At 49.9% G+C, this 278,318-nt stretch overlaps 3 protein-coding genes and 1 long non-coding RNA gene across 7 annotated transcripts; 3 read left to right on the top strand and 1 right to left on the bottom strand.

The window, feature by feature from the left end:
• The first annotated feature begins 28,412 nt into the window (after positions 1 to 28,412).
• Positions 28,413 to 29,068, top strand: LOC137465973 (claudin-8-like). Its single transcript, XM_068177938.1, has one exon. The coding sequence runs from the start codon at positions 28,424 to 28,426 to the stop codon at positions 29,066 to 29,068; it is 645 nt and encodes a 214-aa protein (XP_068034039.1). The 5' UTR covers positions 28,413 to 28,423.
• A 58,906-nt stretch (positions 29,069 to 87,974) lies between these two features.
• On the top strand, positions 87,975 to 192,221 carry GRIK1 (glutamate ionotropic receptor kainate type subunit 1). Of its 4 annotated transcripts, XM_068180409.1 has the most exons (18): positions 87,975 to 88,186; positions 138,524 to 138,691; positions 141,406 to 141,663; positions 144,365 to 144,546; positions 150,932 to 150,985; positions 151,865 to 152,038; positions 154,883 to 155,026; positions 162,141 to 162,248; positions 162,926 to 162,970; positions 165,521 to 165,634; positions 166,632 to 166,835; positions 167,222 to 167,445; positions 170,339 to 170,457; positions 174,862 to 175,079; positions 180,017 to 180,242; positions 184,384 to 184,634; positions 186,619 to 186,784; positions 191,809 to 191,938. In XM_068180409.1, the coding sequence occupies exons 1-17, from the start codon at positions 88,057 to 88,059 to the stop codon at positions 186,766 to 186,768; spliced, it is 2,769 nt and encodes a 922-aa protein (XP_068036510.1). In that variant the 5' UTR covers positions 87,975 to 88,056; the 3' UTR covers positions 186,769 to 186,784; positions 191,809 to 191,938. The 4 variants fall into 4 exon arrangements, with proteins under 4 accessions (XP_068036510.1, XP_068036508.1, XP_068036512.1 ...); XM_068180407.1 differs by lacking the exon at positions 186,619 to 186,784 and having other exon boundaries at positions 191,809 to 192,221; XM_068180411.1 differs by lacking the exon at positions 162,926 to 162,970.
• Positions 119,113 to 164,322, bottom strand: LOC137468590 (uncharacterized). The gene is made up of 7 exons (XR_010996036.1): positions 164,176 to 164,322; positions 140,617 to 140,730; positions 130,277 to 130,365; positions 128,410 to 128,579; positions 126,398 to 126,523; positions 120,138 to 120,271; positions 119,113 to 119,484 (listed from the first exon to the last, which is right to left on the bottom strand). It is a non-coding gene; the product is annotated as an uncharacterized lncRNA (long non-coding RNA).
• A 21,938-nt stretch (positions 192,222 to 214,159) lies between the features above and the next one.
• Positions 214,160 to 237,426, top strand: SLCO2B1 (solute carrier organic anion transporter family member 2B1). Its single transcript, XM_068180416.1, has 14 exons — positions 214,160 to 214,285; positions 218,146 to 218,283; positions 218,425 to 218,587; positions 220,249 to 220,476; positions 221,510 to 221,608; positions 221,980 to 222,110; positions 227,296 to 227,404; positions 230,892 to 231,056; positions 232,154 to 232,346; positions 233,258 to 233,414; positions 234,728 to 234,897; positions 235,629 to 235,693; positions 236,571 to 236,691; positions 236,908 to 237,426. The coding sequence occupies exons 1-14, from the start codon at positions 214,178 to 214,180 to the stop codon at positions 237,080 to 237,082; spliced, it is 2,022 nt and encodes a 673-aa protein (XP_068036517.1). The 5' UTR covers positions 214,160 to 214,177; the 3' UTR covers positions 237,083 to 237,426.
• The last annotated feature ends 40,892 nt before the right edge of the window (positions 237,427 to 278,318 follow it).

Here is a 278,318-nt window from a genome sequence, read left to right as displayed (position 1 = left end):
TTCTCTGTCTCATAGGGAGCTGGGGCTGTTTGGAGGTAACAACGACAGTTCCACCAAGATGAGGGCTGCATCACTCACCTGTGGTGCCTGGTTTGGAGAGACCATTTTCTTCCTAGGACTCCTCCACCCCTGTCCAAGCAGCCAGAGCCAGCCCTGCCTGCAGGCTATGGATTGAACATCCCGGGGACACTGTGTGTGTTTCCATGGAGGCAAAGGGACAGGCCCCTTTGTCACTTTGCTGATACAATGAAATTCAGCTGCATTTGGGCCTGGAGGGACTGTTAGCACAGCACACAGAAATGCTGAGAGATGCAGGTACACACCCCTGTGCTCACACACGGGCTGGTAAAACCCACCACAGCCATTTTTGCTGGTGGCTCTCTTGTTTTCGTGACAGCAGAAGGAGTTGCAGTGGATTTAAGGGCATGAGGAGGTTTTGCATTAGTGACTGTGAAAACTGCTGTCTGAACATCGAGGCAGCACTGGGGAGCACCACAGAAGGCTCAGTGTTTCCTTGACAGCCTTGATTTGAGCAGCAGTAAATCAAAATCCAAGGACGCTGGTGGCTCAGTTTGCCTGCCCGTGACTGGGGAAGGTTCTTCCCACGCAGCCTTCACAGGGAGCACAGACACATTTGTCCTGCTGGAATGAGAAGCTGTTCACCTGCGTGGGACTGGCATGTGCAGGTCCCTTCAACGCAGAGGGCAAACACCTTCATGGTCTCCTCTGAAGACAAAACACAGAAAGAGTTTGTGTGAGATAGATTCCAACAAACACACCTTTTCTCCAGCGTGAGAGGGGATTTTGTTTGGCTGGGCACTTTGGGAAATCACGAATTTCACCGCCACCAATTCGTGTATCCCAGTCCTGGGGTTAACTCCCCCATTTCTGCAGAGAAAAGCCAGTGGGCACAGAGGAACTGGGGCAGTGCAGCTCAGCCCGGGGTCACACGCTGTGCCCTCAGACAAAGCGAGGATTGTGTTTGTGTCCTGCCATTCCTTGTGCAAGGACTTGGACTGTGGATTGTGTTTGTGTCCTGCCATTCCTTGTGCAAGGACTTGGACTGTGGATTGTGTTTGTGTCCTGCCATTCCTTGTGCAAGGACTTGGACTGTGGATTGTGTTTGTGTCCTGCCATTCCTTGTGCAAGGACTTGGACTGTGGATTGTGTTTGTGTCCTGCCATTCCTTGTGCAAGGACTTGGACTGTGGATTGTGTTTGTGTCCTGCCATTCCTTATTGAAGGGGCTGGATGTGCCCAGCAGCTCTGCACCCTGCGGAATTCCCCATCTGCTCTGGCAGAAGTGGTTCCGCGTCGATGCTCCTGGTGGCACCCTGGCTCTGTGAGCTGCAGGTGCACAGGAGCAGAGGAGGATAATCCCCCTCATCCCCAGGAGCAGAGGAGGAGAATCCCCCTCACCCAGTGGGAGCTGCAGGGATCCCCCACCCCCCTTGTGCCTCCCCCGGGCCATCAGTGGGTTTGAGCCCTCCCTCACCCAGTTCCCTGTGCACTGAGTCAGGCTGAGCCTGGCATTCATTCAGGTTTAAAGGAGGGGCTGGGGACTGTATGACAATGGATTTCACAGTCAAATGTCACCTCTGAGCAGTTTGCCTTCCAGTAATCAACAAGTTGTAAAAAAAGAGCCCAGCCCCTTTATTTTTTTGCCCATTTTCCTCTGGGCTTTGATCCCTCTCTGAGCAGCAGAATGAATTTCTCAGGATGTGATCTGCTGTGCCACCTTTGGAGTTGACACAACAGGTCTGAGTGTGCTGGAAACGAGAGAGCTCGTAAATAATTGGAGGTAATGGTTTTAATTACCTTTTAACATGGTTGTTTTAATTAATCATAATCAACGTGCATCTAAATTATAAATTGTGTGTTATTCTTAGATTACTCTCAGAGAAGTTCTCATAAGCTACTTCAGTGGGAACACAGCTGGGGAAAATTACTGAAACTTCAACTCCTGATGAACGAACTCTTGATATGTCCAGTGACCAAAGCCTGGAAGATGGATTGGTTTGCTTGGACATCTGGAACACAGAATTTATGGACAACAAGGACGTTTTGCAGAAAACAGGAGGTAAAGAAGATGCTAGAAAAGGCTCACTACATCTTGGAATTTGGAAGAAAAAGGTACTAAAAATACAGACTAATTAGCATGAGCAATTATAACCAATAGAGGATAGAATACTAATTAGTGAAAGAAAATGATGTCATTTAGAACCGATGAACATGAATTTCTTCTTTTCTGCTGAAAATGTATAAATAAGTGGAAAAGTTGTGTATCAGCATCCGTGTGGAGGCCTGAATTTTGTCAGCCACACACAGAAACCCTGGCCAGGAATAAAGTCATGCCTGACTTGCTGGCAGTGCAAAGGGCGTGTTAGAAGAGGATTTGGTACCATGGGAGTGTTGAGACAACCACTCAAAACCTGTCCCAGCAGCTCCCTGAGAAATGAGGAAGCCTTGGCTGTGGGATTAAAGCTGCCAGCAGCCCAGAGGAGGGCAGAACCCATCCACCAGGAGCTGAGCTTTGGAGATCCTGGGTGGGAAATGGACTTGTAGAGAATTCTCAAAGTTTGAGAATTCAGCAAATGCTGATAGGCCAAGAAACACTTACAGTGTATTGTAATTAGGAAATAATTGGCTTCTGATTGTGATGGAGTGAATTCTAACGTCTGTATTGTCTCACCCTTCACATGAGACTAAAAATGGAATCCGAGTGTTTAAAACACCTCTCAGCTGCCCCATCCCTGGTGCAGAAAAGGGCTTAATCCAACAATCCTGAGCAGCAGGGAGTTAAGCACAGGAACGGCTCCTGCAGCATCCCCAGGGGAAGCACAGGAGACACTCAGCTCCCAGCTGTGCTCACAGCCCCTCTGGCTCCTTGTGTGGCCACAGCACAGGCCAACCCAGACACACCAGCAGAAGAGGGCAAAAAATGATTAAGAAATGTTTTGTAAAAAATGAAAGCAACAGCTGGATGTTTCTTAGTCACTGCAGGCACAAATGGAAGAAAAATGAGTAATCAGGAGTCTATTGATGGCCACACAATTCCCAGTCATTCCATCTGCATGGCCTGGAGCTGCACTGCTGCCTTCGGTGCAGGGGGAAAACCTGGCTGGGAAAGAAGCCTGGAGGTGGCAGGATGAGGTAGAATTTGAGACTTTTCCTTGGATGTTCGCTGTAAGCACCTTTTTAATTCCTGGGGGCCTTTTTGTGTTTGTTTTTTTTTTTTTTTTTCCCTTTTAAAACGAACCTTTTAGTTCTGCTACCAGATTTCTGCACTTCAGAACCTTGTCTCCCTCAAGAGATATCTTTTATTATATTATTTATTATGTGAGGAGAAGAGGTGCTGCTGTGGCCCTTCCCAGAGGGACACTGAAGGGAAGGAAACCCAGCACAGCTCTCACTGGCACGCCAGAGGTTGAGCTCAGCTTTGCTAAACCTCAGATCTGATCAATCTCAGCCAGAAGGATTTTCCTTGGCGTAAACCACAGTGACATCAAAGGCTCTGAACTAATTTGCTTTTTGTCAACTAGATAAAGATATTAAGTTAATGCCTTTTGTTCCTCAGCAGAATGTTTTAGGCAGCGAACGGCATTAATTGTGTTGACATAATGGATTTATTGTTTCAACAAAATGCCTGTCTGTTTTCACGCAGCGGATAAGGGACTTGACAAAGCTAATTCTGATACCAGGGGATTCTTATAAAGCTGAATTATCAGCCTGATAAAATGCCATGGTGTAGAAGAGAAGCTGAAGGAAAGCCCAGAGTCTGTAAGGCGGAGGCTCAGAAGCAGGGCACAAAGAATACATTGATTTTTGGGTGCAGCACCGTGTGCTCCCAGACTCCTGCTGCAGAGGTGAGAATTCCCCTGCCCAGCCCTGCCAGGCCTCCTGCAGCCAGGGCTGGGCAGGGCAGGGCCTGGCCCTGCAGGTTTTGGGCTGCCCAGGGATGAAGGGCTCTGTGCTCCCTGTTCATGCCCAGCCCTGCGCTTGGCTGGGCTTCCAGGCACTGCATGAAGTTTAATTCTGCTTCCTCCCCTTCCCCCTAGACAAGAGGTACTGTTTGTGTCAGAAGCTCTTAGTGCCCATGAGAGAGAGGGGAAATCATGGCTGCTGAGGTGGCAGGGCAGATTTATTTTCATTTACTGCAGCCAGAAATAGCCCAGGTGTGCTAAGAGCCACCTGTCGCTATTGGACACAAAATGAGCACACAGAAGCTTGGTGAGTTCAAAAGAGAAAAAGAGCCAGTTTTATTTCTGACCTCGCAATATATAGAATTCCAAAAGTGCCAGTGGATTGGAGGATGGAATTGCCACCTCTCCAGCCACACTGGTCAAACCAAGAGTCCATCAATTCTCTCCTCCCACAAAGAAGAATGCAAAACAATCATTATTTACATGAATAGTGTGTGAGAACTCCAGTAGAAATATGTAAACATCAGAAGGCACAGAAAACTTTTAGAAGAACTTTAAAACTTTCAAAAGAACTATAAAGGAAAACACTTTTAAAAATCAGGGCAACAGCCACCTATTCCATTTCCCGTTCTAAGGGATTTGGGGCACACACCTGGTCAGCTCCCTGCATGCCTGGACAGGCTCCCTGGAGCAGAGTTAAAGGAATAAAGCCGGGATTTATTAAAAAGGCCTTCAAAGAATCCACCTTGGGCAGCACAAGAGCCCAGCCAGGGCTACGCCCAAGATAGACCCAAAATGGTCACAAAATGGACAATTGGTCACGAGTTTTCACACTTTTATGAGTTTTGGACCATTTCCATATTGGGGTTCATTGTCCAATTCCAGCTCCAGGTTATGCAGTCCCACCCTCCCAGATTGCTCTCCTCAATTTGCCATTTTTTACACTTTTTGGGCTGAAGCTGCAGCGGTGTCCTTGGTTCTGGGGCTGGAAAAGGATTGTTTTGTCTGACTGAAGTGTGAGGAGAGCTTGCTAACACTTTGTATGAAGTTCAGAGTTACACACCAGTGCAGCACAGAATCTGCAAAAAGTAAGACCCAAAACTTCAGGCATCACTGGGCAGTGCTGAGCAGCTGCAGGGGGGGTCCCTCAGGGAACAGCAAGCAGCTGGACCTAGACCCCTGACTTGTCTAAGTCTTAAACTCCCTTAAACTGAAACATTAAAAAAAAAAAAAAACAACTTTCAGAATTCTTGACATCCAGATAGGTTTCACTCTTTGCTGCCAAAAGGTGACTCATTAAAGGCTATTTTCCCATCTGCCTGCAGAAACAATTTTGTGCCTTCTGAAAGGTGTAGGGTCACTGGAATAATGGGTTACTCTCTTAATAATGGGATCCTGATTGCATATGATGGCCTCTTTTTTTAACCTTAATGAAGTTGCTCTGTGCATTTGGCAGGAATAAATGAACTGATGGAGGTCCTCACAATTTCCAAAGACTGACTCTCCTGGCTCTTACTCCCGGTGAATGTATGGACTGAAATTAATTTCCAGCATGGTCTTTTACCCACTCGGAGGCAAAGTTCTGCTCAGACAGAGCACAATACAGTTCACTGGATCCACTTCAGCCCTCTTCAATCCCACTTTGGCAGACAATTTTCCTCTGGAAACACCGTTTACTGTGAGGAGAATGTTCTTGTCCTTTTGGGGAGGGTGTGGCACCTCCCAGAACCCAACCCTTACCAGTGGGATTAAGGACAGAAGGGACAGAAGGAGGCTGCTGTGTTGGAAACAGATCCGTGAGTAGAGAAAAGTCCATCGCCCCAGTCCCACTCCCCTTCCTGGTGAGGGTCTGCAGGTTCTCCCTGGGCACGGGGGGCTGGAGGGAAGGACCTGTGGCTGCGGGGCACGAGGGAAGGCAGCTGTGGGATGCAGCTCAGGGGTCCCAGAGGGAGGAGGGTAACGGGGTGGGCAGCTGGGATTGCCACGCTGGTGCTACTCTCTCCACCAGCCAGGGCAGGCATGTGCTACAACACTCAGAGCTGGGCAATGCATGCCCCCAGCACGTGGATTTTGGGAGGTTAGTGCCAGCCTGGGCCCAGAACTTGGCAGCAGCAGCAGCCAAGGGCATCAGGAGCTCGGTGTGACCCTCAGGTACAAAGCAGGTCATAAACAACGCCACTCCTGCCCTGGGGAGGAGGGGGAGCTTGTGTGCCTCTCCCTGCAGGGTTTGTGGGGCTGGGTCAGGATTGTTCCAGCAGTGTCCTCCCCTCAGGTCAGCCCATGAGCAAAGAAAGCTCTGAGTCATGGAGAAACTGTGCTTGCATCCAAGGGTTGGCTTGTGGCAGAAGGCAGGTCCTGAACAGGGGCTGTTCCTCAGCTCAGAGGGAGAAAAGCAGGGGATGGTGTTGCCTGGAGAGGCTCCCTGGAACAGAGGCTGGACAGAGTTAAAGAATAAAGTGGGGATTTATTAAAAATGCCTTCAAAGGATGCACCTTGGGCAGTACAAGAGCCTGGCCAGAGCTATACCCAAGATGGACCCTGGCTCAGGAGTTTTCACACTTTTATAAGTTTTGGTCCATTTCCATATTGGGGTTCATTGCCCAATTCCAGCTCCAGGTTATGCAGTCCCATCCTCCCAGACTGCTCTCCTCATTTCCCCGTTGTTTACACTTTTTGGGCTGAAGCTGCAGCGGTGTCTTTGGTTCTGGGGCTGGAAAAGGATTGTTCTGTGTGCCTGAGCTGTGAGGAGAGCTGCTGACACTGTGTGTGGAGTTCAGAGTGATATACTAATGGAGTCCAGAATGTAGAAAACGTGAAAGCTGAACCTTCAGGCATCACTGGAGCAAAGCAGCAGTGCTGAGCAGCTGCAGGGGCGTCCCTCAGGGGAACAGGACAGGGGACAGGCTCCTGGGATCTGCCCTGGGTCCCTCCAAAGGCACAGGCATGGGCTGGCTGAGGGGCTCTTCCCAGGGGGCTGTGCTTGGGGTGGCCCCTGGTGCATTCTGTGCCTGGGGCTGCTCCTCAGCCCTTGGCAGCAGCGAGCAGGGACAAGTGTGGGACTGCAAAAAGCTCTTTTGAGTGTGGATTGCATGGCTGTAAATTCCTTTGGAGTGTCTTCCATGACCACGCTGATGAGGGGCTTTGTTTCCTGTTCTTTCTGGGGACCTTGCATCTCTCAAATCTAATTTAATTTCCTCTGAGTTAGGAATTTGTACTTTTGTGGAGCTGTGCAGCATGAAGAGAGGAACCATGCAGGAGAATCTGCACAGAGTCCCCTTAATAAAACAAAAAGGCAGAACAAATAGCCCGTCATTAGTGGCTGGTGGGGAAAGCCCCTAAAGCACCTTCAGAAGCCACAGCCATCCCTTTCTGGGGTTCAGAACCAGAAGGGAATGCAGCTGAGGCAGCAGCTGGCCTTGTGGGGCGTGGTGGAATTGCTGGGTCCTGCATGCCAGGATGCCACTCAGGGTTTGAGGGAGGCAGCAGCTCTGTGCAGGTGTATTTACATCCATCAGGGAACTTTCTGTATTTTTGCTGTGTCCTTTGCCTGAACTTAACCTGCAGCACAGAGCTGGCACCATCCCCAACACGCTCTGGCTCCGTGCCTTTAATGAACATCTCTATTAAATTTGTTTCCTAGCAAGCCAAGCAAACCCCAGCACCTCCCTCTGACCCAGCAAAAACACAATTCTTATTTACTGAGAGCACATAACAGCCAAGAACAGGGCCCAGAGCCCTACCCACAGCAGGGCACTCAGTGAAAAGGGTGTGCAAAACCCCACAGCGAGGGCACAAAGCAAAGGAACCATGAGCATAAATTAACAGGGGCAACACCTCCACGCTCTGCACTGTGTCATTCAGCATCTTGGTTCCACTGACACAGCCTCTGCTCTGAGCAAGCACAAAGGTGCTGTGGGGAGATGCTGCGTGCACAGGAGGCAGCAGGAGCCCCCCGCCAGAATTCCCACACAGGCTGGTGCCTTGGAGAGAATAGAGGGGAGCAAGAATAGATAAAAGGGGAGCGAGAAGTGGAGCCATTTCAGAATCAGGATCACAGAACCACGGATTTTGGAAAAGCCCTCCCAGCCCATGGAGTCCCAGCTGGGCCCAATGCCCACCTTGTCCCCAGCCCAGGGCACTGAGTGCCACCTCCAGGAATCCCTGGGACACTCCAGGGATGGGGACCCCAAACCTCCCTGGGCAGCCCCTGCCACTGTTAAAAACCCCTTTCCACGGAGAAATTCCTGCTGCTGTCCAACCTGAGCCTGCCCTGGCACAGCCTGAGGCTCTGCCCCACCTTGCCACAAACTGAGCTCATGTGGAGGTTTTGGACCAGGGACCAAACTTTGGGACCTGGCTTAGGAAAGGAAAGGTGGCTGACAAAACATCTCTCAGACACATTTCCTAAAAAATTTTCTCTAAACTAACTAAAACTTCCTTAAACGAACTTCCTAAAAAAGTTTCTCCATCTCCTGGGAGAAGCTTTCCAAGCAGGGTGAAGAGAGGAAGGTCCCAGGAATTCCCACAGGGAGGGGGTGTTGGAATCTGAAATGCAGGGAACCCTCAGAACTTTGGGCCTGTGAGCCAAAGCTTAGAATTACACCCAGGATTTCATCTGGGACCTTGGAAAAGGCTCCCAGACTCAGGTGCTAGAAGGGAGAATGTGGATTTATGGTTTAAAGCAAAGACACGTTAAGCTAAGGAAAGTAAAGTTTAGAGTTTTAGAGTTTAAGATATGGAAAAAATAAAAGATATGGAAAAAATAAAAGAGCTTTAGAGTTTAAGATATAGGAAAAAGAAAAGAGGTAAACAAGGAGATTAGAATGCAGCACTGTGGGTTTGTGTACATGATTGGCTAAGAGAGCTCACACTGCAGCATGGGTCCACAAGATGAAATATTTAAGGATTGGGTCAAAAACATAAATACCCTTGTTGGCAGTGTTTTATTAATCAATAACTCCTTAAAAAGTCTTGTAACTGAGGGTCTTGTGACCTTCTGAGCCATGCTGTGGTGATGTGAGCTGAACTCACCCTTCCTGCCTGTGTGGAAGATAAGAAATATAAACTGCACCATCAAAACCAACTCAGATCCCATCTGGAACCCCTTCCAGAACTGCCCACAGGGGAATTCTCACACGGGAGATGTCCTGGCTGTCCCTGGGCTCCGAGCACTGGAGGAGCAGGTGAGAGCAACCTGCTCTTGCCAGGCTTTGGCTCAGGCTGTGGCAGGACTGCTCAGACAGGCTGCTGGTGCCTTTGGGGGAGGCACAGGGAATCTCTGCGGGGTGCAGTCGCACGGCAGAGCCCCTCGGGGCTTTGTAGGTGCTTTCAAGATATCCCATTGTTGCTCCTTGCCAAAGTCTCTGTAGCAAAGATATTCCCAAAGTCCTTCTGATCCTGCAGGTTTAAATATCCCGTAAAAAGTAAGATCTGAAGAGGCAGCAGGAGTGAAAATCCTCTGTGGGAGCCCATAGGCAGCGTCCTTCTCTGGCCATCAGCGTTGCCACTTCTTCTTTCAGAAGCAACTTCGGAAGAACAACAGGAAACCTGGAGAATCCTTTTTGGGTAAGCTGGAAGCAGCCATAAATAGAAGTGATCTATCACTTGGCAGTGATAGAACTGTGAAGTTCATACCTCCAGGAGCTGCTGGAACTGGGGCACGCCAGCACTGAGTAGATCATGGAGAATTATGCTTTATGATATTCTTGGACATGCTCTGAGCGTGGGGAAAAGCGGATTTTGGTAAATTCCCCCGAACCTGGGAATGTTAGAGCCTTGCAAAGCCAAAGTAGATTTGCCTGCATCACATAAAAACTCTTAAATTAATCCTTGGCCAAAACCTAAGCCTCGCTGTGGATGGCTAATGTAGCTTTGCCAGAGGTTGCCATGTAACCAACACAGCAAATGGTGCATCAGGGAGCTGCAGGGCTGTTCCAGAGGGATGGGAGCTGTTCCTGGCATTCCCGAGAGCCCGAGTTTGGGCTGCAGGGCTGCTGCCAGTGGCCTGCAGGGGTACTCTTAGCAAACAGACTGTGTGGTGTGCATGGATGTGTGTGTGTGTATAAATATCAATTTAAACCAGCACATAGAAAAATTCTAAATTAAAAAAAAAAATTAGAAAAAAAGAAGAAAAAAATAAGGGAAAAAAAAAAAGGAAAAAAGTTAGCATTTAAAAATTCTAAATTCAGGATCAGCAGCCAGCTCCTTTGCTGTTTCCTCAGGGAGCCCTGCCAATGATCTGCTGTGAGGGCTGCCCTGGGCTCTCTCCATCCCTCCTATGGCACTCCTGGAGTGTAATTCCCCAAAAAAAGGGGAAAAAAGGCAAATTTCCTTACGCTTGCCATTTCAGGTGGGGGAAGACATTTTTCCCTCCAACAGGAACTCAAACTGACACCACTGCCTGTCTGCACCTCTGATTTTTTAATCTCTTTTCAGGCTGCCTGTGCTGTTAACTAATTATTATTATTATTACTATTATTATTATTATTATTATTATTATTATTATTATTATTATTATTATTGCTATTATTGCTATTATTATTGCTATTATTGCTATTATTGCTATTATTATTGCTATTATTGCTATTATTTTTTTTAAGTGTATAGTGTGTATTTTTCTCCCACCTTTCCATGTTTATGGCTTGGTTTGCTTGTTGGCTCCCTCTGGGCCAGGCACATCCTATTAAGGGAGCATTATCCCAGCCCATGCTTGCTTTGGGATTTATCTGAAGGCAAACTGTGTTAAATTATGGTGCTGCATTATTAACAGCCCATATGGGCATCAGGCTTGAGAGAGAGAAGCTTAACAAGGACACAGGAAAGCAATCTTCCAGATCCTTCCTTCTCCTAATACATAATCCTGAGTGCAGGAAAGAGATGAAATATTTAAATACCGTGCTGGAGGGCTGGGAGGGACAGGATGTTGGTGAACTGCTCTGAGAGGGCTCCATGTCAAGCCACCACCTCTGCTGCTCTTGCCCAGCACTGGTTTAAAGCCAGAATGGTTTGGAAGTGTTCTCTGGCCTGAGATAAGCACTGAAAAGCATTTTCCCCTGCATTTTGTGTCTGGTTTATTCACTTGCCTGCTGTCACTTGCTGCAAAAACCGGGTGCAGTTTTGGGCAGCACAATATAAGAAAAATGCAATGCTGTTAGAGAGCATCCAAAGGGGGGAATGGGTACAAGCTGGGCCCCAGCACCTGTGAGCTCTTGGGTTTAAAATCCTGGGACCAAGAATCACTGGTGTAGGAATTTCTGGTGTAGGAGCCCTGGCACGAAGCTGCAGTGGAAGGCAGCACTCAGCTTTGAAGTTCAGAGCCAGCTGCTTTCGTGTGTGGTGGCTCTAGAAGGAAAGCAGAGCAGCTCCCAGTGACAGCCACGAGGCACTGGAGGTGCCTGGGGGACATCCAGGGTGATATTTGGATGGAAGCGGCAGGGAGCTCCCCCTTCCTCATCAGCAGCTCCCGCAGAGAGGGGATTGCAGTGCTGCCCCTTTGCAGCTGAGGGATGGCTCCTCATTCCCCCCTTCCAGCCAGGAATGGCCCCATGCCCCCCACCCTGGTATGGCATCCCCTGGTGTGGCATCCCCTGGTGTGGCATCCCCGGATGTGACATTCCCCTGGTGTGACATTCCCTTGGTGTGGCATCCCCTGGTGTGACATCCCCTCTCCTCTTTGCGGCTCCCCATCACACTGATGCTTCTTCAGCACCTTTGTCTCCACCTTTGGATGACAAAGGCTGACCCCTCCCCCTCAGCATTCATTGCAGTTTTTGTCGGTTCTGCTGGGAAGACAGAGCAGGAAGAAGGATTTGCCTCAAGGTTTGTGTTGAGGAGAGGTCCGCAAAGCCCTCGGTGCTGTCGAAGGTGGAATAAAACACCACCAGACACCTTGTTTGGGGAGACTGAGACCTCCTGCTGCCATGTCTCATCTCTCTGCTGCTCACAGGTGAGGACAGGAACAGGGCAGATCCACCCAGGCAGGTGCTGGAGGATTAATGTTCCTGCAGTGCCTGAGGAGTGTGAACAGACAGATGGACGGAGCCCCAAAATCCCTGGGCAGCACTAACCCACCTTGCTGGGCATTGGAACAGTTGAGCACACCATCCTCCTCCTCCTCCCCTCTGTTTTTTCCCACTTCCTACTTCGTTCTGCTCCTGCCTTGGAAGATTTAACGCCCTCTGCCAAGCTTGATCTATTCTTGCCCATATCCTGGCCTCCCCTCACTGCCACTTTTTCACTGCCTGCCTTGGAAATTCCTGCATTTCTGGTTTTTCTCAAGTGGGAAAGATTTTCTTTTTCTTGGTTTGTTTGGGTTTTTGCTTGCTTTGTTTTGCTCGTTTCAGTTTTTGTTTGTTTAGTTTTGCTTGTTTCCACTTGGTGTTTGTTTTTATAGGGTTTTTAGTGGTTTGTTCGTTGTTTTTTTACTGTTGCAGGTGCAGAGGCTGCCCCGTGTGTGCCTCCCCCTGCCCACCACATCCCTGGAGGACTGGGAATTTTGGGGTAGCCCTGCCACCCTCCTGCAGGACTTGAGGGCTCCCTGTGTTTCCAGCACATGGACAAGGTGTTTCTGCTTGTTTGCACCTCCCAGGTGAGTGGAACGCACAGGTTTTGAGTTGGTGGCACCCGGCAGTCTGGAGAAACACAGTGACTAACTCCCCATGGGTGTTTTGGCTCCCTTGATGGTATTTTAATGCCTGTTTTATATTCCACTGCCCTGCCTGGAGCTGCCATGACCCCTCCACCCCGGGGCTGATGAAATTGCTCTCTGTGCATCCTTCCTGCTCTCCTCTCACTCCCAACCCCCTTTAACCAGCCAGGCCTCCCTGGCCATCACTCCTGCTTCTGAAAGAGGCTCCATTTCCATCCTCTGCTAATTCTTATATTTGAGCTGGAGCTTTCCCCACGCAGGGAACCCATTGTCCATCTTCTGTGGGGTGAACAGGGAACTGGAGGGCAGGGACCCTCCTCCCCTGGGGCTGTCTGAACAGCTTGGGAACAGCTCTGCTCTGTCTGCCTCACTCCAGGCTGGCTGGCTACAGAAAAGCAGGATTAAGACTAAAAAAGGGTTGGAAATGGGGGTTGGAAATGGGGTTGGAAATGTGCTTCCCCGGGAGACGCGGGGCTTTCACTTGTAATGAAATTGTGGTGAGGAACAGCTGAGAACTGCTCTTGGCCCAAGAGAGGAGAGCACCAGAGCCTTGTACCTTTTGTTCCCGTCCAGGGACGTGCCCACAACAAGCACTGGAGCTGTTTGCCGGGCTGAGCTGGTCCCTGCGAGCCCGGCAGGGCTTGCCAGGCTCTGGTGGCTGATAATCAGGCAGCGAGCACATCCCGCACGCTCCTCCCGCTCCCTGGGGGCTCAGAGCTCCGGGAGAGCATCCTCGGGCTGGGAGCTGCTCGGAGACCCCCGAGCCCAGCCCAGAGCTCTCAAAGCTGCCAGGCTTGGCTCCTGATGCTCCCTGCTCGGCCCCTGGCGCTCCACAGGGAGGGATTCTCCTGCTCGAGGCTTCCCTGCCCAGGAGAGCAGGGAGTGCTGTGCCCAGGGTCACTGGTGCCACTGGTGTGGGGAGGATGGAGCTGGACAGGGGACTGTCCTGCCTGTGCCCTGTCCCCAGGGGCTGTGTGAGCTCCTGGCAGAGGTGCCCAGCCTGGGGAGGGTGGGCAGAGGGCTCTACTCCCTGCCACCACAGCGGCACGGCTGCACGGGGGAAGAGGGCAGCGATGGATGGGATCTGGGGAAGGAATTCCTGCCTGGCAGGACGGGCAGGCCTTGGCACAGGGTCCCTGGCAGTGTCCCGGGCCAGGCTGGACAGGGCTTGGAGCAGCCTGGGGCAGTGGAAGCTGTCCCTGTCATGGCACTGGGTGGGTTTGAATGTCCCTCCCAACCCAAGGAATCTTTCCATGATTCTCTGACTCCCTGATGCCCCTGTCCAGCTGGCTTTCATGCACAGTGGGTGAGAAATGGCAGCAGGACAGAACTGACAGGGAGCTGGCACAGGGAGCTGGGAGTGCTCACAGTGCAAAGCACTGGGAGGTGAATCCTGAAACACACAGTGGTGTGTTGCTGGCATCAGTTAATCAAAAGGGACTTTATTCAAAACAAAATCACAGCGTTGGCCAGGGCATCAGTGATCATGTAGCTAATTTTCCATCGTGTTGTGCTAACGCTGCATCAATACAAATGCAGTGATTTCCCTGAAGCAAATCCAGCAATATTTGGCGTGATGCAGAGCCAGGGTCATGCACCAGCCTCCCGTGAGGTGCTGTGTGAGAATGTGTGACATGCACAGATGGGAACTGCCCTCAGACTCTTGAGCTGCCTTTCACTTAAATATCATTTCAGTGACACCCCAGGGGACAAAACCCAGCAGTTTGTGAGGGAGACACTCCTGCCTTTGGCTGGAAAAGCTTTTCTCAGTGTAAGGCTATGTGAAATATGAAGCACAACCAATTAAAATATGAATATAGTCAGTGCACAAAGTGCTGGAGTGACAGTGGCAGTGAGAGGTGACAGTTTGGGTGCTGGGGACAGGAGCTGCCGGTGCAGCCCTTTCATGACCTAGGTGAAAAAGGGAATTCCTTTTTCCATGTGCTGAAAATTTCCTTTTTCCTCTATGCAGAACAGGGCAGGGAGAGGCTGCTGCTGTGCAAGGCAGCAGGGAGGGGATAATTTGTGCTCTGGGGAGTCAGGAAGACAGGAGCCAGCTGCAGGAGGAGCCAGCACAAGCAAACAGAGCAGGTGCCTCTCTTGGGACACTCTGGGAGTCTCCTCCTGGGGGAAGGCATGGCTTCCAGAGAGAATTCCTAAGCAGCAGCCTCTAAAGGATGGCTTCCAGAGGGATTTCCCGAAGCAGCAGCTTCCAAAAACGACCTGAGTGGGTTTGTGTGGGTGCTGGGCAGGAGGGGAATGAGGGAACAGCCAGGCAGAACTCATCAGAGCAGATTTTGTTTATCTCCCAGCTATGCCTGGCCCCAGTGCCCCTGCCCTGGGGCTGAACAAAGCTGGGGCAGCCTGCTGTGAGGCTGGCTGAGTGGGAGGCCTCTGGAAAACGATGAAGGCAGGGAAGCCGAGCCAAATTCCCAGAAATAAAAGCACAAGGACTCATCACTCACGGGAAATGTATTTGCACAGTGTATTTTTTGCAGGTATTTCAGCACAATAATTGCTACCTTTGCTCAGATAGAAATTGGTTTGGGCTGGAAGGGACCCTGAAGCTCATCCCATTCCAGCCCTTGCCATGGGCAGGGACACCTTCCTCTGGCCCAGGGTGCTCCAAGCTGCTCTTGGGCATTGCCAGGGATCCAGGGGCAGCCACAGCTGCTCTGGGCACCCCGTGCCAGGGCCTGCCCACCCTCACGGGTGAATTCCTTCCCAATAGCCCATCTAAACCCACTCTCTTTCCTTTTGCAGCCATCCCCTGTGTCCTGCTCCTCCAAGCCCTTGCAAACCGTCTCTCTCCATTTTTCTTGTAGGTCCTGGAAGGCTGCAAATACGAGGTCCTGCTTACCTTTATGAGGAATTCATGATTGACTGCACATTCCGTGGTGTTTTGGGATAATGAGAATTAATATTCATCAACAGTCTTACATGGGAATTTGTAACAGCCACCCAAGAAAAAGGGCTTGTTTGAGATCTGTAATGATAATGTTCTTTCACAGCTGCTTTTGTGAGCAGGGAATAATTTAGCAGCACTAGAGCTGATGTTGGCTCTCCAGCATGGGGTGAAATTCTGAAGTGAATGTTCCCTCCCGGGGACCCCAGAGCTGTGGATGGGAGCTGGAGGCTTGCTCTGGGGAGAGCCTGGAGCCTGCTGAGCAGCACTGCTGTGACCTGGTGTCACTTCAGTGCACTGTCTCCATCCTCCCTCCCACAGAAAGGAAATCCTCGGATTTTTCTTTAAGCTTTAGCAAAATGAATTCATGCTAAAATGGCCTTATCTTTTATTCCCCCCCACCCCTACATATAATGTTGGATCCTATGTGATAGTTTATCCACTTTTTCCTCCCCCCTCCCCACCACTAATGAGAAGTTTCTGCAGACAGAAAATCCTTAAATGTGAAAAGGCCAGAGGCTGGTACAAGCTAAGCAGAGGAAGATTACGATCAAATACAAAACCATGGTGGAACAAGATAAGAGGCAACACAGCCTCCAAACAAAATATTTAGATAAGGATTACTTGGGACACTGCAGGGGAGGGAAGAGAAGGGGTTGGAACTGAAGGGCTGTGCTTTTCCTCCCTGTGTTCCTCATCCCCTTCAATAAATATATAAATATATATAAATATATATATATATATATATATATAAAATATATAAAAATATATATTTATGTATTTATTTGTTTAATATGTATAATAGATAATTATATAAAGATATAAAGAATATAATATATAAATATGTATTATATATTGTACATTGTAGTATATATTATATATAATAGATTATCTATATCATATATTATATATATAAAATATACATAATGTATAAAGATACAGAAACATTTTTCTATATCTATATATTATATATTTATATACATGTTTTCTAGAATACAATAAAATATTTTATTATATAAATGTAGAAATGCAAAGCCAAGACAGATGAGAGTTGCCCTGGGTGTGAACCTGTTTCCCATTTAATTTTTAGTTTCATGATAGAAGCCAACACTATTGATTTTGCCTAAGGCATTTGACCAAAAGGGGTTTGACCAAAAGGGATTCCCTGTGCCCTGTCCCTCCATGCCTTGTCCCCAGTCCCTCTCCAGCTCTCCTGGAGCCCCTTTAGGCCCTGCAAGGGCTCTGAGCTCTCCCTGGAGCCTTCTCCTCTCCAGGTGAGCACCCCCAGCTCTGCCAGCCTGGCAGCAGCTCCAGGTGCTGCTGCTGTGTCCCCAGGGCTGGGGCAGCTCTGCAGGTGGGGTCTCACCTGGGCACAGGGGCTCTCCATCCATTCTCTGCCCGGATTCTGCCTGGATTTTCCCTGCTGAGCTCTCAGGCGAGCAGGTAAATGTGAAGTTTGGCTCCACTGCCCACCTGAGAGATGCCGCTGCAGCCACTGAGGCACCTGGGCTGTCAGGATGGGCAGTTCTTCCCAGCCAGAATGTCAGGAATGCTGCACACAAAAGCCTGGGGACTTGTTAGAAAAGAAAATGAAATGTAACATGCTGGTGTAACCTCCAGGAGGTTGGAGCAGAAGGGCCACAAATGATAGGTTTTGTCCTGAGGTGGGAAACTTCCAATCAAATCAAACTTTTAATGAAATATTCACATCCATCTGAGGTTTCAGCTCTCTCTGAGCCAGAGACTTCAGGGAGTTGCAGCCTCTGAAGCTCTTCAGCCACTACACAAATCCTGTTTTGGAGCTGTGGCCCTGTTCCAAGCCTGGAAAGTGTTTTAGGCCCATATTTTTAAGGCATTTTAGGTCCAAATACACAGAATGAAAGTGCCTGCAGCTCTCACCCTCTCTGGAGAGGAGGAAGGGGAGGAGGGCAGAGCTGGGAGCTCCGAGCAGGAAAACACAGGGGGTGTGCAGAAAAGTTGGAAAAGGCAAACAAACAGGTACAGAAAACACACAGGGTGTGCAGAAAAGTTGGAAAAGGCAAACAAACAGGTACCGAAAACACACAGGGTGTGCAGAAAAGCTGGAAACTGACTTCAGGGGTATTCTTTCCTTAACACAGTGGGAGTGGGGAAAAAAAGGAAAGGTGAAATTATGCCTGACATATTTGTTTTCTACCACACCAGTAGGATCCTGTGGCTGACACTGAGCTATGATTAGCTGCTCACAGGCATGTTTGCTATTTGCCCATGATGAAATGACACGTCTGAGTACAGAGAAGAACAACTAATGAGATTCCTGACTTGCCTCTTTCCTGTGGTTTAATTATAAACAAGCAGATGCAATTCATAACATTAAATAAGATTTCCCCACATTTCCTTCAAAAAATGGCTTTGAGCAAGATAAGGCACTTAAATTTAATCCTTCCAAGAATGCACAAATACTGAATCCTCGATGCAGACACAATCTTACCATGAATTTATGTGGAAGCTTAACGCTTTTGTAAATTAATCAATAACGTGGTTAAATTCTATTTGCTCAGCTAATTATTTTCCGTGTCCTGTAAATGAGAACTCCATCAGCCTCAGAGAGAAAGCAGCCCTGCTGCTTGTGCCCCGTTCGTGTTTAGCTGCTGATGTATTTTTGAAGTGTTGGTTTGCTCTGCTCAGGCTGGGAGCTTCTCCTTTGCTGTCCAAGTGGCAGCCACGGGGCTGCAGGGCCGTGCAATGGTGATTCCATTTTTCCTGTGCTGACCCTGCCTGGTCCATGCCAGCAGGGAAATGCCGTGCATTTCTAGGCTCTCCTCAAAGCCCTCCCTGGGGGGCAGGATTTAAACCCCCTCAGTCCCCCTCTGAGGACATTTTTGATGCTGGAAAGGGACCTTGGCTGGGCTCTCAGCCTCATGATTTTGGAGGGCGCGGCTTCCAGCGTGGGGTGGACGAGGTGATGTTCAGGGGCTCCTTCTGACCGGAATTATTCTGTGGTTCCAGGCATCTGGTTATCCAGGAAATGTTCCCCACTCAGATTTCCTGAAGTCCCAGCAGTGACTGCAGCAGACAGAGCAGCAGAAAACCCCAAAGGACGAATCAGGGCTCCAAGGGCCAGAAGCAGAAGGAGAGGTCCCCTGCCTTCCCGTTTTCCATGTTTTTATGGGCAGCAACCAGCTGCAGACCTTGGGTAAGTCAGTGGATATGAAAGGCAAACCGAATGTGGAGAGGTTCGTAGGATTTTGCCTCCCCTCCTGACCATGGTTTTACACACACAAACACTCTTGGGGAGCATAAAATCTTCCCTGTAAATTATCCCTTTTATCCCTTCTCTATCCCTGATACGCCAGCGAGGTGGCACATTTAGCACTTGTGCATTTGCTTTCTGCTTTTGGAGAGATACAAATGGCAAGGGGAAAATTAGAGGCAAGAAAGTTCAGATGAACAGCAGCAGGCTTGTATTTCAGTATCTAGGTGCTTATACCCTGAATTGTTCTTTTACTGTGTAACAAATTACGTTTTCTCTCAACATATGGAGTTCAATTTTGCCACAAAGTATCCCAGTTTATGCCTGGGTTTTTATTTCCCATGCTAGGGCACATTCAGAGATTAGGCTGAATATTTCATGCATGCATTCATAGCTATAAGAATTTGTAAAAAGGATCTACTGTTCTCTGTCTGTTTGGTTTTTTTTTTTTTTTTTTTTTTTTTTTTTTTTTTTTTTTTTTTTTTCTCTTAGATTTCTACCCATAGTTTCTGTTGTTCTGGTTTTCACAAATATCTTTACCTGGCATTTTCCAGGAAAGAAAAAAAAAAAGAAAGACAAGAACTCTTCAATGGGCAGTTCATCTTCTTGCCATAAATCTGAAGGGTTTTTGCTTTGTTTTCCTAAATAGAAGTGGTGTTTTTCTGAAGTGTTTGTGCAGGTATAGCTCTCTCAGTGTTCTTGGGGCACTGATGCTTCCCACTGCACTCCCGTGACAGGCAAAGTGCTGATTTCTGCAGAGGAAAACTATTTGTTACGTGGCTGAAATGCCATCCTGAGGAGCTGAATGTGCAATCCTTTGAGCACATGGGTGTCTCTGGAATCCTGCCTGTTCCCACAGCTCCATGTGCAGCAAAAGGAATGTCTGGAGGTGTGTGTATGTATGTATGTATGTATATATATATATGTGTTTATATATATATGTATATGTATACACAGGTATTGGCAGATTTGGGTCTCCTTTCTCCCCCTTACATGGTGTTCTGCAGCTTTGCTTGTCCCCTCCAGAACTGTTTCAGGTTTGGGGTAACTTCCTCTGTATCCTGCAGGTTTGCTTTGTCCCTGGCTCTGCAGCACTGTCCCCAAAGCATCAGAACAAAAGGGGTTTTGGGAGCAGAGGCCCCGTGGCCGGGAGCTGGCTCTGCCCTCCCCTGGAACTTTGCCACTGAGCTGAGGTGGAATATTGCTGATTTCAGTGCACCCCAGGGACTGCACCAGGGTTCCCCATCCCTCAGCATGAACACAGCCACAGTTAAGGGCAGGCTTGGGGCTTTTTATTACGATTTTTAAAATAATTACTCCAAGGCAGAGCATCTGTCTCAGAAGGGACATTTATCCCAAGTGGCTCTGGCTGCTTCCAGCTCTTCCAGAAAAGAGCAATGAGAACCTGCCTTGGCCTCTTCCTGCTCTCTGCTGTGGCTGGGGGCTCAGCCACCCCAGTGGGCTCTGAGTAATGTTATTTAGGTAGTGCTTGTGTTATTTTGGCAGTGCCTTGGCTTATTTTGGCAGTGCTTGTGTTATTTTGGTAGTGCTTGTGTTATTTTTAGAGTACCTTGGGTTATTTTGGTGGTGCCTTGGCTTATTTTGAGAGTAACTTGGGTTATTTTGAGAGTAACTTGGCTTATTTTGGTAGTACTTTGGGTTATTTTGAGATTAACATGGGTTATTTTGAGAGTACTTTGGAAGAGCTTTTGAGACTCTGCTTTTGCTTTGGGGTGCATTTTGTATGACAAGCAGAAATAAAGGGCTTGAGATGACACCAGGCTATGAAATTCTGGCCTGTTGCAATGAAGAGAGGAGTTAAGCAGTTGAGGGTGTTTTTTTTTTTTGTTGGTTTTTTTTGGGTTTTTTTTTTCTGCCTGGAAAAGAAAGGATAACAGTGAATAAAGACAAGATAATAATGGTTTAAAAGAAAAGCATTCACTAAGGGATTGATTTACTGTAGGCTTAATGGAGGGTTGCCTGGAGAGTTTATCCAGCAGAGGCAGGTAAGCTGAAATACATGAGAAAAATATCCTTTATTTCAGAGAATAAACACAGCTCTCTATGTACACCCTAATTATCCTCCTTTCAGGGAAAGTTAATATTTCCTTTGTAGCCCATTTAGGTCAACCTCATTCACAGCCTTCTTTCAGAGGCAGCACACTCGTGGCTCGCAGCATTTCTTTTCCAGCATTGCACAGACCACAGACACTGGGCTGGTTGCTTGCCACAGGACTCTTGTGGTGTAACTATACATTTTATTTATCATTATTTTATACCAGGACTCTTGTGGTGTATATATAAATTTTATTTATTATTATTTTAATTTTTTTAATATGGGGATCTTTTGTGAGATGAGCCCAAGATGTTTGCTGCGACCCACTCACAGCAGCATAGTTTATAGGCATAAGGAACATAAACAGCCACAGTGTTTGCTCACAGTTCCCATTAAAACAGGCTAAATTATATCATTCCCATTAAGATTGTGTAAAGAAACAAAGCCTAGTAAAAAATGAGTCATTCCAGACAAGTTGATTTAATGAATGACCCAAACCAATCAACAGCAATATTTTAATAGAATTTTGCAACCAATTAATAAAGTGTAACTCCAGACCCACAGAAATCAATGGAATTTTGCCTTTGACCGAACTGGGAGCATAATTCAATTTGTGGTGTCTAATGGAGCACAACATTCCTGTTCTGGAGTTTGACTGACTGTTTTAAATATTTCATTGGGAGTTTGTGACGTGAAACCCTTTTCCCCCCTGCTCAGGTACAAGAGAAATGATGTGGGGAATAAGCAGTGTTGCCTCCAGAGCTGAAACCAAGGGGCTCTGCCCTGTCTCCCTCCGCCCTGCACCCTGGGCACTTGCACTCATGGAAGTGGAGCCTTTCCAGGGGACCTGGTGGCCTCTGGGCTGTGCACATGGATGCACACCCTGCAGCTCAGAGGAGACAAACGCTCCGTTTGGCTCAGGGGGGTGAAGCTCCCTCTAGAATACCCCCAAAGTTCCACTTCCATTCTAGAGCTCTAGGGCACCCACGTTACCCGTGGATCAATACACCACAGCTGTTCCTGAGAGCTGTTCCTGCAACAAGAGCTCCAGAGCTGGCTGTTCTGCAGCGTCCTTGGAAATCTCTCCCGGCCCTCAGGAACCACTTTCATTGGAAAGGGTTTCCAGGAAGCTTGAACTAAATTTGCTCACTGCAGCTGAGGCTGCTCCGTCATTCCCTTCCCAGAAAGCTTTCCCTGCTAACACCTGACTTCTGGAGCCTCTCCTGCTCAAGGCCTTTCCTTTCCTCTCTGTCACCCTCCTTACATTCATCCCCAAACCCATTTACCCCTTCAGCTTGGCTTTGGCTGCTTCTCCTCTCCCTTTGCAGCTTTGTTGCCCAAACCCACGCAGAGCATCCCAGGGGGAAGCTGCCCAGAGAATTCCAGGGGGAAGCTGCCCAGAGAATTCCAGGGAAGCTGCCCAGAGCATGCCAGGGAAGCTGCCCAGAGCATGCCAGGGAAGCTGCCCAGAGCATCCCGGGGAAGCTGCCCAGAGAATTCCAGGGGGAAGCTGCCCAGAGAATTCCAGGGGGAAGCTGCCCAGGGAGTTCCAGGGGGAAGCTGCCCAGAGAATTCCAGGGAAGCTGCCCAGAGCATGCCAGGGAAGCCTCCCCACTGCAGAGCACTGGGAGCACGCTCCCTCAGGTGATCACAGCCCAGGTAAATGGTTCTCAGAGGCAGGAGAGCCCTGCCCAGGGTGTGTGGGATGCCCTGCACTCCATTACCCAGGGCTGTGGGGTTCAGGCAGGGACAGCACATCCCCCAAAGGGGGGTCGAAAGTGGATTTCCTGGGTGCACTTTCTGCTTTGTTGTTGGATTCCTGAGGGGAGGAGGAGGAGACCCCAGGGAAATCCTTGGCTCCAACAGCAGCAGAAATCAGTGTCTGGAAATAGGAATGTGATGGTTCTCCTCCCAGTACAGCCTTTTGTTGTTTCACTGGCTTGTGGGTTCTGCCTGCACTTTACATTCCTCTTCCTCTCTGCCATCCCCCCAGTGTCTCTGCTCCTTCCCACTGCCGTGCCAGGTGCTTTAATAAGGTCCAAATGGATTGGATTTTATCAACTTTTATTTTCTAGAAAATGACACCAAACAAAACCTGAATTTATTTTTTCTACATCCATGCTGAATTTTATTTTGCTTTCCAGTTACTTCCCAAGGAATTGTTAAGCCTCATCCACGTGTGCATCCCTAAGGTGTCCAGTGTAATTAATGAAGAATAACGTGATCAGGATCAGAGGAGCTGTTCTCCCTGGCTGCTCCAGGCACTCTCACCTCATTGGCAATGGCCTTGTGCAGAGATGCAGCTCCTCTCATCCTAATGATCCTTCAATTCCACCTTCTGCCTGCCGTGTGAGCCCTGCTCCTCTCCAACACAACAGCACCAGCTTTCCTGAGGAAAAAAATCCTTGGTTTAAAGTCAGGCTGCACACATCAGGCTGTTTGCCATCTTCTTTCCTTTCCCTTCCCCCACTTCCAGCCCCCAAACTCCCAGCATATCTTTGGGATAAACAGTTAGACATTCCTCCTTCTCTTGAAGTGCTGTCCCTGTGCATTTCACCCCTGGGATGAAGCAGCTGCTGCTGGGCCACGGGCAAGGGAATTCCCATTTTGCCTGGCTAGGAACAGCCCTGGCTTGTCCCTGAGGAGGAGCTGGGTGTCCTCAGGAATGTGGTGCCACATGTTTGTTCCCTGGCAGGCTGTGGGTCGTCCCTGTGCAGGGACACATCCTTGGCATCCTTGGAGCGCTCATGGTGCTGAGGACGGGTCCTGAGAGAAAAATTCCTTGCCTCCTGCAAAACCCTCCTGCTCTGGTCTCTGAGCTGGGGTCTGGGGTGGCACTGACCCTGCCCCGTGCCCAGCTGGGCTTTGGGGTGGCACAGGGTGCACAGGCTGGGATAGCAGTGCTGGAGCTCACTTTGTGGGGGTTTATTTTGGAGGTGGCAATGAACAGTGTAATTACATTCAGGCTTGGGAGAGGGGGACTGGACAGGGAAGTGTCCAAATCGTGACTAGGCAAGATGAAAAAAAACCCTTTTCTTCATGGTTTTAGTCCTACTTGAGTTGAGTTCCCAGCTCTGCTTGGCTACTGGGGAGCTCTAGTTCAGGGGTGTATTACAATGCTGACCTTGGGAGTCTGAGCCTAAAACCCTGTTTCTGAGAGCACCAGGCAGTCTAACCAAAGCTATCTCCTCTTTCTACAAACCTTGCCTCTCACTATCTTCAGGCCATCACTGCCATAATCTACCTCCTCTTGTTCTTTTCTTCCACCCATGAAAGCACATAAATAAAGCAGCTCCCCCACGCTCCACCCAGCTGTTGGCCCTCACCAAAGCCAGCAGTGCTGCCCTGGGAATTGGCTGCATTTCCAAGAGCTCAGTGCCATCAGAAGCCCCCAAACCCACTTGCAGGTGCTGTCTGTAAGCAGCAGAGTCAGACAGCAGTTTCTTCTGGCAGCTCCTGTTTCTGCCAGCTTGTCCTGCTCCCTGTGTGCAGGCGGGGAGGTGAGAATTCCTTGTAAAAGCCTGCAGCGGTTTAGTGCGTGAAATACTCGGAGGAGTGTTTCATGTTTGATTACTGCAGGGTTTCTTTACTCTCCAAGCAGGTTCCTCGGTGTCCAGCAGCCAGGCTCCATCAGGCATGGCAGCACCCAGAGCCTGGCAGCCCAGCCAGGCTGGGGATTTCGGGTGTGCTGCAGGAGGTGACCGAAAATAACCGTGAGTTCTTACAATCCTAGTATCAGGCAGGGGTCTCAAAGCTGGAGCTGGAGTGCCCCAGGTGAGCTGGGGAAATCCCTCTCCAAGCACAGCAGGTGTTCCTCTCACCCCAAAATGCTTGAAGAGATGGGGGAGGATGTCATCTTTTAACATTACAAACAGACCAGAGGAGCAGACAGCAATATTAAAGGCAGCACAAATAAAAAGGCCTCTGCTGGCTTCAGGCCATTTTCTCCTGGAGTAAAAACAGAGTCAAGACCCCTTTTGTCTCACCAGCAGGCTCATTGCAGCAGCCAAAGCAAATACCACAGGAAGCATGGAGCCTTGGGAGTGGAGTGTGCTTTCGTTTGGCAGCCCTGCAAGGAGCTGAAAACAGCGTGGTGAACCCAGCAGGAGACTTGGGGAGTGAGAGCCATGGGCAGGAAGGACCTGGTGCCACTCAGGAGTGTTCCTAACAAAGGCTCACAGCTCCCTGTGCCCTTCCAGCAGGCTTTGCTGGCAGAGCAGGGTCCAGGTGCAGGGATGCAGGGAGCCCATGGCACCCCAGCCTGCTGGGCTGCCCCTGCCAGGCTCTGGGGAGCTGGAGATCACTGGAAGCCAGGTAAGAACTGATTTGCAGTATGCCTTTGATAGATCTGCATACCTGCCTGCTCCAGGAGTGCTCCTGAGCCTCCAGCTCAGCTCATTAGGCTGCAGCACAGCCAACCTCTGTGCTGCTGCTGCTGCAAGCACGGAATGAGCTCTGGACGTTGTGCCTGCACGCTTGTACTGGATTAGAGCCTCTTGCTTCCTCTCTAGGTGCATGTGTATGGGTAAGCACTCTGGAATGAAAGGTAGAGAGGTTATTCAAAGAGGAATTCATCCTGCTTTAGGGGAGGCAATTCAGTGCTGACGTTATTGGTGCCAATAATTAATTAAACACTGAGGCTCCTTGACAGGGTCTGTTAATCCTGTGGGCTGGGGATGCTCCACTTCTTCCTTTCCAAGGGGCATCAGCACTTCAAGAGCCAGAGAGGGAGCAGAAGGCGGTGCCCCGGGGAGAGATTCAAATGAACGTCCTGATTTGAAGGGAAGAGCAGATGTAAATCCGAGAGAGGTCCAGGGAGAGGTGAGGTGTAAAGGCTACGTGCTCCCTCAGCGCTCCCACTCTCCTCTTTGAAGGCAGATTTTGGGGTGGACATGTTTGCATAAGAACTGGTCCTGTCCTCCTGAGGCAGGGAAGCATTCAAATAGCACAGCAGGGGGATGATGCACAGTGAGGAGGCTTCCCACGTCTAGTCTAGTCGTGTGTGAGCAGGGATTTCCTTTCACATCCTCCCTAAATCGGACCCTAAATCTGTGGTATCTGCGGTGCCCGCTCTGGGAGCACTTGTGTGGTTTGTGCTGTGAGAGAGAGGTGCTGCTCAGGGGGGTCTGCAAATGCCTCAGCCAGCCAAGCCCCTCGTTCTGAGCTCCTCCAAATGGAGCTGCAGTTCTCTGGGGGGCACTGGGCTGTAAGAGCCCCTCCAGGCTGGCCCAAACACAGGATTTACCTGCAAAAGATGGTTTTTCCTCAGCTTAGCAAAGTCAGGGACTCGCTGGCATTTGGGGGAGGTTCAAGAGGTTTTCCAGGTCCCAGATATTCATAGTGGTTTTGGGTTTTATCCCAGCCTGTCTCTTGAAAACTTTTGAAAGCTGTAAAGCTCCTTTAAGCTCCTGAAAATGCCTTCAGAGCCCATTTGGAGGTTTCCCTCTGCTGCAGTGTCACCTGGGCGTCCCCCTCTCCTGCTGACACCCTGCACAGGGTTTCCGCCACCAAAGGCTCCAATTCCAGCTGAAAAGGAACCCCACCCAGCCATTTGGCACTCCCTGGGTGTATTGCTGCATTTTAATCCTATTTCTCTGAGCAGTTTTCATCTTCTCTGTGGCCATGCCCTGGTGATTTTCCGCATGGCCTCAACTGCTGACCCTCCCAGAGCATCCAAGGGAGAATTATTTCCCAGCAGCCCTGACAGATAAGGCAGCCAGGAGAATGGATTCAGGGCATTAGGCATGGTCTGTGCTCCAGCTGTGCTCACCTTCAGGAGATGCCTGCCTGAAAACGCTGCACAAAGAGTTTTCCTGCTTAATGAAAAAAAAAAAAAAAAGACATTTAAACACTGGTTTTAAGAGAGATTTTCCATCATAAATTGATTTCTGGCTCTGGAGTTAAAATAAGGAAAATAAAAAACAGTTTGAGGAAGTCAGAAGTAAAGGAAGTCCAGCAAGATGGATGGAGGTTGTGCTCAAGTGTAATAGCACAGGTCTGTGTGCAGGGTTCTTCTAAGGGAGTTTCTTTCAGACCCATCTCTGACTTCTGACTTCATCTCCTCCTTTGTGCCACAGAGCAAAGTGCCTCCAATTCCTGCATCACAGGTTCTTCTCTCTGTGGAAGAGTGAAGTGAAGCTCCTCTCCCTGTAAGTACAAACCTGGTGATGCATTTATTTCTGTGTTTCACACCTCAGCTGAGGACATTCTTTACTTTCCAGATTCCTGGTTGTAGACTCAAAGCTGAATTGCCCAGATCCCTTGGGATAATTTTCCATGTGGAAATGTAACATTATATGGAATAATTTGCATTATCTGGCACTTCCTTCCTTCCAAGAAGTAACAGGGCTCTGGGTGGTTTGGGTGGACAGTTTCCTTTTCACAGCTTTAGATTTGGCTTTGATCATGTTGTGTAGGCACCTAAAGCTGTAATTAAATTAATACCATCAAAGGCAAGGTCGGATATTTCCAACACACGCAAGAAAAAACCCCAGAACAGTCTTTGTTCCACAGCACTTCTAGGGACTTTTATTGTCTTTGGTGGGCCAATGTTTTTAACTTGTGTTTTTTAACTGGTTCAAAGAGCTGGAGTAAGCAGCAGCCCATCAGCTTCTCCAGGTCTTGTCTCAGGTAGGAGAAGAAAGCAGCCAGAGTGCAGCAGCAGTTCTGGGCTGCCCAAGGCACAGCAGCCTCTGGAAGGGGCTTGCCCTGGTTTGCCCAGGCTTGCAGGGATCTGGGCAGGCTGGGAGGCACTCTGGATCTGTGCCTGCACATCCTTTCCACACCAGAGCACGGCCCCAGCCCCCAGTGTCACCTGAGACTCTTGGTGTGGCACACAATGACAACACTTCCCTTCTGGTTCTCCTGGAGGATTAGCTCCCAGCTGTGCCTCCGCTCCTGGGTTCAGAAGCAGCAGCTGTGAAGCTCAGCCACTTCTTCGCTTTGTTGAATTTTGGAGCTGGAAGGGCAAAACTTTGATGTTGGCTGGAATACTTGACTTTCCTGTACCTGTCTAATATCCTGATTAGGCTTTTGTATTTGTTCAAAATGAGAACTCTACGTTAAAAGGCTACACCAAGTACCTGTTGGCTTGATTTAAAGGAAAATAGCAATCAGCTGTTTTCCCAGGGCTGCAGCACTTAGAAAATCAGCCCCACTCAAGCCTCAAGCTTAGCTGTTGTTGTAAGAACAACTGTAATGACCCATTCTAAACAATTCAGCAGACGGAAGTTCAGGCTTTCTGTACTGGATTTCAACAGAGCTGCAGTCTCGCAGTTAAGACATGGTTAGCCCTGCAATTAGGCACCTTTAATTGAATCCCTGCCACTTGCTTAATTACAGCAGCACTTCAGCCACCCTGTGCGCAGCAGTGAAATCAGCCCTGCCCCATCTCTCCCAGGCTGCCATTGGCTGCAAACCTGCCGGGCTTGACGGGCTGCAGTCGGAGGGGATTTCAAGGCCAATAAATAGCAGGGCCTGGCAGCAGTCAGGAGTGGATCTCCCCCTGTCAGAACTCCTGGCTGGAGCCAGCCTCTCCCCACAAACCCAGCCTGCTGTGCGAGGGAACCGCTGGAGGAGACATTCCCTGTCCTGCAGCCCGTGACCTGTGAGTAGGTGACTTTGGCCACCCCTGGGCACAGCTGGAGCAGGTCTGGGGCGGCATGGCTTGTTGCGCGCTCCAGATCGCCGGGCTGATTTTCGGCGGCGCGGGCATGGTGGGCACCCTGGCAGCCACGGCCATGCCCCAGTGGAGGGTGTCGGCCTACGTGGACGGCAACATCGTGGTGTTCGAGACCGTCTGGGAGGGGCTGTGGATGGACTGCATCAGCCAGCTGGGCATCAGGCTGCAGTGCAAATTCTACGACTCGATGCTGGCGCTGCCGCCGCCGCTGGAGGCTTTCCGGGCCCTCATGTGCCTGGCTGCGGGGCTGGCCATCGCGGCCTTCCTCGTGGCCATCGCGGGCGTCAAGTACACCCCGCGTGGCGAGCGGGGACACGGGGCCGTCAGCATCCTCATCCTGGCCGCCGGGGCTGCCTTCCTGCTCACGGGCACCCTGGTGCTGATCCCGGTCTCCTGGACCGGGGGCAGCATCGTCCGGGACTTCTACGACCCCGAGGTGCCGGTGCCGCTTAAGCGGGAGCTGGGCGCTGCCCTGTACGTGGGCTGGGGCAGCGCCGCCCTGCTGCTGGCTGCGGGGGCCATGTACTGCCTCTGCTGGTGCTGGGCCGGCACGGCCGCCAGGCCCGGCTACCCCCGGCTGGCCCGGCCGGGACGGCCGGCCCTGGGCGTCCATGCCTACGTGTAGCTGCTGCCCGCGGCCACCGGCTGCTCTGGGCCGCACAGGACCTTAAGGATTGTCTCATTCCAGCCCCTGCCAGGGGCACGGACACCTTCCACCATCCCAGCTGGCTCCAAGCCCTGTCCAGCCCGGCTTTGGACACTTCCAGGGATCCAGGGGCACCCTGTGATCTTCCTACTTGACGCGTGCTGATTGACTTCTTCGTTTGCGAGGAGTAGTTTTGTTGCTTTGCTGTTTATTGTTGGCTTGGATCTCTGCTCTCTCATGCCTGGCAGGAACTGTTCTCACACAGGTGTTTGGTTGGAGCACAGGCCCCATTTCTCTGGGAGTGAGGAATGGCATGGGGACAGCAGCAATCAGCCTTGACAGGCTCTCAAGGAAGATGAGCAGCCTGTGCTGGGCCGGAGGGAAGGAGCCGCTGTGCCGTACCCCAGTGCCCTGCCCAGACCCTTGAGGTTGGGCTCGATGAACAGAGAAGCCTCCAGTCCTGGCAAGGAGTTGTTTGTGCTACCCCAGCAGCGGCCTCTGGGACTGTCCCTGCATTTCTCTGATGTTTGTGGAGCTGGAGCATCTTCCTCGTCTCCTCTGCAGGGCGTGGAACGTGGCTCATGGAACAGGTTTTTAATCATTTGCCCAGAGTTTGCTGTGACAGTGTTGGCTTCCCTGCTGCCTACCGCCCCTCATCCTCTGAGGCTCCTCCTGCCCTGCAGGCAGCGCCTCCTCCTCTGTGAAGCTCAGCACAGACCGTGCTCAGGAAGGCCTGTGCTCACGCGAAGTGCAATTCCCAGACCAGAGAATGCACAGGCAGTCCCCACCTGCCCCTCGGAGCAGAGAGCTGCTGCCCACGGCTCCCAGCACGCCCAGAAAGCCAAGCCCAGACATTGCTCCAGCTGCTCTGTGCTTGCCAGGCTGCCTTGGGAATGCAGCCAGAGCAGCCTGATCCTGTCTGGCCATCCTGCAGGATCCAGCAGCATCTGCAGCTGGGAATTCTAGTGTTCCCCGCTGAAAACCTTGGAGTCTGCGTTTGACTCCGTGCCACTGACCAGCGCCCGAGGAAGGTCCAGTTCAGAAGGGTTTTTCTGGTTCTTTAGCCAGCAGTGATGGGTGGCAGCATTTAAGGGACAATTTCATGGCGCAGGGCTCAGCCTGACCCTTTGCTGTGGCTGGTGCTGAGGAAAGGCTGTAATGCCTGTTTGGGCTGGGGAGAGCAATGCCTCTGTGTGTTCAACCGACTGCTCCATTTGAAAGAGAACATGGAAAGCTGCATTTAATTAAAGAAGCCTTTTATTAACTTGGCTTCAGATGAACTTAGATGAGACAGTGCCGTGCTCCACACAAATTCATTGCATGTATTAACTCAGGGGCATTTGCACTGAAGGCAGCCAGCTCAGATCTTGCAGTGGGAATTTTCGAGGCCCTGCAGAACTGGTTTCATGTCTCCAGCTCATCACTCGAGCAGTCAAATCAGCACTTACTAATTCTAGATGGAAACTGAAGAAAACAGCTGTAAATAGGTTTTTCTAGCACTAAATCATGTTTTTTTCTGTTGTCTTAGGAAGTCTGTCACGGCAGCTGTCAGTGACAGCTGATTTCAGTGGAGTCATTCTGGTGACTTTGGTAATAATTTCCACTACCCGGAGGAACTCCACCTCCTATTTTATTGTGATTTTGTCCTACAATGCATATTTTGTTTAATATGGAACTATTTGGTGAGTAAGCCAGGACTGCACATTTTGGAGTAATTTAGATATGACATTTGTGATTAACAAAGCAGAGGATGGAGACATTTGCAATGCAAATCTGATACATATTTATGTGTAGGTAATGGATTTAAATGATGATATATTCAGTGTAATGCAACTTTATGCAGATGTAAGTGCTTAAGAAGTAATTAAGTACAGTTTTCTGTAACATTAATTAGAGGATCCTGAATGCTTCCACTATCAGTGGGCTCATCTAGGAATCAAATTGGAACTGGGTGTGCCATTTGCACTGGTAACTTTATTTTCAAAGAGTAGAAAGATAAAACTTTTATTTGAGCCTTTAACATCAATTTCAAAGAAAACCTGAGCTTTTTATGTCTGACATTAGCACCTGATGACTGCATATTTCCCCATTTCTCTTTTTTACCAGCGGACCAAAAGAGGAGCTCAGACAACCCTGTGCTCCTGTGTGGGCTTGGAACCCAATCTTGATTCCAAGAGCAGAGCCAGGCTGGGCTGCTGCTGGCACGTCCAGGGGGGTGAGTGGCACAAATGGCAGTTTCTGGTGACGTGCTGGAGCATTTTAGGCTCGCAGGAATGTGTTTAGGTGCGTGTGGCACTAACATTTCAGAGTCAGGTGCAGGAACAGCTGTCTCAGGTGGAGCTGATCTGCGGGAGGGGGAGCTGGGGGTTGCCTCCTCCTGCTGAGCAGAACTGGCACTCCCACGGTGTGGGGAAAAGCCCCCTCAGAGGATGAGGAGATGTTTTGTGTCTGTATGCAAGGAAGGCATTTGGCACTGAATGGGTGTATTTGTGCCTGCTAAGGGTCACGGAGCTTTTCCTCTAATTTTGCCCTGTTCAGATGCTCTGAGCTGACTCAGGAGCAGGAAGCTGTAAGCCTTCAGCAGAAAACCCTGCAGCTGAACTTTGCGACTGAGCTGCTGCTGTTGAGTTTTCTCAGGGTTACAGGAGAAGTTTGGCTGGAGGGGGCTGATGGAGGAGCTGGGCCACAGCCCCATGCCCAGGGCTGTGGAAAATCTCCGGCTCCTGCTGGGTTATACCCAGCCAGACCCCGTGTCCAGTGACCCTGTGCGTCCAGGGGGATTCTTGGAGCTTCTCTGGATGGCTGCGCTGTCCTTCCATGAGACAGGTGAGGCGAGGATGCTCAGGAACAGGAGCAGTGCAGCAGGACTTTTCGGGAAGCAGCCACCTCTGCGCTGCTGGAAGCAGGGTGGGAATAATCACTCCTGACTGCACTTTGCTCTGGCAGGGGAAGGCCTGGCCGTGGCTGTCACTCGCTGTGCATGGGCCAGGGGTGGTTAAAGCCTTGTGCCAGGCTGCTGTGTGCTGCATTTCTGCTCTCCCGGAGGAGGGCAGGGGGGAAGCTGCCCTGGTGCTCTGTGCCCACAGCCTCAGGCACAGCCGGCAGAGCCTTCAGCCTCCGTGGGCTGCTTGGAAAGAGCTGATTAAAGACCGTGGTTAAATCTCTGGTGTAGTATCCCGGTGGTTTTGTATGCTTTGATGTTTGGTGATTGCAGGACTTCGGAAACAAATGTGTCCAGCTGAGATCTTGCTGTGTATTTGAAATAAACTTGTCAGAAAAAGCCACAAACGCCGAAGATTTTTTTAAACATTTCTTTATTTTAACAGGAGACAGAGGAGTCCTGCGACTTTATTTGCATAAAGGCAGAGTGCACCGGGAGTTTTCTCCCCCGAGGTCTGGGAGGGCACCGCCTCCTTTTATCCCGAACTCCCAGTTACATGCGCCCTCCTCCTTCCCCCACTGGCCGAGGTACCAGGAAGGTGCAGCCTTCCCGAACTGCCCCTCATCCCCCCTGAACCCGGCATCTTCCCCCAGAGCTCAGCGGTTCAGCCGAGAGCCCTGTCTCTCTCAGGAGCCGGGTACCCAAGCTGCTGCCCGAAGTCAGCAGGGACAGCCAGGCCCATGGCAAAGCTGTCAGCACCCATCCCCTCAGCCCTCAGCCTGTTTGTAGAGACTGCCTGTAGCACACATCCTTCTCTCAGTGCCTCCCTTTACTGCGTTATCACTGCCTCAACCCTTTGTAACAACACTGGGAGATTTGACACAGCCCCTCCCGGCTCCTCTGTGCCTGCTCCCTGCAGGAGGTGTGGCAGGTAAAGGCAGAGAACGAAGCAGACAATGGCCATTCACGTCAGCCCATTAATCACCAGCGGCCCGAGCCCATGGCTACTGAGAGCCCAGGTCTCCCATCCTCTGACTCCAGCTGGGAAGTCCAAATCTCCAGGGTGTTGGAGACCCTGATCCGGGTGTGGTGTGCCCACTTGTGTCCAGCTGTCCTGGCTGCTGTCCTGCTGTCCTGGCTAGATGCTATGGACAGCAGAGTGCAGAGGCAGCATCTCTGCAGACTGGGCTGCCTGTTCAAGCCATCCCGAGCTAGCTCAAGTAAAGATTTTCTAAAAAAAGTTAAATTATAAAATAAAGGCTAAAACAGTCAAATGACCTCAAGTAACCCCTGTGACCTCAAACGACCCCAATGACCTCAAGTAACCCCAAATTTGACCTCAAACGACCCCTGTGACCTGAAGTAACCCTGAATTTGACCTCAAATGACCCTGAGCAGGGTCTGAAATGACCTAAAGTAACCCCTGGAGAAACCAAAAAATTCTCAAATGACCTGGAGTAACCCCTGTGACCTCAAATGACCCCAATGACCTGAAGTAACCCGGAATTTGACCTCAAACGACCCCTGTGACCTGAAGTAACCCCAAATTTGACCTCAAATGGCCCCAATGACCTGAAGTAACCCCGAATTTGACCTCAAATGACCCTGAGCAGGGTCTCAAACGACCTAAAGTAACCCCTGGAGAAACCAAAAAATTCTCAAATGACCTGGAGTAACCCCTGTGACCTCAAACGACCCCAATGACCTCAAGTAACCCCAAATTTGACCTCAAACGACCCCTGTGACCTGAAGTAACCCCGAATTTGACCTCAAATGACCCTGAGCAGGGTCTGAAATGACCTAAAGTAACCCCTGGAGAAACCAAAAAATTCTCAAATGACCTGGAGTAACCCCTGTGACCTCAAATGACCCCAATGACCTGAAGTAACCCGGAATTTGACCTCAAACGACCCCTATGACCTGAAGTAACCCCGAATTTGACCTCAAACGACCTCTATGACCTGAAGTATCCCCGAATTCGACCTCAAATGACCTGAAGTGACCTGTACCAGTCTGAAAATAACCCAGAATGTCTGGTCCAGCAGCCCTCAGTGGTGTCATGACTTCATTCAGGCCATGGCACCCCATGGACTCAGGCACTGGCCATCTGGGGCTGTTAGAGGGTGAACAAGCCCTGCTGGCCACCCCTTGGCTCCCCAGTTCCCAAATCAGCTCTTGGGAATGGGAATCACAGAGACACGTTGAGACAAGGCTGATTAAGGTTTTTATTTTGTTTGAATTTTAAAAAAGGGAGGGTGAAATAAAAGCACTTAGCTCTTGTTGAGATGTTCTACAGCAGATTTATATGATGATGATGAATTGCTGCTGGTGCCCTGCTGCTGTGGTGATTGGTTCTTCTTGTCTCCGTTCTCTGATGTTTTCTGTCCTACAGCAGCAATCCCGAAGCCCAACGCTGTCCTTTGGGGCGTCTGGAATACCCATTCCTGGGATGGTCTGTGCTGAGCATGCAGGAGTTGCTGGGCCAGCCACGATGGGGTGTTTGTCCACTCATTCCCAGTTAAACTCACTTCAGCTGCTGGGATCCTCCTGCAAGTGTGTTCCTGAGGTCCTGCAGAGAACCAGTCATGTCATCATTCCCATGCCATCCGGAGTTCTGTCCACGAGAGCCCGGAGCAGCGCTGACAATAGATAAGCATCTCGTGGTAGGTGTTCCCCCTCTCACTTCAGGTACCCAGGCTGCTAAAGAGGAGGGGTTTTCCATCCCATGTTCCTGAAAGAAAAAACAGAGGTTACCTCGTGGAGTGTATCCTCTCTCCCTGGCTGGGGGACATGTGCTCCTAAAGGCAGAGACTTGCTGGTTCTGGTGAGATGTGGTAAATCCCTTCCTGAAGCTCCTTTCTCAGTTTCTGGTGGCCTTCTTCAATCAAGCTCCAGACGTGCTCAGGCAGCTTTGTTTCTATGGACAAGACATGGGTGCACAGCAGGGCAGTGACAGCATGCTTGTAAATTCTCAGCTTGCTGACCAGGGCTCCCACCTTGTCCTCTCCTTCCCTCCACTGCAGCATCTCCAGGTAACAGGAGGATTTCTCTGGTCCAAGGTGTGCAAATCTCAACCACTTCTCTGACAGGCACTGTTCACCCTTGGGGCTCTTAGGGAAAAATGATCTCCTTGTTCCATTGTGCTCCATTTCCCCTGGTGCACCTGGAGGTCTTCTTTACAAAGGCATCATCCCTTACCCTCACCAGCAGTCACCACCAGAGGATGAGAGTTTCCTGGGTTTTCCTGATCCCCTGGGCATTGACCACATCCCAGGACAGGGATCCCAGCTGCCTGGCCTCACTCCTGTCCACAGGGGTGTCACTGGCTGTGGGGTCCCAGAGGCGGAGCAGCCAGGCCAGGATGGACTCGTTGCTCTGGGGGGGTCTGGCAGCCCACCCAGGGACAGAGAGAGAGTGATGACCCCTGGCTCTGGCTCTTCTGCTGGGTGTGGGGTCCAGCCACCTCCTCATTGATCACTGTGTGGATGGATTTGCTCTTGGATTTCTTTTTCTGAACGGGGGCAGCTGCTGCTGGCTCGGGCTGTCCTGGCTCAGTGATGATCTGTGTGGAAGCACTGACTGCCCTTTGGGTTCCTGTTCCCCCTGTGGCAGGCTGTGCAGACGTGGTGCCTGTTGCCTTTGTCCTTCTCTCCTCCTCCTCGAGATGCCGCCGTAGCACATGGAGCACTGCTCTGTGTCTAAGCGTGGTGTAGAGGGTGCAGGCTACAGAGAGAAGACAAAGCAGAACTAACAAGAAGATTATGCCATCTCTGACACCCAGAGAGAGCTCAATATTTTCAAAAACTGCTGTGTCAGGTCTGAAAGGCTGGAAGAAACCATTCTCTACTCTTTCCTCCAGGGGCTGGGTGTGATTGTTGAGGAGGACCCAGATGTAGCAGCCCAGACCAGGACAAGCAAACAAAACTGAATTTATATTCCTAATGGTGTTCACTACCTCAGAGGTTATCATGCAACAGGAATAATACACCAACACAGCAATCTTCATATCATTCCCTGGTCTCAACAGGAGCTCTGCAGCAGACAGGTAGCTCCCCGTGTGTGGAAAAAGACAGAGAGCCAGGTATAAGGCCCATGTAAGCATGGTGAGCACCATGGTGAATAGGAGGTTGCTGTAATACAAAATTGTAATTCTGACTCCTCTCAGGACTGGCCCCACACGGGTGCCAAAATATGCATGAGTTTGAAAGCAAACCAGTGGGAGATCCCAAGTCAGAACTACAATTTAACAGAAGAAAGAAAGTAAAGGCAGAAAACAGCAGCTTAAACTGCCAGAGTCAGAATACAACCTGGCAGCCCGGTGGTCTGACCAAACGGTGGCTGCAGTTCTCTTGGAGGCACAGAGGTGGTTCCCTTGGAGCGGCGATCCTGCAGAAGGGTCCGGCCTTCTTCTGAAGGTCCCCTGGTGATTCTGGACCTCTTCTTCTCTGGGAACTCAGCAGGCAAAGTGCTCGTGGTGCTCCAAGGCTCGGCTTATATGCAGGTGGGGTGCTTGGCTCCTCCCCCTGGGCGGGGCATCTCACAATGATGGAATTTATGAGTCATCCAGAGGGATTTTGGGGGCCACCTGCAGAGAAATGTCCCTTGGAGAGAGTTGTAGGAGATGAGTCATGGAAGAGAGAAAGAACACTGTCTCACCCGTTTTAACAGCTTATGGAGTTGGGGATAGAATTCATACTTTCAGTTTCCTCTTCTGTTGTAACCTAAGACGTAACCTCACCCAGGGACTGCAACCCCAAGAAACCCCAAATGACCTCAAGACACCCCTACCAGGGCCCCCAAGGACCTCAAGAAAAGAAACCCCAAATGACCTCCAGAAACCCCTGCGACCTCAGGCAGCCCCTGGGGTTCTGCACCCTCAGCTCCCAGGGAGGAGCAGCCTGCAGCAGCCCAGGTACCAGAACCAGAACCAGGTCCCAGAACCAGACTGGCAGGGGCAGGGAGGCAAGGCAGACTCTCCCACAGCTTCCTTCCCTGCCTAGTCCCTCCATGCATCTACCTGAGGAGCTGGCTCCTCAGCAGCAGGATCTGAGCAAGCCAGAGAACTCACCAGGCTCATGGTAGCCCTTCAGGTTTGCCACACACACTCAGTACAGAGCCTTAAACTGGGTTAAAAAAACCCAAAGTGATTAATATAGTTCCACAGAGAAAAACATGTAAAACAACTCAGTGGACACAAGACTGCTCATGTCTCGTCCTTCCTGGCCTCTCCCAGCCCTTTAGCATGTGTTTGAAGGGAATGGGCAGAGACAGCATGGATATAACACCCAGAGTGCTCATTCCCATCCACACACATTCACCAATAGTGCTGGAACCAAATGCACCTGCTCATCCTGCCCACTTAGCAAAGGAACAGCTGAACAACTGTTCCCCCTTTGGCATAAGATTCCGATGAGAGAGAGAAGTTCCTGTGTCTACCAGGAAACACTTCTTGGTCCAGCAAGGGCTCCGGTGTGGTGAGCCCGGGTACAAGAGCAGATCCTGACACCCTTAACAATCCACTTCTAATGTTCTTTCTTACAAATGGCACACTGACTCCTTCCCAGTCACTGTCCTGGTGGCTGCCCCCTTCCCTTTGGTCCTGGGGCTCCCTGCAGTTTTTCCAGTTGGGTACTGTAAAAACTGTGCCACTATCTTTGCCTGTACCCTTACCTTTTCCTCATCCCTTCTTCCTCATCTTTCATATACCTGAGATCCCTTTTCAATGAATTCCTGGGAGACTCAGACTCCTCCCCACCCCTTGCATGTGGGCTCTCACCCTCCCACAGCCACCAAACTCTGTAAAACCACTCAACTCCCCAGTGACCCACACAAAATCCCTTCGTGTATCAGGCCAGGCTTTGGTGACACATTGTCACTTACATGGCACACCAAAGGTGGTCCCTGTACCTCACACCACAGCCTGTCCCTGTACCATAATGACCGGGGAGGGCTGGGGCTGTAGGGACAACACCTCCCTGCCTTCCCTCTCCTGGAAGCTGGGAATACAGAAGACTTGCAGCTGACTGCACATTTTGAGGAAAAGGCAGAGAACTCTCCAGTCCCTCCTGATCACACAACCTCCTGCTGCTGTTTGCCTGAAGCATGGTTCTCCACGTTGCCTTTGGACCAATCCTTTCCCAAACCAGCACCATGCTGCCCCTCTGGGCGTGGATTGCCAAGTCCCCTTCTCCGAGCCTCTTACTGCCCCCTTTGAGTGTCCGCGTCCTCAACTACCTCTGGGAGAATGTGCAAACCATCCCAACGTTTTCCTAAAGGACCCCTCAGGGGTACTTTGGGATCATCATCTCTACAGTCAAGACCCTTTTTTCGACTCTGCTGCCATGTTTTACTCCCCGAAGCTGCACTCACCAGTGAGATTTGCCAAAACCTTTCCCAGCTTTCCCTTAGTGCCTGCTCTGGACATCCAGGGCCTCTCTGTGGGCTCCCCCTGGTCCCCTCTCCTCTGTCTCCTGGGCAGTTTCAGGCACCCCATGAACCTCCAGCCAGCACCAAAGGGAGCTGGGCACCCAGAACTGGGGGCACCAAACTGGGTGAGGCACCTCTGGCTCCCCCGTGCCGGACCCGGGCAGTGCAAGGATCCCAGACAAGTCCCCACCTGTCAGGAAATGCCAGGTTTGTGCCCAGAAAGGAGACAGAGGAGCCCTGCAACCTTATTCCAGTAAAGGGAGAGGCCACTGGGGGACATGGCCAAGGGGCTTTTTCTTTCTCTCTTTCTCTCTACCTCTCCTGTTTTTTTTTTTTTTTCTCTCTTTCTCTCCCCCTCTCTCTCCCCCAGTATTTTTTTCTCTTTCTCTCCCTCTCCCCTTCTCCCGGTTTTTTCTCTCTTTCTCTCTCTCTCATGGTTTTTTCCTCTCTCTCACTCCCATTTTATTTATTCTTTCTCCTTCCCTCTCCCAGTTTTTTCTCTCTTTCTCTCCCTCTCTCTCTCACACTTTTTTCCTCCCTCTCTTTCTCTCTCTAATTTTACTCTCTCTCCCTCCCTCCCTCTCTCTCCCTTTCTCCCACTCACATTTTATTATCTCTTTCTCTCAGCTTTTTCTGTCTCCCTTTCTCTCCCTCCCTCTCCCATTTTTTCTCTCCTTCTCTCCCTTCCTCTCTTTCCCTCTCTCTGTCCTTTCCCTCGTGGTTGCAGCCCCCTTTTCTCCCAAACTTCTGAACCACCAGCCACATTTCCCCCCTTTGACCTGTCATTTCACCCCGAAGTTCAGAACCTCAGCCTTGGGCAGACTCTGGTCTCTTTCAGGACCCAGACTGCCTGGGCTCTGCAACAAACCTGCCCCAAGTCAGCAGAGACACTAAAACCCATTCCCAAGGGTCACACGCACAGCTTCACCCCTCAGACTGTTTGTAAAGACGTGAGCTGTCCTCTCAGACTCTTCAGTTGCCTTTGGATTTATTTCTTTACTATTGTACCGTTTCTTTTTCATATTGGAGTGAAGGAATGTATTTCCCCATTGCCAGGGAAAGGCAGCCTCAGTATTTTTATAATGCTCCTTTCTGATTCAGTCTTGGTTTTTACATTCTGCTCGGGGTTTTGCTAGATAATAAACAAAGTGGATCTGATTCCTTGGGAAATAAAATATACAAAAGTGATTTAGTGCTGGCTTCCCAGACTTGCTCATAAGAAGTTTCCTGAAGCAAACTGCTATTTCAAAACCTGGTACCAAAATGTATATTCATCTCTGAGATGAAAAGAAAATATTTTGGAGCAAATAATCCACCACAAAGATGCAGCCAAGGGAATATATTTATGCTAAAAACAATGGCTTAGCAAAACACTTCATTATAGCAGAGAGAGGAATCAGACAGGCTTTGAGACAAATAAATACACGCAGTGCTCCGTCCTGAGGTGTGAGGGGCATTAAAACTAAATGTGTTTATGTTCAAAAATGTCACAGCTCTCCTGCAGATCCGTGTGAGCCCTCACACAGCCAGGCTTGGCTGTGAGCAGCCTTCAGAAAAGGCACAAGAGGTGTTTTCAGGGGAGCCTGGGGGACTGGGCCAGGGCTGACCCATCAGCAACTCCTTCCCTCTGTCTGCTGTGGAAATGCTCTCTGCCTTACACACTCTGCCCTCCTGATTCCAGCCTCAGAGTCTGACTAAGACTAGCCTGACATTTTCTGACTACTTTCAGAAGCAAAGAGCAAGAGAAAATGAGAAATGTGCTGGGAAGGGAAGGGCATTTTCAGCTGGAAATTTCCGTCAGTGCTTCTTGTATTGGGTTGCCACTTGCAGAAAATGTTCCAGCTGTCAATGAGGACAAACAAAACGTATTCAAAAGCACAAATATTCTGTTTTTAGCAACATCAAGAAGCAGAAGGGGCTGAGGAAAGGGCTGTGACAGGAGGGTTTACAAGCCACACATAGCCACAGAGTTTATTCCATTCCAGGGATCAGAAGGGACTGAAGCCAATGTGTCCTGAGTGACAGCAAACACAACCAATTGTCTCATCTTAAAAACAGTTCAGAGGGAAAGGGAAAATGCTATACTGAACTCAGCTGTCTGCACCAGAACAAAAGCAGAGCACAAATGGTTACCTGAGATCCCAGCCCTTTAAAAATGAAAGAGGGAACTAATTTTAACATTAGGCTTTTTATTCTTTGATCTCATCCTTTGCCTGTCCCTCCAAAAAGGCTCTTCACTCAAATGTGTCACCACCTGAGCACTGGGAAGTTTTGAGGCATTACGGAAAAGTAAACTTTGCTGTAAACTTTTACTCTTCTCTTGCCAGGCAGCTAGCCCCACCAGGGTCTGTGCCAGTGATGCTGCTCCTCAAAGCACCTCCCTGCACTCCAGAACAAATGCTGCTGCTGAGGGGAGTTTTCTGAGGTGTAATTTTAACCAAACACTCTCTGTGTATCGATGAACACATACAGTTCCCTTCAGCACCCCCATTCCCTTTAAACATTTCTCTTCACTCTAACAACAGCAAAACATTAAGAGCTTGCAGCAATTTAAGTGACAAATCCAACACCTTTGTGCAAAAAAGACACTTCAAAAGCAGAAAACTCACCTCTTGCCTGGAGCAGCCACAGTAACTGCATTGATTCTGTTACCCACTCCTGCTGTGGGCTGCCTTGGTCTCAGCTGCTGGGAAGTGCTCCCTGATTGCCAGAGGTGGTGAGCCCATCAGCACAGGCACTGCCAGAGCAAAGCTCGTGCATCTGGAGTTTCCAAATGGTGCTGGGGGAAGGAAATCACCTCCAGAGCCTGGCAAACACTCCTCACACACTGGCACATCCCGCAAAAACCGGCACCACGAACTGCACCTGTGGAGGCCAAGGATGCTGGCACTGAGTGCCTTCTGCAAGGCCAGGCTGCACAGGCTGCTCTGAGTCCTGCTCTCCCACTGGCACATCCAAAAGCCCCCCAGGGGGGTCAGTCACAGGCTGGACTCCGGGATCCCCAAGGTCTTTTCCAGCCTAAATGATTCTGGGCTTCCCAGAGGTTCCAGAGCTCCTGGTGAGCAGAGGGACTGTGTAGGTTCCCAGAGATGTGTGCTGCTGCCCAGGGTGTCGCCAGCAGCCCTTCTGTGCACGTCTCTTGAAGCAGCAGAGTGCAGTGATTACCCTGGAAATCATCAGGAAATGGAGTTTGTGGAGTAAGGGATGTGCGCCAGGCGATGAAGCAAGGCCTGCCCAGCCCTGCCTCCGGCAGCAGCAGGGATTTCCTCTCCCCGGGCTCACCACAGCCAGCAGGGGTTTGTGTGACACCCAAAAGCTGTTTGCACTCTGGATTTGGGAACCCTCCCCTGCCAGAACGAGCCACTCACTAATCCCACGACAAACTGGCTTCCAGCAGAGCCTGTTCAGAGCTCTGTGCCTCACCTGCCTTCACCTGGCACTGCAGGCCAGAGAGCCAAAACATCCCTATGCCTCTGGGGGTGACACAAAGCCCCAGGGATGCCAGAGCTGGCAGAGAGATGCTCCAGTTGCTCTCGTACACTCCCGAGGAGGGTGAAGGTCAGAGGTTGCTGGAGCCCATGGAAAGGTTCTTGTTGTCACCAGCTGATCTTTTAAGGTCAGAAGTGTCAGCCCCAGTTAGAGCTACCCAGAGTCAGCTGCCAGGAGCCCTGGAGATGTTTGGCTGGTTGGTGGTGAGGGGATGGACAATGCCCTGCAGCCCTGGAGATGTTTGGCTGGTGGTGAGGGGATGGACAATGTCCTGCAGCCCATCCCCTAAGATCCCTTCCCAGATTTCACAATCCCTTGTGTGACTGGTGATCAGGTGGTACTAAGCATGGAGCTCTCCCGAAGGTCACCAGGAAATAACCAAGCACAGATTACTCACTGTGTATTTACTCCCCTAACAAGTGAGTGAAAATCCACCCCTCCCTCTAAGGTACATGTGGGGACTTTTGAAATGACATCATTCTTTTGTTTTATGGAACTCTTTTCTGTAATTCTTTCTGGTTTTCTTTCGTTTGTTTTTCTTTGACTCCCTTTCAACATCTTCCCTGAAATGTGTTGTTGCTAATTTGCCTCAGGTTTGACCCCCTGTGGAACAGGAGAAGGAGAGCTGAAAATATCTGTTTGAAGGGGTTTGATGCTGCCATGTTTCCCCACGTAATTCCTGTTGTGGCAAATGCAGTTCCCAGAACCCACGTGAGAAAATCTCAGTCACTGTCACCAGTAACACTCCCAGGATGAGTACTAACATTCCATATTAAGAGAAGGAAGTACAGAAAAAGAAATGGCCAGGGGTTGGTTTTAGTGGCCTGCCGTGCTCCATTTCATCTTTTCTATCTGCTTTGGCAGCACGCCTCACAGGAACAGCCCATCCTAAATATCTGCCCAGGCTCTCTCTAAAGCCCTGCAACAACAAAACAATTCTCTCCTTCCCCACACACTCAAACCTGGCTGACAACAACATTCTCTCAGAATACTCAGGGCTTGCTTTGTGCTTTTCATAGGATCCTTTCACTGCTGTAATTAATTCTCTGCATCTGGCCAGAGATTGCATTTTTGATCTTCTCAAGCATTAAGTTATGCTATTAATATGTAAATTACCAGTTTGTGGTTTTTTCGGAGCAGAAGAACTTTTTTTAACATTTTAATGCTCATTTCACCACGGTGATCCCTTTCTGTGCCTCAAAAGTGTAAGTTTTGCTTATATTTCACTCCAGAAAGCCAAAGTGAAAATCAGATTCCATTACAGCAGGAAACACTGACACTGAGCAGCCTTGTTCCCTGCCAGTGCCAGCGGGGAGCTGTTGGAGAAGCAGGAATAAATGTGCTGGAAATGAGTGTGTTTGGGCAGGTAAATCCTGAACTCTGTAAGGAAAAGAACAGTGTGTGGGGTAGGAGTCAGAATGATCCAGCAGCCAGCCACAGAATCACAGAATCCCACCCCTGGAAGTGTCCAAGACCAGGCTGGAGCAGGTTTGGGGCAACCTGGTCTAGTGAAAAGTGTCCCTACAAAGGACACAGTTTTAGACCTAAATTTGACTCATACTTTGCCACTTTCATACTAGGAAATTCAAAGGGTAGATAATTTTGGGTGTAAAACAAATAATTAAAAAATTATAAACAAACAAGAAAGAGTTTCCCCATGTTTATGTCCTAGATAAATTTTTTGTTGTGACTTCAGGAGCAGGAGTGTTTAGCCCACCAGGAGAGTTATAATTTAGCAAGTTTAATTTGACCCATAGACATATCCAGCTTGCTTTGTCCTTCATCACTTAGCTTGGAGGGGGACTGGGGCAGGATAACACAAATACTGCAGTTATTGTAAGAGAAACCACAGGTTTCAGTCCTGGATTAATAAACCACACTGCTGAGAGGAGACTGATTAAACCCACTTCTTCTTTGTGCTCTGTGTATTGCACAAAGCCATGTGTGCAGGACACCCTGCTCCTTGGGCTGTTTTCTCCCTCCAAATGCATTTTTCTAATATTTGACAGGGATTTTTCCCCACCTGCACGTGGCTGGGATTTCAGCATTCCCCGAGTTCTGTGTCTCCTGTGTGGAACAGGATTCTGCGGCAGCACTTGCTCCTGCTTTCCCTTTGTTTAATCCGAGAGCTGTGGCCAGCAGTGTATGTCATGCCCCAGGGCAGCCCCACCGAAGCAAATATTGAATAACCCCACAGCAGAAATTCATCCTGGAAGGTTTGGAGCAGAGTTGAGGCCCTGTGGCTCCACACCAAGCAGCCCTAGACAGCACAACCCTTCTGCTGCATGTCTCTCACCTAAAGATTCAGGTAAAAGCCTGGGCTGTTCTGTACACTTTGATTTCTGGAGTATAGGATGAGGGGCTACAGACATTCTTAAAGTGTCCTTTTGCCCCGTTTCCCAGGATAAAAACAATTTGGTTTTCACACAAAAAAATCGGATCTCAGCAGGGCAGGGAAACAAACGAATGCATTTATTTGTGGCATAAAGTGAACAATACTTGCAGGGCCTGGAGGGACAGAATGGAAAAAAAAAAAAATTTAGAATGGATACTAAGGAAGGAATTGTTCCCTGGGAGGGTGGGCAGGCCCTGGCACGGGGTGCCCAGAGCAGCTGGGGCTGCCCCTGGATCCCTGGAAGTGTCCAAGGCCAGCTTGGACACTGGGGCTTGGAGCAGCCTGGGACAGTGGAAGAGTCCCTGCCCATGGCAGGGTGGCACTGGAAGGGCTTTAAGTCCCTTCCAATCCAAACATCCAGAGCATCCAGAACCTCCTGCTTCACTGGAACCTCCAATTCCGTCAGCTGGGCATTCAGCACTGCAGAGATGGACATGCTGAATGTGTCCACGGAGCGCCTCACTTGGGATGTTCTGACATTAAACAGAGTTAAAGAAACAGAAATGTTGGCAAATTAAATTCAACTAAAATTTAAAACTGAATTAAATTACATATGGGGGATTCTGAAGGCTGCGAATCAGAGTCTGGGACCTGAACCAAACTCACTGACACAAAAGCGTGCAGAATTTTTTGCCACCACCATGAAATTTTTCAAATTGGCTTAAAATCCTGTTTTAAGCCCAAATGACCGACTTGGACTTTTTGTATGTGTTCTGGATCTCGAAGTCCTTAGGTTCTTCTTCATGAATTTTGCATTAAATCATAAAAGCTGGAGTTATGTTTCAAGTTAGGAAGAACTTCAAAAGTTTGGATTCTTCCTTAATCCATTGACTCAAAGGATTTTAAGAACATCAAACACAGCTACACTTTCAACTAAATCCTAATAGCTGGCGTAATAAATTCATACATATATATGTATATATATGCATATATATTTGCATATAGGCACATAACTATTAAAAAAAATCCTCATTCCCTTCCTTAGAGGAATTTCTGAGTCTGAATTCCTGTAGGCCATGTATGTCATCTCTGGCATAAAGAACCCATGGATGTTTGCAACGAGGTCCTTTGATCAGCTCTTGATCTCTTTGTTTATTTCCCCCAGGGCTCATTTGGGGTTTTTTGGTCATTTTGTCTGATGCTGCTCCCGTCCAGCCAAGGGAACAGAGCTTTAATATTGGCTCACTGTGCTCCGAGAGCTCCACGGAAGGCTGGGCCTACAGGGGCTCTGCTGCCTGCTCAGAGAGCAAAGGGGATTTCTCCTGGGCTTGCTCCTGGGACCTTGGAGCTGCCAGGGGGGTTTTCCTCAGCTGCTAACGTGGATGAGATGCCCTAACCTGAGCCCGGGGCTGCTCTGAGGAGCAGCTACTGCTGGCTGTGCACCTGGCTCCCTGCCGAGCTCTGGGAACAGAAATTCTTACTCAAAGCCCTGTTTAAAACTGATTTCCCCTGGGAACTGAAAACTTTGCAGCTCGGATATCAAAAGGTGAAATATTGGGAAAGCATTAAGAAGGTGGAAGGGCCTGTGCTAAACCTCGGGAGGAACGAGAGCTGCACTTGACAATTTTCCGGGCTACAGTGCTTGTTAAGGATGGTATTTTTAGAGCTGGGAACACATCCCTGCTCCAAAGTTGTCCCATTTCCTCAGCTGCAGCTGTTTCCTTAGGCTCTGCATGGGCATGGCAGGACAGCCAGAGCTTCTAGCAGAGTTTAATTCTCCGTGAAAATGTTTGGCTGAAATTTGCATCCAGGGCCCTGTCAGCAACACGACGACAATAAAACCCAGTTTTGCCTGACTGACCTCCAAAAGTTCCTGCAGCACAGAGAGCTGTTTTCTCTGAGAGCCGTTTCCTGCGCTCAGAGAACGAGGATGTTGGCATGAAACAAATGAATCTTCAGCCACAACAGGTTATTACCCAAGCTTGAGTGGGAGCTGGGTGTCATCTCTGGCTTGGCACTAAGCTTTGTCTATGAAAGCCTGGTTTTCCTTCCCACTGACTGGACATAAAAAGGCATCATATTGTGGTGAAACAGCAATTTGTCAGTAAAGGATCTCAAGTTTTCAGGCATGCCAAAAGGATGTGGCGAGCCAAAAGGGGAACAAAAGGGGTTTGAGAGAGGTTTCCAGAGGTACAAGGGACACTCAGGAGCTGGGTCTGCCAGAAGTCACTGCCTTTGGGGCTCAGAGAGGATGAGCCTGTCTGGGCTGCCCTGACCAGTGAGGGTGGCGGGACCGGGCTCTGTCCCTGCAGGAGCAGCACTCGGTGTGAGGAGATAACACCACTCCCAGCTCAGCCTGGCAGGCAGCAGGAGCAGAGCCTCCCTGCCTGAGCATCCGGGGGCTAAGACACCCCATCCCTGTTCCCCAGGGCAGTGCAGATCTCAGGCTGTGGGAACTGGGGTTTGGAACACCCCCATCCCTGTTCCCCAGCTCCCAGGGCAGTGCAGACCTCGGGTTGTGGGAATTGGGAGTTTGGACCATCCTCATCCCTGTTCCCTGGATCCCAGGCAATGCAGACCCCAGCTCTGGGAATTTGGGAGTTTGGACCATCCCCATCCCTGTTTGCCAGCGCCAGGGCAGTGCAGACCCCAGCTCTGGGAATTGGGGTTTGGAACACCCCCATCCCTGTTCCCCAGCTCCCAGGGCAGTGCAGACCTCAGGCTGTGGGAATTGGGAGTTTGGACCATCCCCATCCCTGTTCCCCAGCTCCCAGGGCAGTGCAGACCTCAGGCTGTGGGAATTGGGAGTTTGGACCATCCCCTCCCTGTTCCCCAGCTCCCAGGGCAGTGCAGACCTCAGGCTGTGGGAATTGGGAGTTTGGACCATCCCCATCCCTGTTCCCTGGCTCCAGGGCAGTGCAAGGAACCTGATCCCCCATGGCATCCCCCCATCCCTGTTCCCTGGATCTCAGGGCAGTGCAGACCCCAGCTCTGGGAATCTGGGAGTTTGGAACACCCCTATCCCTGTTCCCTGGATCCCAGGCAGTGCAGAGGGAAGCCCAGCCGGGTCAGGGCTCCCTTTGGAGCCGGGGTGGCAGGACAGGGTCACTGGGTATGCCCTGCCGAGCCCACACTCACTTGTCAGGTGTGTCCCAGACCTGTGCCACCGCCTCTCTTTAGGATGAGATGTCCTACTTTCCTGATTAAAACGAACTCCTGATTTGCAATTCTGAACGGAGATAATTGCTTCAGCAGCATTCCAAAGCAGGCTGCAGTTATGGAGTGGGCACGCATTAACAGCAGTGATTTAATTTGTGTGTCCATTTGTCACACAAGGAGAGAGTCTTTCAGGCATTACTGTCAGTGATATTTTTGCCTCTAATACATACTGGAGGCCACATTCACAAGAAACACTTGCATGAATAAAACATGAGAGCACGGTTCCTCCGTCTACCCAAACAAAGAAAACAAACATTGCCTTTGGGAGCCAGTACAAACAGATGCATCGAGCCTTGCCTCACCTAAGGAGGGGAGAGGAGCTGCCTGAAACAAACATTTAATTTGGGTAGAACTGCCAGAATTCTGACACTAAGTGGTCTTGAACATCAGCTAATCAAAATAGCTGCTAACCAGCTGGGGAGAGGAACTTATAATTAGCGGCATAATGAAATTTGCACTCTAGGCTTCCACTTCCTTTCTCCTTCAGAGGAAAAAATGCCTCCAGTGGTCAGTGACATCTGTTTTTTTTTTAAGAGCTGGGAATTTTCAAAGGTGCTGGAGTCACTTCTACAGAGAATCACAGTGACAGATCAGCTTCTGTCCCCCAGAAACAGAAGTAGTGCCTGTTTCCCACAGACCACAGTTTAAAATGCTCTTGCTCAACTCCCTCTGAGAATTGTGTCTCAAGCTCCCTGGGGTATCGTGGTTTCTGAGCTAGATGCAGGTTTGTTCATCCCAAAACAACTTCTCAGGTAGTTTTTTTGTGAAGTATTTCACAGGGGTGTTGTAGCTGCTTGTTCTCTGCTCTCCAGCCAGCAGCTGCCATTCTAGACAGGCTGGGAACATGGCTCTTTGTCACACTGATATTAATCTAACTCCCTGATGTCACACTGATATTGGGATAACTCCCTGATGTCACACTGATATTGGGATAACTCCCTGATGTCACACTGATACTGGGATAACTCCCTGATGTCACACTGATATTAATCTGATATAACTCCCTGATGTCACACTGATATTGGGATAACTCCCTGCACTCTGAGCTGCCTCCTTTGCCCAACACCTCCTCCTCCTGAGCTCAGTGGCAATCTCACATAAGAAGAGATTTTGCCTGGGTCTCCTCTGGCTGGTGAAGGCCCCACTTTGGAGGTTTTGGATGGAGACCTCAGCTCAAAACAGTAAAATGGCCAGTGCATCAATGACTGGCCATGTTCCCCACTCCAGGGCCTGGAGCAATCCATTAACCCAAGCATGTAATTCACTTGGATGAGGGACACATTGCATTTAAACTGATTATGTAATAAAAACCCCAAACAACCCTTATTTCTGTGTTTCTTCTTCTAATTGGCCTTTGAGGATGGACCTCAACTGATCTTTTTCTACTTTTCCCCCACTGGAAGTCTCATGTTGTATCATTTATCACTGCCTTAGTGAGTGGATGAAGCAGATTTTGGAAAACTTGGCAAAAGGAATTTCTGCTGAGGGTGTCATGGACAAGAGCAAGCAGAGATATCCAGAGTGTGTGTGAGCACTTGTGCTTGTGCTGCATTCCAGGGGAGCTGGATACAACAGCTATGGAAGGAGAAGGGTAAGTGTGCCTTGGAAATGCAGCCTGCTTTCCAAAGAAGTCCAGAGATCTGTCTGTGCACCTGTGAGGCCACCTGAACCCCCTGGAACACTCAGCCTGATTTCCCCACTCTGCCCTGGCATCTGTGCTCAGAACCAGCTTGGGCCAGGGGGAGAGGAGCGGGGCCAAAGCCTCCACAAAGGGCAATTTTCTGCCCCAAGAATGGCCTTCCTTTGCCTTGTATCCATTTAAACCTGGGAGCATTCAGATCAGCAGAACTGCCCCAAATTTCCTCGCTTCTCCCTGGAATTAAGCAGGAAGGTGAACTGCTGAAGGGCTGGGCTGAAGGAGGGAAGCAGGAATTGATGAGAATTGCTCTGGCAATACCCATGTAATTATTGTATACCAGCTCTTTTTTTATTACTGTTATTTACATAGTCATATTATACGAGTGAAGAAGAGTAAAAATAAATTTGGACATGGAGACTGCTAAAATCAGAGTTTGATTCTCAGAAAATGCTTGGAAAGCATCTCTAACCACAGCGGATGGAACAACAGAGCTCAGGACAGAGAGATTTTTGTTTGCCACAGACAGATAATGACAATTATTAGTGGATTGTACTCTGCCCCCTTGCAGCAAAGCAGCAATGCCAGACACCCTGGTTGCTAAATCCCAAGAATCAATCAATAATTTTTGCAGACAATGATCCCATCACACCTTTACTGGGGTTGGCCATTCTGCAAGTTACGTTTGCCCAACTGCCAGAGGAGAAACCAAAGAGGGTCATTTGCAAATCTGATCTGGACATGTCAAGACACAAAGAACAAAAATATATTTAGGAAATATTTGATTAGAACACATTCAGAAATCCCTTTTCGGGTGCACTGATGGTCCATGCTTCAGTTTGTTACCAGAAAAACCACACCAGCCTATATCAAACACTTTTCAGAAGCAAATCACACCAATCAAGGATTTGTCCATGTGAGAATGAAAATGTGAAAAATTAACTCCCTCAATTTAGCCTAAAGGGAGCTTTTACCCAAAGGTGAGAAGAGAGAGTCTCAGGCTTGTAAATGTATGAATAATTCCATGGCTCCTGCTGATTTGGTGTGGGAGGTGCTGGATCCCAACAGTGTTGGGTGGCAAAGTGACACAAATGAGGAAGGGACAGCTGCCACTCCAGGTGGAAAGAATGGTAGTGGCAAATTGCTGCTTATATCCAATCTGGATGAAGTGCATTTGCTAAAAACCACCTCAAAACTGGATAAAAACCAGAAACAGAGAAAGACTTTGGGAACAGGAAACCACTAATCACATGGATGGGTTTACATTTCAGAGTGAGTCTGACTCATGGCCATAGAACCATCAGAAGGAAAATCCAAACTCCTGCTCCAAAAGCAAATGGCTGTGGAGGGCTTCACAAAGCCTTGGGCCTGGTCAGTGTGGGGAAGGGAAGGCTGGGAGGGGATCTGTCAATCCATAAAAACATCCCATCAATCCACACAAGTACCCCATCAATCCACACAAATATCCTATCAATCCATACAAATATCCTATCAATCCACACAAATACCCCATCAATCCACACAAATACCCCATCAATCCACACAAATACCCCATCAATCCACACAAATACCCCATCAATCCACACAAATACCCCATCAATCCACACAAATACCCCATCAATCCACACAAATGTCCCCAAGGGCTGTCAGAGGATGGTGCCACACTCTGCTCAGTGGTGCCAGTGACAGGATAAGGAGCAGTGGCCATGAACTGGAACACAACGAGTTCCACCTCAACCTGAGGGAGAACTTCTGTCCATGGAGGGGGCAGAGCCCTGGAACAGCTGCCCAGGGAGGGCCTGGAGTCTCCAGCTCTGGAGACATCCCAAAAATCCCAAATTCCTGTGTCACCTGCTCCAAAGGACCCTGCTTTGGGACCTGGGTGATCTCCAGAGGTCCCGTCCAACCCCACTGTGCTGGGATTCTGGGAAAACAGATGTGCCAGAGGTGCTCTAAGTGCAGCACCTCTGAAATGTTTAGATGTACAGCAGGCAATTACTGACTTGAAAGAGGGGGCAATAACGATAAAACCCTATGAGGGAAACTGTGTTGCATCCCAGGTTTGGGTTCACATTATGGGTATTTTCTTTGTTAGTTTTCCAGTTCTCTGTACCCTCGTGCATCCCCCGAGTTTTTCCCTACTCCTGTGGTTTCCGTGCCCATCTCCCCGTTCTCGCGGTCCCACTCACCCCAAAGTCTTGTGTCCGCCCCTGCCGTGTTCCCATTGGTCGCTGTAGTACACGTCATCACCGCAATGTCTGTACCCATTGGGTGGGAGGGCTCCCCGTCCGCCCTGTCCCTTCCCTATATCATCCCACTCCTCGGCATGCTCGAGGCCATTTGCGTCCGTGCGAAGCTGGGAGCGGCTGCAGCCTTTCCATCGCAGCTCTCGCAGCCAATAAAGCATCCAGCCGCCATGCGGACGGATTTGGACGAATTCCCTGCCTCTTTGTTTCTTCCCTCGCGCTGACGGCAAAGCGCGGCCAACAGCCCACCCCGGAGCGCGACAGCAGAAGTGCCCGGAAACTGCGGCGAGCCCCGGCCCCGATGAAAAGCTGAGAAGCCCAAGCCGGGCATTCGGGAGCTGACCGGGGCAGACAAAAGTAAAGAGCAGCCGCGAGTGGCGCCCAACGTGGGGCCACGGCCAGCGCAAGGCTGCGGAGCAGGCAGAGAGTCACCACAGAGCACCTGGGAGCCGCGCAGAGACAGCGCCGCCGCCGCGAAGCCGCGCCGCCGACCAGCGAGCGCCGCTGCCGAGACGAGCGAGTGCGATCTGCACGGAAAACCGCCGCCGCCACCGCAGGGTCGCGGTCCACGACGGAAAAGTGCTCCGTGCCGGACTGAAAACGGGAGCAAGTGCCCCCCCGAAGTAAGTCAGTGACGTCTCCGCCACCCACAGGAAAACACGCTGTGTTTTCCCACGTGGGACTGGAAGCGCAACCATTCACGGCTACGGAAAGCTGAAGAACGGACACTTCCCGGGAAAGAAGACCCTGGTAGCAGCTCTTATTTGCGAAGATTCCGGTTTGGTGAGTGATTAGCTGCGGGGGGTACCCGGCTGATACTTCACATGGGTGGGCTCTGCCGCGTTTCCGGGGGTACGGATCATGCAGCGCGCAGCGTGTGCGGCGGGCCGCCGGGGTCTTTCGCATTTTTTGCTTTTTTTCTTTCGCCTTTTCTACACCAGGGGTGAGGCTGTGGGTAGAAATAGCATGGGGACCACGCTATCTACCCAACAAAGGGAATTCTATACCCAAATTAAGGGGATTTTATCAGTAAAACATCCCTACCCCAAAAATTCAGTCAAGCAGTTTGTACGATGGCTCTGCTTTTCCTTTCCACGTGTAACCGCAGAGGATGCTCACAGAACAGAGTTCTGGGAGCAAGTAGGAGCCAGGTTAGCAGAGGGAATGGACAGGGATCCCTCTGTGAAAGATTGCTTCCCAAAGCTCCATTTGCTAATCTCGGAGGTTGTAAAAGCGGGGTCCGCGCGAGAAGTGGCCGAGGAAAGGAAAGAGCCATCGGGCAAAACTGTTGTTTCCCCTGAATCCATTTCCCCATCCTCTCCTACCCCTTTTTCCCCTAAACCGGGTAGGCAGAGGGGAGTGCTCCGCCACTCTGAGGCGCAGGGCAGCTCCACAGACGTGGACCGTGCTCCTGGCTCCCCCGAGCCATCCCGGCACCCCCATCTTGGTGGAATTAGCTACTCTGCTGAGGAACTAATCCCGAACCCCTTTTCCAATCCCTTTTTCCCAGTTAGAAATCCTAGTTCTGGCGCTACCCCGCGCTGCTCTGCTCCCCTGAATCCCTTTCTTTCTCCCCCTGAGGAAGCCGCAGCCACGTGGCTAGGGCCTCTGTCTTCCCAAGATGGAGGGCGGCCACGTGGAGAGGTTTCTTCTTCCCATAATCCCTTTGTCTCCTTTGTTCCCTGTATCCCCACCTTTGACCCCACCCCTTCCTGCTTCCCTGTGGGTGTGGGCACCGCCCACTCCAGGCATCGCGTTGCCACCCCTCCCCCTGTTCCCCCTCGGGTGGGCGTTCCCTTCTTCCATGCCCTGCCTGCTGCAACATCAGCCCCACCCTCCCCCAACAGGGAGGGCTCTGTCACCTCCGCCCCGCTGTCCCAGGGAGAAGATTCTCCCTGCCCTGTCCCACGTACCGCGCCCCCACGTCCTCCCGCTCCTCGGATACCCAGGGGGGGAGGGGGGAGTAGGGGAGAGGGGAGGGGATGGGGCCCAATCTATGAAGTCGAGCAGTCGCTCCGCACTCCAGCCTCCTACGCCAGGGGAGGGGAAAACCCTACATGGACACCCCTTCCCTATGAATCCATAAAAGAGGTCTGCAAAACATCACGTGATTTTGGACAAAAAAGCCCCTTTTTTAAAGGCATTTTAAAAGCGACTTTAACGTCTAGAACCGTAGTGCCAGCAGACCTTAAGTGTATGTTCAGCTGCCTGCTTCTCCCGTCAGAATACAGCCTGTGGGAGAGGAGGTGGAAGAAACTGGCAGCAGACCTGCTTCCCGAAATCCTAGAAGGGCCTTACAGCCTGGATTTCGCGGAAGAACCGATCACTTTGGACCATCTTGTGGGTGAAGGAGAATGGAGTGAAGGGCAACTTCAAGCTCGGGGAATTCCAACGGCCGTGCTGGACATGTCCAGGGGTGCAGCAGAGCGTGCGTTCCTGGGCATGCCCACCAAGGACCAGATGGTTCCCTATACAGCGATTAAACAAGGTGTCGCAGAGCCTTTTGCAGATTTCGTAGACTGGGTCCGGGCAGCAGTCGAGAGACGGGTGGAGAGACCTGAACACCGAGACGGGCTAGTCCTAGAAGTGGTGCACATGAATGCCAACACCATGTGCAAAAGAATCATCCTGTCGCTGCCGGCCTCACCAGCGCTGACCCTCGACCAGATCATCGAGGAGTGCACCCTGAAATCACACCTGATAGAGGAGGAGGCCCCAAAGAGACCTAAAGACAAGCTGGTCGCATCTGCTGTTGCTCCTCCAAGGAACTCAGCTCCGAAGCGACTTCCATCCACACGCCGGTGCTTCCACTGCCATCAGGAGGGACATTTCCAGGATCACTGCCCACTTCTAAGGACTATACCACCCAGGGCTGCGGGAGGAGGGAGAAGGGATGGCAACCCCACAATCCCAAAAAACTAGGAAAGGAACGCGCACTTGCCTCGCATGCTGATAAAAATGAGGCAAGTCGTGGTGCCGCAAGAGGAGCTGCGATACACCATCTAGTCCCATCTGTAAGCGGCTGCCTCTCAACTACTGACATCGGGGAGCCTTATCGGCTCCGACTCACCAATTCTGTCCACTTTCGTTCCCAGGACTGGCATTTCTTCATAGCAGATGCAGAGCTTCTATCACACATCTGCCGCTGTGAAACCAGGAGGAAGGAGGACCTTCTGAACTGCAGGTACCTCGTGGTCAGAGACACAAAAAGCACCCCACTGGAGATAGAGGTTCCTCCGGTAATTTCCACCCTTAATCCAAGGCTCTTCTATCTCATGGCACGCTGTGTCCATCCCCCCCTCTTCCTGCCTAAGGGCCAGGTTATTGCACAGGCAATTCCTATTCCTCGTGCTCTCTGTAATGACCTGGAACTCTCAGTCTTTTATGCTGGGAAGTTGGGAGAGGAAAAACCCCTCGCATGGTGTAAACTCAAGTGCGAGGGGCATTCTGCATACCTTCAGGGGATGTTGGACACAGGGGCAGACGTGATGGTCATCCCACCACATAAGTGGCCGTCACACTGGGAGCTGCAAAGTGCGGCCACGCCAGTCTTAGGACTAGGCAGGCCCCAGCCAGCAAAGCAATCAAAAAATATTATCCAAATTAAGGGTCCGAACGGACTGCTAGCCTCAGTACGTCCGTTCGTGATCGATTGTAAATTTACACTATGGGGGAGAGACGCCATGTCCCAGTGGGGAGCCAAATTGGAATTTCCGGCCCCCCAACATTTTTAGGTGCGGCCACTGAAGAGCGCCCCACACAGAAATTAACATGGCTCACAGATAAGCCTGTCTGGGTGGAGCAGTGGCCGCTAAGTAAACAAAAACTACAGGCACTCACAAAACTAGTGGAGGAGGAATTGGCGAAGGGACATATAGTCGAAACTAACAGCCCCTGGAACTCTCCGGTGTTTGTAATTAAAAAACCAGGGAAGGACAGGTGGCGACTCCTCCATGACCTAAGGAAAATTAATGAAGCCATAGAAAATCTGGGCTCTCTCCAACCGGGTATGCTATCTCCATCTATGCTACCCCAAAATTATAATTTAGCCGTAATTGACATTAAAGATTGCTTCTTTCAAATCCCGCTCCATCCGGATGATGCTCCCCGTTTTGCCTTCTCTGTACCCTCCATCAACAGGGAAGCCCCTATGAAGCGCTACCACTGGACAGTACTACCTCAGGGGCTAAAATGTTCCCCCACTATATGCCAGTGGTATATCGCCAGAGTTCTGTCCCCAATGCGTGCCAAGTGGACATCCTGTATTTTCTATCATTACATGGATGACGTGCTGATTTGTGCCCCTGACAGCGAGGTCCTACAAGCAGCTCTGGAGGACACTGTTAGGGCCTTGTCGGTGGCCAGATTCGAACTACAAAAAGAGAAGGTACAGTTACTGCCACCCTGGAAGTACCTGGGCCTAGAAATTAATAACCGAACGATTAGGCCTCAACAAATTCAGATAAGTAACAACCCCAAGACGCTGAATGACATCCAGCGCTTGTGTGGATCACTAAATTGGATCAGGCCATGGCTGGGACTCACCACGAGAGAACTATCCCCTCTTTTTGACTTGTTAGCAAAAAGGGAGGGGGATGAGGGTTTAAGTTCCCCAAGAGTCCTGACCCGGGAGGCCAGAGCCGCACTCGAGAAGGTCCAAACCACCATCGCGAGTAGGCAAGCCCATCGCTGTCAACCAGGGCTGCCTTTCCGCTTCATCATCTTAGGTGAGTTACCCCATCTACACGGTATAATATTCCAGTGGGACAAGGACCAACAGGACCCCCTCTTGATAATAGAGTGGGTGTTCCTTGGCCACAGACAGTCCAAAAGTATCACCAAGCCACAAGAGCTGATGGCGCAGCTCATAATATGGGCCAGGGCTCGTCTGCAAGTACTAGCGGGTTGTGACTTCACATGTATCCACCTCCCCATCAAAACATCCACGGGGAAAATGACCGAGGAGACCTTTGAACACCTTCTCAGACAAAATGAAAATTTGCAGTTTGCTCTAGACAGCTTCTCAGGCCAAATTCAAATTGGGCATCCTGGCCATCATCTGTTCAATACAGAATTCAAATTGTTGCCGAGAGAAATGCAAATTAAAAAGCCACTCAAAGCTCTGACAGTGTTCACAGATGGGTCAGGGAAGTCCCACAAGTCAGTAGTGACTTGGAAAGACCCAGTGACTCAGCTGTGGGAATCAGACGTTAAAGTAGTGGAAGGTTCCCCACAAGTAGCTGAGTTGGATGCTGTCGTGAGGGCTTTTAAAAAATTCGATCAACCTTTTAATCTAGTCACAGATTCGGCATATGTGGCAGGAGCAGTGTCTAGAGCTGAACATGCAATTGTAAAAGAGGTCCCAAATCAAGTCATCTTCAGGTTGCTCACAGAATTAGTACACCTGGTTTCTAACTGTGAGCATCCCTTTTATGTGATACATGTGAGGTCACACACGGATCTCCCAGGCTTTATTGCTAAAGGGAACCGCAGAGCAGACGCCTTGGCAGCCCCAGTACAGCTGGGAGGCCAGCCAAACATAGTCGAGCAGGCCAGGCTCAGCCATCAGCAGTTCCATCAAAATGCCCCAGGTCTGGTACGCCAGTTCCATCTGCGGCGTGACCAAGCCAGGGAAATTGTGGCCTCATGCCCCAACTGTCAGGAGGCAGCTCTACCAACACTGGAAGCAGGTGTGAATCCCAGAGGTCTCCGCAGTTGTGAGGTATGGCAGATGGACGTCACCAAAGTCCCCGAATTTGGGAAACTCAAGAATGTCCATGTAACCATGGACACCTTCTCGGGAGCAGTTTTCGCCTCAGCCCACATAGGAGAAAGAGCCACAGACGTGAAAAAACACCTCATACACGCCTTGCTACTTTAGGGGTCCCAGCCACAATAAAAACTGATAATGGTCCAGCATATACTTCCAGGGTGCTCAGTAACTTCCTGCAGGAATGGGGGGTCCAGCATAATACTGGGATTCCTCACTCCTCCACTGGCCAGGCCATAATAGAGAGGACTCACCAGACGCTGAAACAAGTCCTCCGGAAGCAGCGGGGAGATGTGCGAGTGCTGTCACCGCACAAGAGACTCTGCAAGGCCTTGTTTACTATCAATTTCCTAAACTGCTCTTTTGACAGGCAAGAACCGCCAGCCCTGAGACATTTCAAACAACATCAGGAGCTCCAGCCAGAGGAGAGGCCTCCAGTATTAGTGAGGGATCCAGACTCTAAAGAAATCCAGGGTCCATTCCCACTCTTGACCTGGGGACGGGGATATGCCTGCGTATCCACGCCCTCCGGAGTCAAGTGGATCCCCAGGAGGCATGCCAAACCTTACACACCAGGACAGTCAGTGAGTTGGAGCGATACAGTGCCAGTGGATGCAACCAATGATCCCACCAACCAAGGGGTTGCATCCAATCACAGGCACCACAGAAAAGGGAGAGACTCAACATCTCCCTAAAAAGCACTTTTCCCACATCTACCTCAGACTGTGTATGTCTCCAGGTCGTGTTTATAATAAAGTTGTTGTCCCAGTTCCCCTATCCCCAAACACCCAGGGAAAAAGCAGCTCCAGTACCATCCCCAAGCCCTTTCCATCTACAAAGCAGTCACAGCAGCAGAAGAAGCCAGGAGAAGAGGCCACTGTGCAAGAATCCAAACAGAAACAACTGTCTTTTTTATATTATTTAAAGCGGGGAATTGTTGCATCCCAGGTTTGGGTTCACATTATGGGTTTTTTCTTTGTTAGTTTTCCAGTTCTCTGTACCCTCGTGCATCCCCCGAGTTTTCCCCTACTCCTGTGGTTTCCGTGCCCATCTCCCCGTTCTCGCGGTCCCACTCACCCCAAAGTCTTGTGTCCGCCCCTGCCGTGTTCCCATTGGTTGCTGTAGTACACGTCATCACCGCAATGTCTGTACCCATTGGGCGGGAGGGCTCCCCGTCCGCCCTGTCCCTTCCCTATATCATCCCACTCCTCGGCATGCTCGAGGCCATTTGCGTCCGTGCGAAGCTGGGAGCGGCTGCAGCCTTTCCATCGCAGCTCTCGCAGCCAATAAAGCATCCAGCCGCCACGCGGACGGATTTGGACGAATTCCCTGCCTCTTTGTTTCTTCCCTCGCACCGATGGCAAAGCGCGGCCAACAGCCCACCCCGGAGCGCGACAGCAAAAGCACCCGGAAACTGCGGCGAGCCCCGGCCCCGACGAAAAGCTGAGAAGCCCAAGCCGGGCATTCGGGAGCTGACCGGGGCAGACAAAAGTAAAGAGCAGCCACGAAACTGGGTGGATTTTATGCAAACACTGCAACCTCTGAAGTCAAATGTTTGATCCTCATTTTCAAAAGGTCACGTTAACCCTCAGTGCAGGGACATGCTGCACTGGAACTGGGGCAAACAGCCCTAACAGGCATGGAAATCAATACATTTGCACTGCTCTGGGGGCCAGAGGCTGGTGGGGTCCTCTGCTGAGGGGAATGGTACCAGTGCCATGAGATTGGCTGCCAATTCCAGCCAAGGAGAGGTGTCTGGGACCTGTGAGCTGGGCCAGTGAGACACAGGGGTCAATTCCTGCTCTGGCAGAGGCAGCCTTCAATATCACCTTCTGATTCCCTCCCTGCCTTTCCAGAGGCACAGGGGAACACAAGAGCACATGAACTGCTCCTGTTGCCTTTCTCTGGGGGAAAAAAAAAAAAAAAAAAGCTTCTCTTGCTTTTTGTTGCAAAGCAAAGCACTCATTTATTTGAAATATCTGTGATTTTATCTCCAGTGTTTCTGGGAGAACAGAGAGAGCAGCAGAGGAGCAAGGCAGCTGACTGCTCCATCAGAAGGTGCTGTGAGACACACAGAAAGGGAACCAGGCTCGTGCTCTGTGTCTGAAGAGGCAGATGGGGTCTGGGCTGGCCTAGGGGGAGACACCAGCTGTTCCAAACAGTGCTGGGGTCAGCTGCTGTGGCACTGCATTGCTGGGCACCTGCAGATTCTGGTTTCTTAGCTGGAACGCCCAAAGCACTTCGCCTTTTACAGAACCACGAGCGGGTAATTAGAGAGAGCAGAAGCATTATTAATAAGAGAAGCCTGTCTTAAAAAGAGCTCAGCTCACTCCTGTCAAGCAGCTGGCAGCCTCTGCAGATCACTAAATGGGGCTTTTTGATGCTGTTCTCTAAAACCCTGCTCTGCTTCCTTCAGCCTGACTGGCAGTGCAGACTCAATTAACCTTTGATTAGACCAAAGAGTGCCACTGGTTTTATCATGGGCATCTCTGCCTTGCTGCTAGACCTTCAGAAACCAACACTGTTGCAGCTTTCCTGTTTCCTAATGCACCCCTTGAGATAACAACCATTTTTCAGAGCACATTCTCTGTACCTGTCTCAAAAGCCACCTGGAAAAGGGAGCGGCGCATAGTCAGACTCGTGCCGCAAGGCAAAGCAAGGCCAGATTTCCTGAGCTAAAGCAAAATCCCTGGAGTAAAGCCTGCAAGAGGCATCCCCTCCCTCATGTGGGTGCAGGCACACATGCCTGCAGGCGTGCTCTCCTGCCCTTCTTCTGGCCACACGCATTTCTGGGGAGCATGGCTGATTATGCTGCGTGTCCAAATGCACCTTAGATGGGCAGAGAAGATTAAATGTGGCAGCAAAAAAAAGAGAGAGAATCTTAGGAGCGAACAGAAAGATGCTCTGAAATCTTCTTGGCTTTTCTCTGTCTGCTATTTCGCAGCCAAAAGCGGCAGGAATATTTTTGTTTACAGCCCCCACCCCTCCCCAAAAAAGCCCTCATCAGCATTCCATGCAAGGAGGAGAAAAGCAAAGTTCTCTCCGAGGTGCTTGCTGCCTTTGTTGGTCCATTTACCATTTTTAAAGAATTATGCAGCAGGGATTATGCAGCAGGAACTGTGGAAGCACAATAAATAGACTCCCCCTTCAAGGTCTAGAGAAGGGAAAAATACTGATTTTCAGTACGTGGGAATCCTCAGGTTTATAACTTATTGTGAAGATGACTTTCAAATCATGCAATTTTAGCAAGCACAGGCTGGAAGAGACCTCCAGAGGCCACCTAATCTGGCTTCCTGCTCAACACTGGATCAGCTGCTTTCTGTAATCAGAATAACTCAAAGGACAGACACTCTACAGCTTCTCCACTTCAGTGCTGTGCCAGAAAAAAAAAAAAAAAGGAAAGAAAGATGTCTGCAGCTATTTCTGCTCACTTTTTGGACTCAGACTCTTGAAAGTTCTTGTATTAAAACACTTATTTAAAATGCTGAACACTGAAACCAGAATTCTTCAGTAAAACGCTTCCTGCAGGGGGGCGACTCTACCAGCTCAGGAAAAGTACAAGATTTTGCAAGCCCACCTTTATGAAATATTATTTTTATTCATGTTTTGCTGAAACAGTACAAGCCTAGCAACAACCTCTGCTTTTCTGGAAGAGTCTGAGGTTGAATTTCATCTCTCCAGCCTCAGCAGCCAGGCAGGGAGGGAATGACTGACAGATACCTCATGTCACAACCAACACAGCCTTGTACCAAAACACCCTTATGAATTCTAAAGAACATTCTCCAAAAATCAAGACAGTGGTTTACAGCTAAAAATATATCACTCCAAATTAAATATTTGCATGACAAGGGTGACTTTAATTAAAAACCTTTGGCATAATTTAAATCACATCCATGAAAACAGTCATTGCAGAATGAAATGACTTGGAGCAATTGAGTCTTCCAGTTCAGGGTAATTGGAAGGGAATGTCTGGGGCATCACTCCCTGCAGTGATTTTATACCCCTGAAAAAATCTGATTGTGGGATCCTTTTACCAGACACCGAAGCAGCTGAGCCCAAACTGATACTTGATTCTGAAAAGTCATCAGTTTTTATTTGCTTCAAACGAAAATGATTTTGATCAGGTACAGACTGGGTTTGGCTACAAAGCCCCCAGGTGCAATGGAAGCTGCTCCCAGGAGGTTTGCAGGATGCTCAGCTGAAGGGAAAGTGAACAGGCACAAGTTCCCTTCTCTTCACTCACTCTCCAGGGCAAAGAGGGCTTGAGCACCCTGCATTTCCCAGCTGTGTCCTGGCTCTTCCCTGCAGTCTGGGCACTGCCTTGGGGTGTGCACACCTCATTTCTGAGAGCGTGCACCTCATTTCCTCCCCAGAACTGCTCCAGATCTGTCAGAGCTCCCTGAAACGTGAGCCCAAACCACAGGTAGGCCTGACCTACGCTGTTTGCCTGAATTGTGCCTTGCAGCCAACAGACATCCTCCTGAAGACAATACCCATTCACCTGGGGCCAAAAGCTGGGGTTTTTAAGAGCTGTAAAGCTGTTTTTCCTCACTATAACCCCCCCATTGCCACTGCAAACCTGAGCAGTGAATGTGCACGGAATGCAGAAACAGCCAAGGAGCTGCTGTTACTGAACTCAAGGTACACACAGTGTGGGGTGTGTCAGGGTCTGAGAGGGCCCTGCTCCAGTTTGCTGAGTCTCAGGAGTAAATTCAGTGAGTTTCTATTCCTTAGCCAGCCATGAGGAGGGATTTTGCCCTTTCCTCCTGCCTGACAAGCTCCTGAGTGCTCAGGGAGAAGCAGGCTAGGAACCTGCAGCAGGTACCACCCCTGCAGAGGGGCTTTCTCCTGACTGTCCTCTCTCCCCGGTGGCCAGAGCATTACTCCCCATTCCTGGCCTCCCAGGGCTTGATAGGACTTAGGAGGAACACCCAGAGTTAGGATTTGAGCTGGGCACAGAGGCTCAGAGGAACACCCAGATTTAGGGTTTGAGCTGGGCACAGAGAAATACTCAGGTTTGGGGTTTGAGCTGGGCACAAAGGCTCAGAGGAACACCCAGAGTTAGGATTTGAGCTGGGCACAAAGGCTCAGAGGAACACCCAGATTTAGGATTTGAGCTGGGCACAAAGGCTCAGAGGAACACCCAGATTTAGGATTTGAGCTGGGCACAACGGCTCAGAGGAACAAGGACCCTCTGACAATGCAGGAGGTGGAACACACAGCACAGCACATTGCTGCATCCCAAGGAATGGCCCAGACTCTCCAGAATGCAAATCAAGCAAGAAAAGAACACCATGCTGCTGTCAGAACTTCGTCTGCAGCGTGTGTGACTGCAAGATGTTGTAATTATTTCACATTTTGAGTTCAGCTTCCCCAAGTGGTGAAGCCCTTCCTGCCTGTGCAGCTGCTGCAGGCACGTCCACAGAGCAAATTTCAACTCAGCAGCAGCTGAGGAGCCACAGGGCCATCAGAAATGCATTCATCTGTTTGCCAGGCTCTGCATGCATGCAGCAACAGGAGGGTGGGGTTTGTGCAGACCACTCACACACACACACACAAACACACACACACAAACACACACACACACACCGTGTGCTTGCATTTTCCAGCTCCTGCAGTCCCCTGAGAGGTGCTCCAGACCCCTCAGCATCTTTGTGGCCTCCACTGGACTCCAGCAGCTCCTTGTCTTTTTATCTCCTTGCTAAGTATGCTGCACCTCCCATCTAATCCAAGGAAAAAAACCTCTACCCTCATTCCCCCCATCCCAAATAAAAATATCTTCACTTCTCAGAGCTGACAGCTGCCCTCCCTCCACAGCTCCCTGCTGGCACATTTGCTCTCTGCTCCTGCGCTGTTTGGGCTGCCCTGGCTCCTTGGGAAGAGCAAGGGTCAGAGCTGCCCCCTGGGCTGCAGGAGGTGTCCAGCAGGAGCCAGCTGCTGGCCGTGGAAGGCCAGGGGAAGGAGGGCAGCTGGGTGTGCTCAGAAGTGAGCCCAGGGAACGTCTGTCCTTGAGCATCCCACCATCCCTCCCATGAAAACAATCTCCCTGCAGCTGAAGACAAAGCGTTGTGGGGTGGCTGTGCCTTCGCTGGTGTCACACAGAGTAAACACAGCACCAAATGAAGCCACAGGAAATTTCACACCCTCTGAACAGGACAGAAAGCTGAAAACGTGACTATTATTACTTTATCTTCAGGAGTTTAAAACATTATGATGTTATTCCTTCCTTTCCTGTGAGTGTCCTCCCATTTCTAGATGTTCCCGTTCTTCCCCCCTGCCCTGGCTCCAGATATGGTTGCATTTTTGGATTTGGGGATTTATCACCTACACAACCCTTATAAATCACCCAGGCTTGCCGAAGACCCAACATTTACGAAAGAAGGACAACATGTTTTTCCTTTTTGCTAAATGCTGAGGCTCAGATTTGACAAATAATCTTTTCCAGGGAAGCAGCTGGCCATTGGAAAGGCCACATTTCTTCTCAGTGACAGCACATTACTTTTGGAGAAAGACCAATATAAATGCATATGCAGATTATGCAGCAATTTTGGCCCATGTTGGCCGCTAAATTTGCTGACCCAGCCACCCACTTATTGGAAATGACATCTAATAATTTTGCAAATTTTCGACTTTCTGGTTGTCTATTTAGATTTTTTTTTTTGGTGTGTGGAAGATGTGTCCTTGAAAGCAACCAGGAGACACAAGGAAAAAAACCCAGCACGGGAAATAAAAATGTTTCTGTTGCTTGTTCAGCTCTCTTTTGCTCTCACATGTGCACAGACATGCTGTGGCTCTGCAATCTTGTTTGTGTGGAAAAGCAAACACCTGCTTGTTAATGGGAAAATCTTGCTAATTTTAGACTGAAAACTCTCAGAATCTGCAGCCCCAAAATTCCTGCACGCGAGGGGGCTGAGAAAGAGACTCTGAGCACAAAAGACTTGCAGAATGCCCAAATATTTGTGAATTTTGACACTCGTGCAGGCTGTGTCATGAAGATACTTGTTTTAAATGCCAGCTGTAGGAGCTTGAACAACACACACACCTTTAAAACCAAAGAGTGACTAGCCTAAGGCAGCTTGGAGAAAAAGGAATGTCCTGCCATGTTTTTCATCTCTGGCTGTAGCAGGTCAAAGGCTGAATTTACTGCAAATGAAGTGGGGGGGGCACTGTCCAAATTTTTGCTTCTTTTTTATGCTGTTCCCTTGTTTGGCTAAGGGATGCTGGGCAGAGCAAAAAGACAATGAAAGGAGTTTATGAAGATCACAGATGCATCTCCAAAAAAAAATAATCAAAGGCTAATTCAGAGTTTTTGAGGAAAAATAAAAAAAAAAGATATATATTTTTGTATTCATATGTCACAACTGCAAAAGAATTAGGAAAGCAAGAGGATCTGACAATAGACTGGAGATCCTTATCAGCTACTAAGCCAGATTAGATCTTTTTTTCCAGTTGTTAATTAAATATTTACAATTTCATGTGCTAGGACAAAGCTTTGACCCAAGAAACAAGGATGCTGTGCAAAGCAGGCTGAGTAAAAGGAAGATACAAGTGTGAGAAGAAGCCATTCCCCTCCTGCAGAAAGGGACTGAGGATGGATGTGACACCGTGGGTTGATGCCAGGACCTGGATTTACAGCAGTTAACCTGATTTCCTGAGGTATTTCACATGGGTCTCTGCAGGCAGGGCTGAGGGCTGCCCTGGGGCTCCAGTCTTGGTGCATGCTGTGAAATCCAAAGCTGTGTTTCATGTCAGGTAAATAAAGGCAACCTGTGAAGCTGTAATTGTGAAATGTGTGGAACACGACCGTGGGACAGTGATAAAGATGAGTTCTAATAAACAACCGAGGAAAGCATGGAAGAAGGCTTTTGAGCCAATCTTTTGTGTGCAAATAACAATTATAAGTCTCAAGCTGCTTTCCAATAAGAACTTTTGATTTATAATTTTGGAATATTGCTTAGTATTAAGTATTTTAAACTGTAGCTTTAGAATGTACAAAGGATTTAAACAGAAAGGGAAGTGACCCTATCCCAAGCTCCTGGAGAATGAAGTTGGACATCAAGTTTGCTGATTGATGATTTCGAAAGGGGAAGCTGGACATCACTGCCATAGATTAATGGTCCCAGAAAACAGAAGTTGGAGCCCACCATCTGGACACACATCCTGGGATGTACACAATAGACTATAGAAATTGGAAAGGAACCAGACATCACCATCACAGATTTACCATCCTAAAGTATAGAATTGTGACGTTGAAAGGCAGAAGTGGAAACTGCCGAAAACTCATGTAAAAATGGGAAATAGAAACTGCTGGGAAAGCTTATGAATATGCACGAATATGATCAATAAATACCAGCAAGCCCAACAATCGGTGTGCAGTCGGAGGGGAAGACCCCCACCACTGCACCCAGCAGTGCCTTTGCTCATACCTTGCCCTATTCATCAATAAATTGAATTGCTGCGTGATGCATTGGCTGAGTCAAGCTCCTCATTTCTAACAACACTGAGAACAAGGAAGGCAGTGCACGCATCTGGGGGCCTGGTGAGACGTGAGGTAAAACAGTCCTCAGTGCCCACTGGTGAGCACCTGCAGTGGGCCCAGAGCTGCCTCAGGATTGTCTCTGCTCCTGTTCCCCCCCAGCCCAGCCCAGAGCTGACACTTTCCCTTCCAAAGCCTGAGATGCTGCTGCACACACAGAGTCTGACATGGCAGTGCTGGGCTGCTGTTCCAGAGGAGGAATGCCACGGCTGTGGCTGAGCCTGCAGCCCTTTGCACCCCCCCCAGGTGTGAGAAATGGATTTACAAATGATTCTAAAAACCTGACAGAAAGCTCACACAGCCCTGTACGTCTGTATGCAAACTCTGAGATAAGGTGTGCTGGCTTAAGAAGGCCACAGAACAGAGATGACGTTGAGAGACTGAACTAGAAACAAGTTTCAACAAGTTTCAAAATATAGCCTTACAAAAAGAGCAGGTATTTTAGAGAATTAGAACTGTGAAAGATGCATTGACCACATGGTGAAAAAATATAGGTGATAGAAGTAGTAACAGCATAAGCTAATAGGCTAAAAAACATTTATAAAGTATTGTAACCAAAAAATAAGTTGGCTTCTGATAGAATAGCATTGAGTTTTACACCTCTTGTGTCTCACTACTCCTCAAGACTGGTAACAATAAAATCTTTTAAAACACCTCTCAGTTACCCCACCTCTGTAAAAGCTAAGGAAACCAACACCCATGGAGATTATTTCAGCTGCACATCCTGCCTGGAAAGCAGAAATCCAGCTGCCCCCACCCCACTGCAGCAGCAGTGGTGGGTATTGCATCTCCTGGACAAACATATTGCATTCCCCTCTCTTCTCTGTCTTTTCAGATATTCCAGAGCATGGAACCCCCAGACTTCTTGCTGATTCTGTGGATTCTTTAATCACTGAAAGCCATCTATAGTCAGGAGACTGGAAACACAAAACTGAATTAGAGACTGAAATAAAGGCTCCAAACCCAAAAAAACCCAGAAATCAGAGATTTTCTTGCTTTACCTAAATAAGAAGGAGGGAAAGATCTAGGGGAGTTTGGTTGATTGGCGTTTCCTCAGGGTAAACAATGCTTGGGAAAGAACTTTGAGCCCCTAATTGATGTTGAGGTCTGTCCAAAAGGAATGGGAGGGACCCTGCTGGGTCAGGCACCTCGTCCCAGGGATCACTGAGACCTTCCATGAGCCAATTGAATCTTATTAGTGGGTACAGGACTGGTGCAATAAATCTTCTGCAGTGTTTTAAGGTTATAGAGATCTTTTTACACTATGTAGCAGAGCCTGCTTCATGCCAGAGAGAATTATCTATTCTACCTGAGTAGAAAGGAACTGAGGCAGCTTAAAAAACAGCTTTAAATCCAAATAAACACTGAGTCATTAAAATGCTACAATGAATTAAGAAATTATTTGCTTTAATACATTGACTTTTGTGGTTTACTAAATCAAGAGGTGCTGTAGTCTCCATGGAAAAACAAGCTCCATTTGTCAACCTTTGTATTTATGTGCAAAAATATTGGAAAGGGAGCAGAACACTGTCTGCCTGTAAACCAGCTTTTTCTCATTCTGAACTTTTACAAATGAAATACATTATTTTGACACCTTTAGCATTTATCCAGGTAACGAGTCCTGCACGTTCCCTACTCAGCCATAAATTCGGGATAGCACAGCTGAAGGCAAATCCATTTCTGACGGGGAGTGCTTGGGCTGCGGGACAGGTCTGCTCAGAGCAAACCTGCTGATGCCATGCCCAGAGGAATTGCCATGCTCAGCCTGCCCTGGGAGCCCTGTGGAAGGGACACAGCCCTTCCCTGGGGTGCCCCAGAGGTGCCATCCATCCCCCAGCAGCTGCAGGACTCTGTCCCTCAGGAACAGGAGGGTTTCCAAGCTGCTCCTGCTTTTCACTGTCCTCTCCCCCCCAGCAGGGCTCCTGCTGCACAGGAATGGGGGCTGGTGTCTCATTCTGAGTCAATTCATTTCCCTGAGCACCGATTGGGGCTCTTTTTTCACTCCTCTCTCCCCGTTCCCTTTAAGTTCTGTCTTAGCACATGTATGACTACATTTGTCACATCAAAGCCACTACAGAGGCTCCCGAGGCAGGCCCTGAGGCTGCTCCCAAAAGCTGGAGCCTGAAATCAAGCTGCCTGCATGTGTGGATCCATCTGCACGGGCTGAGGACTCTCAGCTTTATCCCTTGGACAGGCAGGGGGACAGAGGCACCGGGTGCTGCTTCCCCTGCAGCGTGCTCCAGAGGGAAACGCCTTCCAAAGCCAGCCTAAAACGGGATCCAGGCACGATTTCTGTCTCAGGCTGCAGTGGCCCTCACTGCTCACACAGCCCTGCTCTGTCTCAAAACATTGACTGCACACTTCCCACAGCCTCCACTGCAAAACTGACTAAACCCCATCCTGAGGCTGTTTAGGTAAGGACTGAAAAAACACCGTTTTTCCTGGCAGAAGTTACAGCGTGGGGAAAAGGCGTCGTTCAGCACCAGATATTAGCATCACTTGCTTCACTAATTACAAACAAAGAGCTGTACCTGGTAGAAATCACCAGGTTATTAATTAGGAAGCAGAAATCTGTTTCATAGCACAGGCTTTGCTGCCTGCTAAGCTTGAGGAACTGGGCATTGTGCATGAGAAGAGTGGAGTCAATGCATTTTTATTAACTGCACCTTTTATAGGAGCACTTAGACAATGCATTGGCATAATTATTTCCTGTGAAGCAGCACTTAACATGCTCCTCACTTTCACTTTTGTGCTGGGAAAGCTCACTGACAGCAGGCAAGCAGAGCTCCTCACAGCAGCCCTCCTATGAAACAGCAGAAGGAATTATTTTTGAAGGGGTAGCTGGAGGAGGAAACCATCCCCTCCTTTTGTGCTTTGAGGCCACTCAGCAAACATTCAGCCACATGTTTGAGCCCATGCTTGCTCCTGGAGCAGCAGAGCAGCATTGGTGCCAGCAAGCTGGGATCCCAAACACGTCCTAGGTGGCTGAAAGCATTTCACTCCCCAGACTGACTGAAGGAACAGAGGAGACTCCCTTGGCACCCCGGGTCCTGCACTGGGGAAGTGTTTGTGTGGCTGCATCAAGTCCCTCAAGTGGGTTGCTGAGGCACTTTGCAGCAGCATGGAAAATTAAAGGCTGAAGTGCCAGCTGTGCAGAATTCAAAGGGAAGGTACAGCTCAGGGTGTTCTTGCCTGCTCTGGTACAGCTGGGGCTTCTCAAAGAATCCGGTTTCAGAAAAGAGCAAAGCACATCTTTGATATCTTCCCCTTTTCAAAAGCACAATGCTCACATCTCTTCATCTCCTCACACGTGTCCAGAGGAGGGCTAAAACCAGCCTTCATTTTACAGCCTTCCACCTTGCTGGTTTGGGTTCTTCACTGGAGTGTTTCCTTTGGGTGGATCCTGTTTGTTCCGTGTCACTTTGTAAAGCATGGCTTCAGCAGTGCCATGCTGAGACCCAAGAAGGGTCCTTGGCTCATGTTGGATTCCAATTCCCTCCACATCTGCACGCACAATAAAAACACGTCTGTTGCCGGAGGGATGCAACAAGAAATTGATCCTGGGGATATGAAACTCAGTTTCAGGTCAATGCTGAACCATTTCAGGAAGACACTTTTGCTTTAGTTATTGCAAACAAAATGCTGTGCAGGATTTCAATGCCTCCTCTTGTGCCTTTTTTGCTATTTATGGTTAGAAGCAGGTAGAACTCACCCTATTCCTCTCTATCTCAGCAGCAGCTCTGTCAAATACACCTGGTAGCTGATGGCAAGCATGGCATAACTAATGCCATTTGGTTCAACTGTGTAAAACTATGTCCACAGCTGTGCCACCTGCAAAGGAAATATTTACAGGCTATTTCTTCCACCTAGAATGTTAGAACTCCCTTCCAGATGAAAAACGCTTTTGCCATAAAGCTCTAACCCATTCCAAGCAGCGTCTTCATCGCTGTGTACACAAAGCAGCAAAGGGAGAACAAAACCACCCCACTGAGGGCATTTGGCCAGCAAAAGAGAGACACTGAGAGCTGAATCCTCATTTTCATCTTCATTCTTCCAAGGAGCTGTGCTGCTGAAGGGCCTTACAGGACCAAAAGCTCCCTGTCCCTTCTTCTGCTGGGAGCAGAAGGACACACTGGAGGAAAGGCTGCCACAGCAGGTGCACAATAATGCAGCCTGCAATTATCCCTCCCAATTGCAGCAATCTGCATGTCAGGGCTTTCTTCATCTGAAGGTTGTCACTGGAGCCTCACTTGTGTCCCAGAGAGGGGCTGCAGCCTCCTGTCTGCACTCTGTGAGTCACAGCCGTAGGCAAGTGTCACACTCTGGGGGCTTGGTGACAAAGTGCTGCTCTCTGCTCATCCTGAGGTGCTTCCCCGGGGCCAGTGCTGGGCTTTGTGTGTGCAGCACTTACTCCTTATTTCCCTTCTCCCTGCTGGACAGGGCCTCTGGTCCCCTTTTGCCAAGCTGATGTGTCCTGCTCTGTTCAGTGACTCCTGCAGAAGCTCTTCCCTTCAGCCGAGCGTGTCCCTGCTGCTTTCCCCAGGCTGGCAGGGGTGGCAATGTGTCCAGGCACCAGGTGACCCCCTGCACCCTCCCAGTGCCACAGCGATGTCACCTATTTCCTTCTCCCCGCCTCCCTGAGCAATCCCTGAAGAGCACACAGAGCTGTAAATTGACTTTTTGAGCACATTTCACGTGGCAATTCTGAGATGATTTCCCAGCTCGTTCCCATGGATGGCTGTGCACTTGTGCGTGGCTCTGCAGGCACTGGAGAACAGTGGCAGGAGAAGGAAGATGTCTGAACAAGCTGGGTTTTGCATATCCCTGTCGCTGCTGTCACACCCCTTGGGCTGTAATTACCCACACACAAATGTCGAGAGGGCTGTGAGAGCTCTGGGATGGGGGAAAGCCTCCCTGGCCTGCCCAGGAGGACAAGGGCAGAGCCCGGGAAGCACAGCAAGGATGGGGATCAATGGCAGTGATGCCTCAGGTTTAGCTTTTCTATTTTTCAGATTCTGTGCTGCTTTAGTGTGAGGGTCTGGGCTCCATGTTAGGGGATGGTGAGCTCTCTTCACAGAGCAGGGAGACAAAACAATTCCTTCTCCAGTTGGGGACCAAGGACAAATGACCCAAATCTCAGGCCCAAGAGCACAAACAACAGTAAACTGAAGAGAAAACTAAGAATAAACTGAGAAAACCAAGAAGGGTAGAACTTCATAGGCTAAAGCTGTAATTACACAATTAGCTCCAAAATGCTAGTAAACCAAAACTTATAAAAGTGACAGGCCCCATGACCAGTCATGCATTTTGTGATCATTTTGGGTTCACCTGGGGTGTAACCCTGACTAAGTTCTTGTGCTGCCCAAGGTGGACCTATTGAAGCCTCTTAATAAGCCCCTACTTTATTCTTCAGCTCTGTCCAGCCTCTGTTCCAGGTCAGCCTTCCCAAGGCATCGGCAGCAGGGCTGGGCTGGAGCTGGGGAGGCACAGCAAGGATGGGATCAGTGCCAGCAGGGCTGGAGCTGGGGAGGAGAAGGAGGAGGCTGGGGCTCCCCAGAGCTCCAGGTGGAGGGGCAGAGCCTGAGCCCTGCATGGCAAGCACAGGAGGGCAGTGGACAGACGTGATGCCAGAGGAGCCCAGCGCGGCAGCTGAGAATGAAGCCTGACCAGTGAAAGGGTGTTGCGAAGCTGAGGCCGGGAGGAAGGCAGGATGTGGATGAGCACGCTGACTGCAGCACTGTGCCCTCCCAGGGGTGGCAAACGCTGAACTGCCAGGGACAGGACGGGCTGGAACAGAGGCACGGCAGACTGACAGCAAAGCCCGGCTCAGCAAGGCCATTCCCACGGCACAGCCAGAAAACAGGGAAGCAGGCAGAGCTGGACACGTGCCTGTGTGCCACAGCTCCCAGCAGAAATGGGGCTGCCTGCCTGAAAACCCACACCATGAGCCAGGTGACAGCGCAGAACACCGGGGCAGTCAGGCCAGGCCTGGCTTCAGGGAGGAGAATAAGGATTTAGGGAGTGTTTGCTATCAAAAAAGGCAAATGTTCTGTGAGCACTGGTGCGGCTGGGATGGAGCTGAATTTTGGCCTTGGCTTTGTGTTGACAAAGACCCAGCACCCATCAGGACAGGGCCTCTTGCAGACAGTATTAATTTAAACACTGTCAAGGATTGCTTCTGCAATTAATTGGCCCCAAAACCCACAAAGGAAAAGCCATTCTTGATTTAGTTTCAAGCAGAGTATGTGACCTGTTTCAAGATGCAGCCACTGAACTTTTTCTTGGTGAAGGAGGCTATAAAGTATTCAAATCTGACCTTTTGGGAGGCTGAGAAGTCAAAACACAAATCCACGATAATAACATTTAACTTAAGAAGTGGAATTTCAATCAGGGGAGAAAAAAAAAGGAGATTGAGAAGCCATTAAAAGGAGCCACTGGAAAGGTAAAATGTTTGCAGGTAACCTAAAGAGCACTTCAGGACATCATCATATTCCAGGCAGGGAATAACATTTAAAAAAGGCTTTTCCAGAGGGGAAGAACCCCACCCCAAATGCACCCCTAGCAGGAATGATTCACAGGGAGGAATTAAAAAACCCCTGTTGAGAAATGGGAGTTTTATCAGTGTTTGGGACATGATTGATCAATGAACTCTTGGCATCCAGCATAAGATATTCTAGAGAAGCTCCAGAGTTTTGCAACCACGGTGAGAGCAGGGTGAGGCACTGAGTGACTCCAAAGGGATCACAGGAGAGATTCCAAAGGGATTCACACACACAGCAGACCCCTGTTCCCTAAAGTGGCCTTGAGGCTGCATACATACAGGGATGTATGTAAAGACACTTAAAACAAATACAGAAATGAATCCTGGAAATGAATCCTGGACAGGAGAAATTCAGGAATATCAAAGAAAACCCCCAGAGCCCTCCAGTTCCTGTGCTGGTAAATCAGTCAGAACCAACTATGCACACAAATAAATGGAAACTGGGCACATATCCCCCTGCCTTCTGTGCAGGGAAGAAATGCCTTGTGAATTTGTGAGATTCTTTTCAAATTAGCAATAACTGTAACACCACATAACAAAAGGCAGATGACTTTTTCTCTTTTTGGTTTTTTTAGGTGGCTGGCAGAGAACCTGAATCTCTGCATGTTTCTGACTTAATTTGGAACTGTTTCTAAAACAGCTCAGTATTTTAGAACTGCCCCAGAGTACACCAAGCTGGCAACAAAACCCTGACACAACACAAGCTAACATATGTCTGCTCTGAAAAACACAGCCCACATCCTCCCAACTGCAGCACTGGAGGGATGGCAGCGTCTGTTGGGAAACACAAGCAATGAAAAACACACTTCAGGATTTGAGATCCATAAAGTTTTTTCATGATAAACTTAAGACTTCATCACCAATTTAAGCCTCTTTTTCCCCCCCCCCCCCCCCACTAACTACACTATCTAATTATTTAGTTTTAGTATTTTTGATTTTATTTTCTTTGTATGTCAGAAGTTGTGTTCTGGTCTTTTCTTATTCCAGAAGCTTGGAAAATTCCTGTTTTTGCCGAACTTTCCTGAAGGTTTTTTTTTCATTTCTCCAAGGAGACTACAGATTGTAGCAGACCCATTGTTTTAATTTGTGCATCCTATAATTCCAAATCAAACCTAAGTAGACTATTTCATCAGAGGAAAACAAGAACATTGCTCCAAAAAAAAAAAAAAAAGCCAAAGGAATAATGGCAAATCCAACAAATAGTTTCATAAGGGGCTTTAAAGGTTTACTCCAGCATGTTCTGATTGTGCCTGGGAGCAGTAAAATGTAAATTAAATTAGTACTCAAGCTTATCATTAGGAAACAAGCTGGGTTTTTTTAAGACAAGGAGAAAACACCATAAATTAAGCACGATGTGGGTTAGGCCCACACGTTACATAAGCCCCTTAATCCACATTAAAACCCTTTTAGTAACATATGGACCATAATAATTCCCAGTGCTCCCTGCTCCTTCAGCATAACAAGCTGCTAGCTCAGGGCCTTGCCCTGCCACTGGGAGCTCCCAGGCTGGAATTCTCCCATCAGGATCCATAGAGCCCAGTAAAGAGTCTGGGGGTCTCAGCTCCCAGACAGCCTTGTCAGCCTTGGGGCATCAGGAATGGGAACCCAAAGCACAGCCATGGAATCCTGGGGGCACAGATGGCTTGGGCTGGGAGGGACACAAGGATCTTCTCACTCCACCTCTGCCATGGCAGGGACTCTTCCACTGTCCCAGGCTGCTCCAAGCCCTGGCCTTGGGCACTGCCAGGGATCCAGGGGCAGCCACAGCTGCTCTGGGCACCTGTGCCAGAGCTGCCCACCCTGCCAAGGAACAATTCCTAATTCCCCAATATCCCATCCAGCCCTGCCCTCTGGCAGTGGGAGCCATTCCCTGTGTCCTGTCCCTCTGTCCCTTGTCCCCAGTCCCTCTGCAGCTCTCCTGGAGCCCCTTCGGGTGACCAGCCTCTCCCAGCCTGGCTCCAGCCCTGGAGCAGCTCCATGGATTCCTCTGGACTCTCCAGCAGCTCCAGCTGCTGAGTCCCCAGGGCTCAAGGGCAGAGTCTCTTCCCCTGCTGCCCCTGGGCACACAGGAACACCTCGGGGGCTGCCGTTTCCCGCTGGGTTTTACAATCCCGAGGCGTTGTGTGAGAATGCTCCCGGAGCAGCGAGCTCAGATTTGTGTCCTTCAGAACACAGCCTCTGTCTTACAAACACTACTTCAGGAGAGCCCCCAATTAACTGCTCACTTTCTAGGCTTTCAGGAGATAATTAATTTGCAGGAGTGTGGAACAACAAAGCAATATTCATGCTCAGTGTAATCCCACTAATGATGGGAGCAGGTTTCAGCTCTGCCCTGTTCCACTGCTCAGAGCACCCGTTCTCCTTCCACTGATTCTTCTGCACCTCTCAGACCTTCTCTGGTGGCCAAGCAGCCTCCTGGAAGCAGCCTCTCAGTACGGCAGAGCTAATCCCAAGGCTCAGGTGAATGAAGCAGCCACTGTTCCTCTCCAGTGCCAGGATTCACTTTCTATGCTGAAATACTTGCAAGAGCAGCTTGAACAAGGCTTCTTGGTTTTTTTCTGAAGCTGTTCAGGGGCATGGAGGGATGTCAGTGAAACATTTAATGTGTCCCTGCAGGGAGGAGAGTCCAGGCCTTTGCTCTGTGTTCTACAAAAGGGCTCAGAATGGGAAAAATGGGAAAAATACAGAATGGGAGCGCCACACTGAAATGTTGAGCTCTGCAGAGAAGAGGTGGCCTTTTTATTCACCCACAAAGGGCCAGGCCCACCCACAGGGCTGCACAAACCAGAATAATAGTCATGATTGAAAAAGGAAAATATAGGCCAGAACCTGGCATTAACAAAACTCTAAAAGCTGCTGCACTGCCTGCAATCCAGACAAAAGAGATGAAACCTGGTCACACCAGTGAGGGCCCCCAGGCACAAAGCTGATTTTTGCCCTTTATTGGTATTTAGCTCATCTAAAGGGAAGCTGAAGGTTTAAAAGCAATTTTTTTTAAATGGGAAATGATTCATTTCTTCCCCCCCCCCAACAATATGTTCTAATCTTGTTCACTTCACTGAGAACATGGTGACAAATTGGGAAGGACCGTGCAGCAATGACTTTCCTGAATGGAAAGGAAATGTCAAACAGGATTCTTCTGCATGCACATGTGACATTTTCCTGCCCTCCCCCAGCAGAAAGAGCAATAAATTCACAGGTGACAGCCTTGGCCACATCTTCCCGGGAATGCTGGGTTCCTCTAGCATCACCTTGAGCAGGGACCTCCTCTTCCTCCTTTCCAAAGCATAAACACAGCCTCAGCTGATGCAAAATTCTGGCCAGAGGGTGTTCTTTATATATGAGGAACTCCACACACACAAAAAGGCCTTTTTTGCTCCTTGTTTCCCCTCTCAGGAAGTCCCCAGCACCCTCTTCCCTTCCTCTGTCCCATTAGGGCTCCCTGGGAGAACACAGCCCTCCCTACAGAGCGATCAGGTGCCCCCAGAGAAGTTCCATACTCTGTGAAAACCCCGCTCTCTTTTTCCTTCCATCCCCTGCTGGTCTCTGAATAAAAACCTCTGAGAGAGCCACAGAGAAGGAGGCAAAGCTTTGCCACCACACGGCCGAGGGACGATCAGCTGCTGCAGAAATGAGACATCTGACCAGGAGTCAGAGAAATAACCATACAGAGCCTGAAGCATGAGAAGCCTTTTAGGGGGACAAAAGAAGCTTCATCTTTGCCCTGAAGTGGTTTATGAGAGCAGCCTTTAGGCTACACAACAGATAAATTATCTAGAAAACGCTTAACTCTGAAGAGAACTAATAAACATCGAGCTCTCTAATGAATCGATTTTCCTATGAGAAGACGATCCCCAACAGCCACTTCTCTCTGCTCTGGAAGCTTTCTAGTGAGCATGTCAGGAAAAGAGGCTGGAGAGAGCAAACCCAGTGCCCCCTGCTCCCTGAGCACCCAGAGGCAGGCACAGGCACCCCCAGCTGGGCATCCCAGCCACGCCAAAGGCTTTAGGGGCTGGGAGAGCCACAGGGAGACACGAGCAGGTCAGGAACCGTGCTGTGCAACGATTTGCCATCGGGGCTCTGTCCAAGCAGATGTGTTATCCCTGTATGGGGAGTACTGCTGCCCTCTGCAATGTGTCTGAACGAATTAACTCTGCCAAGGGCTGGCCCAGAGCTCTGCCCCAGCAGCTGCCTCCAGCCCCATGCCAGGCCATGTCTGCAGGCACAAATGGGGTGGAGAGTGCTGCCCTGAGCCCCCCAGCCCCGGGAGAGCTGCAGGAGGAGGCTGGGGGGCACAGCCCTAGCTCAGGGGGAGCTGCTCTCCGTGGCAGGGCTGCTGTGCTGTGCTGCAGGGTGTGCGCCACACTCCACAGCTCCCAGGGTGCTCCCTGGCCTCTGGCCCCTCTCCCCACTAGGTGTGCAGGGAAGGAGAGGAACCTGCAGCTGACAGTGCCCCTGGAGCCACACGGGATAAGGGAATTTTATCTCTGATGTGCCCCAGCCACTGCACTCGCTGGCCTGGGATCCTGCCCTGAAGTATCCACAAGCTCTAAACCAAACTGACTTCATCTGCTGGAGACGCCTGCATAACTCCAGTTATGCCTGGACTTTGAGCAGAGGGGTTTTATTTCTCCTAGCTAACAATTTCCAGGTTATATATTGATATATAGATGTGCTGGCCACAGCTGCTCCCTTTGGGAGAGAGACTGCATCCCCAGAGTCAGCACAAGCCACCTGCACGTCCCAGAACTGTCCCTTGGGAGATGCCCAGCCTGGATCCCAGCACCCACAGACCTACAGGGAGCCAACAAAGGCAAAAAAATAAGTCTGGGTTTCAAAGTCACACACCTGGCACTGCACAGAACCCACCTGCCATGTTAATGCATCAGAAAGACATCTCTGAAATGACAACGAGTAATTATGACATGAAGGTGAAACACATTTCAGTGAATGCAGGTCTGCTGAAAGCTCAGCTCCAAGGAATGTCACTGACTGAAGGGAGTTCTGGCAGTGTCCATCTGTAACACCACTCCCTGCCACCCTCTGCTCCTGACAGCAGCTCTGCCCTGACACACTTCAGATGGAGATGGCAGGAATGAGTACAACACCCTGAATCGTTATGATAGCACAGTTCAACAGGAAAGGAATATCTTACATTGTTCTGCTCGCTCAGGGAGAACCACTCTGTTCAAGATTCACAGGAGCAGAAAACCAAAGGATTTTGATAATGAGAATTTTGTGTACTCCAGTCACTCAGTGCATTTGAATCCTCCTAATAAAATTAAATGGCCCTTCCTACCTCTCCTGCCCCCTTTAATTCTCAGCACAGCATTTAACACTTTCATTGTAAGAATGTCTGATTTCTTTCTAACACATAAGATGTTGATGTTGTGATGCCACTAACAACTAATCCTTCTTTTTCAGAGAAATCCTGTTCATCACCTTATCCCTGAAAACCTTTAAATGTTTCTCAGGTTTATTTTAAGGGTGGATTTGGAAAAAACACTCCCTGTGTGGTGCCTCAGAGCAGGGGCTCTGAGCGTGGCTAAGGCAAATAGAGATAATAAAGAATAGAAATAATAAAATAGCACTTTCTATCAGCACCTCTCTGCAGAGCGTGCTCCTGTCAATCAGACCTGAGGACTTCTCCAGTTCACGTGAATTTTTGTCACCGTCTGAGGTGTCAGCACATCCTGCAGTGGAAGCTTTAGATAAACACAGGCTGGACTTGCTGATCTCAAAGGCCTTTTCCAACCTAGTTGGTTCTGTGATTTTTCAGGGTTATTATTAATTTCACTAAACCCCAGTATGGATTCAGCTCCTCTCTGGAAGCATTGTTAGAAGGTCTCTGAACACAATTCATTGTTACAAATAACCCCATTACAAACAGCCAAGATCTTCCAATTAGCAAGTGCAGGATAATAGCAGAGCACATTTTCCTGAGGTTATGTGGCAAATGGCAAAGTTTTGTCATTGTCTTCACACCCTGCAATGCCACTGACATCCCAGTACACTAAAATAAATCCCCTGTTGGAGTATTTGGAACCTCTGCCCCCTGCAATGGGAATTTCACCAGGCTGACAAAGCAGGAATTAAATCTTGCCTCTGTGGCACAGGGCTGCAGAGCGCTTTTGTGCAAGAAAATATTCCTTTTGACATTTTCAATGAAAGGGACACATTTGAGGTTGTTCTACAGGTATTTCACACAAGAGCAAAGTGCTGCTATACCCACAGAGTGCAGGGGTTTGACAATTCCCTTTTCTCTGAACGCACAGTTCTGTGTTGCAGCAGCATCCAGAGCCTGAGTCCTTCTGCCACAAGCAAGACCCGGGTTATTTTTGTGTCAGCAGAAAGCTTTGCTTTCTTATATTGCCCAGGATTAAAACAGCCTGACTCAGTTGCAAAAGTCACAAATTGTTATGGCTGACAGGTTATTCAGGTGAAAGCACCAAGAGCCCTGTGCTGATTGCACAGGAAAAGAAAATGAATAGTTTCTGAGACAGCACACCAAACTTCCCTGAGATTATGGAATGGTTTGGGTTGGGAGGGACCTTAACGCCATCCAGTGCCACCCCTGCCACGGCAGGGACACCTCCCACTGTCCCAGGCTGCTCCAAGCCCCGTCCAGCCTGGCCTTGGGCACTGCCAGGGCTCCAGGGGCAGCCCCAGCTGTTCTGGGCACCCTGTGCCAGGGCTGCCCACCCTCCCAGGGAACAATTCCTTCCTGTTGGAAGCCATTCCCTGTGCCCTGTCCTTCCTTCCCTCGTCCAAAGCCCCTCTGCAGCTCTCCTGGAGCCCCTTCAGGCACAGAGGCTGCAGTGAGGTCACCCCAAATCTGCCTCAGGACCAAGATGCACCAGGAGGGGGAAGAAGGGAGTTTGCAAATGGAACAAGGCAGGAGCTGCTACAAAAGCTGCTGCACAGGAACATCGCAGGGAGCTGTGTGTGAGCACAGTGGCTGGGACTCAAACTGAACTACAACTCCAGGCGTGTTCATCCCCCTGGCACTGCAAAGGCAGGCAGCACATGGTGCTTGCCTCCTCGGGGCCACACCACAAACAGCACCCGAGCCCGGGGAACACGTTCTGCTCCTCAGGGCAGCACCATGCCCAGCCCTGGGGCAGGGAGCAGACAGGGACATCACAGCAGGCAGGTTAGGCAGTGATACTGGGAGGAAAACCACAGCCCCTTGTGAGAATTCCCCTGTGGGCAGTTCTGGAAGGGGTTCCAGACGGGATCTGAGTTGGTTTTGATGGTGCAGTTTATATTTCTTATCTTCCACACAGGCAGGAAGGGTGAGTTCAGCTCACATCACCACAGCATGGCTCAGAAGGTCACAAGACCCTCAGTTACAAGACTTTTTAAGGAGTTATTGATTAATAAAACACTGCCAACAAGGGTATTTATGTTTTTGACCCAATCCTTAAATATTTCATCTTATGGATCCATGCTGCAGTGTGAGCTCTCTTAGCCAATCATGTTATGGCACACAAACCTGTAGTGCTGCATTCTAATCTCCCTGTTTACCTCTTTTCTTTTTTCTGTATCTTAAACTCTAAAACTCTAAACTTTTTTTTTTTCTAGATCTTAAACTACTTTTGTTTTTCCTATATCTTAAACTCTAAAGCTCTTTTATTTTTTCCATATCTTTTATTTTTTCTATATCTTAAACTCTAAAACTCTAAACTTTACTTTCCTTAGCTTAACGTGTCTTTGCTTTAAACCATAAATCCACATTCTCCCTTCTAGCACCTGAGTCTGGGAGCCTTTTCCAAGGTCCCAGATGAAATCCTGGGTGTAATTCTAAGCTTTGGCTCACAGGCTCAAAGTTCTGAGGGTTCCCTGCATTTCAGATTCCAACACCCCCTAAGCAACCAGATGGAAACAGCCCTGCAAAATTCATGCTCTGGAATATGAATGAACAATTCAAAGAAATATCTATAAGATTTTATTGTTGTTTTATAATCTTGGGGAAATATAGACATTTTTCTCCCAGAAATGGCCAGGCTGTTTCTGGTTAACTTTTCCAGAAAGAAGAAGCTAAAAAGCAAATTTATTCAAGCCCTAAGAAATTGCCTTTAGAATTTTACCTGTATCTCTACTAGACCGTCATTAGTGACAAAATAAATCTTCAGTGATTGCTGAATTCCTGTTTAATTTATGGACATCTTTTTGAAAAATGAAGGCTAAAATATACACAAGTACATGATAATAAATTATAGATTTGAGAAGGGATATGCAAAGGTAGGAATCTGAGCAATCATTTGTCTCTCTCCCTTCGTTTCAGATGGAGAATCACCAAACTGCAATCAGCTCTATACATCACAACCCTGCCTGTGAAACTTTTAAACTATAATTATTAAAATTAGGAAATATTCAACAATGCAAGTGTTTTCCCTTTATTCTGTACATGCCACACTACTGCACACAGTGAATTTCTTTGTTATGTCTGTTAACTCTTTGTTTTTATACCAAATTCCTTGCCAGCCAGTCTGGTTTTCCTTTTTCTGAGTTTCTAGGGATCTGGGCCCAGGAATTGCTGCTCCTGGTACCCCCCTGCACTCAGCAGGCTGCTAAAAGTCAGGTTTTACACAGGGCACTCATTCTCTAAAAGAGACAGGAGGAGCCCTAATTTCAGCTTCGGTTGTTTAATAGAAATGCTGTCCACAGTTTTGTGGTTTTTTTTTTTCCCTCTGTCAATTCAAGATTAATGAGGTTCAATATGAATTAAAGTGGATGCTTCAGAAACTCATGGAGGACTCTGTGATCTTAGAAGCCTTTTCAGACCTAAATGATTCTGATTTGTGGAATGTGAGCAAAGGTTTTGAGCTCAACAAACAAGTGCATATGTAGGTCACCCCTTGTGGAGCTCACGCTTTTCCTGCTGAATGAAGGGAGAAAATATTTTTTTACCCCATTTTGCTGTTGCACAGAGGAAATTTTTAATATTTTTAGAAGACTTTGCAGCACAAAGCCTTTGTCCCATTTTTAATCTGGTTTAAGATGGCTTCTCACCTGGACCTGCCTTGTGAGCATAAGGAAAGATGTTTTCCCTGGCAGAGTCAAACAGTGGCCCAGGCTGCCCCTGTCCTGGGAGTTACTGAAAACCAGACTGGAAATGACCCTAAGCACTCTGGTTTGGGTGGAGCCAGAGGACTCCCAGGGATGTCCCCCAGCTTCAGCCACTCTGTGGTCCAGAGGGGATGCTTGGTTGTGGCTGTGGATCCCACATCCCTGAATTTAGTGGGACCCTTAGCTAATTAGGCCATTGAAAGTGACTATTTTTGCAAGCCAGGTGGAAACACAAACATGGGAACATAACCTGGCATCCTGATATGGCCTTCCCAAGCTTTCTCCTCCAAGAAATCCCAGGTGACTTTTCAGAAGGGGACCTGCTAGCCAGAATACCTTAACAACACCATCACTTCCACTTCCTTTTGTCAATATTTTTAATCAGGAATCTCCCCTAAAGTATTCCCACGTGGAGATGGCCCAGTAAAGTTATCATAACATCAGTAAAGCTGATAAAAATCGTTGTGCAGGAGCTAATGCCACCATAAATAACATCAGGATGAATGTTAGCCAGCAACTCAGAATAAACCCAACCCCACTGAGGCTGGAATCCACTGCAGTGAACACCAGGTGAGGACACGGAGCATAAAATATCAGAAGAACATGTGAAGGATTTTGGCCTCTGCCTGCTCTCAATGCTTTATCTAATCTGAGAGGGAAAAAAAAAAAAAAAAAGATCTTTTGAGGCCAGTGCCAGCAATTTAATCCCAAATGCCAAGAGGGAAAGCCCTCATTGCTTCTGGTGAGGATGGATTTTTTTGGGTTTTTGACTGCCCCACAGTCAGACTTAGGCGTTGTATCCACGACCGTGGGAATTCCCTTCCCTGCCTCAGGGGATGACAGCAGCTCCTTACTTGTAATGACACTCCTCCAGGGACAGAGGTTGGATTTTCAGGTCCCTGGACTGTGTTGCAACTCAGGATAAGAATCTGATTGATTTCCCATGTGTGGCTTTCAAGTTGTTTGGCTTGCAGCACTAGAATGTTACATCAAATGGGCCAATTCCATCGGTTTGGGGGATGGAATATTCCCCCCTGCCACTGTCACAGCCCCAGGGACACTGCCCAGGGGCTGGGCTGGCACAGCAGCTGTGCCCTCAGCAGCACAGGCTGGCACAGGGCCACAGGAGGCACACAGAGCTGCTCAGAATTATCCTGCCCTGGGTTCTGGGCACAGTTTTAATGCTGTTAATGTGGATAATCAGGGAGCCTTGTAAGCAGATCCACTCACAGGCACAGAATAATGAAGCTTTCTCTGCTTCTTTGGGTTTTTTTTCCAGTATTTTGTGCAATACCTCTTCATTTTTCTGTCCTCCTTGGTCAAACACGTAAAAGCAGGAGGGCGAAACAATTTATTTATCCTGGTGAGAAAATCAGATTTGTATAAATTACCAAGTAGGAGAGAATGAGGAATTAGTGCTGTGAAGGAAGACTTAGTAACCCAAAGCAATAAAAGTAACTGAGCTGATTAACTTCTCAGCTTGGACATTTCATTCATTCCTAAAAGACACTGCCCTGCATCAACTGGAATATTTCATTTGCACTTCAAGATACTTAAGAACTTGGTGGGGGGGGGGGGGGGGGGGAAGCTATCTAGGAATGCTGGCCTTGGGTTCCTCATGGCTTCAGAGCTGATCATCAGAATATCAGTGACATTCAGAGTATCCGTGCCAAGGCTGGAGAGGAAAAGATACGCAGAGGCACCTGAGTTTGTTACTTTTCCAAAAGGACATTTCAGCAACTGACAATGCCAGCCCCAATTCTCTGACACAGCACAGGGGAGAAAAAGAGGGAGTTTGGCTGAAATGTGTTGTCCTGCCCTGTTTCCAGCAGAAAAGTGCCTCCAGTGGGTCACATCAGGGTCTCTCATCAGCTCCCTGCAGAGAGCACTCATGCAGCAACACAGTGGAGTGGGCAGAATGCGAATCAGCCAGGACAAAAAAAGCCCAAAACAAAACCAAACCATGCAGGAATGGAGGGAGAGGGAACGGGAACGTGACTCTTTTCACCACACAACACAATGCTAATACCAAAGTCTTCAGCATCACTAAAGGTGCAAAACATTCAAGGAATGGGTTTGTAGATGCACCAGAGCAGCTGGAGAGCCACGTGAACTCTGCAAAGGAGAGGCACCTCAGAAACACCCACAGGGTGCTGGCAGAAATGCAGTTTGTGTCGGGTTTGGGCTCCCATCCCAGAATATCCCAGTCACACCCAGCTTTTGGGATAACACAATTTGTTTGTCCCCTCTGCAAGGACCCCTCTCATCCTGACTGCATTTACCAGGGAGCTGTGTTCCTGCAGAGCCCCTTTTGCAATGATGGGGGGTGCAAGAGGTGAGGAAACGGCTCAGGCACCAGAGCATTCAAGAGCTGCTGCAAGCCCTGGGGCGATGGAACAGGCACCCCCAGGAGCAGAGCACAGCAGCACAGGGAACATTCAGTGCCAGATCTTATTATATATATAATATATACATACACACAGATTCTAGTTCATAGATGTGCAATGCACAGGTTTTTATATATATATATATACACACAGACTCTAGTTCATAGAGGTGCAATGCACAGATCTTAAACTATTCTGCGTATCCTTTCAGTTGTTGTGCTGACATACATATATTTAAACCTGTTTATACACTTCCCCAAAACCCCATCTATTGTTTTTCATCACATATTTTATTGTGTGTGGATATATAAAATAGATCATGCAAATGCCATGGGAGAGACAAAACATTCACAGAGTCATCCTTAGAATGCAGAGATTTAAACCCAAAAACTGCAGCTGCCTGTGGGTTTAGTTTTGCCAGGTGCTATGTAAATGATGATATGGGCTATCGAAGCATATATTACACATGTTTAAATTGAAACTTTCATGCTTGTGAGCAAGCTTTTCATAGTTCTTAAGCAGTGGAGCATTTTTTTTCTCCAAAATCCTGTCCCACATCTGTGGATGAGTGGAAAAGAGCCTACAATGCCAGGACCAAGGTGAACAGAGTTAATAAAGTGAAATACTCTCTTGTTGACATTTAAGTCACTCTTCTGAAATCAGTGTGGAAGGAGGAAAATTAGTTAGGACACATTGAAATGATGCTGGCAGAGATTTGGGGCAGTCAACAGTTTACCCCACCAGCTTGCTCATAATGAATAGTAACTAATGGCAGAAAAGAGAAATGTGCACTGGGAAAACAGAGCAGTGGAATAAAAACATTAAATTAATTTCTTCTCCCTCCCTCATTACCTGCTAAAATGTTGTTGGTTTGGGGGAGGGTTATTTCCCCTGTAAAAAGGAACTATGGAAAGAGCTCCAGGGAGCAGAAACTCTGCCCTTGGTCAGAGGCTGGAGGCTCCCACTCAGTTTATGGAACTTTCCAGGCTCCTGTAAGTGTGCCCAAGCAGAATTGAACAGAATTTAACAGAGGTCCCTTCTCGGATGCAGGATGTGCCAGGATTCTTTGTGAATGTACAGGGGGGTTCTTTCTCAAAAGTCTCTGGCATATCCCACATTGGAGAAGAACCTCAGCAAGGCCCTGGCTGAGAATGGTTTGTGTTTATTTATTTGAGGGTTATTTGTGCCTTTTAGCTGATTATTGTGGGGCAGAAAAGCCCCCCCAGCTCAGGGAGAGGCAGTTCTGCAGGTTACTGCTACCCTGGCTAGTGGGGGAGGTCAGAGCAGGTTTGTTCTGAGTTTCACTGTGGCATTTTTAGTGAAAAGGGGACTGCATTTATGCCTCTGGGGACAGAAATAAAGACAGCACTTCAGCCAAAAAGAGCTTTTTAAAATGTCATGTTTAAACTTGCTGTGATCACAGTGATCTTTTCATTTGTATTTGCTTTCTTATGTGTTATGGTGCTCCAGCAAAAATACTTGGGTCCTAACATTTTTGAGTTTTAAAACTAATTTTACCTCCTCACTTACATGGAATTAAGGGGTGTTTTGGTCATATGCAGTTAAAGAGAGAAGGGAAAAACTTATAAAAATATTCTGTAGTACCTTGAACTGGGTAAGGCCTGGTTAAAGTCCTGAGGACAACAGAGTTAAAGTTTCTCAGAACTTGACCAAGAAATTGAGAAAACTTCCACATTTCCCTACACGTCAGAACACACTTGTTTTTCTATATCGTGGCTGCCTCCACACTGGAAGCAAAATTCTGGTAGGATACAGAGTGGGAAGGAGGTGTTTTTCATCCCCAAATTCACTCATCAGGCCCTGATATCAGACAAGGTTTTAGCTATCAGCCTAACAGTATTATATGAACTGCAATTAGTCTAAAAAGCACACATTGCATCCATCTGGAATTCCACATTGTGGAACAAGAATAAAGACTTCAAATTCCTGTGAAAAGGACTCCGTCACCATTGGTAAAATCAACATATTCACCCTCAAGTAAACAAATAATCAACATCGCTGATTTCAGGGGAAAATGTCCCTGGTGAACACAAAACATGCTGGGAGAAATGCAATGACCCCCCAAAACCCACCTGAGAAATGCAGAGTGGGGCTCTGGCCCCCCCAAAACACACCTGAGAAACGCAGAGGAGGGGTCTGACCCGAATGAGTGTGCTTGAGATTGCTCAAAAAATGACGGGTATGAGGAAAAGTCAGAATTAATATTAAACTACCAAGCACAACAGGCTCTCTGGCAAGATTCTACTCACAGAGGCCAACTCAGGCACAACAAGGAAAGCAGGCAACAACAAAACCAAACAAAATCCCGGCAATCAAAGCAGAAATGCATTGAAACTACTTAGGGGTGTGTGTAGTGTGTAAACAAGGATGAAAGGGAACGCGGCCAACACTTAAAAACACTTTATCTTAGCAGCACTCCAACTTAACCTGCACCTTCATTTGTAGCTTAACCACAACAAGCTAACATAGGAACAGCATTTAACAGCACTTAGCCTAAATCAGAAGTGGAACTTTGCTCAGCTCCCAGATTTGCTATGGCGTAGGGCCAAGGGACTGCACACACACAGACTTAGTGCAAGATAAAAAAAATCGCAAAAAAAAAAAGAGTGCAAGTGGAAAAACTCCCCTCAGAGGGGGGTGAGGTACTCACTTTGGATGCCTTTGCACCTCCCGAGGGGCGGGCGATTGCTGGTCACACGCTGGTGGCCCGGGAGGGATGAAAGGGCCCCAAGGGACGAGCTTCGGGCACAGCAATGGCTCATCCCGGCCGCTTTTTGGGTCGGCACTTCTTTGACAGTGCCAGAGCAAGAACGCTGTGCCAGGGGTGTTTTCCACCGTGAGAGAAGCAGGAGCTCCCGGGAGCGGCCAGCGCTCTGTGCGAAGCTCAGAGCTGAGCCCAGGTGCTCCTGAGCAGGCCTAAGCTCAGGTTACACCGCACCTGCAGGGAGTTAAAGGCGGCTGCGCCACCGCGGGCTCCAACCCCAACACACGCCGGGGAAATGCCAAGCGCGGCTCTAGCTGGAATCTTGCCCGGGAATCGCAGCCCTGGGAACTCCTGCACAGCCTCGGCTACTCTGTAAACAGGAGGCAGCTCCTTCTAGGATCCCTTTGAGGCTGGCTGGGAGACATAATGTGGATGCTTTTCTTTCCATCGCACTCCAGCATGTGCTGCCGCTGCTCGGAGGAGTTAATTTCTGCAACAATAGTTAGGCAGGCTGGAGAGGAATACTAAGTAAACAAACCTAAATTATTTCGGTTTTGGATCTCAGCTATGCAATTTTAGTTCTGTTGCTAGGTGGGAGTCATTCTCCTCTGGTGCTGTTTTCTTTTTTCAGAGCAGCTCAGGACCCATATGTTTGCTTTATGGTGGAGCACTCCGAGTTCCACTGAACCCTCAAAAACCAAATTTAAACATTGACTTGAGAACTCCGAGTCACCGGGGGAAAGCGATCTGGTGGCCAAGCCAAGGCCAGGGGATGTTCTGATCCCTGTGACTGAGAGTTCCAAAGCGGCCTCGAGGATTCATCACTCTGTGGACACCTGGCCCCAGCCCTGTCGTCCCCCCTCCAGCCACGCTCGGGGACAGGCGCCGAGGGGACACGCCGCCTGTCCCTTGCTTGGCACGGAGCAGCAGAGACACTGCTGAAAGTGCTTCCTTCCCTCCCGCTCGTCCTCAGGGCTGTCCCTCAGCCCGCACACCCGTACGTGTCACCCTGTCCCACGTCAGGCGCTCCGGGACGGGACATCCCTCCAAACGCCACCGGGAGGTCACAGAAATCAGGAGCTGCGGGGCTGGAGGGCACGGGGGAAAAAGCTTCTCCCGTGCCGAGGAGGGGCTGCGGGGAGAGACCCGCGGGGGCTGGAGGGACGGAGCAGGGACAGCTCTGCAGCTCTCCCTAGCCCTGTCCCTGTCCCTCTGTCCTGTCTCCCTGCCCCTGTCCCAGAAGCGCGGAATCCCGGAATCCCAGCATGGCTGGGGTTGGAAGGGACCTCTGGAGAGCATCCACACTGAAACCCTGTCGCCACCTGGAGCAGGTGACACAGGCACGCGTCCGGGTGGGTTTGGGATGTCCCCGGAGATGGAGACTCCTACGCGCCCTCCCTGGACAGCTGTTCCAGGGCTGTCCCTGTCCCTGTCCCGGTTCCAGCGCGCCCGGACGGCTCGGCGCGTGTGCGCGCGCGTGTCCCCGCGTGCGCGCGGAGCCCGGAGCCGCCTGGCCCCGCCCGGGGCCGCCCCGCGGGAGGATCCTCCCGCTCCATCCCTCCCTCCCTCCGTCCCTCCGTCCCTCGGGCGCGGGGGGCGCGGGTAGCGCGGCGGCAGCGGCAGCGCGGAGCCCCCGCGCCATGGGCGGGCGGCGCGGAGCGGCGCGGAGCCGGCCCGCCCGGGGGTAGCCGGCATGAACTGAGCATGGCGAGCGGCCTCGGCCCGCGCTGGCCCCGCCGAGCGGCCCCGGGCGGCAGCGGCGGGGGGCTCCTGCTGCTGCTGCTCTGCGCCGCGGCGGGGCTGCCCCGGAGCGCACAGCAGGTGCTGCGGATCGGTGAGTGCCGCCGGGGCGCGGCGGGGCCAGGCGGGGGCTCCGGCCGTCTCCCGGGCCGCGGGGAGCTCGCCCGGCCGGGCAGCGGGACCCGCGCGGCTCCGCTCGGCGCAGCCGCCGCTCCGGAGCCGGGGATGCTCGGGGATGCTCGGGGATGCTTGGGATGCTCGGGGATGTTCAGGGATGCTCGGGGATGCTCGGGGATGCTCAGGGATGCTCAGGGATGCTCGGGATGCTCGGGGATGTCCAGGGATGCTCGGGGACGCTGCGTTGCCGGGGCTCCGCGGGGCCGCTGCCCAAAGTTAGCCCCAGTGAGCGTTGCCGGGGAAGTCGGGCGCGGGGATGCCGGCGGAGCATCCCGGAGCCCGCGGGGTGTCGGCTCCGGGCGCTCCGCGGGGCACACTGCGAGGGGCCCCCAAAGCCGGGCGGGCGCCTCTGTCCCCGCCGCAGGAAGGGTTCGGTGACCCTAAAATCTGTGCCGAGAAGCGCGGAGTGTCCCGGCTCGGAGCGCAAGGCGGGCGGCTGTGGCTCCGGAGGGGGGCTGGGGGGATGCGGGACACGTTTGCCGCTACCCCCGGGCAGGGGCAGCTCCGCGGGGCTGCGCGGAAAACTCCGCGAAACGGGAATTTATTTTTAAGTAGAAAACTCCGCACCATGGAAACGGGGCTCGGCTCACAGGAAGCCTCTCTTCCTACAGTGGGTTTCTTGTGTCAGTCAAGTGAGACGGTGAATACAAAGTGTCGGAAGAGTTCGGGGTTAGGAGAGACTGTGGGAAAGATGTAGGCAGGATCTGGCACGCTGCTGTTTCTGTCTATCCCTCTTTCGCTTGGCAAACACTGAACATGAGGCGGGGGAAAAAGGAAACAAACAAGAGAAGAAAAAAAATTAAAAAAGGAAATAAGCTGTTTACGGCAGCGGGGACAGCATCGCGCAGTTCCCAAAGGCGCGTTCCCGTGCGGAGCCTCAGATCGGTGCCTTTTGACCCGGCAAGCCCTCGCCCCGCTTGGCTCCCTCAGCAGCGCTCCCTGAAGCCCAGGGAAGGCTCCTGGGGCCCGGAGAGCAAAGGACGCGCGGCCGGAGCGCTGAAATGAAGGAAGGAAGCTGCAGCCCTCCCAAGTGCTGGGCAGCAGAGCCGGGGCACTCAGCGCCCGCAGCCGAGGATCTTCCCTCGGCTCCCGGCTGTCCCCGTTCGGGGGGCGCTCACCTTCCCAAGGGGTTCAGGGCGAGTTCGCTGTTCCCTGCTCACCCCTGCCGGGAGTGATCACCCACGCAAAGCTGGGTGATCCCACAGCCACAGCGGGAATTCAAGGACATTTCCCCCAGTGAAACCTGGACAAGAAAATCGTGTTGGAATCCCTGAGCCACAGGCACCAGCGGGATGCTCTGGAAATGCACAAAACGCTGCCTTAACTTACTCTGGTTTAGTGGGAATAGCCTCTGAAGGAAGGAGGGGCGTGCAAGTGTTTGAAGGGCTTGAGTTCAGCATAAATGCCCGTGTGCAGGACGAAAGCTCGGCTTCACAGCTGCCTTCAGCCTGGCAGGGAGCCGGGCAGAGCTTTGGGGTGCTCCCTGTGCCCTGCAGAACTTCTGTGCTGCTCTGGTGCGCCCAGCGAGCCTCCGGGCGACTGCCCACGCTGCTTTCCCTACATTGCCCCGCGAGGGGTGCGGGCTCTGCCTCAGGGCCGGGTGAATTTCTGGGTCAGGTTTGCTCTCTCAGGGCACGCAGGGATGGGAGCCCAGCGCTGACTGCCCCCTGTCACTGCCACCAGGACAGAACGAGGCACAAAGCTGACAAACTGCTCGGCTTTCAATCGCAGCCATGCAGAGGGATGTGCAGGGCGATCGATGTGTTAGGGGCTGGGAATGCATAAAATATTGAGTGTATTCTTAGTGCCGTGGTTCTGCTGCCTGTGGAGTAATGATGTTATAAAATATTAATCCTTCATCCGTTAACGGCAGCAAAGTTTCTCCGTGGAATCTGTCACTCTCGGAGGTGGCAGAGAGGAGTAATGGCAGTAACTCCTCCAAATCTCTTTGTGATAACATCATGAAACCATCCCCGAGCATTTCTGACAGCGGAGGAAATGCCATTAAGCCATCAGATTGTTTTCCCCGTGTTTTAGTTAATTAAGGGAAGAAAGTGCAGCAGTTTGTGCCCGGATTCATACACTGAGATTTTAATTGCATTTTCCACTGTCAAGGAGCTTTCAGATTTGTTTTTTATTAATTTTTTTTTCTGGCTTGTAATAGGAATGAATGGATTGTCTTGCTGGTGTTTAATTAGTTGAGAAAGGACGTGTGAGTGATATGAATTCTAGTTATTCCTCAGCACTGACTAATGACTCCTTTTCCAGCTCTGTAAACAAAAGATGAGGGATGGCAATGTGACCAGTAAAACTGACTCATTAGGATAAAAGTAATGGATTTTGAGATAAGATGGAGTTTGAAGTTTCAGTAATAAAATAAAATGCTGGTGTCTTGCTGGGTATTTCTTCCCCAGTCCTGTTCAAAAGCTTTTCCCTTGACACACGAGCTAATGGAGCTGTCCAAGGAAATACCATCTTTATCTGCACATTACCCACCAGACTGTGTTACATAAAAGTGTATTTAAAGTTCACGACCCCAGTATTTCTCACTAAATTCCACGGAATTTTCAGTTTTTACACCAAGTCCTTCTTATCTAGTCTACTTGCACCAATTGTATAAAATAAATGATCTCCAAGGAAGAATGGTAATGAACTGGAGCAGATGCTGAGGTGCAGAAACAGCTTCCAAAGGCATCTCAACAGCAACAGAATAACCCATTTGTTGGTGCTGGATGCAGAGCTCTCATTCCTGGACATGCATTACAGATTCTGAATAGGCTATAAGGGTAAAATCCAGTGACATTACATGAAAATTTACAGATGGTCGAGCTCCATTCTGGGTTAGAACCGACCAACAGCAAGTTCTTAACCAAGCACTGAAGTTATTAAAAAATAATGGATGAATCTCGGAATTATCTCTGAAATTACCAGCTCCTGGAAATGAACAAATGGGCAGCTTTCAGGGTTTGCAGGAATTGCTCAGGGTAGAGGAGATAGAAAGCAGAAGGATTTTCAGTAATTTGTGTGTTTCTGTAAATGGAATATTTACATAGGGGTTCATCCTTTGCCCTGATTTACTCCTTACTCAAGCAAAATTCCCAAATTTAGTGAATTGTATTTTCCACAATAGAGGACTAGCCCCATAATATTTATCTCCAACTGAGAAATATCAGATTTAAACCAAACACATGCAAGTCAACCTAACCCACAAAATATCAATTTCTAATAAGGTGAAATTTTCAATATGGATTTCAAGCTCTCTGTTGGACTTCCCTAGCAGGGCTAAAGCTGTGAGTTCTTTTCCTGTGGGAAATTGCCATTTTCCCCTCATGAGAATGATAAAGACAGAAACTTCATTAATTTCTCTGCAAATCTGCTACTTTTCTCATTTTGGGATTTTGTTTGTGAAGGGAATGGTACTAACACTGACAGTGTGAAATGGCAAAACCCCTTCTTGGAAAGTCTCTTATCGTATTTGAGCATCAAGAGAAATGTTCATTTACAGTATTTGTTACTAGGTATCTACAAGCTATTCTATTCTATGATATGACAGGGAGTGCAGCTGCATTTTCCTCACCAGATGATGAGACATTAAATACATTTTGTTCACTAGACTCTGAACACTCAGTGGTTTATCAATTCTTTGTGATACACTTTACCTAAGTTTCCTTGTTTTACACTTAGGGAAAACGATTTTGCTGCAAATATTTCTAAAGGGTTGTTACCAAAGCATCCAAAATTTGATTTTCACGCCTCTCCCTTCTCACTGGATTTGACAGCGCTGTACAAGTGGGAGGCAGGGCAATGTTTGGCTGGCTTCAAATGGGTAATTGAGTTAAAAATCCCTAAAAAGCCCAGTTTAAATGTGGCAGTGCTGCATTTCCCGCTGGGTGAGCGTGGCGAGTTGCCCTTGCTGTCTCAGTGAGCTGCCACCGGGCCATAGGGAAGGAGCTGCTGCCTGTGCTGGGTGATTCATTCTTCCCCCTCACTCAGGGCTGGGAAGTGGGACACCCTGCAGCCTCCCCTTGTAACCCAGGAGCAGCTCAAACACGGGACAGAGTCCTGGCAGGGACAGAATCACCCAAATTCCACCAGGGAGGAGAGTTTGCCATCGGATATTTGGGGCAGGAGCAGCCTTCCTTCCAAACAGAACAAAAAGGCATTTCCCAGAGTTCATCTCCTGCCCAGCAGGCTGTTTTCAGGCGCTCAGGTGTGCTACTTGTCATTTTGAGTCCCCTGGCTTCCCCACAACACCCAATTTCCATGGCATTTCCCCTTGCTGGAGCTCTAAGCTCCTCCATATGGCCCTGTCCTCTCTCAACATTTTCCATTTGGGCTGGAAGTACAATCCCAATACTGGTTTTTCATTACAGTCTGTTTTGTATGTCCTGGTCAGTAATAAAGTTTAAATCCTGCTCCGCCCTCAATAATTTCAACAACTGCCTCTAATCTTCTTTTCTCAGAAAGGCTTGATTTGACCAACTAAACTATAGATTGTACTGCAGCAAAAGAAACAAATCCCGTCCCAGAACTGATTAGTTTTACTGCACAGCTTTGGGGCTGTGACCAGCAAGCCCAGTCTGTCCTAGTTTGGGTTGACTTTAGATTTTAGTTTGCAGTAATGAGTTTATGATCTTGGGCAAGCTTTGCAGTGGGAGGTTATTACCCTTCCCTCTCTCCCTGCTGAAGGTTAGAGGGTATTTTCCAGGAAATTATGAGCTCTCAGACGATGAGTTTGCTTTCTCAGGGCAAAATCAAAATTCCACGTCCAAACAGCTTCATTATTCCACACTGGCATTGTTTTCACTTCAGCTACAGGAGCCTGTATCTGATAGGGCTGTTAAAGTAACTTCTTTTCTTTCTTTTTAAATTCCTTTGACAATGCAGAAAGTTCCTTAAGTACTCTTAGAGCTTCACTAAATTAGGGTGGCACAAACAGTGGGAAATGGGAATGCGTTCTGTGGCCAAAGAGGCAGGACTGGTGTCAAAGGCTCAGTTTTCAGCTTCTTTTCTTGGTCCATCAGGCTTTTTTTGCAATCACACCTTCTAGTTGGGTTGTTGCTGGTCTTTGTTTTTCCTTTGAGCTTTCAGACTCCACAAGTTTAACAGAGGAGAGTTATAAATTCTTTCAGCACTGAGATTGTTCCCTCGTCCTGCACACCCAAACTTGGCCTATTTCAAGGCAAATTCTGTCTGCAGCACTCTGGTTCTGGTTGGGGTCCAGGAGCAGCCCCCTCTCACCCTGCTGGGTGCCACCGAGGTCCTGCTGGGTGGAAGTGACAGTCAGAGTGCAGAGGCGCCTCCTGAAATGCAGAGTTTGGGTGCAGCACTCCCTACGTGGGGCCAGGGGACATCCCACGGCTGCTGTGTCCCAGTGGCAGCAGCTGGAGCCTCAGCACAGCTCTGGGCTCTGCTCTGGCTCTCTGCTGGAGCATCAGTGCCTCAGGCACAGCAGAACACAGCCAGAGCCACTCAGAGCACTGTGAAGAGCTCAGGCTGCTCCATTCCACCTGTTCGGGGCAGGATGAGCAGGGAGACACAGCCCTGTGTGCTCTCCATCAAGGAGTTTGAGGGGGAAATCGCTTTTACAAGGACAGCATCAGGCAGCTGTGAGAAAAGAAGGAGAACCATTTGAAGATACCAGTTTATTGTCCTCCTCCTGTGGGGAGGGGGAAGAGCAGAGTCCTGCCAGGGTGTTCCAGGTTAGAAAAGTCGGGTTCATTGTGATTCGGCAAGCCAGTACTGAGAAGAAAAACTCCTACATCTTAAACTCTTGGATGGTATAATTAGAAGGCAAATTCATGGAAATGGATGCTTTTGGGGTCTTACAATGTGAATATTGGCCCCCATTTTGGCACTCCCACAGATTTCTCCATTATGGCATGCAGGCCCTCTCTAATGATAAGTATTTTGGATACAGCAGCAGCATTTTGGGTTTTAAGCCCTTTCCAGAGGGTATTGTGCACTTTGGGAAGGTAAAGAAGGGTTTTCCTGGTCTGTTACTCAGTGGCAAACACAGATTTGCCCTGATTTGTTCTCTTGCACCCTGTCCGCTCCAGCACAGGGTTTGCCTCTTCTGCTCCCAGCAGAGGCTTTTGGAGCATCCGCAGGGATGTGGGATGTACCTCCAAATCCTGAGGTCCTCATCAAAGCTGCACGTGTCCTCATGCAATCTCCAGCCAGGCTGCCTGGGTTGAACTCTGGCTTTGGGAAAGGCTCAGCTCAGTGCTCACAGGCCTTGGCTTTCACTGCCTCCCTCCCAGCCCTGACAAAGATCTGGAGAACTGGAAATTGGATGCAAACACCCAGAGGGAAAACAACCCCCAAAAACGCAGCGCCTGCTTTCCCAAAAATAACCTCTTCTGTGCTCACACTCAGGAAAAATTACAATAAAAGCCAAATCCATGTTAGAACTCCTTGCTGTAGCACGAAGAGGTTTCTCCTGACCGTCCTGGGGCCCCGTGGCAGCCCAGCCATTCCCATAAAGGGTATGGATGAGCGAGGGGGAGCGGGAGGAATTTCAGGAGTAGTTTCGGTGGAGCAGTCACCTCATTCTCGAGGAGCTGCAAATGAATCCCGATTTCCCTGGCACAGTCCCAGGGGATTAATCTGAGCCATCTGAGCCCAGATCAGGCAGAGCTGTGCCTATCAGCAGTCAGAGCAGCCAGGTTGCTGCAGCAACAGGCTGACACATGTAGAACTCCCTTTGATCGTGCCACTGTCACACGGGAGGCTGTTTGAGAGTTAGGTCAGGTTTGGAGCTGTACTACACTCTTCCAGGGACTGGCAGTCACTGCCACATCGGGGCTGGGCACTTGAAATGCACCATGAATAACTTCAGCAGTCCCATATGGATCACAGCTTAGCTGGCCACAGAAAATAGGGGAGCAATAAACCACCCAGAACTGCTAAGCAAACCATGAGTAAGCCACCTCAGAATTCCTCCCTGCAATTTGGAGACAAAATTACAGTTTCTGACCGAAATATTTTTGTTTTGGTTTACCTTTGCTTGCTTTCATTCATCTTAGAATTCAGAAAGAGCATAGGAAAAGACTTAATAATCAAAGAGATGATCCTTGATAGCCTGTGGGAATGGGAGAGGAATAAATACCTGGTACAGGGCGCAAGAAGGACGTGGAGTCACTGCTGGGCTCTTTTCACTCAGAATTGTTCAAAGGCGTTTTGTGTGATAAACTGGGCTTGTGCCAACCACCTCCAAACCTGTCTGCGTGCAAGGAGGGCTTGGACAGCCAGGCACAGGCTGGGGCTCCTGGGGTGTCCAGTGCAGGGGCAGGAGCTGGACTGGGTGATCCCCACGGAGCCCTTCCAGCTCAGCATGGTCTGTGATTCCCAGCAAAACGGCCTAATAGGGTGCTAAAGCCCCAGTTTTCATGCCTGCACTTAGAAATATTAAATGCAAAATGCCACGGTGAAAGGCTGCAGTAAAGGAGACAGAAATCTTGTGGAGTTGGTGTGCAGCCAGGTAACAAAAGTGGGATTTTGCTCGGTCAACGTTAGCGTGGTGTTTCCCATCCTCCAGGCTTTCACTTTTAAATCTTGCATGTTTATAGGAAAGCTTTGAGTCTGGCTCTCTGTCCCTGTGTGAAACACAGCCAGAAATGTCCTCTGAGCTTCCCAGCCTGTCCTCTGTGTCCCTGCTGCCCCTCCTCTCCCCGTGGGGCTGCTCAGCTGCCCTGTCAGCAGCTCTGTGCCTGAGCTTCGCCCCTGCCACCGAGGCCACTCTCGGAGTTCTCCTGTAAAAATGATGTCTTTCTTCTTGCTATCTCTGATCCAACAACTTGTACACAAACAGCTTTTTGTTCTTCCGGCGCCACTTCCTTTCAGCTGTGCCAAACCACCCCAAAACCTTATCAGTGGGGCACTGCAGCTGCAGTCCAATGTGAGCTCCTGCTTCCCTGACTGTGACTATCTCAGAAAGTTCCAAATTGTTTACTTATCTGCCAGAAACACACGCCGAGGGGAGTTCAGGCTCTGCTGCCCAAGGTGCATTCTAAATCAGGGGGAGAACTGCTTCAGATATTCCACATTACATCTCCCAGCTTTATCTGCTGCTGTAAATTATGAGGCTGCTCCATTGAGCTGCACGAAGATTAAATTTTTGAGCAGTGTTTTCTGAAGAATGGAGGTTTTTCTCTCTGCAATGAAGAGCCTGTCGTGCCCCAGCGTGGCTGGCTGTCCCTTTGCTGCCCAAGCCTTTCCCTTTCCCATCGCTCCCGGGGGACACAGCCTGGGGCTGAGCCATGCCCTGGCATTAAAGGCATCTGCAGATGGGCTGAGGGTGGGCTGTGCCCTGAACTGCAGGGGCTCTGGGGAGCTGCCATCCTGCTGCTGCCATGCAGACATGCCAGCTGCCATGAGGGCAGAGGAGCTGGGGAAATGCATCCTCTGCAGCGTGCAGCCCTTCCCCTTCAGACAGTCCGTGTACTGGGACGTAGTGGGTTAGAATTCAGCAGCCATATGAAACACTTCCAGCCAGGCTGCATTCCTGCTCCAGCCCTCTCCTCTGAGCTCTCCATGCTCGTTCTGTGCCCCACACAGGCCCCTGGGACAGAGCTCAGTGGGGGCCTCCTTTAAACATACACAGCACCCATGGGATCCAGCGTGGAAAACAGTTTTGTTGCCTCTTTTGGAGCTGAATTTAATGCAGTTTCCTCCCAGGAATGGTCTCCCATGGGTGCACACAAAAGCCAGAGAACACAACCCCCCAAACGCTGGTGGCTGGAAATGGCAGCACAGTTCCTGCCAGGATGAGCAGGGGGATGGAGCAGCTCTGCTGGGAGGAAAGGCTGGGAGAACTGGGATTGTTCACCCGGACACAGGCTTTGGGGTGACCTCAGTGTGTCTTTCCAGTGCCCATGGCAGTAGCCGTTGAACCATCTCCCTGATGGTTAACCCTGACCCAGCTTTTCCATCCAGGTTTTGTCCTCGTGTCCTGGTGAGCAGAGGCAGTGAGAGCACTTGGGAGGCCATCACCCCTCCCCAGTTAGGAAAAATCGAGAACTGTCATTTCCCTGGCATGTTTATTGGAATTGATGACTTTTAGCAAGTCCTGATAAGAAGAGTGTGAAGATTTTAGCTGGGGGCTGAGCTGCTCTGTGGTACCAGAGCATCTGCACGGTGAGAACTGGGGAGTTTAAAGAATTTAAATAAGGTAATTTAGGAGATGCAGAGCAAACTTTGCTGGGGAGCTTTAATTAATGCTAAAAATCCAGACTTTTATGTCTGCACTCATCTGTTTGCAACACCAAGAGTGTATTTTATGGCACTCCTTAGAATGAGGCTCGATTCTTGCTAAGGAAAGTGGTGCTGACAAGCTTATGCCTCATATTTAAAATCATTTTCTACTGTTGGCAGGACTGAAGAAAGGGAGCACAGGCCTTCAAAAAGTCAAAACTTGGTCCTTGTCCCATGGGAGTCACCTTGAGAGAAACCTCATTGGCCACAGGTAGAGCCCAATGAATTCACATCCAGCTTCTCCAGGAGATTTCAGTGGCAGGAGCTTTAAATTTAGTAAATTCAACTGCAAAACTTCTTTCAAATCCAGGCCCTTGCTCTTATATGTGAGTTCTTGCAGAAAATCTGTGAGAAAATTTGGTACAAAATCATCTCTTCTGGCTCCCTGCCCTTTGTTTTAAGTGGCAGAACACTTTTTCTCAGGAAAAAAAAAAAAAAAAAAGGACAAATGACCCAAAGACTCCTTTAGCTCTGCCTGTGCGGAGTCAATGGAGCTGCAGCAGTTTATAGTGATGAGGCTCTGGCAAGTGCATTATTCTGGCAGAAGAGAACAGTTGGGCAATTTACTGCAGCTCATCCAAACTGCAAATGAAGGTTCTGTATTCCCTCCGTTTGAGGAAATCAGCAGGAAAAGGCCTCCTCCTATTTCTTTTTTGTCTCCAGCCGCTGATTTTGCCAAGGTTTCCCACTTCTGCAAAGGTTTCCTTCTCTGCCCTGTCTTTCTCACCACAGCAGAGGCAGGGAAAGGAGGCCAAATTCCCTGGTTTGTAGTAGGAGCCAGTGCTGTTGGGCGTGAGTTATTCCAGCTAGGATGGAATAAAGAGGCTGGAACTGAAGAGCTGGGGTGTCTTTTAGCCACAGTCTCTAGAAATAACATTATTATTTATGTGCAATCCCATGGCTGGAGCAGTAAAAACACAAACCTGTCTTTAGACAGAAAAATGTGTTATTAGGAAAGAATCTGGCCCTGCTCTGTGCAGCTCGGCACAGATTCTGTACACACATCTATCAAATAGGGTCAAGCATGACACAGTTCTGGTGTCGTGCTGAATTGGTGCTGGAGCTAATATTGTTACAGCCCTGTTGTGGCTGACATAAAGCTGTCACTTCTTCAGGAGGGTGATTCATGGGAGACACGGGAGAATCAATGGAGATAAAAATAGGGAATGCAGTAACAGCATCCATCTCATCACCATTTTGCTTGTATTACACTGAGTAACCTGATTAAAAGGGTCATATTTAAACATCATCTGGCACAACTGCTCAGAGAAGAGAGAGTGGGAGAGGAGAAACCCAGACTGGGGGAGCCTTGGGGGTGGGGAATCCATCAGCCGGCACGGGGCAGCAGCAGGGGAGGAAAGGGGACAGTGGGCGGCCCCACCATTCCCAAAGCCTGGACTCAGCTGAAGAACTGCAGGCAGCCTGGCACATTCCTGCTTGGAGAGAGCCAAAGAGAAATAAAAAAGACACAGAGTGGCGTGCTACAAAGTAGAAAATCCCCTTTGTATTCATGCCTAGTGAATATTAAAAAAAAAAAAAAAAATCCCTCCAGAATCAATCTCTAAATGCACACAGATACTTACAGATGCTTTTCCCTAGAAAATCTGTCTGAAAAAGGGACTTAAAGAGTTTGGATTAACCTTGCCCATGAATTAGCATATACCTAGGATAGCCAAAATGCAGGTTTGCCCATGCTGCAGTCTCTGAAGAGATACAATCAGAACCAAAGTTGCACATGAATTCTGTGCTTTTGCTGAAGGTTAGATCTGGGGGGATCCTCGTTCCTGCTGGGTTAAGGGGTGGTGCTGCTTCCATCCAAGCCATGGGAAATTGTCATGGTTTGACATGTCAAACCACGACAGAAATACATCAACTTCCTCCCCTGCAGCCTGGCTGTGGGCACACAGCAAGGGGAAGAGCTTGGACAGCAATTCCTGGGCCGTCAGGAGCTCAGCTGTCTCTTCATTAGAGGCAAACCTGTCTCACGAAATCCAGGAGCAGAGGAAGCTCAGCCGTGCACTGGTGCTGTTATTCCAGAAGTGTGATCTGCATCCTCCCCGCAGCTCAGTGTGCACTCATCTGTCGGGGATGATGAGCACAAAATCAGAGAGGGAATTTCCCTCTGCCCTTCTGGCGGTGCTGTTTTCTGGGATTCAGGATTGGAGCCCTGCAGTAACTCTGAACTGTAGGCTCATGACCTCCTGTCATCATGGGCTCAAGCACCGGCTTGATACACAAAGGCGATAAAGAGAAGGAAATAGAATGGGAAAAGTCTCAGATAAGAGGGAATTGGCAGGTTGATGATAATCTTAAGTCCGTGGGACTGTGTTTATGCCCAGTTTCTAGTGAAGCTCCAGTGCCTTCCAGCATGCAGCATGCTTAAGGGATTACAGGGTGTGGGATTTAGCTCCAGAACTGTCTGGAAATTCTCAAACACTCTTCTCTCATCCTGGCACATTGTGCCATGCCCCCAGCTTGAGAGAAGACTGCAGTGGGAGCTCAGGCATCCAGCAACTGCTGGGGATGTGCTCAGAAAACCTCCAAGGCAGTACCAGAACGGATTTGCAGCTACCAGGGAATAAAGGGTTTCCGATTTTCCTTTTGGGGATACCTTTGAATTAAGGCTCAGAGATGTTCAGTGTTTCTTAGCTGTGGCCAAACTGCAAGGATGACAGGGAGTTTTCTGTCCCTGGAAGTGCTAAAAGTGAGGTGGGTGGCAGTGGCCAGGCAGGGCAGCTCCGAGTGCTGCTGCCAGCCTGTCACAGTCACCTTTGCAGGGCGTCACTGCTGTGCAGCAGCGACCACAGCAGTTGGAACAGCCAGGTTGCTGCAGATGACAGGATCTTTGCAAGGGGCAATCATGATGGCATCAGTGTTTATCCTCTGCAGCAAGTGGATAAATCACAGCAAATGGGCTTCCCCTCCGAGCTGGAATCTGCTGGGTTATTTCTGCCCAGCCACAAATGTTTATCCAGCACATGGTGGAAGTGCCAGGCACATGCCAGCCAGAAACTCCTGCCCCGAGCACAAACCTGGGAGCAGGATGGCACTGGAGACACAGTTGCTCCATCCAAAGTGCTTTGGGCAGTTCTTGAGAGGTGTCCCACCCTCCTGGGAGCCAGAGGTGGTGTGCAGTGTGTCAGGGGGAATGAACACGGGTTTAACGGGGGCTCCTCCTCTTAGGAGGCCTTTGGGGCAGACTGAGGTCACACACTCTGGCCAAGGGGCTGCAAGTGGGCCCCAGGGCACGGATCAGATTCACTGTTGGCTCAGAAACAGAAGGTTAATTTTACCCAGGTAAATAGTGAAATGCAGTTTTACCTCCACGCTCAGGCAGTTTGTTTTCAGAAAATAGGCACTTCCCAGAAATGGTTACATAAATCAGAGGAATTACAATATGAGTATTCTCTGGAGCTTTTTCATTTCAGTTTTCAATGTCAAACAGTGTTCAGTGGTAGAGGTTTGAAAGGATGAAATTAGAAACCCTGTAATGGAGTATTATGGAAGGATATCCCTCAAGAAAGCTCATTCCCAGCTCCCAGCCTCTGGTGTTTCACCCATTAGCAAGGAGCATGAATTCTGCATTTAATCTTATCTGATGTAATCGGAGCTGTTCTCACCCTCCCCAGTCTCCTCTTTTGCTGAATCCCCTGAACCCTCAGCTCTCAGGATCACCTTGCAGCCACACGTTCCCCGAGTTAATTATCCCTTGTATCAAACTGCATTTCCTTTTATCCCTTTCAAATTCAGTGCTTTCCCATTTCTCCGAGCATCTGCCTGTATCCACACAAATGAAAAGGATCAACTGGAGAGGATAATCTTCTGCCTGTATCCCTCTTGCTATTTTCTGTATCTGCATCCCATTGTTCTCTGCTCTGTTCCATCTGTTGGCTGCTCCATCCCCAAAAGCTGGGAGCCTCCCTTCCCCTCAGTATTAACTCAGACCCCAGTTTTAGTTGTGGTTAAATGAGGTGCTTCTCTGCTGAGAGTGAAGGAAAGAACCAGCTAAGAGAACAGAGGGAGCTTGCTTTTCCTTCTGGAGTCATCCTAATGGGAATTTTTTGGTCCTGAAGGAAGAATCCAAGGTTAAACAACAGCAGCAGGGATTTCACAGCTTGGGGTGTGCATCTGTGATTTTGGTTGTGCTCTCTTTCCTCCCTTTGCCAGAAAAGGATGGCCTGAGAGGAGCAGCATCTCCTGATCTCCCAAAAAATCCCCTTTTCCTGAGTGCCCTGCTGAGGTGAAGTCTCTCCTTGGCTTTGTAGATTTTTGGACACAGCACTTCAAGGTCACCCCCCAAGGTAAAGAAAGTGCTTAATTTCCATGTGTATATCAGGACATCAGGGACAACACCAGGTTTTGCAACACACTCAAAGTTTCCTCTTCTCCCAGTGGGCTGTCCCACCTGGCAGGCAAGGTTTCCCTTGAAAACAACCCCCTGCCTTTCATTCAGAACTCTACTTTCTGGAACTCTCTCCATTTTCCTGTTCTGAAGGGGGTTGGTCACTTTATGAGAAAGAAACGTTGGACTCTTGCTCGCTGAGTTTGTCCTCAGATAATGCTGTAATAGGTATTTATGCACCTACATAAAAAAGGCACAGGGACTTTGTGGTTGTCCAGTCCTATCCAGCTGTATTAATATTTACCAATAACATTGCTTTTAATTCCTGTGCAGGAATTCTGACAACTGCAAAGCTGCTGAGAATCCATTTTTTACATAAAAAGAAGACCAGTTCTTTCAATCCTGAAAGTCACATCAGGAAGTGATTCTTGGATTTGTTGTTGTGGGTGTTTTGGGGGAAGAAGGATAATAACAGGAAAAATTTACGTGGAAGGATTCCTGAGATCATGACAGTCGATTAGGTACCTATTCCCAAAGGATTAGGTATTTAAAATTGCATTTTACAGCCCCAGTGAGGGGCGAGTGCTCCTTTCTTTCCTGACAAGAGAACTGGAAAAAGGGTTTCTTTTTCCCCAGGGTGGGGGGATTGCACAGCAAGGAGCAAACTCCCTGAGGAATACACACACACTGGGGACACTCACTGCTGTGTGCCAAGGAATCACAGAATTACTCAGTTTGAAAAAGGCCTCTGAAAGAGCCAGGTTCAACCCCTAACCCAGCACTGCTGAGCCTGCCACTAAACCACGTGTGCTAAAATCACCTTTACTTCCCTTGCCTTTCACTCCCCTGAAAAATCCGCTTTTTCTGCCCTCTGAGAAGCAGGAAATATTCCAGATTTCCCCGTGCCAGTCCCCAGAGGGCTGGGGGGACGCACTTGCTTGGATGAGCACACGGAGCTGAGCCCAGAGGAGGTGTCAGTAAATCACTGCAGAACAGCCCAGGCTGTCGTGCTGTGCAAAGGGAGCTCTTCCCTGGCTCCTCTCCAACCCCTGCTTTCATTCCCCCTCTTGGGATGCTGATAAAGATGCTTAATATCTGTGTAGACAAGCCCTAACAGGATGTCTGTTAAGCAAGGTGCTGGCCAGGCTCACGCTCCTCGAAGGAGCAAATGGGAAATGCAATTCCAAACTGCAGAGAAATCCAACAGCTTCGAGTTTCTGTCCCTTACTGGTATAAAGAGTGCAAATCAAGAGAAATGGAGATGCTTGTGCCACTGGGTGGCCTTGACCCATGGCAGCACAGGGTAGCTACACAGGAAACACTGGGCAGTTGCTTCATTTCTACCCCCTAGAAATAGAAATTACCCTGTACTGGAAATAGAAAAAACCCTTTACTGGACACAGAAATAACCCCTCACTGCCCAGGCCTGACAAGTCATTTGTCCAATAGTTCATTTGCCCAATGTTTCATTTGTCCAATAGCTCATTCTGATTTCTGAGACGTTTCTGGTCCCTCTTAGGAGGTACATGAGGGCTCAAAGAGACAGGAGACACGCTGTGTGTTTTCATTTTCCATTCCCTGCCTCAGTTGAAGGGCTCAAGGGCAGTAAGCCAGGGAGCAGGTTCCACACCCAATCCAGCTTCCCTTTATGTAAGGTTTTTTTAGGTTTTTATTATTTAATAAGGTTTTTATTTCTTGTGCCCTGTTTGGGGGTTAGCCCAACGTCAGGGCAGTGTCAGCAGGGTGGATTTTTGAGCTTCCCAGCAATTTCTCCTGCAGGCTGTTCCTGCAGGGAGCACTTGGAGAAAGGAGAACACAAACCTGGCTGTTTGCCTTTGTTCATGCCCCTGGCTCATGGGGCTTTCCAGAGCTGTTCAGGTTCAGGGCATTCTAAAAAAATCCTCTTTTGCCCTTTTATTTTTTCCCTTGTCACAGTGTAAGATGCTGGTTTGGACACTTTGTTCTCCTTTGCTTTATAGATTTCCTAAAATAAGCTCAGAAAGGAGCTGGGAACTTTCCCCTGCAGAAAATCCAGTGCCATGTGAATGCTGGGGTGGTTTTTCCCTAGGAAGCTGTCCTGGGAAGCCATTTGCTGCTCCCTGGGGTTCAGCCACACAGAAGCTGAAGAAATGCAAGTTTTATTCATGCCTAGAAGATGAAACCCCTATTTATATATCTCAATCCTATGAGCTATAAAGCTCTTTTTGGCTTCTTTTTTTCCCCTAAGCTTTGTTTTTACTCTGTTTTATGGGTTCTTTTGAGGTGTCAGTCACTCAGGTTTGGGAAATGTGCTGGAGTTGTTTGTTGTACAAAGGAGAGCGATGTGGGGAAACTCTAAGATGAGAAGCTCACCACGAGTGCTTTTGCAATGTGCAAACACATTATGCCCCCCCCAAGCCTGTCTACATAGAGAGGAAAAAATAATGGCTAAGTAAACTAATAAAAACCCAAACAGGCAAATCAAATACTTAGTGAGCCTCTAGAGAATACCCATCCTTCTCCTGAACCCTGCACTAGGTGGCTCAGCACTGCCTGGCCTGATGTACTTTTAATCAGTGAAATGTCGCTTTTTAAATTTAAATTTTAATAGTTTTTCAAAAATAAATGACTGTGGGGCAGAGAGCAGAGTGTGACAGGTCACTTGGGGACAGTCCCTGCCCATGGGACTGGAGTGAGGAGGGAGGGAATCCCAACCCAAACTCTGCCTATGTCCCATTTTCAGCTCTCTATTTTTGACAAGTCCCTTCAGGAGCCACAAATTTGTGCCAGGATTGTGAGAACAGTGGGACACAGTCCTGAAAAATGGCACCCCTCAATATCCATCAATAACCTGGGATTCTCCCAGCTCCAGCCTAAATGTGGTTACAATTCTCCCTCCTGGGCTATTCCTTCTTGTGTGTGTGCTTAGAGGTGAACATAAGTCTGCTGTCCTCACACTGAAACATTTTTTTTTAATATAAATAAGTGTATTCTGCTGTGGGGGTGTTCATCTGCTAAAAGCAGAGTTTGTTGTGTTTGATTCATGCGTGAATAAATCATGAATTTGATGGTTTGTTTTCCATTTAACTCAATGCCTCCTATTTTCTGATTCCTTAGTCAAAGAAAATTGAAGGATAAATTGCAGTTTGATCTGATGGGGATAACTTTGATCCGATGAGGCATTTCCTAGAGGCTGGATCAGCCTCAGGATAAAAACTGACCATTGAGGAAGTGTGTGGGGGAAAAAAGAAGCCACTTTGACAGGGCTCATTTGTCAAGATCAATGGTGTGCAGCCCAGGTGGAAAACTGGTAACTGCAGGTTGTCCGTGTGGAATTGTAGTGATTTTTTCTGCTGCTCTCCTAAGAAATATGAAAACAGTGCCAGCAGTACCTGTCCAGGCTGAGAGTTACTTTAAGTGGCAAATAAAACCTAATTCTCTGAAGAGCTTTTTTTTGTAAGTATGGATTTCACTTAATAGCTTGAACACTGAAAAATTGCTTCAAATTGCATTTTGTGCATTGGTTCTGGTCCAGATATTTCTAAGCAGATGTGGTGCTCAATGTTCAAACAAAAATTAAGTTGTTTGCTCTTTCCTGTGATTATTTAGTTTTCCTTGTTGCCTTGTGGATGCACACAGTGGCTTTTTCAGAAGGGATGCAGCTTCTCTTCAGACGTGCAGCAAATTGGGCACTTCTCTCCAAGGAAAACCCAGGCTGGACTCAGCAGGGCGAAGAAAAGCCAGCCCCTGGCACAAGAATGGTTTTACTTCTCTTTTTGGGTGTGCTGAATGCCAGAGGAGAGGAGTCTGGTCACATGGTGGCTTTGCAGAGCTGTTCACATTTGGAAGAGATAAATGGTGTGCCCTCAGATATCCTGGATGCTGCAGGGATGCTGGCTGCTCCTGGGGTTCCTCTGCCACTCCTTGGAGGGGTGGGAAGAGTGAGTCCCTTGGAAGTACTGTCTAAGCAAAGCAATGGAGTAATCTGGTGGAATCATTTCAATTTTAATAATTTTGAGGAAGATTTTTTTTGTGGAAAAATTCCACAGAACTGCCCAGGGAGGTTTGGAGTGCCCGTCCCTGGAGATGTCCAAGGAATTCCTGGATGTGGCACTCAGTGGAGTTCATCTTGGAGAATCACAGAATAACTCTGGCCACATCTTCCTGGTGTTGCTTTTTCCTCAGGCACAAATTCTTGTAGAGCTGGCAGCTTTCTTAACCAGGCACAGGGTAATGGCATCACTGACATATCCTGTGATGTGTGTCCAGCTCTTTCCAAAGGGGCCATCTATTTTAAGGAATTAATTTCCATTTGGGATAGTCAGAACCTTTTTAGTGTTACTTCATTGCACTCACTTGCCTTTCAGACAGTGCTCCCTGACCTCTGTAGTACTGCCCTTTGTGCCAGAATTAGATGTGCTGCTTAGAGCAAGAATGAATATTCTCTGCCCAAATTCCCTTCTGTGTTTTCCCCTTCCTGGCGTTTGCTTCCCTCACCTTGCCCATCATGGCACTGGCACTACACTGGCTCCATTTTGCTGTTGGATGCATGGGATTGTTCTCCTGGTTTTGATGGATTTCACCTCCTCCTGCCTAATCCCTGGTCCACATCCACTCCTCCCTGCTCAGCTCGCTGCCTCCCAAGTGCCATTGAACAAAGTCCTGGGCACTGCACTGGGTGCTTGAGATAATAAATGTCCTCTCCTTGCCAGAGAGGCCTCCTGCAGTGCCCAGCCCTGCGTGGCCAGCCTGCAGAGCCAGATCCAGCTGTCCTCTGTCCCAGTGGCCCCAGAGAGAGGAACAGAGCTGGGGCACAAACACAAGGCTCACCAGGCTCATGCCCCTCTCAAAGCATTCCTCCCAGGAGATTTCCTATTGTGCAGCAGAAAACACCTTTTAGTAGGAAATACCTTTCTTTTAGTAGTCATCAGTTTGGAGCTGGTGAACAGCTGGGAAGGAAGCCTGAACGCAGAAAATAATTATATAGATGAATATCTAACATGAGAATTATCCCTTCTGAGAAATCAGGCTTTTCTTCAGTACTGCTGTGCGAGCTTGCAAAGACATGAAAATCAGTGTGTCAATGTACCTGAAGACACATAAAACATCTATTTGTTTTCTTCCCAGAGGTGTAACATCACTATTTGGGGAAAATGTGTGTGGACAACGCTCTCAGGGATGCTCAGGGTGGGACTGCTATGCAGGGCTGGGGGTTGGACTGGATGATCCTTGTGGGGCCCTTCCAGCTCAGGATATTCTGTGATTTTGTGATCACACAGAGGCAGGCTGGGATTTGAGGACGATGCTGCATCTCATAGGAAAAATCTAACACAGAACAGTTCTAACCAGCTGGACCTGCAAGGCAGAGCTGCAAATGTAGGTGTCACTCCCTTCTCCAGCCTCCCTTTTACGTGGTGCAGATTATCCTGGAGTATTTTGCCATGATTCCTGCCTTGGAGAGCTGTAATATCCATGGGAGAGCACTTTGGGCACCAGCTTTGGTGCCCAGTTTAGGAAGCCGAGGAACACTGGAGGTATTTGTCCCTCAGGCAATGCCCTGTGTGCCATTTGGCTTTATCAGACTGAGGATTTAAACACCTTGATTGCATGTGTGAACTACAGGCTGTGAATTCTGCTCTCCTTTCAGGTGATCCTATTTCTGCCTCTCCCAGTCCCACTGACACTTGGTCATTCTGGTCTGGCTTAGTGGAGTCTACAGCAGAAATATAAAATCCCAGGGAATTCCCTCCCTAAATCTTTGGAGGAAAATGAAAACAGTGATCCAAAGGTCATATTTCTCCCATGTTCTGCTGAGATGATTTTATTTCTCTTTCTGAGGAACATGAAAGAAATGAATGAGCCACAAATTCAATCTCTTCCTGATGTTCTTATCACAGACATCTCAATGTGGTGTATTTTTCTCATCTTTTGTTTACTGTAAAACTGGGAAGTTGAAAAGTACAAGTATGAGATCTGTCCCTACCCAAAATATCTTATAACCTCCAAAAAAAAAAAAATTAACCCCAAAAAATGGATTATTTTCTCTTGTGGCAAGATAAGGAATTTCTTTGTGCTGATAAATCCATGATTTTGCATCCTACTTAATAAAAGAACAAAATAAAAATCAGTTTGCAAATGACTAGAGTTCATTAAAATGTAATTATTTGTGAACTACACTGAACTGATGTTCCTGATGAGATGAGCTAATCCTGTGCCACTTCCAAACTGAACGGAATTGAAATGTAAAAGTGGGGACTCAGGGAATGCTTGGGGAGTTTTGGGTAGATGCAAACCATGAAATGATGAAACATTCCTGGGAGTTCCAGGCCAAGCCAAAAAGCCACAAAAATCTTTAGGCCTCATAACCTCACTATAGTTTTTGAACATTTAAAACTGAATGTGATTTTTGTTCTGAGGCTCAGTGTGACTTAGTTAGGTGGCAGACTTCAGAGGGATTTGGGTTCAGATCCAAGCTCTTGCTGTGGGATCAGCACTGTGTTTCCATAGATGATTCTCCGAGGGATAGACACTGATAATCCCTCTTTGCATCCATTCCTGCTGCCCATAAAAGTCCCTGCAGACAGAACAGGCACAGAATAGAAATCCTGTGTCCAGAACCAGTTGTTTTCTCCTTACAATCTTGGAATAAATAGGAGAGGTAAAGGCAAGAGTCCAGGCTGAGCTAATTAATGATATCCTTAAATAATGATGGATTGATATCCTAACACAGAGGCTGCTTTTTTCCCCTCGGTGCAGGAAGCTCCTCTTAAACCTTTGTGTTTCTCTATCCAGCTTGTCCACTTTTGTGTGTAGTGATAGGAGAAAAATGATTGTTAATCCTGCCTTAACACCTCATTCAGGTGCCTGTGCCAGTGCCTGATAACGTGGTTTGGATCCTCTCTGGAGTGTGAAGATGGGCTGGGAGGTGGAGCACCCCGAGGCGGAAGAAATGGGCAGATTCTTTTCCAGAGCCTGTTCTCTGGTGAGGAACAATGTCCTGTGCTGGAAGCACATAATGGCACTGCTGGCACGCAGCATTTCTGTGCTGATTCTTTTCCTGCACGGATGAGATGGTTATTGCAAGATGGCCTCAGCATGCTGGTGCTGGGTGTGTGGCAGGGCTGTTAGAAAACATTGCTCTGGAAGGCAGTATATTCAGAAAACATTGCTCTGGAAGGCAGTATATTCTGAAAACGTTGTTCTGGAAGGCTCTGTGTTCAGAGTTCCCCACATTTTCCCACTCCTGCCAGACCATATGCGAGCAGACAGTTTGCTTCGGGCCCTGGTGCCAACATCTGAATTACTGCTGAAATAGGGAATGTTTGATAAAAGCAGGGAGCTTTCTGATGGCATTTCACACCCCATTAGAAGCTCGAGGAGCAGTCACTGATGAGGTTATCCCAGATGTGCACTTGTTCATGTTCTGCCCCCTCCCTGTGCCAAGGTGCCCAGCCTTGCCTGGCCTTTCCCTCCTGAGCGTGCAGTGAGAGCTCCGACGGTGTGGGAGTGAAGTGTCACTGCTAACTCAGCCTGGCAGCTCTCTGCACAGCTTCCTGACAGCTTCCCGTGCTGGAGAGGCCCTGGTGATCTGGAAATTCGTCTGCATCAGCTCCTTGTGGCTCTGCTTGGGCGGCAGGCTCAGCACTTGGGAGGGAAGTGCCACCCACGGGCACTGCTGGAGTGCAGAGGAAGGACAGCGTTGTTCTGGGCTGTTTCTGGGAACTCTGAGCCTCAAAAGCTGCTCTGGTAGAGAGTTTCTGCTCCAGCTCCACGCCACCTCCAGCCAAGACCCAAGTGCCTTTGGCACAGTAGCCCCAGACTTGGGCACCCACCACCTCTCCAGGAAAGCTGTGCCAGCGTTTAAGCACCTTCTTGGTGAAAAAATGCTTCCTGAGGTCAAGTCCAAAAACTTCCCCATAACTCCTGAATGCCCTTTCAGCCCCAGCTGCCAGTGCTGGCTCCCTGATCTCCTGGAATCCCAGGGCTGCCACAGCTGGGACGTGCAGTGGCTGTGACCTGCAGCAAAGCAGAGACCCCGGGGCTGGAGTTCTGTCACCTGAGCGTGTTTATGTTACAAAATTAGGGCCAAGAGAGTGGCAGCACAGTTAAATCAACCCCTGCACTGACAGCTCGTGGGGCTGTGCCTGCTTACACCTCAGCAGGAATCCACAAGAAGGAGAGAGAGAATATTTACAAGGACCTGGAGGGACAGGACAAAGGGAACAGCTTCAGTCTGACAGAGGGAGGGAATGGATGGGATATTGGGAAGGAATTCCTGCCTGGGAGGGTGGGCAGGCCCTGGCACAGGGTGCCCAGAGCAGCTGTGGCTGCCCCTGGATCCCTGGCAGTGCCCAAGGCCAGGCTGGACAGAGCTTGGAGCAGCCTGGGACAGTGGAAGATATCCCTGCCCGTGTCAGGGGGTGGGAATGGAGGAGCTTTAGGGTCCCTTCCACCCAAAACATTCCATGACTCCATGATCTCCCACAGTCATTGTGTCTTGGCATAATGTCTGGACCCAGAGCTGCAGTGGGAGCAGATCCAGGTTTTGACCCAAAAGATGCAGCTGAGTGCTCTTTGTAAGTCTCTTTGACTTATATTTGAAACTTCATTTTATCTACAGGGTGGTTTTGAGCATTCTGGATGAATGCTCCTGTGTACCGTGCTCAGTGATTCCTTGCTATTCCAGGACCATAATAGCAAGGTTTATTATGTTCTTACCCAGCGTGTTGTGACATTATTGCAAAATTATTGTTTTGTTTCTCCTAAACTCAAGATTTTTTTGTAATGGTAATAATAATAAAAGACATACAGGCTGATGAATTATCCACCATGTCAGACTGCAGCACAGCAGAGTCTGGAATAGCTGAGAGAGTAAAACAGAAAAATATCTCAATTTATGAGTGAAACACTAACACACACTAAACTTTTGCTGCACTATTCCTCATCTGATTTTTAGTTTTCACAAGCAGACAAGACTTATGCTTCTCAAGTGATAAATCTTAACCAGATTAAAGGGATATTCAGCACAGGCCTTTGGAAAGCATAAATTGTGGGGTTTGTGCAGGTCAGGCTCAGAGAAAAGCACTGCTCCTCAGTCTGGTAAGAAATGCATTTCCAAATGAATAAACAGTCACTGCTGGCGCACAGGTAGGTAATAGCTAACTTCTTGTATGATGTGTCAGGTAGGATAATTTGGCATTGAATTGCTGCTGCTGGCCACATGCAGTGAGTGGTTTTCACTGTGCAATTCAGGGGGGCTTTACAACTCCAGCTGCTGCAGCTGGGTGGCTGTCCTTTGTTTCCATTTACACCCGTGGGTGGCTGCAGGCAGGGCAAGAAGTGTGCACTGGTGTCTGCTTCCCACCTGAGGAAAGGATCCTCTCACCTGGGGCTGTAGGAAGGAGGAGCAGGAGTGGTGAGCAGCAGGGAGAGGCTCCAGGGCTGGACTGCTCTGGTTCTCATGGGTGTGGGTCACATCTCTGCCGAGGATTCCCCACATCTCAGCCACATCTCTGCCGAGGATTCCCCACCTGGGATCCCAGTCCTGGGGCAGGAACCCTCATGGCTGTGGGGTTTGTGTGAGCAGGAACTGGCAGCTGTGCAGTTTGTGGATGGATATCCTCAAACCCTTAAATCTTTCCTGCTGGGAAGAGGATTGGAGTCTCCACCTCAGCCCCTGTGGTGCTGGGGCATCACCTGCCTTCCACCTCTGCAGGTAAATTCCCACGGACATGAGCAGGATGGATAGGTGAGAGCTCCTTGAAGAAATTCCTAGGTAAAGGTGCAAGTGTTCGTTTCCTGGCAAATATATCTGTCTTCCAGAAGGGACCAGGTGAGGTTTGACATCCCTTTCCATGAAAAAAATTCCTCCTTTACGTCCAAAAACATAACTTATGCAAATCTGCTTCCCTTTCTTACTATTCATCTGCCATATGCTCCCTGTCCTCCTCTGTGTTTCCCCGTGTGCAGAACTAACAGGAATCCTCTCTCTGTGCTGCAGAATTGGGAAGACAATTTAGCTTTGATTAATTCTAGCTGCCAGTGATTGCAGAACATGCATGGGGACAGCTAGCCTCTAATCTGTGTTCAGTCGCAAAGTTCCCAGCAGGGAAATACTAATCATTATCTCCCCAATTGCACAGGATGAAATGCTCACTGATTATGGGGGAAATAACTTTATCAGTTGCCATTGGGAAGGTAATGCTTAGTGTTATTACACTGGAAGGAAAAGGTGCTTTTCTGTGCACACATCCTTGAGGATTATAAGAGAAAAAGGCCAGGGAAACCTACAGGTTCTTTCTTCCATTCATCCCCTCCTCTTCCAGCTTGTCTGAGGTCACAGAACACCGTGGATGGGTGGATCTTTGATCACCTGATATCCGTGGAAAAAAACCAGTCAGGCTTTTAGGTGCACCATCCCTCCCACGTGGAATTTTAGTGTGGCCACCTCTGCTCTGCCTCCATGCACATCCTTTCTCTGAGGCTGAGCCATCAGGTACCCTGCCACGGGCTTCTGTTCTTACTGAAGATTACTGCAGTGAACTTCATCAGGAATGAAAGTGTCATTAACTCTCTGATGGTGGGAACTGATTCACAGTAAAGGTGTGATGAAGTCATGGCTGGGATCTACACTTACTGTGCCCCCCAATCCTGTGTCAGATTTACCCAGCACAAAGCAGCCTTTTCCTGTCCCAAGCTCTCCGTGCATTCTGAGGCTCATGGGGGTTTCTCTCCTGTCCCTCATCATCGTTGTAAGCAGCCAAATTCTGCTCTCAGCTCCCTCGTGCAGCCCTGCTGCCCTCCAAGTGCATCCAGGAACGTACAGCCTCGCTGGGATTGAGGGAATCTGCAAAGGTTTCTCCAAAGGCACAGTCTGGCAGGAATGGACTCATGGAATATTGCATTAAATGCACGATATCCTGCTGCTGCTGCTGCTGCTGCTGCTGCTGCTGCTGCTGCTGCTGAGCAGGACCCAGCTGTGCTGGCTGAACTTCTGAGGGGGGACAAAATACTCAGAAGGAAAATTATCAGCTGAAGTAAGTGGGACACAGTAATTGCAAGGCTTTGATCTGTTTTTACAGCCCATTTGAAACTGATTTTCTCAGCAACACTTCTCCCTAAGCTGAGGTTTGGTAAAATAAGGAGTTACTGGAGCTGCTGGTGATTTACATTTGCATGGCATCTTTTCTGTGTCTCTATTAAAGAAGGCATTTTGAAGTGTCCCAATTGGTTCAAGCACCTGATTAAGAGACTCAGAAGTGCTAAGCAAAAGTAAACACCAAAAATCACATGTCACAGAGGAAAATGAAGGATATATTAAAGGCAGCTTATTTTTAATAAGAGTTTTAATTACTTTTTCTTCCACTATGTCAACATTACCAAAAGAAATCCAAAGCCTCACCTCCTTGTGTGTCCTTTTCAAAAAAAGACCTGCAAAGAATCATTTTTCTCCTCTGTGAGAATGGAGTACAGATCAAGTTCAGTAAATCTTGTCTCTGATCAGACTGCAATAATTTCTCCAAATGGCTCTATAAATTAAAATATTTGTTCTGTGTTGAGCACCAAGGGAAGACAGATTGTAGCTCATTCACCAGGAAAGGTCAGCAGACCCAAATGAAAATGCAAAAACATCAATTGTTTCCATTCACTAATCACATATAATTGGTCTGGCTCACCTGAACTAGAACACATTTGTTATTATAATGCATAATTAAGGTTCTTTTCATTTTGCTGCTTTCCAGATGCAATTATCTTTCTTTTAACAAATGCCGGGAAGGAAACTTCTTGTAAAACTGAAGACACATTTGACAAATTAGTATAATTAAGAAAACGTCCCTGAAAGAGGAAAAACTTTCTAAGTAGGAACACTGTCAGTTCCCAGTACTTATTGCCTGTCCTTTGTGTCTTCCATGGACAGAAGAAATTCTGTGGGATGGAAGTGTCCAAATCGGCAGGGCTGAAACACGAACGTCTTTGTTTTGCTCTTCACTTCCAATCCTCTCATGCTTTCATTCTGCATTTTGAAGAAGAGATTTTTCCTCTTCTTTCCCCCATTCCTCGAACACAGAGTGCCCCAGCTCTGCTGAGCTCTCCCAGTGCCACCCCCTCCTCCCCAGTCACCCCTGGGCAGCGTGGGCAGTGGCAGGGACATTAGAGCTGCACAAAATGGATTCAGGTGAAAGATGAGGTTCCTTTTGGGAACCAGTAGGGAAAAAAAAAATCCATACAAATTGCACCTCTAAGGTGAGATCAGACATTGGGGCAGAAGGTTTTGCTGTCAGGCTTTTAGGCTTGCTCAGTGTGGGCTGGGCTTGAGCCACTGAACCAGAGGCTCCTGACCCCAGTCGAACATCCCTGGGTTCCTGCTCCTCTGCCCGAGTTGCCTTCTGAAGATGTGCACATGTGCAGCGCACAACAGGTGTAATAATCTGTAAAATATACAAAATACCATAGAAATCTGTGCCCCTGGGCTCCTGGGAGCCAGAAGAAGCCACTGATACTGTCCCTGCAGTGCCCCTCTAGGGACATCCAGAGAGATCTGCAATGAAACCATGACAGGACAAGGACACAGCCTCCAGCTGGGCCAGGGGAGGCTCAGCGTGGCCAGCAGCAAGGATTTCCTCATGGAAAGGCTGCTCAGGCCCTGGGAGGGGCTTGGGGGTTTGGAGTGCCCATCCCTGGAGGTGCCCAAGGAAAGCCTGGACATGGCACTCAGCGCTCTGGGCTGGGCACAAGGTGGGGAGGGGGCACAGCTTGGACTTGGTGATCCTGGAGGGCTTTTCCAGCCTGGAAAATTCTGTCAACTCTGCAAAGAAGATCTCCTTACAGAAGACATTTGTTCCTCAAAGGTGGATGTGTCCCTGTGCACAGAGGGACATGAGGGCAGTGGGAACAGGGACATCTCTCCCTAAATTCCAGCCAGCTGCTCTCTGCCATCCCATATTTTCAATATCAACACAACAGGTTCAGTTAAATCTCACATTCTGAACGAGCTTGCCTCTTTCTGGTGCATAATTTCCCCTTTTTCTGCTGCATAATTACTTCCTGCAACTTCAAGCTGATTTTAAATAATGATGTGAAAGTCAGTGATGGGTTAGAAACTTATTAGTATCTTCAGGGATCTAAGATTAAAGATTTTAATATTAAGAAAATGCATGCAGGCATTAATGTATTTTTGAAGTGCAAAGCCTGTCTAATCTAATTTACTGTATTACAGTATGAGCCATAATTTTGACTAATTAAATGTCTCTAATCTTTTTGCTAGCTTAAGCATCGATTAACCAATATTTACTTTATTAGGATAAGATTAAACACCTCAAGAAAAATCTTTAAAAAGTCGAGCATCCAAATTTTCATTGGAACAGTGGGGCACAGGGAAGCCAAGAGCCATTTTAGAGAACCAAAGTGTACTCAAAGACTGAGCACACCATTTCCCTATTAAGCTGGTAAAATGAATTCAGTAGAACGTTGTAAGCACAATACTTTGTAATGCAGAATTTAGGGGGCAGGAAAAGCAAATTGCTTTATTCTGGTCTGTCTGTGCAGCTCACAAAGTGAGGCAGGTCTGAGACAGGTGGAGGTTCACCTTCTGTGGGTTCTCAGTGCCAGCCAGAATGAATAATAACTATTTCTGTGTGCAAACAGGAGGCACTGCAGGGGAAAATGCAGCGTGACTGGAAGGCGATTTATTGAACTCCTCAGCGCCGTTAAGTGCAGAATGAAAGTTGCATTTACAGGCCAGGGAATGCATCAGACAGGACAGGAGATCACAGTGATAAACAAAGGAGAAAGCAGGAGATTCTGCACAGAGACATCTGAGCAGGGCCCTGCCTTCAAATGTGCCTGCCGGCAGATATTTCACACTTAGGGCTTGTCAAACACACCTATCCTCTAGAAAATAAAACACCCCCACAGCAACACAAACCGTTTTTAAACAGCCACCAAAGAGGAGGCAAGCGCCTGGAAATCAGTGCCTGTCCTTCCTGCTGAGGGATGAGCCCGCAGGAGCACAGCTTCCCTCCCCCAGCAGTGCCTGGGAGTGCTAAGTGCTCCCTGCTCCTGCTCCCTGCTCCTGCCCTGTTCCTGTTCCTGCTTCTGCCCCTGCTCCTGTTCCTGCTCCTGCCCCTGCTCCTGCCCCTGTTCCTGCTTCTGCCCCTGCTCCTGTTCCTGCTCCTGCCCCTGCTCCTTTTCCTGCTCCTGCTCCTGCCCCTGCTCCTGTTCCTGCTTCTGCCCCTGCTCCTGTTCCTGCTCCTGCCCCTGCTCCTGCCCCTGTTCCTGCTTCTGCCCCTGCTCCTGCCCCTGCTCCTGTTCCTGCTTCTGCCCCTGCTCCTGTTCCTGCTCCTGCTCCTGCTCCTGCTCCTGCTCCTGCTCCTGCTCCTGCCCCTGCTCCTGTTCCTGCTCCTGTTCCTGCTTCTGCCCCTGCTCCTGTTCCTGCTCCTGCCCCTGCTCCTGCCCCTGCTCCTGTTCCTGCTCCTGTTCCTGCTTCTGCCCCTGCTCCTGTTCCTGCTCCTGCCCCTGCTCCTGCCCCTGCTCCTGTTCCTGCTCCTGCTCCTGCCCCTGTTCCTGTTCCTGCCCCTGCTCCTGTTCCTGCTTCTGCCCCTGTTCCTGCTCCTGTTCCTGCCCCTGCTCCTGTTCCTGCCCCTGCTCCTGTTCCTGCCCCTGCTCCTGTTCCTGCTCCCGCTCCTGTTCTTGCCCCTGTTCCTGCTCCGGTTCCTGTTCCTGCCCCTGTTCCTGCTCCTGTCCCTGCCCCTGTTCCTGTTCCTGTCCCTGCTCCTGCTCCTGCCCCTGCTCCTGCTTCCGCTCCTACTCCCTCTTCATGCTGCTGCTCCTGCTCCCTGTTCCTGCTCCTGTTCCTGCTCCCGCTCCCTCACCCCACCCTGGATTTTCTTAGGAAGGGGAGGAGCGGGGAGTGGAAGAGAGGAGTTTTTTCCCCCATTTCCCCCCCCCCCCCCTTTTTCCCCCCATTCCCCCCCACCCCTTTTTCCCCCCAGTGCCCTCTGAGAGCTGTTTTTAATCTGAGCCTGCTGGGATGGGAGGCTGCTCCAGGAGTGCCTTTGGTTTATTCATTCACAGCCACATCTCCTGTGCTGGTTGTGTCCTTCAGCCTTTCCCTCCCTTTGTAGCACACCCCTCCACACCACCAAAAGTGGGATTAGAAGGAGAATCACCGTGCTCTTGCAACCTTTGCTCTCTGATCGAGCCTTTCTCGCCCATCCCATGCTCCAAAGATGGATTTTCCCTCCTCCCAGGCACCTTGGCAGCTGTCTCTGCACAGCTTTTTGGGATGTGCAGGTGATGGGGACTGTGTGCTGTGCTCCTGGGGAGCTCTCAGCAGCAGGTTACACTTTCTCGGGGATGGAGCACCAGAGATTTTATTTTCCTTGCTCATGGAAGCCCAATTCAACCAGACAGTAAATTTCCACACAAACACCAGCCTGCTGCAACTTCGGCACTTTCTTTAGAGGCTGCACTTTGTTCCAAAGGGAACATTCCGTTTTGGAAGCAGCTGTGGAAGCTCAGTGGCACTCCAAGGGAAATCAGGCTGCTCCCTGCCCAGTCCCCATCTGGCTCTGACTCGCAGAGCAGAACTGGAGCTGCATTATATGAGAGGTACAGAGCAAAGCCAAGCTTGCCAGGAGGGGAGGATGACATGGATTCATGGAGAAAGGGGATTTGGGAAGAGCCAGTGGTGTTGGTAGCCCCATCCCACTCCACAGCATCCCTGACAGCTGCACTTGTTCTGGTGCATCTCCAGGTGAAAGGCAAACTAACACCCACTTCTGGCCTCAGTCAGATCCAGGCTTCCCAGCAAAAAGTGCTTCAGAGCACTGCCTCCAGGCCAGGTGTTTGTTTGTTTGTTTGTTTAAAAGGTGTTTGTTTTCACATCTGCCCTGCCTGTGTTTGTCCTCTTTGGGTGTTCTCTGCAGGCAGCCCTAACCTTGAAAAAATCCCAGAATAGTTTGGGTTGGAAAGGACTTAAAGCCCTCCCAGTGCCACCCTGCCATGGGCAGGGACTCTTCCACTGTCCCATGCTGCTCTTAGCCCCATCCAGCCTGGCTTTGGATGCTGCCAGGGATCCAGGGGCAGCCCCAGCTGCCCTGGGCACCCTGTGCTAGGGCTTTTCCATCCTCACAGGGAACAATTCCTTCCCAATCTCCCATCCATCCCTGCCCTCTGGCAGTGGGAGCCATTCCCTGTGTCCTGTCCCTCTGTCCCTTGTCCCCAGTTCCTCTCCAGCTCTCTTGTGGGCTCCCCTCAGGAAGACATACACTGAGAAGCATTTAAGTACAATCTACAGAAATAATCTCATTTTGAAGCCTGTTGTGGAATAAGACTTACTGGTTTTTACTAATATTCCTTATCCCTTACAATTCTGGCTCAACAGACCATAGCTGGGCCATGAAGTGCAGAGCAACTACAAACAAAAAGGGAATTTTCCCCCCTGAAAATAATTCAATTTAAAAGCATTTTCCTCACACTTTGCAGTGCAATGTGCACCAGTTCAAGAGTGTTTGCAATAATTGTTTTTGTTTGGTTTAGAAGGGTGTAACCAATGGTAACATAAAGCAGTGCACTGTCTGTTTTGGCCACAGCAGTGGTACATAAATGATCAAATTAAATGGAAATGTTTGCAGTAAATATTACTGGGATGGAAATAGAAGTTAGAGCAATTATCTTGAAATGAAGTTAAACCTGAAACAGAAAAATTTCTGTAGCATAATTGGAAAAAAATATTTCCATAAAGTTACCTGGATCTTCCACCACCCTTGTCATCTCTTGCAGTGCTTGCACCTTACTTGGAAAACGTTGTTTTCACTCCAGAGCACTTTTAAGTGAAAATGTCTTGGTCCATTGCTGCTCAAAGCAGTGCCAGGAATAATGTACAGAAATTTTAGCAGTGGGCTGGGGATCCACAGGAGATGCTGCATGGGATAGACATGGCCCAGGGGATGTGGGTGGAGACAAAACCTCTGGGTGCCCTGGAGCTGCCATGGCTGTGACACTCCGAGGAGGGGAGGTGACAAAGGGCCTCTCTCTTCCCTGGACACTCACAAGTGCCGCTCTTTCCTGCTGGATCCAAGCCCTGGCGTGGCAGAGAACTGAGCCATAGCTGAGGGAGAGCAGTGTCAGCTCCTGCCTGGCTTTTCCAGGGAATCTGCAACTCAGGAGGGGGGCAGAGCTGGCCTGGAGGGAACTGAGGGAGGCACCGGTCCCCTAAAGGAATCCTTGGACCAAAAGTTGCCCCTGGGTGCAACTCTGGTTGCAAATCTGAGAGCAAACATCCTGTTGCTGATGGAGCACACTTTGGGGGAGTTATCACGTCCTAATAACGATGCCTGAAGAAATGGGCTCATATATCATCACGCTAAGGTTATTTATAAATATATTTTAAAAGCAGGAGGGGAAGTAGCAGGCAATTTTGCTTCCAGAACATAAGTCAAGTGTGTATTATTAAGCCTAAATAGCCTGGATTAATCAAATGTCATACTGGCACTTCTAATGATGACTTTACATTGCAAATTCCATTACCTGGCTTTGCCAGCCAGGAGAGAAGCTACAGAAGATCAATTAAACAAACAGGAAATTACCTTTTCTCTTTATAGTCCATGACTTTCAGCACTTACAATGGTGCCAAGATCCTGAAAATTAAACAGGCATTTGCATAAGATTAATAACTCACTTGCTTTCTCCCCGAGTCACTGTGGCTTATTTAGGACCCCAGAGTTACCAATGTCTGCTGGAGAGGCTGGGGATGATGGGAGCAAATTAAAAACGGCTTAATGTGTCAGAGAGGATCCCAACATGTGAACAGGGACTGTGCCATTAATAAATGCACCTGCAGCATCCCAGAGATGGATGAGCACGTTCTCAGCAGAATTAGTGGGGGCAGGAGTGTGCCTACACTTGTTCATAGATTTTAAAGACTGCTCTTCAGGGGGATTTCTTCTGTCCCACAGAGGAGAGCGAGGGGTGAATTTTCTAGCCCCAGGTTTTGCCTGCCTTTGCTCAGGATGGGGTTTGTGCCACCAGCACCATGCACAGGAGCTCAGCAGGTCTGGGATACTCAGAACCCTAGCAGCCCAGAGTGTGGGTGGTGCTGGGTGGGAGCAGCCTGTAGGAAGGCACAGGGTCCCTTTTGGGACACAATAATTGCTGAAGGGGGAAAAGCCAGGCTGGCAATTGGAAGGGAACAGCCATTCTGGTGGCTGATTTGCACATCCTTACGCAGCAGGGCCGGGGTTTCTCTGGCCAGGGAATAAATGCTGTGGTTATTACTGCTGGAGCTGCTTACCAGGGCTTGGGAGAAGAGGGAACTTCCCGGTGCTCCCAGAGCTGGCTGCTGTAGGATCCTGGCCAGATGAGATTCCTGGGAAGTCCTTTCCAGCAGGAGCTGAGCCCGAACGAGCGGCTGCAGTTCCAGGTGCCCTGTCTGGTAACGCAGAGCACAGGATCAGTTCAGAGGGAAGCACTGTCCTAAAACCCTGCATGCTTCCCTGTGTGCTCCTGTGGCCCCAGAGCCACAGCAGAATCCTCATCTCTCTAAGGAGGGGGTGTGGAGGGCTGGAAGGAGGCAAAAATGTCCTTTAGGGGCAGTTCTGGAGAACAGGCACAGAATGTGGGAAGGCAGGAGGTGTGGGGGTGAGTGAAGGATTATGGGCAGCTTCATGGGAAAAAAAAAAAAAGAAAAAAACAAACCCCTATAATTCCTTCTTTTGGTACATGAAAGGAATAGCTTAAAAAAAAAAAAAAAGCAACCAATGAACCAAACAAAAAAACCCCAGCAGGATTTGGCAGATAATTCCTCTGTGATTAAAGGATGCCCAAACATATGAGGCAAACCCAGGCTCTGAAGGTGATTAAATGCTGAAATGAACCCAGAGACATTTGATAACTGCACAAGCAATTTACTGAGAATGTTCCTTCTAATTCTGATGGCTGCCAGAATCTTCACTGAAGGAAAATAGGTTGGAGTAACCCCCAAACACAGATTTTTCTATACCTATGGGTATATAATAGCTATAACAGTGGGAGTTTGAGAGTTTGTTGCTGCTGGGGTTTGGTTTGGTCTGTTTGTATTCTGTGTTTGCCACACTGAGCTCGGGCTCAGCTGAGCATTTACAAGCCTGGAGCTCACCAAAGGGCTCAGCCCAGAGAGCAGGATTGGAAAGCCAGATCACAGGCAGGGAGGGATGCTGGAGCTGTGCAAGGAGCTGAGTTTGCCCAGGTCGCTCGGTCCCAGCGTATGTGCACACATTATGTGGGACAGCACTGCCTGATTTTCAGGAGCAAGGGGGGTTCAGTAAGGACAGCTGGAAGCATGACAGGAAGGTGTGCAGAGCCAGCAAAGACAGAGGGCTGGGAAGTCCCCACGGGTGGGGCGAGAAGGTGCATCCAGAATGAGCTTTCCTAGCCTTGCTGAAGGCAGGGATGAGGGTGCACCACATGCAGCTGCCCAGAGCCCACACTGGCAGCAGGGGTGATGCAAAGGGCTCCTCACACAACCTGCAGGCCAGCTGTGAAACTTCTTGCCACAGGGCACTGAGGAAACTCACAGCCTTCCATGGGTTCAAAAAGGCACTGGGGAAATCCTGGGGAAATAACCTGGCCAAGCTGCTGATTGCAGAGCCACGACCTCTGGCTGTGGGGCTGGGGGAGCTGCACTTGCCAGGTACTCAGGGCAAAAACTCCTGTGAGGACAGGGCTCAGACCCCACTGGCACCAAGCAGGTGAAACCTGCTCTACCCAGAGCTGAAAATGCATTCCAGGGAAATCTAGGAATGCTCACATTTGGAAATACTCAATTAAGTCATTCTGGTTAACGGCAAGTCTCCCTTTAAATTAACGAAGCACAACTTTTATGCCATCTTAATATGCTTTTGTCCCAGCATCTTCCTGGTTTTATTAAGATTTTAATAACGTTTTAAGCAGGGGAGTTATGTCTGGTATTGACTGAGTTATGGCTAAGTTAGAAGCCACCGAGTCTGGAACCTGACAGTTCATTTAATTCCTGGTTCCAGACTTGATTGTCACAGACTGCCTTTACTCTCCTTAAAAGTGACAATCTCTTTTTGGGCTGGAATCTCTATCTGCTGTTGATTTTGAGAATAATAGCAAACTGGGGCTCTTATCTCTGTTCCATTACCCAGCCTCAGGCATCCACTGCTCTGGGATGCAGGGGTGAGTGTCTCTCTATCCTTGGCAAAACCTGTGCCAGGAGAAGGAACAAACTATTGGATCCTCAGGGAAAAGGAGGGGGAGAGAGGTGAGGCAGCAGCAGAGATGAAGTTGGGAAATACAAGAAAAGCTGTGTGGCTGAGTAATGGAAACTTAAGGGGAAAACTGAAGGGGAGGAGGTGAAAGTGAAGTGAAAAGTGAGAGGGAAGGGATGATAACAGAAGGATGATGTGAGCTAAAAACCAAGGTGAGGAACAGAACAGCTGAATAAGGGCTTGAGAGGAAAACTCTGCAAGTTGTTGCCACTTTGGAGCTTTTTAGGAAAGGAGCCTCAATTTTATGCAAGAATAAAGAATAAAATGTGAGATTCAAAGTAATGTTGGTTGGGATGCACTGGAAAGGGAATAAAATGATTTAGGAAGGAAAATATTGGCAAGGAAAGTGAATATTGGCATAGGGTAAAAGACCAGAAGTGACGAGTGAATCAAAGTAGGGATGAGAAACAAACTGGGGCACAGAAGGAAACCAAATGGCTTTTTTGGGAACAGGGAGCACGCTAGCAGCAGAAAGGAACGAGGGCACCAAGGGAAAGGAAACAAAACACTACAGATTTAGTTCCTGTTTTGTTAGAGACCGAAAAAGAAGGGATGGGGGGAAGCAAGGCCAGAGGAGAGGTCTGAGAGGACCCTGAGTTCAGCGTCACCAGTCCTGGGGATGTTCAGGGCAGGACAGAGGGGCCTGTGGCAGCTCCAAATTCCTGCGAGCACTTGGCTGCCCCCATCCTGCTCCTTTCTGGCACTTAAAAATGTGACATGACCCCAGATCTGTGAGGAAACCCCCTTCCAGGGCCATGGCATGGCTAAACTGGAGGATCTGTGTGCTTTGATCCAAGCACTACCCAGGACAGGTAGATGGAGCACGTTAATTCCAACATTTGTGTGTCACTGCCCTCAGTAAAGAATTTTTTTCCTAGTATCCAATCTAAACTTACCCTCTCTCAGTTTGATTGTGCATTTGGACATCGATGCAAAACACTATTACCCAAATTCACTGCAATTCTCTAACACCATCTGCACCATGGCTAGGACTTGAATAAATTTTAGAAACCCTTCCATTTTTGTGACTAAAATGTTGCTATTTAATATTCCTCAGTTTCCATACTGCACTTCCCCTGTGTCTAGATCAAGGAGTGAAAAGCAGGCAAGGGTTCTGTGACAGCTTTAGCATATTTGCAAAAATGAACTGATTCTTTTTTTATGTATATACTTTGAATAAAACATTCATATCCTCTCTATTTTGGATGGAATTCCTACTTTTTAAACACATTTTCTATTGATTGAAGTTTCTCCTCTCTGGCATTCTCCAGTAGTACCAAATGGAGGATATGGTGAATAGTATTACGAGTCCCACTCCAAATATTTCAGTGGAGATCACAATTTGAATCCATCCACTAAATCCTGCCCTGTGATGCTTTTCCTGGCAAATCCATGGCATGTTTATGGTATGGGCCATTTTGCAAGTTTGTGGATATATTTATATTGCAGTATCTTCACCAGTTCTGTGGTGCTCCCATGAAATTTCACTGTAGCTACAGTGAAATCTCTTGGAAAACAGAAAGGCACCCAATTAAAGAGCAAAGACAGGGCAAGCCTCAGAATGGAAGCCCAGCAGCAGATAAAAATCTTGTTTCTCTGAGTGGATCAGGCCAGGAAGCTGGGCCCTGGATGTTATGAGCGGGTCAGAAAAGGGGATCTGTCAGAAAATACAAAGAGGTTTTGCTCAGAGGACCTTTTCTACCCCTGGGTGGGATCTGCAGCACTCAGTGCAGGGAATATCTCAGCTCCTCAGGGTTTCTTAGGCAGCATCCTCTTGCTACCTCAGTGTCTCACTGGCTGCATATCTACTCACCTGAGTGGGTAAGGATGGCATCATTTACATTTGCAAAACCCACCCTTTCTTTTTCTCCAGGAGAGTTAGCAGCCCTGACAAGACTTTCCAGCTGCATGGTGGCTCATGGAGGGGAAAAGCCCATTTCAGCATCCCCTGCCTCCTTTGCGTATTAAACAGCATTGCTGGGGAGGAGGTGCATTGAAACCTCTGTCAGACTGGGGTGTGAATCTGAATTACTCACAATATTTAGATGTAAGCACTCTCGAGCCTATGGAGAAGAGTGGAAATTAAGTTTTATAAAACCCCTGATGCTTTGTCTCCTTTAACATAATACCTTTTATTTTTGTTGTGGTGCTTCTTTTATTTTTTACTTGATAGGGGCCCTGTTTACTTTTTGTAAGTCTAGTACTTTAAAATAAAATTTTATAACACATATAACCCATGCTTCATAAATCCCAATGCTGGAATATGGAGATAGTTTTTAGAACAATATCCAGGAAGATCTGTCTTTTTTATGTGTGCCAAAGGGACCACAGTGATGTTTTTAGGTGATGCACCCAAAGCTTGCCAGTGCAGCAGACTCCAGGGAAATTATGATAACAATAAAGCACCTATTTAAAGAACGATTTTTAAGATTTTTAAAGCTGTGTTGCAAAAATAGATATAGAGTAATTGTATAATTACTGTTTTACTTTTTTGGGAGGTGGGGTTTTTTTTGAGAGGACTTCAAGTCAGGCTCTGATTTTATAGGAGCAATTTGCCAGAGACAGATTACTCTGGGAACATTCTATAGCACAGAACCATCTTTTTGTGGGATAATCAGATAGGCAGAGCTCTACTGCCAAAAACTGTCCTTGCCTCTGTCTGCTGTAAATTGCACCTGTAATTATTTGCAGGCATAGAGGTTAATCCTGAGAAGTGGGGCCTTAACACCTTGAATAATTTATTGCAAATGGGTTTGGGTAGGTTGCAAGTTGCAAAATATCCTAAAATCCAAGGCATTTCCTATATCCATGTGGACATTGGTCAGTATGGGGCAGCTTGGGATGTAAAAGCAATTTCAGTAGTGAAGAGACAAAAAGGCTTTTCCCTGCTTTGTCTCAGGCACTGGGTGCCCCCAGCATTTAACTTGGCAGCAGTGGTGACATCAATAACCAGTGCTGGAGTGGTTCCTGCCCATGCCTGAGCATTCCCTGGAGAGCTGCAGCTTCCCCAGCACTGCTGGCAGTTCTGGGGGGATTTCACACCCTTGGTGCAGGGATTCACTCACAGCCTGCACTCCACACTCCTGGAGGCCTTTTCTTATGGGTTCCGTGGGAATCCTCATTTCCCTCCCAACCCAAACCATTCTGGTATTGTGTGAATAGGAAAATTAAAAGGAAGAGGGGAAATGGGCAGGAAAAGCTGTCCTTACCCATGGCACAGGATTGGTGAGCTTTAAGGTCCTTCCCACCCAGCCCATTCCATGATTCCATGGAATGTGCACTGTTCCGGCCAGAAACCCCTTTCCCAAAGTGTGGAGCTGTGTCTTAGGAAAGCTCCCCAGCTGTTCACAGTGCCACTGAAGCTGGAGGGGACTGGGGAGCTGGGGACAATTCCAAATGTCACTCTGCAGCAGGTTGGATCTCCCGTGTGAGCCTCAGGTTTTCACAATGGTTCTATTTCCACAGAGCTCCTCCACTCCACTGGGTGCTGTGAACATCTCCCCGTGAAGCAGAGCTCATCCCTCTGCTGTCTTCCCAGCTCCTGGAGCTGTACAGTGCCTTTGAATGTTTAAAACTCAGAAGAAGCCAGGCTGGGCAGGGCAGGGGCCCCAGCAGATGCTGGGCTGTGTCCCAGCCCCTGCAGCACAAGGCACATTCTGCACGAGGTGCTGGCTGAGGAAATCTGTGATTAATCACCACCAAGTCTGAATAATGCAAAGGAAGCACTTTCACAGCACAAGTCCCCACACGAAGAAAAACTTCATTTCTTTAAAAAAGAATAAATCTTTAAGTGATTTAATCTTTAAAACCCCCTTGCTGCTTGCAGATTTAGATATAAGGAACATCTCCAGCACATGCATGATTCAAAGACTCTTTTCAAATAAAGTCTTTTGATGGAATAAGGGAATTAAACATCAAACCCAACATCTCCCAGTTGCCAAAGAGTCCTTGGTGTGACAGCTGGTCAGCTGAGCAGCAGAGAGCTGACAGCTCCATCACTCAGTTCATTATCCAAATGTTTCAGAACATGAGATGATTTTATTAAACCACTGATGTCTAAGAGTTGTTAAGAAAAACAGCAGAAAATACTCCCTAAAAGCAAAAGAGAAAACACCAAAAATGTGTATGGCTCTGGATGGAGCAATACAGCTTCTAGTTGAGCTGTGTTTCTTTTTAATCCTAATGCCACAATATAATTTCATGTGCTAAGGAGAAATCAGTCTCACTGTTAGAACATCAAAGCGAGCCCAGGCCATGCTGTGTTTTAAATAAAAGGACAAACCTTTGGTCTCTCCATTTTCTCCTTGCTGGAAAGCTGCATCAGCAATCTTCCAAAGGCTTGAAATGTGGAAAACACTTTATTTTCATTTTTGCAAATTCCACTGGCTTTCAGATGGTTCTCACATCTCTCCATTTTCAGCAGAGAAAAAAAAGAGGGAGAAAATGAATTAATTTAAGTTTGCATTGCTATTGTACAACCCTCCTGATTTTTAATGTTTAATTTGATGAATGCCACGGGGCAGGTTGGGTAAAGTTCATGTTACAATTTCCCAAGTTCATTTGGATTTAAGTAGGGCATGTGGCAAGATTCCTTCCAGGGCAGAAACAGCATGAAAATAATTTTTACATCTTGGTGTAAAAAATGCACAACCTCCTCACAAGGAGATATTAAAGATCTCCACCCCTTTGAAAAGATCCAAGTCACGCTCCAGGAGCTCACCAGAAACCACCTGCAAAAAAAAACCAGTGGATTGAGGCAGCAGGAGTTTGCCAGTCAGAAACTTCTGGATGATCTTTTTAATTTTCTCCTGCTCTTCATTTCTTGCCAGTTCTCACACACTGATCAAAATGTGTTAAGGACCAGCAGCAATTTCTTATATTAACAAGCTAACTCGGCTCCCTGCTGCAGCTTGATTGAACAGAAATGAGTTCTAAATGCCTAATAATGTACTTTTATTGCCTTTTCTAGAATTCAAACCTTCAGTCTACCTCTGCTCACAGTTTTGGGGAAGGAATTTCCCTGATATCCAGCCTATTCCTCTGCAGAGCCTTCCTGCCCTCCAGCAGATCAGCACTCCCACCCAGCCTGGTGTCATCTGGGAGTTAAAGGGTGCCCTCGTTTCCCTTTTCTGAAACAATTTAGTATTTCAAAGGTTTAATTTGCTACAGTGGATATGAAGGCAAAGGTTCCTCTCAGGAAATACTCCATATTTTGTGCAAGGGAGATGTAATAATCATCAGGGAGCAAAGAGGAATCAGAATGAAGCTTTACAAAATATCCACACACAGAAAAGTGTGAAATTTCACACCTCCATGTTCTAACTCTTTTATTTAAAGTAGCTTAGTGTTTGTTCTCCTTTCAAGCGCATTTAGCTGATTTCTATTTAATGCTCCCGCAAATCCCAGGTGGTTTTCTGTACAGGTTTCTGTGAGCAAGGGATTTCTGATGCTGCACAGAGCTCAGGCTGGCTCCCTTCCCTTCAGGAAAACCAGCATTTCCAGAATGTTCCTGGGCTAGGGAGGAGTGCAGATCTCCTCTGTAGGGGCTGGCTTTGTAAGAAAAAGGGTTCTTGGGAGGTTTGGAGTGCCCATCCCTGGAATGTCCAAGGAAGGGCTGGAGGTGGCATTGTGCTCTGGACTGGGGACAGGGTGGGGATGGGTCACAGCTTGGGGTGGGTGATCCTGGAGGGCTTTTCCAGCCTCAGTGACCCTGGGATTCTCTGATGATGGAATTAGCAGTGCTGCAGTGGCCTCAGCCTTTTCCAAGGGGAAATGACACATCCATTATCTTACTGATCCAGACCTGCTGCCCAGCTCTCCCTGGATTTCACCAGCATTCCTGCCAGAGCAGGCAGTGCTGGGGCTCTCCAAAGGCCAGGGACGTTCACGGAGTGCCTTTCCAGATGGGAGCAAACGCCACCTTCACCCCCAGGCAGCTCCCTGCCACCTCATTGCAGCCAGGGATGTGGGCCTGGGCCCGTGGGGCTTCTGTGGCTGCTGGACACTGGGGTAGGTTTGTCATGGGATGTGACATCCCAGGGAAGGGCCCTGACAGCTGCAGCCTCACACTAAGCTCAGGCTGCCACCAAATTCCATGGGGATACTTGCAAACCCACAGGTTCCTTGAATCAGCTGCCCTTGGTGAGCACTGAGAGACAGAAATGGAGAAACTTTCTAAGGGATGGGTGGCCAGCTCTTCCTAATTCTCATGAGAACAATATCCAAAACCTGTTGCCAAGGTGGCTTTAAAAACTGCAGACATCACGATTAAATAAATAAACAAAAATCAAATACTGGGACAGGGCGATTTTGGTGTGGCATCTGATTTCACAGCAGGTTCTGCTTGCTCTGGGCAGCGGCTGAACAATTGTACAGAGACACAAAGTGTGGCAGGAGCCCAGGGCTGAGATCCTGCAGGAGACAAATGGAACGCAGGCAGAGGATGATCCTCAGCTGAGCACAAGCTGCAGGGTAAAACATAAGCTTCAATCAACCCCTGGAAATCATTTGAGCCCAATGCCATAAGTGCCTTAAATTAAATCCCTCTCCACAGCAGCCAATCTAAATCATTAGACATATGTCATGTAGTGAGCCATAATCACCAGTGGAGCCGTGTACACAGCATTTCGTTTACGTAGGGGATGTATTGCACTGGGTAATTTGACCATTTTTCAATGTTCTGTGTCTCAGAAAACACAGAGTGGGAGCAAGGCTGCTGTTGTCACATCACTCCGTGCCACGGCTTGCTGTGACACACAGAACTCTGCCAGGAGCTCCCCTGCCCCACTGCAGCACGCCCCTCTTGTCTGAACTCCCTGGCCAGCATTTATTGCTGCTCTAGGATTTCAGAAAGTTTCAGGCCAGGCAGGAGCAGCAGAGGATCTCCAACGACCTCCCAGCATAAACAAGCAGCTCAATTCAATGCCCTTACCCCAAAAGGAAGCCCAGTCAGTTCTGCCAAAAAACAATAAGCCTGTTCAAATGTGGACTCACAGGATCATGGAATACCCTGAGTGGGAATTCTGACACACACCGAGGAAAACTGAGTAAGGGAAAATATCAGCTGCATTTTTAATTTTGTTTTGAAATTTCAGTTGTTCAGTCAGGAGATTGGTGGCAACACATTGAAATGATGGCCATCGAGGCCATCATTTGATTCATCAGTCATGGAAATATTTAATTGAATTGAAGCCATCTTTACACACTGTACTAATTACAGTTTCCTCTTCATGGCAAGGGTATTTTATGGAATTTTGATGGAAACTTATTTCTTACAATGAAGTTATGAGGCTAAAAAAACCCTACAATATTTATGCCCAGTAGCATAAACTTTAATGCTTTAAAAATATGAGTAACAATTTAGTAATTCAGATATTCACCTTGTGGGGCCTAGAGATATTGTATCAGTTTTTCAGATAACTGTCTTTTTCTTTCTTTAATTTTTTTATTAATTTTTTAACACAGTTTTAACCCCTGGGTAAAATTATCCAGGATTTTCCTGCCATTTTTTTCAAAGTACATATCTAACTTCCCTCTCCATAAGTGTAATAATTACAACTAAGAAGACCTTTAATATAATAAATGTAATAGCTGTAACTACCATCTCTAATCAGTGCTAATAATACCTGATAAAGCTGATCCCAGCGAAGCTGCTGCAGTGGAATGTCTCAGTCTGAGTGTGATTTGTGGTGGAGGACATTCTCAGTTCTCTTTTGAGGGAAGCATTACAAGGAGAAAGCGTTCCTAGAGTTGTTTGGGTTCCCATTCCATATTTCTCTTGGAGCTGTATAATTTAGCACTAGATGTGCAGTTGTCATCAGGTGCAGCAGTGTTTTGTTTACACTTGGTGCTTTGATATTTGCAAATGTAGACATTGAGTAAGGCATTCTTCAGACTCAAATGGCGCTCGGTAGATGGAGGAATAGAAATGTTCCAGATTGATAATTACCAAGAAAGCTTTAAACTGCAGGCACCTCCAGTAAGTGTCTGTTCAAGAGCCAACCATCATTATTAAGAGGAAATGTGGCAGCTCAGAGCACAGGTGCTGATTAAACATTACTCATTAGAGTGGATCTGTTGGAAAACCTGCACCTCCCACCCTTAAGAGCATTGTCTCACATGAGCTCCTCAGACATTACACTTGCCAGGACTGGAAATGTACCTTGGTTTTCTTTAAAACAGCTGCTGCTGTGGCTGCAAGGTAAATAATGGAGAATGGCAGCCCATTTTCTCTCTGTTCCTTCCTGATACCTGAGGAATTAAGGATGAAACTGCATTAATGGCACTTAAAGGGAGGCAGAATAATGATGCAGTAGCATGGGGAAAATATGCTGCTGTAAGGTTTAAAGGAAATCCTGAGCAAAACCTGCACATTTCCTCCTGTCCCCCAAACACCAACTGTATGTCTGGAGCTTCAGGAGAATCAAAGCCATGGATCCAGTGGGAAACCTGGTAACATTTGGGTTTAAGTCCTCCCTTCCTCCATGCCAAGGAAAGCTAAAGAGGGGGATTTATTTCTTATAATGAAAATCAATCAAATCACTCATGTCTCTTTGCAGTTTTTATTTTTAAACTTCAGGTTTATCCTGCCTTAATGCCAGGCCTGGAACAATCTGGGGAGAAGGAAGGATGGGGACAATCACAGGCAAAGTCCTCTCCAGCTTAGCTGAATGATTTTAAGCCTTTTCTCCAGAGTGAGAGGAGCAACTCCAGCCTCAGAGAAATCTGCCAGCAGCAGTTGTTGCATTTGGGATGGAAGGCAAAGCCAGAATTCCCCATGGCCTCGTGCAGAGGGTGTGCCAACAGGAGCTGCTGTCGTTTTGGATCCTAAATGTTTGAACTCCTGATCAGGACACGATTTTTGCGTGGTTCAAAGTGCCAAGTGTGCCTAGCAGTTTCCAAATGGGGGATCTGCTGCAGGCCTGGGGCTTCCAGGCATCCCCCATGGCCATCAGTCCTGGCTAGACCGGCAGCTCTGCCTTCAGGGCAGCTGGAGCAGCTGGAATTCAGAAAGACAGCAGCCAAAGACTGAAGTTAGAGCTTAAAATGCCCCCCCTGCCAACTTTAACCTCCCTCCAGCACCTCCTCTCTGGAAGGGATGTACTTTGGCACAGTCTGTGATCAGATTTATCCATGCTTTTTCAGGATAAACTCGGATTTCTTCAGCTTTAATAAAGACCTTACGTTCCTAAGCATCTTAGAGATAATAGTGCTTAATGGGCACTCAGGAAAAGATAGACTGTGTCATTTTTAAAGATATAACCCTGACATTTATGCACAAAAATGCTGTTTGCCAAATAGCGCTCATTTCAAAGCATTGTCCTGGATTTTGAAGTGCCTTTTCTATTCCTGGCTAACAGCTGGAGAAAAATGGCTCTTCCTGAAGCAGTTTCATTGCAAATGCAAACTCCCAACTGCTCTGTAGTGGGGCCATCTTCCCTCCCCTCAGGGCTCCTCTCTGGAGCAACTTTCCGGGCCTCTGTCCAGTGAATGCTTCTGTTTCCAGGGTCATCTGCTGTCAGAGTGCAGAAAATTTATTTATTTATTATACAGAAATGTATTTATTGCTGCTTTCTGGGAGTGTCACCTCTTGCAGCCACTGCACAGGACAGTGTAAAGCACTTTTTGTGCAGCTATCCTCCTGATTTAACCAGGTGTCAGTGTCGAAGCAGTGGCAGAACCCCCTCTGAATTCAATTTTCCTTGCTGTTGTTTTAGGGATCTCTGTGGCTTCCTTTGGTTTGAGGTTTCCTCAAGTGTAAGGTACCATTGCTTCGTATCTGCCCAAAAAATCTCACTATATTTGTAAGCAATTGAATACTTTTGAGATGGACTCAGATAAAAGCAGTAAACAAAAACTCCAGCAGTGGCATCAGTCCTTCAGTCTTCATCCCACCAGCTTGCTTTCCACTCTACTTTTTATTTGTCAAATTCTTTTCCCCTTCCTTTACTCCTTAATATAAGCATTGATTTTTTTTTTTTTTTTTTTTTTTTTTTTGGTGATTGTTCCTTCTTCTCTGCTTTCCTGTTGCCCTCCCATTTCTAGCAGCAGCCTGTAGTCCTGCACATGATCAGCAGTGAATGTGATGTCTGGAGGGAAATCCTCTCACTCACTCGGGAAAAGCAGACCGAGTGAAGCAGGGCTCTGAAAGACTTAAAAAGGCAGGAGAAAGTAAGTTTCTTTTCCAGAGAGACTATTTAAGTTGTTACAGCGTGGTGGGAGGAGTGCTCAGCCGTGGGGGAATTTGATCAAACCCTGCTGGAATCGGGAGAAACGATTGGAACAGCCCACAGCCCATGGCATAGTGCAGGCAGAGGGAGATATAAAATGTAAAGGAGAAAAGCAACAGTTTTAAAACTTCCTATCAAATCCAGAGTTTGCACCTCGAAAATCATGCTTTAGTTCCTGCCTGGTGTTGCAGGAGATACCTAAATCAGGTCAACCAGATTTTTTTGCTGTTAGTAAAAAAAGAAGTTAATTCCTTAGAAATTCTGCAATACGAATCATGTCGATTGTGCCTTTGGGAACTATCTCCACTTGCAAGCTGAAGTGAAATAATTCCCATTGGAAAAGGCAGATCCTTGTATCTTAATAAGCTCAACTTTTTCTATATATACATACACACATGTATTTTTATCCCTCTGCTTTCCAAAGGATCAAATCAGGGCTGAATGCACCTTTCTGGAGTGCAGATAATTATAAAAAGCTGCCCTGGCTCTCACGGGGGATATTTTGGGTGGAGAATTACTTTAGCATTTTTAGCCCAAAGTGGGATTTGTAGCAGTTTTTTCACTGGTCATTCAGCACCACCCATGCTGCATGAGAAGGGCAGAAAGGCTGAGCCCCTCTGAGAGTTCGGAAAAAAAAAAAAAAAAAAAAAAAAAAAAAAAAAAAAAAAAAAGCTAAATTTGAGCAGCCTTGTTACAGCTGGGAGCAAAACCTTCACAAAAGCAGGTGGAATAAAACCACATCTGGAACATGGAGCTGGATTTTGGATAGGCAGTTTGGAACAGAGGAGATACCAAATGTGACAAATAGGCAGTGACCTTGCTATAAACAAAAATAATATATTAATATAAAGAATAATTAATAAATATTAACATATTAATATATTATAAACAATATAATATTATTTAAAATGCCATTTGCTGAGTTTGACACTTGGGGCTCATCCTCTCCCTTGGTCAGGGTTCTGGTCCTGAGCCTGTCTGAGGTTTCAGCTCCCCACAGCCACAGAAAGAAGAATTAAACCATTCCCCCAGCCCCAGAGCCAGCCCTGCATTTATTACATTTAAAATTTACTCTGTTTGGCTACAAATTTCTTACAGCCTCCAGTAGCTTGCAATCTGCAGGGACAGGGAGTTATTTGGGGAAAGGGAAGCCAAAATCCAGGGGGTTCCAGAGTGGGGTTTTTGCCTCTCTGTGCTCACCATCCTTCCTTCAGGATTCTGATGGCTGGAAACAAGGAGGGGAAGTGCAGGAAGGGCAGGGGCAGGGCCCTGGGGTTTGTTTGAGTGCACCCTACAAGCAGGAGCCCCCAGATGGGTGATGGCTTACAGAGGGGCAGTGATCTCGGAGCTGGCAGGGCAGGGCCATGGCAGTGCCATGTGGCAGGGTGGAGCACAGGAGGGGAGCTGGGGGCAGGCTGGCCAGGACCCAGCCTGCAGAAGGCAGGGATGAGGGATGCCAGGGCAGGGCCAGGGGCTTGGCGAGGGTGGGAATGGGCTGGAGCAGAGCACAATGCACGGAAGGCTTCCAAAGCAGCTTTTGAACAGATTGGGCAGGGAGTGGTGGTGGGAACGTGGCTCTCAGCTCCAGTGTGTGTAAAAGGAGGATGATAATAGCTCCTACTCCGAGGGATGCTGCACGCTCAGCCAGCGCCCAGAATGCTGATGGGCTCAGGATGGGCTCTGCCAGCCAAATGGCCCTCGTGCTCCAGCTGCAGGAGAACCTCGGGGGGCAAACCCTCTGCAGCCCGCAGGATGTGCAAATGCAAATTGCAGTCACTGCTTGTTACAGGACTGGGGCTGTTCACCATTCTTCCTGAGAAGCTTCTAGTGCACATCACACAGCAGAGTAGCTTATGGGTCCTCTCGAAATCAGGGTAACAGCAGTTTCTGGATGACCTTACACCATCAGAGAGGTGACTTTGCAAAGGAAGATGATGCTAAACTGTGAGCAATAACTTCTTGGATTATTTTCTGGGGAGATGAGTGTGCTGAGTGCACAGGTACTGCCCTCCAAGCTGGACACCACATGGCACAGGAGAATCTGACTTTTGCTAAGAAATAAGGATGGAAAAACATGCTTAAGGGGGTTCCCAGTAGCAGGTGTTCCAGTGCAAGTGGAGCTCTGTCAGAGGGAATTATCTGGAGAAAAACATCTTCCTCAGCACAGCTTTGCTGTGCCCTGCTCCTTTTTGATCCTTCAATCTGCCCCCAGCCCCACTGGGTGCCTGTGATCCAGACCCCTCTGGAATCCCTATCTCTGTCAAAGAGCCCAAGGGCAAACCTGGTGCTCATTTGGCTTCTTGAATCCTCTACATCAACCTGGCACCAGCAGCAGCTTCTCTCTGGGGACAGCAGCAGCACAGAGCTCGCAGTCATTAGGATTTTAGCTCTCCTTTCCCCTCAGTGACTGCCAGGTGGGTTTTAATGAGTTCTCATGGGCCTCCCGGGGTTCCCTGTGAAAGGAGGGGAGGCTTCTCAGAGCAGGAATCCCTGCAGGAAATGGATGTCCAGGTGTTTGTGGAAGCCCTGCTGGCAAAGCACCTGCCTGAGCTGGCACTGGGCTGCCTCTGGGAGCTCTGAGTGGCTCCCAGCTCAGGATGGAGCAGCATCCAGCAGGGCCTGTGCTTCCACATGGCTGCTTCCATGTGTCAGCCCTGTCCCAGCACCTCCCCAGCTGACACTCAGCCCAGGAAAATTCCTCCTCTGAGCCAGGACAGGAAATCTGGCCACCAACCATGCAGAAACAGGGGTTTATCCTCAACTAGAAAGAGTCATAAACTGTAAAATCCTCCTTTGGTCATGGATTCAGCCCCAACCTTTACTGAAACTCCCTCGGTCCCTGATGACCCCTTGAAATGGAAATATTTGTCTGCCTGGGAGAGCTGGGGGACCTTTTCCAGGTGTGCCTGCTGAAGTGTGCTGTGTAGCTGTGACATTTTTCCTTGCTGTGGGCATTTTTGTGCTCAGAAAGTGAATGGAGCTGATGCTGTCACTGGCTCATGCACGTGGCCCAGCCCCTCTTGGCAGAGCAGCTGGACCAGGCTGTCATTCCCTCTTACCTCCCACTGCTAACCTCCAAGGAGGGGCAGATAGTAGGTTTTTTCCTTCATCCTTGAAGAAATCATGTTACAAATGATGTGCTATAAGTGAAAAGTCAGGTCTGCCACTGAGCAGGACTCAGCAGCTTTTGGTTTGCTGTGGAGGATTCACTCTGAGTTAAGATGGAGCTGAAAGGGAAGACCCCAAAATTTACAGTTTTTCCCACCTAAGTGCTACCAGCACCCCAACATGAAAACCAGTGCTTGTTTTCACACTCAGAAATAACAACTTCATTCCTGGAACATCATTTATGTTGAGTTAACATTGATTTCCTCTTCCTTCCTTCCTTCCCTTGTATAATGCTGTGCTTAATTTGTTTTTAAAATGTTGTACAGTAATTACTTTATTCAAATGAATCATCTGACAAACTGGTTCTTCATCAAACTTGTCACTTACTCTGCTATTTTTCTTTTAACCTGGACCTTACAATAAATTCTGAACTTAGCTGTCAGTCAGAAGAAGAAGAAGGAGAAGACACTATTTATGGAATTGCTGGATTTCATTAGGGATGTATGGATGAAAATGCTACAGCACAGCTTGTTTGTGATGCAGATTTATCCAGTAATTCAACTCCTTTTCAGCAGCTGAATAGGCCTGAGCAGAAGAATCAAGCTCAAAAAGGTACAGCCCAAGCCTTTTTAATGCAATATCCCCCAGCTCAGTCACAGTGAGGAATTATTTCCTCCATGAACTCCCTCCTGGGCTTTGTTCACGGCTGGGCGTGGGACTGGATGAGCTTAAAGGCCCCCTCAACCCAAACCATCCCATGAGTCCATGTTTTCTCCAGGGTATCTCACCAGCAAATAAAGCCTGCAATCCTGAGTGCTCTCCGGCTCTGTTCATGTGTGCAAAAGGAACCTGGAAGTGTGTTTCTAGTGCAGAGTTTTGATTCGTTTGCTCAGAAAACAAATCCACACAAAACTTCCCCTCTTTCCATCACTCCTCCTTTCCCTCCCTGCCTTCCTGCTGCCCACTGAGCTTGCACTCTTCTCCAAAAGGAAAAATCCTGTGGAGTTCTGCTAATGAAGTATAAATAGTTCCTGGTTATACATCATTAATTCCAATTAATCTTCATTTAATAGGCAGTTGATTAGAGGGATGGAAATGGCTCTGGCCTTAGAATGAGGAAGTTCTTGTGTACATCCAGGTATGAAGGTTGCCTCAAGGGTGGTTGGATGAAGTAGTTTTAATTAATTAAAAAAAAAAAAAAAGCAGAAAGTGATGGAATGCACAGTAATAATTTCTGAGGTGGAGGGGATTTTTGCCAAGATCAAATGGCAAAATCCCCATCCTATTGGAAGTGGGGAGGGATTGTGGACACCCTTATTTCCAGGTTATCTCGAGCTGTCCCTTGTACCCGTAACATCCACCCTCCCTGATGGAACAATGCTCTGCTGCTTCCAGCAGGGATTCAAGGAAAATTCTGCAGTGGAACCTTTCTGGCCCAAGCCCAGGCTGGCATTGCAGCTGACTGAAAAGAATTGTCTTTCTCGGGTGAAATGAGGGAAAGATAATTGAATTTAACCACTAAACTTGCTGGGATGGTAGTTGGGATGAGGAATTACAGGATTGGATCTGAAAGAACAGGCTTTAAATTTTTTTCCCTTCAGATGATCTGGAGTTTGCAGCTCTGGAAAATCCTGCTGACTTTAGCATTCCACTCAATGCTAAAGTCTTGGTTCCAAATCCTGCACTTAGGCTTTTTTTTTTGCTATTTTTGTGTATCGCACTTTTTTGTAATCACTTGGACATTTTCAAGGAAGAGGGAAGAAGTCTCCAAGGTTCTGATACCTGCACATTGTACATGAGAAATCCATGGAGTGTACAAGAAAATTGCTGAAGTTGGCAGATTGTTTAAGCCATGTCCAGGCATTGCTCTGTGTGGGTTCAGGAGACAAAACAATGCTGTTTATTCCAGGGATAACATTACCAGAATGGGGTTGGCAGCCTCCAGGGTTTTCATGGCTGGATTAGAATTCAAAGCAGGTTTTGATTCCAGTGTGTTCCCATTTCTGATGGTCAGCTAATGACTGCACTGTTCCTACATGGGTGACATCAAAACTGCAGGAGGTTGCAGCTCATGAGCTGAATGTATTCAGATGGCCAGAAAATACAGAGAGGGGGGCCTCAAATTTAACATGGGGAAATGGGGAAATATGTAAGTGAGAAATCCAAAGTATTCTCTAATGACTTGTGCTAAATGAGTAAATTACACTTGCAAAACCAAGCAGTGAAGCTGGAGATTGCTGTTTAGAGGAGCTATTCTTTAAAATCAGCTGTGTGTGCAGTGCATTCCTCAAATCCCACTGCCCCTGGATAGTGGGGATGTGCTGTGGCATAATAAGGTCTCTAGAGGCTGGAGGGAGCAGACATCCCAGTCCACTGGGACAGGCTGTGGCCTTGAGACACCTTCCCCATCCCAGGACACACTCCAGGGAAGATCACTGCACTTCCTAAATTTGGGTTATTTACACTTCTCTTTTGGAAAGCTGGTGTCCGCAGGTTCAGCTCCCTTTTCTTGGAAAAAGCAAAAACATTCCCCTGTCCCTGAGCAAGCTTAGCAATGACCAGCAACTGCCTGAGGTTTAGGAGAAACCAGAGGGAACACAGAGCCCGAGGGAGACTCTCAGTCTGTTAGCTCTCAAGCTCCTCCATGGATCTTGGACTGCCAGGGTGTGCAGAAACACTTCAGAAAGCATCACACGTCCAAGTTCCATCTCCAAACGTAGATCAGACTGGAGCAGGGAGAACAAGGCCCATGTGCATCCCCACCTTCATTAGAAAGGAGCTGCACAGAAGTTTTCACAAGCATTTAACATGTTCCTCTGAAAAGGCTGGACAATAAACGCACCTTGTGTTCCCCAGGTGTTTGTGGGGCGACATTGATAATTCTGAGTTAACCCCAGTGCCACAGCAGATAAAAACTAATGATCCACCCTGCTGCTGCTGTAGTGCTTTGAGCAGCCATCAGGTTTTCCAATATGAATGCTCAGAAATTACGGCTCATAATTTATTTTTCCCTCTTTCTGTGTGGCAATTAAGAGGCAAATAATCCTTCCTATTTGTCTCTCTTCCAACAGGAGGGATATTCGAAACTGTGGAAAATGAACCTGTTAATATTGAAGAATTGGCGTTCAAGTTTGCTGTCACCAACATTAATAGAAACAGAACACTGATGCCTAATACCACATTAACCTATGACATCCAGAGAATTAACCTTTTCGATAGTTTTGAAGCCTCAAGAAGAGGTAAATATCTCAATTACTGTGTCAGTTACATCCCTGCTTTGTACTTTATACCTTTCCCCAGCCTGATCTCCTTTTCTGCTCTGCTTGTATCATGTGTACCATAAAATTAATCTTCCAAAGGTGTTTGAACTAAGAATCAAGCTGGGCTTGGACCTGTCATGTGCTTCCTGAATAAACCCTACGTCATGTCTGCATGCTAAGAGCCCCAGATGCCCAGATGGCAGGTGGCAAGTCCAAGCCATTTTTCTTTCCAAAACACAGATTTACCACCTGGAATTCTGCAGAAAAATGATCACAGACTCACAGGAAGCACAGTGGGACGTCACAAACCCATAATTAGCACAGATACCCATTATTGGTAAATTATTTCTCCTGCATTTTAAAGACCAGAGGCCAGTAGTCCCCATGCCCTGAAATATTAATGCCCAGTGGCCTGGAGGCAGAAATAAGTTTCTCTGTTATAAACAATTGTAAGAATTGGAGTGGTCAAGTTTGGAATTTTTTATGTCTTTTGTTTTTGTTTGGGTATTTTTTTTGTTCGTTTGTGGGGGTTTTTTTTGGTTTCTTTTTTTTTGGGGTTTTTTTTTGTTTGTTGTTTGTTTGTTTTTTGTTTTTTTGTCCTGAGAAGGAAAATTATGCCTCAATTTACTCCCATCTAATTGACTTGCAGGCCAAAACAGAGAGGGGTAATAAGTCACAACTTTCCTTTAGCTCCATGTGTTCTTTGGCCTCTAGGAAGTAAGCTCAAAGTTTGATAAAATATTGTAAAGACCAGCCCAGTTCCTGGAACTGGATTTGCTAGAAGGCTGGAAAATAAAAATGCCTCACTTCAGAAACCAAGCTGGTGAGCTGTCACCTTTCAAACATCTGCACTACCAAATTTTCCTCGTGCCACTTCAGTTTCTTAGTAAGAGTGGAGAAAAGAAGAATGATTCCAAAGAACATCAAAAAGAGCTGTCAATGGCATTTTTTGCATTCTTTTTCAGTTATCAGGTATATGCTGGAGCTGTATGCTGTAGAATCTCAACTGTGGTGGATTTCTAATCTGTATAATCCAGGCTGATGCAGTATTTCAGATTCCCTGTAGAGTGAGGATCTCTTCTGTGACTGTTGTGAAAGTGCCTTCTCCATTTAATATATAGGAAGTTGTCAATCTACATTCAAGAAACTCACACAGACAGCAGTAATTTCTTCTTATCATGAATTATTGAAGTTATTTATGGAATTCACACATTAAACCTGTGATGCTTTAGAAAGGCTTCTGAATTAAACCTGGAAAGCCTGTGCACTTCATACTGTCTGTGAAACACTCATTTGTAGAATGGAAACAGAAAATAATTGATTTTCTGTCATATTCTATTACAGTCAGAGAGCTAAATATGGATTTAAAGAATCTCAGCTCATTGTGGAAGTTGGTGTATTTAATATTTCCCTCAATCACAGCAATTTCTGAACTTCCCACCCTCACAAGGAGAGCAGCCCTGCAGCTCAGTGCAGGGCTTTGTCTCAGTCGGGAGCCTTGTTAAAAACATTGGCAGTAAATTTTACCAGTGGACAGAAATAACTGATATTACTTCATCTCCTGTCGGTCAGCCTGCAAAGACATGGGAGAGAAAGAAAAATGCAGAGACAGCTCCAGGCAGGGCTCTTCAGGCTGAGATATGGGCACAAGGAGAAGGAAAGCCTTGTTGATGCATTTGGAGGGGTATAAAATGTCAGTGTGTGTGGGTTTTTTATTTTCCTGTGCCATTTCCAAGGGCTTTGGGCACTCGTGCCTGCTCTGTGAGCACACATTATGGAGGGCAGTGCCCTTTGCTGCTCGTGCCCCTGCAGCAGCCTGGAATGAGAGCAGCTCACACAGGCAGAAAGGTGCCAGTCCCAGGGGGATCCCTGGAGAGCTTGCTGTGGCTGCAGGGATGTGTTACCTGATGCTCTGACAAGCAACTTCATTGCTGTGAGGTTCCTGTGGCAGCCAGAGAGCCCCTGGTTCCTCTGGGATAAAGCCATTCTGAGAAAGGCAGTTCAGGAATCCATGTGATCTGCAAGGCAACGAGCACAGAAGGTTTTATTTGCAGCAAGCAAGGTCAAGGTTATAAAGCTGATCAGTAAAGCCATTTTCAGAACCACAATCAAACCAGAATCGCTGAGGCTGGAAAAGCCCTCCCAGCCCATGGAGTCCCAGCTCCATGGAGTCCCAGCATTGGAGTGCCCAATGCCCACCTTGTCCCCAGCCCAGAGCACTGAGTGCCACCTCCAGCCCTTCCTTGGACACCTCCAGGGATGGGGACTCCAGACCTCCCTGGGCAGCCCCTGACAATGCTCAACAACCCCTTCCATGGAGAAATTCTCATTCCATGCTATCCAAACCTCCCCTGACCCAGCCTGTGGCCGTTCCCTCTCCTCCTGTCCCTGTTCCCTGGGAGCAGAGCCCAACCCCCCTGGCTGTCCCCTCCTGTCAGGAGTTGTGCAGAGCCACAGGGTCCCCCCTGAGCCTCCTTTTCTCCAGGCTGAGCCCCTTCCCAGCTCCCTCAGCCTCTCCCTTTAGCCTATAACCCCACTGAACACCTCAGGGATCACTGGCACATTTCTTGGTGGGTCTGGGAGCAACGCAATGCTCTGTTCTCCTTTGAGAGATGGGCATGAATGGAGGGTAAAAGTCCCCAGCGAGCGTGCCACAGGTCCCTTGCTGTTACCCACTAACTCCTGTGCCTCAGCCTGTGACCAGCTGGCCCTGGGCGTGGCTGCCCTGTTCGGGCCGGCGCACAGCTCGTCGGTCAGCGCCGTGCAGTCCATCTGCAACGCCCTGGAGGTGCCGCACATCCAGACACGCTGGAAGCACCCCACCGTGGACAACAGGGACGCCTTCTACATCAACCTGTACCCCGATTACGCCGCCATCAGCAGGGCTGTCCTGGACCTCGTGCTCTACTACAACTGGAAAATCGTCACCGTGGTGTACGAGGACAGCACGGGTGAGTGCTGCTGCCTGCCTGCGGGGCTGCTTGTGGCAGAGTCCACCAGACCTGGGGCAGCTCACTCTGCCGTGCCCTCCTGGCAGCAGCTTTCCTGGGTCACAGGAGAAAAACCCCTGTCCTGCTGTCCTGCTGCTGCTATGGCTTTTGGAAAGCTGCTCGCTTCACCAGACCTTGGGAAGGAGCCCCTGGGGCTTGAACAGTCAATCTCATTTTGCTTCCTGGTTGTGGAACCCATAACACAGCTTCAAACTGATCCCAGAATCCCAGAATCTGGAGATCACCTAGTCCAACCCCCCTGCCAAGGCAGGGTCACTGACTCAGGTGACACAGAACTCTCCAGGTGGGTTTGGGATGTCCCCAGAGATGGACACTCCAGGTCCTCCCTGGGCAGCTGGACAGAAGTTCTCCCTCAGGTTGAGGTGGAACTCATTGTGTTTCAGTTCCTGGCCACTGCACCTCATCTTTTCACTGGCACCACTGAGCAGTGTGTGGCACCATCCTCTGACAGCCCTTGGGGACATTTGTGTGGATTGATGGGATGTTTGTGTGGATTGATGGATCCCCTCTCAGCCTTCCCCACACTGACCAGGCCCAGCTCCCACAGCGTCTCCTCACAAGAGAGATGCTCCAGACCCCACATCCCCTCTGTGGCCCCTACTGGACATTCTCCAGTAGCTCCTAGGCAAATCTTCTCGACAGAATAGAAACAAGGAGAGGTCTTTTCCAGCCCACCCCATAACCTAATTGGCATTCCAAAACACCAAGTGCTGTGTACCTGCTCAGCCACAAAAATGCCTGATATTAATGAGATTCCATTTGCAGAGATATTTACAAACTAAATTAATCATCAATCATCTTATTAACTCAGAGTCAGGAAAGTAAACATGTCAACTTTGATCAGTACAAATAGTCCTTGGATTTGGGGTTAGAGTGATGCCAGTTAACTCAAGCTCTTTTGTTTCTCATCCCTAATGTTTGACATCGTTACACACAAGAAATAAAAACACCTCAGCCAGGTTGGACCCAGAGCACCCTGATCTCACGGGAGCTGTCCCTGCCCAGGGCAGGGGGTGGCACTGGATGGGCTCAGGGGGTGTCCTGCAGAAAAATAGCTGCAGTTCTTTCCGCTGCTGCTTTGGCTTCTCCAGGACACCACACCTGGGCTCCATCTCACTTCATGTGGCAGCAGGAAGCGTTGGGAACTGCAAGGCCCCAGTCTGATGGGACCAAAGGAGATATTTTAAGGCACACAGTAATTTCTTCCCCCTTAAAGGAGAGGGAGGTGGCTTGACAAATCCTTTAGGGTTTTTTTTTTTGCTTTTCACGTTTGCTTTCACACTTGCACTCAGTTCCTTTTTGTTGCTGGGAAGACAAACACCAGTTCTCAGAGAGAGGTGAGGATGAGATGATGAAGGCTTCCTGGACTCCTCCTCCCAAATCTCATTTTCCCTCCTGGAGCTGCCACCCCACAGCACTGCAGGCAGGGGTGAGCTCTGGGAGCACCGAGATGCACCTTCCCAGCCAGGTGACCCCAAGCCCTTTGTCAGTGAGTGCTGGGAACCCATTGCCATCAGAATCAGCTCCAGTGGTTTCCTGTTCCTCAGCTGGCTCCTGGCCAGGCCCAGCTCCCGGTGCATGCAGCATTTCCAGCTGAATGCTCATCATGTTTCATTTTCTCTATTGATTGTTGGTACTAGAAAACCAGCAAGGAGCAGGCCTGGCCCTGCAGGCGGGGGCAGAGCAGCTTTTCCCCAAGCATGTTGCCAGCACTTGAGTGAAAGCCAACAGCCCTCGAACCTCAGAGGGAAGAGGGAGCTTTGTCTTGCCTTAAATGTGCCACTCAACCAGGGGCACTCACACCCCACACAAATACTATCCCCACTCCCAGCAGGAAAGGCAGGAGTTCCTTCATTTTAATAATTTGTTTGATTTTTGTTCAATAAGCGCTCCTTGCCTGTGTTCTCTCTCTCTATGCATATATTTAAGGCAGCCTTTTACTTCCCCTCAGCAGGAGATCAGGCATTTTTGTGGGTGAATTGCATTCGTGGATAATGAGAGGCTGTAATCACACACCTCAAAGAGCTCTTAACAATCTTCCCTCGGTTTTGGAGGCAGTGCAAATTACACAGGAGTGCTGAATTAGCCAGTGGAACTGCAGTGTGTTTAAACACTTGGACAGGGCTCTGTCTGAGCTCCACTGACTTCAGCTGAGGCGTGTAAAGCTGTGCCAGCTGAACGCCAAGTCTGAGAAATCACCCGTGTTCGAGGATGCAGAGCTGCATCCCAAAAGACTCTCTAAGAACTCACAGCTGCTGAGTGACACCCGGCAGGAATGTTAGGAGGAGGTTTCCTCAATTTTATCTTCTTGCTGTTTAGTATTGGAATAATAATGAGCTGCACAGGAAGAACCCTTATTTGCTTTTCATGTCTCAATTTAAACATACTACAATATATTTATATTGTATTACATCACTGCAAACATATCCTGTAGCCAACCATTTAAAAACACCTTTCAAAATATTTAGAAGCCAAGTTCCAACATGGGAATGAAAAGCTTTAATAGCATTAGCTAGGAAGCTGGCAAATATGGAAGTAGCAATTATCCTTAGGGAGTGTGGAGTGTGAGACACCCTGTATAACTGACACTAAATCCTAGTGGCATGGGATGCTGATTGTGTCATTGCCTGTCATTCCTCAGGTCTAATTCGCCTGCAGGAGCTCATCAAAGCCCCTTCCAGATACAATATCAAGATCAAAATCCGCCAGCTGCCCTCTGGGAACAAGGATGCCAGGCCTCTGCTGAAGGAAATGAAGAAGGGCAAGGAGTTCTATGTGATATTCGACTGCTCGCACGAGACGGCGGCAGAAATCCTCAAGCAGGTACCGGGGACGGGGAGGCAGAGCTCCATGTGAGCCTGTTCCCCGAAATCTGTCAGCCTCTCTGATCCCACTTCCACCAAAACCAGCCTGGCCCAGGGGCTTGTGAATGCAGGGACAGAAGTTACAACAAAAGGTGCAGCAGCTGGGCTGCACTGAGCCACTGACAGCCCCAGGGAGCCCCATGTGTATCCCACAGGAGCAAACAGGCTTTTTTTTCTGACATTCCAGGTCCTGCCTCACTAGGGACATCACTCCCTGTGTTTCAGCTTCTCCTGGTTTGATCAACAGAGTTTTTATTTCTATCCCTTAAAAAATAGAGGCAGAATCAGAAGGAAAAGCTATCCTTTAAACTGATGGGAGAGGTTGTTGTGTGAGGGCTGGCCCAGGCTGAGTGTGAGATTTGGGCAGCCACAGCAGGCAAGGACAAACAGGGGCTGACATTAATGGGCTGGGACGTTCCCAGGGGCACACAGGGAGTGGTGGGAATTACAATTTACTGGTGTCACTTGCTGTATATTCCTCGACAATCAAAGTCTAAAGCACAGTTTGTTGACCTGCAGGAAACAGCTCCATGAATTTGAGGGCAGTTCCCTTCTTGCTGCACCCCTAGGGATGAGGGACGAGTTGTTATTTCTCCTGCCAGGCAGTCTGATGGGATACCCTGTTCCCAGAAGAGCAGCAGAGAGCTTTCACTGACTAAATACCCATAAAGGTCCCTTTCTGTTCCCATCCCAGAATGTTTTACTGGAATACTGAAGTTCTGCAGAGCAGCTTTTTGTGCCAGAATTGGTAAGGCAAGTTACTGCATTCGTGTGTGGAGCCTGGAATGTTCCTCTCCAGGCTGGAGAAACTTGGGGCTTGCAGAGTCCTAGATCAGCTGCAGCACACAATTCCTGTGAGCCTGTAGGGTGAGATTTCCTGCTCCCAGGAATGCTGTCCTGCACTACATGTTAGGATTTCCTTGGTGTGAATGATTTGAGGTACAGGGGTGGGGAGGGCACTGTAGCAGCACTGTTTGGGCAGGGGGAGGGGGCTGTCCCCCTACTCTGCTCACTGCAGGGCTGCCCAAAAGTATCCCCACTTTTGGCTGCTCCAAAAGGAGATCTGTGGGGGAAGAGTTAAGTTGACAACACAGATTTTGAAGGACCAGCAAGATGAAGGTGCAGATGTCTGGCACCCTGCAGGAGGCACAAAGCTTCCAATATGCCGGGCTGGGTATGGAAAAAAACCCAAAATGCAGAACCTGGGTGTCAAAGGAGGAGGAGTGCTGAAAGATGCACTAAAGCAGGGCAAAGCAGCAGAAAAGTTTGTGTGGGATATGGATCAGCCAGACAAGTGACAGGCTGCAGATACAGATAATGCTCTCCAGTGCCTGAAGAACTGGGGAAGGAGGGGGAATGACAGTGTGGGAGAAAACAGGAAAATTGAGAGAGGTACACCTGTGGGTCAGCGCCGTGGGAGAGGGAACAACATAAATATAGGCTAGAAAGAGAGGGGAAATGGCTTTTCTGTGAGCTAGTTCTGTGGCTGAGTGTAGATGCTGGCAGCAATAACTCAGGGGCTGAGTTCCTCCCTGCCAGAGGCAGCTGTGAAATGGGGAGGTGTGAAGGGCTCTGAATTCCTGTGGGACTCCCCTGATTGCACGTTACAGGAAGAGCCCTGTTCATCTCCCCATCCCTGCACTCACAAACCCCTCTGTCATCGTACCCTGGATGAAGCAAGATATTAAACACTGGAGAAATAATTTCAAGGAAACTCCGTGACGTCAGTAGAGAATATTTTTAACTTTGCAAACAATCCATAGCCGTCACAGGGAAAACAGGTGGTGGTGTTAAATTATGTAAGATTTCTAACAGGAGCAGGACTCAGGGGCACGTAAAGCTGTCCCCAGAGCAGCTCCTTCTTGTCTGTTCACTGTATTTAGGTAATGTAGTAGGTGTTTAGTAGCCCATGGAGCAGGGAGGGGACACTGCTTGTTTCCTAGGGAGGGAGGTGCCCAAAAGCTCTTATGAGAGCAGAAGGATTAGCCCAGAACTCTGCTGGAGCTGTGCTGGCAGTGTGTGCGCCAGGGACCTCTTCACTCGTCTCCTCCAGCCTCTGCTTTACAAAACACCACAAAAGACAGATTTTTTCTCTAATTTCTGCTTATTTATGGCTTCCACTAAAACCCCATCAAGCCATGCTTGTTGTGTGCACAGCAAGAACAGGTGAATCAATAACCTAATTCAGCTGCAATACAGAGCCTGCACTCAGCTGAACAAGCTGCTCCCCTTCTCTCTGACACGCTCAGAGAGCCTGGATTCCCTCAGTCCCTGCCCAGCCCCACGAGGCCTGGCCCTCCTTTGCTGGTTATGGCATTTACCTGGAATATTTGGTGGACAGAGGGTCGCTGCTCTGTCTGCATTAGACAAGCACTCCCAGTTACATAACCAGTAAATTAAATGTGGCTCTTGCAAATTGCCATCTGCTTTATGCACAAAGCCTGCAATTTATCCTGCACACTGTTCAGTCTGATGTTGCCTTCTGTATGAGGAACTTGGCTGAAGAGGCTGAGTTGTTGTGCTTAACCCTCAGCTTGTGCTAACACACCAGGAGTGAACACAGATTTTACTGCTAGGCAAACTCACCTCTCAGAAAGTACATCCCTGCTAACCTTAAATTACCTACGCCTTTCTTCACACCCCCAAAATACATTTGAGGAAGTGTACTGTATATTTAATCAGGTTTAGGGCTCTCACAGAGCATCCTGTAGAGACTATGTGACAGACAACTAAAAGAAAAGAATCACTAATTCAGTTCTTCCAGAAGGCTGAAAAACCAGGTGTCACCATGGAGTACATTCCTGGGACAGCAACAGACATGAGAATAGAAAACTTCAGCTCCTGACTGTGCTCCTTTGAGGGACCTGGCAGGTAGGCTGGAGCCCACTCCCTGCTAAGGAAAGGCAGGATTAGCTCTGTTCCCACTTCCATTGGAGAAATACCAGTGGCACATCCCTCAGGTGCCCCCCTGTGGGTGAGAAGCAGGGATGGACTGGCCTTAGAAAGCAGAGGGGCTAATTAATTGGAAAATGAAATGCAGTTAATGGTCATGAAATGAAATAATAGCTCAAGTGAGGGAAATACAGAATGAAAGCAAGCACAGGATTTGGTGCAGTTCCCACTAAGGCACTTGCCCATCATTCCAGTTCCAGCTCGCCTCGAAGGCAGACTGACAATGGATCTAAATGAGGCAGGGAGTTTTTTACAAGTTGAACAAATGCAAGTTAGAGCTGGGATGTGATTCAAGCCAAGAACAGGGCACCCAAAAGAGATTTTCAGACATAAGAGAGAGTATTTTTATCCAGTCTCTCAGCTCGCCATCTATAATTTGACCACTGATACTTTCTTGGATTCACTTCATGGTTCATGACCTGCAGCTGAAAGTGCACAGCTGCACAGGACAAGGCCCAGGCTCCTGATCTGGAATGCATAATTAGGGATGGAAGTATCTTTATCTCCCATTGTCCAGACATATCTGAGTTTGGCTGAAGAACAAATGTTATACAGGGAAGGCTGGGCAGGGGATGTACAAGGAGAATATCTGAGGCTGATTTCCCTAGTTTACATTCATCTGAGTTCCACTGTAAGTAAAAGCTGTTATTATTTAAATAGGACATTTGTATCAGGTGCATAATTATTTACATAATTACATGCAAAGTTATTTAAATAGCAATGTGCAAAGAAACCTCATCCCAGTTTGCTGTGGGCAGGCACACAGACAGAGATGTTGCCTTCCCCTTTTTCTCCTGGCCTGCTTCTCTCTTTCAGGTCACCTGCTCTGTGGGAAGCTTGGCCAGGTGCGTCAGGGGTGGCCCAGCCTGAAATCCATCCTTGCTCCAAGCAGGCTCTTATTGTCCTGCTCCTGGGAGCTGCTGGGAGCTGCTTTCCTGTGTCTGCTGAGCTGCAGACACTCAGCAGAAGAGCCCTGGAAACTCCTATTTACACTGACAGGAGCATCTAGGGAATGAAGGCTTGGGAGTCATTGATACTTTGGGATGTCCAGCATGATTCTCAGCATTCCTCCTGCTTTTGCTTTGACTTGATTCCATCTCCTGTTTTCCTGCATCTGAGCATTAAATCGTCCTTCGGTGCGAATTTTGCTTAGCAGCCATATTACCCTTAAACATAAATTATTACTGCAAAGTCTGCTTGATCCTCGAATAAAAAGCCCTTATTTAGTATCTAATGCACATGTCACAGGCATGTCAAAGTGCTAAATAGCTTTTAGCTAATTCTCATCCTTAATGACTGAGAGAGGGGAGGACAACCAGTTGAGGCTGTTGTCCTCAGGGGCTTTGTTTCTCCCGGTGTTTGGGGGTTTTGTTTGTTTGTTTGTTTGGGCATTTTTTTGTGCCTTGTTTTGGAGTGGTTTTGCTTTAAAGAACAAACCTGTGGCACGACTTCTGCAATCATGATCATTCCCAGCTCTGTGTGTGTCCTGCCAGCTGTGTTCACAGGGCGCTGCCTGGGGGTCAGTATTTCCCAAAAGCTTTCATCAGTGCGTGTTCAGAGGCAAACCCTCCTGTCAGGCTGCTCCCCTCGGATCTGACAGGAAAGCTGCCCTGCCTCAGCTACCTGCTACCTTTAGCAGTGCAGCTGCAGCAGCACAAGCTGGGAAACGCTTGCCAGACACCCAGGCTCCACTTGGCAATCGCTGCAGCAAATGCCTGGCTGCCTCATGGGAACCTGCATTTCCAGGCATTAGGTGGAGCAGCACTGTCCGTGCAGGCAAGCTGGAGCTTGTGCTCTCTGCTACCAGAGGTGCAGTGGCCTCTCAGCTCTCCTGCCCCAGGCTGCAATCCAGGCTGGGAGGAATCAGTAACTTCAATCTGGGCATTTGGATCCCCCCGTGTAAACGGAGAAGAACTTGCCTTCACCCCAAAGCACCGCCATGACTGACTGCAAACCTCCTGCAATGGACCAAAGACATTTGGGCATTTCCTGGGCTCAGACCACCTGTGTTTAACCTGGCAGCTGCTCTGAGCCCCACAGGGTCACAGTTGGGCTCTTTCAGTGCAGTTTCAGCTCAGAGGAGATCTGCATCATAAAATTCCCATAAATTTGGCACCTCCTTTGCAAAGCCACAGAAATCCAGTGGCTCCAGGGAGGGGGACTGAGTCTAGCCAGATCAGCTGGGAAGCACAGCACACAAAAGTTCCCCTGGCTGGAGCCCTGTATTGTTATCTGTGCATAAACAGGGCAGGAACAGCCTCCTCCAGTTTATTCTACACGTAATAAAAGAGCTCCAAGAAACAGAATAGAAGAGGATTAATAAAATCAGAAATAAAAAAGGCAATTTTGATGTGTAAATCCAGTGGAGCAGTTCAATGAAATAGTTGCCTCCTGGCTTGACTTTTAGTGGCTGGAAACGGATCAGTTGTTTGTGATTAACACTGAGCTGGTTTTATTATCTGCTGCAGCTCAGAAAGTTCAGGGTTTTCTTTTTCTTTTTCTTTTTTTTTTTTTTTTTAATATGAGGAATTGCCATAGACAATCACTCTACTGATGTTCAGAGGCTTCTGCCACCAAAGGGAATTTGTGCCAGCCAAATCCCTTTATTTCCCCCTGCCTTTCAAACAGCTATTAAGGCACTCCAAAAACTGTCCTAAAAGGGTATTAATAACAGATCCTTACATTGCTGTGATCAGGACTGAGCAGGAGTTAACTTTGGTCTGTGCTGCTGTTGTGGCAATGAATTCCTCAGCACTTTCCCAGTTTATAATTCCTCCTCCTCCTCCTCCTCCTCCTCCTCCTCCTCCTCACAAGATCCCAGAGACAGCATAATGATGGTGAGAGTGTGGGGACAAGTGGAGGGAGGCTGCAGGGAGGCTGTTTCTTCCAAAGTTTCTTCTGTCCCAGATGTTTTGGCATCCCTCCTGCTGACCCACATTCCCCAGTGGAACAAAAGGCACTTAGAGAAACTTCCTTCTTTCTGTTTTCCTACTTTACTCCTGCTCCCTCAGCAGTGTCCTGTTCTCACCTGGCAGCAGAATACAAAAACCTGCCCCTAAGCATTCCCTACCAACTGTGTTGTCTGCTAATAAATTCCTTTTTAGCACTCTCAAACTGCAGACTAAAGGATTTTAAAAATCAGCATCTCGTTATGTCTAGTAATTTTTCTTGTCCTGGAAGTTTTGCAATCTTTAACCTCTTTCCTGAGCAGAGGTAATAAAAACACCATTTGCATACAACAGGATATTTTTGGCTCCTAAAGAAAAATGTAGGGTTTATTGCAATCAAGCTCTCATGGCCTGTGATGTGCCTAACCCTTGCTTTTCAAAGGCACTGCAGCACACTGGGAGCTTTCAGAGTAAAGTACCTCCACCTTTCCATCTCTTTCACAGATTCTCTCCATGGGAATGATGACAGAATACTACCACTACTTTTTTACAACACTGGTAAGGAACACTATCAACATCTGGGGGGAATTTCCTCTGTTTCAGAAAAGACAGCTAAACTTTCCCCTCCTTCTAGGAGATCTTGTTGCCATTAGTCAAGGAAACCTCTGGAGAATGGGTGCTAATGCTCCTTAGGAATATCAGGACCCACAATTTCTTAGGAAAGCTGTTTGGCCCCATTTCTGGGGCTGGCTAACACTTTAATGCACTGAAAATTAATTGCAGTATGCCGATTAACGAGAAACCATCAGTACAGATGGACCAGAGTGAAACAAAATGAAGAGTGACTAGCTTTGCACTGTGGGCACTGCTAGCTCATCTGTATAAAACCACAAAATCACAAATGGATAAAAGCACTCAGGAAATTTTATAATAGAAGTTTTCTTTGGTGGCACAAACACAGCTCGGGAGGGTCTCACATGGTTCAGTCACCCCAGCTGCCCTGTAAATGCCAGGCTCTGGATCACACAGAGCCTGCATGCACTGACATATCCATCCCACAGCCTGGCAGAGGTGCCTGGGGAGGCACAGCGGGGGAAATTGGGATTCATAAGCAGCCAAAGCGCAGCGCTTGCCGTGTCTCTCGGAATTTTCCTCCCCTCAGCTTAGAAAGAAGCTTGACACTGGCCAGCTAATTCCTCATGTCGGCCTGTCAGAGCTGCAGCACTGCTATAAATTAAAATGTGCAGGTCGCTTGCAAAGCAGTTCTGCGGCGGGGAAGGGATCTTTTCGTTCCCAAAAGCAGCTGTGTGGTATGTCACCCATCTCACACAGCTTTGGCTAAGCCAGGTTTCAAACGGGAGCCAGGGTGGGCACAGGGGAAAAGCCCCACAATTTGCTTTAGAAATGGTTTTGATTGTGTCCTTGCTGGCGCTTTAGGACCTGTTTGCACTGGACCTGGAGCCCTACAGGTACAGCGGGGTGAACATGACGGGCTTTCGGCTGCTCAACATCGAGAACCCGCACGTGTCCTCCGTGGTGGACAAGTGGTCGATGGAGCGGCTGCAGGCGCCGCCCAAGCCCGACTCGGGGCTCCGCGACGGCACCATGACAGTGAGTGAGCAGCCACGCTGCCAGGGGTGGCACAGGGACTGTGAGTGAGCAGCCACACTGCCAGGGGTGGCACAGGGACTGTGAGTGAGCAGCCACGCTGCCAGCGGTGGCACAGGCACAGTGAGTGAGCAGCCACGCTGCCAGGGGTGGCACAGGGGCAGGGAGTGAGCAGCCACGCTGCCAGGGGTGGCACAGGGACTGTGAGTGAGCAGCCACGCTGCCAGCGGTGGCACAGGCACAGTGAGTGAGCAGCCACGCTGCCAGGGGTGGCACAGGGACTGTGAGTGAGCAGCCACGCTGCCAGGGGTGGCACAGGCACAGTGAGTGAGCAGCCACGCTGCCAGGGGTGGCACAGGGACTGTGAGTGAGCAGCCACGCTGCCAGGGGTGGCACAGGGACTGTGAGTGAGCAGCCACGCTGCCAGCGGTGGCACAGGGACTGTGAGTGAGCAGCCACGCTGCCAGGGGTGGCACAGGGGCAGGGAGTGAGCAGCCACGCTGCCAGGGGTGGCACAGGGGCAGGGAGTGAGCAGCCACGCTGCCAGGGGTGGTACAGGGGCAGGGAGTGAGCAGCCACGCTGCCAGGGGTGGCACAGGGACAATGCCCCAGTGCAGTGCCATCATTCATCTCTCTGCTGCTGAAAAGTGAAATGCTGCCCCGCTTCTGCCGTCGCCTTCTGCATTGTGCAGCGGGAAACGCAGCAGAAAATGGGACTTCCTGAGGAGGTGCAGAATTTGTAAACTGCAGGGGCAGATCCCATATGTGTGGGAAGGGAGAAGCATTTTTAAATGGGTAAAGTGCCCTTTCTCTTAATTTCCATCTCTACAGAAGCTATGGCTTTTGAGATGTAATTTAAAGATAGATGATAGGTATCATCAAGCCAGGGAATCAGGATTCCTCCCAGCACTCCCCCAAGTAGGAAAGGAAAGAATAGGAACAATTACAGAGACAACATGACTCCATTCATTTTGGCAGGGTGAAGGGTTGCCATCTCTTTGCAGTATGAGACAATGTATTTCATGGACTGAGTGGAGCTCAAAGCAATAAGAAATAGACTTTATTGCAGATGATTGCAGGGAAAATTTGGAAATGTCTTAACATCCTGAGGAGAAATGCATTAAGTGTGCTGTCCCTGGCGTTGTACACACTGGTGCTGCTTTGGGCAGTGTCACCGTGCTCACCCGTACCCATAGCAGAGAGAAAATTGTCCCTGGGAATTCCTGATAGGAATTCACACAGAAATCCCCCAAATACAACACTGGGAAAAGCAAAATTCTCACCATCCATCTTCTCTCCTTGCTGTCCCTGATTCTTGTGCTCTCCTTTGCATTTTCACAATCTCAGTGTCCTTGATGCCCTGGCACAGCACGGAGGGAAGCCTCTCCCTCCTTGCTGGGATCATTTCAATATTCCCAGCAGGTTCCATTATTGCCCAGTTTGATGGAGAGCTGCACCACTGCTGCATTTCATTTGACAATAAGGCTGTGACAGGCGGCACAGTGCACAGAGATCAGGACTGTACATCCTGTTATTAACTCAGGATTTATCCCTTCTGGTTCATGCTCTGCTGTTTGCCCTGAAAGCAGCTTGTGGAAGTCAGCAGGGTACAAGCAAGTCGGTTCTGAGTTCACGTCCTGCTGGATGCCCAAACTGCACCCAGAGGCAGACTTGGTCTAATGAGATCTCTGGCTTTCTTTGCAGTGGCTTAAGCAGCACACAAAAATGAAAAAAAACAGGTTCCAGGACTGACTCTGAGTCTCTGTCTCCTGACATAAAAGCACACAAGTCAGGGTGAGGTGTTTGACTTTGGAAAATGAGGTGACCTCTTGCACCCTACAGCCCTAAGCAGAGCCACGGTGAGGGGAGAAGTGACAAGCCAAGGGAGGTGGCAGAGCTCCCCGCTGCTGCACGAAGGAGGGATGAGTGACAAGTGGCACAAGGACAGGACTGAGCAGCCAGGCCTGGCAGTGCTGCAGACACCGTGTGCTCAGGGCAAAGCATCAGCACTCCTAGACAGAACAGAGAGAGGACAGAGGAGCTTTCTCACCAAGCATCTCCTCCCAGGGCCTCTGGGCCTGGGACACAGGCAGAGCCAGTAAAATCCAATCCTGAGGGCCCAGTCCAGGGTAAAAACTGAGGTTTGCTGACATTGATGGGAATATTTCCATCGATTTTGAGGGATCTGGTGTCAGCCCTTGATGCCCTGAGTGTGCTTGGAACAACTGTCTGGTGTGAGACACTTCACAGTGAGAACAGCTGGTATTGTCTCCTCCTGCTTGACGCATCACTCACAATGTTTTCTGATCTCACTATTTGCTCCTGTTGTGGAGCATTATTTTGGGCAGATTCTGATAAGCACATCAAGACCAAATCATCCTCTGCACTATCTTAAGATTGATCCTTAAACTCAGACACATTTGAGCAAAACCCTCCAATACTGGGAACACTGATGCTGTTGTAATTTACTCAAGTAAATGCCACAGACAAAGAATCAAATGTATTAATTTCCCAGACAAATCACATGGAAAAGAAACAGAAAACTGATCAGCTCTGTAGTTTCTATAAAGGAGTCCAGTTTCTCATCTGCGGAATGCTGCCATTTTTCCTTCAGGCCCCGGCTCAATTATTCTCCAGCCTGCCTGGGACCCCCTGACCTCCTTCTCCCTGTAGCTACCCGATGTGGTTTCCCTCCCAGTGCTGAAAACACTCCAAAATAATGCAAAGAACTGGATTTAGCTGCTCCTCAGGGCTCCAAGGTCAGCCCAGAAGAGGCTTTTCCCTGCAAGGAGCCCCAGGCAGGGCTGGCAGCAGCAGAGGAGGTAACTCAGGGATGTGTTTGTGCAGACGGAAGCAGCGCTGATGTACGACGCCGTGTACATGGTGGCCGTGGCCTCCCAGCGAGCGGCCCAGATGACTGTCAGCTCCCTGCAGTGCCACCGCCACAAGCCCTGGCGCTTCGGGCCCAGGTTCATGAACCTCATCAAAGAGGCAAGTGCAGACCCCCTGCCCTGCTCAGGCCTTCCTTCCTCTTTTCCTTTTCCTTTTCCTTTTCCTTTTCCTTTTCCTTTTCCTTTTCCTTTTCCTTTTCCTTTTCCGTCCTGTCCTTCCCCTTCCCCTTCCCCTTCCCCTTCCCCTTCCCCTTCCCCCTTCCCCTTTCCCCTTCCCCTTCCCCTTCCTCTTCCCCTTCCCCCTTCCCCTTCCCCTTCCTCTTCCCCTTCCCCCTTCCCCTTCCCCCTTCCCCTTCCCCTTCCCCTTCCCCCTTCCCCTTCCCCTTCCCCTTCCCCTTCCCCTTCCCCTTTCCTCAGACTGCTGCTCCCTGTCTGGTCCTCACTGTGCTCCTGTTTCTGGCACTCACAGGGTCAACCGTCCCTCACCTCCATGGTAAAACCCTTGCAAACCCCTGATTTACCCCTGGCTTCCATTCTGGTCTTACCCAGCTGCTAAACCCTGGGTGAGGCAAAGTCTCAGACTGAAATGCTGTAAAATGTTTTTTATTCGGTTGCTGTTTGTTGTGGATGTTGAGGATTCCTAAAATTGTGTGGTAACTACAACAGTTGTTCTGGAAATTGAAAGAAAAGTGAGTCTGTAGCTCTGTCCTTGCTTCGCTGTGCAATTCCAGTTGTTTTGCAGATTGTTTGATCAGGGATCAATATCCAGAAAACACTGCAGTATTTCTAAAGAAGGAAATTGCTTCCTGAAGCAATGCTCTATCTTACAAGAATCCATGACTGATCTTGATCCAGAGATGTCCTAAAATATGTATTTTAATTGAAATGCCTTCACTCTTTCAAAAGTCCCGGTTTTATTTTGATTTTCAAATGGAAACCTTTCCTATAGGGAAGCGTGGAAATGAAAACTGGAAATTAGGTGGAGGGTCCCACATATGTTTTACCTTTTCCCCACGTCAGTCCCTGTGCTTGAAGAGTATTTATAATGAAATTGAAAGTTAAAAAAAGACTTTGTATCAGTGAATGCCCCTGCAGTGATGCCCTTCTTATTTTGGGGGATGCTGAGTATAAAACTAAGGGCTCCTGAAGCCTAAACCAGAATACTTTGCCCAAGAGTAGCAGATGTACCCCAGCAGATCAATTCAAAGCCTGAACACAGCTCTCATTTATCATGGACAAGCAGCTTCTCTTGCATGGAGTGAAATATAGGAGCTAATTACTGATGGCCTTGCAACTAGAGTCTCTCGTGGTCAGTAAAACACTGCTTTAAATACTCCGAGAGTCTTATCTGCCTGTGGTTGATGTAGCCGAAAAAAGGTGGTTGTTAAAAGCAGGGGATAAAGGTTTAATAAGACCATATTGAGTTTCCTTTGTTTCCAACACGAGTTGGAAACAAATAGCATATACATTTGGACCCCAGATCATGTTAGGGTCTGGTTTGTTCAACAGGGATAGAGGATCTTTATAATTAGGAATCAGTGAATAGGTATGGAGAAAACAAAGTCAAGGAGGCAGAGTGATAGCTTGGGCCCACATAGGTAGAATTTAATTTTCTTGTTTTGTGATGTGGTACTGACATTCTGTGAAGGCATTTTACAGACTGATCTAAAGACAAATATTCAGTACTCCAGTCCAAATAAACCAGTTTCAGACAAAGAAGTTACCTGCAGTGATTCCTGCAGATGCCAGAGTTAACAAGTGCTTCAGTGGCTCCCTGGTGAGCTTTTGCATTTTATTTTGGAGGTGAAAAGAACTGAGGTCACCTCATTTGCTTTGTGGGCCAGCACTATGAAATGTCTGAGATCAAGGCTCAGCAACAGCCCATTAAGGAGTTTTTAATGAGAAGTAAATCCTTGTCAGAAGCTGTGTCTCTCAGTGACCCAGTGCCATTCACAGCTGAAGGATGTTCTAATCTTTGAGCCCTTCTGGAGGCATTTGCAGGGAGTGCCCCTTACCCCTGCTCAGAGGGAAAAGGAGGTGGTTGTCTGTCTGCAGAGGGGGAGCAGGGACAGAAAGGATGATCCCACCTTTGCTGAAGGAAAAATGGGGGTAAACATGAAATATGTTTATAATTGAATGACCAAGTTCTGCTTATGTCCCCTCTAAAGCATAAGGCCCCAGATTATGATTGTTTTTCAATTATCATCAAAACCAGTGTGAGCACCCCTTGTTCAAATCCAACCACGGTTAAAGAACAACTGTAGAGAGAAGGATAGAGATGCAGATTGGATTCGGAGTGACTGTTAAATGCCCTCAGGCAGAATCACAGAGAAAAATCTCAGAGATTGAAAGAGATCAGAAGAGATTTCAGTTCCTGCTGTGTTTCTGAGGAGGTCCATGCCAACCACTGAGACGAGAAGGAAGAGCCATCCATCTGCATTCAGTACCAGAAGGAGAAGGGACTGGAGGTTTCTCATTACAGTAAAAGTAGAAATTTAAATTATGACAGAAGGGAAAGCAATCCATCTGCAGAGGTATCCATCGGTTTGTTGTTTCCGACTGGCAGCAGCTCCAAACACAGGAGCACAAAGAATCTTGTAAGAGAACAGAACATTTCTGTCGTTTAATGGTCTTTGATTACTCCCAGAGTCAGCATGTCAGAATTTTTTTTAACGGGACTCCAACCCTGCAGAGTGGAACAAATAAGAAGGAGAGGGCAGTACAACAGCCTGATGCCAGAAGAGCCAGGAAATCTCCCCTGCTGAGACAGGGGCTGTGGAGCAGCACTGAAATCTTTGTGCAATGACTGGGAAAAGATGACAAGATTTTGCTCCAAAACATGAAATAAAATCTCTTCTGCTGCATCTTCTTCATTGCATTTTAGCACTGAGCCAGTGACAGGGGCTGTGGGTGCTGCCTGGATTTATTCTCTGGGCTCTGGGGCTACAATATTCAGTTACATCAAATTGAAACAGTTGTTTACTTCGGTAGGGCTGCTCTCACCAGATAATTTAATATTAACACTTGATTCACTCTTACTAAAACAATCTTTTTTCTTTGTTTCACTTCTCATAAACTTTACTTCTAGTCCATGAAGTGCATTTCTGCTATGAGCCCATTACTGGTTGTTACTCTGACCTGAAAAGTCTTAATTAGGAGAGCAAACAAAACAACTGCCTGAATTGCATCCCATGGTGCTTTATTAGGAAATAAAGCTCAGCCTCCTGAGAAGACAATGAGGCTGAGGGCAATGTCAATAGGCATTCTTACTCTGAAATCAAATTTCAAGTGGAAAAACACTTATTTATGGAATTATCTATGCCCAGATTGCAAAGTAATTGCAGGATTGCATGCTGTGAATAAATACATATTGAATTGATGAAAATTGATAAAAAATTATCTGCAAGGTACTGGCACTGTGATATCCAAAATCAAAACAAGCTGTTTGACAAAAAGATTACATATATTTTCTTCCATTCTGCTTTCAGCTCATTAAATGCTTCCTGGGCAGTAGATTTATTTGTTAAAAAAACAAAACAAAACAAAACAAAACAAAACAAAACAAAAAAAAACCCAAGAACCATTACAAAGTGACTTTATCTGAATATATGGAGGAAGTTTTGATATTTGCTACACAAAACATTTTTCAGGACATATTTAATATATCCAGACTCACTCAAACACAATGCACAGGTCACATTTTCCATGTTCACAGCCCAATATAATCCCACTCCTCCAGCCGTGGAAAATGCACCTTTCTGCCTCTCATTTCCATTCCAGTGCTGCTCAGGGAAAGGCCAGGACTTTTCCTGGACCTCTTCCAAGTAAAGAGGCTGTGGAGCATCATAATTCTCAGTTTATCTCCACAGATAAAGCCCTGTGCTGGCGAGTGCTGAAATTCTCTTTATTCCATCAGTTATGCCAGATTTGGAGCACGATAATGGCAAAGTCATACCCTAACTCACTGTATTCCATAATCCTGAGGGATCTCTGTTAATAAGAGGATTAATTGTTAGAGCTGACAAGTTGATGTGTGGCTCATCACACATGATTTCCACTCCAAGGAGAAGCAATATCACTGTCACTTCAATCTGGCAGCTCTCTCTGCAATTCCAATAAAGCAGGGGCTTTCTCTTCCCAAAGGAAAGAAAACCAAAGGAAAATTAAACTGGTCTCGGTCAGTAGCATTTTGGTTATTATTTATTTATTATTTATTATTATAGTGGTATTGTTATTTATGGCCTTGGGAGGTTTTGTTACATAAGAGAGACCTGAGGTGTTCTGAGCATTGTAGGTTTAGGTGTTCCTAGGTTTTTGAATTTTTCACTCAAGTGTCAGGTACTATCAAAGCCCTAATCAAAAATTTGGGAATATTGGTTCCTTCACCCCTGTAGTTAATTAGGAATGTACATCAAATCAATAACTGATGTTAGTTTTGCCTAGGAATTTCTGATAATAAATAAACAGATTATAACTCCAGTAATTAAATATATATACCGTGGGTCAAAATAACCCCACGACAAAACAGAGTAGGCAGGAAAATATTCTTATCTCCAATTAGACTTCACTCCAGCTTCTGAGTGTACTCCTCCCACAAGGAACAGTCCAGTGACTGATTTCTGACCAAACTCCCATTAAAGCCAGGGAAAACCCCAGCTGATTGCTTGCCTTTAGGGAAAAGTTTCCAAATTTTCAAGTTACGCTTAAACAGCAAGAGAAGGAAAATAGAGAGAATAAAAATGCAGGTCTGTTCTACAAAATAAATAACTGAATCTGGTCTGTTTGGGGAATTTCTCAAGTCAGTTTGGACACTGCTGCCAGGGATGCACAAGGTGGGATTGTTTGGTGCCTGTGCAGGGCCAGGGCTGGGCTGGGTGATCCTTGGGGGTCCCTCCCCACTCAGGATATTCCCTGAGTCTCTGGTAAGTCTGGAAGCAGCTGAACTGATTGATCATGGGATTAAACTTTTGATCGGCTCTGGCTGGAATGGAGGCTGCTGCATTGATCCCAGATGGTGAAGTGGCAATTGATACAGACCCTGTGATGGGTGGGAATTGATAAAACTCCTCTGGAGTGTTTGACCTTGGAGGCTGAGTCAGCTCCGTTCTCCTGTTGTTGTAATTTCCCATCAATCTATGAGCAGGGATTGTAATTGGAATATTTAACCCCAGAGTTCAGCTTGTGCTTTCCCCACAATCCCCATCTTTTCAAGCAGTGAAAGCAGAGGATTTCACATTAAAAGCAGGGAGTTTCACAGCTCTCATTAGGTTGCTTTGTGTATTTTGGCTGTGGCAGGTGCCTGCCAGCCTCTGAAGGTGGCTGAAATTGTGTCTGTAACCTGTTCCATCACTCCCTTCTTGAGGTTTAGTAAGAAGTCTGAACAGCTGCTCACAGTGATGCTCTTTGATCAATTACCTGATCAGGTTCCAATTCATTTTTTATTGTGTTCTGTACCACTCAATGTGTCACCAGCAACATAAAAATCGCTATAAATCCTGTGTGTGAAAGCATGAAATCCCATCCCTGTGATAAACACACATGCGGCTCCTGGCTTTTCAGGAAGTTCTGCTTCATTTCTGTTTGTTAATTAGCAAGAACTCTGCATATGATGCTTTCTCTGTTTTGGTTTAGAAGCAATAAAATAAAAACCAGAAATTAAATTCAGAATTCAGATGGTATCTGAAGCATGTTCCTCACCATCAGCATTTAACCCTTCTGAGAAACACTCTCTGAAACTCATGAGAAACTGATCTCTAAAGAGCAGGTTCTATAAAATGTTCCAACTTTATGAAAAAGAGATGGAGGCACATCAGAGGAACAAAAAGATAGGCTGGAAAAAGGGATGTTAGAGAGTGAAATTCATCCCTATGTGTCCATATTCATCCATATGCTATCTTGATTATATCATTATAATAAATAAGTAATAAATGACCCTGCAAGTGTTTCACTGTTCGCAGCAGAGACTTGTGTATACTCCCAAGTCATTAAGGTGGAAAATCTCACAGCAAATGTGTTGCATCAATGCTTTTCCATTCTTATGTTACTTAAGTGTGTATCAAAGTCTGGCTGTTTCCACAAATTCCAAATGCACCAGATTTGCCTGAGACACGTGGTGAGCTCTCCCCAGCATCTGAGATTAAATCCTGCAGATTCAGGGCTGGAATTCAGATTACACAGGGAAGGGGCACACCAGTCTGTAAGTGTGATTTTTTAATGCAGCTTTACCTCTGTTCTCTGTCTCCAATAAATTAAATGAGGCAAGGAACGATGTGTGGTAGAAAAGCTTGTAATTTAAAATTATATGGCTGACACACACGGAGGAACAATGCCATCATTTATCGTCAGCTCTCTCTGACAAATTTAATCTAATGGGGAACCTCCCAGAAATAGATTATCAAGATTGTCTGCACTTTTAAACCCATCACTTTGTTTTATGGATAAGCACCAGCTTAGGGGACAAAATGGGGTGGGAGGGAGGGAGATCTCATTTCAAGGCAAACGGGCTGGGTGGGATCCAGGAGATTAAAACTGTGGAGAAAGCTCATCCTTGCCCTTGATCCTTCCCCCTAAAGAAGAGCTCCCCAGCACAGGGAACCCTCCTGGCTGTGCAGGACAAACCCAGGCCCTGGTGCCAGTGTTTAAAACAAGGATTAGGATTCACTGGGTTGGGCTGGAACAGGGAAGTGCTGCTTGGACCAGACCTGCTCCTCATTGTGCTGTCCTTCCCCCTGGGTGTGACATTCCATGGCCTTACCCTGCAAAACTTTTATGGGGTCTCTGTGCTGGCTGGGCTTCTCCTGGAAGCTCCAAGGCCCAGCCCCACAGCTTGGACAGAGCAGACTCCTTTTTTTAGTTCCTTAGCGAATTCTTGTGCAGTGCAGAACTGCCCTGGCTTTGGGCACGTGCAATTCTCCCTTTCTCTTTGGTCAGTCTACATTTTTTTATCAGTACCACACATATGTAAATCAATCTATGAAAAGTGTCACAGACTTGTGCCTGGTTGCAAAATGTAAAACATATTAGAAAAAAACTAAACAACAAAAAAAAGGGGGTTTTGTCAGAGTAGCAAAGCCACATATGCTTAAAAGCCCCCAAATCTGGAAGTGATTGGATGCTGTGGTGCATTTAAATTACAATTATTATGAACAGTTCTTGTTATGGGTTCAGAGCAGCTCCTGCTGGGTGCTACAGGCAGGGTGTGTTTGTGTCCCCAGGCACGGTGGGAGGGCCTGACCGGGCGCATCACCTTCAACAAAACCGACGGGCTCAGGAAGGACTTTGACCTGGACATCATCAGCCTCAAGGAGGAAGGCACGGAAAAGGTAAGCAGGTCTTTCGTAAAAAACATGGCAAAAAGTTCATTTGACAAGGGCATGGTTCCTCAGCTTGAAACTCCTGCGACTGGGGTAAAAAAACCCCACTATTCTCAAGTGATTTGAGTCAGAGTTAAAGCAGAGTTGCTAAGATCGGGTTTTTATTTTTCAGTGTATTTCGAGGTATGGGAGAGGAATGTGTAACAGGCAATACTTATCTAATGGAAAGAATCATCTAAAGTGCGCCTCATTTTCAATTCTTGCCACTGCAGCTGTGGATGGTAAATTCATATATAGAGGTAGATAAATTTCTATAGCAGTGCACAGATAAATGTGACATGAGGGAGAGAGGAAAGAAGGTACTTGAGTAATAACCTCAACAAAGTGGAGTTGCTGAGAATTCTCCAGGTTTCTGAGGCTGGATTAGTTCTCCTTCCCTTTTCTCAGCCCTCAGCCAGCGATATGGGCTGCCCTGGGGGTGGCAGCTGTGGGTGTCCCAAACCCCAGCACAGGTGACAGCAGCTCCCGTAGCTGCTGGCCCTTGCTCTGTGTGCTGGCTCAGCTCTGGGTGGTAATTGTTGATGGGTTAATGGAGAATTTAACTGTAATTGCTCCCACACAGCTCTCCAGACAGCTTCTCTTTTCATTTTTAATGAAGCACTCTGTTTATTTTTCCCTCTACTAAGGCTGCTGGCGAGGGTTCTAATCACTTGTATAAAGTGTGGAAGAAGGTTTGTACACAGACAGGTGATTCCAAAACCCTGTGGGCTGGGTCTTCACACTCAGCCTTTGGGTTTTAATGGTGACTTTCCTATTGCAGTTTAGAGACAACAGTCTCTCTGAAAGCAGGCATTTTCCTAGTAGGATAAGTTTTTCTCCACTTGAGACACTGTAATTGCAAAGACTAAGAAGATCTTGGCAGGATTCAGCTTTTTCACCAAAATCAGGGGGGTTTAATTATTATTTTACTTCTCGGGAGCTGTGCTTTTCCCATCTTTGAGTAAAGGTCTCTGCCACAGCAAAACCAGTCCTTTTCTCCTGTGCCATCCTTCCTGATCCAACGAAAATTTACCGGGTAAAATTAACACCATTTTGGATGTGTATTGGCATCAGCTCCAAAGTCTGGTTTAATGTACAGGGTCGAGGGCGTTTTTCCCCACACAAATCTCTCAGTGCTGGCAGTGTTCAAGCATTATTGCCTCAAAATGTGGATGAGTGTGTTATTAGCTCCTTACAGAAAAGAATAGAGATGATTAAGTGGGTGCTGTCATTCACGAACATATGGAAATTGGGACTAAGCTTGTTTATAAAAGATGTAAATTACCCCAGGAATCTCATCCCTCTTTGAACATAAGGTGCTTAAAACACAAAAGTGGGATTTGGAGACCAGCTCCATGCACTGCTCCCCACAGGACTTACAACCCCTGGTTGCTGTTCTATGAGGAGAAGATAAAAACCGCATCCACTAAGTCTGAAGTGTTCTGCAGTCATGAGACAGAAACTTTTTATAGTGCTTAGAATTGTATTTTGCCCATGGCTCACACAGATCTCGTTATTCCACACCCCTCCCTCTTGTGCAGTTTAGAAAGGTTTTGGGTTTGTGCTGTTTTTGTGAGAATAGACCAGTGTAAAACACCCTCTCCAACCCTTTCTGTGTTCTCATGAAGCACATGCATCCTTAATAACCCAGTTTAATGTCCAGCAGATCAGGCTGAGGCACAAAGGCCCTCTCCCCTCCTTCCTGGGGAGCGGATCATCCCCTGACACGCAGAAGCAATCTCCCTTTGGACTGCAGGCATCTCGTGCTCTGCTGAACTGATTTAAACCAAGTTACAGTTGGCTCAGAGCATGGGCTCGCTGGGAAGGGCACGTGGCACCTCTCACACTTGTCACTAAACTGCAAATTATCCCCTGGACTCCCCCAGTGATGTCCTACCTCAGTCTGATCCTTCCTCGTCCCTCGTGCCCCTCCAGCCAGGGCTGTCCTGCGGCGCTGTCCCTTTGCCCCGACGTGTGGTGCTCCCCTGGTGTATTCTGTGTGCTCTGTGACTGTGCTGCTCCCTGGTCTCATGGTTGTCCTCCGTTTCCCTGCTGCCAGCCAGCAAACACATTCCAAGTCAGTAACAGTGAGCAGAAGGGCTCATCCACCCTGGTGCAAATCCAAGGACACTGGATATTTACTGTATTCCTGGCTCAGGCTGCCATAATAGCCAACATTTTATCTCCTTTGTAAATTTGTGCACTTTCCAGATCAGCTTCCCAGCCTGATCTAGTTTTGGAAACAAAGGGAATGACTGACAAATGCTTGGCATAAACATTTTTTTTTAATGGCATGGGTGTCCCCATTAAGAATTTAGAAAAAAATAAAATGTTTGTGAAGGGTAAAAGCAGTGGCACCTGGGGACACAAACCCCAAGTTTGCTTGAAATGGCTGTGCTCTCCACAATGCCCAGTACAAATTAAACTGCTCCTTGCCTGGAGCTCCTCACACCAGCCCTCAGCCAGGCTGAGCACAAAAACCCAAGGGCAAAAACACTGGAGATGCTTCCAGCCTGCATTTACGTTGGGTAAATACTGATGTGAAGAAATAACATGGTTATAATTTCTGCCCCCCACAATGTAGATCCAAATCCTCTGAAATGACAGATATGTTCCCTGGGGGCTTTGGATTGGGCAGTAAATACTGGAAGTTTTCACTGTCTCCAGGGCTGGAAAGGAATTTGCCTTTGGCCACTGATGTTTGCTGAGCAAATACTGCTTGGGGTGTGAAATGTACCACCTTGATATCTCTGGCACATCCAGGAGCCCAGGAACGACTGAATAATCTTTGCTAAACCTGCTGAAGGCACAGGGCAAGCAAAAGGCCAGTGTAACCATAAGTCTGTTCCTATGTAGCTACTCAGGCTTTTAACCTGTTCTATCAGAAGAGAGAGGTCTTGCCACATGTCTCAACTCCAACATGGACAAATTAAAAAAAAATATATATAAATAGACATCTGACTTTTTTTTTAGTAGGGAACAAAGCCAGCATGTTCCACTTTAGTAACCAGCTGGCCACCCCAGCACTGCACTGCCACGCCTCATACTCTCAGTGCTCCTGGGTTTGCATTTGTGCATTTTGCAGTCATTGCCTGGGGTTTCTGAATCAGCCCGTGGTGCTGCTGCCTTTCTCCAAGCTGCTGCCCTCTTCTAGCACTAGGTCCCTTCCTGAGTGATCCCTGAGAGCAGTGCTGGGGGTTTAGGGGATATGGGCAGCCTCTCATCCACTCTCCTCTGTGCAGATTGGGGTCTGGAACTCCTACAGTGGCCTTAACATGACGGACAGCAACAAGGACCGCTCCACCAACATCACGGACTCCTTGGCCAACCGCACGCTCATCGTCACCACCATTCTGGTATGGCTGCCAGAGCTCCACATTCAGGCTCAGGATCCACACACACATGCACAAGATTGACTCCAAAACACCACACTGCCAGTGGAAGACTCCCAGGAACCTCTGCCTCCAAAACTGTTTCACCTTTCCAGACAAACCCTGCACACTTTTCCTCCCAGAAGAAGGAACATGCTCAAACACTCAGCTTTGCAGTCATTGCTTATACATCCTTTGTTTTACTGGAAATGAGACAAAGAGGGCTGAAGGGAAGTGGTAAACAGCAGACAGGCAGATTGAGTCATGGTGCTTGCTATGAGGAATGGAGAAGTTTTAACTGGGTATTCGAGAGCTGCTCTGCCTTGTGCTCTCTACATGCCCAGTACTGCCACTTTTTTTTCAATTGCTCTGCCTAGTTCCCCAGGAGGAGGGAAAGAGCTCAAAGGCTCCTTCTACACTATGTGTCTATTGCCAGAGGTGTTCTGCCACATTAAACTGCTTGCCCAGAACCTCTTCTACCCAAAATCCTGTAAAAGGGAAAGCAAAAATGTACTTTGCAATCTGCCTTTGCTGTTCTCCATTCCCTCTTCACTCAATTTGAAGATTTTTCTCAGTAATGACTTCTTTTTCATAGAATATAAAATGCTAGCTTCCCCTTATGGGTTTTCTTCTGCTATTTAGGATCCTCTCTCCTTCAGTATCCCTTCCTGTTCCTTGGAATGGGACAATGTAGGGTCCAGACCCTGGGTCTGAGTTTCGAGCTGCTGGGCACAACTGGAATTAAACCTCCTGAGAGCCACAAATGGTCCATTCCACTGAAAATTAGGGCCCTTATGCTCATCACTAATTCATTCAGTGAGTGCGTTAATACACCTAGAAGAGCTTTTAATACCCACAGTAAATTGCTGGTTTCCATGTACTTGCAATCCCTTTGGAAAATATTAGCATCGTGCAGAGAAAGTGATCTCATCCGAGCCAAGGCTCACATTTCTCACTGCCTGTCTGCTGTGCTTTCCTGCAGGAAGATCCCTATGTGATGTACAAGAAGTCTGACAAGCCCTTGTATGGCAATGACAGGTTCGAGGGGTACTGCCTGGACCTGCTGAAGGAGCTGTCAAACATTTTAGGCTTCATCTATGAGGTCAAACTCGTTTCTGACGGCAAATACGGAGCCCAGAATGACAAGGGAGAGTGGAATGGGATGGTCAAGGAACTCATAGATCATGTAAGACTGAACCCTTTTCTCCTCTCTGCTCTCCTTGTGCCTGGGGTATTTTGTATCTGAAATCTTTGCTGTGCTTTTCACCTCTCAGAGCCGCTGCTGTGTCTGTTTTGCCACCCATCAGAGAAGGAATGTCTGAATGAGCACTTTGCAGGTGTTGGGAGGAAATGTCCATCTGTGGCCATGTCCCAAATGTCCCCTGCCTTGTAAAAAGAGGAAATGGAATGTCCCCCCCCCCGCCTGCCCCACAAATACCCTAGAAATGTTAAATTTTTTTGAATTTGAGCCAAAATTGTTTTATTTTTTAATACTCAAGAAAGAAATGGAGGGAATTGCGGTGGGTTTGCTGAACATGAAGGAGATGAGTGTTTTCCCTTCTGTGTTTCCAGAAAGCTGACCTGGCTGTTGCTCCTCTCACCATTACCTATGTCAGAGAGAAAGTGATTGATTTCTCCAAGCCCTTCATGACGCTGGGAATCAGTATCTTGTACCGGAAGCCCAACGGGACCAACCCCGGCGTTTTCTCCTTTTTAAACCCTCTCTCTCCAGATATTTGGATGTATGTTCTCCTGGCCTGCCTTGGAGTCAGCTGTGTCCTCTTTGTCATTGCCAGGTAAGGCCAGGACAGAGTTTTGGATGCACCCACAGCCTCTCCCCTCACAGGTGTTGGATGTACCATCCTAAGGGGGTTATCCAGTCCTAAAACCTTTCTGCAAAGTCTTGGTATTTTCTCATCAACACTGCTTTTCTGTATTGCACTGAGGTTTTGCTTTCTTTAGGGCTGTTCCAAGCGAAATATCCAATGGGATGCATCAGGAGGCATTACCCCAGCAGATATGTGCTGAAAAGCAGTTTGTTACTTGCATGTAGGCATTCCCCTTTTCCACTCATGGTGCACACATTTCACAGGTAAAAGACCCAAAAGGTGAACCTAGTTTTGCTGGAGGTCTCTTCCACCCAAAATGGTTCTGTGCATTAGAGGAGAGAGGTCATGGGTTCACTTCCCAGGGGTGGCCTGAGGTGAAAGAGTTTATCCCTCCCGGCAGCTGTGGGGCTCTGTGCCCCACTCACCACTTCCCACAGGCTCCTGCAGTGCCTCACTGCACCATAAATAATAACTGCACTGTACACAACCCATGATCTCAGTCATGACTAATCTTAAATCTGCTCCTCTCTGGCAGATTGACTTTTCTGCACTTGTGTGCCAAGACTGAAAACATCCCCCAGCCCTCTCCACCTCAGAACAGTGGAAGGGAACACAAATGCTTTCCTTGAGCTGATGTCTGAAAGCAGTGCCTAGTTAGATCCAGCTGCATGGACTGAAGAAGTGAAATTATGTTCATGTTAATTTAGATTTATACATTTTAAGCTAAGCTGCTCTTGAAACCCACATCGAGACCTGTCCATGTCTCCAAATACACCAAGATTTCTGTAAGATTTTGAAAGTGTTACAGCAAATATTGGTTGCTTTTAATAACCCCAGAAACCATCCACTTCTTAGCACTGTCACAGTAAATTACATGGCTACCCACATTTTAACATCAGTTCCTGGAAAACAAATACTTGGGAATAATTTGCACAGACTGGTAGAATCCTCCTGTCATTTCTTTCAACTTTTCAGCAGCTGAATAATTTCTCATTTGTCTCTGAGCCTTACATAGCCCTGTCACTGTTACATTAATTTTTAAACTCAAACACTGAAGTTTTTATCACTGTGAAGGGTTGCAGACTGGCAAAGCTCTGTTCCAAGTACACTGCCAGTGGATGAACAAGGTGTTTTCTGCCAAAATTTCCCTTTCTGCTAATGCCATCTCAGCTGTGCTGTTAGTGAAGGTAGAGCCAAGTATCTGAGTCAATAATGTCACACAGACCCTGTGGAAAAAGGTGCTTGGGTGACCTTGAGCATCTCACCTTTCTCAGAAACCTCAGCACAGCTGCTCTTGAAGAGGGGGAAAACCAGGGGGAAAAGGCCAAGAGAACAGAAGGTCTGAGCAGTGAATTCTGCTGAATTATAAACCAGGGCTCAGCACAGCAATAGAAACACAAGAAGAAAATCATCTTTTGTTTGAGGTGTAAAAGAGACATACACCCTACTAACACATTGAAATATGTACCCAGGGCTAGAAAAACCTTCCTGGTCTGGAAGACAAGACTTTGCTGCCAGAACTTCATGGCCACTTGCAAGAGCCCTTTTGCTCTTTCTGTGATGGAGACATTTGTTTCCAACTCACTGAATGTGGTGGTTTTCTGAAACCCTGCAAAATTCCAGCCTTGGGCTTCCCAGGCAGGTCAGGCAGAGGGATTTATTCTTCTTCCTGCCCTGTGTGAACATTGTGGGGGGAGCTCTTCACTCCTCGGGCTGTTGGAAACCTTCTGGTCCTAATTGGGAGTCTCTTGTGAAGGATGTGTTTCCCTCTGTGTGCATGAACTGAGTCTGGTCACTCCACAACACCTGCTTCCATTATTACAGCAGAAATCTGAAACATCTAACTTGGGAATTGCTTTTCTTTTGATGGGTGCATGCAGAACTGTTGTAAGTTGAACCTGAAAACTTTGTCTTTTGTCATGATTTTTTTATACTCTCGTTCTGGGTATTGTGCAGCTGATGGCATCCTAAGCTACATCCTCTCCCAATTAACGGGTTCATTATTACCAGACTTCATTACTTCAGCCAAGCAAGGCAGTCCGTGCATAAATTCAATGCTTAATTATATTGTTGCAACAGTAATTAGAATGTGTTGGGTGAGGTTGTCAATTAAAGCTGCATCCACACGTTCCATGAGGAAGCCACACAGCACTGGGGAGCCCGAGCGGGCACCCTGAGGAGGAGCAGTCCTTGGGGTGCTCCTGCTGGGTGTGTGCTTAGCCCTGAGCTCTTCCAGGGATCCCCTGTGCAGCTCCCATCCCATGTCCCTGTGGCTTGGGGGCCTGCCTCCCAAAGCTGGGGAGAGCAGGGTGCTCCAGAGGCCCAGGCTGTGGCGCTGGTCCTGCATGGGCACCTGCTCCAGAGTGGGACTCATGGTCCTGGTGGGTCCCTGCCAGCCCAGAACATCCAGCGATTCTGGGAATGCTGGGCAGCTGCTGCTGCAGGGAGAGCACGTCCAGCACACACCGACAGTGAGCGGTGCTGCCTTGACAGGGCTGCTGCTCCTTCCTTATTCCCAAAGAGCACCCCAGGAGCAGCCCCGTGGCTCCCATCAGTGCCCTGTGAGTGGGGCAGAGAGCTGTGGGGCCGTGGCAGGGAGGAGAGGAGAGGAGCAGTAGCCCCATGGCAGGCCCAGCGGCTCCATCCATCACTCCGCAGCTGATCCACAGCTGGCACGGGGCAGTGCCGATGTCCCGGGACACCCTTCATGCCAAGTTCTGCTTTGGCACGGGTCAGCCCGCCGTGCCAGGCTCTCCCGTGCCCGTTGCCTGTGTGGTGCCGTGCCGGGGCGCGCTGCTCAGCAGGTTTGCTGTGTGTCCTCTGCTCAATGTTTACAGACTGTTTCTGTTGACTGCCACAGGTTTACACCATACGAGTGGTATAACCCCCACCCGTGCAACCCAGACTCAGATGTGGTGGAAAACAATTTTACTTTACTAAATAGTTTCTGGTTTGGAGTTGGAGCTCTCATGCAGCAAGGTACACCGGTTACACTTCGTTCTCGCACACGTCCCACAGTCTGCTCAAGGGCTTCTGTGCTGGTAAACTCCACCCTCTGTAAACGCAGCATGTACTGTAAAACCTGATCTCACACACTCAGAGTAGCACAAGGGAAGGAAGCCATGTGCCACTGGCCCTGGGGAGCTGTGCAGCCCAGGCCAGGAGGAAGGAGGGCGAGTATCTGAGAGAAAGGGGAGCACACAGGGCCACACGTGAGCTCTGCAGCTGAAATGGAATTTAATTGCAAGAGGGATATGGAGTGCCTCGTGCTGAAGTTGAGTTTATCGGTATAAGAGTTTTGGCAACAGGAAAATGTTGGGCTCCGTCCCAACACAAACAGCCTTAGCTGCCCTAGAAGAACTGTTCCAGCTGCCAAACAAGGAAAGATGCTCTTTCTCCAGAAGGGTTGTTGAGTTTGTAGGCACTTGTCAAACATGTTTAAAACCAACACCAAACCCTGTTTTTCTATGGCTTTTCTGCAGGTAGGAGTCCCATCCTTCTGTAAATGCATCCAACCCTAGAAGCCTTAACTTAACCCTGTCACGAGCCCCTGTTACTGATGATTTTGGAAACAGCTGACATTTTGTTCAGATGCCAAGGAGGGGCAGTGAAGCTTACTCCATGTGGGAAGTCAAATAGAACTATGTACTAAACACATTTGTTTACGGCATTTATGTTCCAAGGTTTCCAATTAAATCACTTTTCACCAAAACTGGGGTCCACTGAAAAGAGATAAAATGTTTTCTGACAAACATTTCAAGTTGAATCAAAGCTGAACAAAAAAGAAAGACCCCATCCCACGACAACCAAAAAGGCAAAGCCCAGCAGTACCTTGATATTAAATTCCTAAACATTTAAGTAAGGAATGTAAAACCATCTCTGCATTCACACAGGTACAGTTTATTCTTTCCTCTTTAACAGACATAAGTAAAAAAAAAAATTAAAAATAAAGAGGATTTTTCCTAGATGTGGTAGAGAATAAAGTTTTTATTGACCTAAGATGCACTTGATTTTAGTGGTGCATTATGGTATTGAGAGGATATACAGCTTCCCCACAGAAGTTGCTTTGAAGGAGGTTGGATGAAAGAAGAGCATTTCTGCTTTGTTTTGGAGCTTTTTTGTTTTGTTTTCCTTCCAATTTGTCAGTAACACAGGCTGAGGTTTTACAGTATCAGGCAGGTGTGTGTATCTAACTGTGGTTGCCCTGTGTGTGAAAGTGCCCCAGGATTTTGTGTTTCCTGTCCTGCCTTATTTGGAGTTTACCATCATCCACAGCAAACTGTGGGATGCAGTGTCTGCTCGTTACCACTACCTTGGGTACATGACAGTCAGCCCCAACCAGACTCTGCTTGTCTTTTAAGGAGATTAAAAAAAAAAAAAAAACAAAACAAAAGAAAGAAAGAAAGAAAGAAAGAAAGAAAGAAAAAGAAAGAAAGGAAAACGAAAACATTTGTAAGGCAACACAAATGTTTCCATGTGCAAACTTGTGGTGTGATTGTCTGTGCATCATGGTCACGTGAAGAGTTTGGACATGATGGGAGCGGTGGTGGAAGTCTGGGTCTAGCATTGCACTCCTCCTCCTTGGCAGCAGCTGCTCGTTATGCTTGACTGGAAGCCACTTGTGATTAAATTTTAAAATGTGATGATCAGACTTTCTCTTTTCTACAGAGCGTGAGCAAAGTCTGGATCAGGATTGGCTGTCATGTCTGCCATAAAAAGGCACTAGAGAGACTTCAGCAAGTATTGTCTCTGCCCCCGAGTCTTGCTGGCAACATTTTGATTTAGATGCTGCTTCCCCTGTTTTTCCCCTGGAAGTCTCAGATGTGTTTGCATCCTCTGAAAGCATCCAAACAGGGCACATTTCATCCAATCCATCCAGGGAAGCTGTCACTGTCAGAAAGGAGAGTTGTCCCTCAGAGCTCAGCTCAGCCAGAAACGGGGCAGGCAGGAGCAGAGAGTGCCCAGGTGGAGCAGGGTGGGGATGGAGCAGATCCGGGCTGATCCCCCAGCCTGGGCAGCAGGGGAGGGGGATTCTGCCCCTGTGCCCAGGTGAGACCCCACCTGCAGAGCTGCCCCAGCCCTGGGGACACAGCAGCACCACCTGGAGCTGCTGGAGAGAGCCCAGAGGAGGCCACAGAGCTGCTCCAGGGCTGGAGCCAGGCTGGGATAGCTGGGGGTGCTCATCTGGAGAGGAGAAGGCTCCAGGGAGAGCTCAGAGACTCTTGCAGGGCCTCAAGGTGCTCCAGGAGAGCTGCAGAGGGAGTGGGGACAAGGCATGGAGGGACAGGACACAGGGAATGGACTCAGACTGACAGAGTAGGCTTAGGTTTGATATTAGGAAATAATTCCTCCCTGTGAGCAGGGTGAGGCCCTGGCAAAGGGTGCCCAGGGAAGCTGTGGCTGTCCTTGGATCCCTGAAGTGCCCAAGGCTAGGTTGGACAGGGCTTGAAGCAGCCTGGGACAGTGGAAAGTGCCCCTGCCATGGCAGGGGTGGCACTGGGTGATCCTCAAGGTCCCTTCCATCCCAGGCCACTCTATTAGTCTATGATTAATCAGTGCTTTTGCTGGAACTGAGGCTGTCAGAAAGGTGAACACTGGAATAACCATGGGAAAAACAAAGTGCTGCCCCACTCAGCTCAGCCAGGAGCAGGGTTTGCTCTCACCTCACCAGAGCAGTCATGCAGGGCAGGATTACCACTGTGGAAACTGAGCGTGTCCTTCCCAGAAGCAATGTTTTGCTGCAAGAAATCACAGGAGGTTTGGCATCTCGTCCCTCAAGTGCAGCACACAGGGATTTTCCATCCTCTCCCGAGCAGTGCTGGCACGCTCCACGTGTGTGGTACAGCATCAGGGGCCAACTACAGGAATACTGTTTGTATGGCTGCCTAAGCTTAAAAGCAAGAATCCCTTCAGGATGACTTGAATGAGCACAGCTTTTGCAGTTCAACCCCAGCTTAGAGATAGAGAGCAATGAGGAAATATTTAATTGAATTAAAAAATAATCTAATCAGGAAAGCAAAAAAGCACAGCAGGAGCCCAAACAGAAACCCAGGCAGAGCTACAACTCTGGAAACAACTCCATTTGGCCTGGAAAATTTCAAGTGAGAGTTTTTGCCTACAAACCTCTCTCGCTGTTTGGTAGTTCTGTCAGCAGACTCCAACCCTTGGGCTAAGCTTAGCTCTGACCTTTAAGAGACACAGCTCTGTGTTTACAAATACAACTCCAATCTGTTTGCTGGTTGGTGGAGAAGGTTTTACCCTTTCGGTCTCTGCCCCAAAAGTCACATTCAGAGTTTTTGCAGAGTCTGAAAATGTTCTCTGCAATATTGAGATTTCTTGCAGAACTCATTGAATAGCTGAGGAGACATAATATGTCAACATGTTTTCCCAGTAATAGAAATATGTTTGCCAAATCAAAAGCTTTAGCCCTGAGCACTCTGTTCACAGGCTCTTAAGTATTTTCTTAAGTCCATCCCTCATCAGCAAAATAATTATGCAAAACTTAACTTTGAAGTCAAATTACTCAGGTGGCTACCTAAGAGCTTTGCTGAACCAGATCCTCGAATACCACATTATGCACAGAATTCAGTAGGAATGGCCCCCCCAAAAAAGAGCAGAAATTTTGCCTCAGAATGCTTAGAAATACGAGTATCTCTGTGGCTGAAATAGAGGTTATCTGAGCTGCCTGGAAACCATTGCAGTGCAGGTAACACATGCTGCTCTCTGGGGATTTATGGCAATGGCAGACAGCTGCTCAAACCTGTTCGGAATAATGAGTGTTAAATTCAGTGTCCAAAACTTTGCATCACCCTGAGGATCCAAGGGATGTGTCTATCGACCCTCTGATTTTTTCAAATGTGAAGCACACGTTGTTAGTAAGAGGTTTTGTGGGGGCTGAGCTGAGGTTCACTGAGGTCTCTGGAGCTGCATTGATCTCCCTGTTGGTGCTGAGATGTGTCGATAGGATGCACGGGGCAGGCTCCTCCTGTGAGGTATTTCTGTCAGGCAGCTGTGAGCAGAAGAGCGTTTGCTAAAGAGCTCTGCTTACAGAATTGATTGCAGTGTACGGGCACAAAGGGACTCCAGAAGCAGACAGAAATACCAGAGTAGCTTGCTGGGGACGTACAAGATTAATATCACAAGGCTGGTTAGCTCAGAGAGGTAAGGGGCTTAGACCCAAGGATAATTCCATTTGTCATGTATCATGGCACACATCCCCTTCCCAGTGTGTTACCATTATAAATGTCAGCTGTGCATCTGTGAGATTATTGTTGAAATCATTTTATCATGCTACAGCTCATAAAAGCATTCTGTGCCTAAAACCAGGCTGTGGTATCAGGAAAGCCTCATTTTAATATGATTGTTTTGATGGTGTTGTAACAGGATCAGAGCTGATGCCCAAAGCTCTTTCCACCAGAATAGTTGGAGGAATATGGTGGTTTTTCACCTTAATCATAATCTCATCCTATACTGCCAACCTGGCTGCCTTCCTGACCGTGGAGAGGATGGAATCTCCCATCGACTCGGCAGATGACCTGGCAAAGCAAACCAAGATAGAGTACGGGGCTGTCAGGGACGGATCCACCATGACCTTCTTCAAGGTAAGGTAGCCCCGGGCAGCCGCGAGGCCGGAGCCGCTCCCGGCGCTCCAGCGGGGCCGGGAGGCGGAGCCGCAGCATCCCTAGGGATCGCAGGGCCAGGGAAATGCATCCAAAACCAGGGCTGCAGCATCCCCAGGGATTGCAGGGCCAGGAAAATGCATCCAAAACCAGGGCTGCAGCATCCCCAGGGATTGCAGGGCCAGGGAAATGCATCCAAAACCAGGGCTGCAGCATCCCCAGGGATTACAGGGCCAGGGAAATGCATCCAAAACCAGGGCTGCAGCATCCCCAGGGATTACAGGGGTAGGGAAATGCATCGTTCACCCAAAACCTGGGCCGCAGCATCCCCAGGGATTGCAGGGCCAGGGAAATGCATCCAAAACCAGAGCCACAGCATCCCAAGGAATCGGAGGGGTGGGTAAATACGTGATTCACCCACAGCCACAACCACAGCACCCCAAAGGACTGGAGGAGGAGGTAAATGCACCAAGTACCCCAGCCTCAGTGGATCCTTCAGCACCAGGAATGTAAAACCCAGCAGGTTTCCCCCAGGACACATGGAAAACCAGCCTGCAGTGAAATGCCCTGAGGGGTAAACCCATCTGGCTCTGATGGGAGCCAGGCCATGGACATGGGGATACTCTCCTCCAGCTGGGATGCTAGTTCCTTCCAGCCACTTCACTAAAAAGCAGCTGGAAAAGTCTGGTTCCCCTTCTGAAAGCCACATTTGCACCATGGTAATGCCACAGGAAAATGCAAGTTTGTTTGTCCCTTTTTTGAATGCTCCATGGTCAATATTGCCCAGACTATCAATACAGGGGCCACACACACACCTAAACACATCTGCAAGTGAAGAGTTCTGTGGCTAATTGGTAGACAACTGTGATAATTATGTCTTTTTTTCTTTTTCCTAATGATTAGTATTAATTACAGACAAAATGGATAATCTCATAACATGTCAGTGTAAAAGCCAACAAGGTACAAATAGAATACAGAATACACACACAAAAATCCTGTGACAGTTGGAATTACTTAGCAGCTCCCTCAGCAGTGTCAGCAGGGAAGTCAGACTCAGGATGAGCCCGGATCAGGCTTTTCCCTGTGGTGTCTGAGGATGGTGTTCATGGAGTCACACACACAGAGCCTTGCAAGGGCATGAGACTCTGGGGCAAGCAGTGGGGCAGAACAACATCTGTGACAAGAGATCTCTCCCTCTCTGGGAACACCCCAAAAGGCAAAAATCAAAAATTCCTCTGTCACCTGCTCCAGGTGACCCTGCCTTGGCAGGGGCGTTGGACTGGGTGATCTCCAGAGGTCCCTTCCAACCCCAACCATCACGGGATTCTGAGATTCTGGGATTCTGTGTAGTCTGTCCCTGCTGGTGCTGCCAAGGGTGAACTGCCCCTGTCAAGGCTCTCCTGTGGCTGAACAGAGATGTTTCCTTGCTGAAACAAAACCACCAACTACAGAATTTTGCTATAGTGAGCTCCTGAAATGATGAGCTGACATTTCCACTGAGAAGGAAACCCACCTGGAGATAATTCAGTAAGGCAAGCTCTGGATTCTCCTCTGGCTCTTTCATGCCCAAAGAAGCTCACTGCCATTGATATTCTGAAGTCAAATTTAGCTTCAGAGACAAAACTTCAATTCCTGTTGCATCCCTGCATTTTTAGAGGAAATAGGTCCTGAAGCTCTACATGAGAAACTCAGAGCAAGTTTCTTGGAGCTGTTTTTAGTTTTACACTGATTTATTTTTGCACTATTAATCCTGCAGGCAGAAATATGTAGGCTTAAAACCATGTGAGCTTCTAAAAGAAAACCTTCAGACAAGGTGGTTAAATATTTATGCACTACATGTGCCAGCTTACTTGTGTCTGAAATAAATGTGCACAGCACAGGGGAAGGACAGTACAGAAACTGGGGATAGATTCCCTGGCAGAGGGAGGGTGACACAGTGAAAATGCATGAAAAATGCATTGTATCACACTTGTAAACACTCAGTGGTTTTTTAAATTATGGAAGCATCTTCAGATCCTCACAAGATTAGGAGTTCTTTGTCCTGCCCAAAACTTGAAATAAAAAATCCTGGAGTGGCTCTCTGTACAAAACCAGCTATTTCTGTCTGCAGAGCAAGGTTCTGACTTTGCCTCCCTCAGTCTGTGAAATGCTGCATCTACTCCTTGAGCTAAATAAACACACCCTCCCCAGGGAGGGGCCTGGGAACTGGGAGGAGGCAGCAGGAGGGAATTCAGGCAGGACTTACTCCACTGCCGCACTCCTCCCGGGGTACAGCAGAGTTACGACGCCTTTGCCGTGACGTGTCAGCCTGTGCCTCTTCCCTGGGAGCTGTCCTGTCCCCGGGAGTGCTGAAGTGCTGGAAACAGGGAGAGGGAAAGGAGGGATCGCTGCAGCAGCAGCAGCAAAAACACCCTGAGGAGTGAGGCACACGGCTGGGTGCCCTGGGAAGGGTCATTGCCTCGAGTGCTTTCTCTGCTGCAAGATGTGATTTGTCAAATCAAATTGTACTAAAGCGAAGGAATGCCAAAGGGAACAGATTTTTTTCAGACCAACGTTTTTCAAAGCAAACCACGACGTGCTGGGCATTCCTCGCTGTGGAGGGGACAGGAACAAGGGAGTGACATGTAGGACACGAGGGGCAAAGCCCAGATCCCTCTGGTTTCCAGGACTGTGTGGGACTCACATGGAAAAAAGGTTTCTGGAGACACCGGGCACAGAAAAACACAAAGCAGATTCTAAAGAGCTTTGATTTAGGACTTTGTGCTCCAAGTAGCAGCAGGAAGCCCCTGGAAGATCAGATTACACAGTGTAATTGCTGGAGGGGATGGAAATCAGGAAGCATATTAGAAAAGCAAGGTACTCCCACTGCTTTTCCGAAGCTCCATTTGCATTTATTCAGGCTGGCATCACTTGTAGTTAGTGGTGTCTATAAGGCCCGTGATTGCCCACTGGTTTGGAATGCCTAGCACCAGAGTCCCTGTTGCTATAGTTTCCCCAGAAAAAAATTATTCTGAAGATGAAATATTTTTTGAGGAAGTCACTTTTAGCCAGACAGTGGGGGGAATGAAAACAAAAGCAATTGGAATTATTTGTGGGGGGAAAATGGAGTTCTGACCTTGAAAGGAACCTCAGAAGCGGCCCTGTAGAGATGCCAGATCTGGCCAGAGCAGATGAAAGTACCCCAAAAAACAGGACCTGAGTTGCTCAGGACAGTTAAGCCTTTTAGGTGGGCAAGCCAGCAGCACCCCAGGCAGCATTCCCATCTGTGGAAATGGCTAAATCTGGGAGAAGTCCAGCTGAAGGCAAGATGTTTCCCATCTACAAGCAGTGACACACATTTATTTCTCCTGACTGCTCTCCTGCTCTGTTTCCAGCATGTCCACAAATCTTCCACTGCTTTCTTGCCCCTCCATCATAGCAGATCTTAGTCCTGTGTTGCAACTTGTGCCAGCTCCTGCCTTCTCAAGTACAGATGTGTTTCCACTGAAATTAATGAAAATTCAAAGGCCAAAATTTGGCACAGGATCCATCCTGAGAAAAAAAAAAATTGGGAGCTGGCAATTTGAGAAGCCAAGATCTTTCTTATAAACTCTTCTGAATAAGGAATACTCCCTTTCACTAAATTCACTGTCAGACTCAGTCTAGTGCATAAACATAGCATGAATCTCAAAAATATTCCCAACTGAGCTATAAAAATGGTTCCTACTTGTGGAGAGCCACTTAACCACCTTCAGAGTTTAGTGGTATCCTGTGGCTCACCAAACTGAGGTGGAATTCAGGTGACATTCACAGATACTGAATTTCTAGGTAAGGCATATTAACATTTAAGGCTCAAAGAAACAGAAAATCAACTTCTCACAGGAATCCCCCTGAAGCTGGTGTTTAAAACTGAGCCTGGAATCAGCTGAGATGGCTGTAAACCAGACACAGGGCTTGAGGGACAGAGGAGACACTGATCTAAACCCCTGTGGCAAAAGGATCATGTCCTTAAATCTGACTGCAATGGGAAGCACAAAAAGGAGTTTATTACGTCTGTTTCGCAAACTTTATCCCTGAAGTACATGATTCAGGCAAGTGGTGTGAACACGACAGGGGCAGATGAATGCTTTGTTCATCACCAGGCTCTTGGAGCAGTGGCTGTGCCCTGACAGGTGGGAGCAGAGTGTCCCAGGGCAGCAGTGTCCCAGGGCAGCAGTGTCCCAGGGCAGCAGTGTCCCAGGACAGCAGTATCCTGGGACAGCAGTGTCCCAGGGCAGCAGTGTCCTGGGACAGCAGTGTCCTGGGACAGCAGTGTCCCAGGGCATCAATGTCCCAGGGCAGCAGTGTCCCAGGGCATCAGTGTCCCAGGGCAGCAGTGTCCCAGGGCATCAGTGTCCTGGGACAGCAGTGTCCTGGGACAGCAGTGTCCCAGGGCATCAATGTCCCAGGGCAGCAGTGTCCCAGGGCATCAGTGTCCCAGGGCAGCAGTGTCCCAGGGCATCAGTGTCCTGGGACAGCAGTGTCCTGGGACAGCAGTGTCCCAGGGCATCAATGTCCCAGGGCAGCAGTGTCCCAGGGCAACAATGTCCCAGGGCAGCAGTGTCCCGGGACAGCAGTGTCTCAGGACAGCAGTGCCCAGCTGCACCAGGTCAGCTGCCTGCATGCTGCAATCCATGAAGCAGCATGGGCCCAGAAAACTCCAGAGCACTTCTCAGCCAGGCCAGTAATGAAGTTCCTGGCACTGCAGAGAAAGTGGGAACAAGAAGAGATTCCTCAGCATAAAGCCCAGTAAGAGGGAAATGCTACTGGAAGGAATCCCTGCCACCAGTTCCCTGTCACTCCGGATGTGGTACGGCCATTGAGGCTGGGGAGGCTGAGGAACATCTGGCAAGGGCCGTTTGGGTGCTGGTGTGATCTTGTGCCTCCTTTTCCCTCCGCAGAAATCCAAAATCTCGACGTACGAGAAGATGTGGGCATTCATGAGCAGCAGGCAGCAGACAGCGCTGGTGAAGAACAACGACGAGGGCATCCAGCGTGTGCTCACCACCGATTACGCCCTTCTCATGGAGTCCACCAGCATCGAGTACGTCACCCAGAGGAACTGCAACCTCACCCAGATCGGGGGGCTCATCGACTCCAAGGGCTACGGCGTGGGCACCCCCATTGGTAAGAGGCCGGGGAGCACAGCCATAGTGTCCCCTGAGGCAAATGATCCAGTCAGTCCTGGGATCTCAGAAAGAGGACAAGTGAGAATGGATTCGTACTGACAAAACCAGGCCTAGATGGGATCGGGCCTCCCCCACCTGTGAGGGTGGGGAGGCCCTGGCACAGGTGCCCAGAGCAGCTGTGGATGCCCCTGGATCCCTGGAAGTGTCCAAGGACAGGCTGGATGGGGCTTGGAGCAGCTTGGGACAGTGGAAGGTTTCCCTGCCCATGGCAGGACTGGAAGGGCTTTAAGGTCCCATCCCACCCAAACCATTCTGGCATTCTGTATGTGCCCCAAAGGAAACTGCTTACTCAAAACACTGAAATCCCTGATGCAGGACCTTGAAGTTGATCCTCACTGTTCTTTGGTGTTGCTCTGAGGACCAAAAATTCATCTCCTTTAATGCAGAGCTTTAAGACTCCCAACTTCTCCAAACTCTCTCTGGTTGGCCTTTTCTAGCATGTCCAGTACCCTTTCTAAGATCTTCTAATTGTACAGCATTGAAAATTGTGTCAGATTTTTGTGCTGTGCACTTGTGAACAATTGGCAGTGGGGAGCCAGGTTTTGTCCTGTGTTCATAGAATTAAGGAGCCACAGAAGGGTTTGGCTTGGAAAGAATCTCAAAGCCCATCCAGTGCCACCCCCTGCCATGGGCAGGGACACCTCCCACTATCCCAGGTCGCTCCAAACCCTGTCCAGCTGCGGATTGGTTCATCCATTGTTTGACAGAGCAGATGTAAATAAGGGACAAACACCTCTGCACTTGGAACTGTCATTCTTTGTGGTGCTGAGCCCCGCAGACAGATTGTCACAGACATGACATCCCAAGTATATTTTTCCACTGGCTGTGTGAGAACAGCCTTGGCACCCTGAGAAAAGTGATACAAAAGCTAAAGTCCTCAAGAATGACAAACTCATGGCAAGAGTTTCCTTGCGGTTATAAAGCTGCCACACTTTAAGCCAAGAACAATGAAGGAATAATTGGAACAGATGGCAATCCTCAGAGACAGTGCAGCCATTGGAAATGCAGCCGTGAAATATATTTATAAGATGTTTCTTGTATGAGAAGTGCACCTTTATTTTTTTTGTTAAGAAAAACCTGCAAAATTCAGGGGAATAGATATCCCCAAGCACTGTGGAATAATCCAGCATCATTAAGCATCTCATAAACAACTGATTTCATAAACAAGATAAACCTGCCACTATTCAGAGGGACCCCTGAGGCTCTGTTATTTCTCTCAGAGCATTCAAGAGTATTGACTGCAGAAGCTGTATGGGGAAAAAAAAGAAAAAAAAAACATTTTTAAAGGGTTGCCTGTGACCTTTAACACCAGATCTTCAGCAATGCTTTACTGGCCTGCAGGGGAATGTAAAACCACAGGCCCTGTGACTCCAGAATTTCCAGTGAGGGAGCTGGACAGCACCTTATGGCTCCTGAAGAAACAGGGAGGAGAGTTCTTGTAACTGGAAAATGTATTATTTTATCAGAGCATCTTCTGCAAGTAAAACACAGCAGTTATAGGCATCAGGAGGAATTCCTCCATGGAAAGGGTGGCCAGGCCTTGGCAGGGGCTGCCCAGGGAGGTTTGGAGTGCCCATCCCTGGGGACATCACAAAGGCCTGCACATGGCACTCAGTGCTCTGGGCTGGGGACAAGGTGGGTATTGGGCACAGGCTGGACTCGGTGCTCTCTGTTCTTTTCCACCCTTAATGATTCTAGGATTCTGTGTCAGGGCAGGTTTAACTCCAGGATCAGTGCCAGGCTGATGCAGATAATTCTAACAACTAAAGCTCTTCCCAGTTCCTTGGGAGACTGCTAAGAAAGTAGATAAATGCATTTCTTGGCCTAAGAGGTTTGTTAATAGCTCAGAGGCCATAAGTAATGTGCTGAATATTTAAAGAGGTGTGGAGATGGATTTGTGGGTGGTGTTAGAGCTCACCAATAAACCACCACCAGCACAGCTCTCCAGGCACTCTTGACAAACTCTAAAAGCCTGTGCAGAAATCTGGAGGCGCCTGTTACCCTCCAGATGAATTGTGGTAATCCTGATGGCAACATAAACACCACAAGAAAGAATGAACAACCCCACAAATCCTGTGTTGTGACTCTGGCTGCTCCACTTTACTTCCCAGCTGTGTCCTTCCAGACAGGGGAAATGGATGAGTCCTGCAGCCTTACACATTGCAGGGCACAAAGGCACAAACAATTCTGCTCTCTCTTCTGCGAGACACTGCTGTTTTCAGGGGTAATAATTCACTCCTCTGTGCAAAGCCAGTTTTGGAGGTGTTTCTGGCCTGTTTTCTGTGCTGTTCTTTTTGGGTCTTTAACAGCAAGCACACAATTCATCCATTCTTACAGCGGGCACATTTTCCTCTCAGAGCTGGCTGCCCCCAGCAGTGCTGGTCTCTGGCTTCCCAGATGGATTTGGGATAGTCTGACACATGTCTCCTGGCAGTTGTGGTCACAGCATGGCCCAGTGCTGGCAGTGCTCTGGCCCTGCAGCAGCTGAGCGGTGGCACAACAAATGAGGAACTGCAATGTTCCTCACGCTGTTCTCCTCAGACAGGGCTGGGGGATGAAGGAGATGGAGAGCAGCGAGGGGGACGTGGATCCACGGGACAAGTGTTTTTAACAACGTCCTGCACAGCAAAATAAGGAGCAAAACTGAAGCTGTGAAGGCTATTTTGATGCATAAGGACTCAGGAGCAGTGCCTCAGTGAGATTTTTCTGAAGAACCATGTGATCCCTGCAATTCTGGCACACATTCTGCCTTAAAGCTTGGTTTGCCTTGATGGAGTTCAGTTTGCAACACCTTTAATGTGCAGCAAAATGAGCCTTTGGTGAAATAGCAGTTGAAGATAATCTGGGAATCACACAATGGCCTGGACTGGGAGGGACTTTGAAGCCCATCCAGTGCCACCCCTGCCATGGGCAGGGAAACCTTCCACTGTCCCAGGCTGCTCCAAGCCCCAGTGTCCAGCCTGGCTTTGGACACTTCCAGGGATCCAGGGGCAGACACAGCTTCTCTGGGCACCCTATGCCAGGGCCTCCCCACCCTCACAAGGAAAAACTTCTTTCCAATATCCCACCTAATCCTGCCCTCTGGCAGTGGGAAGCCATTCCCCCGTGTCCTGTCCCTCCATGTCTTATTCATGTGCTACTAAAGGAGGGGAAAGGGGAAAGAAGTAGCTGCAGGGCTTTCAGCTCTGCATTTCAGCCCAGATTCCAAATGTTTCCAGCTGTAGGGAGTCCAGCATGGCAGGATTTGGGAGCACACGTGTGCCTTTGGAGCCAAACAGCATTTCACAGAACCACAGAACCATTCTTACAAGCCCGCCCTCCTTGCAACCACAAAATCCTGGTCCAACAAAGTGTCTCTCACAAACACAGGCTGCAGGATTTTGGAAAATGGAGAGGCTGAGCAGAGTGTGTGAAAGCAAATCTAAGCAGACTGAGCCACCCAGTGTAACCCCAGTCCTCGCCAGACACGGTCCAGGCCCATAAAGCTGCAGAGCCTGCACACACATCATTTAGCAAATGGTGGCCTGCAAACCAAAAGCATGAAATTGTTGCTATTTTCGGCTTGCAGGGTCGTTATTGTTGCAAATCACAATAAAAAGTACTTGTCCACAAGTCCTTTTTCTTACAAGCTGTAAGTAGCTGAGGTGGAGCTGTGAGTGTAAATGAGAAGAGAAAGTGTCTGAGTGCCTGTGGACTCCTCTGAGGCAGCCCTCATTTACAGGCAGCAGGAAAAACCAACAGATGCTGGAGTCAACAGAAGGGATGCAAAGCAGAAATTCTCAAAGAGTGCTCACAGCAATATTCAAATATGATGTGGAGGAATGCCTTAGCAAGAAAACCCACTGCCTAGGGTTAAATAAACCTCACTAGCAGACCCTAAAATTATCATGGATTCTCAAATAACTGCACTAGTGGAGCCTTCTGCTTCGCAGTCCCCAGGGCAGACACCAACAGAGATTCCCCTTCCCACCTCCAGCCTTTCCAGCTGGAATAATCCCCCCTGTGCTAAGGGAGGCTTCTGCCTCAGATGGTGGCAGCTGCTCCCTGCAGCACTGCCAGGCCTCGCTGTCCCCCTGCAGGGTCCCCGTACAGGGACAAGATCACCATCGCCATCCTGCAGCTGCAGGAGGAGGGCAAGCTGCACATGATGAAGGAGAAGTGGTGGCGAGGCAACGGCTGCCCCGAGGAGGACAGCAAGGAAGCCAGCGCCCTCGGGGTGGAGAACATCGGGGGCATCTTCATCGTGCTGGCGGCGGGGCTGGTGCTCTCCGTGTTCGTGGCCATCGGCGAGTTCATCTACAAATCGCGCAAGAACAGCGACATCGAGCAGGTGAGTGACCCCGCCCTACGCCTGCCGGCTGAGCCCTGGGCACGGGAGGGCTCGGCAGCACACGCCTCCTGGATGGAGCGTGCATTTCCTGCTGCTGGGCTCTCACCAGGCAGTCCTGCCTCTAATGACAAATCATTCATTAATAACGACAGGGAAGTGCCTACCCACCGTCCAATTAGTGCTGCTTAGCAGGGCAGTGCAGAACAGGGGCAATTAATTTCTCAGTTTCTGGTTGAACTTCAGGACTTCCAGTATAAATTACATTGGAAAGGACTAAATCACAGCTGGGCTCTTGGGTTTTTTATATGGCATTATCACAAGCCACTTGAGTAACACAGGAAAGCAAATCCCAAGAGTCATTTTCCTCTTGCTCTAGAAAGCATCTTTTCTCAGAGCCAGGGGTTTACCAGTTGTGCTGAAGGATGACCTTCAAAGCAGGGGGTGATGGAGGTGATGGAGATGAGAGGTGATGGAGGCCACTGTAAAGTAAGATTATGGAGCCAAAGAAGTTCTGGACATAGCTCCACTGAAGTGTATAGAGCGATGTAAAAGGGCAGAAGAAAACAAAGGAAATGCTGTGTGTACATCACACCTTGGGCGTTAGAGCGGTTTGTGAGAAGGGATCAGTCCTTAAAACAGAGTGCAAACACCCCTTTAGAGACCCACCTGCCCTGTGGAAGAGGCAGAGCTGAGCAGGAACTTGGAGAGTGTTCCTAAGCTGCCAGCCAGCCCCTCCTGCCCCGGGGCAGTTTGTCCTGGCTCTGTCCTGGACCCTGCTGTGGCCCTGTTTGGCTCCTCTTCTCTCCAGCAGGACTTTCCCGAGGGACAAGGGGACTTCACCCTGCAGGACCAGGGCGTGACCCTGAATCCCCAAAAGTTCCCATTTCCTGACTCCAGGCTCCCAGACATGAGGCACCCACCTCCAAGCGGGTTAAGTTCTCTTTGCACTTTGAGGTGGGAAAGGCTGGAGCTTGTCCATGAGGAATTCCCCTTCCCCACCCAAGGTGTTATGCTACAAGGGAGGTGACATAAATACCAGGAGTAGCTGTTGAGACAAAGACCCTCCCCGAGGGCAGCAGAGATGCGTGGGAGGAGAAGGGAACATTTTGAGCTCACTCTGGGAGGTGTGCACTTTGCATTAAAAGCCATGTCGCTGCCTGCAAAAAACAGATGCAGCTCACAGAGCAATCCCAGGACATGCCAGTCAAAGGGTCCCTGGTTTGGGATAAGGCACAGATAAAGGATTAACGTATTTGCAGCTTTCTAATTAGTGCTTTAGCCCATTTTAGCACAAAATGCATTAAAAAATGTATTGGTGTCTTTGTTTTGTTCATATCTCAGGAGATCGTTTATTTAAATACGTTTTGGAGAACAGTTGCAGCTAATTAAAATATTTAGTATAATTAAAATGTTTCATTCAAGTGCTAACATGGTGCAGAATATCCTGGAAACTTTGCAGGAGTCTGTGCAAGGCAATGCCTCCCTGAAGCCAGGGCTAAAGCAGACCTAAAGCTTTAGGCCAGGGGTGTTAATTTACTGAGCAATAAGTGGGGTGAATGACAGAATTCAGGGTTGCACACACGTGTGCACACCCCTCATTTCTGCACTTGCATTGCTGCTGCTCAGCACGGTGTTGCTTAATAATTAGAATCAGCAAGTGAGTTAATGTGGCACATCCTGCTTGTTTTCCAGAAGCAATTTCACCGAGAGCATACCACCAGCGATTCCAGTGCTTCTCTCTGGTTTCTCTGGGATTGTTTTCTCTTTTCCCTGGTGAGATAAGCAGCTTAGATGGGAAACGCTGCGCAGGGTGTGTTATCACTAAGCTAATCTAAAGCATTGTTGAATACAGTCCGTGACTTTTCTGTTCCCATAAGTGGAGTCTCTTTTGATTTAAATGGCTTTTGAATCATTCTCATGCTTGTTTTCAGTTTTGCTTCGTTCATTTATTTACTTTCTCCATTTCTCTTCTCTTGCATGCAAGGCCTTTTGTTTCTTTTACGGACTGCAGTGTAAGCAACCCCACCCGTCCAACTCCACCTCGGGCACCACTTTATCCACGGAGTTAGACTGTGGCAAGTTAATCCGGGAGGAGCGAGGGATCCGAGCACAGCCCTCGATCCACACGGTGTAGTCAGGAGAGGATCAAGGTGTGTCGGGGAGAGCATCACGCCCCGGCAGGGCTCAGCCCTGCCAAGGGTTAACGCAGGGAATAAACTGATGTAGGGTAAATTGCCAAAAATCCGGGCAGTTTAAATGCGTGTCGCAGGAAATAATTACACCCCCAGCAGGGAGCTCAACAGAGCTGGTAGCCTTTCAGAATTATCACAGCCTCTCATGTGCAATTGTCACCTTGTCGTTTCCTGGGGTAATTCATCTGCTTCAGGTAAGAAAAAAAATATTTACCTCCTTTTCATCTCCTCCCCAACCCTAGCTGAACAGTGAAAGTTACTGAAAGCAGGGAGGAACATCCAGCTTGGTCTCTGCTGCAAGTGGGCCAGGCAGCTCTGAATTCAGAGCCTCCCAAACACACTGCAGGGCTCCATTAACTTCCTGAACCCCTGGAACCAGCAGCCAGAGATGGTGAGCTGGCATCTCTTATTCCCTGTGTCAATATTTAATGAATTTTAATTCCTCCATTTAAATTGCATTACTCAAAGCCTGCAAGTAACTATCATAGCACAAAATCAGACCCATCAGTTAAATTTTGTGCCATGCAACCATTAAGGACATATTCAACAGGAGTGCCCTCAGGCAACGCCCACTCGGACCATTAATAGGGCAACTCCGTTGTCTTGTTTGGGCAATTCATGAGGTTCATTTGTAACAGAGAAACTCCTTTGTGGGAAAGTCGGGTATCAGTTTATCCCAGACAGCAAAGCCCTGGCATTGCTTTGCATATTGCACCCTGGTGGCATGTTTTGTGTAGGAGGCTGGCACTGGATGTGTTTTACACCCTGGGAGGACAACACTTGGATTTCCTCCAGCCCTCAGCCAGTCAGGGGCTGACAGGGCAGGGGACAATGGACTGGATGTGGGTTTGCCACCAAAAAACATATATCAACAATTTGAGATGCACAAAGTGCACAGAAATGCCAGCTGGAGGGATGTAATGAACTGTGGCAAACCCCAGTGTTCCCAAACCCTTTTACCTGTATTCCATTTTATCTATCCCAGATTCCCATCAGTCTCATCAGCTCATCTCTCTCCCCTCAGCCCTATTTTATGTTTTCCTGTCCAGTAGAGCTCCTGCTCATCAGACAAGTTAGTGCTCTGTTTTCCTGGGGCCATTTCTGCCCCCTGCTGCAGTCAGGGGCCTGGCTGGAGTGGATTCCTTCACACCCAAAGTGCTCCCCCTTGAATGGTTCCTGTATACCTGGCTCCTGAGGACAGCCAGAGCAAGCAGTGCCCCGTGATCTCCTCTCACCCCTGTCCCAGTGCTGATGCTGCTGGCAGCAGGCTAGAGTGCTTTGTGACAAAGCTGTGCTGCTCGCAGCTCGGCTGCTCCAATTCTCCCCTGCCCATGTGGGGCTGGGAGTTTATGCTGCACTCCAGATGCTGCAAGAAATTGTCTTGCTCAGAATGGTCTCTTAACTTGTTTGAATGGGGCCCTGAAAGCTTTGGCTCTCCATAAAATGCTCCTTCTTGCCAGCAAAGACCTGAATTAGGTCCTCTGAATACCTGATTTAAGAAAACACTTTTTATTTGCAGCTTCTCAGTAGAAGAGACTTAAAACTAATTAAATTCAGCTCCTCTCAACTCTCAGAGGAGAAGGAAGATGCCTAATGTGTTTATCTCCACCATTGCTCCATGCAAGAAATCCTCTGGGTTGCAGCTTGGACCGGTTTTGTAATTGTTCCTTAGATTAGTGCTGGATCCAGAGCGTTTCTGTCACTTGCTGGGTAAACATTTTCCCAGCTGTCAGTCCCACAGCCCCGCTGGCAGGGACAGCCATCGTTCCCTGGGTTTAGCTGTCCCACAGACAGCCCCACAGGCTGGCAGCAGTTCCCTGGGGGAATGCCAAAGCAGCTCCTGCTGTTCCTGACAGAGCCGCATCCCTAGCTACAAAAACAGTTATCAAAAACCATCACTGGTGCTCAGGTGACGTGGGAGAGCAGCAAGCAGCTTTTCTGATTGTTCTTGTGAACAGTGCACAAAGGAACAGTTTCTGTGACTGGGGAAGAGTTAAATTAATCCCTGCGTTACTGTCACACTGTTTTGACAGTCACTGCTCAATAGACTCTGGCAGGTTAAAGGAGTTAATTTGGGGATCTCTCATGCCATCAGAATATGCCTCTCCTCATGCCATCTGTGTGACAGAATACTCACACAGATCCTCAGTGTGCCCCAGCAGCAGTTTGCTCACTAAAAGAAACTATTTTGGATATTTTTCCTTCCGTGCAAAAATAAATCCATTTTCTCTCAGCGCAAGACACAGTTCAGTGTCCCAGGTATGGATGCAGGAGAAAAATCCTGACTTCTGCACTTCCTCCTCTGTCCCTGAGCTGCTCAGGAGTTCTTCCAGAAAGAAATCTGCCCCAGATCCTTTGATTTTCCCAGTTCTCAGCACTTCAACAACACACTGGGTTTTGAGTGGCTTCTTTATTGTTATTTGGTTGGTTTTGCAAGGTATTAATAAAATGCCTTGTCCTCAGTGGTAGCCCAGAGCAGAAGCAACAGACTGATAATTCCTGACTACAACTCTTTTTTTTTTTTCATTGTTTCTACTTTATGTTATTTATTTATTTGTTTTTTTAATTCTGAATCTGTAATTCTCCTAAAGCTTAGCACAGACCTCTGCATGGGAGTGTAAGGAAGGATTTGGGAGCTTCATGACTAAGCTTTAGCAGCTGCTGAAATGACCAAAGGGCACAGAGAAAGAGTCTCACATCACACAGAGAGCAGAACTTAGTCTGGTTTTAAAGGATGACATTTCCTTTTACATGCCATGGCCAGCAATATTTTGACACTGCCAGAATGAGAAACTTAAGCTGGCTGAAAGCAAAATGTTAAATTCATTATTAAGTTGTAAAAGGGATTGATTTGTGCCCACTCTGCTCTCGCTCTGGTCAGACCTCAGCAGTGGACTGACCAGCATGGGAAAAAAAGGGGTTTTAAAGCCACCCTTTCAGTCTGGCCACCTGAATATGAGACAAAAGGACAGCATATTACCCTTTTAAATCGGATTTTAATGTCAACATCCCCTTTTAGAAGGCTGCTTTGCAGGTGCTGCTCAGAGGGCTTGAGCTCAGAGGTCTTGGGCTTCCCCATGGGGTGTGTTCCTTGTCCATGGCTTTGCTATAAACCCCACACCATTCGGGCTGAGGTTGTGCTTTTTCTGCACCACTTTTCCTAAGAATAACTTGGAGTCTTCCTGATAATAATTATTTTAAAATTCAAAGCAGTTGGAAGTGGAGCCACTGGGCACTCCACAGATCAGATATTAAAAACCTCCCAGCAATATGTTCTGTGTATGTGTCTGCAGATGCAAAATGAACTTCACGGGGCTGTTTTGTGGAGATGAATGTGAAAGGTGCTGTGGTTATTGCACAGTCTGAGTAATAGGAACCTTGTTGGAAAATTAAAGTACCAGCCTTATTAACAAGACAGTAAAATGCACTCTTTCACCTGCAGAAATCCTCCCTGTCTGCACTCTGCAAAGAGCAATGGCTGGGATTAAATACAACACATTAGGAGGTTAGTGAGAAACACAGGGAAAGAAAATAAAAGTAAGACTGATCAATCCTACAAAGGATTAATAGGGTCCTGTCTCTAGTTACCACGGAGTTCTGGATTCACTTCGTAATCCAGATTTTAAAAACTCAGTTAAAGCTGAGACCACAGAGAGCAGCAGTCCGGGCCAAGCCAGCCACTCAGAGCCCTTGGGCTCGTTTGTTTGGGGATCAGCGGTGCTGCTCTCCAGAAAAGCTTGGAGCGATGCAGAAAGGACACCTGCTCCTTCTGCTGCTCCAAGGGGAAGGAGCACCGGGATCCCGGCTTATCTCAACACAGGGAGGGTATTTAAATGGTAATGGCAGCAGCAGAGGCCTGCCCACCACAGCTGCCATTTCACAGAACTGCGTGCACTGCCCTGCCTGCGCCCGCTGACTCTGGGCAGTGGCACCAAATAGCAGGAGTTTAATTGACCTCGGAATCGTAGATGAACAAAAATGCAGCACCTCAGGGAAGGAGAATGTTGAGCTATGGATCTGGCACGGTCTGGGATCTCAGCCTGTGTGCAGCCCAGCCTGTGAGGACGAGGTGGCACACACAGGACACAAAATTCCCACCAGTCACACTTCACTCAGCTTGGTGAAGGCTTAAAGCTTTGTTTTCCCCTGCTGACATCACTCGATTTTATATATAAATAATCTATTCATGTATATTTGCACAGAACAATTGTTGTGGAGTTTTTTTGCATAGCCAGATACTTCCACTTAAAGGCAACTTGTTTTTCTTTGTGTTATACGTAATTATTCCAGCTGTGGATTTTAAAATATGTTTCCACTTACCCCAAATGTCTTTGTTCATGTTGTGATGGTGGGAAGAACGAAGATCTCTTCTTTCTTTCCAAGCCATTCAGCTCCCTTATTCTTGTGGTAATTATCTCCTTTCTTCACCACACAATATTTGAAAAGATTCCTTCCAAAGAAAGGAAGAAGATTGAGGCCTGCACTATATTTGAGAAATGTCTGTTCATTTCATGAGGGAAAAATAACTAAAACACAAAGAAATCTTAAAAAAAACCTCTTCTTTGTTTTCTCCAGCATGCTCGTGGGTTTTTTTGACTAAAGTATATGGTGTTTAAAACGAGATCTTTTCTTTTGTAAGGTCAGGGCCCACTGAGAAAGGGTACGTCTTGTGACACGAAGCCACCAAAACTCTGCAAAGGCGCCTGTGGGGAATTTCGGAAACACTCACAAACATCTTTAGTTGAGCCCAAGCTAAATGAAAGTCAGTGGAAGATGAGCTAGGGAAAAACCCCTGCCATGTGCAGTCACCTGTCGTGTCCAGGGGTTTATTCCCAGCTGGATCTCCTGAGGAGCCCCCGGAGCGCCGTGAGGGCGCAGGCCGAGCGGCGGCCGCACCCGAGGGGCTCGGTGAGGGCCCGGGCCCGGCGCAGGCCGGGCTCCGCGCGGCGGGAAGTGTTTAACGCCATCCCCTCTGCCCACAGTGTCTGTCTTTCAACGCCATCATGGAGGAGCTGGGAATTTCCCTCAAGCACCAGAAGAAGCTGAAGAAGAGGTCAAGGACGAAGGGGAAGTCGTCCTTCCCGAGCATCCTGACATGCCAGCAGCGGCGCACGCTGAGGAAGGAGACCATGGCGTGAGCGGGCAGGGGCAGCAGGACAGAGCCGCCCTGCCCCAGGGGACACAAACTCCGGCTCCTCAGAGGCTCTCTGTGGTTTCTTTTTTTAATCTAGAGGTACAGCAGCTGAAATGCTCGCCTAGACTGATGTACTACTGATCCTCCGGCAGGTGTCTGGCCCTTCCTCTGGGCTGGATTTCTCTGCTTACCTGATCTGCATCTCTGTCCCCTCCCCGTGCATCGCTGTATGTGCTTTCTAAATAAATAAATAAACAACTGTCAGGGTTCTTTTTTTCCAAGAATCTGGGAGTGAAACTTTTCTTTTCCCTTCTGAAGCAAAGATTGCAGCTCTGCTGAGCACGGTTGTTTAGGAGCCAGGCCCAGACACCAAAGTGAAAATAAGCTGTGGGTACAGAAATGGATAAAGCACAAGGGTATCCAACAACAGGGCTTTTTTATTTTGTCTGATACTGTAAGGAACACTCTGCAGGCTCTTTTCTGTGAGCAACTTGCTTTCCACCATCTTTTCCCTTCTCCATTTCTTTTAAAACATGATTATTTGGTAATACCATAGCACCAAGTGATACCATCAGCAGGTGCTGGTATTTAAAAAGAAAAATCAAAATCTCACAAGGAGTGACCAGTGAGCAACACTGACACAATCACACTGCCATATCCCAGATATTCTGATGCCAATAGAACAATTCTTGATTTGGAAATTGAAATCTCTGAGAAATGAGGGCTGAGAATGCTCCGTTTATAACAGTGTTATAACAATGACTACCAAGATAACAGATGATCTGGTCTGGATTGGGTGACCCCTCTGTGGTGCAGGCAGGGAGAATTCCAGCCTGGGTTTATGGACATCAAAGGCTTATTATTAAGGACCCCTTCCCTCACCCATGGAGAGTCGAGTCTTAAAGAAGGAAATTCGTCAGATTAACAAAGCCCAGCTTTGACTGTATCATATTAGTTCCTGTTCATTTCCTCCCACTTACTCAAAAAATAGTTACTTCATGCAAGTGCTTGTCAGGCAACGCAAAATTCCCTGGATTCTTCTTTTCCTTCCTCCGAAAACAGGAATTATTATTGCTGTTTTCCAGCATTTCCTCTGGACGGTGTCTGTCCTCCAGGAGGTTTGGGACAGTGGGGCAGGAGAGAGCAGGGTGTTTTTCAGGTGCCTCCAGTGGGAAGCTGGAACCTCAGGGCCTCCTTTGGGCAGCTCAGTCTGCTGCAGAGGCTGGGCTGGACAGCAGGAATTAAGGCAGGCAGCCCCTGGCTGTGAGAGTTCACAGAGGATCCTGCAACCAGCAGCTTCATTTATTTGTGTCATCACCACCTCACAAACAGACCTTGCAGACCCCCAGTGCCACTGTACTGGTACAAAAGCAGGTTATTATTGAAATAGTGATTGAAAAGCAGGTTATTATTTTCCAGTGGGTGTAACTCTATTGCTGGGCCATCCATGGCCCTCAGCTAAGGTATTTTAAAATTACTTGGTTAAAAGTGATAAAAGATTTATGATCAAGCCTTTTTTTTTTTTTTAATTCTTCCTGTGGCTTAGGCCTTGAGATTAAAGAATTCTAAATTCAATTTTTAAAAAAAATCTGCTTGTGTTTGCCTGAAAGTAAAAGGCAGCACTTTGGTTACTTTTTACAGTTGTACCCGTGGGTGTAGGAGCAGCTATGACTGCAGTGACCTTCTCCCTGTATCCCAACAAATCCCATTTCCCTGCATGGCAGTTAGAGATTAGGAAAGCCAGTGTCCTCACTGGGCTGACAGGGCAAGGGGGAATGAACTCCTCACTGCCAGAGGGCAGGGTTAGATGGGATATTGGGAAGGAATTCCTCCCTTCGAGGGTGGGGAGGCCCTGGCACAGGGTCCCTGGAAGTGTCCGGGGCTTGGACCTGCCTGGTCTTTTTCCTTCCAATAAAGCAGCATCTTTTGAGAAGGCAACACCTGAAATGTCCAGAGAGAGGAAAGCGGGCTGCCGGACGAGGGAACAGGCAGAAACGCTGCTACCGAGGTTCTCCTAAAGCACAAGCCCTTGTGCAGGTCAGCACGTTCGTGCCCTCCTAATTGCCAGAGCAGTAATTTTTAACGGGCTGCCAGCTCCAAAGGAAAAGGGAGGCTTGGCCTCCAAAGGAGCGGAGTGTTTGGCAGTTGATCTCTCTAATCACCAGGGCTCCTAAGTGCTAATCCAGCATTTTGCTGTCCAGCAGGGATTGCCTGTTCCGCTCAGCCAGGCTGCCTGGAGATGAACAGAGGCTCAGAGGCACAGCCGGGCTCTGCTCCGGGGCGCAGGGATGGCCCGGCAGCTGCATCCCGCAAACCCTGCCCGGGATGATCCCCACCCACTGGGGGAAGTCTTTTCCAGCATGCTGTCACTGTCCCCACTTTTCCCAAATTATCACCTCCCTTTCTCCAGACAGAAATGCCATCCCAGCCAGAAACTGAGCCCTGCAAGGGGATCTTTGCTGTCCTCTAGACCCCAAAGCTATCTCCTCATTTTGGTGCATACCTGGAGCTCAAGAGCTGCAATCCTTTCAGCAGGCCCAGTGGTATAAAGCCAAATATAAACTTTATCTGACTGTAGAATGAAATACAGCAAACTTGCCCAGCTATCAATGTCTGAATTCCCTTTTCCAGTTTCTGCTCTTACCATGAAAAGTGCCCACACCTCCAGGCCCTGCCCAGAGCTGCACTGTGCACCCAGTGCTGGTATTTCAAGGGTTAAGGCTTGCTCAGGTAGGAAGAAAAATTAACTGGGAGACCATCCCTGTCATCAGCTCTTGGTGACAGCTGGCATTATCAAACTAAAATTGCTTTAAATAAATTCCTAAGCAGCATGACCTATTTGCCACCTCATTATCTACAGGCCAAACTCAGTAAATGCACGGCCTTTTGTTCTGTGCTCCTTCTGTTGATTTTAATGAGACCCAGTGCTAGGGAAGAGCCATTCAACAGGAGGGCTGCATTAATTATTTATTTGGCCTTCAATTCTCTGCGGGTTGTTACCCGTGGATCACCGCAGAGCTGCCTCACATCCAGGATTTCTGAAGCAATTGGAAGCTGGCAAAGCAAGCTGGGAAAGCTCTCTGCAGCACAATGAAATCAAATATTCCAACAGTAATTTGGGGGTTTCCCTGCCCCAGGGCCGGGAGTGAGGCTGGAGGGACTTTTGCTCCCAGCTTTTCCTTGGACCAGGACCCAGTGTCCAGCAGGAGACCGGATGGGGATGCCAATGCCACTGGAGGACACGTGAGCACCAAAACTGGAGGCAATTCCTCATCTGCCCCTCACCCTCACTCCTGTCTGCAATTGATCCGGTATTTTTAAGCCATGTGCATTATGCAGAGGCACCAGCTGACCTTGTTTGTTTCTGCTTCTGGCTCACCTTGGTGTCAATGTCTGTCCAGCCTTGAGCAACTTCAATTGCCTGAAATTCATCCACAGCATTTCAGTGTAGATTTCAGGCAGGTGAACAGTTAAGTCTGATGTGTTGCTCTGATTTTTAAATGTGTTAAGTTTTCTTTTTCAATATTGTTAATTTTCTTTTTTTCTTTTTTCTTTTTTAATGGAAAAAGGGTGAGATGTTGCCCTGATGTTTAAAAGTGTTAAGTTTTCTTTTATAGTTCTTTTGAAAGTTTTAAAGTTCTCATAAAACTTCTTTAGCCTTCTGATCTGTTTACATATTTCCACTGGAGTTCTCACGCACTGTTCATGTAAATAATGATTGTTTTGCATTCTCTTTTGTGGAAGGAGAGAATTGATGGACTCTTGGTTTTACCAGTGTGGTCAGAGAGGTGGCAATTCCATCCTCCAGTCCACGGTCACCTCTGGAATTCTATAAATACCAGATGTTTAAATAAAACTTTATCTTTTTTCTCTTTTGAACTTACCAAGCGTCTGTGTACTTACTTAGTGTTCAATAGCGACATCTGGAAGAGAACTTAACACTTTTAAGAATCAGGGCAACACTGATGAGTGACACCGAAATTGTTCCAGCATGAGGGTTGTGGATGCAGCACACTGAGCCATTCCGGGGGAGCCTGTGGAGATGCAGAGCTGACAGCAGAGCAAAAATGTGCTCAGTGCTAAGAGGGACTGCAAGAAAGAGTCCCTAAAGCAGTGGCAGAGACCTGCAGGGAGCTGGTTTTACACAGCAAAGAACTTTTGGCACAGTTCTGCTAATAAAATCAACCAGGACCTCTCAGTCTAAGCCACATTTCTGCAATTATTCCAGTCAGAGTTTTGTCCAGCCTAATTCAGCCAAGGCAAGTGCAGGAAGTGACTTAGAGTGTTACCTGCATTTAGGTGGGGTGAACAGTTCCCCAAAATTTCCAGGAGAATCTGCATCCCATTTGCAATTGATTAAATATTATCTGGCAGGCTATTCGGGCAGTGAATTGCTGACATTTTGAAAAGAGCTGTTTGATGATCTAACACGGATTTAAAATGTGGCCTATGATTTATGCAAAATGCATAGAAAGTGGGTAAAGTGAGGGGCTGAACTTCCTGCATCCATCTTGGCTGATTTTTTTCTTCTTTCCTCACCTCCCAAATTCTCTGTGGAGAGATTTGGGGAGATTTTTCAGGTGCAAGTTTGAGCATCACCCATTCTGCAGAGCTATTTCAAGATGTTAACAAAGGATGATGCTGATCCAGAGCCAAAGCAGCAGCAAGATGTACCAGTCTCAACCAATGGCCCAAGAAAGCCCTGGAAGAGCTGGATGGTCCTGGATTTGTACACTTAGGTAAAGTCCCAGAGGCAATAATTATTGATAGGAGTGTGACTTCCCACCAACACTCCGGGGCTGAAAACCTGCTCTGTGAATTTCAGGGCAGAGAGCTTCCTCCCCAGGTTTTCTGCCTTAGTTTGGCTAAACCAGAAAGACTGTGATTGATAACAACCTCGTAGAAATTCAGCACTTTGAACCTGCAGGCTGCTCCATCTCTGAGAGAAGCATGAATTTACAGCTTTTCATTAAGAGAGCTATGCATTAAAAACCCCCAGGTTCCTCACAGAGAATGAAAACGTGCTTGCCTCTCATATCAGCTTCTCAAGCACCCATCACTTATTCCAGCATTTCAGCTGAGCTGCTCAGCCTGCAGTCTTGGTGGCAGGGCAAGCCTGCCCAGGCTGAGCTCAAGTCAGGTCCCGTTAAGCCGAGCCCTGCTCAGGAGTTAAGTGAGCCGAGCGAGCAGCCCATCCCCTCCGGACACAAAAGGCAAGCGAAAGCAGAGGGAAACCCATTCCCAGGGATTTCCACAGGGTGTCGATTGCACACTGACCATTCCAGGTGTTCAGCACCTATCCAGGGTCATCCCAGGCACTGGTGGCAGAGCCAAGAACCAAACTGGGGAATGGCAAAGGCTCTGAGGAATTTCCAAACTAATTTGTCTTCTCCTCATTTAATTCCCTGAATAATAAGGACAAAATCATGACCAGCAGCCCCCAAGGTGCCTGATGTGTGTGAGAGTCTGTGGGCTTTGTATCCCACAGACCTGGCTGGAACTGAGCAGCAGCTGAGAGGACACTCCAGCACCAGGTGGCTGTCACCTCATGGCACAAAGATGCTGGGAAAAGGCAGGTTTAAAGGCATCGCTCAGTGACTGGAGCTCTGCAAGGCCCATCAGTCAGCATTATCCAGGGAACACTCCCCACCTTTCTGAATCCCTTTAGTGGGACACTCCGACCACCAAAAATGCACTGAGGGCTCAAATAAACGTTTCTCTAACTGTGATAAAAGTGATGAAGGGAAATTGAAAAAGTAAAGGCATTTAGTTTTTAATTTGATTTTAAAGTGATTTAAGCATGGCAGCTGCACTGACTTTTCTAAAGGGCCATGACTTCTTTTGCTCCATACGTAGGAAAGGGCAAAGCAATGTAAAATCTCCCATGGCAAAGCTTATGCCTGTGTTCAACCACAAAGCCCCATGCAAAAAAACAAACAACCAAACAAAAACCCCAGATTTTACCATGCAGTGGAAAAGCTGGATGTTCCTGGCTCTGACTGGAGCCTAGACTCTACCTGCTGAAGGCTCCAGGACAGCCCAGAGACCCCGGGGAGAGGCTGCTGCTTAAGGTGGCTTTGAGAAAGGTGCTCTTCACAACCAACAAAAATAAACGTGTCCACAGGCAACAGCTTGTACAGATTCTCTGCTGTTGTAAATCACAAGTGCACTTTTCCTCTCCAGGTTCAAAACATGCAGATTGCCAGCAAGTAACCATAACAAACAAACAAGGATTAAAAAAAAACCAAGAAGAAGGCTACTGTAAAAAAGCACAATTTGAACTGCACTTTCCCTTTAAATTAATGATTAAAATATGTTGAAATCATCAGAAAAGGAGATTTTGACAATTTTTCTTTTTTACAAATGCAGTAGTGGTTGAAAGGACATGAATATTCCCAGCTAAAAGACTTCCCACCAGAGCATATTCCTGGCATTTATCAGGCTATAAACAAACACCCACTGAAGAGCAGCACGCTATCCTTAATTAAACAACAACAGTTGGATGGGGGAGGGAGCAGGAGAGGGAAATAATAGTAATTTAGTTTAACTGGGAAAACGTGAACAGCCTTTTAATGCAGCCACAAATGCAACCAGTGACTCCAAACCACAGCCTCTGGAATTTATGCTCCAGGCACTAAAGCACGAACAGCAACAGGACTGGGCACAGGGACATCTGCAGGATCAGTCCCCTTTTTTTGGTGGCACCACACAGAGCTGCTGTATCTGTAGTTTTAACAGAAGACAAAATGAATTTCTCATCATCAGAGAATCATGGAACGGTTTGGCTTGGAAGGGATCCTGGAAGGGATCCTGGAAGGGATCACCCAGTGCCATCCCTGCCATGGCAGGGACATCCCCCACTGTCCCAGGCTGCTCCAAGCCCTGTCCAGCCTGGCCCTGGACACTTCAGGGATCCAGGGGCAGCCACAGCTGCTCTGGGAAATCAACCTATTTTTCTTTTTTCTTCCAAAAAGGAAAATATTCTTTAAGCTTTACTCCTGCAAGCGAAGCTGGGCCAACAGTTTGTCCAGGAGAGAGCAATGTTCAATAAGCAGGGTTTTCAATTCATGCTGGCCTTTTTTGGTCTCTGGCACCTGGTAATGGACCTGTAATAATGAAGTAGAGAGAGAGAGCAGCCTGGTGGGAGCTGAGTTCAAAATGCAGAGATGGGGTGGGTTTGGGGAAAGGATTAATGGGACTGAGGGCCCTACTGCACTGGAGAGAACCAGCTCAGGGCTGGAGCTGCTGGGAAACCCTTCCAGTAATTCCAGAGGATGAAAAACTTCACTCTAATATGGCTTTCAAGAGTAAAACTATACTGGTAATAACTACACTAAGCACCACTAATAGTGACCACACTAAATAACTATTAATAATAACTACGCTAAATAACCTTTAATAGTAACTGCACCTGTGAAGGATGATAACAATATGCAATAAAGAAAAAAAATTTCAATTTTCCTTTGAAAATAAAAAGAATGCTCCATAATTTAACATTTAAATTTGATGTTCTGGATAGGACATTCTGCACAGGGATGTGGGAGGGTTAAAAAGCGGGTCCAAAAAACTTGGAATTGTGTGCTTAACTCCTACAAAAAGTTCTAAGGCTTAAGATGCAAATTTGGAAATGGCTCACTTGGCACAGTGTCTTACAAGGGAGAGTTACTTCAAGTGAAAGCTTCAATTAGCACAGCATTTAGCAACGTTATTAAGTTATCTTTTGTGGAAAAAGCCCTGGAAAGCACAATCTTAATGCAGCCGAGACATCCCAATTCCATAAATAAAAGTTGGGAAGGACACGATTTATTATCCTGAAAAGCAGGGGAACATGCACTTTAATGCATTAGAGCAGGAGCCTTAAATAACAATTGTGGCAGTTTGCAGGATGTGTTTCCAGAGCAGTTCTTTGCCTTAGCTGATCCCTGGATAGAACCTGGATAGAACCTGGATAGAACTGGCTCCAGAAAGGTGTGGACATCAATTCTGGAGTTTTAGGGCTCATTTTCAGGTACCTGGAGGTGAATAACCGCAGTGGCCTCATCCCACTCTGGTGTCTCCTTTTTCCCCAGGTCTTTGGGATCAGTTGGGCCAGAGGTGGGAAGGAAGGGGGATGTATTTATTTATTTATTCCTTGGGATGTGTTTATTCCTTGGGATATATTAATTCTTTGGGATGTGTTCATTCCTTGGGATGCATTCACTCTTTGGATGTGTTTATTCCTTGGGATGTATTTATTTTTTGGGATGCATTCATTCCTTGGGATGTGTTTATTCCTTGGGATTTATTTATTTTTTGGGATGTGTTCATTCCCTGGGATGTATTCATTCCTTGGGATGCATTCACTCCTTGGATGTGTTTATTCCTTGGGATACATTTATTCCTTGGATGTGTTTATTCCCTGGGATGTGTTCAATCCTTGGGATGTGTTCATTCCTTTAGCCCACCATGTGGGTGCCTTAGAGCATTTTCGGAGCTCTGCCAGGCTCGGGGACAGTGCACCAAGCAGGGCAGCACAAAGGAGGCTCACCGTGGGCCCCAGACTAAGTGGGGCACGGCTGGAATCCCAGGAAAGTCCCCGGGGGATCCAGGTGTGTTGGGATGAGCTCTGCAGACAAGACAATAGCTGGGTTTATGGGAGCACAGAGCTGCAGTGGGGGATAAATCACATTGTTGAGGGAAGGACATCAAATCAGGGTAGGGAAGCTTTGCACTAATCCTGTCTTGTAATGACAGCTTAAAAATTTGGAACTTTGATGAGTTCAGAGATTGACTTAAAGCTCTTTAATTTGGCTTCCTGGTATTTAATCTCTTAACTTTGCGTTCTTAATCAAAACTCGGGGCGGCTCTTTAATCTCGTGTGTACAGACTGGGAGATTAGAGGCCCTGAGCTGCTGCCTCTGGCACACAGCTGGAGCTCCCCTTTGCTTTCTCCTGCCCCCAGAGGCATTCCAGACCTGGGGAGAGGTCTGGGGAGAAAAAGGAAAGCCCATAAATATCCTCTGGCAGAGAGCAACTGGAACACTTCTCCCTCTTCAGCGAAGAGTTAAAATCCATCAGAGCCCCGTGTGTGTTTCTTTCAAAACATTCCACAATTCCTTTTAAATTCCCTCCACTTTCCTGGAAAATCCTGGCAAACCTTTATTTACTTCATTGATAGTGCTGGTTATCCTGGTTTATCTGTTCCTGAATTATTCAAATAGAGGCAGGGTCTATGGAAAAGTAATTTCCCGAAGTTCAGTAGGAGTTTTGAACTCTTTTCAACTTAGTTTGCTGCCAGTGAGCCAGAATTGAACTTTTCTTAATCTGGATTGTTTCCTTACAGAGCACATACAGCTGGACAGGGCAGCAAAAGTTATCTGGGGCTTTATTTAGAGGAGCAGGGAAAGGTCGGAGGGAAAAAGACATTTGCTATACAGACCAGCAAATAAACACAGGAAAAAATTGCTCAGTGGATAAAAAGAACATCTCCAGTGTGGCTTCTGACACCCTGATTTTTGTGCAGTGCCTTTGCAACACACATGTTACTCAGAAAACAAGGATTAAGATGAGATCTTCCTCCCTCCCTTGAGGAAGATTAGGAAACTTTTAAGAAACCTCCCTGAAACCTGAAATGATTAAATCATCATTTTAAAACCTGTGTGAAGTAATTTTAAAAATTGGGGGGCGGGGGGAAATTACCAATGTTACATGTTTTTCATATTGCCTGAATAGCACAAAATAAAATTTTTAAGGGATGAAAACCAGCAGCAGGATGTCAGCAAAAGGGCAGGATTTCTCTTGAGTCTTGCACAGTACTTTTCTCATATACATTTATATATATAAGATCAATTATGTTCTAGTGAACAGGACAGTCCTGGATCCTACTAGTTCATTCCCAGGCCTGACTGCAGGATGCTGGTCCTGCAGTACACATGGGATGAGGATCCTTTGGGATGAGGACTCGCAGACTGGGAGGAAGAGAAAGGCAAAAGAGGCGTCACACAACCAGCAGGGCTGTGCAGAGGGCACTGAGCAGGCCCTGGGATGTGCCTGACTTGGGTCAGGAGCTCCCAGCACAGGAGATGTTGCAAATGCATTCATCAGCACTGCTGAGCCTGCCTTGATGTGCTGCTCAGCAATTTGCCTTTGGAGGGGTTTTGCAGGCGTGCACAAGTACAGCAGCCAGAGCGATGCTGTTTCCAGCTGCTGCACCTTGGCTTCTGATGCGGGAACACAGCCCAAGAGTCAGTTTTTGGAGGCTCTCAGCATCTCCAGCTCTCACCAGGCCACCTGCAGAAGGTGGCTGTGAACCAGCACTTCGGCTCCCCCAAGGTGTTTTGCAGCACTCAAATATCTCAATCCAAAGCCCCCTGGGAGGACAAACCCAAACTCCCACCCATGCTCTGGTCCCTGGCACAACAGGGTTTTGATGAACACGCACCCAAAGTTGTGACCCTGCAAGCAAAACCCCAGCCATGGGAATGGAATCCTGGAATCCCAGAACCCCTGAGGCTGGAGAAGACCCCTGAGGCCAAGCTGTGCCCCATCCCCAGCTGGCCCCCAGCCCAGAGCACTGAGTGCCACATCCAGGCCTTCCTGGGGCACCTCCAGGGACAAATCCCCGGGAAGTGGGAATTTCCAGCAGTGGCAGCACTGAGCCTTCTCCCCCCGCCCCCCAGTTTATTTTTCCCCATGAAGAGCTCTACAGGGTAATCCAGTGAGCAAAGAGCATTTCTGGGATCACAAACCTGATCGTCAGAACAGGAGAAAAGCAGGATGAATGTGCTGCCTTGTTTCATGCCTTGGTCCCACCCAGGTTTCAGGCTGTATCCTCAGAGTTTTACAGTTTGGTGTAAAATGCACTCCCTGGGTTGAAGCAGAACTGTTTGGTTTTAAGATGGGGCAGAATTAATTTTCTGATGGCTTAAATAAAGGGTTTTTCAAAGCTGTTTTTGTGATTGGAATTATACACAGGTCATTTTCCCTTACTAAGAAGAAGCATGTGAAGTACTTGGAAAATTCTCACAACTGTAAAGCAATAATCACCTCTGAGATAATGATTTTCTTTTTATGACACCAGTACCCTCTTGCTTTTAACATTTGCATTTTAATATCTCAAGAACAAAGACTTTCCCACATATTGTTCCAACAAAAAGCTGCTTTCCAGTCTAGCTTGTAATTTTTCAACCAAATTAATAACCCTCAAAGCACTTTTATTACTGAGGGTATTCGAAGAGTTTTGTAAAAAGATAACTGCATTTTCTGTAACATTATGGGGGGAAAATTGCCACATAGATGTGAACTAACAAGTTTGGGGGGTTTAAACTGATGGATAGCAGATAAAGGATAAGTTCCTGCCAGCACCTGTGTGTCACTGAGTTGACAAGTATTTTATCCATGTAAGCAGATCAATATGAGCTTGGAACTTCTTCATTCTTCTTTAAATACACTCAGTTAATCTGGCACAGCATTAGTGAGACAGATCCCACTGCAGCTTCTCTGCAAAATATTGAGACAATTCGACATCTAAGTTCTAATAATTATTATTTCTATTTCTATTTCTATTTAGGGTTATGTTTATAGTTATCGTTATATTATTACTATTTTATGTCCACTAACTCTTTGTGGGCAGCGTTTCATGGCAGCAGTTCAGAGATGGAAGTGATGCTGTGCAAAAGGGGCAACAGCAAATCTTTTCTTCAGAATTTTAAAACCTCTTCTTTAGACAGAAGCAACAGAAGCTCCTTGAACTAATAGCACATTTAATATTAAAAAGTGCTTAAATGCCTTTAGGCATCCAAATGCAGGACGCGGCACTTGGCCTTTTGTTTTGCCCTATTTGTCTACAACTAGTTTAAATTCACTTTCCCGCTCGGTTTCTCCGGGGTTTTTAAGGGAAGACCTTCGGATCGCGTTGCTCTCCCGTAGGAGCAGCAAGGCAGCAATTCCCAGGGTCGTGCTGCCATCTGGGGTTCCGAACTGGAAAGGAACGGGCAGGGACACCTTCCACTAGCCCAGGCTGCTCCAACCCGGCTGGAACACTTCCCGGAATGGGGCAGCCACTTTTGCATTAAAAAAAAATTCAGTCGTCATAAATCTTCACCAAAAAAAAAAAAAAAAAAAAAAAAAAACAACCCAACCAAACAAAAATAAAAACCAGCTAAAACCAAACCAAAAAAAAAAAAAAAACCAACAGATTTTTTTTTTCCCCCCCCATTACGAAAATAATAGAAAAGTCTCTTCTTGCTGCGGAAATCCTGTGATTTCCCAATTCCTGTTTCCCAGAATCTGACACATCCTAGTCTTATTTCCTTTGGTGGTGGTTTGGGATTTTTCACTAAACAGGAAAATTTCTCCAGAGAGGACAAATTATTCACTTTGGTTCTGATTGAAATGCCAAAAGCAGATCAGCCTTTCCTGTTGTCCTCTACAGGCATTACAAATACAGACATTAAAAGGCAGGATCCAAGCAGGGATTCAGAAGGCAGCCCCAAAATTCAAAGAGGCAAGGCAGCTGATTGCCACCAGCCCCCAGTTTAAATCCCAGCTCTGCAAACAATTTCTGCAGAATTCCAAACACTTGCATCCCAGCTTTCGGCTGGCCCTCTGTGAGGGATCAGCAGAGCCCAGATGTGAAATCCCAGCCCTGATCCAGCTGGTTTTTCCTAGCCCCATATGCAGAAGTGGCCACACGTCCCATTTCCCATGCAGGACACTGAGCTGCTCCTTTCCAATCCCAGCTGAAGTCTTGAGCCAGGAGCAGAGTTGGAATAAGCAGCAGAACACGGGCAGTTACGGGATTCCTAATTTTTCAGGCTGGAAGCCTGGATTTGTCCATCTATGCACATCTCTAATCTCAGATGGGAGTTTTGCAACCTCTTTGCCCAAGTAGGTGCTGCTGTCATTTCCTGTGAACTGCTCCCGAGTGTTCCAAGGAATGCTCCTTCCTGCACAAGCTCCAGAGGACTCAGCCCCCCTGCCCTGACCCAGCACTTCTGTGCCACTGAGGCTTTAGTGCTCGCTTTTAATAGGAATTACCCTTTTGGGGAGGCGCTCGGGGCCTGCCAAAGCTTGGCATGAACTAAAAGCTGCGGGAGCAGCGGGAAGTCTCTTGGCCAGAAAGCAGCAGCATCAGGCAGGACACAGCTCCAGGGGTGTCACCAGGGGCACCAGGACAAACACTGCCCTGCCCTGAACACCCCAGGGGCTTCTTAGGATTGGGCTGGGCTGAGGGGTTTTACAATTCCGCCTCCCTGTCACGGGCAGGGACACTTCCACTGTCCCAGGTGGCTCCCAGCCCTGGCCAGCCTGGTCCTGGCTGGATGAGCATCCTTTGGGAGCATCCCACGGGACGAGGTGCTCTGGGCACCGCCGGGCCGTGGCATGGAGCAGGAGCCGGAGCAGCTGCGGAGCTCCGAGCAGCTCGGAGCGAGAGCTGAGGAAGGGTCATTAGATGGTGCTCTTCTTCCACGGAACGTCGCGGCGTGCGCTTCCTGCCTCTCCATTCCTGGGCATGCCCCTTTCCCTGCCGTGTTTTGGGGTGTCTGCCTCATGCTGCCCTGCGGCTGTACACTCTCCTCTTCCCCTGGGTTACAAAGGAGCTCTGCCCTCCCAGCCCCGAACCGAGCCCGTTCCGGGGCTCCTGGGGGATGCTCTGTGCACGGCCCCCCGGGAAGGAAGGAGCTCTGCAGATGTAAAATAGTAGTAATAGTAATGTTTCCATCCAATAATGCCTTCCTGGCACACTGCAGAGCCGGTGGAGCTGGGGAAGTTTCTTTCCTGTGCAGTGGCAGACCTGCTCGGGAGCACAGCTCGGGGTCACTTGGGTGCTGAGTGCTTTGGGACACGCTGCTGTGGCTGTCTCCTGCTCAGCCAAACGCTTCTGCGCTGCCAGAGCTAATAAAGGGGCTGTTTAATTACTGTGTAATGAGCTGGCAGAGGAAGCAGATGATCCTCCCTTGGGAAACATAAAGTCCCTCGGCCCATCGGGTCCTGTGGGCTGTCCCGTCCCTCGGAGCCACACGAGAAGTGCCAGGAGGGAAAGGTCGCTGTGCCTTTCTCTGCCTCTGCTGCACCTCCACCCTGAGAGGGGAAATATCCCACTCGGAGCTGGGATATCCAGGAGCTTCTTGTACCTTCTGGGATGGAAGGAGAGCAGGGAACTCACCGAAGGGCTCTCCCTCCATGCCTGACATTCCCCCTGGACAGGACTCTACAGCTGTCCTGCTCTCCAAGCTGCAACTTGGTGAAATCCAAGTGTGAGTTTGCCCTGGCAAAGCTCATCTGTGTTTGTGCACCTGTCTGCTGGCAGAGCTGGGGGTGCTCACCTGGAGAGGAGAAGGCTCCAGGGAGAGCTCAGAGCCCTTCCAGGGCCTAAAGGGGCTCCAGGAGAGCTGGAGAGGGACCGAGGACAAGGCATGGAGGGACAGGGCACAGGGAATGGCTCCCACTGCCGAGGGCAGGGTTGGATGGGGTTGCTTGTTTGTTAACTTCTCCAGTTCCCGTCTGGAAAAGCCTCAGTGCTCAGAGAAGAGAGTACTGGGGAGACCTTCAAAATAAATAGTCCAGGGTTAGATAAACAAAGTTTCCCTTTCCAAAAGCCCAGGATTACACCGCGGCCTCAACATTTACCAAAAAAAAAAAAAAAAAAAAAAAAAACCAAAAAAAAAAACCTGCAGATGAAGAAATCGAACAAGAAAATGAGCACAAGGAAACTGCCCTGGAGGAATGGGACCCTTGCAGGCAGGGGAGAGGGGACTGGAGCCGGGGGATGGAGGGAAAGCCAAGCCCAGTTTGGACTGGGACTACGACTGGGTAAGCAGCTCACAAAGCCCTGGCTCAGCAAACCACACACTCCGTCCTTCTGGGATTACAGCTTCAGGAAAAAGAAAACACAGGCATAAAATAAACCCTATTGAAAGGGATTGCAAAAGTTGTGCTCCGGCTTTTAAAAGTGCAGGCGAAGCCCCACCTCCGCGCTCCGCACACCCATCCCCACCTCCAGCCGGGCAGGAAAAGGAGCGAATGGCCCCGGCTCTGCTGGCAGAGGGAAAGTTCCGCTGCCAGCGGGAGAGCACCAGGAGAGCCCCGGAACCAACCGTGAGTATGGCAGCACCTGCCCGCTGCCGGGCGTGCGGAGTGAGGATGACTCCGCTGCTGGGAGAAAGGTGAACTTACTGCCGCCGGCTGCTTTTGCGAGGCTCCTGCACCCGCTGGGGCTGGGAGCGGCTTCACCGGGGAGAAAGAGGAGTGACAGCACGCCTGCTCCGTGCCAGCCTTCGGCACGTGTGCTTGGTCGCCTCCTCTCTGCTCGTGCTTCATCGTTTGAGGGTCTTTTTTATCCCCGGCGAGGCAACCCCGCTTGTTTTTCCCGCGGCTGGGAATTTTCCCAGTTTTCCCAATGCTGCCCCGGCGGCTTTCTCTCGTGGTTTCACTTCGCCTGTAACGGCAGTGGCTCCTTGCAGCCCGGACCTTGGGAAGATGCCAGGCAGCCGTGGAGCTGGCCTGTGCCCGGCTGCCACAGGGAGCCTGGCCGAGCCAAACCGCTCCAGCAGGGCACTGCTCGGGAGGACAGCTGATCCTACAGCCCTGGAGTCATGGAAAGGCCTGGGGTCAGGGCTGAGCTGCTCCTGCCGAGCTGTTCCTTGGCTGCTAGGTTTCTGCCGGCTCCTGCAAACGGGGGAGCTGCCGTGTCCCTTCAAGCCTTTGGGGTGGGCATATCCCCCGGGAGCCAGCCGTGGGAACAGCCTGCCCTCCCTGGAGCGCGGATTCCAGGTTTGGGGTGAGCAGGTTTGACACCTGCTGCCTCTGCCAGGTCGCCGCTGCGGTGTCCCTGCTGGCCACGGGGACAAGGGGACCGCTCTGCAGGGGTGGGGTGGGCACGTGTCCCGTCCTGTGTGGGGGCTGCTGCTCGGATCCCACCTCTGGAGATGGGTACCCCTAGGTGGGCAGCTCCTGTGTCAGGAGGGAATGGCACTGCCTGTCCCAGAAAACGCCCCTTCCTCTGTGGTTCCTGGCTCCCAGTCTGCCCCTGGTGCTTCTCTGGGGGTGCTGCTCTACCCTGGACCTGCCACATGTGCCCTGGCTGGAGGTGGATTAAATGCTGAGTGTCTTGAGGCATCATGTGGCTGAGTGCGGGTTTGAGGGATGGCTTGGGAGCTTCATTTCCCCCCTCATCACCTGCCGTTGGCACCCCAGGCTTTGGAAAGGTGACTTTCCAAGGAAATGGAGGCAGCGTGGGAGGCACAGCAGCGGTGAGGGGAATTCCTGGCTTGAGACATGATCTGAACACCATGAGGCTCTGAGGCGTCGTCCAGGGAAAACAGAGAGAGAGGGCAAGGCTGGAGAAAGCCCAGGACAAGATCACGCCCAGGGATGCAGGAAAGGGCTTGTTGCTGTCAGGCAGCTTGGCTGGGGCCAGCTGTGGCTCCAGCTGCAGGTCTGGGCACTTCCAGAAGGTAATCTCCATTTCCACTGGGCTGTCTTGCTCCCTCTGAGCGTACAGATGACAGTGCAGTCCACCAATGTTAAATAATGGAAGAAGGACATTGAGTAGTTCCCCCTGCTGCCCAAAATACCAGCATTTCCTCCTTTTCCTGTGCCAGCTCCAGCCCTCACCAGCTGCTCTGGGCTGGGGCTTCACTCCAGCACTTGCTCCTTGTCCATCAGCACCCGGAAATGTCACCAGGTCTGTCCCACCCGCAGTGTTTCCTCTGCTGTTCACAGCCAGCTCCTCTCTTGCTGGCTAAGGAATTTTCTCACTTCTTCTAAGCTCTACTCACTTCCCTTTCCTGGCAGCAGCATTTCCCTGCTCCTGCTCCTCCATCCATCCCTGTTGCTTGCAGGTGGCCAGCGTCATTCCCAGCTCCTGGTGAGGCAAGTTTTACTGGACACCTCCAAAATTTGGGGATGCTCTGGTTGTTAATCCCTGGGTTAGTGTGGAGGGGGTAAAGAGCTGCCCTTGAATGTACCTTGGAAATAAATGTTCAGGATTGGGGTGTAGCTGCTCCTCGTGGAATACTCAGTGTGAGGAGCAGGTCTGTGATCCTGGGCAGACCATGAGTGCAGATGGAGGATCTGGGTGTGTTGGGATTTCTTTTTTCAGAAGTTATAGATAATAAATAGCAAACAAGCTCTGGTTTGCTCCAGGAGGGCTCAGCTCCAGGGAACTGCTGGGGTTTCCACTCAGGATGTGTGTTCGAGGCATGGGGCTCTTGCTCCTTGTTTTGCAACAGCTTCCCCTTCAAAAAGTTCATTTTTCTCACCAGAGGTGTCTGTGTCCCTGGAGCCACTCTGGCTCTGCCCGTTTCCTCCAGCTGCTCCTTGAACTGCAAACTCTCACAGCTTTCAGGGGAACTCAGCAAAAAATCTGTGTTTTTCTCAGTTTTCACTCCTGTCCAAGCAGCAGTGAAGTACAGAGGGGAAAAAACATCAGGAAGGTATTTATGGCATAGGAAACCCAGATGGGGGAAGCTGTGGTTTGGGATCACTTCCCTTCAGGCTTCTCTTGGCAGGTGCTTGTCCATAGAGCCGAGCACTGCCTGCAGCCTGTGGAAAGGCAGATTCCTGCTGGAATTGGGCTCCTCATCCTCCCTTCAGCACTTTAACTCCCATCCAGGGGCTGGAGCGGCTCGAGGCAGGAAGAGTTTCCCTGCCAAACCCAGAGGAGGTGGTGCTAAAATAGAAAATGCCACCGGGGACACTAGACGAGGCTTTCCTGCAGCACAGCCACATCTGTCCATCCCAGGGCAGGGGGTGGATGTTCAGCACCCACCTCCATCCAGGAGACAGGAGTGACTTTTGTTCTCAAATGCTGCACAAAACCGTGGGGGGAAGGAACAAAGCTGCGAGATCCTGGTTCGGCAAATTTCACAAAGCCCTGAGCCACGGCACAAACCCACAGGTGACGGGGAGGAACGAGGGCAGGAGCAGTTTGAGGGGTGCTGCTGGTGCATGGGGGGATGCACCCCACGAGAGCCTGGCAGGCAGCAGGAGCAGAGGGTGAGGAGAGGGTCTGGGGGGTGCTGCAGACCCCGACAGCTCCGCAGCCCTGGGCAGCCTCTGGAAGCCAAGCCAAGCGAGTGATTCATGCAATTATGCAATTCCAGCCTCGCTGCTTATGTAACTCCAGAGCCATCTCCCTCAGCCAGAGACTCTGGAGTTCTCTCCCTCCCCTCCAGGAGCCAGGGCCACTCCAGGGTTCTTCCCCCTCAGGAGGAAAGGTCACCCACGGTGCGATGGATGGATGGATGGATGGATGGATGGATGGATGGATGGATGGATGGATGATGGATGGATGGATAGATGGATGGATGGATGGATGGATGGATGGATGGATGGATGAATGGATGAGGGATGGATGGATGAGGGATGGATGGATGAGGGATGGATATATGCAGGGCTGCCCCAGCCCTGGGGACACTGCAGCAGCACCTGGAGGGTCCAGAGGAGGCCCTAGACCTGCTCCAGGGCTGGAGCCAGGCTGGCAGAGCTGGGGGTGCTCACCTGGAGAGGAGAAGGCTCCAGGAGAGCTCAGAGCCCTTGCAGGGCCTCGAGGAGAGCTGGAGAAGGACTGGGGACAGGGGATGGAGGGACAGGACACAGGGAATGGTTTCCCACTGCCAGCAGGCAGGGATGGATGGCATATTGGGAAGGCATTGTTCCCTGGGAGGGTGGTGAGCCCTGGCACAGCCTGCCCAGAGAAGCTGTGGCTGCCCCTGGATCCACAGAGTCCCCATCTCTGGTTTGGTGCAGCCAGGTGAGCTCCAGCTCTTTCCCCACATCCTGCAGTGCTGGAGCAGGTGAGGATCCTTCCAGGAAGGGCTCCAGGCCTGGCAGGGGGTGCCAGGGAGAGGCAGGGAGCTCTGGGAGACCTCAGCACACACTTGGGGAGCAGGGTTTCATCACTCCCGAAGCAGAGGGGTACCAGGGCAGGGCTGGAGCCTCTCCCTCATTGCCTGTGCTTGCGCATCATGTGTTTCAACACCGGTTTTCCTTTTTCCTCTAATTTTTAACCTCCAGTAACGTTTTCCTAGTCCAACTTCTTGTAAGATTTCTGTGACATGTCGTCTGTGGCCCATTTCTCATTACACAGAGTCACCGAGCGAGGCCGATCTCATTTTCACTTTCTTTTTGCCACATGGTGCAAGACAGAAACAGCTCTCAGGCGCATCTCTGCATCCCTTTTTACTCCCTGTCTTTTTCCATGCTGTGCATCCACTGCCTTTCCCTTCTGCTGGGTTATAAAGCATCCTTGCACCCACATTTTCCGAGCCAGCTTCCCCTTGACCCCAGGCACGCTCATAAATGCACACCCTGACACCCCTCCATCCTCAGAGGCACAATTATTCAGCAGAAGGAAGCCAGATTCCGGGATATTTGCTGGCATTTCGAGTCCCCTGCTGGGATTTAATTTGCTGTGTTACAATGGCTGTTATTTACTCAAGCTCTGCTGAGCCCAGCGTGTGCCTCTCCTCGCTCAGCCGAGGGGGGCAGCTGGTGAGGAAGGCTTTGGGTGGAGACAGGGCACTGGGAATGGGACAGGGCGATGTGCAGCCAGCCCAGACCCTGCTGGCACAGCCAGGACCCTGGTGCAGGTCCCAGACAGGGTTTGGGGCATTTCTGCTGCCCTGGTGTCAAAGGAAAGGCAGCCTGGGGACAAGTGGAGCATCTTAATCAGTGCTGCAAATGGTTTGTGGGATTAGCTCAGATACAGGCAGTGACAGGAAAGGCTTCCCCACTGCCAGAGGGCAGGGTTAGGTGGGATATGGGGAAGGAATTCCTCCCTGTGGCTGCCCCTGGATCCCTGGCAGTGTCCAAGGCCAGGTTGGACAGGGCTTGGAGCAACCTGGGACAGTGGAAGGTGTCCCTGCCATGGCAGGGGTGGCACTGGGTGAGTTTTAAGGTCTCTCCCAACCCAAGGGATTCTCTGCACACGTGGGGGTTATTCCCCAGCCTGCAGCTCCCTGCAGTCACTGTCCCCTGGGAGCAGGGAGGAGGTGCCAGGCAGGTGAGGCTGGGATTCCTGGCAGAATTTTAGTGAGACTGAGCTCAGCTCCCCATGCCCGCTGCACCCAGGGATTGCCGTGCCAGGCCTTTCTGGGGGATGCAGAGTCCCAGGACAGAAGTGGGAAGAGAACTGGGCTTTGAGGACAAATCCTGCACCTGTCGCTGAAGGAATAAATAACAGCAGCTGATGGATCTGCAACACTCTGAACAACCATCCATCCATCCATCCATCCATCCATCCATCCATCCATCCATCCATCCATCCATCCATATATCCATCCATCCATCCATCCATCCATCCATCCATCCATCCATCCATTTTTTTTTTTTTTTAATCAGTTAAGTCTTATCTGCCTTTTTATTTGATGTGCTCCTTGACCTCTCAGCTGGATCAAAGTACTTTTCTGTTTAGTTTCGCTCCTGAGGGAGAGCAGTGGATGGGCGGGATCCGGGGGCAGGGGTTTATCGTCAGTTCGATCGGCTGGCAGCCCCTGCGGTGTTTGAGCCCTCTGCAGGGCACTGCCCCGGGGAAAGGACGCCCGAGTACTGCTGCTCACCACTGGATTTGTGGTTTGCAGGTGCAATGAGGGACAAAGACATTAGCACAGTGAACCAGGACATGGAGCCTGCAGTGGCTTCCAGCTCCATGAGCACTCCCATCCCTGCAAATCCAGGCTCCTTAGGGTTTCCTGCCTTTGGTGTTTCGCCTTTTCTGCCCCCTGCGGCCCCCCTGAGCATCCCCCGAGCATTGCAGGGCTGCCAATAATCCATCAGGGCTGGAGCCAGGCAGGTGCCTCTGCCCCAGCACTGCTGAGCCCTCCAGGGGCCCGGCGAGCTTTTCCTGCCCGCTTTCACTTCCGAACAAATCTGTTTTATTGATCCCACCCTGGATTTGTTGCAGCAATATCTCTCGGAATGGGCTGAGGGCAGCAATTGCTTCTTGCAGGGGCTGCTGCGTACCTCGTGCAGGTCCCCTCTGGAATTCTCCTCTCCCGTGCGCGGTGCCCAAGGGTTTAGAAACACCACAGTGAGGGCAGGCTCCCCTGCTAGCAGTTACATCAACCCCTGCGTTTGTTAATTTGTTTGAGGCTGCGGGTCCTCGCTCCTTTGCTTCTCATCATGGGGGAAAATAGAATTACGCACAATAATAATGGGAAGCCTTTCACCCCATTTGCTGCGGAGATGAAAACATCTATTAGAAAGTGCTGAACAACAAGTTAAAGCCTAATGGCTTTAACGTGCCTCCAAACAATGCAGCTTCCTGAGCAGGAAGCCTGGCTACTGAAACTCAACAAAGACATCGCCGGTCCCTGGGGATGAGGGACTGGGCGGCCAGAGAGCAGGGAAGGAGATCTGCGGGCAGGGACGGGGTGCTGGCTGCTCACGGGCTGGAATTTCTTTGCGTGGTGGCATTTAGGTGATGGCTGGGGGCCCGAAAGCGGGAGTGGAGGGGTTCTGCCAGGGGAGATGCAGAAACGCCACGGGTGCAAATGGGATGCGCAGGGAAGCAGGGCTTTGATCCACCCGAGCCCAGCACGGCGAGGGCTGGGAAGGGCTTGCTGAGCCCCTCGTGTGCAGGCGGGAGCCGCTGCCCCGAGTCCGGACACATCCCTCCAGAGCCAGGACTTTGCACTGTGTCCCCTCGAACTGTTTGGGTTCTGCAGTAACTCATCAGGGCTGGAGCCAGGCAGGTGCCTCTGCCCCAGCGCTGCTGAACCCTGTGTCCCCTCGAACTGCTGCGCTTCTGCGGCCCACTGAGATCCCTCTCAGAGCCCGTTTCTGCAGCCCACGGGACCCCTCTGGAAACCCATTTCTGCAGCTCGCTGGTACCCTTCGATTCCCGTTTCTCCAGGCAGCTGAGGCACCTCTGGATGGCAGCACAGCCAGCAGCTTTGTCAGCTGCTCTCCCAGCGCTTGCTGCCAGCTGGCTGAGGGTGCCCCATCACCCAGGCCATTGATAAGGACGTCCCACCGACCCCAGGAATGTTTCACAACATTGTCCTAGGCTCTGCTGAGTAGCGTTTCACCTGCCAGGCCTCTGGGGTTTAACACTTTGCAGGCCGCTTTGTCGCTTTGCAGAATTAGAGTGCTCGGAGAGCAAAGGAAGCCCAGGAACAATTCGTGATTGCTTGGGTTACCGTGTGCCTGCTGTGGGGGTGTTTGCAGAGCTTGACAGGATCTTGCCTGCCGAGCAGGGGGGAATTCAGGCACGGCCACGAGCATTGTGCTGAATGATTTATCTCTGGCAGGCTGAAAGAATGACGAGCACGGCTCCAAGGAGCAGCCAGCCGGACGCGGCGCGGAACACGCTCTGCAGGAGCCCCTTTCTCAGTGTCAAGGTAAACACCCCCCGCCTTCTCCAGCACCCCCTCGGATCGCTGGCCTGGGAAAGAGTTCAGCTTCCTGCAGGAGGCACTGAGAGGATTTATGGGCACCAAGGGTGATTGGAAAAGGCTCCCCGTGTTTCCCACGGCAGAAGTCCCTTTGGTGTGGAGCTGTCTCCATTCCAGAGCCAGCGGTGTTTCAGTGCAGGCTGAACTCCCAGCTCCTGCAGGGTTCAGCTCCAGAGAATCACAAGATGGGATGGGTTGGAGGGACCTTAAAGCTCATCCGGTGCCAGGGGCAGGGACACCTTCAACTGTGCCAGGCTGCTCCAAGCCCCAGTGTCCAACCTGGCCTGGGGCACTGCCAGGGATCCAGGGGCAGCCACAGCTGCTCTGGGCACCCTGTGCCAGGGCCTCACCTCCCTCACAGAGAACAATTCCTAACTCCCAATATCCCATCTAGCCCTGGCTTTGTCAGTGGGAAGCCTTTCTTCTAAGTCGTGGGTCCTCCTGGATGTGGTGCAGCCCCAAGCCCTGCAGGTGAGGGTTTGAGGAGCCCTGCAGACCCACAGGCTGCACCTGAAAGGGTTCCCTCTGTCTTGCAGCATCTGCTTCATTCCCTTATGCCTCGATAACTCCTTGTTAACAGTAGTGGCAGCCCTAACACCAGTGTACAGCACTACATTCAGGCTAGCTGGAAGCCAGTCACCTGGCTCATTAGAGAATCCCACCAGGCCAGAGAGCAGAAGATGACCATCGGTCTTGAAGGCTCAAGATTTCTCTGTCCCTTTTGCGGGGAAGATTTGGGGTTTTGAGGGTTTTTCTGCACATGCTGGTGCATTTAATCATCCTTCTTGTGTGGCAGAATGAAAGTGAGTCACTGAGGCAGAGGCTAGCAGAGCACAGAGGTTGGAGACACAGAGCCATGGCCTGAGGCTCTTCCCCAGTCCTCTGTCAGCTCATTCAGCTGGTTTTTATCTGGTGGGTTTTGTTTCTTTGTTTCTTCTTTACTCACCAGCAAGGTTATCTTTAGAAATATGACCCCACTGATTTTTCCATGAGGAGATATTTTACAGGGGTTCAAAAATTAAACCATGGAGGGGCAAAGCCAGCTCAGGCCTGTGAGCAGAGTCGAGCTGTATTTTGCTGTATCTGTGAAGGTAGAGCCTAAAATCCCAGACTGGTTTGAGTTGAGGGGGACCTTAAAGACCCTTTTCTTGCAACTCCTGCCACGGGCAGATGTGGAGGAAGCTCCTGCCACCAAGAACACAGTTATCCTCAGCACAGGATGTTTTCCCCTCCTCTCTTGGTGTTTTTTTTTTTTCAAGAAGTTAGGCCACCCTGTCCAGTTTCTAAATGATTGGCTCAGAAAATAAAACTTCCAGCCCAGGGTTTGAGTGGCTCTTGCAGAGACACAGAACCATTGCACAATGTGGTTGGATGTGTTTGAAGTGGCTGAAGGACCAAAAATCACAGCACTGCAGTTTTTGTGTGTATTTATATCTCCAGAGGGCATGCCACAAAAACCATGGGCCACATGTCAAAATGCAGCTGAGGGACATGACTAAAAACTGTCCTGTTTGCCTTCAAGGAGCATTATGATTTAAATGGGACATTGGGAAGGAATTGTTCCCTGGGAGGGTGGGGAGGCCCCTGGATCCCTGGCAGTGTCCAAGGCCAGGCTGGACGGGGCTTGCAGCCACCTGGGACAGTGGAAGGTGTCCCTGCCCTTGGCAGGGGTGGCACTGGATGGGCTTTAAGCCCCCTCCCAACTACAGGCCTGGCCAAACTGGTTCCAGCTGTTTCCTCCCATAAGCACAGCCCAGTGTGCCTTTGTCACGTGCTGAGGCACAAAAGCCTCTCTGAAAATAGCCTCCAGAATCTCCCAGAGGCGTGGAGGGAGCGTGGTGGGAACGTGCTGGTGTCACATGTGCACACATGGGGTGGCAGCAGCATTAAAGCCTCTGAGTTGCTTCAATTCCACGGGCATAGAGGGAAGGCTTTACAAGCACAGCTCAGCCCTGGGGCTGCTCCTGGTGTCCGTGGTCTGTCCTGCTACCAGGGAAGAAGGCTTGGGAAAAGCCTGGTGTCTGCCAATCCAGGTCACCTGCTAGGGCAGCACATTAGTCCCGCCAGTCCAGCAGAGCCAAAGGCCAGGGAAAGCCTGCTCTTTCTTTTCCTGACAAAAAACTGATAGAGCAAAGAGTCACTGAAGGCAAAACTGGGGTCCTTGCCCAAGCCCCTGCAGGTCCTCTGCAGGGCCATCTCTCCTAAAATGCCAGATTCCCAAAGCATTTTGGGCTGCAGAGATGTGGGGCAGTGCTGGGCAGCTGCTGAGCTGCTGTAAACCCCTGAAGTTCCAGGATTTGGATACTCAGGGGGCTGTGTGCTGTGGATGCCTGGAACAAACAGATCTGGTTTCAGCCTTTCCAGCTGAAGTAATGTGTTCAGGAAGCAGAGCCCGGACACAGCCAGCGACTTGGAGGAATGCAGGAGTTTTAGCAAAGCTGCCTCTGGGGTCACTTTCCTTTGGCTGGGTGACATTTTCCCAGTCCAGGCACGTTGCAGCCGTCAGTGGTGACATGAGGAAGGGGGGAAGGTTCTGGGTGGTGTCCTGGTGTGCATCACGCCGGCCCATCACTTCGGGAGGCGGTGGCCACAGCCCAGCCCCGCAATTCTCAGGGAGCCAGGGGTTTGACCTTCCCCCTTTTTGGGCTGTGGATGTTCCCTTGGCTGACAGAGCAGGCCACTTTGGCAGTGACCTCACTCGAGGTCTGGATCAGAACGAGATGCAGCACAAATCCAGGCCAGGCTGAGCAGTTTCTCCATGGTGGGAGCTGCTGCAAGGCACACGGAGCAGGAGCAGTGCCCCGAGGGTTTGGGCACCATCCCAGGCTGAGGGCAGCAGCTCTGGAAGGAGCCAGGGCCATGCAGCCTGTCCTGCAGGGTGATGGGTGGGCTGTGTCCTGAGGCTGTGTGGCTGTTTGGGCTGGTTATTTGAGCTCCTCTCGGGGCTGGAGGGGTGCCTGGGAGAGCCACAAGGCAGCAGGAAGGAGGAGGGAGGATGGAGATGAGGGCAGATTATTTTCTGGGAGGTGGTGGGCTTTGACAAGGTTTGCTTCTGGAAGTGGAAGAGAACCATCACATTTTCCAAAGGAGATGTGTTTTACATCTAGGGCTTTGTGAGCAGGAAAGGAAGGCAGACTGAATTCTTCTCCCTGACCTGCTGACTTTCTCTAGAGGAGTTGTTTGTTGGTGTGTTTGGAAGGGCTCATTCCTGTCCCAGAAGAGCTCCCAGCACTGGGGGTGGCTGTCTGCCTCTGGCTGAATGGGAACAGGAATGTTGAGTAACCTCCCTTCTGCTGCCGCATCCGAGGGACAGGGCCAGTACAAACAGGCATCATCCCAGCTGAAGGCATGTGTTTGTCCAAAGCCACTTCTCAGCTGAAGAACTTACAGCCTCCTCGCAGACCCTGACTCTGCTCTTACTTCTGGCAGAGGCCAATGTCATGGTTCTGACCTAACCTCAGATCATTTCACTGGTGCTGGAGCAGGGGTGATATTTCCAAGGCTTGTGGTCAGAGGTTACAGTTGGATAATGGTGCCTTTTTGAGGGGGATGCAGTTTGGGAGATGCAGTTTGTTGTCCTGCAGCTCTCAGTGACCCTGCAGCTGTCACTGACCCTGCAGCTCTCAGTGACCCTGCAGCTCTCAGTGACCCTGCAGCTGTCACTGACCCTGCAGCTCTCAGTGACCCTGCAGCTCTGGGTGACCCTGCAGCTCTCACTGACCCTGCAGCTCTCAGTGACCCTGCAGCTCTGGGTGACCCTGCAGCTCTCACTGACCCTGCTGGGGGTTCCATTTCTGTGTTGGCAGTTCTTTGTCTTCTGCCACGGGCTGCTGCAGCTGTCCCAGCTCCTGGTCTCGGGCTACCTGAAGAGCTCCATCTCCACCATCGAGCGACGTTATGGCCTCTCCAGCCAGACCTCAGGGCTGCTGGCGTCCTTCAACGAGGTGAGCAGCGGCACCAGCCCCAACATTGTGTCCCTGTCCCCGCGCTGCCCTGTCCTCGGGGACACTGATGCCATATGTCCCCACAGGTTGGGAACAGGGCTCCCCTGCCCTCGGGGACACTGGTGCCGTCTGTCCCCGCAGGTTGGGAACACGCTGCTGATCGTCTTCGTCAGCTACCTGGGCAGCCGTGTGCACCGGCCACGCCTCATCGGCTGTGGGGCCCTGCTGGTGTCGCTGGCTGGCTTCCTCATGGCCCTGCCGCACTTCATTACGGGCCCCTACGAGTACGACCGCTCCGTGGCCAGTGAGCGCTCCGCACGCTTTCTCTGGGCCCTGGGGGACGGAGGATGGAAATAATGGAGTGGTTTGGGCAGGAAAGGGCCTTAGAGATCACCTCGTTCCACCCCTGCCGTGGGCAGGGACACCTTCCACCGTCCCAGGGTGCTCCAGCCTGGCCTTGGACACTGCCAGGGATGCAGGGGCAGCCACAGCTTCCCCGGGCAGCCTGTGCTCACCACCCTCACAGGGAATCACAGAATCATGAGGTTGGAAGAGACCTCTAAGATCACCAAGTCCAACCTATGCCCTAACACCTCAACTAGACTGTAGCACCAAGTGCCATGTCCAGTCTTTTTTTAAACACATCCAGAGATGGTGACTCTACCACCTCCCTGGGAAGACAATTCCAGGACTTTATTATTCTTTTGGTGAAATTTTTTTTCCTAATATCCAACCTGTACCCTGTGTCCTGTTGTTCTGTCAGCTGGGAACAATTCCTTCCCAATATCCCACCTATCCCTGCCCTCTGGCAGTGGGAAGCTGTTGTGAAATGTCCCTCCAGGCACTGGGAGCTACAAGCTGTTGGCTTCTCCTCAGTAAATTTTATTTTTCTGAGAATGAAATCATCTCAACCCTCAGAGGCAACAGCTACTGGTGGAAAGCAGAGCCAGGGGATGTGGGAACCATGGCAAAGGGCAGGAAAACAATCAAAATGCAGGCTGTGCCTCTGATTCCCCTTGTTTGCTGCACATCCAGCCTCGCCTGTCTTCCCTGGTCTAGCTGGGCTGTCTTTGAGGTTTTAGACCCCACTGGAACATCAGCCTCCCCTGAGACACATGCAGGTCTAAATCACTCGTCTAGAGAACAGGACATGGTGGGTTTGGGATCTTCTCCCTAAAGGAAAATGAAGGGATGAGAAAGGAAAGAGAGGAGAGAACAAGTTACTTGCTGCCTTCCCAGTTCCTGCCATGAAGCTCCAGCAAGTCTTCTAGAAGCCTCCACCGAACAGCTTTTGTTTGGCTCACCAGAGGGAGTGCAGCTGGTGCAGGCAACTGCAGACAGCAAAGGAAGGCTGGATAGGTGAATCATTGCTGGCTGCAGGCAGGGGCCAGCTGCGAAGCCCAGCTTGGAAACAATGAGTTGGTGTTCCAGCAGTGCTGCCGCAGGTGGGCCCGTGTCCCAGCACTTGGAGTTCCACGGGATTTGGGGCATCACCATGGGAATCCTGCTATCAGCACCACCACCCTCTTGCCCGGGGTTCTAAGGAAGATGAGGGTGCTAGAATCAGCACTTCCACTTAGGCAGCTTTTCTGAGGAAAATGAGTTCTCATTTCCTGGGAAGCTGCTCACAAAATCTGCAGGGTTGCTCATTTTCCTGCATTGGGCAGTGTATCAAAGGTCCTGGGAGTGACTTCAGCTGCACTTCCTGGACAGAGGGAAAGCCTTGGAGGCTTTCCAGGCTCATGACCCTGTCTCTGTGAACAGCAGTGCAGTGATCTTTGCACCTTCTTTGTGTTTTCTTTCACCTGCCATCTAAGGATAAGATAAGGACGTGGAGCTGCTGGAGCAAATCCAGAGCTGGGGGTGTTCTCCTGGAGAAGGCTCCAGGGAGAGCCTTCCAGTGTCTAAAGGAAGAAGTTCTTTCTGCAGACCAGGCTCCTCAGACCTGTCCCCTTGTCACCGCAGGCACCTTCAGCAACACCACGGACCTGTGCCAGCCCGGGGCCCCGGGGGCCTGGGCCAACCTGAGCGATGCCAGCTGCACCCCCCATGCCTCCAGGGAGAACCACGAGGTTCTCCTGGTGATGTTCGTGGCCCAGGCCCTGCTGGGCATTGGTGGCGTGCCCATCCAGCCCTTCGGCATCTCCTACATTGACGACTTCGCCAGTGAGAGGAACTCGCCCCTCTACCTGGGTAAGGCAGGGGAGAAGCCAGGCTGGATGTGGCAGCAGGGCCAGACTGGGCTAATATGCATTAATGAGAGCAGGGTTCATTACAGCCCTTCGGCTCTGCCCACAGCCAGGAAGGATTCTGCAAAAAGAGTTTATCTGCTTCAGGCTGGGGCAGACAGCAGGAGAGCTGGGGAGCACCGTTTGGGGCAGGAGCTGGGGTTTTTGTCCTGAGAGCGACAACCTGGAGATGGAGTTAATGACCATCGCCTTCTCAGGGAGGCCCAGAGGAACAGCCTGATCTCTGTGTCCACAAGTGGCAGCTGCAGGTTTAAGGGACAGCAGTGGGGACTCTGTTTAGCTGTTAGCAAAGCCATACAAACCCAAGAAAGCAGTTTCAACCAGCTGGGAGATGGGAGGGTATCCTTCAGCAGAGGGAGAGCTGGAGAGCAGCTTGGGCACAGGCCCAAAAGGAGTGTCCCAGGGTGGTGGGATGGACAAGGTGGTCCTTGCAGGTCCTTCCAGTCCTTTCCCAGCTGTTACCTGTCACAGCCTTCAGCTGAATGGACCAGCAAAGGTAGATCAAAACCAGGTCATTACTGTTAAAAAAAAAGGAAGCACAGCATCAAATTTTGCCCTGGTAGATGATCCAAAACTCTCACACGTAAGGCAGGAGTTGAATCTTACATGTGTGGATTTCTTTTATCAGTAATTCAAAGAGAAGCGTTCACTGATAACTTTTATCTCCTTAACCTCGTAAAACTTGGTGTTCCCTGGATTACTGATGCCAAGGGGCACCTCTTGTTCCTGGGAGTACTGCAGTCCTTCTGGGAGGCTGAAGACAAGTGTCAGGAAAGGTCTGAGCTGTGCCAAAGGGAATTCCGTGTGGGACAGGAATCCGGGGAGCATGGGGCTGTTGCTCTTGGAGATAAGAAAGCTGCCAGGGAAGTGGGCTGTGCTGGAGGCAGGTGCTGCAGAGCCTGCTCCCACCCTGAGGCACCTCTGTCCCCATGGTGCCTTGCCTGGGCTGAGCCCTCCCTGCTCTTGTGCCCCCACAGGAATCCTGTTCTCCCTGACGGTCATCGGGCCGGGGGTGGCCTTCATGCTGGGCTCTGCCATGCTCCGCTTCTACGTGGACATCAACAAAGTCAGCACAGGTGGGGCAGCGTGTCCTGGCAGAGCTTCGGGAGCAGAGAGGCTTCCAGCCTCCCAGGGCTTTTCTGCCCTGTCCCTGCCAGTGGGGCACAGTGGCCACCCAGCACATCCCTGTGCCAGCTATCTCCATCCAAAGGAGCTCTTTGGATGCCCCGGGGACAGCAGTGAAATGGGAAAGAGACAATGAAATGTGATTTAGCAGTGGGCTGGTCGGGGCAAACGCTGCTCGTGCCCCAGGACTGGTGGTCTCTGGGTTGGGAGCCATCACCTTGGGGTGATGGGTGCTGGGGCTGGCTGGGGCCACCCTTTGGTGCACTGGGGTACCTGCCTTGTCCCAGCATGGCTCTGAAGCCCCTCTCCTCTCGTGTTGCAGCTGAGGTGCAGCTCACCAGCAAGGACCCACGCTGGGTGGGGGCCTGGTGGCTCGGGTTCCTGGTGGCCGCCAGCCTGGTGGCCCTGTGTGCCCTGCCATACTTCTTCTTCCCGCGGGAAATGCCGAAAGAGGTAGGAGAGGTTCTGCACGCACACACACACACACACACCCACACACACACCCCTCGGTGGGGCCGAAACGTCAGCCCCAGGAACCGGAACCACCGGTGGTTCTGTTCCCCCGGGGAGGGCAGGAGGATGCAGCCCAGATTGTCATGGTTACAAAAGGTTTGCCAGGGGAGGCAAAGGGCAGCCAGCTTTGTCCGTCCTGGCAGCTTTTGTCTGGGAGCAGCCCTGAATTTTGGGGGTGGAGTGGAAATTCCATCACTGGGCTCCTGGCAGACGAGGACAGCTCTTGTCCAGCAGCGGCTGGGGAGCAGGGCAGGGAGTGTCTGAGCAGGGCAGAGCTGCTCAGCAGGGCCTGGCACGGCTCAGGAGCTCCCCAAGCGCGTTCCCAGGGCTGCACGTGCCAGCGCCTCGGGAGCAGCGTGGCAGAACAAGCCATGCTGGCAGATGAGATGTTTCTGAGGGCTGCACGCTGCTGGAGCTGCTGCAACATGCTCAGGAGGTGAAGCTGTGCTCCTTGCGGTGTCTTGGCCATGCTGAAAGTGCTGTCGCTGCCCTCCACCTGTGCTGTGCCTCGAGGCAGCATGGAAACCTTCCTGTCCGAGCAAGCCTGTGCGCCCATGCAGAGTAATTCTTCATTCCTCCTGACACTGCCTGAATTTCCACAGGAACCGGCGGAGACTGGCGGTTCCCCGACCTGATTTACCAGTTCATCTCGGGGAGGCAGTGACTTACTGCTGGCTGCCGTGAGCTGTGAGGTGCTGGGGTGCTCTGTGCGTGGCAGGATGGGGGTGGCCCCAAATGCAGTGTGCCCTGGTTGCTCCTCCTGCAGCCTGGGCTGCTTTGAAGCCTTGGGGAGGCTCTGTGCTAGAAGGCTTCGCTCAGCACTCTCCGTCTTAAGGAAAAGTTCTTCATTAGGGCTGATGGGAATATTAATTTCATAAACGCCTCTTGAGAGAAGATAATGCACTTCCAGCTAAAACAGCTGCACTTTCTGGCAAGTGCTGCACTCTGAGCAGTTTGGGAGAGTGTAAGGGGGAACAGGCAATTGATTTTAAAAAGAGCAGGAAGATTTCACCCTGCCCTGCTGGCTGGGATCTGTGGCGAGCACTCCCACATGGCTGAGCACCCACGTGTCCCTCTGCAGCATGTGGATTTCTTGACTTCTTGGATTGCTCCCCATTTTTGCATCTCCCTCAGAAAGCTCCTGGAATCTACTGGCAGTTTAAAACAATAATAGGAAAATACAGTAAATAGCCAAATTCTGCCCTCCTTGCAGAATGGGAGGCACTGGGGCCAGCCATGCTTGTTCCATGGGAGTATCAGCACCAGCGAGGGGCCCTGCCTAAAAAATTCAGATAAAAGCCCCTGCAGGAAGTTTGCCACGTGCTGTCCTGGGTGACACATGTGAGCTGCAGGAGCACTCCAAGATGTGTTGGAAATGGGTGTTTTCCTGTACGTGTGTACTGTCTTGCCCACAGCACGTGGGAACAGTACAGCTCTGCTCTGCCCAGAGGCAGCTGAGGTGTTCCAGCTGGGATTCCACTTCTGCCCACCCTCCTCAGTGGGCACCCTGCAGCAAACACTGGGTACCACCCAGCCCTCTGTGTCTTTGGAGACTGATCTGCCTCCTCCCACCAGCCAAGACACATCTGCATTTTTTATTCCACAGCCACGTTGCAGCTTCACCTTTTTCTGATGAATTCTTTCTTTGAAGTTCCTGGAATGGCTCGTGCTAACATTAATGATAGTGTGGGGCTGCTCTTTTGATCTTTCTTTCATAAATTAGTCACTCCAGACCCAGAATATTTTTATTTCTCTGCTTTGCTGCTTGTCAGTAGATTTCTAGCACCAAAATATCCTGAATAATCCTATTGAGGGCTGATCATGGCAAAGCCATGAGGTTGTCATGAAATCAGGAAGGGGATGAGAGGATGAGGCTCTTATGCTGGACAAACTGTTTTCAGTCAAGAACAGCTTTTTTTCCCAGTAATTCCAGTTTAATCCTGCCTCCATGAGCCCGAGCTATTCCTTGGAGTTGTGTCCTGGATTGGGAGGAACTTTAAGCACTCTCCAGTTGCTGTGTGGCCGTAGCTTAGCTCATGCTTTGCCATCTGCTGGTGTTGCTGTATCCCAAGGCAGGCAGCAGTATTGTCCCCATATTCCAATATTCCAGGCTCTGTCTGTCCTGCAGCTCTGAGGGTGACACAAAAAGGGACTGAAAGGGGCAAAGGTGCTCTCAGAGACAAAAACAGACACTTCCAGGGATCCAGCTTCTCTGGGCACCCTGTGCCAGGGCCTCAGTACCCCCACAGGGAACATTTCCTTTTCAAAATCCCACCTAACCCTGCCCTCCTTCATCCTAAAGAAATTCCCCCTTGTCCTGTCCCTCCCTGTCCTGTCAAAAAGTCCCAGTCCAGCTCTCCTGTTAGGTGCTGGAAATTGAGGTCTTTCTCTGGAAAAAGGTTCTGTGATGCTCTGTGTGCCTGATTAAAGCTCCAAAAGCACCACCAAAGGCAGCCTGGGAGCACAGGGCATGGTCTGAGGAGCACAGAGGGCCAAGTGGCAGGACAGGCTACAGGAATCCTGGTCCCTACAGCTGGATTTTCCCCAGGGAGCTTTAAAGACAGGCACAAACAGCAGCCAAAAATAATCCTCCCATTTAGTGGGATCAAGGTGCCCCTCTGCTGGTTATTTTAACACTCCTGGAAATAGGGTCCCTGGAGGGACCCACACCTGCTGGAAGAGGCATAATGAAGTGTTTGTAGGGAGCCTGACCTTGTCAAAAGGAACATAATTCTTTCCCAAGCCGTGAGGCTTTACACTTTATTTGTCTAATACGAAAATAACTTCTCTGACCTTACTTTTCAGTGAGCTGGGAGTGCCAGGTTCTGTTCACAGCCAGAGGGAAACTCTGCACAAACCTCAAAATAAACAAAGAAAACCTCTCTGTCACAGAGCAGGTCATTTATCCCTGTCTCCAGGGGTGTATTTGGATCAAGCCAGCCTGCTGGCACCTCTGGCTGCCCTTCTCACAGGTGCAGTAGCAGGTGGGAAGAGCAGGAGCTGCCAGGAAAAGCTGCTTTCATTTTCCTTTCCTGTGGAGCCCTGCTCAGCCATGCCTGGATTTGCTCATGTCTGTGCAGGGAAAAGTGTGTGGGAGCTTCATTATCCTTCCTCAAAAGCCTGTCTGCCTCCTCCAGCCCCCTGAGGGTGGAAGTGATGCCAGTGGACTCATGGAATCACGGCATGGGTGGGGTTACAGGGACCTTAAGGCCACCCCTGCCATGGCAGGGACACCTGCCACTGTCCCAGGGTGTCCCAGGCCCCAGTGTCTGACCTGTGCACTTCCAGGGATCCAGGGGCAGATAAAAATGCAGACAAAATCTTATTGCAGAAACGTGAGATGCAATGAGTGGCACCAAGAAGCTGAGTCCTTTAAGGAGCCATCCAGGAAAATCCAAGTGTGGGGGCATTTTGCAAGCTGAGTTTGTTTCTCCTTGGCATGATGCTGGGGCAGGGCTGAGCAGCCAGCTTGTGTTAGTGCACCTTCCAGCTCCAGCTTGACAAATTTCTGCTGTGACAATGCCAAAATCCCCCGTGGCAGGGGCACAGCATGCTCCTCAAGGCTTGGGCATCTCTGATGGGGCAGCCAGCACCATTCCAGCACCATTCCAGCACCACTCCAGCATCATCCACAGCAAGCAGGCAGGATTCCTGCTTTTCCTTCTGCCCCTGCTTCCCTTCATCCCACAGGAATGTATTTCCTGATGCTTTCAGGCAGCAAAAAGCTGTGCCAGGGCCAAGGCAGCACAGGGAGAGGAGCTTTCCCCCCCTGCGAGGGCTTTGCTCCATGTGCACGGAAACATCCCCTGCAAGGGTCACACACAGGGACATCCCAGACTGGGGGATCTGGGGGAGCTGGCCTTTTGTCTGGACGTGCAGGCTGTTGACTCTCAGAAGTACAAACAGCTGGAAGCTGAGGAAGCCACAGGCAGGAGCAGCTTGAATGTATTTTTGGAAAATGCTGCCGTTTCAGAGCAGAGAAGAGCCCCTGTAACGCAATCGAAAAGTGAAAGGGATTTTATCCTTGCATTTGAGGGATGTGTGAAAGCCTGAGCTCCAGCAGCACAAAACAGGAAAGGAGTTTCATTGCTTCTTCCCTTAAAAAGGGCACGTGGCACCCCCAGCACAGACACTGTGACCCCGCTGCTGTCTAATGAGCACTCTCCGAGCAGAGGCGGTGATTTTAGCCCAGATTTCCTCCTGTCCATTACAGGTCTCTAATTGCTGCTGAATGAACTCATTGCCCAGCCCAGCTCAGGGCTGCTGGAGTGGCAGAGCTGTTGGCTCTGGCTGGAAACACTCCATGGCTTCCCCCGCAAATCACGCTCCCCTGAGGCCTGCCTGCTGCTCCCCAGGCACAGCAGCACACCTCTGACCAGTGCCCCTGCTCCTGTGCTTCCCCTGGGAGCCTGCAGACTCTGCAGGGATCCGAAGCACATCCCAGAAATGTTCCTTGGGCTTTCTGGTGCCGTGGGGTGTTGGACACCCCAGTGAGGCTGACATGGACCTCCCAGGGCCAGGGGTTCCACACTTCCCTGGGCAGCCTCTTGCCTTCGGAGGTGACATACATTTTGCCTCCATCCCAGACCCCCTCCTTGCCTGGATACATTTCCCTCTTGCAATTGCTGCCTCTTTCCTGCCCAGCAGCTTGTGAGGGAGCACAGAGACACGGGGACTGCTCACCCTCCGTCCAAACCAGTGCCCAGAGCTGTGCTGGTGTCTCCCTCCTCGGGTGCCTGTGCCTGGCCCCACACACAGGGATAGAACAAGCTCTGGGGCAGAACGCCATCCCCCGTAAGGGCATGCAGCATTTCCTGCAAAGCCTGGCCCCTCCTGAGTGTGCGTGAGCTGAGCACACGGTGTGCTGTGCCTGGGGAGCGGCACAGCTTGGTAGTGATGAAGTGTGATCTGTCAGGAAAGGTGGGAACGCTCCTCTGCAGCATGGCTGTGTGTCTGGATGCTGTCAGCCCCGCTGGAAACCCGGTGGTGTGGGCAGGGAGCACAGCTGGACATGACAGGGATGGCCATCCTGGGCTGCTCTGTGTCACGGTTTGGGAGAGAAAAGGCAAGGGCAGGGGAAGCTGTGGCACGACGTGAGCAGTGACAGCCTCTGGTGTGTCCCCAGGTGGTGAGAGGGAAGGACAGAGCCAGCAAGAAGAGGAAGGACATGCTGAGCCAGCTCAGGCCGAGGTCCCAGCACACGGAGAGCCTCTCCCTCATGGAGTTCATCAGACGTAAGTGTGCCCTACCCTGCTGGCACACACACACGGCCAAGCTGGGCCCTGCCAGGGTACAGGGATGCTCCCCCTGTGCCCAGCCCAGCTCCTGGATCAGCCCTTGGCATGCACCTTAGGCTCAGTGTTGGGTTTAAGCCCTCTGCTCCCTGCCCACACTGCCCTGCTGCACCTCGTGCCAACCAAAGCACCTGGCCTTGGTCACTCTGAGTGTCACATGCCTTCCCTGGCAGTGTCCGAGGCCAGGTTGGATGGGAATGGGAGCAGGCTGGGACAGTGGAAGGTGTCCCTGCCCATGGCAGGGGGTGCAACAGGATGGGCTTTAAGGTTCCTTCCATCCCAATTCCTTCTGTGACTCTGTGATTCATGGCTTATGTGGGCAATAGGAATCAGAGGCCAAAGTCTCAGCAGAGCCCAGATCCAGCAGGAAGGAGGGGTGCTAGCTGTGAGGCTGGAGCAGAGCCGTGGGAAGGGACAGACCCCCTCGGCCAGAGGGGTTTGGGAGCCTCCGGCTGCTCTCGCTCAGTCCTCAGACCTTGGAATCAGGAATCAGTCCCCAGTGGCAACGTCTCATCCCCAAAAAACCTCATCAGACTCCCTCCTCCAAGGCTGGAGATGCTGTCCAAGGCAGGCTGACCTCCTGTCCCACTGAGAATGGCCAATGCTGCCGGGGGGCCAGGCTCTGGGCAGTTAAAACCCAGAGGCAGATCTGAATCCAGTGCACTTAAATTGTCTGGAAATGAGTGGGCTCTTTATGCTGACGGGGATCAGCTGGCCTTCAGTCTGTGGAGGCATCTGCTAATGCTTGGGATGTTTGGGTTTTTTAAATACTCTGCACAGTGGCAGCTACTTACAAATAGTGGCCCTCTGAAGTGACTCCGTGTCAGCTTCCTCCACACTTCCCAAATATTATCCTGTTAATTGATTGCAAATTCTCTGTGTTCTGAAGGTCAGTGCAGGGCAGGCACAGCCAGGCAGGCGTGGGCAGGCTTTTCTCCCACTGGTGGCAGCGTTTGCTGCTCAATTAGAGGAGGCAGTCGTGGGTTTCTCCCCCCCTGACCTTGTGGCACTGTCATTTAGAAACCTGTGTGATGGGAGAGGCTGCGTGGGAACAGATTGATAGTGCTCAGATGGGATTTTCACACTGACATTCTGCTCTGTGCCTCTGAAACACAAATAAAAATGAGCTCCCTGCTCCTGCCTGCGGAGAGAGGAAATATCTTACCCTGCTCCAGCTGCAGCTTTGGTTCGGGGCTGGAATCAGCATTGCTGTGTCAGGGCTGTACTAATAAATCCATTATTTCTCAGAATTTATCCCCCAAAGCCCAGTTCTGAAATAAATGAAGTGTCTGGTTTATGTCAGGAGAGTAATCTCACTGAAATCACCACTATCTCTCATGCAAAACTCTTTTTAGAGCCAGGAATGGGGTGGCAGGCAGGGTGTGATGGGGCAATATGGGTGAAGCCTAAAGACTTCAGGGCTGGCTCATCTGCAAGTCACTTGAAAGAGAATTTCCTTCCCATCTCACCACTCTCCTGCTTGTTTTGTTTCCTCTCTCTGTTTCTCTCTTTACTATTATTTTCTACATGACAGTTTATGAGAGCAGCATTTGGAGATGAGATTCTCCAGCCTGAATCTCCTTGGAAGTGTCCCAGGCCAGGTTGGACAGGGCTGGGAGCACCCTGGGGCAGTGGAGGGTGTCCCTGCCATGGCAGGGGGTGGCACTGGGTGGGCTTTGAGGTCCCTCCCAACCGAAACCATTCCCTGACTGGACTCAGAGCTGGCTCTGGCACAGACGTGACACCGGCTTGCACCCTGCTCCTCACACTCACAAATTTCTCCTGCTGCAGGCATCGGGTCTCCCTGCAGTAATGGGAAAAGTAGGATTTAGCTTGCCTGAAGTCATTTCCATTGCTAATTTCCAGGCTTCTGCTGAAAACACCTGGGAGGATGTGCACATTCTGCTGCACATACTGGGAATTAGCCCGTTAAAGGTGATCTTCAAAGCAATTGGAAGGCTGCACTCGTGACTCGACTGTTTCTCTTATGGTTCCCAAAGGCAGTTTCAAGGATATTTCTCGTTTATTATTTTAAAGTTTCCACTTGCTTTTCCTGCCTGCCCAGCTGCTTCTCTGGAGCTGCGACGAGGATCCAGTTAGGGATTGCAGAGGATGGAAGTCCTGCTGCTTCCACTATGAAGTGGGGATCTGCTCAGCTTTCTACCTCTGATCTGGGGTGTGTGGTTTGATTAAAAAGACCAGAGACCTCCAGGGAAAAGGAATTTCTGGTGGAAGATCCCCACAAAAGGTTGGATTGGCTCTCAGGAGATTTTTCAGCCAGCAAGCTGAGGTTTCCTATCTGCAGCGTGGCTGAGAAGTTCCAGGAATACTCTTCAAAAATCAGAACCTTTAGTGGTGCTTAAAAGCAAAACCATCTCCCCTGTTGGGTTCACAGTGTGTAATGCAGCTCCTTGCCTCTCTGCTGACTGCCAGCCTCCAGAGGGTCGGTATTCCAGGGTGCCTGGCCGTGCTGTGGATGCTTGGGCCCCTCGAAGGACAGGCTTTTGCAGCTTCCTATGATTTTTTTGGCTGCTTGCCTGACCTGAGGGCAGAGTGCTGAGCTGGAAGGGCGATGCTGCCATGAAGGGGAGTTTCACCTTTGGACATGGGGGACCCCACTGCACCCACAGAGGGTCCTTTTGCTCTTCACAGAAGATTTAGGACAGCCAAAATCCATCCCCACCCGGGGCCAGCTCCCACACAAGCCCCAGGGAGATCTCCCCAGCACCGCTGTGCTGGAGCAGACAGAAAGATTGTCCCATTTTGTTTGTCAGCTGCTAAGAATTAGCACCATTAATTTATGGCAGTCCTTTGCATTAATCCTCGCTGTTAATTCCTTATCTCTGCTCCAGCATATTGGCTGCCCAAGCCCTCATCTGGGAGACTCATCAGCAGTTTGTTTGGAAGTTGCCCTCTGCGTGCCAGCCAGAGCAGGGGAAGGCGGTGGGAGAGCAGCAGCAGGAGCAGAAAGTGGCTTTGGGATGTGCAGGAAGGGGACATCACTCCAGGAGGGACAGTGGCAGCTCCCAGCTGGCAGCATGGGGCACCCCGAGCCCCTGGCAGCTGGGGGCTGCCTGAGCTGAGCAGGCTGCAGACCTCTCCTGCTCGAGGGTTCAGCCCTGGGGCAGTTTGCTGGAGTGTTTCTTGCCTGAAATCAAAAAATGCATTTTTCATTGCTGCATTTCTTCATTGAAACGAAAAGGACACACAAATTGCAACCGCAGCAAGCAAATAAATTAACTTTTAATGACTTCCCATCTACTTGTGTGTTTGGTTTAGCAGAAGCTCTGCCAGAAAGCTTCAAGGAAGGGGGTGGAAGGAGATGAGCTTTGAAGTCCCTTCCAACCCAAAGTCTTTGCTGTAACCCTCCTCCCCATGCAACAGATGCCCCTTGTCCTTTCAGGTTTTAATTCCCTTGTCCTTTCAGGCTTTCCCGTGGTGCTGCTGAGGAACCTGCGGCACCCCGTGTACCTGCTGGTGGTGCTGGCTCAGGTCAACATCTCTGCCATGGTTGCTGGATTAGCAACGTTCATGGGCAAGTTCCTGGAGAGACAGTTCTCCCTCACAGCCTCCCTGGCCAACATGATCATTGGTAAGTGCTGCTGAGCTTTTGCCTCCTTAAAAAACCATCTAGAAATTAGGAAGAGTTCCTCTAGAGTAAAGCCTCCCTCTCAGAATCGTTTGGAGAGTTCAGAGATCCTGCCACAGAAGTGTTTAAAACACATTTCTGAGCAAACAGCACCTCAGGGAAAGAGGCCTCTGAGGTCTGCGACAGATAAATCAGAATAAAATGAGCAGAGCAGGCTGGACTGAATGCAGCAGGAAGGTTAAATGCTGAAGCAGTGCTGTCCTGCCCCGAGGTGCCCAGCTGACCTGTTCCCAGCCTTGATTTACCCTCTGCATTCAAGTCAGCACCGTGTTCTGTGGATTAATTTATCTGGCCTTTGTTCTCACTACTGAGTCTCGCTTGGCCTTTTTCTTTCAGATCAAAAAAGCTTTCTGTAGCTGGAAATTCCTCCCTTGCGTGGGTATTTATGGGCTGTAAGCAACCTCCCCATGGATTCTTAGCTGAATTAAGCAGTTTGCATTTCTCTAGCTGAACTTTGGTCTCCGCCAGAAATGGGGGGTTTTATGTAAATGGGGTTTTGCAAGGGTGACCACAGAAATGGGCACAATCCTGCTTTGCCCAGAAATTAAACATCCTCCCCAGGCTGACTTCTTCCTGTCAACACTAAAAAAATCACATTTTGCTGGGTGAGGCACAGCTTTCCACTGCTCCTGACATCTTCCATCCATGGATCCATAGGGCAGCCAGTTTGCTGTGGGATCCTTTGAAAAAGCCGCTTTTTTGTGGCATTATTCCACCAATCCCTGCAAAAACCTTGGTCCCTCCTGAATCACCTGTGCTGAAAACCAGGAACCCAACAACAAATCCTCTGGGCCTTTGCTGTGAGAAGGGACTGACACAGACCAGAGATGGAAAACAAGGAGCAGTGATAGGACACAGGGGGAATGGCTTTAGATTGGGTATTAGGAGGGAATTCCTCCCAGTGAGGGTGGACAGGCCCTGGATCCCTGGCAGTGCCCCAGACCAGGTTGGATGGGCTTGGAGCAGCCTGGGATGGTGGTGGAAAGGGATGGAAGCGGGTGATGTCTAAGGTTCCCTGATGCCATGCCTGCCTTTCCCAGGTGCTGTGAACATCCCTGGGGCCATGGTCGGGATCGTGGTGGGCGGCGCCATCCTCAAGCGGTTCCAGATGTCCCTGAGGCAGTGCGGTGCCCTGTGTGTGCTGGGCATGCTGCTCTGCCTGCTCGTGGCCTTTCCCCTGCTCTTCCTGGGCTGCCCCACGCAGAAGGTGGCGGGTGTCACCCATTGGGACAGGTACTTCAGCTCCTGGGCACCCAGAGTGGGCACACACCTACCACAGGCACATTCCTCATGGTGGGAATCCCAAGAAATGTGTTTATTCCCTCAGGAGAAGCAGCTAGTGGAGATAAAGTAAGAAATTCTTGTGGATGAACACCAAGTCCGCTGTGTCCTCAGGTTTAGGGCAGGAACATGAGCTTTTTAGGAGCAGGGTTATAAGAGTTCCACCAGTGAGATTTCCTACTGAGCAGCAAGCGTGGAACCCGAAGTAAACACGTTTTTGGCACAAACAGCACAAGTATTCATCTTGGAAAGCGTGGTGGATGAATAATTCAGGCAGGGGCCAGCCTTGGGATCACACCATCCAAGCTGTGGCAGCTAAATGTGGGCAGCAGCTCCCTGTGGCTTGATCCAGGCCTCTGAATTCCCTATTCAGTGTCCTGTGGTCCAGGGGAACCTCCCTCCCTCCCTCCCACAGTGCTGTGTTGCAAGAACCCCTAAGGCCAGGTTTGGGACCAAGTGTGAGGGCAGAGGGTGGCTCTGGTGCCCAGTTGTGGTTGGGATGCTGTGCCGGGCAGAGCAAAGGTTCGGGGTGGCGGTGGAATTCCCATGGGGAAGGGTTCCTTGTGCAATCAAGCGGGGTTTTTCTGATCCCAGCCCAGGGGGTTTTGGTGATCCCAGCCCACTGGGTTTTGGTGATCCCAGCCCAGGGGGTTTTGGTGATCCCAGCCCACTGGGTTTTGGTGATCCCAGCCCACTGGGTTTTGGTGATCCCAGCCCAAGGGATATTGGTGATCCCAGCCCAGGGGATTTTGGTGATCCCAGCCCACGGGGTTTTTCATGGGGTTTTGCTGATCCCAGCCCACACTCTGTGAGTGGGGTGGGGGTGATGCTCCATACCTGCATTAACCCTTTCCCGGGCCCAGCTCTGGCTTTGGCCACCACGACATGGCGTGCAACGCGCAGTGCCGCTGCCCCGAGAGGGGCTTCAACCCCGTCTGTGGCTCAGACGGCGTGGAGTACACGTCCCCCTGCTCTGCCGGCTGCAGCAGCGTCACCCTGCGCCCCGACAGCTCCGTCCTGGTGAGTCTGGTGAACTGGGCAAGGCTGCCGGGGGTGCCCGCTGCCCTGCTGGCCCTTGGGCTGCCGCAACTGTCTGTGTGTGCGGGGGCTGGCAGAGCGGGCTTTGCTCCTGCCCTTCCTGCCTCGTGCCGCTGCTCTCCTGGCTCTGCAGGCAGTGCAGCTCAGCAGGTGCACCCAAGGGAAGCTTTGCCAGTCAAACCCCCACCTGCAGGTCCTTAGCAGCCCGTGCAGGGCGAGTGTCTCACCTGCGCTCTTGGCACAGGAGGTAATGGAAGCGGGGAACTGTCTGGGCAGTTTGCAGCAGCATTTTGTTAGTTAACAGCTCTTCATTTTGATAATAATTGTGCTGTCTGCCAGAGCTTAGTCCCAAATGTGGTTTCCTGCACCCCCACGCCTGCCTTTTGTGCAGCAGATCCTTTCCAACTGCTTTTTTTCCTCCTCGACCATGCCTCTCTCTTCCAGCCCTTACTTCCTTGGAAATTCTACACTTTTCTTGCCATTTTCAGCAGTACAGGCACCCATGGCACTCATTGCCTCCTGCCTTCCCCGTCCCAGGGTTTCCAGGAACCCTCCCAGCCTGCAGAAAACCCTGCAATTGTGTGCTCAGCTTTGCTGCAGCCTTTCCAGAGGGTACCATGTAAGCTTGGATGTAGGAACCAAGTTTTGGGAGACTCTGAGCTGCCCCTGGCCTCTGGGATCATTCTTCTGCAAACTGCCACCTACTCTAGCAACCAAAATATGATGCTAATTTTATTTAAAGGTCTCTTTAAAACAAAAAATACAACCCAGAGATTTCTTGTTTAAAACAGAAAAAAAGGAGAGAATTGTGACTAAATCAGGGAAAAGGTAAAATTCCTCATCCATCACCCCAAGCCATCTTTCCTCTGCTGTAAGGCTGTGCTAGTTATTTATGAGCCTCTCTCAAATGTGAGGTTTTACATGTGAGACCTAACACTGCCCTGAGCTGTGGCTGCAGCTCTGCCCTGCACACAGCCCGGGATGAAAGGGCTCACAGCCTGGCACAGGTGGCACAGACGCCCTCCCAGCCAGGAATTCCCTCCCAATATCCCACCCATCCCTGCCCTCTGGCAGTGGGAAGCCATTCCCTGTGTCCTGTCCCTCATCCCTTGTCCTCTCCAGCTCTCCTGGAGTGCTGGACATGGCTCTGAGTTCTCCCTGAAGTACTGAGTGCCAATTCCTGCTAATTATTCCCAGACAAATCATACCCCCTGTCCTTCGCCCTGGCAGCTGGCAGCGTTCCCTCCCACCTGCCCATCCCTGAGCATCCCCTGGATGTTGTCTCCTCTTTGCAGAACTACAGCGGGTGCAGCTGCGTCGGGGGGCCAGGGCCGGCGGGCGTCGCCAGGCCGGGCACCTGCGGCACTGGCTGCTCCCACCTCTTCGTGCCCTTCGTGGTGCTCTCCTGCCTGGCAGGCATCCTGGCCAGCACGTCCCACACGCCATCCTTCATGCTCATCCTCAGGTGGGCACAGCTCGGGCACTGTCCTGGGCACCACAGAGGGCTTCTCGAGGGGATCTGTGCGCCAGGGGGAAGGATTTCTCCAACTCTGGGACTGGGGGTTAAACCAGCCCTGAATGGAGATCAAACCAGCCCTGCCTGGGGGTTAAACCAGCCCTGAATGGAGATTAAACCAGCCCCGAATGGAGGTTAAACCAGCCCTGACTGGGGGTTAAACCAGCCCTGAATGGAGGTTAAACCAGCCCTGACTGGGGGTTAAACCAGCCCTGAATGGGGGTTAATCCAGCCCCGAATGGAGGTTAAACCAGCCCTGAATGGGGATTAAGCCAACCCTGACTGGGGGTTAAACCAGCCCTGAATGAGGGTTAAACCAGCCCTGGATTGCCCCTCATGCCCTGTTCCTGCCGTGGCTTCACCTCTGCACAAGATGTGCTATTACCTGGGCAGTGATTCAGCACGGCAGCACCTGGGGGAAGGCCACGGGGGAATCTCTGTTTTAGGCTAGAAATGATACTTCCAAGCTCTTCCTGGGCCTGGCAGGGTTTTCAGGCCAAGGAAAGGCCATGTTCAGTGTTTAGCCCTAATGAATGAACCCTCATCAGCTTTGGTGATGTGAATGGGAGCTCCCCGGGACACTTGGATGGACAAGTGTGTGGGTGAGGTGTGTGCCAGGGAGGGAAGCATCCATCCTGGAGGGATTGCCAGAGGTCATTTTGTTGCCTTCTGTTTTTCAGGAGCATCCAGCCTGAAGACAAATCATTTGCTGTTGGGATACAGTTCATGCTGCTGAGAGTTTTAGGTAAATTGAAATGTGTTAAAATACCCTCCTGGAAAATAAGGGCAGCTCTTGGAGAGGGCTTTCCCAGGGCAGGGAAAGATGCTTCCCTGCAGGGTCTGGGGGCGCATGGGGGGGATGAGACAAGGCAGCTCCAAGAGCTCCATCCATGTGTAAACAAAGGAGGGCTGGGAACCACTCCAGGTCCAGGAGCTCAGGCTGTGTGCAGACACTGCTCTGTTCACCTCCAGCATGCCAGGGGGGCTCCAAGCCCCATCCTGTGATCCCTCCAGTTATTTCTCCAAAATTTGTGTTGCCCTGGAGGATGCGCCACAGTAGCCATGGGAAGGAGCAATAAATGCTCAGGGGATAGAGGAGGTGGGGACTGCAACAGCCCTGCCTGGGAGTTAAACCTGCTCCACCAGGGCGGTGGTGGAGTCCCTGGCACTGAAGTGCTCAGGGGGCACCTGGCTGGGGCATCTGGGGCTGTGTTTGGGGTGGCTGTGGCACCTGGGGCCGTGTTTGGGGTGGCTGTGACCCCTGGGGCCCTGTTTTGGGGTGGCTGTGTTCTCTGGGGCCCTGTTTCGGGGTGGCTGTGACCGCTGGGGCCCTGTTTTGGGGTGGCTGTGACCCCTGGGTCCCTGTTTTGGGGTGGCTGTGTTCCCTGGGTCCCTGTTTTGGGGTGGCTGTGTTCCCTGGGTTCGTGTTTGGGGTGGCTGTGGCTCCTGGGGCCGTGTTTGGGGTGTCTGGCGGGCAGGGCGGGCTGGGCTGGCACTGTGGGGCTGACACTGTGGAGGTGACACTGTGGGGGTGACACCGTGGGGCTGGCATTGTGGGGCTGACACCGTGGGGCTGACACCGTGGGGCTGGCGCCGTGGGGCTGACGCCGCGGGTGTTGCAGCGTGGATGCCGGGCCCGGTGCTGTACGGCAGCGCCATCGACACCAGCTGCGTGCTGTGGGAGAGGAGGTGCGAGCGCAGGGCTGCCTGCAGATACTACGACAATACGCTCTTCAGGCACAGGTAGGGACGGGCGGCGTGGGGGACGCAGCTCCGGGACCAGCTCCCTGGCCGGGAGCAGCTGGGGACGCCCCCGTGCAGCCCGAGGTCACTCCGGCACGGCTCCCGGCGCCGGGGCACAGGCCGTGCCTGGAACAGAGTGCCCAGAGTGGCAGGGCCGGTGCTTGGAGCCCTCGGGAGCATCCCTGCTCCCTGAGCCGCCCTGTCCGCACCCCACAGGTATCTGGGGCTGCAGTTTTTCTTCGAGGCGGGCGCCTTCCTGTGCTTCGGGGCCGTGTATCTGATCCTCAGGAAGCAGGAGAGGGAAGCCAGCCGGGCAGAGGAGACAAAGGCAGAGCCAGAGAAGGAGAAGCTGGCAGGGAAGTCCACAAAGAGCCCGGAATCCAAGGTGTGAGGGCGAAGTGTGAGCTGTGGTCCGTGAATGAGCCCACACCCGAGCTGTGAGGGGTGGACGCTTGCAGTGATGGACCCTGGGGCTGCTTCCTGCTCTCCCGGCTGGGATGGACTCTTGCTGCAGTGCTGTGGATCCATCCACACGTCCTTCTCCTCCTCGGGGGTGCAGCTTGTTCCCTCACATGGATTAGTCCTCACTCTTGAACCCGTGGACTCGGCAGCCTCCTGGATTTGTGTCCTTCGAAGCAGTTTTTCCTGCTGACCGTCTCGGTGATGCCAGCACTGAGCAGTAGCCAAAAACCTGAAGGTTTTTTTTTTTTTTTTAAATAAATCATTTTTAAGGAATGGTTTTGTACTGAACCCGCAGATTTCTGTGACTGATGTTTATAATTCTTATTTTCTGTGTTATCAGCACTTGTTTTCTGATGGTCATTGCTTGGAGCACGTGGGAGTTCAGGTGCATTCCTGGTTTGCAGTTGAAGAAGGGCAGAACTTTTCCCAGGGCTACGGGATCAGAGGACGAGGTTGGAGCCCTCTCCAGACGGGGCAGAGCTTGTGGCTAAGCCATCTGAGCCCAGCACCAGCCAGCCCTGGGCTCCGTGAAGGGGGTTCTGTCTGTAATTATGGGGTGGAAGTCCAGCCTGGTGCTATTTTGGTTCAGCTGCCTCTGTTTCCTGCATTCTTCCCACCCTGGGGCTCCTTCCCACCCAAGAGTGAATTGTGTTGCTCCTACCACCAGCGAGCAGCCACGGCCACTGGGTAACTTTGTCATTTTTGGCTCCAGGATGGAATTTAGTCAAGAAAACAAAACTTGTAAGTTCAACCCAAATATGCAGAAAATAAATACACATAGGGGAAAACTCATTCTCTCCTCCTACCCTGGCAGATATCCTTTGGGAAGAGCTGGGTGTGCAGAGAAGTGGAAGGGAGAAGGCCTGTGGTGAAGTGACTGAATTGAGCTATTTCCCCAAACTGTTTGCCCAGCCATTCTGAGGGTCCCAGTTACCTCAGTGCAGACTGGGAGCATGATTGGAATTTTTTAGGGGCTTGGGTTGGGGTTTTTTTTTCCTATTTTTATGCAGCATCTTGTGCTCACTGAGTTGAGAGTTTACAGCCCCGTTCAGGGTACCAAGCAGTGATGTCTGGCTTCAGAGAAGGTTCTAGAAGGCAGTGGAGTGTGTGGATGTTGCAGGGATGTAGGTGCAGCCATCCAGGGAAGGACAAGTAGCATTTGCTGACCACGACCTTTAGAAAGGCAAAACTGGGAGGGTTTTGCTCTGTCCTCCTTTCCAAGGCACGGCCAGGCAGCATCTGTTGCTAAAGCAGCAGGAGAGGGATGAGGACGAGGTTCTTTGGGCAGGGGCAGGGAGAGATGGGTCCTTCCAGCCCCTGGGAGCCTGGAAATCCATGGAATCCTGGGAGAAGAAGGTTCTTTCCTGGCTGAGCACAAGCCTTGGCTCCCAGGCGCTGTCCTGCCGTGCTCAGCTGAATGCCAAGTACTCCAAGGTACTTTCCACACCACAAACTTTCCACAACAAACAAACAGCAGCACAATTTGCTCCGTGTGGCGTGGGAAGTGAGGAGCTGCAGCGTGCTTTGCCAGGAATCTACTGCAGATTCCACATTCTTTACCCGTGGAACTGTGCAAGCTCAGGCTGGACGGGGCTTGGAGCAACCTGGGGTAGTGGGATGTGTCCTTGCCCATGGCAGGGGGTGGAACGGGATGATCTCTAAGGCCTTTCCATCCAAAACCATTCAGTGATTCCATGGTTCTCTCCCCCATCCCACTGGAGCCCCTCAGGGCTGTGCAGCCTTTCTGAGAGCCCCTCAAGCCACTGAAAGCAGGGTTCCATTTACAGAAAGGAGGGGGAGAGGGAATAACCAGACCCTTTCCCCAAATAAACAGGGAGTTTAATTGCCTGTGGTGCTGCTGCAGGTGGCACACAGGCTGCACATCCCTCTGCTGCCTGGTTGGGGTCCTGATGGATGCAGGATAGACTGGCCAGCGCACTCCCAGCCCCTTCTAACTGCTGGGCTCAGGGCTGCACGTTCATTTTCCACTTGGAAAACTCCCACCACACCACAGAAAGGTCTGGCTCGGGCAATGCACGGGCTGGCACAGCCTGAATTCTTCCTTCCCTCGTTACCCCTCCAGCAGAGGACAGGTCCCTGTGGATAAATCCAAGGCACCTACGAACTGTGTCTTAGCTGTAGGCCTGTTGCTCTGCTTTTGCTCTGGTAATTTCCATCAGTTTGGGCTGGAGTTTCTAAAAAGAGAAATAAACCTGCATTTCCCCGTCCCCTCCCCTGTGCTCTTTAAGAACGTGGTTGAAAGGGACTGGCTTGCCAGGGAAGATGAAAGAGAGGCACTTTGGAAAGGCTGCTCCCACCTCCCGTCAGCAGGGAGGGAATAAAGCCCAGGGAATTTGAAAGGGCTGGCAGCAGCGAGGGAGCAGCAGGAGCAGTGTTTGATGCAGATCGAGGGGCAGACAGGTAGGAGGGCTGCGGAGAAAGGAAGCAAAGGAAGGGGCAGCAGCAGCAGAATCCCCCAAATCCACCCCGTGCCGTTTGCCAGGTTCTCCCCAGAGGAGGCATCCCCAGAGGACAGCCTGAAACAGAATTTACAGAGCACTGAGGGGTACAGCTTGGGCACCAGCCAGGAATTGCATTGGGGGGTTAACAGGAGCTAATCCAGCTGGGCCAGAACTCCACGGACTTCCTGGAACTGGAGCACTGGATGTTTCCATGCAGCACTTTGTGGTACCAGGGTCACAGAGCTGGAGGCAGAACGGTGCCTTTAAGGCTGGTGAGAATTGCACAGGGTCAAGAGAAGGAATTAAAGCTGGAGGGAAGGACCCAAAGCACTAATGGAGCCAAGAGCTGCTTTAGAGCCGAGCACAACTCCCATTCCTCTGGAAAAAAGAGCAAAGCTGAAGCTTTTAAATCACCCTTGGTGTGTTCAGCTCAGCCAGATCTCTCCCTGCAGTGCTCCTGGCCGCTGCTGCAGCCAGACCCAGAGTTTCTCCTGCTGTGCTGCTGGTTCTCCAGCACAGGGGATAGGGACAATCCCAGGTGGATTCTGTGGCTGTTTGCAGGAGGCCAACAAAACACGAATCAAACCCCACTGGAGGTTTCTCTTCAAACTCACTGGAGCTGCCTCTGGCAACCTGAAATCTGCTCCCAGGAAGTGCTGGCTGAGGAGACACAGTTTGCAGCCACAAGACAAAGAATGGCTGTGGCTGGGAGTGAGGCAGAGCTGTGGGTGGAATCCAGCCCCAGGATGGGGAAGAGGAAGGCAAACAACCCGTAGATGTTACACTGAAGTTCAGGAAAATCTGGGAAGTTCCCAGAGGAACGCTGAAAAGGAATCACTGAAACGCTACCAATTAAAGCCACATTTCCCAGAAACTGGAGGTTTCCAGGGATCTCAGGAGGGGAAGAAAGAGCCGTCAGGCAGATCCAGACCCAGCTCAGCGCTGATCCCTGGAAAGATGCTGAAGAAGTGACTCATCCACGTGCAGTCACTTGGATGAGGATGTCATGGATTGTCTCACACAGATCACATCAAACATTTCATTTCTCCTTCAGGCAGGCACCTGTCCCACCTGGGGAAGCTGTGCTGCCTCCTGACTGAAGGAAGGATTTTGACCCTGTCCCACCTTGTTCCCATAAACAATTATCAGCCAGATGGAATTATGCAGAGAGGAGAAAAAGAGGAGAAAAAACAGGCTTAATTGGAAAGCTTCAGCTTCACGAGCTGCAGGTAGTTTGCTGCCTGCCCAAAAGGATTTATCTACAAGAATCTCAACAGGGTCTGTCCCGTCTCTAGGACTAATCAATATTTTAATTAATTACTTGGACGATGAGAGAAGCAGGAGCTAATAAAATTTCTGCTTACAGTCACAACAGCAGGATTGGAATCCCAATCATTCACAGCAGATTGGAGAAATGCTGTGAAATGGATAATACTGGGATTGACAAGAGCAAAACAGTGGTGCAGGGGAAGGAGGGCTGGGGTGCAAAGTTTGCCTCGTGAGAAAGAGGATGTGGCACTAGCTCATAACGGAGCAGAAGAGTTCTGGGCTCCTATTGTCCCTTTGAATTAAATTGGCATTCTCCACAATTCTCTGGCTGTCCTGTGAGGGGAAGATATGACCCCTTGCACTTGGAGGCATAAAATTATCTCCCCATCCTGCTGAATTGAATAGGTTTCCCTGCTTATTGCCAAGTGCATCTCCTCCAGTCGTGCCCTCTCGAAGGTCCAAGCAAACAGAGCAGAGTAAATCAGGAATTATCTCCTGAGCTTAGAGACAGCTTGAGTAATGATTACTCCTGAAATATGGAATTCATCTCTGGGCCTTAATGGACTTGCAGTGGAGCTGCAGGAGCTAATTGCTGAGGGTTCTGGAGTGACCGTGGCCAGGGAAGAGCATCTTTTATCCTGCAGAGGCGATGAGAGCTGGCGCTGCTCCTGAGTGCGTTCCCAGCCCCAGCCCAGCCCCAGCCTCTTATGGTGCTTCCAGGGTGCTTGAGGGCAGAAGGGCTTTCACATGGTGCTGATAAAGGATTCTAATCCCTCGCCCCTCACTTTTCAAGTGAGAATGGCATTTGCTGAAGAGACCAGAACCTGAGATGGTTCCAAGCGGTGCACACTGGTGCAACTTTATGAGCAAACTTGGGAAAAAATAGCTTTCCCTGGATAAGCTTGCTATTGAATTCTTCTTGCTCTCACACCTGCTGTCAAAAAAGGCTTCCCTTTCCACCCTCCCCATCTCCTGTTTGTCCCAGTGCCATGACCTAGTTACACACTGGGCACTGAACGTGTCCCAGTTGCACTCACATAGCTTTGGGTCTCTGTACTCATCTTTCTTTCCCCCCACAGTTTCTGATGTCTTGTGACTGCAGGACTGCTCTGGAGCACAAATGATGAGATTTCCCAAAACCTGTGGTGTGGGAGATGGGAAATGGCTGTGTGTGAAAGCACCTGCAGGAACAGTAAATCCAGGAGGATGGGAATGGCGTGCTCAGAAACGGAGACACTGTTGATGGTAATAAAACTGGGAACACTGGGGAAAGCTCCATTCCCAGCATGCCTGATGGGGTACAGCCCCCACAGCCCCGGGACGGACAGATCCATGAAGATCAGCCCCAGAGGAAGGAGATGGCAGCAGCTGTGCCTGATTCACAAGAGCCAAATTAAGATTTTAAGGCAAAAGACACCAGGGATACACCCCTTTCCAAAAGCTATTTGTTATTGCAAGCAAAGAGGAATTGAAGGAAGACGGAAAGACCTGGATGTTTTGGAGGCCTGGCATCATCCCTGGGATGATCCTGAGCAGACTGAGGCCCACTGGCCTTGGCACTGGCAGGCGTGTGGGCTGCAGAGGGGCACTGGGGGGAAATCCAGGGGCAAGAGCCTGGAATTCAGCTGGACTAAAAGTGTCCCTTTCCTGTCCCAAAGGTCTCACACTGAATCTTGCTGCACTGCTCTCCTGCGCCTGGAGCAGAAGGGGCACAGCCCCCTGTCCCCTCCAGCAGGGAGGTGACACCTCCAGCTGTCCCAGGGCTGGGCTCACCTGGCCTGAGGATGTCCAGGCACACAAGGGTTTCTCTGGGCCCTGCTGATGTGGCAGGCAAGCCCAAAGGAAGTCACGGCTTTCCAGTTTCCAGGAAACTGGGGGGGAGGGGGGGGAAGGCTGTGGCTAACAGCTGGAATGTCGATCCCTGAAGTCCCAGCTGCAAAGTTTCCTGCATTTCTCATTCCTCAGGGGAGCCGTTGCAGAAGATGTTGTGGGAACAGAGGATGCAGGAGTGAGCAGTGCCTAAAATAGAGCTGTGAAGAGGGAGCATCCACTTCCAGCACCCCAAACACTGGGAACAGCCAAGGGCTGCTGGAGCAGGCCCTGCAGACAGCAAAAGGCACAGCAGCCCTGCCAGAGCACGGGCTTGGCTCTCTGCACTTTAACAAAATAAAAATACACCGGGTTTGTGGGGTGGCAGAGAGATAACCCCCATCACAGGGCAATCCATGGGTGAAAATAAGGCTGCACCCCTGCTGGAGAGGATCACAGGATCACAGAATCACAAAATCACAGATTCACAGGATCACAGAATCACAGAATCACAGGATCACAAAATCACAGATTCACAGGATCACAGGATCACAGAATCACAGATTCACAGGATCACAGAATCGCAAAATCACAGATTCACAGGATCACAGAATCACAGGATCACAAAATCACAGATTCGCAGGATCACAGAATCACAGATTCACAGGATCACAGAATCACAGAATCACAAAATCACAGAATCACAGGATCACAGAATCACAAAATCACAGATTCACAGGATCACAGGATTACAGAATCACAGATTCACAGGATCACAGAATCACAAAATCACAGATTCACAGGATCACAGGATTACAGAATCACAGATTCACAGGATCACAGAATCACAAAATCACAGATTCACAGGATCACAGGATCCCACCTCTCTGGACAACCTGTTCCAGTGTTCCCCCATGCTCATCACAGAAATTCTGCCTTGTTTCTAGTGGGAATCTCCCCTCCCTTAGTTCAAAACCACTACCCCTTGTCCTGTCATTCCTACAAACCCTGTCCCCACTTCCCTTTGCAGCTGACTGCAAGAGTGAGAGCCCCTCACCAGGGCACTGCTTCTGTCCCCAGGCTGCTCCAGGATGTTTCCCTGCTCCCTGCAGGGCATTTGGAGCTCTGCCCTGTGCTCCTGATCCCAACAAGCCAGAGAAGGATTTTTTGACCGTGCCTTCTCCCTGCCCTTCAGCCAGGCTCCTGGGGGCTTTGTCACACAGCCCTCAGCCTCCATGCCCTCACATTCCTCTGGCTGCTGTGGTTTAGTGCAGAGAGAGCCCTGGGACTTTAATGCTGAGATTAATAAATGATAATTCCACTTCCATGCTTCTCTTCCACAAAGGGAAGAATTTAGGTGTAGGATTCCTACTTTCTGAGGGGGGAAAATAAAAAAAACCAAATAAAAAAAGAAGAAATTAGATGATTCTGTTGTGCCTGCTAGTGCTGGCTCCCCCGGGAATCAGCTCCTTCCCAGTCACACAGGAACCTCTCAGCTGCTGAGCTCAGAAAGGATCTGCTCTCTGCCACCCAGGTCCCTGCACTTCGTTCCCCTCAGACTCCTCCAGACACAGCAATAATAAGTGAACTCAAAGTCCCGAAGCCAGGAATAAATCATGACACGGGTGACACTTGTAATTGAGAGTTTCTTAATTGCTGTGTTTGATTAAAGAGAGCTGCCGGCTTTGTGCATAAAAGGCAGAGACTCCAGAAACCCAGGGTAGGAGGAAAAGAGGATAAGAAGATGCTGGGAACAGAAAATCTCAAGATCAAGGAGAAGAAAGGCTCAGGAGAAATCTCGTTGGAGTACCAGAGATAAGGGAGACAAAAATAGAAGAGTGGTTTCACTTGTGACTACATCCATGTTTATTTCTGCCCTTTTGGGGCAGAAATACAGGGATTTGTGCTCTCCTGGTGTGAAATGCAGCAGCTATTTAGCACCACAAAGCACCAAAGATAAAGGCAGCATATCAAAAAGAACTAAAACCGACGGGGGAAATTGCTTCTTTTTGTTGAAATAAGTCCGGGGAAATAGGAAAACCTTTCATTAGAACTTTGGTGGCTGCTCTGCCAGGAGGGCCCTGCTCCAAAAAAAGCCGGGAGCTGCACCCTGTGAGTGCCAGGTGTGGATCCTGCCTCTGCAGCTCCTCCAAGGTCAGGGAGACATCTCGGGGGATGGGGGTGGCTCTCCTGCCCCAGGCTGCCTTCCAGGGATATTCCTGACCTCTGCAAGTGGTTCAGGGGGAAATCCAGAATATTGATCGCAGGGAGACAACGAGCACAGAGAAAAGAACAAGAGGAATGGGGAAAGATTCCCTTCTTGGAGGGGAAATTCCTTCCTGGGGTGTTATTCACTCCCGTGAGGCTTTTTTGCCAGCCCAGGCGGGCAAAGCTGGAGGAGCAGAGTGGTTGAGGAGCGCAGAGAGGGTCCATCTTTAGGAATAGCACAGCCAGCACAGGATATGTGCCCTCCTCTCAGACTTTAGTTTCCTCTTGCCCACCGCTTTCCTCATTTCCAAAGGAATTGCACAGAGCAGGAGCCTGGCTCTGTCCTGGTCGTACGGGTGTGGATAGGAATGGCAATGACACTTGAAGGCTGCGAGGCTGAGCCTGGCTCAGGTAAATCCTCCATCCTGTACAGGTTTTTTTCCCAGCTCAGATGGCATTTTTGTCTTTGTATGAACTCCTTAGCACCGACCTCAGTGCTCCCAGGTGGAAGCTGGAGGCTCGGTGACACTGCAGGAATAAAAATACTCCATTTCCTCCTGCTTCCATTGCTGTCCTGGCTGCTATCTCCAGCCAGCTCTGAGCAGGTCGGCTCTGAATGAAAATAATTATCTCTGCTGTGGGTCAGTGGGAAGAGAGGAGCAGGAGAAATCCTGGTGCAGCAGAGGCTTGCAGGGAGCTGGTGCCTGGGCACAGGGCCATGCTGGGGCAGGCCAGCTCTGACACTGGGGATTTCCACAAGTAAAGGCACAAACAGTTCCAGCTGCAGCCAAAACCTTCAGGAGCCCCCTGAGAGGCTGCCTTGCACTGACTGGTGCAGGGGCTTTCAATGTACTGACAGTGCACTACAAAAGCTTCACCTGGGTGGAAATCTGACCCTAAGAAATCTTTGCCTTGAGCTAAAACAGTGTAAAATTTGGGGTACTCTGTAAATAGCTTTTTTTTTCCCCTCCCTTTAAAAAACCTTCAAATACATTATGTGATTTTAATGAAAAACAGCTCCCCAATAATCTGCAGCACAGGCTCATGAAATTTCCAGACTCATTAATTTAGAGAATCATCACAAAAAAAAAAACCTGGGGTTTGATCAGAAATAATTTCTGATGATTTCCTTTGTGAGCAGAGAGTCAAACTGAGCTGCTTCATTCCTACAGCTCCCAGTTGCTTCCCACTGATGGGTTTTTCCCCGCATCACTTCTGGCTGTCTCTCTTTAAGCTTTGACAAATGTGAGGGCTTCTGGCACAGACAAATGGTGCGTCACACCTTTGGAAAGCTCGGGAGCATCTTCATTTTGTTCCTCTTGTCAGCCTTCCTTCCTGTGTGTTTCAGGGCTGGGTCCGAGATCCGCTCCTCCACGTCCTTCTGGGAAACAGCACAGCGTCCAGCAGGAGCATCCTCCTGGCCTTTCCACGCCTCGAGGTGCTTAGGAAAGATGGGGACAGACATGTCTGTAGGTCCTGTAGTGAGAGGACAAGGGGGAGGGCTTTAAACTAAAAGAGGGACGATTCACACCAGGTATGAGGATTTTTTACGGTGAGGGTGGGGAGGCACAGGTTGCCCAGAGAGGTGGTGGCTGCCCCTGGAAACATTCAAGGAGAGGCTGGAGAGCCTCTGAGCAGCCTGAGCCAGGGGAAGATGTCCCTGCCCATGGCAGGGGCCGGACAGGCTGAGCTTTTACACGTCCCAGAGCATGCTGTGACTCCAGCAAGCTGCAGTGCAGGAGCTGCACCTCCCTGTGCCATCCACCCGGCTTTATTTGCCCTCTCCAGGCATGCCCAGACCTCTGGGTGACCTCTGCAGGGCTGGCACCACCGAGAGGAGGGAACAGCAGCAGTGGCACTGTGCCCCTTCTCCCCTTACAGCCAGGGCTGCGCTGCCGGGTCCAGTTGCAGCATGGCGCCCCAAGGACAGCCCAAAGGGAGTTCAGGTGACAGCAGTGAGAATAATCAGGGGCCAGGAAAACACGAGCTCCTGGGAAGCAATCGGTGTCATTTAATCTGGAGGGAGGAGGCAGAGAGGAGACAATGGCAGTGTTCAATTATGCAAAAGGTCATTGTCAAGGGGGGAGCTCGGAGCTTCCAGGCACAGCAGCAGAAGGTATGGCCTGAAATTTCAGCAAGGACAGCCAGGCTGGGACGGCATTTCCAGCTCCCAGGACGACACAGCCCGGGACTGAGTGGGGAGGGAGAGAGGCAGGGGCTCAGCCGTCAGCCAGGAGGGCTTTCATGGCACTGACCCTTTTTGGGGATGCTCTGCTGTGAATGAGCAGCTCGGGGGCCCTGAAAGGATCCCCATCAAAGCTACTGGCAAAAGTGGGTTTAATATAAACGTATAAAAAGGCAGCTGAATAAAGCTCAGTGGCGAGGGTCACTGTCACTGCCCATGGGGGTGGAACACAGAGGGAAATCAAGTTAGGATCGATAAGAAGGGTTTGCGTAGAGGCTGAAAGCACAGAAGGGCAAGGAAAACCCCCCTTGCCGAGTGGAGCCCCTTGCTGCCCAAAATCCTGATGGAGCTGAGCTGGGGCCAGCTCCAGTCTTGTTCTCATACTTGGACAGGGATTTCTGCCTAAATGAATAAACTACAGGGATTAATTAGTGCTAACTCAGAGCCTCAGCAAGGATCTGGTGGGCACAGAGTGTCTCTCTCCCCTGGGCAAGGGAGGGTCTCAGTCCTGGGTGAGGAATCTCAAGCCCTGGGAGATGTCCCTGCTCCAGGGGAGATCCCAGCATGCAGCCACACTGCTGAGCAGGGAGAGCTCCAGGAAGGCTCCCCAGGCCATCACATCCATGGGATGAAGCAGTTGGACTGTGGACAAATTGCATCCCATGGGAAAAGCCAGCGTGAGTGTCCTGGTAGCCGCAGCTGCCTTTATTCCTTGCTGAAGGAGTCCTGGAAAAGCCCCGGGATTCGTGTGTTATTGCCATGATCCATGCTCCAAGCTTTCACACCCCGTTTTCCACAGGCCACTCTCCTGCTTTGGGGGATTCCTGGAGGAATTCTTGGCTCAGACACAGCTGGAGCCTCCACGTCCTTTAGAGGCAAACTGCTGCAGGTTTGGGGGCTGCAGTGCACACATCCCAGTGTGACACCGAGCTCTCCCGGTGCTCCCCTTGCTTTTGGCCAATGTGGTCCCCCAGAGCCCCAGACTGGCCTGCCCTGTGCCGGCTGTGAGCAGCCAGGAGCTGAGCACCCCACAGCTCGGGGGGACCCGCCCTGGGGGAAGTGCTAAGGGGGAAAAGCTGCCCGGGAGCAGGAGGTTCTGTCAGCTGCGGCTGCTCTCCTTGGAAAGCAATTCTGCACTGATGGATCTGCTCCTCGGCCAGCTCTGAAAGAGCAGGGAGATAAATGGGAGAGGCGGCGGGGAAGAATTATGGGAATGACCCAGGAGCTGTGAAAGCTGGGAAAGCATGGGACATGAAAGCAGCCCTGCCGTGGAGGTTAGGGCAGCAAAGGTTCAGAGGCTGCTGAGCTGCTCCCCGTGCTGGCCAGCGAGGACAGAGAACTCCTGCGGGGAAGGGATCTCACATGCTCCTTGAGCTGGAGTTCAGGAGCTCACAAAGCCCTTGGGCTCCCTCCCGGGCCCAGGCTGGGACTGTTGGGGTGTCCTGTGCAGGGCCAGGAGCAGCCCTGTGGGTCTGTCCAGAGCATTCCATGGTTCTTTGGAGAAGACTGGCTGGCACAGGCTGAGGAGGGCCAGCAGTGAGGCAGCGTGGCTAATTGCAGCTTGCACTCCCGGGGAGTGTGTGAGCGCTCAGTAACCCGAAGGAATTCCAGCACTGAGACCTCCCCGTGCGCCTCCTGCTGCTCCGGGCATCCTTCCCCGGAGGAATTCCAGCACTGAGACCTCCCCGTGCGCCTCCTACTGCTCCAGGCATCCCTCCCGGGGCACTTTGGGCAAGGACCGCAGCTGGAGTGACAGAAATGCTCCCTGGAGGGGGGATTTCCACCAGGAAATCCAAGGGAATGGCACAGGCAGCAGCATGGTGTGGGACAGGACCTCATGCCCGCTTCACCGAGGAGCCTGGGGGGCCCTGGCATGGGCAGGGGCCCTGGCATGGGCAGGAGCTCGGGCAGAGCACAGAGCTGAGGGAAATGAGGGGTCGGGAGGGTGATGGACCGGCCCAAAGCTCCTGTTTTGCCCTTTCCCTGCTGCCAGCACCACCTCCCTCTTCCTCCTGTTGGAAATGCCCCAACCTGGCTCCAGCCCAGGGCATTGAAGAGCCCCACAGCAAAGTCCTGCTGTGGGTGGGATGGAGAGGGGTCACCTGCCAAGCTGGCATCTTTTAGCCAGCATTCATTGCTCTGCTTCGTCTTTTTGCAGCTGGAATCCCAGTTTGGAGCTGTCCCAGCCACTCTTTTTCTCTGCATCTGAAGCTAAAGCAGGGTCCTGCTGCAAAGGGCAGAGCACAACTTTGCTCACAGCTTCCTAACCAGCTTTTGACGGTATCCATCGTCCATTAAAATGGAGATAAAACAAAAAAAAAAGTCATTAGCAGTTTAGCAGAGGGTCAGAAAGCAGGTTATTGACTTGCTTTATCACAGCTCCAAAATCCTCCTAAGAATAGAGCACTTTAGATTAATTGGGGGGAAAATGGATTGGAAAGTTGCAATTAAGTTGATGTCATAATTTTGGGAAAAAAAAAAAAAAACAAACAGGTGTTCTGCCACAGCTGTAGTTCTCTCCCTGACTTTAATTGGCATCCCAGTCCCAATTGTCTGTATTGATAAAATGCTGTACATTAAAAAAACAGTATCATTAGCATTGGTTTAAAATGTACAAACATTTTAAAGGAAAAAAAAAATTATTAAAAACCAGAAAAACTTCAACACTTTTTTTTTTCTTTAACCTCTCAGAAGTTTGGAGTAATTGTCTCAGCTCCGTGCAGGAGTGAGGGAGACGAGCAGGACGCTTAATTGCCCAGCCAGCCGCTGGAGGAGCTAGCAGTGCCCCTCAGCCGCACCCAGTGACACCGAGGATGTCATTAGCCGGGCTTTCATGGAGCGCTCCGCGGCCCCTGGGGCACGGGGTGAGCCGGCGAAGCCAGCTTTGCTGGGAATGAGCATTTCTGCAGGGCACAGAACCAGGATCCTGTCTGGAAGGAAGCACAGCCCGTCCCTGACTCCTTTGCGTGGATCTTTCTGCTAACAGCCCTGCCCAAGAGGCTTTTTCGTGGGATCACAGGGGTCTGAAGCCCAAATCATCCCCACCCCTGCCATGGGCAGCAAGGACACCTTCTGTTCTCCCCGGCTGCTCCAAGCCCCATCCAGCCTGGCCTTGGGCACTTCCAGGGATCCAGCCACCAGCACCCCAAGAAGCCCATGTCAGGGCCTCAGCACCCCTACAGGGAGGGATCTTTTCCAGCCTGCATAACTCATGGGGTTCCTGCACCACTCTGCAGAGGCAGCACGTGGCCAGCACAGGCAAACTGAAGTTTCTGACCAAGCAAGTTTCTGACAGCACCATCGAGCGCTCCGGAGGAAAGCAGGTTTTGCTCTCTGTGCCTCTGCCTGGCATTTGCCATCTGTGCTGGCACCAGGACAAGTCTCTGAGGTCCTGAGGGGTCCCTGGGGCTCAGGGGATGCCATGGTGCTGAGCACAGAGGAACTCAGGGCATGGGGGGGAAAGGGAAGCAGAAACTGAGTTTCTGTCCTTCTAATAATGTCTCTGCTTGACTACAGCCAAAAATCCTTCACTGCATTTAGATTAGAAGAGTGAATTTGGAAGTGTGGACCCTGATAACTGCAGGCTGGCAAAGGGCAATTCCCTTCGCTTGCCCTGAGCTTTCCCGAAGGCTTTTGCTGAAATTCCCCATCTCAGCAATGCCACCACTTCTTCTTGGGTGTTTATACCCTTCAAACCACTCTGCACAGGCTTCAGATTCTCCTTTGCCATCATTCACTTGAGCTTTTCATATTTAACTCCTCTAATCTTCCAGCAATAAATCACTGCCTCCCAGCCCTTCATCATTTTCAGCGCTGTTCCCGAATCCCTCGGGGAGGCTGACACCCGTCAGGCACTGAGGTAATTAATAGATGGCAGATCTCTGCCAGGGCCGAGCTGCAGCCTGGAAAACAGCCTGGAAAGTGCAAAGGGAAGGGAAGGGAAGGTCTGGGTGCTGGATGGGGCAGCCGCAGCTGTGTGCAGAGCAGCAGCTGAGCAGTGAGAGGAAGAGAAGGAGCCCGAGTTCCTCTTGGAAGGGCACAGTCCCAGAGCGTGCAGATCTGGATGTGGGCTCTCTGGGCCCCATAAATCCCACCCAGACCTGCCATGTTGGGGGAGCACAGAGATCTTTTGGGGGGCACAGCCACAACACCACTTGGACTGGATGCCTGACCAGACTTTCCCTTCAGTAACTCATCCGTGGAGCAATTCCCCTTCTCCAAGACACCCACCTCTTCCTCCCCCAGAAAGACAGGAGAGAACTCTGCAGGGCTGAGCAATGTGGCTGAGGAGTAATGAGTGGTGCCACCTCTCTTTGTGGGGTCAGGAAAGGGGTGAGGACACTGCAATGGACACTGCTGAAAGGAAGATTTATTAACCTCTTGTTCTCTTTTTTTTTAGCACTCTCAAAGTCACCAACATGCTTCTGCACTGCCTTCAAAAACGAGGAGCTGCAGGTGCTGATAGCATCTGACTTCTCTGATTTGCTGAAAGCTGCTGGGAAGAGGAAGCAGAGATAAAGGGAGCCGATTCATGCTGCTGTCCCATGGGGATGGGTCCTCTGGGGACACCACCAGACACAGAGCGTTCCCACAGAATGTTTCCCAGAGAATTTGAGGCTGCCCCTGGATCCCTGGAAGCGTTCCAGGACAGGCTGGCTATGGCTTGGAGCAGCCTGGGACAGTGGAAGGTGTCCCTGTACATGGCAGGGGTGGCACTGGGTGGGCTTTGAGGTCACCTCCAACCCACACCTTTCTAGAGGGCTCGTTAAAGAAAATCTCCTGTACTTTGGGGGAGAGCAGCAGGCTGCTGCTGTCATGGCTAACGAAATCACACGTCATTGTGTGAACCTGCCAGTGTCTCCACGTGTCCCTGCAGGACTCCCGCTGCCATCCCTCACTGTGAGGAGCATGGGAGGAGGAACCTGTCCATGCAGATGTCACCTGTGCAGATAAGGGCTGGTGATCTTGCACTTGACAGCTCTGCAGGTGTGGAGTCCATCTATCTGCTTTGTGGGCTCAAGCCAGGACACACAATCAACTTGAGAGACACTGCATGGAGCAGTGATGCTGCTTTATGGGAAAAGGGAGGGGGGAAATGTCCTCAGAGAGCAACAGCCAAGAGAAAACTTTGTGGAGAGGTCAAGGACAGGGGCTTGTAGAAAGCGAAGGCATCCACAGAGGCTGAGGAGCTGTGAGCAAGGATGCAAGGCCAAGAACAGCCAGAAAACCACTTACAGCCCACTGGAGAGGGCTGTGGGAGAGCTTTGGGGATTTTTGTTTCTTCTGGACACTGTGCAAAGACTTTGCCTCCAATATTTAAGCAGAAAGCCAAGGATGTTTAGGAGCACCTCTTGTGCTTGGCTCTGCTTGCTCACCCCTTTCTGCAGCTAAATTAATTAAAAGATCCTGGGTGAGAGAAATCCAGCCCCAGAAACCTGATATTCAGCAGGAAAATAACCCTACGAGGGTGTGACACCCTCAGATGTTCTCAGGGTCAGCAGTGGTGGGGTCAGGGCCAGGAGGGCTCTGCTGTAACCAGCCTTTGGACAAACCCTGTGTCCTCACCAGCACACGGAGCAAAGAGGCAAGGCAAGGGTGGCACGTCAGCAGCACGCCTGCCCTCCCATCCATCTTCCCTGGCCTCAGGAAATAAACAGCAGAGCAAATATTGCCTCCCTGTCAGAGCTGGCGGGCGCTGTGCTCCTGTTTGCCTTGTGCTTTTCATTTCAAGGAGCGATGTCCCGTGACACCAGAGAGAGTCTGACACAGGACAGCACAGGCGTGGGGCAGCGGGGAAGGGGTCCTGGCAGGGGAAAAGCAGGGCACCTCAGCTGGAGGGAGGCAAGGAAGGGGTAATTATCCATCCCGCAGAGGGCAGGTGCCGTGGTGTGGCCATGGCTCCAGGCAGCCATTCCCAGAGATTCCCACTCGCACCTCCAGGTTTATGAGCCTGTTCTGTCTGCCCCTTGGGAACATCTGCTCTGAGGGGAGGAAGGAGGCAGGAGATGTGGCCAGGTGAGTTCAAGCCTGAGGAGAACTCATTTAGCTGTTTCTTCTCCCCTCTTTCCCTCGGTTCCTCTGCACTGTAAGAGCCTCGCGGCAGCTGATGCTTTTTTCTTTTACTCCAGACTGAACATCGTGGAAAAATCCAAAGTAAAACCTGTTCACAGCTTTGGGGATGGGAGCTGCCAGCGTGGAGGAGGAGTCTGCATGAGTCCTTGCAGGAGTGGGTGGGCACCGAGCCCTGCCAGTGCGTGCTGCTCCGAGGATGCAGGGCACCTCCACCCCACACGGGACGTGTGCTTGCTGCCTTAACACTTGGCTCCCAAGACCCCTCCCGATCTCTTGATTTCACAAGGGATCACCATTTTCCACAAAAAGTGCTTTCTTTCGCTGGTGTTTCCCGACCCTGAGCCCAGATTCTCCTTTCTCTGTGTGGAGAGCTCTCTGGGAAGCAGGATCTGCTATGGAAACACTCCTCTCCTGGCAGGATCCGAGTGTCCAGGGGGAACTCGTGAGACTGAGAGCTGTGCTGTCCTTGAGCCCGGTTCTGGACACCACACACCTAAGAAAAGTGTCCAAGCCAGGCACACACACCCCTTCCCCCTGCCCCAACAGTGTCTGGCAAGGACAGACCTCCCTGGCTCCTGTCCCCGAGGGGAGCAGCAGCTCCCCGGCCGCTCTGCTGTTTGCGTTTGACCATTGTGTGACATCTCAGCTCCTTAACCCCCGAGCTGCTGCCCAGAGCTGTGTCTCCTGGTGCTGTGGGGGCAGGCTTGGCTCCCGTCTGAAGCAGAGCCATGGATTTGTAGGGATGCCTGTTCTGCCCAGGGAAAAGACAAAAGGAAGGATGAAGACAGAGACGGGGATTGTGCTGGCATCTCGGGTTGTGATACCCGAGTCAATCCCTTCCCTGCAGCTAAACATCCCCAGTGCTCCACACGTCCTGGGGAAGCCCCTCTGCTCCTGGAGCATCTGCTGGCTGGGGGGCTGGATTCTCCAGAGCTCCTCAGCCACCCCCAGGTGCCGCTGTTCAGAGGAGGAGCTGGCAGGATGAGTGAGGTGTGCCAGCCCTGACCCACCCCCACCTTGTGCAAAATAACCCGCTGGCCTCTGCCGAGCCTTTCCCAGCCTCGGCCTGCATTTCCCCCCGGGGGACGGTGCTGCACCTCGGAGCGCCGCGGGCAGGCCCCGGGAGTGCAGCATCCTCACCCCCGGCTGGCTGACGGAGCACGGGCTGCCCCGGGGAAGGTGCTTTAATCCTTATCAGCCCAGGAGAATTCCATCAAACGAGCGGCAGCGGGGAAATGGAAATGCGGGGATACATAATTCATGACAGAGAGGACACATTTAATGGGTGTGCTCAGCGGCAGCCCGGCTCAACACCTTGTTCTCCGTGCCGGGGATGGTGTCAGGTCACTCGGGATTAGCTCTTTGCTCCCCAGGGCTCCATCCGCCATCCCGAGCTCGCTGCGGGGTGAGCCCTGTGCCCACAGCCACTTGCGGCTCGGTGTCAGAGAGAAATGGGCTTATTTACACAGAAACGAGGAAGGAAATATCCACAGCGTATCCCAGGCTGCGAGGTCTTACCGGCAATCTCCTTCCCTACTTTGCAAAGGCCGAGATAACCCGCAGTGTCTCCCACCAGGGCAGGAACCTGAACCTGCCTGATCCCCTCACAGCTTTATTATAAAACAGCAGCTTTATTGTAAGCAGCTTTATCCAGGCTCTGGGATGTGCACGGGATGTGAACCTGAACCTACCTGATCCCATCCCTGGATCAGCTTTATCCAGGCTCTGGGATGTGCACGGGATGTGAACCTGAACCTACCTGATCCCATCCCTGGATCAGCTTTATCCAGGCTCTGGGATGTGCACGGGGTGTGAACCTGAACTTACCTGATCCCATCCCTGGATCAGCTTTACCCAGGCTCTGGGATGTGCACGGGATGTGAACCTGAACCTACCTGATCCCATCCCTGGATCAGCTTTATTCAGGCTCTGGGATGTGCACGGAGGTCACGGCCAAGCCCCGGGGCAGAGAAGATTTCCTGGGCACTGCACAGGGCAAAGCCTGCCCAGGAAAGTTCTAATTCCCACCCGGGCTTCCCGGTTCCCTCTCTGGGGTTCCTAAACCCTGAGGATCCCTAGGGAAGTGGGTGACCCCAAGGAAGTGCAGCTGCCAGGGCAGTGATTCCTCCCATCCCTGCACAGGAGAGCCAGCGCTGCCCCTTTGGGGTGCCTGTCCTGCATTAGGGAAGGCACACGCTCCCTGTTTGGCCATGGGGAATATGGGAAGGATGAGGAACCCAGTCTGGCATCCTCCTTCAACTCCCACTGGAAATACCAAAATAACCTTCCAGGTTCTTCCCAGCCCGTCCAAGGGAGGGGGTTTTCTCCTTCCCCTGCTCACACTGGAGCCAAAGGCAGACAGATGACAAATCCCTGGGGTGGGAAGAGGAGCACCCAGCACTGCATCATCACAGCGCTGCTCCCTGCAGACACATTCTCTGCATGGGAAAACAGAACTTATTTCTATTATTTCTATTTCTATTTCTATTTCTATTTCTATTTCTATTTCTTTATTTTTTATTTTTATTATTTTTTCCTATTTCTATTTATTTTCCCCTCTTTTTTCTTTATATTTTTTCTTCATATTTTTTCTTTCTTCTTTTTCTTTTTTTCTTTATCCTTTTCTTTCTTTTTCTTCTCTTTCTTTACCCTTTCCTCTTTCTATTTTCCCTTTCTTTTTCTTTCTTTTGCCCTTTCTACTTTTCAGCTTTCTTTTTTCTCTTTCTTGCCCTTTCTGTCTCCAAACGCTGTTTAATTCCCCGGACAGTGTCTGAGGACAGCGGGCAAGGCTCCGAGCATCCCCTTGCTCTTGCCGAGGGCTCGAGAGCCCTCTGCTGTCCACCCAGCCCTGCCCACTCTGTCCCTGCCTGAGTTCCTGTCAACCTGAGGAGCCTCTCTGGGCCGTCAGAACCGTCCTTGGGATGTGGGGACAAGGGAGGAATGCTTCTGTATCCTCCTCCATCCCCCAGCTCTTCCCTGGCTCAGGTTCTGCCTCCAGTGTCAACACTCGGCTCAGGACCCTCCATTTTTCCCTGTGATAGGTAACCTTAGAAATTATAAATGAATAATTAATGCAATGTTTATCTGCAGCATAATAAATGTGTAAAAAATGCTCCTGTCACACGGAGAGGTGCTAAATTGGATCACCATCCACACAATTCCCAGCACAAAGGTGGTAATATCCTTCCAGCTACCCTATAGATCACTTCAGCTTGGTTATGCACACGCGGAAAGCCCCACAAGAGCCTTCCTGCTGGGGCCCTGCCAGTGCTGCCACAAGTCCTCAGCAACAGAGGTCATGGCTAGCTGGAATGCAGGGGGAATTTGGCTGGATTCAATAATTCATATCCATGTAAAACGGGCCTGAGTGGGGAAATGGAGGATTAAACACAAAGTGGTCCCCAGAGCCAAGATTACTCGCTGATTCTGGCAGCAGTACCTCAGACAGAAGGAGACTTTTCCTGTTTGCTTTTTTAGCTGTGCATAAAAGCCTCATTAGCCCATTCTGCTGGTCATCCATTTTTTATGTGTGACATCTCCTTTGGAGTGACTGTGGCTCCTTTCTCGAGCCTCTTTTGGGTGTGGGGGTTTCTGTCCCTCCTTGGGTTGAGAGTGTGTCCTGAGAGACACGGGACAGGACAGAAACGCTCCAGCCCCATGGCCAGGGCCCTTCCAGGCCCTCATGCCCCCAGCACCAGCAGAAGGATGGCAGGAATGATGCTGGGACAACCCCACTGAACTCCCTGACACCTCCATTCCCCCACACCAGCCCCAGGTAGGCTGCAGCACGTGGCTTCCTACAGAGACACTCTAGGAAAAGGAAATATTCACTTTCGGGGGTGAATAGCAGGGCTTCTGGGTCTTTCCAATGGACATGAAGTCATCCTTCGTTTTTATTAGATATTTCTTTAAGTGGGAACCAGCCAGACCCCCTGGCTGGGGGCACTCAGATAAATGGCCAGCCTGCAGGTAGAGTGTTCCCAGAGGCAAAATCCTCCCTGGCTCATCCCTCGAGCCCAGGTGTCTCCATCTCAGCCTCAGTGACTCCTGGGGGCAGTGATGGGGACAGGAAAGGGATCCCCCATGGCAGCAGGGGCAGCTCTGATCCCTGGGGATCCCCCTGCGCCACAGCTGTGGTTGGAAGGCTCTTCCCTGTGTTGGGCCACCTTTTCTGAGCCTCCAGAGCTTGCCAAGCTGGGCTGAGTGGGGGGAGTTCTGTCCCTCCTGCCTCTGCCCTGGCGTGGATCACACCCTGAGAGTCAGCCGGTATGTCCCGCTGCTCCCAGTTACAGACAGTCACTTCTCCAGCCTCCCACCAAATCCAGGCTCTTGCAGGTGCTGTCTGGGGCACCACACCCGAATGCTGCTGGAGGCCAGCTCCCAGCCTTCCTCCACCTCTTCAGCCTCCTCCTCTCTGCCCTGCCCCTGCTTTCCACCAGCCTCCCTCTGCTCACCCCAAGGTGCATTCCATGTTGGTGATAAGTCTAGGAGCTGGAGCAGTGAAGGATACCCCTCCTCCCCTGGGAGGTCCCGAGTACTCTTCTTCAAGGAAAAAGGATGCATTTCGGGATATTTGGGGCTCTGCCCTGGTTCAGATGCCCCCGGGCCAGAAGCTCAGTGCTGGAGGAAGGCTGTGGATAGCAGAGGAGGAAGAGGGGTGAGCACCGTGCTTTGCCTCCTCTGAACCTTGCTGATTAGCATTCCAAATCTAACGAAGCTGGATGCTCCTGTTTGCCCGCTGCAATGGCTCACGATGCCGAGGTGGCTGGACGCTGGATGTGGAGATGGAGGGCCGTGGTAATGTGACAAGAATTAATGAAACATAACCAGACTTTCATATAATTAAAACCAGTAATTGCTGGAAAGATGGCTCATGCAAAACGATGGGCTGGGGGTGGGCAGGGTTGATTAAAACTGGTGACTGGCTACAAATGATTAGATTAAAATCAATTAACTGTAGAATTGCTGTCTGGCATATGGAAGGATAATTCGGTTACGTAACCAACAGCGGGATTTGCACTTTGCAAATGTTGTTTCAGTGCATCAGACCAAGCTTAGGCAACCTTCTTTTTTAACAGGACACACTTGTGATTCCTGGTTCCGAGGGTGGGATTTGGTACCTGGATGCAAGGCAGAGCCCGCAGCCCGGGGCTGCTCTCTCTCCGGGTGAAGAGCAAGAAAGCCCAGAGACGGCTACGATCCCCTGCTATGCCCTGGTTATTTGTAAACAGGGGCTCTTTTCATTACTCTTTTAAAGACTGGTTGGATTAAGGAAGCATTAGTGGAATTCAACGCTCGGGCATCCTCCCGAGAGCCTGCTGGTGGTGGTGCCCATTAGCGCTAATGCAGCCGCATTAGCACATTGAAAGGATTCCTGTGTTACAGCATCCCTGACGGCTCCGGCTCCGGCTCCTCTTCCTTCCCTAAGCCCCTGGAAAAGCTGGGCTGAAACCCTGCGGAGGGGCAGCAAGGAGCTGCTGGCTGCAAAGCGGGGTGGGGCTGGCCTGGGCACTGCAGGTGACCCTACAACACCCTCCTTCTCTGTGCTGTGGGGTCGAATAAACCCTATAGCATCTGTGCCTCTCATCCTGTCCCACCCCCAAGGCTCCTCCTGGCGCTGTGGATGAGCAGCCAGCTCTGGAAAAAAGCCTGGAGGTACCAGGGCAGTGCTGGCAGGCCAGAGGCATTACACTTTAATAGGCTTGAGGTCCTGCTGAGATCCTGGACTGGCTCATCTCTGATAGAGCTACACTGAAGATTCACCCTCTTCTTACACATCTTGGTTTTCAGTAGACATTTTGTCTGTTCCCAGCTCTCTGTGGCCAGAGAAAAAGCACTGTCCCATCGAGACACCCCTGTCACCAACACCGTGACACACAGGGGCAAAGCAGCTTCACTTCAGGAATTGTTCCAGGCCAGGTTGGACGGGCCTTGGAGCACCCTGGGATAGTGGATGTGTCCCTGCCCATGCCAGGGGAGGCACTGGATGGCTTTAAGGTCCCTTCTACCCCAAACCATTCCATGATTCTCTTTCTGGTGAGCTACACTCCAAGCCCATGCTGTTCCCAAGGCCTAGAGCTGCATGCCAGGAATGGTTCCCAAAATTTTGGGGTGGTGCAGAAAGAGGTTCCAGTGGTACAATGAATTTGGCCCAGCTGCACTTGTGCCCTCAAGAGGGGAGAGCTGTTGGTTCTACTGACTGCAGAGAACCTGGCGTGGTCTCTGGGACGGGTCATTGTCCTAGCAGGGGATGGCAGTGGGCTTTCCCCACTCCTTTCTCAGAAAACCCATCCTGGAATTGCTCTGGAAATCTCCCACACCAACCAAAATACGTGTGCTTTCTGTGGAAGAGGCAAAAGTAGATTTAGGTCAAAAATTACTATGTATAGAGCAGAGAAGCATCTCCTGAGCCATCTGCCATGCACCAAAGCCAAACTCTGCTTAGAGCCTGATGAGGCTTTAAAAAATATATAAAAACCTGACTGGCTTTCATTCAGGGCTTTCAAACCATTCTGCTCTTTATAGGGCTGTTCAAACATGGCTCCACTAAGCTGCTGTCCATCATAAACAAGCTCTTGGTTCCTGCTGTCAAGGAGAACATTAACCCCACTTCTGCCTCTACTCCAGGAAAGAGCTCCTTGGAAGAGCCCTCATGTCCAGCCCCAGCTCTGCCAGGCTGATGGAGCACATCTTCCATTTCCTGCTGCTTCCAATGGTCCTGGGAGGAACCTTTGCAAACAGTGAGAAAGTATTTTATTCAATCAACCTGCACTGGTAATCTCCATGGAGATCCTGCTTCTCTTCCCTTTCTCTGCTCTTGTGCTTGCTTATTCTGGATTGGTGCAAAATCCCTCTTTTCCTTTCTCTCCACTTTCCATGTTTCGCCCACAGCCCATCTATGATTTGTAGGTCCTAGCCAGGATCTTTTTTCCTGCTTCTGTTTCTCCCCTCCATGGTCAGAAATAATGCAGAGGTGTCTGGATGCCTTTATGCAGACAGGGCACAGCGGCATCCCCATGCACGGCCGTGTTATTGCTGCATAAATCCCTTCCCCTTCCCTTTCCACGGCAGGTCTGCAAACCACCAAGGAGCCAGGCTTCAGGATGAAGTCCCTTTCATCGTGGAGAGATGAGTAATCATTTCCCTTCCTGAATGAGATGCAGCAGATTTATTGTCCTGACTCAGCCCCTAAGTTTGTGTGAAGGAGAAAGGTCAGGACAGGAGAGAGTTTGCAAACTTCGTCAATATTCCTGCCCTAGGAGGTTTTCTACTCCCTGACAAAGTAGTTCAGCAGTGCTGGTTGCTTGTTTGATGCCTTTAATAAAGGCAGAAGGACACAGATATTTTGCTGGTAATTCACTCATCTGCAGTGAATCAAGCAGCAATCCACACCAGGGAAATTATGGCTGATTCTGGAAAATCACTCTGTTCTCTCCAGCCCTTGGGTCGTACCCAACCCCAGAGGAGAACAAAAACTTCTCTGAATTCCTATTTCAGAGTAATCTCAAAAAATCTGTCCAGAAGCCAAATAATCTTGTTCTGGTTGTGATTTAAAGAGGACTGGTCTGGTTTGGGACTTTTTAAACTATTATCACATACTTAAATTAAAACTCCAAGGACAAGTCCCAAAAGGGGAAATGAACCTGCTCCACTTCAACTTTACAAGAACAGTGTGCTCTGGGGATTTTTCAATGAGTTTTCAAAATTAAACATATCTGCGAAACGTCGCTTGTTGAGTGAGCCCATGGCCCATTCCACGTAAACATCACGTCTGATATCCAAGTCCTGTCCCTCCATGCCTTATCCCCACTCCCTCTGCAGCTCTCCTGGAGCCTCCTCGGGCCCTGCAAGGGCTCTGAGCTCTCCCTAGAGCCTTCTCCTCTCCAGGTGAGCACCCCCAGCTCTCCCAGCCTGGCTCCAGCCCTGAGGCAGTTCTGTGGCCTCCTCTGGGCTCTCTCCAGCAGCTCCAGGTGCTGCTGCTGTGTTCCCAGGGCTGGGGCAGCCCTGCAGGTGGGGTCTCACCTGGGCACAGGGGCAGAATCCCCCTCCCCTGCTGCCCAGGCTGGGGGATCAGCCCAGGGCATGGGGCATGTCCAGACTCTCACCCACCAACACCCCCAAATCCTTCTGGGCAGGGCTGCCCTCCATCTGCTCATCCCCCAGCCTGGGTTGATCCCAATATTTAGCACCCCTTTGTTCTCAGGTCACTTTGGAGCACGCTCTTTATTTATAGGCATCCCAGAAGAGCCTGTGAAAAAACAAACACCTGACCCTTCCCAGTCTGTGACGTTTCCTCATGCTCCTCCGGCAGCTGCACCTGGAAGGCTCAGCCCAGGAGAAGCACACCTCTCTCCAGATGGTGAGAGCTGCTGTCAGCCCAAAGAGGGGAATCACAGCCGAGATGAAGACACAAACTGGCATGTGGGCAGGTAGACAGCGGAAATCTTTGTGATGGCTGAGCTCTGTCACTCCCTGTGAGCAACAGCCCAGTGATTTCCTGTCAGAAACCAGCCCCTGCTGAACTTAACTGCAAACCTGATCTCACACGTCTTGAGCAAGGATGCTGTGCTCTGTTCTGGGCTCTGAGCACAGCAGGGACAGGAGCTCCTGCAGCTCAGCAAGTGCCTGGAGCATCTCCATGCCCAGGAAAGGCTGAGGGAGCTGGGGCTGCTCAGGGAGCTGGAGAGGAGCCCCAGTGAGAGGGGCCTCAGCCCTGGCTGTCCCTGGCTGTCCCTGGCTGTCCCTGTGTGCAGGAGTGGCAGAGTAGGGCCCAGGCTCTGCTCCAGGCCCAGCAATGGCACCAGAGCCACTGGCAGGGACCGAGCCCATCACGTTCCACCTGCACAGGACTTCTGCCCTGAGCAGAGCCCAGCCCTGAGCAGAGCCCAGAGAGGTGTGGAGTCTCCCTCCCTTGGGATACCCCATGCCCCTCTGAACATGCTCCTGTGCCCTGAGCTCTGGGATGGCCCTGCTGGAGCAGGGAGGTGGCACCAGTGACCCACGGAAGTCCCTTCCAGCCTGTCCCATCTGGGAACTCTGTGATTCTGTGATTCTGTGAACTGTAAGAGCCCCTCATTCCAGCTGTCTGGGAGCTTGCAGGATCCGAGGCACTGCTCTGAGAGGGGTCACAGTTCAGTGTCATCCAACTGCAGCTCTCCTCTCTCAGGAGGGGACAGGTGATTTTTTGGGGTGGAGAACAACTCCCTGCCACGGTGACTCAGGCACCCTCATGTGCCACTTGTCACTTACACTCCCCAGTGGTAATGTTATGGTACTTAATGGCACTCACAAGGCCCTATTTCATCTTCTAAATATACATCCCCATTGTGCTGCCTGAACTCCCTTCATTATATCACAAGCTGACTGCAGGCATCAGTCATGGCTGTGATAAATACAAACTGCCCTAATATCATTTCCCAGGCTGTGAAGAGCCTGATCTCAGCTGTGCCGGAGCCAGATGGAAGAGGGAGTTTGGAATAGAGACTTACACTCTGTTAAATGTATGTGACATTTAATTATGACTGCAAGAGCTTCTCTCTCATCCAGGATAACATGAGGCTGAATTCTGCAAATAACAGGAAAAACCCAGATGATTCCAGCTCTGCTGTTCCAGCCCCACCTGGGCACTTACTGGTGCATTCTGCAGCACAGCCCTGTTCCCGGAGGATTTATTATCTCAAATGCTGCATCACACAAACACAAGGAGCTGCTCAGGTTTGGAAATAACCTGCCTGAATCCCCAGCGAGTGCACCGAGTTTTGCAGCCCTGGTAGGAGCTGGTGCACAGGTGTCCAGCTAGTCCCTGGTTATTTCTGCTGTTGCAGAGCTGAGGTGCAGCCCAGGGGACCCGACCCCATCCTCTGCAAATGCTGGAGGGACAATCAGGGGTGGAGGTCAGGGAGGTCCCAGGTGGGTGGAGAAGCATCTTCAGCCAGGTGGAGCTACCAGGAGGCAGTTTTGGTCCCTGGTGGTGGGTCACAGATCCTGGGAATCCAGCTGCTCCTGGAACTTCAGGATGGATCACAGCTCCAAACTCACCCAAGAAAGGATTGAGGACAGGACAAGGATGTAGCTGCACTGAGGTTCATGCAGAAAAGTGAGGAAAAAATTGGGAGAAAACTCCAAGGATGTTCCCCAGAAATTCATCCATGTCTGCCACCTGACAGGCCGAGCTGAGCCCAGCTTTCCATGGAATGGAGAGCAGGGATAGACAATAAAGGGGCTTAACCCAAGGAGGAACAGCACAGTGCTTTGGCAGTAGTGTGTGCTCAGGGAAGGGCTGGGTAATCCAAAGGAACACACAGCTAAAAATCCTGTTGATGACTTCCTCTTTTGTCCTGGTATCCTAGGTGAAATCAAGGTCTTTTCTTTTTTTTTTTTTTTTTTTTTTCCAGCAAGTGGAAGGTACAAATATCAGTAAACAGGAGCCCATTTAACACCAGACTTTTAGCAATGGCTTAGCCTCTATCCAGCTCTTAAATTCTGATAATGATTAGCTCCCCAAAGGCCTGCTTTCCAAAATAATAAAGCCCTTTTCTCCAATAAAGCATAGCCTTTAGGCAGCGTTAAGGGTGGTGGGGACAGAAATAGGACCAATTTGTTTCATGCCTGAAGGAATATTTCTTTTCTGGCAAATGAATGTCAGAAAGGCAGTGTGTGAAAAAACAATTTTCCTGCATGTGGGCAGCTCTCCCTTCCTAGGCAACACCCCCACACTTCCCAGCCCAGTCCCTGGATGACAAACAGTCTGGAGCACTTTTGGAGCAGGTACAACGTCGTATTTATGCAGAACTGAGCCAGGATGGATTTCTCCACAGCTCAAGGCAGAGTTCGTGGTATCACAGAAGGGTTTTGGCTGAAAAAGACCTCAAAGCTCATTTCATTCCCACCCCCTGCCATGAGCAGGGACACCTTCCACTATCCCAGGCTGCTCCAGCAGCTTCACCTCCTTCTGCTGTTGGCCCCAGGGCTGGAAAAGATGTCCTGGAGGAGCTTTTTCCCATGCAGAAAGCTATTAAAAGCCTCCCGTTCCCAAAAGTATCCCATGCCAGGCAAGTCCCCAAGTGCAGGATAAGATTTCTCTGACTGTAGGGTTTCGATTCCCCCCCGGAGGCAGAAAACTTCCCCATCCCCATCTGACTGGCACACGCTGGCAGACCAGAACAATACCCAAAGTCAGAAATAAATGGGTTGAATAATTCAGTGGGCTCTGGAACATGGGAATGGCAGAGAGCATCATCAGGAATAGGAAAGCACAGCTAATAAAAGCAAGAGACAGAGGAAAATTTATTAAACATTTTTCAGACAAGAACATTTTGCCTCTCGCAGAAAAAAAATATTAAGCTGGAAATGAGGGAAATTTTGTTCACAGATGGGCTTTTTGATAGGAACTATATAAAAAGATGAAGAAACATTTGATTAAAGACTGGGAGATAAAAGCTCTCCGAAAAAGGAGCAAGCTTAATTTCAATTTTCTGAGGGCCAGATCCATTCCTGTGGAAACAAGCCCGGGACTGGTGACTTTTGGGGTGCAATGAATTCCTCACCCCTGACCTTGGAGCCACAGTCCCATCTGGCACGGAGGTCTCAGGTCGGTGCCCAGGTGCTTTTGGAGCCCTTCTGACACTTTTTGGCACTTTGCCCCTGCCCAGGGGCAGAGCACTGCTGTCCCCCGGGTGCAAACTTGTTGAGGACTTGTTAACAGGAAAATCCCTCATTAAGTGCAAGGAACATAAAGATCCTTCCTGAAGTCCCAGTAAATCCAGGGGATTTACTGGCAGACACAGCTCTTTATTGCAGGAAAGTTTCTCCATGAGAAACGTCTCTGTGAGATGTTACCCCCATTTATCCTCTTTCATGTCCTTTTCTCACCCACAACCCTTTCTCCGAACCTGCAAGTCTCTAAATTTACTTCTAGTTCCTGCTCTAGCAGCAGAATGGGTCATTTCTATCACCCTTTCCCTCTCTGTTTGCAAACTCCACCGCCTCTGACATTTAAAAACTAAACAAAGCAGGCTAAAAGCTTCTGGTCTTTGCAAGAATAATGATTGCAAGGGTGATCAAACTAATCGATGTTTGCAAGCAAATATGTGGGAATAATCCCAAGTGCTTGCTGGCAGCCTTGCAAAGGCAAACCAGAGCAGACATGGGCTAGAAACAAAGAGGTGGTACAATAGGAGCAGCTAAATGGCTGGGATAAAATCACCAAAACCCAGGAAAATACCTCCCTTGGAGCAACAGCTTCACCTGTGCAGTGAGCGGAATGAAGGAGCTCCGTCTCAGCTGGGGCCACGAGCTTTCCAGGAGGCTGTGGTTTGTGGAGCAGGGACGACTGGGAGGTTTAATTGGTTGTGGATTTATTATTTGGGCTGGCCTGAATGAAAATGAGAATTTCTGTCCCAGCAGCCTCATTTCTTTTTTATTTTCTTGACTAAGTGTCTGGCTAGCAGGGAGGAAACAGGGCTTTAAATGAAACCAAGCCTTTTCCACCACAGGTACATATCAATGGAACCTTCCAGGCCATAAATCCAAATTTCATCTGACATGAGAGTACAACTCCAGTCCTCATGAATTCACCTGCCTTGGTTACACGTGTATATAGAGGGCTGCCTGATTTATCCAGCCAGGAGGAGCAGCTCTGTGTTTCTTTTAACAGCTGAGGCTTTACCTACCAATTCCCACTCCCCTGTGTCCATTCCTGAGCAGCTGATTAGAATTCATTGAGATCTGTACTCCACCTCAAAGCAGATCCACTTCCCCTTACAGTTCTTTCCCTTTTACCAAGGGAAATGCGAATATTCATCAGCCCCGGATGTAGAGACATCAGAAAAAATAAGACATTGCCATTCTAAGGCTTCTTTTCATTGCTTTTATTTTTTTCAATGACACTTTTCTGCTAAACCAAGAGTAACATCCCTCTCACACGACTGTGCTGTTCTGCAAAGCAGAGGGAAGAACTGATAACACCCAAACCCTGAGCTTAACTCCCTGGATCCCACCAAGATGGAGGGGAATTAGAGGAATACCATTCCTTGATGGGGATTTTAACTTCAAGGGCACAATTTACAACATGGAAAGCAAACTAACTAATTGTCTGTGTCAGTCTCCTTGCAGAGTCACCATTTAGGCCTGACTCTATGACCGAGGTGCAAAAGTTGCACTCCCTCAGGCCCATTCCCTCACACCCTGGCCCATTCCCTCAGCCCCATTCCCTCACACCCTGTCCCATTCCCTCACACCCTCAGCCCCATTCCCTCACACCCTGTCCCATTCCCTCACAATCTCAGCCCCATTCCCTCAGCCCCATTCTCTCACACCCTGTCCCATTCCCTCACACCCTCAGGCCCATTCCCTCAGTCCCATTCCCTCACCCCCTCAGTCCCATTCCCTCACACCCTCAGGCCCATTCCCTCAGTCCCATTCCCTCACACCCTCAGTCCCATTCCCTCACCCCCTCAGTCCCATTCCCTCACACCCTCAGGCCCATTCCCTCAGCCCCATTCCCTCACACTGTCAGGCCCATTCCCTCACACCCTCAGCCCCATTCCCTCAGCCCATTCCCTCACATCCTCAGCCCCATTCCCCTCACACCCTCAGCCCCATTCCCTCAGCCCCATTCCCTCACTCCCTCAGCCCCTTTCCCTCACTCCTTCAACCCCAAATCCCTCACTTCCTCAGCCCCATTCCCCACACAACCCCCCAGTTTGGGGGCCATAGCTCCAGCTCCCCTGTCACTGTCGGGGCTGCAGCCCTTCCAAATCTCAGCATCTTCCTTGCTAAGCTTTGTTAACTTTAGATTATATAGGAGCAAGGTAACATCAAAGTATCTCAAGTGTTAATTGCCTTTTGCGGGGTCAATCTTGTTTCTGTGGCCATCCATAATCTCAGCGTGTCCTTTGATTTTTCCAGCTTGCCTTTTCAGTCTCTGGCCACCTGCCTCATCCTTCCCTTTCCCCTCCCTCCTTCCCCACGTTTTCCATCAGCAGCACACAGCAAACATGTTTCATTCCTGCACCAAGTGCCTGTCACACTGTGTAGTGTAGCCAATTGCCTTTGGACGTGGGATCCCAGGGCTTTTATCTGCCAGAGAGCAGGGTTAGGTGGGATATGGAGAAGGAATTGTTCTCCGGGAGGGTGGGCAGGCCCTGGCACAAGATACTCAGAGCAGCTGTGGCTGCCCCTGGATCCCTGGCAGTGCCCAAGGCCAGGTTGGACATTGGGGCTTGGAGCAGCCTGGGACAGTGGAAATGTCCCTGCCCATGGCAGGGGTGGGATGGATGGCTGTAAGGTCCATCCCAACCCAAACCATTCTGGGATTCCATGATTTCTTTCCCAGAAGGGCCATCCCAGCGCAGCTCTTCAGGCAGAGCACAGTACATCATCCCCATTCCCAGACACTTTCCAGCAGGAGCCAGATCTCTGGGCACTTCCCAACGAGTCCCCTGCGCCCCATCCTGCATCCAGCCCTGCAGTGCTCACCGTTATTTCCATTACCCAGCACTTCAGTTCCTCGTTAAGATGTGTTAACTCATTTAATTCTCTCTCAGGACAGAAAGTGCTCATGTTTAATGAACTCTCTGCAGAGCCAGAGCTGTCTGGGGAGATTTAAACCCTCCAGCAGCTGGTCAGGGTGTGATTAACGTTGCTGTGGACTCCAGAGGAGCCAAACTGAGGGGACAAGAACTCCAATACTTCCACACAGGGTTACACGCTCTGCCCTGGTGAACAAAGCTCATTCCTTCCCAAAATCCTGGACAGCTGGTGGTGAGGGATGTAGTCAGCAAGGATATCCGTCGTCTCTGCTGTTGTCAGAGATGATGGGTGAGGGTCAGGTTTAGGGCTTCCAAGCAGAAATGGTGACCTAGAAGCTGGGGATGAACTCACCCAGGAACTGGCCCACAAGGATTTTCAAGCCTTTGAAAAGGCAGACTGGCTGCTGTGGCACTCCTGAACCACAAAAGCCTTTTTCTATGGAAAGGAGGATACTCTGGGGTGTACACATGAGCCACCGTGCCATGGGATGGACAACGGGAGGGAATTCCTACCTAGACACGCTTATTTCTACTACCTAAACTCCTGGAGGTATAAAGAAAGCGCAAAGATGACTTTTCTTTGCTCCCCTTTTCACTTTTTCTGCCAGTAAGTAGTTAAATCTTTGCATCCTCTGCAATCTCCCTAATCTCTCTGTCAGGAAGAAAGCAGTGGTGCCCCTCACCGGGGTCCACAGTAGCAACCCCCTCTGCTGTGGGACTGTCACTGAGGCAGGGAGGAGCAGGGTCACTGCAAGCAGCTCCACAAGGAGCTGTGATCTCCACAAGGAAAGCTCTGACAGCCCTGCAGCCATCAAGGAGCACGAAATAACTCGGCAATGATTCCTTGTCACGAGCAAAGATAACGAAGTTGCAGTCGGCTCCTGACAGATAATGCAGGGAAATTCATTTAACAAGTCATGGCTGCTAACAAATCTAAATTCCCCAGCACCTGGGGCACACTTCGTGCCTCTCCACGTGCACACCAGACACTGAGCACATTTATTCCCTTCTCTTAATGCTGAAGCTTTTCCCCAGCTCTTCCTTTGTGCACTACAAATTCTGTACAGCAACAGATCACGACCGTGCTCTGCTGTTTGACATCCGCAGTGTTGAGGGAAGTGTAGCAGTCAGCTGGAAGCACTGGAATATTGCCTGGGACACAGTTGCTGTTCGGTATGTGGTGGTCAGAATTTGGGCCTTTTGCTGCAGGGGGTGAGGCTCTCGAAGTCCTCCTCCAAGAGCGTACAACTGCCCCTGAATTTCCAGAGAGGTCATCAGACTTTACCAGCAGTGGCATTTACCCAGCGCTCTGCCAGGGGAATACTGAAGCTCCAGAATGTCACGCTGTGATGCTAAGGCTGTAAAAGCACGGCTTTTCCCCAGATGGATCATATTTCTATGTCACAAGCTAGGAAAGTTGTTTAACTCTGCAGTGCCTGGCAGTAGGGTCACCTTCCCACAACACCAGCAGCAAAGACAAGTGTAGTCATCCCTGCATTTCCTCGCCTGACCCCAACGGGGCTTTTCACCCATTCTTGTGCAGGAGCCATGAATTCTTTCAATCCACTTACCTGCTCCGTTTTCCCCCTCACTCTCTCTGCCTCGGGTGTCTGGGAGAGCTGGGGGGTGCTCGCCTGGAGAGAAGAAGGCTCCAGGGAGAGCTCAGATCCCCCTCCAGGGCCTAAAGGGGCTCCAGGAGAGCTGGAGAGGCACTGGGGACAAGGCATGGAGGGACAGGACACAGGGAATGGCTTCCCACTGCCAGAGGGCAGGGATGGATAGGATATTAGGAAGGAATTCCTGGCTGTGAGGGAGGGGAGGCTTGGAGCAGCCTGGGATAGTGGAAGGCGTCCCTGCCTACGGCCAGGGGGTGGAACAAGATGATTTTTAGGGTCTCTTCCGACCTAAGCCCAGGCAGTTTTACAGAGGCCAATGCAGCACCTCCCACCCTGTGTGGAGCATCCTCTCTGCAGAGGGGGCTGTTCCCTCCATCCTGCCCAGAGAGGTGTTCTGCACCCGGCATTTCTGCATGCCCAGAGCTCCGGGGAGGCGCTGTGCCCAGGGGAGCACTGAGGAGCCATCGTTTGGGACGGAGGCACATTTCTCAGCAAGCACACAGATCAATCCCTCCGGCTGTTGCTGGGGCCGTCAGGCTGATGCAGCACTTTCATTGCCACAGTGAAATGCTCCCTTCCTCCTCATCCCTCTTTATAATATGCAGGCCTTTTTATTCTCTCCCCCCCCCGACTTGCTTACTCATGCCTTAATGCCACTTGATTTCCAGTGGGCTCTCAGAGCCCCTTCTGTGCATGCTCTGCAATGCCACCAGGATTTTCTGCGCTCCCTAAACAACCTCTGCCCACCTTTCTTGCAGAGACACCTCACTGTGCCGGGGTTACACAGCTTCCCCTCTTGGATTTGCCATCCAGCTGAACGTGGCCACTGTCAAAGTGGAATGGGAATAACAGCAAAGCCTTTGGAATGTATAAACAGGCTGAGTAAGCCCCTCTTGGTCGCTGCTCAAGAGCAGGGACACCTCCCAGCAGACCAGCTTGATCAAGGTCTTGCCCAGGTCCATAGCCTCCCTGAGCAACCTCTTCCAGTATCTCACCACCCTCACAGTAAATAATTTCTTCATAAAATCCAGTCTCAGCTTCCACTCTCTCAGTCTGTACCCGTTGACTGCAGCTCCTGCAGAGTTGGGTGAGTTTTTTAAGTAGAGCTGGGTCCCAGGAGATGGGGCTGGCAGAGTCCTCTCAGCTGCAAACGAGGCACCCCTACCCCTGCCCTGCCTTTTGCATGTCTGCTCTGTACAAAGCCCTTTTTCTCTCCCAGAGGTGTTTCCTCAAGAGATCTTGCTCCTTAAAGCTCCACATTTCCCTCCTCCCTTCCAGCAGCTGCTCCACCTGACTTCCTTTCCCAGAAGAGAAGGAAGGAGGGATCACAAACCCTCCTGTGGATATTGATACTGGTATGTGCTGCTCCATGTAGCAGGCACTCTTTCCTTGAGCCATTTGCTTTCCAAGGGATTTATTTAGCTGTTGCTTTGAGGTCTGCTGCACCTCCAGCTTTCACTTCACTAAAAATCCTCCTATGGGAGCAAGAATTGACCCTTTGCACATGCCTGTGGGTGTTGTTCCTTTTCTGTGGGGCTGACCAGGGATGGATGAAGATAAAACTCCGACAGAGGCAGCCAAAAGGCCTGTCTAGACTAATGTGATCTTCCAGCTTACTCAGTGAGGCTGTTGTTCCATGCCCAAAGCACAGATGTTTTAACTTGCTCCTTAATTTGCTCCTTAAAGCAGTTAGCAGAATTCCAATCATCAATCAGTCGTGGCATGCTATCCAGAAGGCATGGCCAGGAACTGTGCATTAATTGTGAATGCTTTGCTGAATTTACTGCATGGCAGCACCGAATTTTTCACTCTGAGATGAAGCATGAATGTGCCGCTTGGCACAATCAATACTTTTCTAGGTTGCTAGGAAATTATCAGGGACTCGGTGCCCACGCGTGGGGTATCACCACCCTCTCTGGAATGCACAGAAATGTGTCAGCTCCTTCCCTGCACTGGAGCATCCATGGATCAGCCTTGCGAACAGGCTGGGCACAAAATGGGACCCCGTCAGCCAGGGCATCTCCAGCTGAGACAGAGGAGTCATTATCCCACTCAGCACTGGTCAGGCCACTCCTGGAACACGGGGCTCAGTTTTGGCCCATGCTGTACAGAAAAGGTGTGGGAGAGGGCCCAGAGAAGGGCCCCAGAGATGACCCAAGGACTGGGAAAGCTGCCAGCTGAGGAAAGGCTGAGAGCCCCAGGTTTGTCCAGCCTTGAGAAAAGAGGAACGTTATCCCCATACTCTGGGGTGGCTACTGAGAAGATGGAGATTCCCTTGGACAAAAAAGATGAGGGGTAAGGGGTGCAGGTTTTTTTCCCTGGGGATATTCCAGCTAGACACAGGAGGATAATTTTTCTCTGTGAGAAGAATCAGCCATTGGCATAATCTCCCCAGAGAAGCAGAGGATTCCTCAACTCTGGACACTTTCAAGATTCCGTAAGGGTGCTGGGCTGTCTTGTCCCAGAAAGGTTGGCCCAGATGACCCCTGAGGCCCCTTCCCACCTCATATTCCAGGGTCTCCTGCACAGCCTTTCCTTCATCACAGAATCAGCTCCAGGGGAGCCAGCCCAGGCTGGGGCCAGCAGGGAGACCCTCAGCATGTGCCAGCCAGCCAGCTGCTGCCCCCAGAGGTGCCACAGCTTAGTAACAGCTTGCTGCACAGGGACTGTGGTACCTCTCCCTCCCAGCTCCGTGGAAGGATGCTTGGCCAGCTCTCCATGCCCCAGGAGAGACCTTGGAGGAGGCAGGACACATGGTGTGGCACTTGTCCTGTCGGGAGCTCTAAAAACAGTGTATTAGCAAGAGGCATTTTTCCTGCTGAGAGGTGCATCCGGTCCCTGTGTGGGTTATTCAGGAGGGCTTGAGAGAAGTTCCATCATGGCTGGGTTGGGAGCTAGAGAAGTTCCAGACATTTCTTGGTCAGAGTTGCAGGCGTGTTGGTTTTTTAGGACAGACAACAAAAACCTCTCACTTCCCGGATAATTTTTTAAGGGCTCACAGGTGACACTGCTGTGTCCCAAACACATGAACTTATGCTTTTTTGTCCTTGGAGCAGCTGCTAATCCATGCTGCTCCAGTGGGAGATGCTCACAGGAGATGCAGAGGCATCACTCCCTTTTAATCAGCCTTAGCTGGCCAGCTTATTAAATTTTGTTTCTCTTAACTGAGCTGTGTTCAGCTCCAATTACAATTACCCCAAGACTTTGCTCAGCCCTGAACCAGGTTGTGATTCCCCATGGATGTCCAGAGCCTCCTGATGGTGTCACCATGTCCCAGAGGGAGCTGTGTGCTCCTCAGCAGCCCCATCACAGGTCTACTCTCACAGAAAAGCCTGGCCAAAGTCCATGACCTCCTGCTTTGCCCCAAAACTTTGGTCATGAGAGCCTGAGGATTTTGCTGGTCCCATTTCCAGCACTTCAACACTTTGCTGCTCAGCCTAACAGGCCAGAGCAGGCATTTTTCATTCATTACAGTAAACAGAGCCTTAATCCAGGCCCTTAAATCTGTCTAGATTTTGAAATAATTACAAGCAGCCTCCTAACTTGTACAAAGTTTGATTTAAGCCTTAATTTAATGGTTTATCTGGAGAGCAGGAAGTAAGCTGCACTGCCAATTAGAAGCCATCTGTTTTCTCCTAATCTTTTGCAGGCCTCAGACCAGTAAACAAGAGCCACCACAGCTGGACCATCTCTGGTGCCAGGCGGAAACAACCCACCAGGGCTGCCCCTGGGAACCGTGTCCTGGGGTCCTCATGGATGAGTGACCCCTTCCAGCCCTGGGGATAGCGATGAGTGTGGCAGGGTGGGAGAGGGATGCTCTGGAGAGAGGGTCAGGGACCGACACAGGTCAGTGCTGGACAGGAGGGAGAGCTTCCTCAGCAGAGAGGACAGAGATCATTGCTTTGAGCAGGACCTGACACCCTGGCACGTGGAAAAAAGCTTCTCTCCAGGGCAGGTGGGTGGGACAACCCTGGCCAACAGGGGCTGGGCAGATTCCTCGGGCAGAAACAGCTGCTTCCCACCCCCATCCTTAGAGCAGCCCAAGGAGAAGGTGCCAGGGAGCATCTGCCAGCCTGGAGAGGTGATTGCAGCTGGGAGAGGAGCAGGGCTGCCCAAGGCCAAACAATTCCTTGCCCAGAACAAGAACCAGGGACAGCCATGCGTCCCCAACAGCCAGCACAGGGACGTGGCTTTCCCTGCTCCCATTCCCTGCGTGTAACAGCCTCTGGCTGAGGATGGAGCTGGCAATGGAGCTGGCTCTGCTCCTGGGCCAGCTGGTCCCACAGGGCATCACCAGAGTCAAGCGCTTCCAGCAGCTCTGAAATTAATAACAGCTCTGAACAGGACCACACCAGCCTTGTTCACCCCTAAAGCCTTCTCCATGTGGTGATTTTTTTACTAAAACCTCTGCTCTAAGCCCAGCATCTGGGGAGCTCTTTGGGGCTGCTAAGAGGTATCTGCCCTCCCTGGTGCAGGGGCTCTGCACAGATGACATGTCCCTCAGCTTCCAGGCCTGATCCCCGGGAAGGTGACTCAGAAAATGCCTTTGAAAAGTCAGAAGCTGGGAGCTCTCCTTGCCCCCCCTCCCATGCAGCAGCCTCAGAGCAGCCCTTTGCTTCTCATAAGGTTTCACTGCAACCTTGATGAAGCTTGTTGGGGTTTTATACACCAGCCATCCAACCACCATAAAACAGCAATTAGAGAAGGATCATTTACCAGATGTTATCACCTGCCTTGTCTGCATTTTCTTCTGCAAGACTTCTGGCTGCAGCATTCTGCTCAGGTGCCACCTGTGCTGCCCTGCCCAGGGTGGCAGAGGAAAGCCCCCGCTGTGTGAGGAGCAGCACAGGGAGAGGATCCAAGGCTCTGCCTCAGCCCAGCCTCAGGAACCTTTGGAGGTCTTTCGCCCGGTTTGGACTCTAGTTCATCAATCTCCTAAAGTGCACTTTGAGCCAGCAGATTGCTGTGGTTCGTAAAAGAAAGTGGGATGCATTTTTCTGGCTGGGTTTTTGCTGCAGTTTCAGCCAGCAGTGCCCCGGTGCTTTACAGCCCTCACTAATGCACTGGTGCTTCCCAAAGCACGCTATTTACGGCCGTGCCACAGCAGGGAAGCTGGAAGGCCCCCACGGCAAGTTATTTATAATCCTGCTGAGCACTGGCCTCTACTTCTCCCCCCGAGCATCCCCTCTGCAGGCAGGACTTTGACACATCCCAACGAGCTCCGTCATGGCTCAGAAATCGTCACCAATGCGTGGGAGTTTTCAGTTCCTCAGGGATTCAGGATTCACCATAAAGCTCCCTGCTGGGGCCAGGTTCCCTGGAGGAGCTGCTGGATGCTGCACATGCACCCTCCCCAGGTAGACCCCAACCCCATGAAAGGGCTTTTGCCCATGGGAGATGAGGAAAAAAGGCTGAACTATAATGTAGGGGTTTTGGGGACTGTGGGACACCCACGCCTCATGCTCTTCTTTGCATATGGCCACATTTGCGCAGTCCCTGTCCAGAGCAGGACTGGGACTGGTGAGGGTCACCCCCAGTCACCTTCTGCAAAAAGGAGCCTTGGCAAGGCCATGCCTGCCCTTTTTTTCCCCTCTAGACTCAGGAGATTATTTATGTCACCTGAATAATGCAAAACCAGGTCCTATCACAGTGCTTCAGCAGCTGGAGGACAGAAATTCCCTGAGGAATTCTCCATCCTGCCCTCACCATGCCCACAGGAGGAGCTCTGAGTTCAGCTCTGCCATCAGGCACCAAAACCAGGACTTCACAGCTCCAAGCTCAGGTTGTCTGTGAGTGTGAATTTAATATTCTCCAGGTGCTGTGCACTATCCCAGGTGAGCGTGTCATTTGTCAGATCTCCATTATTAATTGCCAGCTCCAGTGTGAGTAATTGTGACCGTCCCCCAGTTCCAAGCTTGGGGAAATTTATATTTTTCCATTTGCTCGGTGTAGTAATGAGCTCAGCTGGCTGGCAGTGAAGAATACCCAGGGAAGTACATGCTGGAGCTGTGGAGGGAGCTCAGCAGCCCATCAGCTGCCCACTCTCTGACGGCACCACCCCCTTGGCTTCCACTTGGCTGGAGAATTTGGGATGCTCAAGCAGCTCTGCCTCAGCCACCACCTGGGAATAAAGCTCAGTCCTGAGTGGGCTCTGGGCAGCTCCCCCATGGGCTACACTGCCATCCTGCTCAGCCTCTTCTCAGCACCACCATGGCCCCCAACCCACACCTTCTACTCTGCAAGCACACTTGAACCCTGAAAAGCAGGAAATGGCAGCTCTCCAAAGAAATGCAGGAAGATCAACAGGCCTGAAGGGCACAGGGAGGAGGGTGGGAGAGCGGGATCGGTGATGGACAGAGGTGCCTGTTCCCTGCACTCCAGCAATCCAGTTTATTATCCTTTTGGAATGTGTCTTCATGGCGACATTTTATGGGGATGTTTTTCTTCTGCTTTTAGCAGCTCAAAAACACAAATCACAGAATCCCAGAATGGTTTGGGTCAGAAGGGACCTCAAAGATCATCCAGTCCTACCCCTGCCCTGAGCAGGGACACCTTCCACTGTCCCAGGCTGCTCCAAGCCCCAGTGTCCAGCCTGGCCTTGGGCTGCCAGGGGCAGCCACAGCTGCTCTGGGCACCTGTGCAAGGGCCTGCCCACCCTCACTCCCCTTATTAACTCTGTGGCCTCCTCTGGACTTGCTCCAACACTTCCATGTCCTTATTCCTGTGCTGGGGCACCAGAACTGCGCACAGGGCTCCGGGCAGGGTCTCATGAGGGCAGAGCAGAGCGGGAGAATCCAGAGGAATCACAACACCAGCATGTCCAGGTCAGCAGCCCCAGCTTCAGCCAGCCCTCGGCAAGGGGAAAGGGGAGACCTCGGCACTGCCCCGTTCCCAGTCTCCAGCCGCTGCTGCCGGCCCATCCCTGAAGCTGCTGCTGAGCCCAGCCTGGCTGCAGCTGCAGGCCTGCCCTGGGGCTCTCTGGCTGGCCGGGCTCATGGCCAGAGCCCCACGCAGAGGAAGGAGCCCAAGCAGACCGTGATGTGCCGGATTTGCCGGTGCCTGACCCTGAGCCTGGCACAGCTCCCAGGTCCCGCTCCGTGGCTCCGTGTGAGGCTCCCGGGAAGGCTGGGCAGATGAAGGGCTCACCCCTTTCCTCTCTCCCGAAGCAGAGCTGCTCCTGAGCTGTTTGCAGCCAGGAGATGAATTAATGCCCACTCTGGCAGAGTGAGGCTGCGGGAGGAGAGCAGCCAGCTGGTTTTCCAAGCCCTGTTCTCCTCTCCAGGAGGACAGTGGACCCTGAGATGGCCGGTACCAGGAAGGTTTGCTTTTATTTGGGGTTGAGGACCCTTTGGAAGCACCACGGGATGCCCCTGCTGTCCAAACCCTGCCTGACTCTGACCAGTCCCTCTTTCCACTCCCAGCACAAGTCACCTCCCAGTATGATCCCATGTCACATCCATAAATTCATTTAATCCCCTTGTCTCTCTGCACATCAGGTGGGTGTCCGTGCCACCCCTTGGGACCATCTGTGGGTAAGGGCACCATGGTGATGGGGACAATCCCCCCCAATTTGGGAATGGGGCCACCTTCAGCCACAGGGCAGTGACTTTTGGGGACCATATCCAGCCAGCATGGCTCAACACTTCGGCTGCATCCGAGGGGGATAAAACCTCCCAGATCAGGGGCACTCCCAAGCTGTGTGCCAGGGAGAGGCCTCTGACTCCTTGGGAGGGTCAGCCCACGCAGGCAGAGGAGCATCACAGGCAAAAACGCTGATGCAGGCAAATCCAGCATGCCATCAGGAGGAAGGCTCTGCCCTCTGGACTATTTTTGGTTTGTTTTTGCCAGCTCTGGAGCCACTGATCTATGATATTGTCCCTGCTGTGACTAAGGGCTCTGCAGTCGGAGTAGCATCAAGGCAGACTTGGAGAGAGGGACGCGTGTGGCTCTCGGGGGACCGGTAATGGGAGAGAGCCCTTCACCTCCTGTTTACACTTTAATGTCCATCCAGGTTATCCATTATTTATTGCTAATGTATTTATAGAGCATTACCAGCACACTCGGGGCTCTGTGGGCGGCTGGGGAGAGGGTGCCCTCTCCTTTGGATGCTGTGTTTTGAACCGAGCGGTTAAACAGCCCCTGGGCTCTGGGTGACACTCCAGAGGGGCCATCCCTCCCTCCCCTCCTGGATCCTGTGGCTTTGCACGAGGGATTTGTTGTTTCCCTGCTGGGCTGGGGTGGCGTTTTCCTCCTTGGGCCCTGGACACAGTAAAGCCAAGCCTGGCTTTGGGGCACCCTCGTGCCCAGGGAAGGCAGCACAGCCCAGCACTGCAGGGTTCACTTATCTGGGGTGGAAAACCACACTGGTGACCCCAGGTCACCCGGGGGGGGCTGATTCACTGCCCTCCCCTGTCCCCTCCACCGCGCTGCAGGAACCAGCTCCCGGCTCCACAGGGCTGTGACCACCTGCAGCTGCCTTTGCCAGTCTGGAAATGCAATGTTTAAATGCAAAAGCTTTGATACCATCTGAAAATATGCGCCGAGCGGCTCAGCCGTGGCCAGCTCCAGCCGGCTCCCTGGCTTAGCTCAAGGAATCCATCAGTGGGGCTGCAGCAGTGTCACTGACGGTGCCTGGGCTACCAAAAGGAGCCACCCCGTTCCCTAAGTGACAGATGGGACCTGGCTGCTGCCAGCTGGGACACACGGACACGGGAGCTGTGGAGAGGGAAAAGGAGGCGGTGTGGAGCATCCAGCCAGCAGTGGGCCTCTGCCAATCCCAGGGATAAGCTCTTCCTGCAGGGATAACCATGGCCAGCCACAACCCACAGGGACGTGCTGTACCCATCTGCTTTTGTCAGCCCGGCCTGGCCTGGCTTTTATTTCCCATTTTTTATCTGCTGGTGCTGGGGAAGGCAATTTCTGCCAGGTCACAGGGAAATAGGTTGGCCGTGGGACCAGGCAGGCCCAGCCTGACCTCCAGCCCCAGCACCAACCCTGGAGCAAGACACAAAAT

Source organism: Anomalospiza imberbis, chromosome 2 (genome assembly GCF_031753505.1).
Source record: "Anomalospiza imberbis isolate Cuckoo-Finch-1a 21T00152 chromosome 2, ASM3175350v1, whole genome shotgun sequence".
NCBI classification, from domain to species: Eukaryota; Metazoa; Chordata; class Aves; order Passeriformes; family Viduidae; genus Anomalospiza; species Anomalospiza imberbis.
Note: the sequence above shows the minus strand (reverse complement) of the source record. Positions and strands in the feature narration are given on the sequence as shown.

Bases quoted from the DNA above. Each gene is read 5' to 3' on its own strand.
- LOC137465973 (XM_068177938.1), top strand. From the start codon at position 28,424: ATGGCTTGTTGCGCGCTCCAGATCGCCGGGCTGATTTTCGGCGGCGCG.
- SLCO2B1 (XM_068180416.1), top strand. From the start codon at position 214,178: ATGATTTATCTCTGGCAGGCTGAAAGAATGACGAGCACGGCTCCAAGG. The intron at 222,111-227,295 runs GTAGGAGAGGTT...GTGTGTCCCCAG, and splicing joins CGCGGGAAATGCCGAAAGAG to GTGGTGAGAGGGAAGGACAG. The intron at 234,898-235,628 runs GTGGGCACAGCT...TCTGTTTTTCAG, and splicing joins TCCTTCATGCTCATCCTCAG to GAGCATCCAGCCTGAAGACA.
- GRIK1 (XM_068180407.1), top strand. From the start codon at position 88,057: ATGGCGAGCGGCCTCGGCCCGCGCTGGCCCCGCCGAGCGGCCCCGGGC. The intron at 152,039-154,882 runs GTGAGTGAGCAG...GTGTTTGTGCAG, and splicing joins TCCGCGACGGCACCATGACA to ACGGAAGCAGCGCTGATGTA. The intron at 166,836-167,221 runs GTAAGACTGAAC...CTGTGTTTCCAG, and splicing joins TCAAGGAACTCATAGATCAT to AAAGCTGACCTGGCTGTTGC.